Source organism: Cryptomeria japonica, chromosome 5, assembly GCF_030272615.1.
Source record: "Cryptomeria japonica chromosome 5, Sugi_1.0, whole genome shotgun sequence".
NCBI classification, from domain to species: domain Eukaryota; kingdom Viridiplantae; phylum Streptophyta; class Pinopsida; order Cupressales; family Cupressaceae; genus Cryptomeria; species Cryptomeria japonica.
In genome coordinates, this window is record NC_081409.1 from 470,731,198 (window position 1) to 471,019,555 (window position 288,358).

General features: G+C 37.0%; 2 protein-coding genes and 1 long non-coding RNA gene across 6 annotated transcripts; 2 read left to right on the forward strand and 1 right to left on the reverse strand.

Moving 5' to 3' along the window:
* Nucleotides 1-27,865: 27,865 nt before the first annotated feature.
* On the forward strand, nt 27,866-176,130 carry LOC131049930 (glycosyltransferase BC10). Of its 4 annotated transcripts, XR_009106820.2 has the most exons (11): nt 27,866-28,590; nt 29,029-29,145; nt 29,435-29,535; nt 61,785-61,856; nt 62,105-62,186; nt 62,316-62,396; nt 89,042-89,083; nt 129,834-129,899; nt 130,185-130,331; nt 174,693-175,003; nt 175,127-175,254. XR_009106820.2 is itself a non-coding variant. In XM_057984047.2 (10 exons), exons 1-10 carry the CDS (start codon nt 28,357-28,359, stop codon nt 174,744-174,746), a joined length of 996 nt encoding a protein of 331 aa, XP_057840030.1. In that variant the 5' UTR covers nt 27,866-28,356; the 3' UTR covers nt 174,747-175,254. The 4 variants fall into 4 exon arrangements, 3 of the variants coding, with proteins under 3 accessions (XP_057840030.1, XP_057840043.1, XP_057840017.1); XM_057984047.2 differs by having other exon boundaries at nt 174,693-175,254; XM_057984060.2 differs by lacking the exons at nt 174,693-175,003; nt 175,127-175,254 and adding an exon at nt 142,085-142,109 and having other exon boundaries at nt 27,868-28,590.
* Nucleotides 70,648-72,199, reverse strand: LOC131049923 (uncharacterized). The gene is made up of 4 exons (XM_057984021.2): nt 72,022-72,199; nt 71,769-71,921; nt 71,262-71,662; nt 70,648-71,153 (listed from the first exon to the last, which is right to left on the reverse strand). Exons 1-4 carry the CDS (start codon nt 72,152-72,154, stop codon nt 70,692-70,694), a joined length of 1,149 nt encoding a protein of 382 aa, XP_057840004.2. The 5' UTR covers nt 72,155-72,199; the 3' UTR covers nt 70,648-70,691.
* Nucleotides 73,202-76,012, forward strand: LOC131049952 (uncharacterized). Its single transcript, XR_009106821.2, has 3 exons — nt 73,202-74,854; nt 74,941-75,350; nt 75,449-76,012. It is a non-coding gene; the product is annotated as an uncharacterized LOC131049952 (long non-coding RNA).
* Nucleotides 176,131-288,358: the final 112,228 nt, after the last annotated feature.

Sequence of the window (288,358 nt, forward strand, 5' to 3'; positions counted from 1 at the left end):
TTCAGGATTTTATTTGTCTTCAGCTGCAACACCTTCTGCCCAAGTACTGTCTCTTTGCCATCCTTGTCTTCTACAAGTCCATTCCAATCAATCTATTGGTCTACATACTAATCTTCACAAAAGAGAAATTTTAGCAGATCCCTGTCATCATCAAACACTTGCCAACTCTTAACATTATCAGGAACATATGGTCTTGTTTTAATTTCAACTTGTGTAATATCATCAAAAGGGATATCATTATGTTTGATTGCTAAGCTATCCATGAAGTCCGCCAAAATATTATTGGACCTTTCAGTCCAATTAATGGAAAAAGCATCAAAGAGTTCAATGTAATCCCAAACTTCATTCCTATAACTTCTTAATTTTGTAATTTTTGCAGCAAATTTGCCTCTAACTTGTGAAACAACTGATTTTGAATCACCATAAACTGTTGGTAACTTAATGCCATGCTTATTTTCTATTTTAAGTCCTAATAAGAGAGCTTCATATTCAACAGTATTATTAGTACATTCAAAAGCCAATGAGAAAGAATATTTAAAAGATTTTCCATTAGGTGAAATAAACACAACTCTTGCTCCATTTCCATCCTTACTGCAGGCACCATCAAAACACAATTTCCAAATTAAACTTTCATTGTGTTTAACAGCCTCTGTAATTTTTTGAATTTCTAAAGGTTTAGAAATACTTACCTGAAAGTTGTCCATATTGGAATGGCAAAAGCAAGTTACTTGATCCGGATCCACTTCCTCTATGAGGTAGGGAGATCTTGGTTCTTTGTTGATTCTTACCTTTGATCCTTTGACCATGATGGTAGCATATGATAGATCTAATTGCACATATCCACCTACCAAGTTCAACCCCTGTCTGGATAGCAGCATTCCATAGTTCGCAGGCACTTGCACAACTGTTACATCTATTTTATAGGTAGTCTCTAGACAAGCTGGAAACCTGAACTCAATATCCTTCATGATCCCGACCACTGGGACTGACCTATTATCCATTGCATAACATTTTCCATAAGGGGTATCTACCTTCATTCCCATCTCTTTCACGACATCCTCTGGCATAATATTTACTGTTGCTCCTAAGTCTATCATGCAGTTTCTTACCATCTTATTGTTTATAAGCAGTGTTAAATAAAACGGATCCACTTGTGCGAAGTTTTTGGTAATGGATGTGCCTAAGTAAATCATAGGAGGATCTTCTTTTGATTTTGAATTTTCTTTATTGGCATCACCCACATTTGATATGATTTTCAAAGTCTCGTTCTTGTAATCTGGAAATTTCATCACTTCAAGCAAAGGCATAGAAATTTTTACCTGAGACAACTCTTGAGACATAAAAATTCCACAGTTTGAAGAAGGCTTACTGATTTGTTTTTTGTCCATAGGTTTGACCAACTTTGGGGCATCAATTTGCTTTGTTGGTTCACTTGGAGCCTCTTTTCCTTTCTTGTCATTTGCCTCCTTGTTCACATTTTGTTTTGAGACTTTTGTGAATATTCCTGCAGGCTTCCCCTGTTCAGGATTCACTATTCTGTTTCTCAGCTGGTAGTTACTCTTGTCCTAGGCAACATCAGCCACTATGAATGCTCTCTTCTCCTCTTCAGTCAAGTTTCTCAAAGAAGGCACTACTTCCTCTTGAAACAATTTTCTCAACACAGGGATATCTTCATCATCATAAAAAAAAACCTGTTGTATGCTATACTGCTGATGGTTTGTCATCATTTGCACATCTAAATGTTTCTCTTCCTCAGATGAATCCTCATCTCTACCCCACATAGGATCTGATGATAGAACATTAACTATAGGCTCATATTCCTCTTCTTGATGCCAATCCTCCATCAGGCCCTGTGCAATCATGCATTGATCTTCATCATGGGGAAGATTGCAGACCTCACACCATGGGAAATCTCCCACAAAGTTATTTGCTCTCTTTAGTGGATCTGGAGTTTCTTTACTTGGATTTGGTTTTACTGGCTTCCCATCCTTCTAGTTGGTGTTATAAGGCATATCATGGAGTCTAGGCCTATTGAAATTCATTTGCCTATTATTTTTGTATGGTGGATTTTCATTAAGATTTTGTTTACCTTTTATGTCCTTAAGCATGTCCATGATCTGAGTAAGGTCATCTTTCTTGGGAACCCTAGGATTGTATAACTTTGGATCATCTCTTTTAGCAATTTTCCCAGCAACCTTCCTATTATTCTCAATGGTAGCAGCAATCTTGAAGGCTTGTTGTAGAGTATCAGGTCTATGAGACAAAATCTCATAATGGGTTTTGCTATCAAAAGCACTCAAATAAAAGTTAATCAGAAATGAATCAACATGTCTGACATCTCTAGGTATTCTATTTAATACTTTATTAAATCTTTTATTAAACTCAGCAACTGATTCATTTTGATTTTTCTTTATACTTGTTAATTCATGGGATGCAAATGAAGGATCATTGTGATCTCCAAATTCTTCCAAGAACAATGTTACAAACTCATCCCAACTGCTGATACATCCATCAGGAAGGTTCCTATACCATTCTCCTGCATCTTCTGTCAAAGATTGAACAAACAATTTCATGAATACATCCTCATGAGGAACCTCAAATTCTTCAATGATATTTTTTACATTAACTACATGTTGTTCTGCTGAATCAATTCCATTTCCCAAGAATTTGGGGATTGTTGATCTTAAATCATTAGTGATCTAATTTGGATAACCAACAATGCCAATGAAATCCAACTGTCTGTATCTTTCAATGATCATAGGTTGTCTGCCAACATGATAGTTGCTTTGATTGTTCATACTTCCTTTATTGAATCCACCAGTGTTGCCATAATTACCATTGTTCTCATTGTTTCCACCACCATTATTATTGTCATTGTTTCCATTATTACCTCCAATGCCATTATTGTTGTTCCTATCTCCACCATTGCCTTTTCCATAATTGCCATTGTTACCTCTATTATGTCCATTATTTTGATTGTTGCCATACCCATTACTTCCTATATGGCTACCCCTATTTGTGTTATTCTAGTTCCCATCATTTCCCCCATTTCCATTCCTTCTTCCATCCTCCTTACTTTCTTCACTTTGATACCTATGCACATCCCTCCATCTTCTACTTCCATTTAATAACGGGTTATCATGTTACAAAAGGCTGCTCTATTCTTCTCATATGAGGGGGACTATATTTAGGAATTGCTGGCCTATTTCCTTCACCTTTACTTTTGTCTTCTATTTCTTCTGACCTAGGGCTTTGAATTGTATCCCTTTTTATTCCTAGTTTTTGCAACACCCAATCCGGTTGTCTCTTAAGAGATTTTGCCATCTTGGATTTATCTTCATTTAAATCAGCCATTTTAAGTATGATTTCATCCCACTGCCTCTTTTCCTGTTCCTCAGTAGCCAGGATCTCATCATGACCACCTTTATTATTTTTTATATTTAAGTTATAAAAAGGATTTTCCTCTAGATTTTCAAATTTATTACCAGATGAGGAACCTTCCTCTCTAATAGGAAATCTTTTATAACCTTCAAATGCCATGTTTGATTACTTCTCTTTGTTCCTTTTCTTGGGACTCAACTAAACAAAATATTCTTGTCCTTTGTGTAGAGACCTCCTCCCCTGCATAAATCTTATTAACAAATTCCTAGGGGTTTCTCTTTCTTTCTCAACATACTAGTTATTACTCATAAAATAAAATTAGAGTCGCTACCTCCTAAGAGGAATTATACTTTCATTAATCTTTCGAGCTCCCTCCTCCAGCAGAGTCTGAAGTGAAACCACTAGAAATTTTGAATAATTCTTATCATAAGTCCCCAGCAGAGTCGCCAATTTGTTGCTGCCCAAAACAACAGATTGGAAAACTTAAGGATTTGCCAAGCCCTTAACTGATCCAACTAGCCTTGGCCAACAAACAGGGATGGTCAAAGACCAAATCCCTCTGCACTTAAGGCTCCACTGAACCTAGGTGGGTATACCTTTCCTCTCAAGCACTAAGAGGTTATTTAAAGTGGATTTAAATTTTTATCAAGACAACTTTCTGCAAGAATGGCAATAGTTTCCTACTACTGTACCTTATTATGTGCTTTTATTTGAATGCCTCTTGAATGTTGATAAAAGAAAATGAATTAAAATGTATTATGAAAAATGATTGCTCTTAAGATTTGCAGAAATCATGTAGAGATCAGTTCCTATAGGATTCTAAAGAATGTTTCTCTGATAAGGACCTTATGCATAACAATCCCAACCCATAGAAGATAAATAACAGACCAGTGCCTCTATCCAAGGATATAGATGTTACTTTGTGGATAACCAATTCGATCAACTCAAGAGACAATATTAACTATCACTGTGAAGGTTTCAATATGTGCTACATAAATAATGAAACCAATTCCATATTTAGTGCAACATCATGTGATGTCACATCATAACATGTCCAAAAGTAGGTTTATCAAGAGGACAAAATTAATTCATCAACACATAAAGTACACAATGTCTTAAATAGAAACATTGAACCTTGTATATTAATCTTTGAATTAGTATTGCATACGAAAGCTACACTTGAAGATACTCCATTACAATCAATTTGCATCAACAAACGCTTCTTCTTCCCATAGACTTTTGTAGTACGTAATACTACAACCCTTAAAAGTTGTCTCCCAATCTATCTCCCTAATCATCGGTCTTGGTATCCCGTTGTATACAAAACTAAAGGGATGCAAACAAGCTTCAAACCAATGCGTCTATTCCTAACAACTACCTAATTTGCAACTGAAGACATGTAATTATAATATGACAAACAACTAAGTTCACGGACTGAGATCTCAGGCATTCCCGTAGTTTCTTCCGCTTGTATACTCCTTAGTGCCATTGTCTTCCTGATAAACAACTCCTGCATGAGAGAAAGAAAATTAGGTATTCATTAGGTCAAACATGAAAACTTACCTTCAGCTGTATCAGTAAGCTATCCCGACCGACTCATCGGGTCTCAGGATAGCAATTTTTCTTCTATCCCGATGGTTCATTTTATCCCGATGGATACTCCTTTTGTTTCAGCTTTGCTTTTGTTTTCACGGTCCATCAGTATAACTCTCCCCGATACACCCGCCTTCAGTTTTTACTCTTACTTAATCCATCGAGTATCGGCCTAATTCATTTTATATCCCTTTGATGCCCCGATGACCTCAACATTTCAATCTGCATTCTACCTAAGCTTTCTACTTTATCAGTATAACTCTCCCCGAAGACTTCCTTGCAATTCACCATTCGTCGTAACAACCTTATCGGGATTCAACATAGCATAAAATTCCTCCTCCCGACGTCCCGATGAGTCTTCAATCTATGTTACTTTGTTGGGATAACTCATACTGATATCCCTGCATGCACTTTTATCTTCATCAGGGGTTAGAATAGCCTTTTTCTATTTCTCCCGAAGTCCTGATGTTACTCCGATGCACTTTTATACTTTATACCTCCAAGTCCGCTTTATCGGTATAGGTAATACTGATGGTTCTGCCTTTATGTCATCGGGGATCGACCTAATTATTTTTGCACTATCCCGATGCATTCTTTTTCTCTGATGGACCTACCTTCAGTTCCCTTCAATCATCGGGTATCGAGATAGAGTTTTTTCATCGTTACAAGTTACACTGATAGCCTCATCGGCTATCGGTATAATAATTTTTACACTTTCCCGATAAGCCGATGCATGCCGATAGAAAACACCCTCCTTCTGCCTTATTGGAATAAGCTATCCCGATGGTATGACTTTCCTAAGAGTGCGCATCATGTTGAATATCATTTAAGTGCTCCAATGAGTCCACCTTCTGATTTATCGGTAAATGTCATGCCGATAATCCTCCTTTTGCTTGCCAATGTTGTTTCATCGGGACTACTTATACCGATAATTGAAATTTTGCAGTTTTGAGCAAATGAGCTATCCATCATGAGTAATAGTGATCCCAACTATCCCATGGGGTCTGATACATACTGGAAAACAATCTTATATTATACCATAACGACTTCTCCACTGGTAAATGCTCCCATACTGGATTCCTTGTGCAGTCTATACTAAGTGCATGCCCTTAGTGTGCCCAAGTGATACCTTGACACTCCTAAAATAGTTGATCCTTAGAGAACCCTACTCGTGCTAATAAGGTTCCTACACATGCAAACCAACAATTAATGCTGATATGATAGGAAAAAAGGCATCCATATAGCACAAAATATTTTGTAAAAATATGTGCTAACACCGTCAATGGAGGGATGCATAACATGTCTCTAATAGCATCAAGGATAATGACTACTTTAAGAAATTGCCCCTGAATCACTCCAATGTCACCTTCAAAGTTTCCAATGCATGCACCCACCAACTCTAGACAATGATGGACCAATGAAACCATATACTGTAGCAAGCCACAATGCCAAAGTTTGTATCCTAGATATTCAAATTCTTTTCTCTTAACCTTCTCAATCATCTGAGTGTAGGATCCTTCCCTGAGATTCTTGGGGTTGGAGTTTAAATTTGGGTCATGAACCTTACCTGACTCGTCTTTAGACATATTAGATTTTTTGTATGCACCTTTAGCCACGACTCTAGTGTTTGGATGTGCCAACTTATTTGGCATTCTAACAAACAGATATGATTTTTCTCCAACAATATTCACAAGAGCTAATTAAGTTGATGAGCCCTCCTTCTTGGTGCTTGCTGAAGCCTTTTCTACTACCATGGCAACTTTGATTAACTGAACTCTTCAAATGAAAAACTCTTGCAGAAAGTTGCTTCTTTGTTAATTCTCCTTTAGGCTTATGTTTGACACTTAGTTTCTTTTTTGAAATCCTTGCTAGTGCACGTTAATGCGGTAGCTAGGGCGTTTTACCCAAGGCATGCCGATAATTCTGAAATTCATGCAAAATTAATTTACAGCTGATAGTAGAATGCCACCTCACTATGGTGAATTATTGTCTCTTCTTGAAAAATTGTTTGTTCGGTAACTTATCTTGCAAGTAGTTGGTACAAAGCCTTTTCATGTCTTTTGCATTAATAACTAGTCGTAGGGCATATGCAATGAAGTTTTTATTCTTCTTGATTTTCTTGGAATTGACGCAACAAACAAATCCTACGATGAGACACCTGGCAATCAATTTCCTTTTGCATTATTCAAAAAACATGTTGCCTCTAGATCAATATTTTCTCGCCACCTTTCTCCACTTGCAGGGTGATTAATTCAAGTGATATTTTCTACATCTTCAATCTGCTAGCATCTACCACCATTACCAATTGTATTGAGCCTATGAATTAACCTTAGGCTACAACCAATTAGCTCATATATAGTTAACTCTAGGATATTATTGTATTTAGATAGAGTTAGCCTTAGTGAAGGACAATGATCATGGATACCCCCATTAGGTTAGTAAGCTCCAAGAACCAGCTAGCTTTCTTAGGAGAAATCATTGATACCCTTCTGCTACAGATGCTTAAGATGGAAAACACTCTGATGGTCATTGTTGGCAAATGGGTCTCAGGTGAATATTTCATCACTGGGATTGACAAATACAAGGTAAATACTGACATTAGTTCTCGTTTCGTGGCCTCCAACCTAGATTTAGGTGAGCATAAATCTCACATTATTGAGCTTACTAAAGCATTGTACCCAAAGCATTACCTGGGTGGATTGGAAGAAGTGGTGCACATTGTTGTCATAGGTCTAGGCATACCCATCGCTTCGGACTTGTGACGCTACAATGACCATGGCGAGGTGGTTTCTAGGCTTCACTTTCTGAGTGGCTTCCACAAAATGATGATGGAGTGTCATCATCAAAAATCTGGCAACGCTTGTCATTTCTTGCTAAGGCTCATGAGTGTAGTACCAACCTATGGGTTGGTGTGGTACAATACTTTTTACACTCTTGCACTTCTAATCACTCCTCTTGTCAATGCTCCTCATGTTTTCCCAGCTCTTCAACCAATTTTGCCTGCTACAACAACTACCTCATCTTCAGGGGAGGAGGGAAAAGAAGAATATGATTAAGTTCCTTCTCTTGACACTTTTTGATGTGCACGATGACAAGCCTTTAAGAGCCTCCCTTTTTTGGATTGTATATTGTAAATATTACATATATGAATAATATATGATCATTTTGTTTTGCTACATGAGATTTGTGTACGAGCTTATGTGTTCATTTCTTTTAATGTTGGCTCAGACTTTCAAAACTTTGATATAATACAAACTCATGTAGTTATAGTATTTACAAAGGCTAACAAATTTATTGAACTTAAAAGAATGGTTTAAGATGGATTTCATTAATAGGAATCCCTAAAAGTCCACCCTCTAATGTTTCCAAATTGAATGCATTATGTTTCTTGCACTAAATGATGTGGAATGGACCCTCCCATAGCGAATCAAATTTTTTATGTTGTCCCCGTTTAGTCGTGCGCTCATTATAATTTAACACAAGGTCTCCACACTTAAAACCAGGGTCAGAGGCCTTTTTATCAAACCATTTTTTAACTTCCTATTATTGGGAGTCCATTGGTTCATGCACTTTCTCTCCATGCTCTTGTAGTTCAAGCAACTTTGCCAGTCGAACCTTCATTGCTCCATTTTATCTGACTTCTAAAGATTCAAATAATTGTAGTGTTGGAATCTCCATAGAGATAGGAAGCACAACTTCTTTCTTGTAGACTAGCTAATATAGTGAAGTCCTTAATATTTATTTTGAGGTAATTAAGTCAGCCCAAAGTACCATTTTCAGATGCCCATGCCACTCTCTTTTATGTTCAGACCCTATCTTTTTGACTAACCTGATCAGGTTCTTATTTGTTGACTCTACAAGGCCATTGCCTTGCGGATAGTAGTTAGAGGATGTTTTGAGAAATATTCCATTATTCATCATGAATTGGTAGATTTCAAAGCCTAAGAAAGCTCTGGCATTGTCAGAGATGATGATTTTGGGAGGCCCAAACCTTGCAACTAGTTCCCCGAGAAAGTTCAGGATCTTTGCTCCTGTTGCATTCTTTAGAGGAACTGCTTCTTCCCAGCTTGTAAAGTAGTCCATTGCAATCATTATCCATTTGTGTTCGGTGCTTGAGGATGGGTTAATCATACCAATAAAATCCAAGCCCCATTATGTGAAAGTGATAACTTAATGATGAACGGATAGTACCAAACCGATACTGAGAGGGGGGGGTGAATTAGTACAAACAAAAACACAATCTTAAACCAGTTTGTTAGCAGACACTGTGCATTGACAGACAAATAGTAACACCGGTCTTTAAACAGAGTACAACCGGCAAAACCCAGAATAACTAAGACAAGCATAAACAGGTTGACACTTATCTTCTCACAATCTAATACTTCATTTCCATTTCATCCTAGTGCATGAACATGTAAACTATCATCAAAGACATATATCTAAACAGCTAGATCAACATGATTCACCCCTTGACAGAAAACAACATATCATCACATGAAAAGGATATCACATGAAAAGGACATCACATGAAAAGGACATCACATATGACACACATATTTTTCACGTGGAAACCCAACTAGGAAAAACCACAGTGGGGATGAATACCCACAAGCTGTTTTGAACTCTTTAGAAGTCCGCTATGTTAGGAGCCTTGTTCGGTTAAAGACTGATACAATAGGTTCTGTTAGGAACCTATCCTGTTAGGGATCACCCGGTTAAGGGATGGCTAGAATACCCGGTTAAGAGTTAAATCCTGTTAAAGGTTACCTTGTTAGAGGATTTCAAGAACTCAATGGTTTTGAGTCACCCTGTTAAAGGATTTATAGCAAGCCGGTTAAAGCTACCCTGTTAAGGGATTTCCTAACTGTTGAAGTGGTTAGAGATCAACAGGTATTACAATGATCTGGTAACAACACTCAATGCCAATGCAGATCCACTTTAGCTCCTCTTCACCTTCTACACTTACACTCTGCAGATATCACTTCACTCTTCTGGTCTGGTAAGAATCACATATCTCTTCACTTGGATACTCACACACAACTTTTGCCAACAACCTCAAAAACAAAGACAACATTGACCTTATAGGAAAACAATAGAATAAACCCTAAACCCTAAACCTATTAGGTTAAGGAATTCAAACGGTTCAATCCTGATCGTTGAGCATACTACACTAAATGCAATAGTCTTGATCCAATCTCAAGACATTCTCAATCGTTCATTTTCCACTGATTTCATGGCGGCTGATAACCCATCACGCGTTATCACCATTTATAGGCTTCGCACATTCCTGAGGTAGATGGGAACAATCTCCTTCATGCAAGATCCTTCATGCGCACAAGGCTGACGTGGCAGCACGATTTGTTCTTCATTACAATGCTAACTCATAACACAAAGTCACCGGTTGAGCAACACAGGCTTGAAGCACTTCAACCGGAAGCCCTGAAGTTGAGACTACCAACTGGTAGTCATACAAAGCTTCCATGTGCCGGTTCCTATAACCATATGTCGGTTTACCTTGAACAAACACACCACTTCACAAATTCCAGTTCACAATGTTATACCGGTTCTCATATATACCGGTTCTCTCCTCTTCAACATATTGACATCAATGACAACATACAATGTCATTATGCCCTTGTACCGGTTCACATAATGCCAACAATCTCCCCCTTTGGCATTAATGGCAATATACAAAGATATCTCTCCACTTCACATCTTCTCCTCCAATTTTTGCAAATATCTTCTCCACTTCTCTTCTTCTCCCCCTTTGACAACAATGTCAAAGTGGAGGCACAAGCTTCCCTATTCCATTATGCTGCTCCCCCTGAGGAGTAGCATCCTTGAACACATCAATCTTGAAGAAACATTTGACTATGCAATACCTGATTGATGTGGAGCATATACCTTTAGTTCACCTCCTGAAGGGGCAACACCCCTAATTCACTTCTTAAGTACATAAATGTAGCCTTTGAGAGAGGCTTGGTGAATATTTTTGTTAACTGCTCCTTACTGGAGACATGTTCCAGTGCAATCTCTTTGTTCTGAACTTTTTCCCTCAAGAAATGATACTTAAGCTCAAAGTGCTTGGTTCTAGAATGCAAAACCGGATTCTTGGAGATGTTGATTGCACTAGTATTGTCACAAAATATACTTACTGGTTTAGATATGGGAACTTTGAAGCCATTTAATACATGCTTCATCCAAATTGTCTGAGTGCAATTCATGAAAGCTGCAACATACTCTGCTTCCACTGTAGAATGAGAGATACAACTCTGCTTCTTACTCATCCATGAGACCAGTCTACCACCAAGAAAGAATGCACCACCAGTTGTGCTCTTCCGGTCATCTACATTACCCGCCCAATCAGCATTTGTGAATACTTTCAAGTTGAAGTCCTTGCTATATGGATACCACAATCCATAACCAATAGTTCCCTTCAGATACCTAAGAATCCACTTGACTGCAACCAAGTGGGATTCTCTTGGGCTTTTTTGGAACCTTGCAATAATGCCAACTACATTTGCAATATCTGGTCTACTATGCACTACATAATGCAACTTACCAATCATTGATTGGTATTCCTTCTCATCAACCAATACTGAGTCATCCTTTTTGGATAATTTACAACCGGTCACCATAGGTGTACCAACCAGTTTGCTATCTTCCATGCCAAAGGTCTTCAGCACCTCTTTGACATACTTGGACTGAGTGATAAATATTCCATCTTTCATCTGCTGGATCTGTAGTCCAATGAAGAACTTAATCTCCCCTATGAGTGACATTTCAAACTCTTTCCTCATCTCATCTGCAAACTCATGACTCATCTTGTCATCTCCACCAAAGATAATGTCATCAACAAATACCTCATAGATCAGGATCTGATCTCCTTCATACTTCAAGTAGATATTGCTATCTTCACTTGTTCTCTCAAATCCAATCTTCACAAGATGGGAGTGCAGGCATTCATACCATGCTCTAGGTGTTTGCTTTAGACCATATAAGGCTTTATGTAGCCTACACACCATGTCACTATCTTCAGATAGGGCAAACCCATCTGGTTGCTCTATATGCACTTCCTCTTCAAGTACACCATTTAGGAATGCAAATTTTACATCCATTTGATATACTTTGAATCCTTTAAAAGCTGCATATGCAAGAAGCATACGAACTCCTTCCAATCTGGCTACAGGAGCAAAGGTTTCTCCATAGTCTTCTCCTTCTTCTTGGGCACATCCTTTACACACCAGTTTGGCTTTGTTTCTAATCACTGTGCCATCCTCATTTAGCTTATTTCTGAAAACCCATTTGGTACCAATGACATTTTTATGCACCGATCTGGGTACCAAAGACCATGTAGCATTTATCTCTATCTGGTCAAGTTCCTCTTCCATTGCCTTGATCCAGTCGTCATCTTTATGTGCCTCTTTGAATGATTTAGGCTCAAATTCAGAGAACATACATGAGTTTTCTCTGACCTTTCTTCTTGTAAGGATTCCTGCATCCTTATCTCCTATGATCTGCTTAGGATCATGATTCAACTTGACATACTGAGGAATGGTCTTGATAGATTCCTCTTGCTTTTCTTCTTCATCCTCATCTCCATCAGTATCAACATCTAAATCTATCGGTGTAGGAACACTGTTACTGGTACTTGGTTGATTGACAACCGGTTCCCATAAGGTTTCAACGGGTTCATTTACCGCTTGCTCATGGCCGGTTTCCTCAGTTTTCTCAGAGGTTTCATCAACTCTTACATTGATGCTTTCCATAATTCTTTGAGTCCTATTATTGAAACACTTGAGAGCTTTGCTCTTGGTGGAATACCCTAGGAATATTCCCTCATCACATTTCGCATCAAATTTGCTCTGGTGTTCGCTCCTCTTGATGTAGCATTTGCTACCAAACACTCTAAAGTAGCTAACCACAGGTGTCCTACCAGTCCAATACTCATAAGGAGTTTTATCCTTACCTTTCTTGATGAGTATCCGGTTCATTAGGTAGACTGCAGTGCTCACCGCTTCTCTCCAAAAGGTGTGGGCTACCTTTCCTTGAATCAACATAGTTCTAGTTGCTTCAACCACAGTCCGATTATTCCTCTCGGCTAGGCCATTCTGCTGTGGAGTCTGCGGGCAGACAGTTGTCTCTTGATGCCATGTTCTTCACAGTACTTGTTGAATTCACTGGAAGTGAATTCCCCTCCTTGATCAGTTCTCAGGCACTTGATTCTTTTACCACTTTCCTTCTCTACTAAAGCTCCGAAAGCTTTGAACTTTACAAAAGCTTCAGACTTATCTTTCAAGAATGTGACCCACATCATTCTTGAGTAGTCATCAGTGAGAATCATGAAGTACCTATCACCCTGCACACTCCTAGTTTTCATAGGACCACACAAATCAGTATGCACAAGATCAAGCAAATTGTCAACAGTGAAAGATTTACCTTTAAAGGTTGAGGAAGACATTTTCCCCAATTGACACTCTCTGCACAAGGTATTATCTGGTTTGCTTAGCACCGACAACCCTCTAACTGCCTTGATCTTACTAGCCTTCACAATGTTATCAAAGTTTACATGGTAGAGTCTCCTATGCTATATCCAGCTATCATCAAATTTAGCCATAAGACATGTACTTGTATTTGCATTCAGCTGAAATAGGTTACCTTTGGTCTGCATGCCGGTGGCCACCAATTCACCATTCTTTCCTTTGATTCTGCATACTCCATTCTTGAATTCCAGAGTGAGACCACTGTCATTCAACTGGGCAACACTCAGAAGGTTGTGTCTGAGACCATCAACCCAATACACATTGTCAACACTACTCTTTCCATTCAGAGAGATGGACCCTCTACCTTTGACCATGCATGGTGCATCATTTCCAAAGTGGACCACACACCCATCATACTCTTCCAAGGATAGAAACTTGCTCCGGTCACCAGTCATATGGTGAGAACAACCACTGTCAATGATCCACTCATTGGAATTATCAAACTAGGAGACAAGAGCCTTCTTGTCTGACACATCTTCCTTGACAACAACAAACACAATATCTTCATTTTCTTCATCTTCTGATTCCTCATCTGTGACACCTTCATCAACTACCACAAAACAGTTTCTCCGGTTTCCTCCTTTGAATTTCTTGAACCTTTCCGGTTTGTCCTTGTTGTCACCATTAGGACAGTTTACAACAATATGTCCTATCCGGTTGAAAGAAAAACATTTCAAAGGGAGCTTACCTCTGTATTTGTCGGTTCCTTTAGGAATTTTCCTGGCAAGAAGAGCTTCAAATGCCATCAAAATCTCCTCATCATCCATTTCTCTGCTCTGTCTTGGCTCACCATTAGAGCTAGCTTCTTTTCCTTTTCTGGATGGTACAACAGAAGCTTTAAAAACTAATTCAGTCTTTTGAACACAGCCATCAAAATTGTTTAGCTCATAGGCTATCAACTTTGCAATGCTAGAGTCTAGGGATACCTTAGTCTTGTTTATTGATCTCAACTCTTGAATACAACAACCCTTATTGCATAGAGCGGTAATAAGGATCTCAGGACTTTGCTTACCATAGTGGAATCTTCCATTTTACCACCTGCACTCTTGATATCTCCAACAACGGTTTTGATTCTTATTCCATATTGTTTAATGGTCTCGCTTTCAACCATCCGCATGTCTTCAAACTTCCCTCTAAGGCTTTCTTCCTTAGCTTGTTTTACATGCTCATCACCACCATAGATATTTTCAAGAGTATCCCATACCTCTTTGGGATTTACCTTATCTTGGACATCAATAAACTCGATGTCCGATAAACTACTAATTAGGGCTTCCATGACTTGCCCATTCTCCTGCATTTCTCTCTTTTGGTCATTGGTGAGAGTACCGGTAGGGGCAACATAGGCATTCTCAACATAGCTCCAATGTTGAACACCCATGCTTCTGATGTATATCTTCATTTTGTCTTTCCATATACTGAAGTTTTCTTTGTTAAACTTTGGACCTTACCTCTTCATCATTAGACTGGGATCTTTACCTCAAGCGATTAAGCTTATAACACAGAGGACTTGGAGGACACTCTAATACCAATTGATAACTCAATTATGAACGAATAGTACCAAATTGGTACAGAGAGGGGGGGGGGGTGAATCGGTACATACAAAAACACAATCTTAAACTGGTTTGTTAGCAGACACTGTGCATTGACAGACAAACAGTAACACCGGTCTTTAAACAGAGTACAACCGGCAAAACCCAGAATAATTGAGACAAGCATAAACATGTCGACACTTATCTTCTCACAATCTAATACTTCATTTCCATTTCATCCTAGTGCATGAACAGGTAAACTATCATCAAAGACATATATGTAAACAACTAGATCAACATGATTCACCGCTTGACATAAAACAACATATCATCACATGAAAAGGACATCACATATGACACACATATTTTTCACGTGGAAACCCAACTATGAAAAACCACAGTGGGGATGAATACCCACAAGCTATTTTGAACTCTTTAGAAGTCCGCTCTGTTAGGAGCCTTGTCCAGTTAAAGACTGATACAATAGGTTCTGTAAGGAACCGATCCTGTTAGGGATCACCTGGTTAAGGGATGGCTAGAATACCCGGTTAAGAGTTAAACCCTGTTAAAGGTTACCATGTTAGAGGATTTCAAGAACTCAATGGTTTTGAGTCACCTTGTTAAAGGATTTACAGCAAGCCGGTTAAAGCTACCCTATTAAGGGATTTCCTGACTGTTGAAGTGGTTAGAGATCAACAGGTATTACAATGATCTGGTAACAACACTCACTGCCAATGCAGATCCACTTTAGCTCCTCTTCACCTTCTGCACTTACACTCTGTAGGTATCACTTCACTCTTCTGGTCTGGCAAGAATCACATATCTCTTCACTTGGATACTCACACACAACTTTTTCCAACAACCTCAGAAAGAAAGACAACATCGACCTTATAGGAAAATAGATAGGTCGGTACCATAAACCCTAAACCCTATACGTGTTAGGTTAAGGAATTCAAACAGTTCAATCCTGATCGTTGAGCATACTACACTAAATGTAATAGTCTTGATCCAATCTCAAGACATTCTCCATCGTTCGTTTTCCACCGATTTCATGGCGGCTGATAACCCATCACGCGTTATCACCGTTTACATGCTTCGCACATTCCCGAGGTAGATGGGAACAATCTCCTTCATGCAAGATCCTTCATGCGCACAAGGCTGACGTGGCAACACAATCTTTTCTTCATTACAATGCTAACTCATCACACAAAGTCACCGGTTGAGCAACACAGGCTTGAAGCACTTCAACTGGAAACCCTGAAGTTGAGACTACCAACCAGTAGTCATACAAAGCTTCCATGTGTTGGTTCCTATAACCATATGTCGGTTTACATTGAACAAACACACCGCTTCACAAATGCCGGTTCATAGTGTTATACCGGTTCTCTCCTCTTCAACATATTGACATCAATGACAACATACAATATCATTATGTCCTTGTACTAGTTCACATAATGCCAACAGAAAGGCTCATCAACCATGATAGGCTTAAGAGGCATAGACGAATTCTTCCTCTTTCCTACAAAGAATTGGCATTCTTTGCATGATCTAACCAATGAGTGTGCTTCATTAAATATCAAGCCAGAAATAGCCTGCACACATGATCTTGATAGCTATAGTTTTTGTGGAAATTTTTTTTGCCTGCTTAGCCATTATGGAATTCATGGATAATCTAATTTGCTTGCTCTTTGTTTACACATCTCGGAAGAACCCCATTAAAATTTCTTTTGAACATGATTCCTTCAACCAAAGGTATAACCATTATTTTGTAGTTTGCAAAATCTTTGTTTATGAATGGGAAGACTTGGTGGGTATCTACTCGTCTACATGAAAGTGATCTTGTCTGCTACCTAGCAACTTTTAGAGTCCGAGAAATTAACAAGAACTTGTTTTGATTGATCTTTTTCATTTCAAGCTGTGAGTTCTTGTGCCATATATTCACACAATCCTTTTCGGCAGACTATTAAATTGGGCCTCACCTCAATATCATACTAAAAAATCGGTAATCTATTTGGCCCTTTTTCTATTATTTCTCCTTCCATGATATACTCGCGCACACTAAGATATGCGACATAGACCATGGTCTTGTTGCAAGCAATTAAATGCTGAAATTTCTTTAGCCCTTTAACAATGGCAAAAGATTTTCTTTCGATGAAGTTATATTTAATTTTATAATTTTTTAGCATTTTGGAATAAATGCCATGGGATGCTCACCTTTTCCTTCACCATCATTACCATGGCTATATTGAATTCACCACTATAAACATGCATAGTGAAATCTTTGGTGAGATCCTAATTAACTAACATAGGGGTGGAAGAGATAGCTCCTTTAATTTTCTCAAAATCCTTCCTCGCCTGATCAGTCCACTTCAAAGGTTGGTCCTTTTTTAACATGAGGGTGATTAGTCTTATTATTCTAGCAAAATTTGATATGAATCTACTAAAAAATTTGATCTTTCCCAGGAAAGACTAGACTCCCTTTTTGTTAAAAGGTAGGGGTAACTCTTTGATGGCCTCTACACGTTCCATATCAATAAACACTCTATCTTTGGAGACCATGTGTCCCAATAATTTTCCTTGAGGAACTCTAAAGATACATTTCTTTGAATTTAGGGAGACCCCAAACTCTAAACATTTCTGGTAAACTAGCTCCGGATGGTCAAAATGATCCTCTTTTGATTTTGAAAAAATAGTGAGGTCATCCACATAGATAAGTATGGTCTTGTTGATTAGCTCCTTATTAAAAGTTATGACCATTTCCCTTTGAAAGGTAGCTCCAACATTAGAAATTTTGAAAGGCATTTTAGCGTATGCAAATGTTCCCACTTAGTCGTGAATGTGGTCTTATGTTGATCTCCCTCTTTGATGAGAACTTAATTATATCCAGAGAAACCATTAAGGATAGAAAACATCTATGACCTGGCTACTATTTGCAAAATTTGTTCCATAGAGGGTAGAGGATAGTGATCTTTTAGGGACGCTCTATTTAAGTCTCAAAAATCTACACAAAGGCGGATATCTCCGTTCTTTTTACTATCAGGGACTAAGTTGGAAACCCAGGTGCTATGCTTGATCGGATATACTATCCGAGAGTCAACTAATTTTCTCAGTTCTTGAGCCATAAGAGACTCAATCTTAGGGTTGACTAGCCTCTATTTTTGTCTAACTGGTTTAGCTCCTTCTACAAGCTTGATTGTATGTTGGATGATAGAGGGGTCATATCCTTTAAGATCATCATATGACCATGTAATGACTCCTTTATATTTGTTAGAAAAATGTATCAATCAAACTTTATCATGATGAGGGACAATCTTGCCAACCTTAAGCTTTTTCCCATCTCCAATGTGGAGATTAGTGCAATCCCCTATATTAGCTGCAAATTTCCTTTTGTCATTTTTGGCATCATCACAATGAAATAGATTCTCTAAAGTGATTAAGCCCTTTGGAAGCTTATTTGTTTTTAGTTGAATAAATTGATTTTCATATGCCTCTACCACCTTAGCTTGCAATTGTTCGACAAACACACGATTCCTAAATAAACATGGAAATGTGAGCATCACTCTAAAAAACATACCAATATTGATCGTTGTTTGGGATGGTTGGTTTGATGATCACCCGACTGAATGCTTGTTTTGCAGTAACTCAAAAACATGATCAAACTGGGATCCTACTGTAGCTAGCTGGTCTGCGACTGTATTCTACTTTCAGGGAATTCCTTGAATATTGAAAGCTTCAAAACTTCCAATTAAATCCCAAACTCTTTGTTGGTAAGAACACATGCAAACATGTTTTGTTGTAGACATGCCCCAGACTTGATTAACCACTAGTTCAGAGTCTCCAAGGACTCTTAATTACTTAACATCCATGCACTCCACAATACTCAGTCCATGAACAAATCCTTCATATTCTGTCTCATTGTTAGAGCAGGCAAACTAGAAGCAGAAAGACCTAAGGGTCTCTTCGCCTGATGGAGACGTTACTCAAACACCTACTCTAGATCCTATTTTACATCTTGCACCATCAAAATACATCATCCATAGCTCATATGTGTGACTTTATTTCAATTCTTGCACATCTTTCTAGTTTTTGGATATTTTGAGAATCACTTGATCTTCATCATAGATAACATAAGTTCCCATATCGGTAGCATGATAATTCCCAAAAGGATCTGAATCTATGAATTCATTTAGGAAACCCTCTTCTTTAGGGGTCTAGTCGCTAGTCTCCTTTTTATCCTCTAGCAATTTAACACAATACATTTCTTTCTTTGTAATAGAAGTACGAGTAGCTTCAAAATTCATCATTCTGCTACATGCTTGGAATGTAGGGGCTCATATAGTATATTCATTTTAGCTCCATGTCGAGTCCTTAAAATAAGGTGAGATCAATCTAATGAAAGATACCCACCTATTTTTGCGGTAAAATCTCTTGACAAGCAAAGACCAAAGATAGGGGGAATATCGATTATTACCACCTCCTGAGACACGGTAATACTAGGGCAGGCATACAAGGTTAATGGGAGATTTTTAATTACTCCTATGCTTGGAGCTTATTTCCATCTAACTGCATAAATCCTCTATCTAGGGATTCATATTCCATGGGGGATTCACTAGCTAGGAAATATTATATCACGTGCATTCATATTGGGGGGTTTAATATCCCAAAAATGAGGGTGCAATATATTGCCTATCGGTGAAAATAGGGGGGTTTTTAATTCCAGATATAAAACACAATATTTGGTGAAAATAGGGGGTCTTTTAATTTGGGTTGTGTATTGGGAGGGGGTGACAAAAAAGGAGTTTAGGGCAATATTTTTTGAAAATAGGAGGATTCTTTAGTATGCCATGAACACACGTGTTATAGCCCAAGTTCACTAAGTGAATCCCCTGTGTCATATTCAAGCTTTAGTACCTCATCTATTTGCTTGGACATCACAATAGTACTAGCTTCTGAATCTATCATGGAATTATGTAGTAGCTTATCCCCTACAATGAGAGTTATAAAGTAAGGGGTTGGTTTCGGTTTACCTACTTTTTCATTTGCAGCAATATCTCCTTCATTGGTAAGCACTGAAGCTTGATGTGATGAACCTCCCATCTCTAGTCCTTTATCTTTAGCTCGAACATGTCCTGCAGCTGGCCCAACTACTGTTAACCTATCTGGTTATCCTAGAGCTTCTCGTAACAATGATGTTTTCTTTGAAATGGTTACAATATCCCATAGGGATATATTTGCGAGAGTTTTTTTTAGTTGTTTCACCACATTTAGGATTGATGGGAGAAGAAACTTTAGCTCGTTAGTTTTATAAGGCATGAATTCCTTGGGCTTTTGAGAAGGTGATGTTAAGACAAGATGATTTTGAGCCTTATCTATACCATCTTTAGGTTGTTGGATTACAGGTTCCCTTGTAAATCTAAGCTTCGAGTGGAGGTTATAGTCAAATTGTACTTGGGAAACTTTTGATGTTGAAGCATCATTAGTGAACACTGCACCCTCTCCTTCCATCCATGAGAATAAAGAATGATCAAGAGTAATTTTTGCTTCTTGTTCTAAAGACATGCCTTGCATTTGGGCAGTGAGTGTGACGTTATCCATTCCAGGAGAAGAATAAGCGTACACTCTGGCATTGGGTGCATTTCCTTGATTTCATTGTTTGGCTACCCTGTGTTGCAAATTACCTCATGGGCAATTCTGGGGCATATGCACCTCATTGTAGGGAAAACACCAAGCATTAATGTCACCTACCAGGTTATTTTGGCTTGCCACCAACTCTTTGCTTTGTCTTGGCGGGATAGTTTGTAATGGGGTTGGCACTAGTACTATCTAATTGTTAGGTTGCATTTAAGGAGTCGCCTTCAAACCTCCCTGAAACTGATCCTGATAGTATGGGGGTCTCCTGCCTTGATAATTCTAGAAAGGAGGCCTTGCAGGGGTAGCTTCTTGCCTCTTGATATTGATTATTTCATTTAAAAAGGTCTTCAATAAACTCTTCATGTCATTTACCTTTGGTGTTGATGAGGTAGAAGCTCTAGAGCTATTCTGTTGAGCATTATGATACATGTACATGGATTGGGGGGCTGATGAACTAGGTGAAGTTTGGTCTTGCTTGGAGATTGATAACTTGGGGAAAATGGGCATAGGTGGTCAGGTGGAAGCTTCCCAATGTCAATTAGGTTATTCTCAGCTCTAACTACCAAGCTATAGGCAACTGGCAAGGTATTACCGCCAATAGATTGAATCATGATAGATAAGTCAGAATTAAAAGCTTTAAGATAAAAAATAAATGCCATATCAATAGGGGGACGAGCCGTTACTAGGACCCTTTACCATGTTTAATGGAATTTGGTTTTAAAATCAGTCACAACTTCTTGGGGAGCCAACTTGACAATTATTAACTATTGTAGTAATGAAGATCTATCACCCTTCTCAGTAAAATACTCTAAGAAACAATCTCCAAGTTGATCTCAACCAGTTATTGAATTCAGATGTAAGGATCTATACCAATCCTATACTTTTCCTTTGAAAGAAGCCGCAAGTAATCTCAGTGCCACACTTTACTGTGTGACAATATGTACAATACAAATATCTACTACATATTGTAAATGATCCACATGAGTTTTAGAATCTTCTCTAGTGAATTTAGGTAAGGCCTTCAGAGTTGAAGTTGGAATAACATTGCCATTTGTATTGGGGCTTGCACACCTCTTCTTGAGCTTCTTGCCTAGACTGTTACCAAAGGAGGTACTAACAAGCTAGGATTTACAGTAGTTTGGGATCTAGTAACAGGCCTATGGCTCATACACTCACTTATGATTTTGATTGTTTTTGGTCCCACTGGGGGTGCTAGGAAAAGAACTATTGATGCCTAAAATATCTTTTAAGACAACAACCTTATAGGATGTTCATTGAGTAGGGGACCTATTGTGTCTTAATGAACAACCTTTGGGATTTTAGAAGCCAACTCTTCATTCATGCAAAGGGAAAAGAGAGAGAAGCTACTAAAATTAAAACTCACTAAGGCGATATGTCAAAATTCAGAATTTAAACTTCAGAAGCACAATAAACCATACATAAAATAAATAATTCAAAGGTTGAATAATTCTCCATTACCACAATGTTTAACTAAGATTCACCAACAACATAATACATTTCAAACACAACTAGAACCACATCCAAATCACTAGTTTTTAGAGCCGAGAACCCAAACTTCAGTATTTTCTAATTTTGTAATAGATGATAAAACTGTGTTGAAGTTTTGGCCTTTGTTTTCATTTGTTTACGAGACAATACTTTATGTCATATTGAGTAAGGACCAAATTCCATGGTCTGTATAAGCTTTTATTATATTGAACATAACTTCTGTTGTTTGAATCATGTCTCAGACTCTTTTAATCCGGTTCTAGTTGTGTTTGAAATATATTATGTTGTTGGTGAATCTTAGTTAAACATTGTGGTAATGGAGAATTATTCAGCCTTTGAACTATGCATTTTATGTATGGTTTATTTTGCTTCTAAAGTTTAAATTTTGAATTCTAGTGTATTGCCTTAGTGAGTTTTAATTTTAGTATCTTTGCTCGCTTTTCCCTTTGCATAAATGAATAGTTGGCTTCTAAAATCCTGAAAGTTGTTCATTGAGGTGCACTAGGTCCCCTGCTCAATGAACTTCCCATAAGGCCGTTGTCTTAAAAGAAATTTTAGGCATCATATGCAAAGATTAAAGTTTTATTTAATATTTTATCCATTTTATCATCTTTAAAATTCTTAAAGTCAATTGGGTTTTTATATGGAAAAAGTGTTGATTTTTGACACTAGCCATGTGGACCAGTTGTTTCAAGAAGAGGACATTAATTGGGAAGGATTGGTTTGGAGAAATTTTGTGGGTAGAGGCTCATTGGAATTGTGAAAATGAATGCTTTGGGCTATTTGAAAGATTTGGTCTCTCTCGATGTGTTTGATTTGCATTTCCATTTTGAAGTTTTCCTCAAGTTTGAGGTAAGATTCTTGATTTCTACCTTAATTCTTGTGGGAATTGATTTTAGTAAGTTGAAAATGATTTGTTTTATTATTATAAGCATTCTTGCAATTTACATTTCTTCATTTAGTTGAGTAATGATTTTATTATGTTTCAAATTTGAAAAAAAAGTTTTATAAAAAGAAATGCTACCTAATTTTTATTGGATGCTTGGATTTTAGATTTTATTACATTTTTTAGTTGTTGTTCACCAATGGACCAATGGGTTTTCCTAGATTTTTGATTGGGCATGTTTGAAAATTTGAGCTTTTTGGAGGTCCAACAATGGTTGATGGCCTCCATGATTAGTTTTTGGCCAATTTGGCCTTTTGATATAAAATGTGAATTTGGTGTTTTTAATACGAAATTATTATGTGGAATAATATTATTATATATGCAAATTTGATTGTAGGATCGATTTAGATCCGTTCTCTAGGCATTAGGGCCAATTGAATATGTTTTGGATGCATATGAATATGTCAATGCATAATGTGTTTATTTGATGGATTTTGGAATTATTGGGTTCAATTGTGATAAAATATGGTATTGCATATTGACATTTTGTTATGAGTTTTATATTTTGATTTACTTGAGCCTAGAGTAGGTAATAGGACCAACGATGGGAGTGGTGTCCAATGGGGGTTGGGGTATAAAGGGACTGCTAGGGTAACTCATTGCACATCTTGTAATCAAGCAAAAACTAATGACACATTAATAAAATGAACCAAGATAAGTGGATGCCCCCCTCATGGCCTTGAGTGTTTTTTGAGACTAAGGATGAGTTAGGAAGGCTTGACTGGCTGTGGGACATTAATCTGGCATGATTGAGTCTTTTGGTTTGTATGAGAGGACTACACAATTCTACGTGAGCCATTCCTTCGAGCTACATGATGATATTCCATGTTCTTGTTTCCTATGTATGTAGCCCTGTAGTTATGATTAGCACCCAGAAGAGGATTTTCCTTCCATGTGATTGTGCTCATTGATGGTTTCTAGAGGCATCCATATTTGATGGCTTGTTGGCCTTGTGATCTCTTTGGTGATTGGTTTCGAGATTGGATTATTCTTGATGGTTTTGGTGTTGATATTCCTTGTTGAGTACTTTCATGCTTGTGTTGCGTATGGTTTGCATTGAGGTTATGCCTCTCTTTCTATTTATATATTGATGTGGCATTATGTTCTTGGTTGATTGTATTTCCATGTTGAGTGTTACTCCATGTTTGCTCTTGTGTGAGCCTATTTGTCTCCCTTGCTTGAGTGTATGATTGTTTGGGCCGTGTGACTATCTCCATGAGAATGGTGGGGTTGGAACCTATGGGTTCCATATGGTCAAGTGGAGTTTCCAACCACTATTGGGGACTGGAGGACTTGGATAATGTGCAGTTGAAGAGTTCCTTCTCCTTCCTCAACACTTGTCCTTCTCTTTCTCTCATTTCTTGCAAGTTATAATCGATGTGATTGGATGTAGATTTGTATTCATTGATGATTTATATATGGAACACTCCAAGAGGAGACGTATGTAATTGTAATACATATTGTAAGAATGGATGTATTTTTACATGGTCCTATGTTGGAACAGACCACGAAGCATGATTTTGTATGCTTTTCTCTTTGATGCTATTATATGATGTTATCATTGAAACAATTGGTTTGGTGATTAAAATGAATGTAGAAGTGTTTCTCATTGTATTGAAGATTTAATTAGTTGTCTCCTACGGTGGTCATGAGATGTTGGCCAAGCCCTTATTGGATTGAGCTCTCAGGAGCTAATCTGGGCTTAACCAGAACCACCCAGTGTGTGTGTTTGAGAAGTCCTAATATGGATTTTTGTTGCGTTGGAATTTTGAGAGTATAATTGTGCCAGTTGTGGGTGAATTGAGTTGAGTAGTGGTGAAGTGAGTTCTCCTGGACTCTGCCTTGTCTTGTAGGAGTCATTTGGTGACCCAATGTCTCAAGACTTGATCCCTTTCCTCACCTTTTTTCCCAATTCTCTTAGCTCAGGGATTGAATGTTCATTCTGACATCAACAAAGGGTTTAGTGTGTCCAAGGCTTCAGATAGTCCATCCAGGAAGCTCACTGGTTTTGGACAAATGGGCATCTCAAGGATGTCAACGTGAGTTCACCAGTCTAGAGGACACCAACGCGAGACTGGGACTCTAGCGTGAGCCTGGGACACCTGCTCAAGAATAGGACACTAGTACGCCACACTAGTGTCCTTCTAGCATGTTAGTGTCTAGTGGGGACACTTGGTTGGCCATCAGGAGTCCTCTCTTACAGTTCAGTTTGAGGGTGTTTCCTAGGGCTAGAGATGCCAGTTTGACCCAGTTTCAGATGTGTTGTGAAGGTAGCGATGTTAAGGAATCCTTTAAGGGGTCTTGAGTAGGTTTTGAGTGAGTTTGGATGGTGTTAAGGCGTCTGTTTGCATTTAAGGTTTCACTGGAGCTCATTTGTGACACTTGAGACCTAACAGTTCATCATGTTTGATGAGCCAAGTATGGTCTTGTGTGATCCTAAACACCTCGTAGACCTTATCCTAATGTTTGGGAGACCTTTCACCTTGTTCATCTAGATTTTTGAGTGTTTATTATTCCGCTTGTGTGTTGTTGGTTATCGATAGTATTAATGATACCTTGAGGTGAGTGTTATACTTGTATCGTTATGCATTATGTCACTTTATTACTTTAAAAAATAAAAAATCCATGCATTTCTTATGTATTTTTTCTCCTATACTAGGGTTCCTTGGTGGGGTGTTACATGACTTTAATGGCTTGCTATAATCACCAAGAGAAAAATTAAAAAATTTGCCTACAATTTTGGATAGCCCTTTGAACCAGCTTGCCAATGATATGTGGAAATAAAAAAAATGGATGTTGTATGTGCAAGTCATGCCTGATTTTGTAAAAATGCTCCAATAGATTATAGGGCAACTCAGGGGAAAAAAAAAGTTCAGCCTCTGGTCATATGGTGACCAGGGGTTGGTGGCCAAGGGTGGTGTTGAATTGTATGCATAGTGGAGAAAAAATCCTACCTTCATTAAATAAAGGAAAAACACTCATTGAAAAGACAAACAACCACCAAAAAAAGAAGACAGTCAATGCTTTGCAAAAAAAAGGTTTGCATGTTGACATGGATAGGGTATAATGTAACCTTACAAAAATCTGCCCCAAATAAAACATCGGCTTTTCTTTTTAAAAAAAAAATCAACATGCCTATTAATTTTTAATCGACCTGCCAATAGATATGAATCTGGCTAGTTGATTGGGTTTGTGCACATAATTGGTACAATTTGTATGAAGATCCATATGGGCTAAACTTTTTTGCGCCAAATTCAGCTTCTTCAATTTTAACAAAACGACTAGTTATCTTTAGGTTTTTGGCCACTCCAAACATGATGGTGAGGTCCTTTTTGCCCCAAATTGACAAAAAAATTATGTGACCTCTAAAGCTTGCCTAAAAAAATGTGCTTTTTTCCTTCCAAAAACACACTAAAGCAAAATTTTGACCTTGCAACACTTCTAAGCAAAGAAACCCTCAAAGTTTGAGAAGGGGTTTGCCAAACCTACGCTTTGATACCATGTTGAATTTTGCAACACAAGCATCTGCAAGATCAAATGAAAAACAAAGAACACCTTCCACAAACGAGAGCAACAAAGCAAAGCTATATTCCTCAAAAGAAAAGATTACATAATGAATTACAGTTGTATAACGTGGTGCTTATAAAGAAAGCACAAAGATTCCCTAAGCTAAATTTAGGAGAATTGAAGTGCAAGCATGAGGAGCTAAAAAATGCTCAACTCTAGCTAAACTAGATGCACAACTAAAGCAAATAGAAGCACAAAAACACAACTAAGTGAACTTAAGCAAAAAAAGCATAACTAGTTGTTAAAATGTTCTAATAGGATTGGCCCTTGGGGATGTAAGATATGTTAGATTCAATAATTTATGCGGAGAAAAAATCACCAAATAATAAATATCCAGGCTAATAAATTTATATGTTTTCATCAATTCATAAAAAATAACCTAGATAAAAGAGCTAACCCTATACAAGTATTTTAAATTATGCTAGAATTAACAAAGAAGGATATATGCTCTCAACTCTTCATGTGACGAGGAATATTTTCAAATATTAAGATGTAAGTTGTGGTAAAACTCTAGAATCTACTATCATATAACATAATACTTTCCCTAAGATTTAAACTACCTAGTTGATCATAATCCGCAGATTGACATACCTAAACTTTTTGTGCATTGTCTAAAATTAATGTTCTCATTTTTCAAAAATCATTTGTTAGTGTATATCGAAACCAAGTGGTATTTAAAAGCACCTTTAAGAGCTACTATTAAACAGAAGAATCCAAGAGTTATCTTGATTACATTGAAACCTTGCTATACTAATTCAACTATAACATCTTATTATACTAATTCAACTATATTTAAACAAAGATTAAAAAAACTTATAACATAAAATATAAATACTTAAATATTTGTCATATATAAATATATTGATGCAATAATTATTCTAAATACTTCATAATTTATATTATTAATAATAATAACATATGATTTCATCTCATAATTTCATAATCTAATACTTTGACCCTTTAAATAGCACCTTAACATTCAAATTTAAATATATATTACATATAAATTAATAAATAGTCAGTAATTAAAATTAAATTTCAACTTCATATTAGGAACATAAAGAATAACGACTAAACGTAATTTAATACGTCCCCTCACTCAAAACAGGTAGGTGACTCCTGGAAGATGAAGCAAAATATCAAATCGGGGAATGAGTGAACAAACTGGAGAAAGGAAAATGGTGAGGAAAACAGTTAAATCACGCAATGTGAGTCCGATTATATCAAGTGATGACAGTTACGATTGAGATGGGTCCCTGTGCTACGGCGCATATGGGAAAAAAATTGACGGAAGCAATGGGAAAATGACAGCTAGCTAAGAATGGAAACGAGGATGGAATGAAAGAAGAGAACCAACAAACCCAGACACATTTCGTATTTCGCATTCCGCGTGATCTCCGTAGCAGCTGCCCAAGTTCCAACCTTCTCGATCGTCACAATTTACAAACTTCCGTGGCTTTTTTGCGTTTGAAGGCATCTCCGATCAGCGAACTAAAAACACGAATTTCCTTACACCTTTTGAATCTTGGATGAGAGCGACATGGAGGGCCTGCGACGGAATTTCCGATATTAAAGGGCCTTGTTGTTCCAGTAACCAATAGTAAACGAAGGCCATTGTTCTGGTGTAATGCGGGAGAAAAATACATGTTAGAGCAGGATGAAGAAAAGAGTGGGCGGTGGCGGGCATCATGTATGGGCGCAGAAGGTGGCGCTGCTGTTATTAGGCCTCACATGTCTTTTGGTGATGGTGAAGCTGCAGACACAGTTCAGAATGGGCTTACAGCCAATTCGGAATGTACCCCAAATATATGTGGGTAAAGGAAAGGTCGCCTTTCTCTTTCTCGCCCGGAATCGTCTTCATCTGGATTTCGTCTGGCACCACTTTTTCGCGGTACAAATGCCAAACTTAGTTTTTACATTAAATTTCTCGCATTTGCAGAATAATCGGCCGATGAATGAAGAATGGTAGCACCAGTGTTATATGCTTTTACTTAAATCAGGTCAATTCAACATTCCCTGAACCAAAAGGGAAATAAGTTGTACCCGTATTCTGTTAAAGACATTGGGATTTCTCTAAAACTCTATTAATTTTTTACTATTTGGTTTCATTCTCTAGTTTTATTGTTTTTCTTTTCTTAAACTGACTTTAGCATACGCTCTGCTCTCTTTTTACGAAGAAAACCTAATTTGTTTGTTTTCTCATGAAACATATCCGGTTAGTTTTCTATAAAGAAAAAAAATTGGACTTCAAAATTGGTGTTACAAAAATATTCCTATAGTGGTCACGAAGGTTAGGAACGTTTTCTAAATGTAGGCGGCCTTTTTGCAGGGCGCAGTGGAACCGGATTTTTCAATTTACATCCATTCGCAGCCAGGGTTTGTGTACAATCAGATCACAACAACGTGCACGTTTTTCCATGGAAGGCACATTAGTAACAGCATACGGGTCTGTACGCTTTTGAATCATTGATATTTTCAATCTTTATGAGTTTGAATGAATTTGATGAGTAATTGAACCATCTCGGGATTACATTCTAAAAATGGTTTATTCATTGCCATTTTCATTGGTGCTGTAGTTCTCGTTTCTGTCTTATACTAAATCTAAGTACCCGGGCAACAATGAAATATCTAGACTTAACTTAAGAGCACTGAAATATTATTCGAAGCACACCTTTGAGTGCCATTATGTTGCTATAGATCTTTGGGTTTGGTTGACTAATGATATACTGGTGCAGGTAGGTTGGGGAGAAGCCAGTATGATAGAAGCAGAGCGTATTCTACTGAGGAAAGCACTTGAGGATCCAGCTAATCAGAGATTCATTTTGGTGTCAGATAGGTGCATATTTCTTCTTTCTCTCTAAACCCTCTTCAACTTGCAGTTGTGACATTTAAGATTGTTTTGAGCTATTAAATTAACTGATGAATTTTATTGAAGCACATAGAAAGCATTGACAAAAACCAAAGCTTTATGTGACAACCTGATAACCTGATAACCTATGAAATCTACACGTTTGAGCTGCATTACTTCAGTTATTATTCTCGTATTCTGCATATTCTTCTCGATATATTGTTTAACTCTTACGATCATTGCATTCTGATCAATCTAATGTTTATCATCATTTAATATTTCTTAGTTTTTGTTGTAGAATCTTGTATATATCTGCTTAGTTTTTGGGCGGATTGTATGCTGGGTTTCATGGGTTAGCTGCCTATATCATCCTGATTAAATATTACGTGAGACATTCCATAATCTGACTGTGATTTAATGAAATCAATCTCTTGAAACAACCTCAATAAAATCCTGAGGCAATTGCTTTGGCAACATACCATCCAGCTTTGTCTGCGCTAATTAAATTCACATGTGGGCTTCTTGATTCTTTAATGGTCTGTGGCATGCTAATCATAAATGCAATCAACAACATAAAATACTTATGAATTAATAAGATATACATAATGTTGAATAAGTATTTCTTAAAATATCCCAGCGATGATATGGAGGCTGTGTATTGGTAAAAGCTGATCAAGAGGTTGTTTGTGATCAAATTTTTTGGAAGCATGTGATAGATGAAAAAGAGATACCATTCATAAATAAATAACTAAGTTACAGATGCTGGTTATGATCCTGGTTCAGGTTCATGGTTTTGGTTTGTGGATCTGGCAATTTCTTTTTGAGGTTCGTCCGTACAAAAAACATACAAAAATCATATATATAAATCAAGAATATTAGAGTCAATATACGTATTATATTTATAAGCCTTATACAATATACTTGAAGTTAATATATAATATAACAATACAATTACAAGTAAATTGAATATTAATAAATATTACATATGAATATTAATAATAATTTTATTAGTTTTTAATATAATAATAAAATAATAAAGTTAATATTACTATATTATGTTTAAATACTATTCAGCATTAATTATTAAAACTTTAATAAAACACAGTTGGCCACCTAAATATTTGAGCAGGGTAATGATACAAAATAGTTTATAAATTAATTTTAATTTTAAGAATTGACGTCTCTTTGTGTTTTGAAGCTCTTCCCTATCTATTGAGATTGGACCCTCAATCCTGAGTTGATTTCAACATAGAACTTGGTGGGGGTTTGGGGGTAGTGGCCTTAGTAGGATCAAGGGGCAACATCCTTAGCAAGGTTGAGGGGTAGGGCCAAATTTATAGTTTTTAAAAAGGTGAAAACAATGCTTACAAAGCCAAAAAAAAAACTGTTTTTGGAGTGTTTAATCCATGTTTTCAATGCGTGACATGAGCAAAGGGCTCAAACTCACCAGGTACCCAATGAGTGCTCACCAAAAATTATCAAAAACTCACTAAGCTGGAATATAAAAAAAATGCATAAAAAATCAAATTTCAGTAAAGAAAAGCCATGTTGGCATTATTGGCACCACCCAAGTTCCATTTTGGTTCACCCAGGTTAGTCTAGGACAAATCCACTGTCACATTTTTGCATCTTGTTAGGACCGAAAATTGCACCAAATTAGAATTTGTATCTGGTGTGGAATGAACCAGGATCAAGGGTCAAAATATGTGGATTTGATAACATAGACACATAATTATGTAGATATTAATGTTAGTTGCAATAGTTACAAGATTGTTGGATTCTTGTCAATGGTTTACAAATATAGCTCAAGCAAAGCATTGGATTACAAAATTAACAAAGAGCATCCAGAAACTAGACCAACAACATACTCAACCCAAACAGTCAATTAGTAGAGCTAGGTCCATCTTTTTTCTTATTAAGATTATCAACAAAATGTTTAACATTCCTTCTCAAAGTGTTCACCCTAAAATCAATAAGCTCTTGAAGCCAATCTTTTGAGTACATTTTGATAGGAGTTGCTCGAATAAACAAAGAAGAATTCACCACGACTAGAATTTGGAATCAAGGAACATTGAAGGGGGGGGGGGGTGAATCAGTGTTTTGCATACTTCAACATTATTAACTTGATTCTTCAACCATCCAATGCAAATCAACCAAAGAAAGATGTAAACACATGAGGCAAACATCCACAACACCTTAACACCAAATTTATACGTGGAAAACCCGGTTAAGGGAAAAACCATGGTGGCAACCTACCCACAATGAGATAATACCCTGTTAGGAGTAAGTGTAAATATTACAATGGGGAATGCACATGCATTTAGGCACATTGCCTAGAGCTCACAGCCCAAATTACAAAAAAGGGTTACAACCCGGAAGGCTTATTGCCTTACAAAATGATTACAAAAGATACAAGAAGGTTTGAACTATTGAACAACATCAACAAATGCCCGAGTATAGTTTCGGTTAAGCACAACACACACGATATTACTCTGCTCTGCTATACTGCTCTGTTATGATATTCTACTATATTTTGGAGCACAAATCCTTCACTTGCGCACGTGAAACTGTGCACAATCGCTCACAACCATTTCCCACACAACCACCGATACCAAAAATGATCATATCAATCGGTCTTATATATCTGCAACTTCAATTGGGATCTTCATCATGTCGGCCCAAAAACGCATAACACGCAAATGAAACGTGTTACCCAAGTCGGCTCAATCCGATCCAAAACAATCATGCAGACCAAAACAAATTGTCCACATGCTTCCCACATGTCGGCTCACTAACCTCGAACACACAAACAACCACCAAAATTGATCTGCAAGATCTTGTGATGCCCCCTTCTAGTTGACATTTGTCAGCTGAGTAGATTAGCCTATCAATGACCCTCGTAGGCTGATGAGGTTGGGTAGAGGGTCCTCCAGAGTTTGATTCACCATCTTCAGAGCGAGCACTCCAAGTCTGGTTTTCGTTTGAGGTCTCCAGGACTTCGTTTGAGATACTTTCTATTTTTAGCAATCCTGCTATTTATAGCCAGTAGGTTGGGCAAGGACAGATTATGGTTTAGTAGTCTCCAGTTCAGACGACAGGCATTTCTGATGAATACTTAGAGAGATATTAATATTTAATTATTTTAATTAAATATTAAATGGCGAACTTTAACGTTTTAATGTTTTAAAAGTCACTTTAAGTTATAACTTAAGTGAGGGTCTATTTCTCATCAAATGGGGCCAGTTTTATATTAAATGGAAAATGATTTATTTTTTGACACTTCAATAGTCGAAAATAAATAATAAAAGTTAAAACATTATTAAAGGCCAAATTGCACCTTTCTTGGGAATCGTGCCAACCCTAAATGGAGATGATTAAAGAAGATTTTAGGTCTTCTTTCATTATGTTGAGTTTTGGATAATTTTGCTTTGGAGCTCTGAGAGGAGTTTTGGCCTAGGGTTTCAGCAGAAGATTCTTCTGCAGTGATCAGAGGTATTGGTACAGGAAAACGTGGGATTCTTGTGCAACAGCATCAGAGGTTGTGAAATATCAGCTGATCTTGCTCTTTCAGTTGGTTTTATCCAGAAACTAAGATTGGACAGATTGGAAAGGGGTTTATTAATTTTTATGCAAAAGATTGATTGCAGCTGCAGAGTCAGAACAGAGGCAGGAATAAGTGTGTGACAGATGGGGGTTTTGTGCATGTACAGCTTGCTGGTCTGCCGTACCTTTCTTCCTTGAAAGGGTGCGATTTTTGCTGAGGAGTCGTCCAAAAATTCCGAAACCAATGCCAGAAGGGACACCTTGCCAATGTCTTTCCATTGGGCTAACATGTGAGTATTTCGGGTCAGTTTAAAATAAATTGCAGCTTGCTGTCATAAAATCTGTGTATGACCAGCAATGGGAAAATAAGGGTTTTAACAGAATATACTGGTATTTATCAGTTCTTCTCTAGCTTGTTGTTATTTTTATTTAAGTATTAATAAATGATGAACGGATGTAATGAGGGTTTGATCAGTGTTGTTGAATATAAATTGATTTCCAGCAAATACCATTAGTTGCTTTTTGTGCTTAAGATTGTCAAAATTCTATTTGCTGTCATTATTTGCAAAGAACATACTTGAAACGCAACAGGTTTAGCAAAACGTTAGTTGTCTCGGTTGAGGGCCTTTTGAGGTTCTTACTGATCCGCACAATGAATCTTCATACGTTACTGCTAAAGAACACTGTTCTACTCAAAAACCTGTCTACCGAATCTTCCAATTTACACAAGACTCATCACCGAAGGCCACAAACCTGGAATAAGGTAATTTACACATCCACAATGCTTCTCTGAGATCTGCAACACAAAATACTCAACACAAAAGATCCGCTGACCATAACATTGTACACTCTGCCGGATGTCCTGTCTATCCCACCGGAGCTCAATCAATCTTCCTGTATGAATGAATTATGAACTGCAGATGACATATCTAACATTAGTTGCCATCAATGACAACATCTGAACATCAATGCAGTGTCTCTTGCCAACATAACCATCTTCAATAGTAGCATCAACAATATTATTAAGATCAACAACATTAGGAACAATACCGATAGTTGGGGAGGAGGCACTAGGAGGAGAATGCACTAAAGGACGGAGAACCTTATTCTTAACTGCATCATCCAGATTTCTTGGTTCAAATGGAGCTCAAGTATCATTGTCATCCACTAGAATATTAGTTTCTTTATTCTGCCAAACATCCTTGAGAGAGAAGGATCCTTGTGCTCAAAAGAATAAACAGATTTGTAATGTTAGGGTCCTCGCTATCAATAATCATAATATCATTTTAATGATGCCAATTATCATTGTCAAAGGAGAAATCATTAGAATTGATTTCTTTATGAGAGTTGAGGATAACAAGAGCTTGGGGATTGCCACCTATAAACTTGTTTATGTCATCTTTTGTTTTATGACAGTGTGAAGCCACATTGTTGACTACACAAAAATTGTGACTTTTTTTGAAAACCTATTGAGCAAATGATTCTTTTCTTGAAAAACCTCATTATTTCTAGCAACCATAAAAAACCAAAGAATGTCAATTTGTTAGGGTTTATGCAGACCATAGCAATAAACACGCCACATACCAACACAATTGACATAACCAGCCACAACTTAGCAGAAGTTTTACAGGATGAGAAGAACTAACAATTTTCCCAAATAAGATATTAAACCAACTTATGGGTTCCTTTGCATTGTGTCCTCGACTAGTTATTGCTTCATGTCTTTGAAGAGGTAAGTAATTGAAGGTCTATGGGAGGAACTTTCTTGTGATTGCATCTAGTCACATATGTCCTTATGGCCTTCAACTAGTTCTTAGTGTATTTCTCTTAGGATCCCTTGGATCTCCTCTTGAAGCACACCTCCTAAGCATTGTTTAGAACCTATTAAACATAGAGGTTCATGCGTCATTTGGAATTTGGAATTATTCATATCCTCCACGAAGCTATCTATCAAGAGAAAATTCCTTATGTTCTTAAACCATGAAGTTAGTACTATAACGTGGAACAACATCTCATTTAAATATTCACCTATTATTGTTGGTGATTCACCTGGCTTAATTTTTGGCTGTTGCTTTGCCATGATGTGTTGCTTCTTACGTCTCATAGCAATGTTGAATGTGGCACTCATGGAGTAGAAGCATCCTACTCCATATTCGTTATCATTGATTTGTTAACCAAGTTAATTAGTGTTTGGGTGATCCACATAGAACACAAAAGGTTTCACTAGGAGGTAACTTTGGAATTCTAGATAGCATATACCTTCACCATTGTCTCTCCTCACATAATACCATAGTTTATCTTGGCTAGAGTCATCAATCTACTTGAAGAATAAATTGGGCTATGTTCCACCAAGTTTATAGGATAAGGATGGCAAGGGATTAGGGGACAAATTTTCAGCATGACTCTAGGAGCCTTGTTGTAGGGCGACAACAAGGGATGATATTTAAAAAATGGGGAACATAAAAAGTATAGGAAATTTCAAATATTCATGTGATAAGGCATCCATCAATTATTAAACAATAGAGCTGAATTGAGAATTCAATGTCTAATCATTTGAGTTTTCATTATCATCATGTATATTCAACAAAATGAAAATGTCAAAAGGTTGCAACTACAAAATGATAAAATGTAGACAACTAGATTTGTTGTGTGCCTTTGCCTCATCTTTGCCTAATTCTAAATCTAACTAAGATTTTGAATATGAGTTGCAGCCAATAAGAGGGATGGTCTCATCCAACAAAACCCCAATCAATCCCTTTTGTGGGCCCTTGATTTGTTTGGCATCTTTGGGATTAACATCCCATTGTGCAGTTGAAGTATGCCAATCTTAGAGTGGCAAGGCACTATGCATGGTCACTAACTTCTCCACTTGTTGAGAGGTAAGCCTATTCCTATTGACTGATTGAATCAAGCTACATGAAGATTGATTCCTCCTTCCAAGAGAGGAATTTGTTGAATATGTTGTCATTGATGTCAAAGGTTGATGATCAAGGTTGTCTAGCAATTAATTGGTTGAGCTACCTGGTTGTCTGGTTGAGCTACTTGGCTGTGTGGTTGTCAGCTTGAGCTGGCTACTTGTCCAAGACACCTACTTGCTGTCAGTTTCTCTTGCCAAGTCAGCTCATTTGCCACATCATAGTTTGAAGGTGGATTCTTCAAGGCAAGCTGGTTAAAATAGGCATGACTACCTTATTTATGGCAGCGACTGTCTTTGGCATATGGCGGCCAGATTTATTATGCCTTCTTTCCATATATTCTCGTTTTCTGAATGGCATTAGAAATCAAAGCCTAGCGGTTGTGGTTTCATTAATTTATTTTCTATATTAGGTGCGGTGGCTTTGGTAACATCTTTTCGTGTTCAGCAGATTATGGGTTGTGTTTCAAAAAGGAGTCGTGATTCTTTCTGAGTGCTTTATAAAACACTGACCTTTATTAGGTGAAATAAATGTGTCATCGGGATTTTCTTTCATTAGCGTTGTGGGCTGTGAGACTTTTGTCACAAGTCTTCGTGGTTTCTTTTTTTGGCATTATTTTTGAGTTGGGTATGCTCATGCTATATGATATACATGCATCATGCGAACCATGAATATACGGAGTATACAATCAAGTGAAATAAAAAAGGTGCGTAGGATATGTTTGTGCTGAGAGCAATACAAAGAAGGATTGAGCATTGTTTCTAAGAAGTCTAGCATTACTTTTCAGAATGAGGAGCTTATTTTGAGAGATATTTAATGGAGCTGCTTTTTCTGAGTATAAAAGGACTGGAGTAGGTGCTTCAGCAGTTTGGAGTTGGTGCTCACTTTTGTAATTTGGGTTGGTGCCTATTTGTTAATGAAAGCTATTGTGTGTCATCCATGTGAAATCTGGTGTTTGCATCTTGATGTTTGTTCTCTCTATGTTTTATCTAGTTTTGTGCATTTAAAAGTTTAAAATGGTGATTCAATTACCCCCACCCCCCCGTATTTTCTGTATGCTTTTTAGAACAGACAGTTTGTGAAAGCAGACAAGTGGCAAACATCATCAACTCTAGGCATCCTCTCCATGCGATTTCCACCATCAATTTGAGCTAATGTAGGCTACTTTGGCCTTGCCTTTGCTAAATGTTGGACCCCAAAGATTTATAAAGTCAAGCCATTGCATTTGAAAATTTGAAGTAAACTTGACTTCTTATTGTTGTACATCTTTGTACATCTTTTGAAGGTCTTTCAAAAGCCCTTCTTTGACCTTTTCATCAATAAGAGGCACACTCCCAAGCCTTGTTGCATATCATTTGAGATTTAGAGCATAAGCTGGCATTTGAAGTGGGGTGTTCATAGTGTTCTAGTATTACATCACAATTTTCCTAATATGCTCCTACAATCCCAAATTAGGATCCCTACCATGAATTACTTGTTTGATTTACCCAAGCTTGTTGTCAAATGTCTTGTGAATCTCTCCAAGATTAAGAAAGTTTGTATCGACACATCTAATGAATTACACAATAGGTGAGATGAAGAAACAAACATATTTGCAATAAAAAATTTCGTAAAAGAACAAGACTCAAATGACACAGAGTGAATGCTATTACGAAATCTGAAGACAGATTACAAGTTATAACCATTATTAATTGATATTTAATAAATTAATAATAGAATTATACGTTTCTTGTTTCATTGTCGACCACCAATCATAAATGATATTTTCTTCACATTTTTTCCCTTGAGTAGTGTTCACCTCTGCTCATTTACCCGACTCTACATTTACCATCGTTAATTGTAAAGGCTCGTGCACACCAAGCATACATATATATTTTGCCACTACTCTTTTCATTCCAATTGATCTTCTTTATATCTTTCAATACATTTTTCAATGTGTCAACACAACATGGGGATCCAAAAATGTGCTTTTAAGCATTCTCCACCATCCTTCAAAATCATACATTGGAAGCTTGCATCGTTTTGCTTCACTAGACAATCAATAGCTCTAAATTAAGAGTCAACTGCACATGTGACTATGATATTGATGAGTGGCTAATGTTTAATGTTGGTCAACCCATTCATGATAATAAAGCAGCCTATTCTTAGCTTGGCGTGCCTCTTGTCTTCATGTGCATAGTGATAATAGAGATCCTTCTCCCCTTTAAGTCTCTAAATCCATGGTTTGGCTAGGCAATGGCATACTAATTTGCATGGTATGTATGGATGCAGCTTATTTCTTGCCTCACCCTACATGTATAACCTATTCAGCTCAGCTTTCAGAGCTAATATAATAACCACCTGTTGGTGTGTTTTTTATGCATGTGCAACTCATAATAAAATACCCTGAGATATCCTATTCTTTCTTGATCAAAATCTTCTATGTGCTAAACAGATGGACTGTGTGATCACAAAGACGACTCCAAGGTTCAAGATTCATGCGGATAGTCTCAGTTGGTTCGTTGTGATATGCTGGTAATCTCAAGGGGGACTTACACAATTGTCCTAGGAGTTAATCAATCGAAAGATTTTACTGATTTTTGACCTTTTTTTTTGGAATGATTTTCGATAAGTTCTAGTTCTACTTCTATTCGGATTTAAAAAAAAAAGGCAAAAGATGAGGGTTGAGGAAGATAATTCTAACCCTAAGCTAATCCTATGAACTTGGGAGATGGAAATTGCGAATGAGAAGTCAAAACCAATTCCTGTTTTGCCAAATTCAACAACTACACAAGAACGGTGCAATCTTCTAAGGAAATCAAAAGGTTTTCATATCACTTATATTCACCAACATCTTGAACAATGAATAAAGCAATAGAAGTTAAATTTCATTTACTGGTTCAGGCTAACTTTGCACGATAACTGAAAATCATCCAATTATCGAAAGTATGAACACATTATTTCACATTGAGCAATTCCTATCAAATCCTTCATTCAATCTATCAACTTGAAAATGAAATCTATTCTATTGAGAGCCGAGAGACCATGCTAACTTGCAAAAGTAGACAAAATTCACCAACAATTAAACAATGAATAATGTCTTAGCACTTAGGATGTATTATTACAACAATTTCACAGAAATCTCTCTCTTTACAAATGAGAGGAGGAGGGTTTATATAGACACCCCATTACAAAGCAGTGGCCTAGATCGATCCAAGATCAATGGTCAAGATTAAACACAAAACCTAATTAGGGCAAACTAGCAGAGTTATCCAAATTGGACCAACGAGAAAATTACAATGCTTGGATAACCAATGAGAAAATAGGAGCCATTTAATATCTTCCACTTGTTGAGTTTGGTTCATTGCACCTGGACATGTTTGAGTTGGAACCCTTGGATTGGCTGATTGATGACTCAGATGCCACTTCAGCTTGCCTTGCAGATTTGATTCCCCATCATAAAGAATTGTTGATACCTTAGGCAAGATCTTTTGGATAATCAAGTTCTTAACTTTGATTAAAACTATCTTCCTTCCCTAATCATGAAATTCCTTGCCTTGGAACCCTTGGATTGGTTGATTGATGACTCAGATGCCACTTCAGCTTGCCTTGCAGATTTGATTCCCCATCATAAAGAATTGTTGATACCTTAGGCAAGATCTTTTGGATAATCAAGTTCTTAACTTTGATTAAAACTATCTTCCTTCCTTGATCATGAAATTCCTTGCCTTGGACTTGGATTCCCAGGTGGAGTTCTTGACTTCATGTTGCAACGTTCAATATTACTTCCTTGTATTGACCCCTACTCTTGGATTTCTGAAGAAACTCAAAATGATTAGAACATTTTCTTCGTTCTCATTGCATCTTGAACCTATCACTCCTTGGTGTGGAATCTTTTGTGTTTTGAATTTTCAAAAGAAGTTGTAGAGCCTTTCATCCTTGGATGACTTGATCTTCTTGAATGTCTTGATGAAGTGTAAGTCCTTTGTTCTTTTCATCTTTGGATTCCAGCTTGAAGCATGAGTGTTGTTCTTCCATGTATTGTGGAATCATCTTTCCAACCAGTTCCTTGTTTCATCGGCACCTTTCTGGAAATTCCCTCCTTGAGCTGACATCTATTGGCTGTAAAATTTTAAAAAATTCCAAGTTAGAACAAGGTAGCTTGATATTTACTTAAGGAATTTCGAAGGATAATTCTGATTTTTCTCATGAATTCTTACAGTCAGACCCAAAATCAGACTAAGTTAAGTCTGAAAATGAAAATCAGAGTTAGAGAAACTTTGTAAATTATGGAATTAAGTCTGATTATGAATCTTAGGAATGAAAATCAGACTTTGAAACATTCTGAAAACCAAAATCAGACTTCGAAAATTCTTGAAATTGTGATCTCTGACTTCAACATTGAAAAAGCACAAAAAACAATATGGTTCTTTGATGAAATTCGAAAAATATGTGCAAGAATTCCATGTGCAGGTCTGAGAATCAGAAAATCAGACAGAGTTGAATTTTGAAGAGTTGGAATTTCGAAAATCTGCTTTGAAAAATGTATCTAGACCTGTAAATCTTGATGAAAATTTTCCAAATTGCCTTCAATTGTCTGAATTTCTCCTTGAAATCATTTTGAACCCGCAATTTCACCTTAAATTCGCTTAATTTTTTTGGAAAAGATGCTTGGAAGCGTTCGAATTTCCAAGCCTAAGAAGAAAGTTGTGAATAGTGATTTGCCAAAGCCTATGTTTATAAGGAGTTTGAATTCCTCTTGCCTTGTTTCTTTTTGTCGTGTTTTAAAGAGTTTTAACACTTATTGGAAATTCCTCTTTTCCTTCTCTTAGGCAAACTCTTGCTTTAATTAGCTTTTCATCTTAGGCGAATTCTCCTTGCTTTATTTGTTTTTTTTCCCTTTCCTTTCAATCACTTTGCCAAATTCACATGACTTGGGCGAATTCTTACTTTTCCTTTTTGCTTTAATCCATTTCCACTTTGTCCAAAATTTCCAAATTTTTTCTCAAGTTGGGCAAATTTTCTCTTGTGTTCTATTTCTTTTTGCTTTGATTCAACTTACCACCTTTCCTTCATGCTTGAGTTAATTTTTGCTTTATTTACTTTTTGTCAATGCTTAGGCGAATTCTTTTCCTTGTTTTTATTGTTTTTTCCTTTTCCCAATACTTTGCCAAATCCAAATCCCTTTTGCTTTATTCAAACTTTATTCATGTCTACCAAGGGTGGACTTTGTGACAGTTTAGGGAACTTTTTACATGAGGTAGGGCAGACTTTGCACATGTCTAAGGAAGTTTACCACCTTGAGGGCGGACTTTGCAAGTTGATAGGAAGATTCCAATCATGCCATGATGGACTTCACACTGAGATTGGGAAACTCTATCATGCCAAAATACACAGCCATTTTCTGATTTTTCTATCAAAGTGCTCACCCTTCCTAGGGTGGACTTGCTAGGTGCTTTGGAAACATGTCCTACTTAACCAAAATTTCCAACTTTTCTTCTTCCAAGCACCAACACTTAAAACACTTTTTAACACCTTCCTAGGGCGGACTTTGCATGTTCTTACGTATAACTGCCAACCTAGAGAGGTTGGACTTTGCATGAGGCCATGTAAGATTCCACTATTCTAAGGCGGAGTTTGCATGAGGTTAGGGAAGTTTTCTACAAGGCATGGGCGAACTTTGCATGAGCACAAGTATAATTCACCATAGATAGGGCCGACTTTGCAAGGTCACGTAGGATTTCACTTCCCATGGGTGGACTTTGCATAGTGCCATGCAATGTTTCACATGCCATGATCTTCAACTGAAAATTTTCCTCCTTCCAGGCGACTTCCATGATTTGAACAAGGAATTTCTTGATTTTGATTTCAGACTTAGCCATTTCTTCTAGATCTTCAACTTAGCTTTTTAGGAATACATCTTCTGGATTCAAAAACTATTTCACAATTGGTACATTCTGGATGAATTTTTCTGACTTGACGCTTCTCCTAAACTTGAAACAATCTGAGACCTCAAAAAAGAAAAAAAACAACTTTCTATTTTTAGAAAAAAAGCAGGCCAAAAAAGCAAGTTCCCGGATTGGCCCCAAAATGCCCAAAAAAACTTTCTAAATTTAGAAAAAAGCAAAAAAAAGCAAAATTCCCTAAAAAAACAGGTTGTTAGAATTGACCCCAGGAAATTGATTTTACTCCTTCGACCTATTCGGGCACATCTGTAGCATCAAAACATCCTTTCGACTGTTGCTTCACCTTTTTGACTTTGATGACTCCTCTTAATTTCACAAAACCTGACTCATTTGCAGAGGCAAGAAATTGAAGACAAAACCCTAAGGCGCCAAAACACTACCCTAAAAAACAAAAACAAAGGGGTCCCCTTTGCAATGGGGCGATGTGTGAAAATGTCACAACACCACCCTCAAACCAAAGCAACTCTTTAAACCGATTTCTTGCAACTTTCACCAGTAATGAAACAAGACATTTCATCAAAAAGTTTTCTTGTAACCAAGTTCAAAGATAATTTTGATATAATTTTTTTTGTCCACAAGTCATAAACAAAGTCTCAATCTCAAACGCTGATGACATTTTGTCTAATTCAATTATTGAAAATTGTCTATTTAATATTATCTGATGAGTACATAAGCTGCTGTGACATAATGTTAAATACAATAATAAATTGCAGTGCTTATATTTATCAACAAAATTGTGGACATAATCATTGCTAACCTTTCTACAGACCTCCAAGAAATCAATCAGCAGCTTCAACTGTTCCCAATCTCATTCTAAATGTTGTACAACACCCTTGGCATCATCCAATATTAATTGCAGCAGCTTACTTGGGACTCTGACTTCCTTTTGTCTTGGTGTGGCTGGCTAAAGGAAAGCCTTGTTAAAACTTGGAAAGCTAAAATACCCTTTTTTTAATGAAATCGCCCTCCTTGGTTGTATGTGAGGTGTGCGGCCCCCAAACTGTACAGTAGGTAAAAAACAGCTGCTCTCTTTTGATTGCTGTGTAATATCCCCTCTCGAACGATGAGACTTGAAAATGAATTTTCCTAGCCTTTACATTCCCGGGGGTTAGGAGAAATTAAAGAAATAAAGGGAATAAATGAATGATTAAGGATGGAGCCCAAAAAACTTAAGTATTGTGCATAAATATTTTAATTATTCGTTATGACTTAAGTTGGGGCCATTTTTAAGTTATTATGTTATCTCTCCTAGGCGACCATACTTGGGGGTCATTTAATAATTAATAGAACTTATATTATTTGCCTAAGTTGCTAATGAGGAGTCTTCTAGAGGCAATCAATGGCTTTTTTGGAGAGCATGAAGTGAATATATAAAGGGGGTCGATGCATTAAGAGAGATCATTCAATCATCTATCGATTATTGTTTTATGAGCTCTGCAAGTTCTACTTTTTACAGGACGAAACCCCTGTACCTCAGGCTGGACGTAGCCCCAGATCTGTTTTTGGCGATTTTCATAGTGTTTTCCCACAGTTTGGAGCAGTGATTTCTAGCATTCATCACAATCACTGTATTTGAGAGAGATATTCCCAGCAATCGCAGGTTATTAAACATAGCTCTTGGCTGTCTGCAATTCACAGTCTGATCACTATTTCGGTATTTCCAGTTCGCTGCTAGCACAAATCAGACATCATCAGCATCAGCAAATCATATGGTGATAACCATTCTCAGCGCCTCATTTTTATCAGCACACATCAGGGATTTGTAACCAGATTTTGGAGAGATATTTGGTATGCCATGTGCTTAATACTTTGTATTGATTAATCATAGGTATTTAATGCAGCCTCTGGTTACAGTATTTATTTAATGGAAATTGTATTAGACAATCCTTGTTGCATGTCCCTAGACATAACAGCGAACTGTCTGTAATTTGAAAGAATTTCATGAATAAATTATCTTTTGGTTTGGCTTCTCGTTTACATCTGTAACTATAAAAAAATCTCCAGCAAGAATATTTCATGCTGACTGCTGAGATGGCATTTAAAATGAACTCCACAAAAATATGTGCTAGAACATTCATAAACTCTAAAGTCCACAACAAGTTTCAAAGCCTTTTGAGGAGACTTGGAGATGGTATGACCTCTTGGGAGGTATGGCTGGTTATATTCCCAGCTGCAAATTATTATATTTTTTTAAGTTTCAGTTGCACACGTTTCACTTATTATTTTCTGCTCTTTCACTTTGCACCTACAACACAGTAATTTTTTTTTGATGCATATCTGATTGGCGCGCACACACACACACACACTTATAATTCTTGCAAACTTTTACAAATTTGTACCTGCAAACTTGGCAACCCTGTGAAAATAATAAAACCTTCAGCACAAATCTGTTACTGGCATATCTTCAGCAAACATGTGAAATCTGAATGACTCCACCTGCAAATCAGCCAGGGCAGATCTCTCACTATTGGAACCAATCTTTGCCATAGGGGTTTTTGTCCCAAGGCTGAAAGCTGAACAACAATCCAAACTCCCACAAAGGGTTTCATCAAATTGAACAACCAATAATGACTCGAATGAGTCTCTTCAGCCTATTTTATAACCTTTCGAAGGAACTTTCTGGAAATTAGATTTTAAAATTAGTTTTCAAACAATAAACCTTTTTGCTCCATAAAGTGACTTTATTTAGTTATTTTCTTTTATGGCACTATAGTCACTTCTAGATTGACTTTGTAAATAATTAATTTAAGTTGTCCTTCAACGTATGTTGTTTTTGACAACTTAACATTTAATTATTTAATCATTTAATTATTTCCCACACCCAATTGAAGATACGGGAAATATAGAAAAAGTCCGGAAGTGAATTTTAAAGGCACCAACATACTCAGGAACTCGTTGGAGAACCAACTTAATAAAACTAGATACTCAACAAAAATGGAATTTTCCTCCAAGAAGTTTGGAGTGCATCATAAATGACAAAATTGCTCCCAAAAAGCATCAATGGATTCAACATGATCCCCAAAACTCAATGTTGATAACTAAGCTCCAATCCAATAAGGTTATCGCACTCCAAGAAAGTTGGAGTTCCTTGGGAATTCTAGAAAGGCCAAAAAAAGGGACATTACAGCTAAAGCTATTTGTTCACAACCTTTTAAACCTTGTCCACCTATCCTTAAAAGATGACTATACAAATCCTTGTGTAGCTGCTCCTGTAATGCTTGTGGTACAAATTTATATAACTAGACTCTATTTCCCCTTGATGAATTTTCTTGTCTTTGTCTACAATTAGGTAAAGGTGGGTACAGGTCAATGTCTCTACTGTGCATCCCCCCTCGGTAGGGATAGCTGGGAGGAAAAAAGGAGTTGCCCCCCACCCACCCCTGCAGGGTGGGAGTAAGATGGTGGCATGAGGGAGGGCATTGAGGGGCCCCCCGTTTCACCCTCAAGATTGAGCTAGGGTACGAGGAGCTGTGCCAAAGACGGCAACACCGGTGGATTGCTCCAAATGCGACATACTTGTCCCATTGCAAATTGCTCTAGGGTTTTTAAGGCTCGAATGTGCCCTTTGCATAAGTTTTTTAGGAGTTTAAAAGGACATTCAAATGGGTCATTTGAATCCCCTGTAGCTCTGCAACACTCCCACACCTAGAAGAACCCGCAGTTGCTCTATGATTTCTTTCTTGAATCCCAACTTCTTCACCTTCACTACTATAACTCTCGCTGCTGCTCTTTTTTCTTTTTTTTTCTGAAAACATAGCTGCAAGTGCAAACATGAAAAAAAGGAAAGGAAAAATTTCCTAACTGTTTGAAACTTTGAAAGAAATAAAAAAAAAAGGATAGTAAACATACCTCAAATAATGTAGGTTTAATGCTCTCGTGTCTTCCCACTACTGTTCTCGTTGTCTTCTTCTCACAAAATGCAAAATGGAAAAATGAGGGGGTTGTTTCTTTTTTTGGGTGCTTGTATCTTTATTTTAGGTTTTGGGTTGTTTTAAGGGGTCCTTGTGGGCCACTTATACCTTTTTCCCTTCATTGATGTGTTTATTTTCTTTTTGAAGGCTAGACGATAGGGGATAACTAGCTGTTTCTTGGCATTCCTACCATTGTCAAACATTTTTTCAATGTACCAAGGATGTTTTCAATTTTTTTTTGGGGTAGGAGATGGCATGGTTTGTTTCCTACCAATCCTTGTATCACCTTGAAACGTTTCTAGTGGGGGACAGTATCAAAATCACAAGGGACACATTTTGGGCGTACATAGACATTGGGTGTTGAACTTGCAATCACCTTATACCAATGTACATTCAATTGCGAACTTTGACACATCCATGTAAACTCCAATTGCTGTATGCAAGGTTTGTTACTCTTGTGAATCTTAACTTTAAATTTTAACCCCCTGATAGATTTCTTTGCTCTAGATGAATGAGACTCCTTTCTTTGTTAGGATATCCAATATATCCAAAAGAATGAGACTCTTGGAAAGGTCTTTATGAACCTCATATGGTAGTTCAACAATATTTCCTATAAAATGACCAAATCACTCCCACACCATGTGGAACTATCATCTTTTGGACCATAAATATTATGTTTGGGTCCTTCAATCCACATTGACAAATGATATGTCCTAATAACTCTCAGGATGGAACTATGAAAGAACATTTCTTTAATTTCAACGTGAATTTGGCTTGGTAGCATAGGTTCATATGTTCCTCAAGGCTTGGACGTGTGTTTTCTCAATTTTGATACATCATAGGGAAAGGATGTTAGTCTCCACTTTGCCAATGTGCAATTCATTGCTCCTTTGTACCTTGTCCTTGAAATGCCGTTCTATTTGGAGCAATTCATTGTTCGTTGGTTTGATGTCTCTTATAATGTGATTGCTCTTCTTCCTTTGATTCATATAATGCAGTCTTCTAATTTATTCCTTGGGTCATAATGTTGATGTTAAACTTCCTCCTTTGCTCAATACTCAATCCCTTTTTTATCATGCTTAGTCCTAACTTAGCTTTATGATCCATATTTACTATAGCAATATGTGTGTTGGTTTGAACAATGATATCACTGCAAAGTGTTATCCTCCTTATTGAACCTATTGTGCTATTACGGCTCATAGAGGTTAAAAGTAAATTGGTTTGTGATTGCCAATTTGAATGTAGATGGCCTTAGTCAATTTCAACATCATTTAGACACTTGTGGAAGCAAATTTCTCTCACAAACTAGAATCTACAACCATGTCAAGTAGTGTTCATCCTAGAATATGTTCGTGTGCACTTAAATGAGATTAGTTTTCTTTATCATTAATGTCATGCGATTTGTGTTTATACTCCTAGTGCAGGACCTCTATCTCCATTTGGCCTAATGGTGCTACTATGCATATTATATAAGGATGGCCATGGTATATATTAGTTTTCCAATATTGATGAGCATATGTCTTAATTCTTTGTCTAGCAAGGGTCCACTTGGATTTGAATTATAATTATACTGAAGCTGCCATCTCTAGAATTCAACTATGATCCCAACTTGCTAGGACCTATCAATAGGATGACAATATCATCGCATTTTAACGATTAGTTTCATAACTCAAATCATGAAGAACTAGGTCAGACCCACAATTTTACCTTGTGTAGATGTTCTAGACACCCTTCTGGAGACCTAGGTTGTTTTTACACTACTGTTATTGCCTTCAATCTCCCTTCTTTGTAATCCAATCCCTTATCCTGATGTCTTTAGCTTTGTCTTCTCAAGTAGCAATTCTTTGATGCCTCGAATATGGCTCTTGTATGCTCTCTTCCTTTGACTGTCTCAGAATGAAGACTTCCCTCACTTGGAGTGGGCTTTGTTGACTCCAATGATTCGGTTAACTCTTCTCTTGAAACTTTTGAGCTGACTTGGTTGTAAAGGTCAACTATTCCTTATTCAAAAACAGGAAGTTGCCTAGCACCCTCTACCAGCTCTTCTTTGGTTGGTTATGGGCTATTCTTCAAAGTTGGTTGGATGTCAAAATTTCATTAGTCACAATTGTGAATTTGACTTACACTTTTGCTTTGGCTTATACTTCAACTCCAAAATCTCTTCAACTTCGAAATGTAGTGAGAGATTTTTCTTGGCTTCGTCTTGTGGTTTCTTATTCCATCTGTTTAAGAGATCATTTGATTTCCTAGTCCACCCGCTAATCACCTTGTGCTCTCCTCTTGCCTTTGTTTGCACTTAATGGCAATAATTTTTGCAGAGCACAATGTTGGTCTTAACTTCATTTCCTCTTCTCCTTGATGACACCTTTCGTCACACCTCTTTATAATTTACTATTTGTGTACTTTGCAGTTTCCTTTAATACATAATTCTTGTAAAGATTATGTAGTGTCTTGCTAGGAGTATCTACTTCTGTTAGTGCCATGTTACCCCAGATGGAGTACATGGGTACTTGGTTTCTCTTTAATTCTTCTCTGATGTACTTGGTTTCTCTTTGATTCTTCTCTGATGTGCTCTTGGACCAAAAGTTCCTACAAGCACCTGAGGTCTTGGGTAAGTTGATTGTTTCTTTCTTTTTGTGTGGTAAAAAATTCTTGCATCAGCTGGCCTAGTTACTCCTATATTTTACTGTGTCGCCTTCAATAGCTATGACCGACTATGATTAATATCAAATCAAATGTTTACTGCTTACTTGCTAGAGTACCAATTGTAATAATATATAGATAAAGAACAGTACATACCATAAATGCTTTATTGAGGGTAGCACCTGAGTACAATAAAAGTAGATAAGGGAGGACGCTGTCCACTGATCAGATTCCTTCCTTGACTATGGCAATTCTATTTAGAGGGCTTGACTGTTGTTGGGCTAGACTATTGATAATTGCTTATAACTATTTATAATCAACTAGCCAAAGCCACAGTGGACTCACAAATAAGTTTCCTACATTAGTATTAGCAAATTATAACAAGTTTTAATTATGCTAATTACATATGCCTATGGCATTTATCATAGAAGCAGTCAATACAATATCTTAGTAGGAGCTTGTCTATGGCATTTTAGGGGATCACATAACAAGAGTCTTGGTTAGGGTTATGTTTCTTTAAAATCTTTGGTTATAATGTGTATGTTCATGGTAGTGTTTTGGTTAGGGTTAATTCTGTGAGTTTGTAACATGCTAGAAAGTTAAATGAAACATTTATTCAAAAATGTAACTTGCTGAAACAAATGTAACTGTTAACATAATCATTACAAAGTAACATAAAAGGAAGAGATTTTTTTTTTTTTTGAGATAACAATAACTGAAAGCAATTATATTGAACTAAACTGAAATTTAAACATAAGATAGGAAAATAACTAACATTGCATTAATTGAAAGATGGAGAGTTTAGAGAGTACATTTCATCTGATGCTAATATTTGAACTTCATAACTTTATCAAGATACCAGTGAGGAGGGAAAGTATCATTAGGGCGCTTTTCCGCCCAACCACGGAGTGTCTAGTCCCCCGTACCATATCCAACTAGATTGGCCCGACCCTTCGCAGGGAGGTAACGGGAAGTAGAACTCAATGCCACTTGAGATTTGGTGTTTAGGATCTACACATGCTAGTTGGCCATACACTATGGGTTAACTCCCAACTAGTATGACGCTCTTGACTAGAGGTGTATCTGGTACTAATGATCTGACAGTTGCATGCTTTACGCAGCACCACCTTGGCCAAGGTTTAACACTGCAAGCATGAATTAATGTGCTGTCAATGATCACCACCCTTCTCGGCAATAAGTCTAGGGTCAAATGAGCTCGACTGAACTCATAAGGGAACTAAGGCCAAATTTATGTTTAGCATTCATTTGTTGCCAATTTTAGTACTTTTAAAAGTTATCGTTTACTTCTTTAAGATTGCATTGATTTGTGATGGTTCAACTAAATCCTTGGCATGGGAAAATAGGGGGCATAAGAGCCGCTAGCCATCCAACTCATAAGTATGGATTATATAACCATGCTTGACATGTCTTTGCTGTCCTGGCATCTTGAGAGTAATCTCTCAATAGTAATGCTATTTGCATTGAAGTACAATGGTGCCCTTCTACCCTCTTTCTTCCTAGGCTAGGGTATCATTTAATTTTATTAACTAGAGATGGTAATCTCAATTAGAAAGATTGCCTGATTTTGCTGTTTGATGTTATTTCAGTCTTAGATAAATCTGAAATGCTCATTTAAGAGGTAAGGAATCTTCTTATTTCAGGTCAAGGGAAGAGCACCCTTTCTAACTGAGAGGTAAGGTTATAAATGTTTACTAGTTTACTCTGCTGATTATCAGTTATTAACCATGCTGATATATGCTTACCAGTACATGTTAAAGTACATATACAAGGTTATACCTATACATATACCTTCACATACCCGTTAAGTATTACCAGTTATAAACCATACTGATATATACTTACCGGTATATGTCAATGTACATGTACAAGTACCCTTACCTTCCCAAATACGTTAAGTATATGTCAGATACTACAGATTTAGGCTAATTTTCTTAAAGCAAATGCAGCAACTAGTTCGTATGCAGGGGTTTTGTATTAATTTACTTAAGTTTTCACAAAGGCTGCTGCCACAGTTTAAGTTTCATAACAGAGGATATAAATTTTACAACTAGACATTGATATAATGCAGAGCCAGTAGTTCTATTAAAGAACTCAGATAATTATAGTTTACCTACAAATTTTTATGAAGAAATAGAGGTTCTGCTGTTAAGAAGGAGCTAACAGCAAGGTCATAGTAGAAATAAAGATGTAAATTCCTTATAATTTGCAAACTTTTCAAACCCTTACCCAAAATCAGTAGTACAGGTTCTTAATTCTTTTTCTCTCTTTCTAAATCAGATTTAAAGAGAGAGAATAGTAAATCTTGTTAAGTTTGGATCAGATTTATAAATTTGGTATTTTTCAAACTTATTGTTACTTTAACTAATAATGAATTCAATTTGACTTATACAAGGTAGGAATTGAGTCTGAATATTATATTTGATGTTCAACGTTTATATAGATCTAATCACGATCTCAAAATGATCGAGTTTTCAATACCAATGTTCATGTACTGCTGAGTATATTAATGATCTTGATTTCGATATTAATATCCACGTACTGATTTTCACGACCTGCCCTTGTAATCTTCGCTGTACCACCTCCAACCGAATTGTATCAAATATATATATATGATGCCCGAAGACAATAGAGGAGATGCGACTCTACGTGAAGAGTCTTGAGGCCAAACCGATTCATAATTTAATTGGATTTAATCGATTCAATTATAATCGGTTATGCTTTAACCAATGATTAACAAATGAATCAATAACTAATCGATTGTAGAATAATGCGATAATAGAAGCAGGTTAATGATGATAATTCGGTTTGACCATTGATCGGGTTAACTAAAGTTATGACTAATATCATTAACCATTTGCAGATATACATATTGCTGAATATGATATATATATATATATATATATATATATATTGGTCACAAACTGTTATATTGTATCCCGAGTGTACTTCGATGATTTGCAATTGTATAACCTTTATGTATATCCATCTACAATGATCGTATCATCTTTGATATATGATACTCAAGGGTTTTCATTAATCGATTCCATTATGATCGGTTGATTAACTTAACACTAACAATTATAGATTAATAGATCGGTTTATTATAACTGATGTGCTTTAAGCGATTTAACCAATGTGATGATCGAACAACAGATTATGTAAATCTAACTTGATAATGGAGTCAAGTCGATTGTCATCGATTGGCATTAATTTGAAATCACTGCTTATGGGATTTAATGATATTGATAACTATTACTCGTAATTGTCTAAGGCCAAAGGCCAATTAGACAATTATGGTGTCTCTGTCAGTCCTCAAGAATCATGACTGAAGCTACCTTATCGTCAACAAATCTTAGATGTACAGGTATTTATACATATTTATTTAGATATATATCTCTATATATACAAATACATACGTATATATACCCATACATCTTCTCATGGAATAGAAAAAAAAATACAGTCAAAACTATGTAACCCTTCATCGATTATGAGCAGATTGGTAGAATAAAAATTAACTTCCTATCTAGGTTTGCACATTACAAATGCAGAACAACGAACAACAAGAAATAACTACCCATTACTTAATCTTCTTTGCCAAAACAAAAGAATGAACACATAATGTCTTTATCTCGGTTTTCCCCATATATTTCCTTTGCCATAACATTAAGCCTCGAAATTTAAGAAGTAATGGAAGGAATATAAACTAAAATCGCAGGTTTAGTCTGACTACATGACCTGAAAGAGGAAGAAAATGTCTGAATGTATTCTTGCAACCTTTCACTTATCAAACCCTCGGTTCTGGAAACACACAGCAGAAAAAAAAATGAAATTCGCAGAGCATAAACCCTTTTTTTCACGGCTGCCAGGAGTATGAATGATGAATCGTTTTCTTCCACATTGGCTTAAGTATATTGAAAAACATTTTCCTCATGAATTTTGCCCTAATACCAGGTGGATTTCTTCCAATCCGCTCCAAGAGTCACACCCTTTTCATTGCGTTCTCCTTACGCGTTTTTAATTTTGGCTTCCTGAAGAAGCCTCTCAGCTCACAACAAAAACGCTCGAGGAAAAAAAATAAATCTTTTCTTTCATATCCTTGAAGTTTCTAATATATTTTCTTTTTAATATCCCACTCCTTTCTAATGCCCAAAAATGAAATTTCTCTTTTCCATTTCGATTTTATAATGAAGTGTTGGTTTTATTTATGAAGTCCATTTTTCCACCATATGCCCGATAAAAGATTATGATTTACCCATCAAATAATAATATGTAGTGAGCATAGCGCTAATGAATAAGGGGGTGAAAATATTTTGTTCAATAGTCCCCCTTATTATAATTTTTTTAAAAGTCACAATTACCTATCGAGACTAAAGGATGGTCTCTTATTTATTTTAAATAACTCATAAGGTTTTCCCATTCCTTTTTATTTTTTTAAGGTTACTTAACCTTTCAATTTTTTTGCATAATATATTCATATATTTACATATATGAATATATACGCCTTAGGTAGGCATGCCTACGGGGGCATGTATACTATCGGTATACGTACTCTCATATTCATGCTATGCCTAAGATGTACACATTGATATATATATATATATATATCATGCTATGCCTAAGATGTACACATTGATATATATATATATATATATATATATGATTAAACATGAGCTTCTGAGGCATTTAAAAAAAACTAATTAAATAAATAATCAATTAAAAATTTCCTTAAAATAATAATGACGAGTTACCTCGAAACGCAACAAAACCTAGGTTTATGAACCCTAAACTCTCTGCATGGACCATCTAGGTTTCCTGACGCAACGGCTATCAAGGTTTGACAAGGTCAAACATAAGTTTACCTGGCTCAGGTTAGGGTTTTTAGACGACATTGAGTTCTTTCTTTCCTTTACCTCCCGACCTGATGATACTTTCTCTCCCTTCGCGGAGTACGACGATCTCCTGCACACACTTGGCCAATGAAATCAGTTAGATCCTAAATCTTGTCTTGCTTTGACATTTCATAATTCATTTACATAGGTAAAACATCATGTCACAATATTAACTATCAATTCATCAATTTACCAATTAAATTCTATCAAATCATCTTTATAAGCATAGTGGACATTATTCAAATATGCATGAACATCTGAACATATACATTCAATTAAAGCATGAAAAACTAGGCACATTCATTCCATTTAAACATGAGAACAAGGGCACATTCATTCAAACTAAACATGAAAACTAGGGCATGTTAAACATCTTGCAAGTATAGCCTAAATGCACTAGGCAAACATTTATCAGGGCATAAATACTGCATATTGATAACTAGGTCACAAGTGGGCTGTAACAGAGTTGTCTAAATTTTTTTGACTCTGGACCTATCTACAAGAAAGCTAGCAATCAGTTGGGATTTTGATTTTGATGAGGGTGTTATCAATTTGATCTTTTAGTCAGATCCAGGTACACAATCAGATTTTCTTAATGTCACGGGTAGTAATCACTTGCCTTCAGATAGTACTTGAAATATGCAGGAGGTTTAAGATAGTTTTGGGGCTGAAATGAATACATTTTTGATACAAGTGATCCATTGCATTCAACTGTAATGCGGAAGTCTTTATGTCTCAATATGACAATTAGGATGCTCTAAGAACTCCTATCGGAATATTTTTTAAACAAACTGACAATTTTCACAAATTTTGCTTAACAGGCATTTCCTCAAACAGTTTGCAGAATTTTTTTATTTTAACATACTTTCATATTAGCAATTACAATATATTTTTTTTCAACCTATAGATACTATTATTAATGTTTGTAGCTTCAGTCGAATGATCATTTAGAATACATATAATAAATGTTGATTAATAATAATATATTATTATGTTATATTATTATATTATTATTAATCATATAAAATTTAATATTCAATATTAATCTATTATATTATTCTAAATTAATAATTGATTGATGAAACATTATAATATTGATTAAATTATTATAATTAAAGGAGAGACATGTCCGTTCAAGGACATGCCTCTCCAAAGGAATATATATAGTATAATGTTATTCAATTTGAGAACATATAGAATTCCAAGAATGCAAGTATCAGATTGAATCAGATATATACATTAAAATACATCCAATAAAACCTGGGAAAATCAACATGGTATCAGAGCTAGGTCCAGGCTAGGAGCCCCAAGCACACGAGAGGTGTGGCTTAAGGGGGGGTGTTGGTGTTGGAAATAAGCCACACCCAGACTGACAATGGACTGGTCCAAGAGGGGCCAGTAGCTCAGTGGTAGAGCACTCCAGCAGCTTATGGAAGGTCCTAGGTTCGAGTCCTAGCTAGTCCATGTCTCAACATGGTATTAGAGCTCAGGCCTGTGAAGTTTAATTTGGAGGTTGGAGAGGGTTGGAGAATTCAGTTTTTTTAGAATTTTTAGTCTGAAATATGCCATTGTACGGCCCTTGGTTGGCCTCAAAATGAGGACTATAATATATGGATGGAAAGATCTGTGTTTCTAGTTTTCAAATATGTTTATCTCATCAAATTTGATTCAGTTTTGTGCAAGATATGACGACTTTGGTGCAGGTCACTTGAAACCCTACCTAGGGTTAGCAGTTTTGGGAAAAATGTCATAACTTTTGTTTTAACCGTTGGATCTCGCTATAACTTGGAGGAAATGTTTGTAATTAGCTTTTCTAACATCTCCCCGAAGAGATTGGATAAATTTGGTAAATTGCAAAAGTTATTAACGACTGTGTGTGGCAGATCATAATGAAAGTGTTGATCAAAATTATGAAAATGTTCTACATCATTCAAAGGGAATTATGATGAGAGATGATTCATGCGTGATATTTCTTATATGGGCTCACCTTATGAAAGGAAATGTTTTAAACTTAAGGATGAAAGCACAATAAAATTGAATTAAAGGGAGAAATAAATTGATGCTTATAAACGAATTGATGATTGAGACCAGATGCAAAGGGAGTCTGACATTTCAAAAGAGGACAAGAGGTTGATACAAGAACTTGAGCTTCAGAGGGAGAAGATGGTTCAATCAACTTGTCACAATTTTGATCATAGTGATTGAGAGGGATTTTCACTATTGAAGGTGAAACACTTATGAGGTAAATAATGCTAAAACATATGTATGCAAGTTAGAGAAAGCACTGTATGGATTAAAACAAGCTCCCAGAGCATGGTACGAAAGAATTGACAGTTACTTATTAGAGATAGGTTTCTCTAAGAACATTGCTGATCCAAATCTGTATTTCAAAATAATCAAAGGTGAAATGTTGATACTCATATTATATGTAGATGACTTATTAATTACAGGCAAAGATCATCTCATTGCAAAATGCAAACAAGAACTAGCTTCAGAGTTTGAGATGAAGGATTTAGGTCTACTCCATTATTTCCTTGGATTAGAAGTATGGCAAAAACTAGATGGTATTTATCTAAATCGAGGTAAATACACCATTGACATTCTGAAGAGATTTGGAATGATGAATTGTAAGCCAATGTCATCTCCTATGGAAACAAACCTACATAAACTAAAAGAAGCTATAGCAGATTCCAAATTTGCAGATCCAACATTATACAGACAGATTATTGGATCATTAATGTACCTAGTCAATACCAGACCTGATATATGTTATGCAGTAAATGCACTCAGCCAACACATGGTTGAACCCAAAGAAATACATTTGGTTGCAGTAAAGCATATATTGAGATATCTTCAAGGTACCTTGGACTATGGACTGCACTATGAACACACTGCATTGAACCTACATGGATACTCTGATTCAGACTGGGCTGGAAGCGTGATAGACAGGAAGAGCACTTCAGGATGCTGTTTCAGCTTGGGATCAGCTATGGTATCTTGGATCTGTAGAAAACAATCATCCGTAGCTCAGAGCTCTACAAAAGCTGAATATATAGCTGTATCCATGGCAGCTAAGGAAGCCGTATGGTTGAGGAAATTGATAGTAGGATTGTTTGGTGAAAGTCTGAAGCCTACTATCATTCATTGTGACAATCAGAGCTGCATTAAAATTTCAGTGAATCCAGTTTTCCATGATAGATCCAAGCACATTGAGATCCCATATCACTATGTAAGAGACATGACAGAGAGAAAGGTAATAAGACTGGAATATGTCAATACAGGAGATTAGACAGCTGACATTCTCACCAAACCCCTAGCAAGAGTGAAAATTGATCACTTCAGGAGGTATCTTGGTATGGTTAAAATGTAATTGATGTCTAAAATTATGTAAACTTCTTGGTCATATACTTGAGTATATGAATTATGTAACCTTTCCCTGTGTTCATTCATAAAGGATGACAATTCTTTAGTTAATGAACACTTGTATTTTAACATTGTAAGGTGACGATCTTATAAATGTCTGGAAGATCATATAAACTGAAAATCAGACAATTTGAATATCAGTAATATGATAAGTTATAGTAGACATTATGTAAGTGGATTAATGTCAGTGCACATACTATAACAGGGATATCAAAGTGAGTATATCCTTAGTATCACAGGCTGATACTTATAATAGGGATATCAAAGTGAGTATATCCTTAGTATCACAGGCTAATACTTAAAACATGGATATCAAAGTGAGTATATCCGTAGAATCATAGACTAATTCTTCACACCTAGGTGATGTAATTATCATGAGATTAGTGTTGAGCTAAATTAAGTTTTAGGTCTATACTCCTAAGACTAAGAGGGAGTGTTAAATTTAGTCTCAGTCGTAACTCTAAAATCGTAATCTATTTTAGCACCCAGAAAATTTGATTTTATACTTGCGATTTAATTTAGTATTAAACTAACATACTAGTTTGTTATTGTTATGTTTGGTTTAAGTAATCCCGCCGGTGTAGAAGGATCGTGGCTCCACACAGGGGTCACGACCCTACGTGGAACCATGTGGTTCCACATAGGATCGCGACCCCCTGTGGAGGCACGATCCAATGAAGACAAATGATATATATCCGCCACCCTTGTTGAATAAAATTACATACGATACATGTGGTGAACGTAGAAGATATGATTGCTTGGTCTTTGCATCTGCAGAGGCAAACTGATAAGAGCTTGTGGATAGAATCGCCGACTGAGGCAATCCACGTGAGAGCTCATGGATAGAATCGCCGACTGAGGCAATCCACAGAAGAGCTTGTGGATAGAATCGCCGACTGAGGCAATCCACGTGAGATCTCATGGATAGAATCGCCGACTGAGGCAATCCACGTAAGAGCTTGTGGATAGAATCGCCGACTGAGGCAATTCACGTGAGAGCTCATGGATAGAATCACCAACTGAGGCAATCCACACAAGAGCTTATGGATAGAATTGCCGATAGAGGCAATCCACGCAAGATCTTGTGAATAGAATCGCCGACGGAGGCAAATTCACACCTTGAGACTATGGTCCCCTATGATGAGCATCATATGGTTGATGCAAATACTCCCAATATCATGAGATGATATTTTTGAGTTATGGTGAATATCATGTGCCTTGATATTCTTGTTTATACCATACTTCTTGATATCATAGTGAGATAATATTTTCTCTATTCCATAATTAATCTAGACTTAATGCATTTGCATTGATTTTATCTTCCCTAGCTAAGAGGGAGTGTTAATTATGTTTTGTGTAGCTATGGTGAGGGCCATAAGTGTTGAAATGGGAGATCACTACACATTATGTCTGATCATCCTCCCTAGCTAAGAGGGAGTGTTAATGTTTGTAGCTTCAGTTGAATGATCATTTAGAATACATATAATATATGTTGATTAATAATAATATATTATTATGTTATATTATTATATTATTATTAATCATATAAAATTTAATATTCAATATTAATCTATTATATTATTCTAAATTAATAATTGATTGATGAAACATTATAATATTGATTAAATTATTATAATTAAAGGAGAGACATGTCCATTCAAGGACATGCCTCTCCAAAGGAATATATATAGTATAATGTTATTCAATTTGAGAACATATAGAATTCCAAAAATGCAAGTATTAGATTGAATCAGATATATACATTAAAATACATCCAATAAAACCTGGGAAAATCAACATGGTATCAGAGCCAGGTCTAGGCTAGGAGCCCCAAGCACACGAGAGGTGTGGCTTAAGGGGGGGTGTTGGTGTTGGAAATAAGCCACACCCGGACTGACGATGGACTGGTCCAAGAGGGGCCAGTAGCTTAGTGGTAGAGCACTCCAGCAGCGTATGGAAGGTCCTAGGTTCGAGTCCTAGCTGGTCCATGTCTCAACAACTATTAACAATTCTTTTCAAATATATCTACTGAAAATATACGTTCCAGATAAATACATGAATGGCTGATATACAAAATTTCATCCAGAAATTTCATATAATTTACCTACATTACATTTTATTAAATATTCATAAAAGTTTGGTAGCTGACCTCACTGCAGAAGTCAACACTCCACATCAGCAATGATTGTCTAGGACTCCCATCTCAAGTTGTATGGTTTCCTTGAAATTGTAGACACTATGCATAAGCTGCAACTTCTTAGGAGGCCGTGAGGGCTTTTAAACCATAAGACATAAGAAATATCTCTTTATTCTGAATTGCCCCTCCTTTGGAAATGATATGGCTGATTGGTTGGTCCCACCAACTCTCTAATACTGAATTGCCTAGCATTTGAGACCTTAGGAAGGCCATGTTATTAAAGTAATATTGTAAGATTGCTATAATTGTCATCTTAGTCATTTAGTTTCTTTTTAGAATGTTTCCTTTCTTGTTTTTGTTTTCAATCATTTCTGTTATGGAAAGATCTTCTTGTAATATTCTATATAAGGAGTATTCCTCTCTTTTGTTTAATAGAACAGTCAATTATCATTTCATGGTATCAAAGCATAGGTTCTTTTTTGGCATATTTTTTTAAATTTGTGGTCCTTACCTAGAAATTTTGAGGAAACTTTAAGAAGCTTTTTGCCTAATTTTTTTAAAATAAAATCAAGGTTTGTGTTTTTGGCAAATATCTTGATAATAAAATTCGTGGCTTTCTTGGAAATTGTTTTCCAGAAGTTTTTGAACGATTTTTTCCTAAAAATTATGGAGTTTTTTTTAAGGCAGAATCGCAGGTCTTTGAGTGCTAAGAATTGTGGGTCCTTGAGTGCAAAAATCACGGTGCCATTTGTTATTAGATCGTGGGTTTTTTGGTTCATGTTTTCTGGTTGTGACTGGGCATATTTTGCGTGATTTTGAGTTTGTGTTTGCTCGCGTGCAGGTTTTGGTTTTTCTTCCGTGATGGGACTGTTATTCTTTCATGACGTGTCTGGTATTTTTATTTCTTGCATGATGGTTGCTGGTTTTATACCTGCACAACGAACTTTTTTTGCAGGTGCAACGAGGGTTTGTTGCAGGTCATTGGTCGACGGGATTTTGCTAATCACGTTTTTCCCTTGCATGCAAAGTCTCTGTTTTTTTCTTGTCATGCGACTAGGGTTTTGCAAGCGGCTGTGACGTCTCTGATTTTTTTTGTGTGTAATGTCTCTGATTGTTTTTTGCATGATTTTTTTGTAAAAAGTCATGGGTTTCTCTGCTTAATCATAGACTTGGTCTACTGAAAGTTCTTGTAATGTCCCCTTTTGGGATTGCCTTGGATCTTGCCTTTGTAAATATCAAAGTCTGCTAATTTTCACCCTTATTAATTCTTATTTTAGATATTGATCCATTGACTTTCTTGTGTTCTTTGATCTTATGGATGGTTCCTCCAATTCCCCCTTCTCAATTGAATTAATCTCTTCTTTATATCTTCATTTGTGGGAAGTCACACCTCTTCATAAGAAATGAGTCATCACTCTTCATTGCTGTCCTTTGAGAATAATAAATTATTCTTCAAATTGATCCCCCTTGGATGTCCTCCTCAAATGAGACTTTCTCCTTTTTATATCCTCCAATGTGAGGGAGAGGTCACACCTCTTCATCATGTATGCCCCTTTGGCAAGAGACACACCCTTTCCACCATTAGCACCCTTTGAAAGAGTGCAACTCTTCATCATTTCTGCCTTTTGAAAGGAACACAACCTTTCACATTCAGATCTGCACTTCTTATTTATATCAGATCTGCACTTCTGATTCCCTAAATTATCCCCTCAAATGAGGTTCTCTTCTCCCTTTTATATCTCATGTTTGAGGGAGTCACAACATTTCATTTCATGTCTTTGACCATTCATTAAGTTAATTAAAATATAATTATATTTAATTGTATTCTTTTATATTTTGATTTTAATTTTATTGTTATCATTCATTTTTAAATTGTATTTCAAAGTGGGGACATTACAGTTCTTTATGCCGTGTGAAGTTTGTTGTTCTGCAGATTTTTTTGCACAATTTTTGGTAAAAGTCGTTTTTAGTGTTAGTTTTTAGCGTGTCCACTAGAATTACAAGGTGTGGCTTGGAGCACCAAGAAAACCTTTTGACAGACCTGCTACTAAACAATAGGAAAAAATAATAATGAAGTATCACAACACTGCTGAATGGTCACCCTCTTGTCTTCCAATATATTAGAAATACATATTTTCAGACAAGCAGAATACTCAAAAATCCAAAGCACTATACCCCACGAATCTCATTGCTTATTGACTACCTACCCTTTTTAAGCATCTCCTCTTCCTCCTCTATCTTCTTGAACTGAATTCTGGTCATTTTTTTTATTAGCCTATTTTTCCTATGTTGTTTCTGGAGACATTTGGGATAGCTTTAGCTGCTGATTAACTCTGGCCATCTTATCCTTTCTGAAGTGACTTAAGCTTATTGTTGGAATTATAGGCTGGAATATGTAACTTTGTGCTACTATAACTGAAAAGTAGTAGTGCCACGATGTAAGGAGGCCTACAATATGTAGCGTCAAAAGTTAAAACCTATGCTATGTGGATGAGAGCAAAGTGTGATATGTTTGACAATAGTAAGAGTAAAATACTAAGGGTAAAGTGCATATTTGTTGGAAGCATGGGATAATTCCTTGGAAATAGATATTTTCAATCATAGGCAGGTGACAGTGAACATTGAATCGAGCAGAGCAAAGGGTTTAATGTGGTTAGCAAAGTGATATTTTTTTACACCTCTAAATTTAAAAATTTCATGTGCTTTGGAAATTTTGTGTTTACAGAGGTTGACTGGAAATTCACATTATTGATGCAGTTGCTTTTACTATATTTATTCTAATGCTCTGTTTCCAAATTTTGTTGCAGTTGTGTACCTCTCTACAACTTCAGCTATATTTATGATTATGTCATGTCATCTCCAAAGAGTTTTGTTGACAGGTGAGGAACTGTCATTATACAATGTGCATGGATATGCAATATGTTTCTTCTGTTTTTTATCTATGCAACATTTGTTGGGTCATAGAACAATCTTTATCTTATTGTGTTTGACATTAGTGAGGGGTCTTTAAATCTGTTTTTGTATTTTCACTTGAAACTGAAAGTACAATTACAGGAGCTAATTTGTTTCAGGTACTGTTATTTAAATTGTATGTATATGAAGTATATTAACTATTACTATTGAATAGCTTCCTAGATCCAAAAGGAGAGCGTTACAATCCAAAAATGGCTCCAGCTATCCCAAAGGACAAATGGCGGAAAGGCTCACAGGTTAGTGATCACGTTTGTGGCTATGTTACAGAATTTTTATTTCCATGTTTAGGTATGATTTAGACTATTAAAAAACACAAAAACAGATGGGTTTTTATACTTAAAATTCATCCTTCATGATATTTGCAGTGGGTCGCACTTGTAAGAAAGCATGCAGAGATAATGGCAGCAGATAATACTATCTTTCCAGTCTTTCAGCGACATTGTAAGGTAGAACCAAAATCTTACTGAATTGTACTGAAGGAGTTAATGCAAACAGTATATTCAAACTTGAGCATGTGATGGGGTTGTAGGTCTGCCTTTGCTATCTATCCCATGTATCATTTTTTATCAGGGTTTGCATGTGCTAAAGTGTTGTGCTTCTCCAGGTTCCAAATTCCAGCTTTTTTCACTAATTGGTAAATCCCCCTCTGTGAGGTGCCCTTCAGCAGTTGCACCACCTAGGAGTATTTCTTCTCTCTGACTCACCCAAGTTTTATAACTACTCATCCGTTGTGGTATGCCACACCCAGAATTGGATGTGGTGGTTTATCCAGTTCAACCTCCGACACTTCCACATTATAAGCATGTAACATGTCTCCTTAGGATCAAGGTCTTCACTATGAAAGTGCTGATGATTTACCACTTGACCTCATCTTGTCTTAAAATTGACTTCTGGCAGTTAGCTGCTTATGAAAATGTCAATTTCCCTTGGATTACATACATCTACAGAGCTGTACCATTCATTAACATCAATGGTCGATGACTTAATGTATTGGGTGTGTTGAACACTATATTTGAAATAAAAAAAAATATATTTCCATAAGCGTGAAAAACTAAAAGATTTTCGGCCAAGAAATTGTATCGAGCATTTCAAAAGGAGTTTCATCGAAAGAGTGCTTTCATCGAAATAGAGCATGACGTGTAAAGCATTATGCAAAAGGTCTTCGGCGGAATATCACCTTCGATAAATTCAGGAAACTGCTCATCGATACTCCAAGTTTCATCGAAAAGTGAAAACAAAAAGCAATAGGCAAAAAGTGATTTCGAAGAAATATAACTACCGAAGAAACTCATAAAGCATTCATCGAAATGCAAATCTCATCGATAACATAATGTCGAACATGAACAGAGGTGTTTTATCGATAGAAGAGGATATCGAAGGAAAGGGACTTTCGATGAACTTGCATGAACTTTCACCGAAGAACAGAACTCATCGAAATATGATTTCGATGAAACTTGCAAATGACTTATCGAAAGAAAGTTTATCGATGGAAAGATGATTTCGATGAGTCTTGAAGATGGCTTCTCGACATGGGTTACTCACCGAAAAGGTAATATCGAGGAGAATGGGCTTTCGATGAAAGATCAAAACGCTCGGCCGAAGACAAGGGTTTCATCGAAAACTTGAATTACGATCATTTTGGTCGAACTGTACTTCCCGCGAAAGAATTAAAGGCCCAAGTGATGAATGTCACATCTGCAATTAAATTTAAACACTTGAGTAGCCGTTGTAGACGCAGAGACATTAACTATGCACAAGTTGCCCATACGATTACAGCTGAACTGATCGAATTTTCAGAGGAGCCAGATTGATGCCAAGAGACTGAAAATTGCGAAGAACTTGTGGAAATTTGTGAACGACAATCAGAAGAGCTGGGCATTTCTCCAAGTAAGTATTGTCTCTCGTATTTGCTGAAATCATGGAACCTTCTTCTTCTTCTTCTAAAAGGAGTAGGAAAGGAAAAGAACTAAACCCTGAAGAGAAGCCCAAAAGACAAAAGAAGGAAGGGAGAGCTCTGACTCAGGATTTGCTAGACCAATGTCCCACATCTAGTGTAAGGTCTAAAAAGATCAAAAGCGAAGAAGAAGGATTGGAGGATAAATTTGAAAATCTGGGAGACATTTGGACTGAAATCAGAGGACATGAATTATTCCTATTTAGCTACAAAAGAAGGGATGCTCCTGAGCCCATAAGTAATCTATGGAAGAAGAACTTAGGGAAATTGGTAGTCCCAAACGTGTTTGTAGATGTTGAATTAATGAAAGCTCTGGTAGATTGTTATAATCCGAGAACCAAAACCATATGCGATTACAGAGGGAATCCCTTAGTGGTGATTAACAAACAAACTATTGATATGGTATTTGATTTAGACTGGGAAGTGGAGGAGAGAATCGATATGCAGAAACTGTCACAAGAATTCTTTAGCTTGGAAAACATCTACAGGACTTGGAGACTACCTATTCACCGGCCGAAAGTGGGTGGGGCATTTGTTCCGTTCAGCAAAGATGACATGGCCCCTACCGTCAACCAGATGATATTCAAATATCTGTCGCAAGGAGAAGAATTGAAGAAACAGAGTGCTAAAATCAAAACCTTTAAAGATGATGATTATATTCATCATTTAGGAATTCTTAATCTCTTTTTGCTTAAGTTTGTTAGAAACGTTTAAACTAATGATTAGCATTTCGAAAAGACATGTCTTTTCATGAATAGCTTTCGTTCCCATATATATATGAGAATGGTTTTTGTAAAATGGAGGACGAAAAATACACAATAAGAAGATGGCGATGTATGACAGCCTGTAAGTTTTACAAACTTCGATGGAATACATGCTATGAACTGTTGTTTTTCTTTGCGTATGTGCTGTGGATTATTTCACTTTGTTTTGGCAATCGTCTGTGATATTATCTAAAGTGATAAGGTTATTCATATTCTTGAAATCAAATTTGTGCTTCACGTTTTAAGGTTGAAACAAAAGTTTTGCTTGCGAATTGTAATTGTTCCTCGCAGTACTTCATTGATTGGTCCCTTAAAGGTAGGGTTAAATTCATTCAATCAACATATGATATAAGCATTCAAATTGATCTCAAAAGAAATAATAACCGACAGGTCTATAAAAGGGTGGATTAAAAAACTGTCTCACAGGCTCGCATAATAAGTCCTGAAGAAAGTATAATGACTCTGTAGCCCAAACAGCAAGGAAGGCACTGGTCAAACTCAGATTACACTTATCACCATATTCATCATATGTTATTTTAAAGCAATAGAAGTAATTAGGAAACATAGATCGAATAGCTTCTACAACAACAATCTTGGACTCATCTGCTATATCTCCATTCTAGGAACCTATGCCATTCTGCAACTGGGAGATATCAGATTAAGAAACTAAATCTGCTATAAAAAGCATTAGTTGAAGGAACAACTAGTGAGTAGGTATACCCGCCTAGGTCCTGCAGAGCCTAAAGAGAGAGAGTTAGTAACCAAATAGGTTCACTCTATAAGTTGGCCAAGTCAATTGGAGGGTTTGATCATAGGAGTTGGCATTTCCTTAGAATCTATCCAATCTGTTGATTTGACACCCAATAGGGTGCATGCAAGGTTTCCAGATTTCCCTACTGTGGATGCAGGTTTGAGATTTTATTTTGGAAATCTTGTTCATTTGTGTGCCAGTGTCTTGCTGAGCTTTCTGGCAGGGATGGGCATCAAAGCAAGATCATTAAGGAAATAGAAACAAAATAAACTTATCTTTCCCGCGATTCATAAATCTTAGAAAATAAACAATAAAAGTTTTTGACACTTTTCTCTTGCTAGTGAAGTTTGAACAGCAAAAGGAAGGGCTTAAAATTCTCAATAAATAGTAACTAAAGTTGAACCAATCAGATATAACAATATTTCTACATCCTTTCAATTTTGTCATTTCTGTAAATGGGGTTGTAGTTCAAACAAGGATGGCAGTTTGTGGATCCAATGAAAGGTTCAATTCTGAAGAGAAATGTTTTAAAAGGTTGGGGCCAGGTGCAGGTTCAAGGCGACTTTGATGGAATAGTAACCCACTGTAGTGGCAGCTTAGACAAGTGTGAGTTATGTGCTCAATGCAGGAAGTGAGACTCACTTTCTAAGGATGACTTGTTGTTATATCATATTTGACCTTAAAGTGCTGGTTTGCTTGTGAATGCCATCCCAATTAAATACATGAAATTGCAAAATGAAATTCTCAATTAAAATTCTTGCCTTTTACTAATGGTTTTAGTGATAACATTTTGCTAAGAGATCAAACTTTTTGTAAAATATAACATACTATGCAAATTTGAAATAACAAATTTTACATCATTGAAGCTGAAAAGAAGGGGAAACTTGCAACTTTTTTCCTTTTTTCTTTTCTACATTTCAGTTAACAACATTGAACTGAAAATTGAATTGAATAGAGATCTATGCTATGAGCAAAATAGTAGATACAAATGAAAACTTTAACATTTCAAATTAAATGAAATAGAGAGGTTTAGAAGATACATTTTTCCAGATGCTAATATCTTGAACTTTCATAACTTTACCAGCAACCAATGAGGAGGGAAAGTATCATCAAAGCGCTTTTTCACCCAACCACGGATTTACTAGTCCCCTGTGCCATATCCAACTGGATTGGCCCGACCCTTTGCAGGGAGGTAATAAAAAGTCTAACTCAAGCCATCTAAACTGGTGGGTAATCCTACACAAATCTCTAGTCGGTCATACACTATAGGCTACCCCTAACTAGTATGACCTCTGACTGGAATGTGTATCTGGATTAACAAATTGGTTGACGCTTATAGAAGTAACATCACCTTGACTGAGGGTTTCTATGTCATTGCAAGCACGCTATTTCATGAAGTCAATTGTTCATCATCCTGCTTGGTTGGATTGAATTCCTGAAGGTAACCAATTCCTCATGTTTGTCTCTATGCTACTGCATTCTGATTCTATGAGGCTCATTGGTTGTCATTTATGTTTGGACCCAATTTCACATGTTGGTCAACAAACTTGAGGTGACTTATACTCTTATGGTATAACCTATCTTTATCAAAACCCTAGATTAATTTAATATGGAGTCATACTTATTCCCTTGAGCTAGCAACTTACTCTCTCACGAGTACAACAGTCCAATAGTTCATATTTCACACAGTCTCAATGCTGTTTACACAATAGAAGTAGTCCATAGTTGGCCTTTATTAACTAGTAACTGCCATTAAGTTGTAAACGATTAACATATGATGCCCTTTTTCACACATGAATATTACATGAAATACAAAACAGTCAATACTTCTCCATACTCTGGCATGTTTGATTGTTTCGGCTAGTACTCTACCTCATCCTGAGGTTAAAGGCCTTATTTTATTTTAGGTGAAACTTGTTCCCTTCTAATTTCATTGTAGCATGGTTTTAACCGATATACTTACCATTAGTGTGGAAAAGATGAGATAGACCATAGGCTGCTATCTCCTTCATCAGCTTTAGATTCTATGTGCTGTATGTATTATGAGCATTCGTGCTGCTACTGTATCGTCTAGTGGAACTATATATTTTTGTACGAATGCCAAACTTCATTAGGAAGCAGTGAAGCTATGTATGGCTATACATACGACTATCTGCATTAAGTAGCATTATAAGCTCCCTTGTCTATCAAATCTTTACGCACTATGGAAGGTTTGCTAAATGTCTAAGTGCACTTGTAGTATTATTATGCCCAACTGCATTAATGAGTACAAAAATACTAATCTTGCCTGTCATTTCTTTCCAAACGGAAGATAATTGAACCATCTTGATAGATGCTCTAGTATGAGCACCTCCTTGGCCCAAAGGTTTCCAAATAGTTGCAATCACACTCAAGTGTGAAATCAAAGTTCCACCCTTCTCGGCTGCAACTTAAGGTTCTCGGGCATAGGTTTGTTTTAGGGTTTTAAGTGTTTGGTTGATCATTATCACAACCACTTAGTGACCAATTGCCACTCATGAGCAAAACAAAAATTAAGCAAATAGACATTAGTTCTTAAGCCGTTTCCTAATTTGATCCTTTCTCCATTTATGGCAACATGAGTTTAATTTACAATAATGCCTTAGTTGTGAAAAGGTAAGACAGGCTATAGAGATGCCAGTTCTCTTGTACCCTTATTATTTGTAAGTTTATCATTCATGCCAAGGTTGAAAAACCCTGCGCGTCTTAGGATAACTCGCGAGTAATTGCGAGCCCTAATGGCGCGCGAGTCACTCGCAGCAATACTCGGCAGCGATACTCGGCAGCGAGTTTAAATAATACTCGCTGTGATTTTTATGGCCAAAAATTGCCAAAAATCGCAGAAAACCGACGCTAAACCTGGCGTGAAACATGAAATCTTGATCCTTAAGTCCGAAAAGGCGAAAATATAACGCATTTCATTTCCTTCACGCAACGACGGGAGCAGAAAAAGGCCACAATTTTTCCACGGGCAGTTCGTCGCGACTAGGGTTTCAAACTTTCATCCAAGGAAAAACGACGAACTTCATTGTTCAAGTTCTTTTTAAATTTCTTCTTGTTTAAAATCAAACTTTGTAATAATATATATCTCAATTTGTTATAATTAATAGTATTACTGATTACAGTCCGATATATATAGTATATACAGTTAACAAATATGACTGTAATTTGTTTTAATTATTGTTAACAAATATATATATACTGTGTAACTGTATATATAATATGACTGTTTTAATTCAGACTGTATTTGTTAACTGTATAACTATATATAATAGTCTGATTTTTAAATATTTGTAATTTTGTTATATAGTTATATAAGTTGTTTAAAATCGATTTGTTTTACTTTTAACTATTACTATTAGTATTAGTGTATTACAGTCTGATATATATATTATATAGTATATAGTTATACAGTTACACAGTCTGATTTTTTATATAATTACAGTCATATTAGACTATTAGTTATTATAGTCCGATTCTTTTAATTATTACAAACTGTAATATCTAATAATTATTGTATAATATGACTGTAAATTACAATCATATTATACAATAATTATTAGTAAAATAGTATTACAGTCTGATTTTTTAATTTATTAGTCATATATATTAAAAATTACTTCCAAGCTGAAATATGTCGTCCAGATTGTGAATGTATTATGATTGTATTAATATTTTGAAGAATATTTTGCATTTTATTACTTATTAACAATAATGTTATTCACAATTTCACTGTAAATTGTACAGTGTTACTGTGATATAGATAGAATTAGGAATGTAATAAGTTAATAATAGTGTTATTGTTTTCTAAATGTCGTCTCTCTCTTTTGCTAGGTTCTCTTCCAATTTTTTTGAAAGAAAATGGCTTCTAGTGGCAAAAAGCGAGACCTTTGCTAGAAACATGGGATACCAGGTCCAAAACGAGGAGACGTCATTTGTAACCATTGCACCAAGATTATAAAGGTGGCATTAATAGGTTCAAATATCACCTTGCACAGATTGAATGCCGAGATACTAGAGGATGTAAGAAATGTCCTAAAGAGGCTACAAGGGATGCAATAGCAACGCTTGAAGCATATGATCAAAGGAAGGCAACAAAAAAGAGAACAACAGAGGCAATGGCAGCCCCAATGGCAGATTTGAGTTCTATAGGGTCACATACAGACAAAGAAACGAGACTCGGACTCGGGTCGGACTCGGCAAGGCCGACTCGGACTCGGACTCGGGACTCGGCGTCAGACTTGGCTCCAGACTCGGCTGGACTCGGGAAAGTGAAAAACTCAAGAAATTTAGAGATTTTAAAAGATTTAAAACTTGTTTTAGACACCCTTTATTGAATACACCTTAAAGACACAAAAACATCATTAAACTCGGCTCATTTGACTACATACACAAGTATACATCAATCACATAAGCATAAACGCAAATTGTAGCTGAAGAAAATAAGAAACATAGATATATAAATATTGTCAAATGTATACAATATTACAAAACTCATGGAATAAAAAATCCATGTCATCATATGATCATCATCAAATGTTTCATACAAATACCAAAGGTAAATAGTAAATACTAAATACAACTACAAGTGTACAAGCCTATGGCTGAGAGGGCCGTGCACCCTCTCGCCCTGGTCCCCTGCGAAGGCGTTTAAAGTAGGTCCTGGATGATTCAGCATCCATAGTTGCTCCCCGTGACACCATGCCATGCTCACCAACATCAGGAACGACTGTGTCATGCTCACCAACATCAGGAACAGCTGTGTCACTCTGAGTCTTAGTATTTCCTGTCTCTGCTCGTACTCTCTGCTCCTCCTCTGCCATGGCTACAGCCTCAGCCTCTATATCTACCTGGTCGATCCAATCAATGTCATCATCACTAAATACAGCTGTAGGAGTCCCAAGAGTTGTCTGATTCTGATTGGCCCACTCTGCTTCAAGATCAACCTCATCTAGAATGATAGGAGACATGTCAACTGTTGCATTCTTTCTCATTCTCAAGCGGAGGTTGTAGTGAACAAAGACGAGATCATTCATCTTCTCCACAGATAATCTATTGCGCCTCTTGGAGTGTATGTGCTCAAACATACTCCAATTGCGCTCACAACCTGATGCGTTGCATGGTTGGCTCAAGATACGAATGGCCAACTTTTGAACATTTGGTGTCTCTGGGCCAAAAAAGTTCCACCAATGATCTGAGTTTGAAATGAGAAAAATAAATAAAATCAGTCTCACTCATGAACTCATTTAACAAGTTACAATATAGTATTGAATAAAACTAAAATTAAGCCTAACAATTTATTTTTACCTGGCATCATAGTTGTCCTACCGTCTTTGGCGACAGGACGAGAGAAGGTCTCCCCTTGTGCATCTGAGAACATCTGTAGCTCTCGAAAAAGGTCTATCTGAGAAGTACCAGCAGGTCCCATCTTCTCCATGATTGCATATAGCCCATTAAGGACCTCCGCATCAGCCTTGAAAGAAGGGATAAAACGGAATGCCGGATTCAGATAATAGGTTGCCGCATGGATGGGCCTATGTAGCTGATGATGCCATCTCCTATCAATGATCTCCCAAATGGGACCATACTTGCTCTCATCTGCTCCATAGACGAATCTGATGGCCTCCTTCGCCCTATCCATGCCCTCATATATATAGCCCATTGCGGGCTTATCTCCATCCGCAACTCGCAACAAAACCACCAAGGGCTTAACAAACTACAAAATTGAAAATATTGTGTAATTTAGAAAAATGAGTAAATAAGAGAATACATATAATAAGTTATAAAACATGAAGCTAAATTGTAGAATTTATAAAAAAATTACCTTCACTATCTCATCACAAGGGACCCAAAAGCCTTGCTCATCAAAAATGCAGTCTGCCATCTCTATCCCTGCAGGGGTGGTAGCATAGGATGAGGAAGACCACTCCTCACCAACAATCATACGTCTCAAGGCAGGCTTAGACCTAAGCATGGACTGCAATGTGAGGAAGTTTGTGGCAAATCTTGTGATTCCTGGACGATGCAACTCCTTCTGCTCTGTGTATTGTCTCATAAGAGCCAACACCCATGAATGATTATATACAAATTTGCAGACATTTCTTGCCCTTTCTACACATCTCTTGACCCATGGGATTTTTCCAATATCCTCCAACATGAGGTCAATGCAATGAGCAGCACATGGAGTCCAAACTATAGATGGGTGCCTCTCCATCAATAGTCTACCTGCAGCAACATAATTTGTTGCATTGTAAATTGTAATTAATGGAGGTACAAACTACAAGATAGTAATTAATTTGCAAACAAAATTAGTTTGTAATCAAAAGTTTACCCGCAGCAACATAATTTGCTGCATTGTCGGTCACCACTTGTACCACGTTCTCCTCACCCACATCTTCAATCACCTCCTCTATCTGCTCACATAGGTAGGTGGCATTCTTGCAATGGGCGGAGGCATCAATGGACTTGATGAAAACGGTGCCCCCTGAAATAAAAAAATAAAGCTAAGTCAATGATCATTCAATAAACCATTAGATAAAAAATAAAAAATTAAAGACTATATGAAACTAAAATTAATCAATCACCTGCGGAAGAAACAAGAAAATTAAGGAGAGTTCTATTTCTCCTATCCGTCCAACCATCAGTCATGATGGTGCAACCTTTAGTGCTCCATATGTGGCGTTGTTCATCTAAATCCTTTTTCACATCATCCACCATTTGAGACAAAATGGGTCCCCTCAAATCACCCTCACTAGGGGCTTTGAACCCTGCCCCGCATATGGTAATGGCATCAACCATTTGTTGCCAATAAGGAGACCTGTCGCAAAGAAACTCAATGAGATAAGTTAAGTATAAAAATTCAATGAGATAAGTTAAGTATAAAAATTAAAACAATCAAAGTTATCAAACATAAAAGTTAGTAAAACATTCACCTGGCTACAAAGAATGGAATACAGCTGTAGCTCCAAAACCTGCCAATTGCCATTTTAGCAGCATCATGGACCTCCTTGTTCCAACCCATGCCCTCAAGCGACGGTTGGGACCCAGGAATAGTGCGAGGCACAAAGAAGGAATCCAACCTAGATTTACGAATCCTAGGTCCAATGATAACATTCCCACTACAACTACTAGTGGTAGGAGCATGAGAAGTGGTGGTGGCACTGCCACTTATAGAAGCAGAAGCAGAAACGGAAGCATCAGCAGTAGCAAACTGAGTGGGACGATATGGAGGTAAGGAAGAAGGGCCTCCAACACTACCTAACTGTGCCCCTCTTCCTAAAACTGTCTCTCTCCCAATGGCCGCTCGATCCTCCTTTTGTTTATTTTTTCTTTCAATCTCCTCAACCATTACATAACAATCACGTATGGCCTCAGAGACTGCTTTTAGGCATGGTTCGGCATCATGTCCACGCACACCAGCAATATGGTATTTCAGCCTACATATACCTCCATGGAATATTGTTTTGCAAAACATACATTTTGTTTGCCCCTTTCCTTGCCCTGGAAAATCCTCATGATATTTCCAAGCAGGGTCCTTTCTCATGGGGGGTCTAGAAGCTGAAGTAGACATTTTAGGATAGTTTTGTGAAAGTTGAAGTTGAGGCAAATAATAAAGTGAAGTTTGCTGCAATAAAACATTACAAATACAAAATAAAATTAATACATACATTCAAAAAAACTAAAGTAGGGTTTGTAAATTTTTTTTAAAAAAAATTGTAGGGTTTGTCAAACCCTACAATTTAAAATTTTTTTTTTTACAAACCCTACATACAACCCTACATAGTACAACTACATACTACATGCTACATACAAATTACAAACATACAAAAGATCTTGCATACAAGAAAATGTAAAACTTTCAAAATAAATGAATAGAAAATGGAATTTTTGCATATAAGAAACAAAATAATGTTAAAAAAAACAATCTTACATCTTACAACAAGCTTGAAATGAGCTGCAAACTCTTCCTATCCAACTCTTGATGCACCAAATCGAAACACAATGCAGCTCCAATGTGACAAATTGAAGAAAACTTGAGATTCCTCCTTGCTGGTTTTTCTTCTATGCACCCTTGTTTTTCTTCCCAACTCACTTTACTCTTCCTTTTTTTGCAAGTGAATGAAATGAAAGTCACTTTTAGGGCTAGAAGACAATTAACATTAAAAAACGGATTTAAAAAAACTTTACAAACTATTTTTTTTTTGACTTTTTATTTGTTGCCAACGCCGGCCGAGTCCAGGGCTCGGGACTCGCCGAGTTTGGCGATTTTGGGCCAAAATCGCCAACTCGGCGAGTCTGGCGAGTTTACTCTCCAGACTCGGCGGAGTCCGAGTTCGAGCCCTTGGGACTCGTTTGGCCTGACTCGGACTCGGACTTGCCGAGTTTGGGCGATTTCAGGTGAGTCTCGTTTCTCTGCATACAGATGTGGGGGCATCTAGTTCTTCCCTTGGGCCACGGATACGAGGAATGGGAAGTGTGGGCAGCCATATGGAAAACTACTTTGTTCCACGTAACACTCCTGGTGCACAACCTGGATTGCTAGGCACTGCATGGAATAAAGAGGCTCACCAACAAGCAAAGGTGGCATGTGCTAGATTTTGGATCTACATCGATATTCCGTTCAATGTTGTTTCTAGTCCATCTTGGGACCAATTGGTCACCACATTGTCTGTGGCAGGTAAGGGGTTCAAGTCCCCAAGTCGTTATGAGATTAGTGGACCGTTATTGCAAGATGAGGTCCAAAACACTGACGCATTAGTGGAAGAGCAAAGGAGTATTTGGGAAAAGAATGGCTGCACCATTCTTTCAGATGGGTGGACGGATGGTAGGAATAGGACACTCATCAACTTTCTAGCTTCTTCAGGGGGATAACTAGTATTTTTAAAATCAATTGATGCCTCCAATGAAGTGAAGAATGCAGAGACCTTGTGCAACATGTTGGATGAGGTGGTGATGGACGTGGGAGTGCAAAATGTCATACAGGTTGTGACTGATAATGCAGCTGCATATGTGGCAGCCGACAAACTTCTAATGGCTAGACATCCGACATTATTTTGGAGCCCTTGTGCTGCCCATTGTCTTGACTTGCTCCTTGAGGACATAGGGAAACTAAGTTGGGTAAAGAAAGTGGTTGAAGATGGAAGGAATATCACCAAATACATCTACAATCACACATGGGTCCTTAATCTTATGAGAGAGCACACTAATGGTAAGGATCTTGTGCGATCGGGGGTCACACGCTTTGCTATCAATTTCCTCACCTTGCAGAGCATACTTGCTACATTGCCCAACTTGAAGCGGATGTTCGTGAGTGAAAGATGGCTGGGGAGTTCTTATGCTACAAAGCCTGAAGCAGAGAAGGTTGTGGTTTCCATTTTTGATTCTAATTTTGCCAAGATGGTGGAGGAGATCATCAATGTAAGTTTTGAGACTTTAATTGATGATTTATTATTTAATTTTCTAATATTACAATCTGCTAATTTTGTTAAATTTTTTATATCTAGGTGTCGGAACCGTTGGTGAGGGTGCTACAAATGGTGGATGGGGATCATAACTCCATGGGGTATCTATATGAGGCCATGGATAAGGCCAAAGAGGCGATTCAACACTTATATGCATCAAACAAGACCAAGTATGAACCCATATGGCGCATAATTGATTGGAGGTGGAACCATTAACTCCACCAACATATTCATGCTGCTGCCTACTTCTTGAATCCCAAGTTTTTTTTACTCCCTGAGTTTCAGAGTAGATGCAGAGGTTAGAATTGGCCTTGACACATGCATACGAAGATTAGTTGATGATGAGAACCTTCGAGACCTGATACTTGATGAGTTGCAGAGCTATAAGAAGGCCACAGGGCCATTGTTTTCTTCACTTGATTGCAAACGTAGGAGAGACACCTTACGACCAGGTGAAAAAAACATGTTTAATTTTATTTTACCATTTATTTCTCTCTTTAAGATTATTAAAATCTTTACAATTAATAAATGGCATTTTTTATCCTTGCAGATTTGTGGTGGGAAGATTATGGTGCCACAGCGCCTAATCTTCAGAAGCTTGCCATCCGCATATTATCGCAGCCTTGTAGTGCTTTTGGTTGTGAGCGCAACTGGAGTGTTTTTGAGGCCATCCATACAAAAAAGCGCAATAGGGTGACTCAACAACGCTTGAATGATCTTGTCTATGTGCGATACAACATTCGATTGCATGAGAAGAAGGTGCAAGGGCAAGATTGACATGAAGCACTTGACTTGGATGACATTGATCCATATGCAGCAGAATGGGTTGCTGCTCCTGATGATGTTGATAATGATTTGGATCCATTCCTTACTGATGAGCAGCTAAGTGAGCTAGAGAGGGCAGGAGAGGAATGGGATGCGGAAGTGGCAGCACGTGAGGAGGAGCATGAGGTTGATCATGCAGCAGAGGCACCTGTTGAGGATGTTGCCACTACTTTAGCATTACCCCCCCAGCAACAACACTCTTTTTTGAGCTTTAGTCATAGGCGCAATTTATGATTTCTCATTTTCATTGATACCAAAACTTGAACTTGATATGTAATTAGAATTTCAGAGGTTGTTGTTTTGTGGTCTATGACTCTATGACTCAATGTCACTATGAGTATGATACTTTGAAATGTATTGAACTCTTATTCATATGTTGCACTTGTTTTTTGGTTTATGCTATGTATTTAACTCAAACTTTGACTTATATATTATGGAAATCAATATATGTTATACAAATTTGCTGTAAATGTGTGTTTTTGAATAATATTTAAAAAAAAAATGTATTTTCAAATGTTCGATAAAGTTGCTGAGTATTGCTGAGTTTTTCCCTAAGTTTTGGCAAGTCCCGAGTTTTTAAAAAAAATTGGCCTTGCCGAGTCATTGCCAAGTTTGAGTTTTTCAACCTTGATTCATGCCATGACTCTACTGTCACTGCAATGTCTATGTGCTCTGTTATTCTGATATGCTAAGTTGCTAACTGCATTTTTGAGTACTGAAAGGCTACTCTTGCCTACCTTCCTTTTTTCCAACTAAGGAGAAAATTAGCTATCTTATCAAAGAAATAGTAACTGTTTTCTTGTATCTTTAATGCCAGAGCTGAAAATGCAATATAACTCATTCATTACCTTCTTGGATAATTTGAGTATTAATGTGCCTCAGTGGTTATAAATGTTTAATTGAGAACCCAACCGGGGTTTCTTATTACAAGACAACATGACTAGTTTTTCATATTAGGCAATTATCTTTCCCTACCCATCTAAGAAATAAAATTCTGCCATATCGCATAAATGCACAGTCATACTGTAAGTGTATAGCAGTACTGTGTATACATAGCCATGCAGTATATGTATAGCCATACAGTGTATACCCAGCCGTACTGTGTATACCCAGCCGTACTGCAAACTCACAGCCATACTGTATCTACATAGGATGTATTATTTTATCCACTGATAAAGTTTACTCACAGCTGTTCATTATAAGCACAAAATTTTATATTTTCCAGCTATCAAGGATTCGTCATAGTCATACATTATTACACCTTGTGATTTATAATTTTCAGTCGACAAGAAAGTACTCACAACCTTTTTATGACAAAAGATTATTTCTCTGATCAAATACATCAATAATTGAATTACCAAATTCTACTGTTCAAATGAGACCTTCTCAGCCATACAACATACTGCTTGATAGAGAATACTCTTAACTAAGAGTCATTCTCTATCAAACCCTATACTGTACAGAGTGACTGCTGGGTTAACAATCTGACCCTTATATTCACAACATTTAGATAGTATTTACTGAGAATTACCTATTCACAGTCGTACAGTATACTGTTTGACAGAAAATACTCTTAACCAAGAGTTATCCTCTGTCAAACCTTATACTATACTGTGACTGCAGAGTTTTCTTTTCAAAAACAATCAGAACTGCAGAGTTTTTTTTTTAAAAACAATTAGAACTGCAGAGTTTTATTTCCTTTTTCTTTTTCAAAAATTAGAACCCAATAATCATAACCCTTTACGCTAGGCATTTGGTTAATGCATTCTCTTACAATTAAATAAATCTTCAACCCCATTCGGCAACCATGAGTATTTGCATTTTCCTACTTGTTGTGACCATTTCACACATCGCCCCATTAAAATGGGGGCCCCCTCTTTTTGCTCTTGTTTTGCCTGTTCTTCTCTCTGCTTTAGGGTTTTGAATTAAATGAGTGAGTCGTCTGGATTAGGGTTAAGCCTTAGGGTTTCCTTTGATATTTTCAAGCCAAAGTCCAGTCCAATTTTGACAGATTATTAAGCACCCTCGCATTGATTGCAATTTTGAAATAAGATGAGCCTGCCAGGAAGTCAAGTTTGTCTCAGGATGGGTCCAGTTAAGATTTTGAGGGCACATTCAAGTTAGGTCTAAAGTGTTATCATTTCAATGATTGAATTATGCAATTTTGTCCGGGTGAATTTTGACCAAATTTTTGAAGGTTTACTAAACTTGCCCCTGGCCTTGGGGATGACCTAATTTTGCCTTGTCAAGTGATTGAAGACCAAAAATGTGGATATTTTGGCCTGCAGAGGTGAAATCGCCCCTGTCCCTCACCCAGGGACCAGGGCGAAAGTGATATTTTATGCATATTGGTTATTGACTTGTTTAATTTGTTTTATGCAGGGTCTCCAGGAGGACAAATTGGACGTAAATTGAATATTTTGAAGATTTTTGAAGACTCAAAAATGATGAATTTTGAATATTCAAGACAAGTTCGCTCCTGTCCCTCACCCAGGGACCAGAGCGATTTTCTTCAAACACACCTCCTTGGACATTTTTTGGATTTGAACTTTTGTTCATAACTTACGAAATGATGGTACCTTCCCCAGCAAAGGAAATTTGAGATGATAATTATGAAGATTTGACCCTAAGGAACAAAATCGCTCCTATCCCTCACTAAAGGACCAGAGCTTGTTTTTCAAAGTTACACTGTCCTTGTAGGACCAAGACAATTTTTTGATTGGAAGAGATCAAGGAGGGCATGTTTTTTCCATTGAATATAATTTGAGCAATTGGCAAGCAAGGAAATATGCTAAAATGACAAAATCGCTCCTGTCCCTCACTGAAGGACCGGAGCTTGAATTCCAAGTTTGCCCAATCCTTACAAAATTTAAATAATTTCGTGATTTGAGAAGGACAAGGGAAGAATGCTTTGTTCATTGAATATAACTTGAGCCGTCTACGAAGTTGAAAATCAACCCAAGTTGCAATAGGCGCTCCTGTCCTTGACCAAGGGACCAGAGCGATTTTTAAATGAAGCTCCTGTCCCTCTCCAAGGGACCAGAGCGATTTTCTCAAAAGACAAGTTTTGGCCAAGGTGAAGCGAATTTCAAGCTTGATATGAAGGAAAGAGGGCATAGTCACTCCATTTGAAGATAATTTCGGAGGTTGCAAAACGCAAAGTGAGCCCATAATGGCCAAGGCGCTCCTGTCCCTCTCCAAGGGACCAGAGCGATCTCCTCATAAGGCAAATTTCCCGCAAAGTTAAAACGAATTTCATGTTTGGGATGAGTAAAGGAAGGCCTGATCGCTCCATTGAGGACAATTTTGAAAGTTGGCGAAACACAAGTGAGCTTATAAATGCAAGATCGCTCCTGTCCCTCTCCAAGGGACCAGGGCGAAATATAGATTGTCCAGCCTCCCTCTCCAAATTTGGACAAGTCCGAGCCTAGACACATGATGGCAATGATATTTGGAATGCCTTAAAGAAAAACGAAGTTGCAAAGACCACAAGCATTTGATGAAATTGGCTAAGGCGCTCCTGTCCCTCTCCCAGGGACCGGAGCGAAATCTTCAAATTTGCCTGATTGCCTAACATTTTGAAGTGCTACTGTCGTTTACAAGACTCGAGATGGGATAAGGAACAATGTTTTACGCCTTGAAGAGAATTTGATGTTGATATGATTAAGGATTTGTGCCATGGACTAAATTTCGCTCCTGTCCTTCACTGGAGGACCAGGGCGATTTCTATAAAATCAAGCATCTCCCTCCAGAATCACGCCAAGGCAAGGTTTTACGAAATGAGAAACGCCTTTTGGAAAACGATGGACAAGGAAACGTCCACAAGAATTGACAATTTTTGGCTCAAGTATAAAATTCACTCTTGTCCTTCACTGGAGGACCAGGGCGAAAATCCTTAGAAGGGCTCGTTTTGTCTTGAGAGGGCGAATTGAACATGCATTAAGCGAACAATAGAGATCATTGATTGCCTCACATCATAAATTGACAATTTGGAAAACGAGGATCAAGGACAAAAAGATGAAATCGCTCCTGTCCCACCAAGGGACCAGGGCGAAAATGGTTCTAAAGAGCATTCATTAAAAAATTGAATAGATCAAACTCAAAGTCACGAATGAAAACCCCATTTTGGACGTAAAGAAAGAAATTTCGAATGTAAAAGGCAAGAAGTATGAGGTCTAGAATAAAATCGCTCTTGTCCTTCAGTCAAGGACCAGGGCGAAATTGCTTTAAAACAAGTTCCTTCCAAAGATGAAATAAATTAAACCCCAAATGCCAAGCAAGAATGCTATTTTGGACACCCAAGATGAGACTTGGAACGTGAGAAGCGAGAGATACAAGGCCAAAATGAAGGGGCGCTCCTGCCCCTCTCCAAGGGACCAGAGCGATCTTGTTAATATCTATTGTTTTCCATGCTTGGGCGCCAATATCATTCAAATTGCATTAAATGCCAAGTTCGATAAAACCTTGAAACATTTTGAAATTAAATTGACATTTAATAAGTGCGCATGGTATTTAATAATTAATTTAAGCCTTTAAAAAATCGAAAATTTTAGTTATAAAGGCATTTTAAATTAATTAATATTAAATAAATTTAAGAAAGAGCGCTTCGGGGGTATTATTTTAATATTATTTATGAAGTCGGCCTCTTCTTTTATTTTATTTTGTTTATTTTTTGGCCTATTTTCCAAGTCGGCCTATTGGAAATTGCCAAGATGAGCGCCTATATAGTGGAGGTGTGTTGAGCGATTTTAATCCATCATTCATTCATTTGTTCAAAAACGATTTTTGAAGAAGTAATAAAGGAGCGAAATCTCATCCAAGGAGAAGTGCGAATTTTGATCCAAGAAGGAGTGCGAACTTTGTTGGAGGTTAGAGGAGTAGCGAATTTTCCCCAAAGCGTTGAAGGCTAAGGGTGGTGAAATTGCTAGAGGAAGCTCACGTTGAAGACTTCGATCCACATTTTGCCTAGCAAACTTGCTTAATTTTGCATCTTTTTTTTGAGTTAGTTCTCAAGTGGAGGTATGGTGAGATTGTCCTAGTCTCAATTTTGAATTTTGAATTTTGAATTTTGAATTCCAAATTGCGTCATCATATTTAGGAAATGATAATTTAAAGATTTATCATGAAGTTTCCTAGATTTAAACTCTTTCTAATCTATATTTCTACATTGCGAAGCATGTTGCTCATTATGAAATGTTGTGAAGGTGTCAAGATGGCGACCCCAAAGCCAGGAGCATCCACCAGTCGTCCAGCCCTCATGAAGGAAGATCAAAGGAATGAAGAAATGGAGACCAAGATCGTGTCAAAATGGAGCAACATTGGAGATACCAACTTGGGAAACTTCAGTGTGAAGAAGTTTCGAGAGGTCCCTTACATTGGAAAGCCATCACCTGTCGCAAGGAGAATAATTTGAAGTGGCATTATCAAGGCGGCCGGCTTCCCTCCAGCAGTCCAGTGCCATGAGCTGATGATCGAGTGTGCTCGCCATTATGACCCACAGTCAAGATCGATCGTGTCCAAGGAAGGAAACACTTTGGCTTATCTTTCAGATGAGGCTGTCAGTGAAGCTCTTCACCTACCAGAACATAAGGATATGATTTACAAAAGCTTGGAAGGAGCTAGATCCATGTACGAAGATGATCCAGACACTTGCTTGAGCATCATCAACAAGAATTGGCTACTCAAAAGTCGTCCTCGCCTGAGCAAGATTCCCAACACACCACATAGGATCGACTTCCAGGAGGAGTACAGAGATTTGATAACCTTACTCAATCGAGTTACAGGGGCTCCTCAAGCCTTCTATTTTGAGAAGTGGATGTTCTTCTTCATCCAAGTGATAGTTCAAGGAAAAGGAACAATTCATTGGGCTAGAATCGTTAGCCATTGCTTGGACGTACAGTTGAGAAGACTGAAGGCTACTAAATCCTTTCACATGAGCTTGTACATCATGTATGCCTTGATCAGGAGTTTTGAATATGCAGGACTACCTCACAGAGGATCGATTGGAAGAGGACCTGGAGAAGTCAGAGTTTGTGAATCTTATGTTCATTTGCATCATCCACCTGGGAGTAATTACAAGTTAGTCAATGATACTTTCACAATGAACATCACCAGGACACTACAAGGCGGGATTCATAATCCGCTATCTCAAGAGGCACAAGAACTTGTAAAGAGGTATGGTGCTTGGTTTATCCAATTCCAGAAGTTTACATATATCAGAGTTCATGGGTGTCCTTCACCTCCATATATGTTGCCAAGATATCCGACAGACAGAATAGTACTACTTGAGGTGACTAGGCAGTTGGCAGCTTATGCGAAGGCATTCAGACACAGGCATGGAAATGGGATTCCTGTACCTATCATACTAGGGAATTCAGTTGAGGTATGTCCTAATGCTCCAACTTTAGATGATGCAGAAAGGGAGTTGGCCTTATATTCATTTTCATTCTTTTCATTGAGGGAGAATTTTGATCCTTATGGGCATATAGAAGAGACAGTTGGTAGAAAATACAAGCATGAATGTCAGGTAGAGGACTTTTGGATGAATCTCTCAGATGATTTGGAAGTGAAAAGAAAGATGCATTCCAGATTGCATTTGGATTTCATCAGGAAATGCAAAGTTTACAGAGTGGCTGATCAAGCTCAGGACAGTGGCAGGCACCTCCAATCCTCTTATGATAGAGAGGACAAGGCAGTAAAGATAGATTGGAATGAACCTGAGGTTGTGGACTTGAAAACTTTGATGGCTCCAGTTTTGTCCTGTACTCGCAGATGGGTTGATGTGCAACGTCAAAAGTTGAGAGAGCAAAATATATCAATGACTTTTACTTTGGAGGAAAGGTCGACAGAAGGAGCAAGCGTAAGTGAGGGCCATCCTCATTCTAGAAGCACAAGCGAAGGCAATCCTCACCCCAGAAGCGTAAGTGAAGGCAATCCCCATCATAGAGGTGCGAAGAGGAAGGAAAGACCTGAGAAAAGAGAATCTTCCAAGAAGAAGCAAGAGGCCAATCGAGATCGCTCATCCGGCACATCTTCTCGACAAGAGAAGAGGACACTGGAAGTTGAGGAATCTATGGAGTCAATGGTTCAGAATGATAAACATGACGAAGGACAGGCATCTCAACGTTCATCAAGTCAATCTCCCCAGGTCAATGAACTACATGAAGACAAGGATGATGATGAAGCAACATCTCCTCTCCGGAAAGAAGAGACACTACCTAAAGAAATACAAGTTAGAGAGACAAGGTCCGCCATTCCAGATTGGTTGAAGGAGAGATTAACAAGGGTGATTGTGATCGAGGACGAAGATAATGTGATTGATTTAGATAGCCTTGTTGGAGATTCTCAGGGAGTAACAGAAAAGAAGAAGGCCACCAAAATGTCCAAGATGATCAGAGATGAAACAGGGTCCAGGAAGTTGCAGATAGCTACACCGGCAGTGGACAAGTACGAGGGTGAGATCCTTGCAGAAGAGTATGATGTAGAAACCGTTGAGCTTGGTCCACTCACCACCGAGCAGGCATTAGATGAGGCAACTGATTCATTTGAGGCGCTTAAAGATAAACTTAAGGAAGAAATGGAAAAGAATAGAAAACTTGAGAGAGAGGTCGGTGCTTGGAGAGGCTACTTTAGTCACCTCAGTCAGCCTTTGGGACGTCAGGATCCAACAGTATCTCCTGTGCAAGCACTTCCCCTTGAATCAGTTGGTGAAGCAGAGAAAGTTAAGAGCTTGGTCCAGCTTATGAGCTCTTGGATTAACAAATCCCATACAGTTGCCATTGAGTTTGCAACAAGAATGATGCAGACCATTCATCGGGCTATCCAGGTCCTTGAGATCATCCACAACCTAATGATAACAGTAGCCGCCTTTGCTCATACTAAAGATGTTATCATTCCTGTTCTTCAAGTAATCAGGCAAACACCAAGAAAGATCTTAGCACAAGAAAAAATAATGGATGGAGGAGCTCATAATTTACTCCAGTGGTCTACTTTACTCCAGATGAAGGAAGTTCTCTTCGAGGACACCAGCACCAAATGCAATCAAGTAGAGGAGGTCATCCATCCGATCCAGGACAAGGTGTTTGGGGTTTTATGTACTATTCTTGGCAGAAGGATCGAAGTTGAGATAGATGTGGATCTTCAAGAATTGGAAGAAAGGGTCAAGGTCATCTTTTGCAAAGATGAGAATGTTATTACAGATGAGCAAAGAGATCAGATGTTTGCTACTATGCTCCTGATTGAGAAAATTAAGGAACTCGAACCTGAATGGGACGTAGCTCTTCTCAAGGCCTTTGATCAGATTATTCACTTGGAGGAACGAATGAGGAATCTTCCTGAGATTCCTATTGCTGAGATTGAGGGAATCGTGTCCAGATTCATTGCATATGCTAAAAAGGAGCATTGGAAAGGGAATAAGGTTCTAGAAGAGAGGTTGTTATAGATGACATGGCACCTTAATTGTCATTGGTCTATGTTTCCTAGATTTTTGTGCCAAATTAAATATTTGGCTATGCATTTAATGTTGTGCAATAAAAAGGGAACTTTTGTAATAAAACCCTAATTAGGGTTTAGGTGTCAAAATCTCAGCCATTGATCTTCTTTTGATCTGGGCCGTTCATTGTAATTGAGGATGCTATATATACCCTCACTCATTTTCATTTTGTCATTAGAGATTAGAAGATTAGAAAATAAGAAATAGTTAGAAGTTTAGAGCCTTTGGAGAGAAGAAAGTTATTTTGTAGAAAGATTGAGCATTGAAGAAGGAATTTCAAGCAATTGTTGTCTATTTTGGCTTTGAGATCAATAAAATATTGAAGTTATGGTGTTTTATTGCAATTCTTGTGGCTATCTTCATGGTTATTTACTTTCTTGAATCATTCTCAGTCGAAGTAGTATTTAAGTTTGAAAGGACTAAGTGTTGGGCTTGATTTTGGTGAGATTCACGTTCCAAACCACTAGCTTCTTACTGATTGTGGGAACGCCTTGTGTGGTCAACTGGAGAGACTTGAATTACTTAAACCTTCAATCGTCATTGAGCTTTGGATATGTGCCTTTGTGGTAGTGTCCATGATCCTTGATGAATTGAAAAATCATTTGTTACCTTAGAAGATCGCATCAATTTCAGTTGGGTTGTTACTTCATGGCAATATTGAAATTGGTAGAATCTTGCCAAGTCTAGCCTACATTAGGTCATTCATAGGATTAAATCAGAATTTATCCCTTGCAAACTCTACCTTTTGATCTTTTTGAAGAACTTATTAGTTTTAGGAAATCTTGTTCCTGCAAATCGGAGGACGTAAGGCCCCTTGATGAAACAGCATTCACAACCACCACTAGTGCTTATCCACACGTAGAGACCCTACATAAAAGAACATTGGAGTCACCCTGATTGATCCTTTTTTGCGACATCTTCAGCAATCAGAGGCTTTATTCAAGAGAGGATAAGGTACCCTTGGGTATTTTATTCTGTGTATGATTGTGTACAAAATACACGTCAACACTACTCCAGGTTGATTTAATTTCAGAAGAAAAATCATTTAAGAGCAGATGGCTTTACAGAAATACATTATTCCTACCCTAGAATGCCCAACTCACAGTTAAATCGAAATATAATAGAGAGTATTTCTGCATTTTCTTCCTTCAAATAATTCAACCAAGAATTTCAAACTCAAAAGAAGGAATAGAGGAATAAACAAGCTTGCTGGGTTTCGTAAATATCACATGACCTGAAATTCAGAGGATAACTCAACTTGATTAAGCTCTTAAAGTGCAGTTCTTCTCTTTTGAAACTTCCTGAGCTTTTACCAGCAGAATAAACCCCAAATGGATGCAGTGCTTACTGCAGGAGAATGCTAGGAAATACTGAGCTTCCAAACATTTCTCAAAACCCTTTTTCCATAGTACCTATCGCTCCTCCCCAAACATGCCATATACCTCTTCAAAAATGAGGCGGATTCCCCAACTCGGCCTAATCTCAAGCAGTTACGAGAATTTTCTTCCAAGAAGGATCACGCGAAAATGATGTCGAGCCCCTCACACAAGTTTTGCGTCCAGAAAATGTTTGTCTTCCGGGAGAAGCAACTGGTCATGCCAAATGGCCTTCCTGCCATTCAAAGCTTCTTAAGGAATCACATAATTTCATTTCCCTTTTGTTGAATTCCTTAATGGAATAAAAACATATGGCATGAAAAGTTTATTTGAACATATTATTCCATATTATACCCGATAATGTATTTCAAAGACATTGTATTGAGCATTGATTAATACACATTGTATTAAGAATAGGATTGATGTTTTATTTGATATCCTTGTTTTGTGCCATCTTATACATTTTGCGGCTTTAAGAAAGATTTAAAATAAATTAATTCAATATTAGAGCCCCTTTTAATTTATTTTTATATATACTTAGCTATATTTTAAAAATAGCCATAATAGAATCGGCCAATGCTTTGCACAAAAGGACCTTATGTTGCAAGAACATTGTTGAAGTTTGGATCAGATTTATATAGGTTGATATTTTATTTTATTTTATTTGGATATCACACAATATTTTGTCTAAAGTAACAGCTTATTGTCTTACAGATTGCTGCCGTTTACTATCACAATAATATTGGCTACAAACTGCTCTCTTAATGATGGCGACTGTTGAATGTAATTCTGATCTGGAGAGCTTTCCTTATCTTCACCGTTTTTCGTATTTCACACTTTGCTTCCAACGATAGCAAAGTATTTAAGCAAGTAGTGATCCACAAAGGAGTCATGACTCCTTGTGGAACCGACATGGTTCTCCAAGGAGTCGTGACTCCCATGTGGAGTCACGTTGGTGTTTATGGCCCGATGCATATCCCACGATAGTATCATCGGGTTCTTCAAACAATTAATCGGTCACTTAAACCATTTGTTATATGCACTCAAACACATCATATCGGTTAGAGTCTCTAATGAAATAACATAATTATATATATTATTAAATGTTGAAGGCCTTAAGGCCAATTTAACATTTAATTTTATCCGACTGAAGCTATAAATCATCAACAAACATTAATATATTATATTCATATATTTACGTTACCAAACATGAGCCAGAGAAATTTTTAATTATTTATTAAGAATAATAAAAAATATTAATAAATAAATTAATAATAATAACCAACTAACTTGGAGACCAATCGATGACTTAGAATCATGAAACCCTAAAACCTCTATATAGACCAGTTAGGGTTACCTGACGCGACAGGTTGACGAAAATAACATGGTCAACATGAGACGACCTGTCTCACTTTCTGTTAGGGTTTTCAGATGGCATGGGTTCTCTTTTCCTTACCTTCTGACTTGATGATACTTCCCCTCCCTTCTCGGAGGACGACGAACTCCTGCACACACTTGGCCAGTTCAAACAATTAGTCTGAAATCTTGTCATAACTCTGACATTTCAAAAATATTATCGACAAAGTAAACATCTTAAATATCATCATGTTAAATATCAAAACATCAATTTAACAGTTGTAAGTCATTATTTCAATGTACTAAGCACAAATGCCATCTAGGGCATCATAACTCAATTATAATATAAACATCGAGAGCATCATCACTCAATTATAATATAAACATTTAGGGCACATTTAACATCGCGTAAATATTGCATAAAACAACTAGTGCACAAATGAGATGTAACAGTTTCCCCAAATAGATCATTGGTTCTTGCTTTTGTAGAGTACCTATGCATTTGGCTTAGCTGAATCTGTAGCTTTGTTACCCAGCTAGCTGCTATGTAAACTTTTCTATATTTGGTTGTGAAACTGGATTGTTGAAGTAGCTTAACTTACAATCTGCTCCCTTACATGCATGTACACACTCACTCATATGCATCATAAATCTAGAGGCCATCATTTAAACCATAGTAACTAGGATACTTAAGTATACAGATGAGGATCCCATGTTTACTCCCGTACTCACATCTTTAGGTGACCATATTTATATATGGTATAGCTGCAATGTTATTCATTTACCCCCACGTCCTAATTTGTTTATAGACATATCCTGATTTGGAATGACATCTCCATGCCATACCCACATGTCTTCAAGTGATAATGAATTAAGCATCCAAGAGGCTTAGTGTTTTAGAGTTGAATTTTGAACATTCACAAACATGATCATGTTTTCACATGTGTGAGAAAGTTGTCATGTTAGAAAAAATAAAAAAACAACAAACTTAATAGAATGTTGGAAGTCGTGAGCTGTCACTTGCACTCTTCATGCCACATTTATCATTAAAATGCATATTTTCTGTCTTTTTCTGCCATTTAAACCATCAAATTTTAGGCATTTGTGTGTGTGCATGATTCATTATTCAGGGAGAATGAAATTTAGGAAAAATATGCTTTTTCTCCTGATTGTTTAAATTCATTCATCAATAATTTAAATTATTTTTGTGATTATAACTTGAGTTTCTTAGTCAGCTTTAAAATGATTCAATTGTCATCTTTTAATTGAAGTGAAACTTGTTTGTTTGTATCTAAAAACCTTATTATTGTAAACTGGTGCCAGGAAAGAGTTATGGCGGAAATCTGATCAATTTAGTCTGATTAAATCAGTTACCTTGCATTTTAAATTTTGAATTTGTGAGATCTCCATTGGCTCTTACAATTATGATATATTTCTAAAATAACTGTAATTGCATCCTTTTAAGAGTCATCCATTTTTATTTACTTTGACAACATATCTGTCTTTTAATGAGAGTGTTGTGATATTTGTGTCAAATTAATACTGCTTCCTTTCACTTGCACATTTGAATATATAATACAATTCATTGATGGCATTCAAATATTTGTGTTGTATAGTGAAATCTATTGTGGTTCTGCTTGCGAATAGTATTAACTGCAATTACCTTGCAACTTGTGAGTAAAAAAGTTTTAATTATGGAGCAGTATTTGTCCATCAATTTTATAATCTTAAGAATGTTTTGATCTGTTCTTTTTGTCAGTTATGCCATTGTGAGTGTGGTGTGCTATTGTTTGGAAATAGATGCTTTCATTTTCAATGCTACAAAAATAATGCTGGTTTGTCAATGTATCTTCTGGTCATTACCCTACTTTGTGAAGCTATATGATTTCTTTTCCTGTGATACTTGTTCTTATGTTTTATTGTTGTAACATTTATTATGCAGATTTCTTTTGTGAATGTTTCTTTCTCGTCCATTGTTAGTTACTGCTTGAAGAGAATACATATGAAAAGTATTTTTAGTATAAAAGCTTATGAAATTATCTTTAGAAGGTACTATGGGACTGTATGCTGACAAATTAATTGCACTTTCCTGCAGAGAAGGCCCCCACTACCAGAGCATTTGAGAAAGCAGCCTCAGGTAAGAAGCTACCTTGCCATTCCAACGTGATAGCCAAGAAAAAATATTGCTTATATTAGAAACTAGTAAATGCATAAACAAAGAATATATTGCTTATATAGTGTTCTCATACAGCAAATCCTGTGAACAACAGCCTGGGAGGCTGGGACAATAAATGAACTGTAAATCAATGTTGGAAGCTGTCTCCCTATGATAACTGGTTCCAAGTATTCCTTGTTTTTAACCTTCAAAAGGGCTTTAACTTTGACTGACTGCATATCATGTAGTTCAATAGTGACTGTCCTTGTGTTGTGATGGAAGTCTAGATTGGTCAAATTTCACTGTACTTTTCCCCTGTAATCCTGTTTTTCTAATGAAGTGAGTTCCTACTTATTTCTACATTGAGCTGCATAATTCATAATAGGCAGACCCACAGGAATGATATGTTTTTTCAATTTGATGAATTTATCTTTTATTTTGTTTGACAACATTAAAATACGGAGCAGTTTAACAACAGAGTTACAGACAAACATGTTCGAAAAGTAACTCAATTTTCATTAAATTGACTGAAAAGTTGCCTTGTATCTTCACTTCCATTGGGAAGCCATGATGAAGAACAGAATCTTATGCTATAACGATTTGCAGCTATACCTGATCATCCAATTGCCTCTAAAGAGAGGGCCTTGCCATGAAATTGGGACAATAAATAAACAGTAAAATCCAGCCTGTAACAACATCTAAGAAGTCTTAGCAGAAGTACATCTGCAGAAGGCATGACCATCTGATTTGAACCCTCAGGAGGACTGCATATAGAATCTGTGACATCAATCTTGTTGAAATTTTAATCTGAGGGAGAAACTCTGGTTAGCGTATAGATATAACTGAACAGGTTGAGCTAATTTTCCTATCTAATTGTCCTTTATATATTTACTATTTAGCTAATAGCATTTGTATGAGAATGGTTTCTAGTGGTGATGTATTTATTATTCAACTAATTTCTGTAACAGTATGGTGAAACCTGTTGATATGAAAATGGATCAGTTTTGTTGGTTTGGAGAACTAACAACCTGACTAGGTTGCTTCCTTGATGTTTTCCTAATGAACCAGAAATAATGGTAAGACTGTCTTCCTAAGGAGTTTGATTGAGAATCAGTTTGTTGGAGAAATATAGGTATAAGACAGGGATAAAAGACACGACTGATCCTGATACCACTGGTCTTTTCCTTTGCGTAAACAATGAATTTTAATCTGCGAGGCAAATCCTGTTTAATGTGTAGACTCAAATCAACAGGATGAGCTTATTTTTTTTCTATCTGATTCTTCTGTATGCAGTTAGTGAATAGCCTTTGTATGAGAATGGTTACTGGTAGCAATGTATTTATCATTCAACTACTTCTGTTTGGTGGAATCTGTTGATGTGAAAATGAATTAGTTTTGTAGTTTTGGAGGTTTAACAATCCACTAGGTCACTTCCTTGAATATTTCCTAATGAACTAGAATAACAAGACTGACTATTTATTGAATATTTCCTAATGAATTTGATTAAGAATCAGTTTGTAGGAGAAACAGAGGTATACGACATGGATAGAAGACACCTGGCTGATCCGGATAACATGGGGCTTTTCATCTATTTAAAAAATGGCATCTCTGATAGGTTCGACTGTAGTCAAACCAGTCAGTGTCAGAATAGAGTGCGGGTGATGTTTTTTATTGTGTTGGAACATGTCACACATCTGCCAAATAGAGAGAGCTGTGGCCAGGAAGCGGACATGATCATATAATTGATACATATGTAGTACCCCCTTTGAAACTGGCTGAAAGTAGACTTGCAGGAGTTGAGGTGTAACTGGGAAGGCTAGGGAGTGGGCATCAAATTCATCTTGTATGGTGTCCATGAAGGGCTCAAGTAGGTAGTGTTGTGACGTTCTCACACATCGCCCCATTGCAAACGGGGACCCCTACTTTTTGCTTTCTAGGATTAGTTGTCTTAGCTTTGCTATTAGTAGTTGTAGGGCCTTTTGCTATTAGCCTTTCGTTTGAAGAGGTGCACTTTCTCAGGTGCCTAGGCAATAGAATCATTTCTCCCTCCTTAGATTGGAACGAGGTCGAGTGATGTCAATTTGAGCGTAGTAGGTAAGGAAGGTCAGTTGCAGGTTGAAAAGGCAAAATTTGACTAAGTACATGAAGTTTTCCTTTGTTCATTCACAGGAATTCACATGTCGTCCTTTGCCCCCTTCTAGGAGCGAGTATGTCTTCCTTTGCTCGTCCTTTGGAGCGAAATTCTCTCTCTAAGGCCTTTCCTAAGGCTAATTTGACATATCCACACACTAGGAAGGCAAAATCATGAGGTTTGAACTAATGAAGCAAAGTCAGGTGAAAGGATTGAATGAAGAGTCATCCCTAAGGTCATGTACCTTGCTCACAAATTAGAGTGAATTTTTTAAGAAGGACATGTACCTTGCTCCCAAATTGGAGCGAACTTCTCCTACGACCTCGTCCTTTGCCTCCCATTTAGAACGAATTTCTTCCTTGAGCCTTCTTAAAGGTCAAAATTTGACATGTGGTTTAAAGACTTAAGATATGATTTAATGAAGTGAAAGAAAGTTGAGGGATTGAGTAAAATTTTTTTGCTATGAAACCCCGTACCTTGCTAAGGACATGAAACCCCGTACCTTGCTAAGGACATGAAACCCCAGTACCTTGCTAAGGCATGTACCTTACTCATTAATTGGAGCGAATTTTCATCAAAGGACATGTACATCACTCACAAATTAGAGCGAACTTCTCCTTAAAGCCATGTACCTTGCATCATATTTGGAGCGAAGTTTGTCAAAATTGTGTACCTTGTCCAAAGTTGAGAGCGAAATTTGTTAAAATCATGTACCTTGCTCTGGGACTGGAGTGAATTTATCTTGGATCCATCCCTTGCATCATATTTGGAGCAAATCTTATCTAGGGTCATGTACCTTATGTCATATTTGGGGCGAATTTTCCACCAAACCTGTTCCTTGCTCTAAAATTGGAGCGAATCTCTTTAGAATTGTGTACCTTGCTCCATGTTTGGAGCAAATTTTGTTCATGACTGTACCTTGCACCTAAATCAGAGCGAATTTCACCTAAGGTATGTCCTTTGCCCTCCATTTGGAGCGAATTCCACTATTAAGGACAGCTTAGACATCAAAACAATCATTTGGACATCACTTCAAAACATTTTCTTCTCCAAAAGTGAATTCAATCAGTACAAGGGTGAGTTCAGCCACAAAAGAATCAGATCCAGTAATCAAGAAGGGCGAATTCTATCAGAACAACAGCAAATTCACAAAGGAAGGAGTGAATTCATCAAAAGGACAACAAATTTGCTCAAGCAAAGGATCGACCTCCCCTAAACCTGCACCTATCAGATCTGCAAATCACATAAAATCAGAGATTAGGTCAAATTAAGAGATTGTATAAGCTGTATATCATATGTGTTTGATGCTCATTTGTTTGTTTTGCAGTAGGAAAGGAAAGAAATCAGAGAGACCAGGTTGGATGAGGATCGGAGCAATTATCTCAAGGAGAGAATTTCAACATCAAGGTCAAGATACAAGAAAAATGCCTTCAAAGAACTTCATCAACAAACATCAAAAAAGAAAAGATCTCAAGGTGTTCGAAGGCTCTCACCACATCATGGTAGCATGAGGATATCACAGATTGTAAAGAAAGATCATTCAACTACCTCAAGGCCATGGTACATAAAGAAAGAGAACCAACATGATGGAAGAATGTTTGACAATCTTGAATTCCCTTCGAGGGAATCCAAGAATCAAAGTTAGAATATTGAAGAGCTACATTCAACCAGGTGCACCCTTCATCAAGTATATCAAGAACAAGGAAGAATCAATCAAAGTCATCACAAGGCCTGCATTGAACATGATTGAGGGAGTAGATAGTTTTAGAAGAGTTAATCAAAGTCCGCTTCTCGTCATCATTACATTGAGAAAACTGGATAATGTTGAGTATCAAGAGATATTGCTCGACACTCTTTCAAGATGAAGATTCTGATCAAGTTTACAAGTGCAGGATTGAGGTGGCATCCCAGTCGCTACTCCACCAATCAGAGAGGTCCACATCAGCGCGTCTTGATTCAATGAACCAAGCTCATCCATGGATGCACAAACTTCGATGTACCTACCCTCGATATCGATTGGTCCGCATTCATTGAAATTAATTTTCTCATTGGCTAAGGAGAGTTTGTTGTAACAAACCCTAATTAGGGTTTCATTGTAAAATCTTGGCCATTGATTTAAATTCAATCCTAGCCGTTCATTTTAAATGAGCTCTCTATATAAAGCTCATAATCTTCATTTGTAAAGGTTAATGGAAGAGGATAGACAACAGTAAGTTAATAGAAGAATAGATAGATTAGAAGTTAGAAGTTAGATTAGAGTAGAAGGAGGAGGAATTGTTGTCAAGACTTGTAAATGAGATACTCTTTTCATTGAAGTTATGGTGAGATGTGTTATTTCAACAAGTCACATGGTTTCTACTTCTTATTTGTTTTCATGTTGATTAGATTGAATGGAAGAATTTGTCGAATGCATTTGTGTGGAATCCGTTTAGTCCATACCACTAGCCTCTTGCTGATTGTAAGTGTGCCTTGCGTGGTCAACTAGAATGATATGAGCCTAACTTCAAATTGTTATGCGTCCGTTGTCTATGCATCAATTTGGATGATAATCAATGTTTGATGGTAATAATTTGAATATCTTCGAATTATCCTTAGAAGATTGCATTGAGCTTGTGTCAAATTATTCAGGTTGATGGTGAGACCTTGCCCAGTAGGATTCCATCTAGTCATTCACTCATCTTCTTACATTCTAGGCTTTAGGAGTAGCGTAGACTTCTCAAACCCCATCTCTTTTGCTCTTTTTCATCTTCCAATTGAGTAGATAGGACCTAAGTTCCAGCAAATCAAGTATTCAGGCATTCAAATGTAAGTCCCCTTGTGATTCCAGCATAATCACATCAACCATCTGTTCTTATCCACACGTGGTGACCCGACATACAAGAACCTTGGAGTTGTCTCAAGTGATCCTTAAGCGAATCTTCAACATCTGGTTAACTTTGTTCAAGAGAGGATAAGATACGTTTGGGTATTTTATTCTGTGTTTGCATGTGCATAAAAAACACATCAACAGGTAGTAAACCTTGTAATCATCAAAGTAGATAGTGAATAGAGGAGATATAACCTCACGCCTTCACATTTTTCATTCAAATTGGGTTTCCATAGGTCAATTCTTGTGTAATCACGCCATTTTCATTCTATATGTGCTTGCTTATTACCATTTCAACATTCCTTAATACTGTTCTGTGCTTAACATCTTCATTTTTAGGAATCTTAGTACTGTTTTTTATGCAAATACTTCAAGAACAACAAGCATATCAATCAAGCATTTATCAGAACATTACGTATTTGTATTGATAAGACTATTGTCTAAGGGATCATCCAATGTTCTATATTTATGATGCCTTGTAATCGGATCATTAATAACAACCTTCTATATTGGATCTATAAGCATAAGAAAGGTCTTGTTGCATTGTATGGGTGGATCTTGTAGTGTTCTTTGCTAGCAATCTATTGTTGAGTGCAAAAGCAAATTATAGCAATATGGAGAGAGAAGCTCTTGGCATGGTGTATTTAGTGCAAAAGTTCTGACATTACTTATTCGCAATACCCTTCATGGATTACGTAGATCATCAAGTAACATTGCATTTGGTGAATAGGACCATCATTAGGAGTTGGGTGAGGAGATGATTAATGTCACTTAAAGAGTTAAATCATTGTCTGACCAGTAAAGAGTCATTTGATAGTGGACCAACTTTTGAGGATAAAGTTTGGTGAACGCCTTGAAGGGATGAATGAGAACTTTCCTGATGCAAAATATGAGAATCCCTGAGACTACTTATCCATTGTAGTTGGAGTGAAGGAGGCTGACTTTGAAGGCACCAACATTCCGGCTGGTCATTTGTATAAAATGGGACCAAACCAAGTACAAAGATGTTTGATGCATGAAGTAAGAAACAAACTTCAAGAGGCACATATAAAGGTCTAGATGCAGGCCACATGGTGCTTGATACCACAACTTGAAAGGTGCTTCTAGCAGGCATGTGGTGGCCAACACCTCATTGTGGCCCCAAAAAATGGGTTATTGGATGCAGTACATGTCAAATAGTGGGTAAGCCCTCGAAGAGGGACTTGATGCTACTTTGGCCTTCTCAACTACAAGAATTATTTGAATGCTGGGTTTTGGACTTCATTGGTCCCTTAAAGGTGAGTAAAATGCATCAGAGTAAGTACATCATAATGGCAATAGAGTACCTAACATAGCACCACAAAATTTATTTATGAGCAAGTGTTTACTAGATTTGACATTCTCATCTAGATCAGGACTTTGTGAACCTTTTGATCTAGCTGATGACATTAGAATTCCGAATCTTCCACTCCCTTTCAAGTCCATACTACCAACAAGCTAATGGCCAAGTGTAGGCCATAAATAAAGATGTTCTAAATGTTCCACTCTCTTTCAAGTCCATACCACCCACAAGCTAATTGACAAGTGTAGGCATATTACATTGCATATGAAGTAACTAACAGACATACACTCTTTCAATTGATGTATGGGTAGGAAGCCATGGTACCAATGGAGAACATGATGACAAGTGTAAGGAATCAGGATCATAGTAAAAAACAAACTAGGAAATGATAAAGATTGAAAGAAAGGCTTTTGAAGCTCAATTAATTAGATGAATGGAGAGTAATGGTACAATGGGCTGTTAAAGTGATTCAATGGAGGAGAAAGCTTTGGAATGATAAACATGTAAGGAAAATGGTTTCTTAACCTGGTGACTTAGTGCTTAAGTACAGTGGATGAAGGAAAAGCAAATCAGTAAGTTCAAAGGTCTTTGGTTAGGACTCTTTTAAAATTCAGGAAACAATAGATAGTGGTTTAGTTGCACTTGAAAACCTAGACAGAACTCGTGTGAAAGAAGTGCTGAGAGGTTTGAGTTAAAACTATATCAATTGTTGGTCAATATTAATATGTTTGATATCGATACCCTCAAAGCTCAAACTGAAGTATGGGAACCATCTATTAAGTTACATCATTTTAATAAAGCCAAAAAACAATTTGGTTTAGATCCTATAAATAGATGTCCTAATTTCTAACCGACACTGTACAATACCCTCTACTTAACACCATACGAATTGCAAATCTTTGGTCAAAACCAGAAGCTTCCATCATATGACCCAGTTTTCTAATCATAGGGTCTCCAAATTTTCTGTCAAAGACAAAAGCTTCCATTCTATGACCAAGCCCTCTACACGAAATGTTGGTGAAATTTCTTGTTGAGTTGTAGTCTATAGATTCGCTACCCACTATATGGTCTTATGGAGATTCCGCTTTGACTGTACAACTACAAACTTCTGCAGATTTACCTTCCAGTGTATTACTACAACCTTCATATTTCCCTTCCACTGTACAACTGCTTGTAAGTTTCTTATCCACTGAGTGATGGCCAAGAGTTTTTTTTATTTTTTATGATAATCTGAGAATTGAAAGTGAGTACAGAGCCAGCTTAAAATTCATTCTTCTTGGGGGGTGAATACCTTGGTTATTCTCCCAAAGGATTTCTTTGCACCAATCTGCTGCACCCATGGCTGAAGGTAGAACAAGATTGTAGAGGTCCAAAGCTGAGGGACCCACAACTGCTGTATTAGCAGCAATCCACATGGTTCCTGAATATGTTTTCGTAAACCATGAAAGCATTTGTGGTCTTCCCCAACAAAGAATCAATTGCTGTGCAAGAAGAGGAACATATTGTACAAGCCATGGAAGAGGTTTCGGTCATCTTTGATGAAGAACCAAGATGCACAAAGATGAGGAAATTTCTGACCAAGCTGCAGGTAAAGGTAAAAATATTGTGCAACAAGATTTTGTTGCTGTGCAAGCTGAAGAAGAGACAATTGGATCTCTGTGTGATGTAGCTGCTGCACAACCCGAACAGGGCAATATGCAAGATGCAATATGCAGCTGGTATATTTCATAGGATTACAATGGGGAATGTTCAATTGCTCTTCACACAAGGAGGCCACCAAACCATACTGATCAACAATGAGAATTGGCTGTTGCTTGGGAAGAAGAACAAGCACAAGAGATGGAAATTGAGGCCCTAAACTCTCAATTAACACAACTGGAAACTAGGGCATATATTACAGGGGTTGCATTCCAACTTCCTCTTGTTAAACATCTCAAAATCATGCAGTCCATGAAAGAAAAATGGCATTTGGTACATGCAAGGCAGAAAGAAAAGACAATGACCCTTAAGGAGGAAAAAGGGGAGCTGCAAAAGCAACTAACAGAAGAAATGGACAAGGTCAAAGAAAAAGAAAATTATGACACCCTAATGAAACAAGTCAAAGAATTTTTTCTTCCTGTCTAGACACATCATAGAGTGCAGTCTTCTAGCTAAGGTACATGTCCTCTACTTGCAGAAGTAGTTGCATAGGTTCTCACTAGTAAGGCTAATAACTAATAAGAGATATAAGATTTCTACAGTCCATTGCAATTAAATTAGAGTTTTTCTGGGATACAGCTATGTGAGGGTTTTCTGAATCAATGTTTTGTATCAAACTCCATGATCCATCATCAAGATAAGGTAAAACGCCAGTAAGGCTAATCTCAAATCTTCCTTTTGATTTCGGTAGAGCAATAGCTTTTTGCGACACATTTTATCTTGTTCCAAAGAAGATTGAGATCATACAGTTGTGTTTTATCAACACATCTATATCCTTTTACTAGAAACAAAGTGGAATACCAATCCTTTGGTGGAAGATATATTGTTAAGGGCATTTTGTTCCTATCTTAGAAACAAGGTGAAAAGAAGCGAACAAATGGTTGCTTATTCTGCTGGAGTATAGCATACAACACCTGCTAAGAGTGAAGTTTAAGGCCCAAATAAATAATACATTCACAATATGAATTGATAAAAAATGCACAAATCAAGAGCAAGCCACCCATTAACAACAAATGGCCATTTGGGATCAACAACAAATGGTCATTTGGGATGTGAAATTTTTTACATAAGATGTAGGGGCAGAAGCTTTCATAAGATGCCAATTGAGGTTGGAAATGTTCCTGGTTCAAAACAATATTAAGTGTGCTGAACACTTTTGTTTTCTTCCATTAAAGACCTTGTTATCAATTATCAAGAAGAATTGGACAACTCTATTGCAGGGAAAAGAAAGGGTGGCAAGAAGGGAGGTGCAAGAGCCTTGGTAGGTTGGCTAAAGGGTCAAAATCAAGTAAGATAAGGTGGCATCGTAAAGACAAGATGAGGAAATGTTTCTTATCTATTGCGCTCTAAGTTTTTGGGGACCAAAAACTCCTAATTTCAGAGGTGTTAAATGATTGGATCAGTTATGTTGATTTGGAGGACTAACAACCATATTATGCTATTTCATTGAAGAATTTCTAATTATTTGGACTCAAGCCAAGATTCACTTCCTAAGGATTGTGATCAATAATCAATATGTAGGAGAAGTAGATATGTGAGACATGGATGGAAGCTACCTAGGTTATCTAGACATCCTAAATACTTCTTGCTTGTCTTAAGAAATAGGTATTTTCAACAGGTTAAATTTTTAGTATCATAATAATGTGCTGGTAATGTATTTGACTATGGTCAAACACATTGCACATTTGATAGAAAGATAGAGTTGGAGAGTTGATTTTTGTATTTTGATTGTTGAGCATTTGGGAAGGTTTCTACTTCTTTTAGAAACAATTTTGTAACTAATGCATCTATAAGATGACCTTGAAAACCTGTAGAGGAGTTTTTTTTTCCAATTCAGTTGGATGGACTATACTTTCTACATTTGTAACATGCAAAATCTAGTATCTATAATTTACAACATTGAAACTGAAAATTTGAAAACTTGAGAATCTAGATAATTTTTTTTTTGAAATAAGATGAATGAAATTTAACTAGAAATAATTTATAACACTTGTTCAAGATTGATTTGCATAAGCATAATATAGTACGAAACATAATTAAAAGATGTAGAGAGGTTTAGTGTTTACAGCTTCTTGAATTCATCCTGAACTTTAGATAATCTTACAATGCTGATAGAGGGAAAGTATCATCAGGGTGCTTTTCTCCCCAACCACAGACTTACTAGTCCCCTGTGTCACTTCCAATTGGAAAGGCCCGACCCTTCGCAGGGAAGTAATAGATGTTGGATCTAATGCCATCTGAGACCGGTGTTTGATCCTACACAATCCCTAGTCGATCACACACCATAGGCAACTCCTAACTAGTATGACCTTTGATTGGGTTGCATATCTGGACCAAATGAATTGACTGACGCTTACATTTTGTTGCGTCACCTTGGCCAAAGGTTTTATAAGTTGAAACACATCAATGCGTGTAGTCATTGTTCGTCACCCTACTCGGCTAGAATTAAACAAGTGAAGATTTCGAAGCCATCATGTCTGTCTCTTATGCTATCTGCATATCGACTCTTTTGAGGCTTTTTGGCTTACTCATTTGTTTAAACTTGAGGAAGCATATTGGACAAGATAAGCTCATAATTAATATTCATCCTTATGGAATCACATTTCATTTATTAAAACACTTGGTTGATTTTATAGTTGATTCCATACTTGTGCTCACGAGCTAGCATCCTGCTCCCTTGTGTTCACAGGTATGAAATCTCAATCTGAAAACTATACTGAATTATCTATTCCTTATAATTTTGTTCTCAAATTCCCTTTCAGGATAAAGTAATTTTCAATGGCAGCGGTTAAGGTATTTACAACTTGCATCAGTCATACATCTCTATACTATTTGTAGATGATACGTAGCCAATAATTGGCCACTGTTAACTGTTCAAGACCAGTTCTTGATGAATAGAATCTTGGTTCTAACTGTGGTTAAGTTTCCTTCCAAGTTTAAGCTTGCATGTGTTGCTCTGTTTTCTACAATAAGCTGAAGCATCTAATTGGCAGAACATTTCTATTTTTCTATTAATCTCATTCTAAAAAGATACGTATTTCTCTTTTCATGATTAAGCATATCATAGGTATCGTGTATGATAACTATCACCGATTTTGGTTATCGATCTGTACTTATAATAAACCGATTGTTATCGGGTTAATCAATAATCATTAGCATCTGAAATGACACCAATTGGTATCGGGTATAAACAAAGTTTGTTATTATTTGTTATGAAACGGCATCTACTTCATATGATCAAGACATGTCTTGATTAGACATGTCTTGATTAGACATGTCTTGATTAGACATGCCCGGTAAAGGCATGCCTTGATCAGAGGTTATTTACATATATATATGCCATTCGAGTGCTGTAGAAAGACATCGAAATCAATTAATGTTCTATACAGCGATCTGCAATACAAAGGAAATTACGATCAGTAACCAGCAATAAAATATTGAATATATCTTCAAGTAAATATAGAAAGAAAGTCTTCTTAGAAAATAAAAGAGACACAAAATCTATAATCTTTAGATTTTGAACATAAATTTGAATATCATTTACATGGTATCAGAGCCACGGTAGGAAGAACCTGAGGCATTCAAATTTGAGAAGTTCAAATCAAAGGTTATAAACATCACATTTCTCCATGGCCAATGCTATCAGATTTGAGGATAGACTTGAAGGGGGAGATAATTTCTTAGCATGGAAATTCAGAATAAAAATGATCCTAAGAGAAAATAAAGTTGAATCTTTTATAAAAGATGAATGCAAAGAACCAGAGAATGACCCCGACAAATCGGCATGGATTGAAGGGAATGAAAAGGCTATGAAGATCATAGTCGATGGAGTTAGAAATCATATTATGCCAATCCTGACAAAACATGAGACTGCTTACCATATGTTCAAATCACTTGAAAGCACATTCAAAATAAACAATGCAAGTAGAACCTTGGCTCTAAAGAGGGAAATTAATCATATAAGTATGAATAAAGGAGAATCAATCAATGCATACTTTATGAGAATATCAGCACTAAGGGATGAATTGGCAACACTTGGATATGAGATCCAAAGCAAAGAGCTAACACTTATTGCTCTAGATGGTTTGCCTAGTACATGGGAAACATTCGTTCAAGGCATTAGTGCAAGGGCTAAATATCCAAACTTTGATCGGCTAAGATCAGATTGTCTTTAAGAAGAGTCAAGACTAAACAAGAAAGGGATCAAATAGAAGAACATAGATGAAGATCTCCATGTCCTAAATGTGAACTCCCACAAGAAAAGCAAGAAGAAACACTTCAAGAAGAGGAAGAACCACCGTGAGAAAGGTTCATCTAAGAAAGATGTTTCCCATATTCAATGCTTTAGATGTGATCAATATGGGCACTATGGAGCAAGATGTCCAGATAGAATTAAACAACAAGCTACATTTGCAAAAGTGAAAAAGAATAAGGAAGAGCATGATTCCGAGAAACATGTATTCTACTCTGCTCTCTCTAACCAAGTATCCAACAAATCTATCACCTGGATCATAGACAGTGGGTCTTCAAGACACATTACAGGGTATAGAGAACTATTGGATTCCATGTTAGAAGAGATTGATGAAGAGGTAACTATTGGTGACGACTCTGCACATCCAGTGAAAGGCATTGGTACCTGCACCATTAAGTTGAAGTCAGTCATGTCTCTCCAACTCACTGGAGTTCTTTTCGTTCCAGGCATCAAAAGGAACCTAGTCTCCATTTCTGCACTTGAAGATGATGGGTATAGTGTAACCTTCATGAATAGCAAAGTGTTGGCATGGCCAAAGAATTCTTCTATCAAGAAGGCTATAACCATAGGGCATAGGAAAGGCTATTTGTATGAGGTATGTACTGAACCTAACCTAGCTCTACTTCATGAGATTGCAGATTCTAATGAAATTTGGCATAGAAGATTAGGACATTTAAACTTTCGTGCTCTATCTTCAATGGAAAAGTTAGTCACTGATTTACTTAAGTTAAAACAATACCATTCAGGTACATGTAAGGGGTGTGCCCTAGGCAAGAATATGAAGAGTTCCTTTCAGAATAGTTCTAGTAAAACAAGCAATGTCTTAGAACTAGTTCACTCAAACCTATGTGGGCCCATGTCCGTACCTTCATTAGGAGGGTTTCTATATTATGTAATATTCATTGATGACTTCTCTAGGAAGACCTGGATCTACTTTCTTAAATGTAAAGAATCTGAAGAGATCCTCAAGAGATTTAAGGAATTCAAATCTCTCTCTGAAAACTCTTCAGGAAAGAAAATAAAAACCCTAAGAATTGTTAATGGGAGGGAATACACCTCAAACATATTTAGGGAATTCTGTAAAGAAGTTGGGATTAAGAGGGAGTTCACTGTTCTTTACAACCCCCAACAAAATGGGGTTGCTGAGAGAAAGAATAGAACTATTGTAGAAGCAGCTAAAGCCATGCTCCTTGATCAAAATTTAGAAACTCATCTTTGGGTAGAAGCCTCCAACACTACTGTATACATACAAAATAGATGACCTCACTCCGACATTGAAGACAAAACCCCTGAAGAAGTTTTCATTGGAATAAAGCCAGATATCACTCACTTTAGGATATTCGGATGCCCTGTTTATATTCATATACCTAAAGAGAAAAGAGCAAAACTAGAACCTTCTGGAAGAAAAGGGATCTTTGTTGGGTATAGTGAAACTTCTAAAGTCTATAGGGTATTTGTACTTGGACATAGTAATATTGAATTTAGTCGAGATGTAATATTCGAAGAAGACATAGCCTTCAAAAGGGCTAGATACTCTATTGAGTCAGAAACGTATGCTCCATCTTCAGACCTAGAAAAGGATCCTGTTCCTGAGGTTCAGAGGGAGTATTCAGAAGAGAATGAGAATGAAGTGCAGATTCCACCCCAGGAAAACCCTAAGAAAATACCACTATGGGTTCACAAAACAGTGGAAGATGCAAGGAACTTTGTAGCTCCTTCAGGGACTTTTAGAGAAATTAAGAGGGCCCGAAGATTTACTAGCTATGTAGCCTTAATGAATGGTCTCTCCAAATCAAAACCTTCTAATGTATCAGAAGCACTTAAACATCAAGTATGGAAAGATGCCATGTCAGAGGAATATCAATCCATCTTAAACAATGATGTTTGGGAAATTGTTCCTAGACCAAAAGGAAAATCTGTTGTTTCATCCAAGTGGCTATTCAAAATCAAACATGTTGTAGATGGTAGCATAGAGAAACATAAAGCCAGATTTGTAGCCAGAGGGTTCTCACAGAAGGAGGGAATAGACTATGATGAGACATTCGCTCCAGTTGCTAGATACACCTCAGTCAGAGTAGTACTAGCCATTGCAGCAGCCAAAGCATGGAAAGTTCATCAGATGGATGTAAAGACTGCTTTCCTGAATGGGAAAATTGAGGAGGAAGTCTACTTAGAGCAGCCAGAAGGGTTTGAGATCCACAATGCAGAATCACATGTGTGCAGATTAAAGAAAGCCCTATATGGACTGAAACAAGCCCCCAGGATCTGGTATGAAAGAATTGACAGCTACCTCATGGGATTGGGATTCTCAAAGAATGATGCAGATCCAAATCTATACTTCAAACGAATCAAAGGTGATATGTTGATATTGATCTTGTATGTTGATGATCTTTTGATTACAGGAGAAGATCACCTTATTGATCAATGTAAGAAAGACCTTGAGAAGGAGTTTTATATGAAGGATTTAGGCCTTCTACATTACTACCTTGGACTGCAAGTTTGGCAAAAGTCTGACAATATTCTGCTTAATCAAGGGAAGTACACCTTAGACATATTGAAGAGATTTGGCATGATGAACTGCAGACCCATGACTTCTCCCATGGAAACAAATCTTCACAAGCTAAAGGAGGTAGCAACAGATTCCCCGTTTGTAGATCCTACTCTCTACAGGCAGATGATTGGATCCTTGATGTACCTGGTCAATGCTAGACCTGATATCTGTTATGTAGTAAATGCCTTGAGCCAGTTCATGTGTGAGCCTAAGGAGATACATCTTATGGCTGTGAAACATATTATGAGATACCTTCAAGGTACTCTTAATTATGGCCTCAAGTTTGAGAAAGTTGATTTGGATCTTCATGGGTTCACTGATTCAGATTGGGTTGGAAGTGTGACTGACAGGAAAAGCACCTCAAGATGCTGCTTCAGTTTGGGTTCAGCCATGATATCTTGGATTAGCAGGAAATAGTCATCAGTAGCTTAGAGTTTGACAGAGGCCGAATATATCGCAGCTTCCATGGCTGCAAGAGAAGCAGTATGGCTCCGGAAACTGCTTGTGGGATTATTCAGTGAGCCACTGAAACCTACTATAATCCATTGTGATAATAATAGTTGTATAAAACTCTCTATGAATTCAGTATTTCATGATAGATCCAAACACATAGAGATTCCTTATCACTATGTGAGAGATATGGTGGATAGGAATGTGATTCAGTTGAAGTATATCAGTACAGGAGATCAGACAATAGACATACTTATCAAACCACTATTCAGAGTGAAAGTTGAACACTTCAGGAAAGGTCTTGGTATGATTGAGTTGTAATTTGCTTTGTAATCTGTACTAATATATGAGATGTTTAATGTGTAAACTTATTTTGTCGTGTTATGACTTTATGGGCTCCACCCCCTGTGTACATTTCTAAGAGGTGACGATCTTTTAGATAATGAACACTTGTATTTAACATTATAAGGTGACGACCTTGTAATGTTGATATCATGCTGACTTGATATCATCTTGACTCATGGATGTGCCATTATATGTTATGGTAGACATTATGTGACGTAATGTCAGTGCACATACCATAACCTGGATATAAGGAGAATTTAATATTCTCAAGCATTTTATATCCATGGTATCGCTTGTTATGTGATACTGATATCACGTGTTATGTGATATCTATATCACGAGATGATGTGATATATTTCTGTGTCACGTGTTATGTGATACATCATGTTACGAGCATATGTGATATGATCCTTTGTATTACGAGGTTATGTAATGCATCCTATCATGAGATAGGAAACATTCTTTATCACGAGATGATGTGATATTTACACTTGTCATGTGCTATATGACATATTGGTTAGCATGTGAAATGTGATGCTATATACTTAGATGATTATCTCAAAGTTTAAATAGTTTTCCATTTATCTTCCCTAGCTAAGAGGGAGTGTTGAAACTAAGTAGCGTCGATCAAATAAATGATTGAATGAGAGACTTCATTTATCTCTCATTCAATCATCTACCTTATCGATGAAATTACAAAACAAATGGTAGACTTTATGTTTTGATTAAGTAAAAGCAGGTATTTGAAAGGTACCCAAACCTTTTACAAGCCAGGAAAACATAACTGCTAAAAAAAGTGCCTGATCACTTCAAAAAGACAAATTGAACCCACCGAAAGGGAACAACTTAACACATCATTACATTAGAAACTCAGAACAGACAACAAAAGGAAAGCACAAAGACAACAAAGAGACAAAACCAAGGACAACAACTGAAACTAAATACTATTCATAATTTCCTCAGCGTGAACAACCATTTGTTTCATATTGTTCGCTGAGGTCTTCATATCCTCCAGCTCACGACCTTTGATGTCGTCCTTATTCTTTGTGTTAGCTCTGGTCCTCCTTTCATGACCCTTCTTGTTCAACTGCCCTTTATCACCATCCTTCTCTGCATTATTCTCGAACCTGTTGATAAAGATGTTCATGTTGTCCATCGAAGATTTGAGGATTTGGAAATTTTGATCAACAATCTTCTTGACGTTGTGCTCCAGCCTGTCAATTCTGCTACCAAAATCTTTCATTTTGTTTTCCATTTCCTTTCTATCTCCCATCTCATTGACCTTTTTTTCCGTAGCTAAGATTTTTCCTACCATACATTCAATAGCTTCCGCATTATGCAGAACGGCCACTAACTCTTTAACATGCTCCGCCAAGGGCTTGTCACCAACTGTAATTCTTGCAATGGCCTGTGTATCAGTTTTCAGACTGTTAATATCCTTCACCATAGTAGCAATGGTCTCACAGAAGGCCTTAATAGTATCTTTGTCACCACTGTCACTTTTACCCCCTTTTTCCTCCTTATGCAGACTAGTGGTATTCACGGTCTCCAAATTGTCCTTAACCGGGTTACCCTCCCCTTCTGTGTCTTGACTATCGATCCTCTTATTTTCTTCAGCCTCCTCCTTAGATTCAACCAGAACATAATTGAAATCAGAATTGCTACCCTTTTTAGTGTTCTTCTTCTGAGCCTTCTTTCCAGTGGCTTTCCCTTTCCTCTTTTTAACAGGTTTTTCCTCAAGGGATTTAGTTTCAGAATCCAACATTTCAGATTCCACAATAATCCTCCTCTTCTTGGCCCTATTCCTCCCTTTTTTGCTAGTTTCTTCCGACTCTCCCTCGGTCTCCGAATCAAAGTTGAAACCACTATCCTTACTTTCCATAGTCTCATCTCTGGCATTTTTGCCTTTGATAGGCTTTTCAATGCACTTCCCTTTTAGCATTTTATAAACCAGGACCATAAGCCCCTGGTGGAGGGCATGATCACCTTTGGGGTCCTTCTGGATCTCCTTTATAGTATGATCCATAGAACAGGCAAGGTAATAGGGAAGGCTAACCCTTTCACCATGACGGAAATGGTTGAGAAGGACGAAGTGATGCCCATAGGCCCTGGTAAACCTACCATCTAAGGTAATGTATTCAATAGAAGCAAATAATACAAACCTCCATGGCTTGCAAATTCTCTTCGGGGAGTGGTAGGAGTTGTCAATTTTGTTCTTCTTTCTCCTCTCTCCATCCGTAACTTGTCTGCTGCTTTATCTGAAATCCCTCTGTCCCTGTAAAATTTCATACCCTCGGGAGTCATCCCCATGGCCTCAGCGATAACCTTTTCGTCTACATTCATCATATGTGATCCAATCATAATTTTTCCATTTTTCCAGTTCTTGATGAAATAGTTGGTGATTGTGGGGTCTTTCCCACTTAGTCGTTCCATGAAAACATTAAGACCCCCCTGCTGAAGGATATCCCAAATTTCTTCGTTCTTTCTCCATTCAGAGCAGGAAGCAGGCTCAAATCTTTTCTTGTTACCTCCCATTTTTCCAGCACCTTCCTTGCAATGCCTTCTCTCGTTTTGATAACTTTTCCTTTGGTTTCTGTGGTTATTCTGTAAGAGCGACCAGAATCCGTGCCAATTAATAATGATAAGACACCTATTTAAAAGCTCATTATCATCAAGCAAGCCCTGCATCGAAAAAGGCGGAAAGGTCATTAGAAATAATGATTAAAAGTACCACGTTGCCTTGTGTAGCTTCCGTCTTGATTGAGCAAGGATTTCATTTCACTTGCAATCTCCATTTCACCATAACTAGTAATGATGTCTCCCGATTGGCAAGCCAGGTTGGCTGCCCAATCAGCGCAAGAGTTGGCCTCCCTGTAAACATGTGTAAAAACACACATTTCAAACTCTTCGCTGATTTTCCTAGTAGCTTCAATAGCATTACTAATTGACCAAGACGGCGGGAATTTCATATTTAAACAATTGATAATGTTTAAGGAGTCTCCTTCACACCAAACTTTAGTGCAATTGGCTTCCTTGGCAAGGATCATCCCATGATAAGCCGCCATGGCTTCGACAACATGATTGGTCTGATTTCCTATAGGAATACATTTTATGATTTTACATATTCCCCATTCATCCCTTAGGACCACTCCACATCCTGCAACCCCCAGGTTTCCTTTAGAGGCCCCATCAAAATTGATTTTCATCCATCTCCTAGGCGGACTAATCCATATCACTCCCTCTCTAGGATTACTCTGGATGCTCTCTTGAGCCTTTAATCTCCACTTTTTATAGATAAATTGATCCTCCTTAGTGCTAGGATTATCAATACCACCTATAATATTCATATTTTCCACTATACTTCTTATTTTTCAAACACAATGTTAGCCTTAGTAGTCTTTTCTCTAAAAATTCTATCATTTCTCTCTTTCCATAAACCCCAACACATGTGAGGTAAAGCAATTCTCCATAATAAGGTAGTGGTTTTGTTTTTTGAAGGATGATGCCATGACTTGAAAATCTGCTGAATCAAGTTGGGGAAGCTCCAACTGATATTGAATTGATCCAAACAACTTCCCCAAACATCAGCAGAGAAGGGGCAATGAAAAAGCATATGATTTATAGTCTCCTCATTCTGCTTACAAAGAATACAGAAACTTGGCATGCTGATACCTCTTTTTCTGATATTCTCAGTAGTAAGAATTTTGTCTTGAAGGGCTATCCAAAAGAAAATGTTGATCTTGGGGGTAAGACCTTTCACCCAAGCTTTAGCCTAGCAAGGACTTTCCATGTTGTTGTACTGTTGATGATATAGAGAGGCCACAGTAAAAGTACCACTAGCTGTGAATTTCCAAATTAACTGGTCTTCTTCTTCAATCCTCACCATAGAGTTCATGACTTTGTTCAAACTACCCAAAGACTGATCCACTTGAGATAAGTCTTTCCACTGACCGTCTTTCCAATAATCCTCCACCTTGGTTCCAAATCTTTCCTTGCATTGGTTTTGATATCTGTTCCACTCAGGGTTTTCATTTAAAGGGGACTCCAGAAGCCAAGGGTCCTCCTAGAACTGAATAAGATTCCCTTCCCCCAACTTCCATTTTGTGCCTTTGATATTTAAGTCTCTAGTCCTAGAGACATTTTTCCAAATATTGGATCCAATTGAGATAATCTCCGCTTTGAGGAAACTTTGAAGATTCAGACATTGGCTTTTATATTTGTTGTCCCATATTTTTTTCCACTCTCCTTGATTTCTATATCCTCTCCAAATCTGCTTGGCCATAAGGTAATCATTTATGTCTCTTATTCTTCTAAGGCCTAGACCTCCTTTATTCATAGGCTTACAGACCTTCTCCCAAGCAATTAAGTTCACTCTCTTCTTCTCCTCAACCCCTGTCCATAAAAAAGATCTCTGAAATTTTTCAATGGCCTCAGCATACTTAGTAGGAATCCTAAACAGACTGATGGCATAGAGAGGGATACTTTGAAGAGTGTTTTTTAGCAATTGAACCTTACCTGCTTGACTAAGAAGAGCTCCCTTCCATCCAGACAGTTTTTTGTGGAATTTATCTGCCAAGGCTCCCCAAAAGGTATCCGGAGGATCTTGGCCTAAGGGGAGCCCCAAATAGGAAGCAGGCAAGCTACCAATTTGGCCGCCCAAAATGTTACTAATTTTAATCCTCCTTTTGTCCGGGGTATTGATAAAATAAATAATACTTTTAGACCAGTTTATAAGTTGACCGGTAGCCTCTCCATAGTTATCCAAAGCCTTTTTTAGTCTTCTAGCATCCTTCACAGTGGCTTTTCCCATTATTATAGAATCATCAACAAACTGCTGATGAGAACATATTTGATCTGTCGAAGAAGGATTCAAACCACAAAACTCCCTTTTCTCAACTAGCTTTCCAATACATCTCCCCAAACATTCCGCTATGATGATAAAGATCACTGGAGATAGAGGGTCCCCCTGCCTGAGACCTCTTGAAGCTTTAAAGAAAGGGGAGGGGTAACCATTCATTAACACAGAGAAAGAGGCCGAAGAGACAAGTTGCCTGATAAGGCTGACACTTCTGGGCTGGGATTAAAACCAAAAGCAAAAAGAACATCCATCATAAAATCCCAATCCACTCTATCATAGGCTTTAGAGAGGTGAAGCTTCAGAAAAAAACCTTCTTTTTTAGAAAAAGCCAGAGAGTGGATATTTTCATGAACAAAGATGATAGAATCCAAAATTTGCCTTCCCGGGACAAAACCGCTTTGCTGAGGCAAGATGATGGAGGGAAGCAACTTTAGAATTCTAGAGGTAAGGACCTTAGAGATTATCTTATAGAGAGAGTTGCATAAACTTATAGGTCTGAAAAGATCCATTGAATCTGTCCCCATCTTTTTGGGTATAAGAGCAATAAAAGTACCATTAACTTCTTTCAAAAGTTTTCTAGCACCAAAAAACTCTTTCACAGCTCTGGTAACATCATCTCCAATAATATGCCAGTACATTTGGAAGAAGAACATGGGAAAGCCGTTCGGACCTGGGGCCTTGTTACCCTCAAAGGAATTAACAGCTATCAGAATTTCATCATGGGAAGGGATGGCCGTCAAATGATCATTCTGATCATCCCCCAAAATGGTAGGTATACTATCCAGAAGTTCCCTTTGGGCCTGTATATTCAAATTCTGATCCTTAGCAAGTAAATTAGAGAAAAAATCCATAGCAGCCTTGCTCATGGAATCATCATCTACAACACATCTGCCATTCACTTTAATCTGTACAATTCTATTTATGGCCTTATGTCTTAGGGTGGACATATGGAAGTATTTAGTGTTCCTATCCCCCTCCTTTAACCAGACATTTCTCGATCTTTGTTTCCAGTAGGTTTCCTCTTTAGCTATTATATCATGATATCTCATAAGAATAGCATCTTCAGTTTCTCTAGACATATAGATGTAACCATTGTTCTGTATCTCATCCTCGATTTCCTTGAGCTCTAAGAGGGTTGTAGCTTTTGAGGTAAAGATGTTCCCAAAGCAATCCTTATTCCACTTCTTAACATTATTTTTAACATTATTCAGCTTTTTGACCACTTTATACGTGGCACTGCCTTCAATACTGATCTGCCACTAGTCCTTAATCTTACTTTCCAGATTTGGGTGTCTAGTCCACATTTTTTCAAATCTATAAGGGAAATGTCTCCGTCTATTCTTTACTTCAGCCGTGAAGGTTATAGGGTAATGATCTGATCCTGCCCTTATGTGAGAAGATAAAGAACATTCATGAAGATTAAACCAATCTAAGGAATGAAGAGCTCTATCAAGTCTAACCTGAATCAAATTCTCCCACTTCTTCGATTAGTCCAAGTGTATTTGACTCCTTGAAGCTCCAGATCATGAATGGCATTATTATTTATGAAGTCCATTAGGTCCAATCTGCTATCCAGTTTAGCTTGACTCCCTCCCTTTTTCTCATTTTCCTTCAAGGGAGTGTTGAAATCTCCCATAATTATCCAGCTGTCCTCAGCAAACCTTCTTCTCAAATCAGTAAGATATTTCCACATCTCACTTCTACCAGTCTTAGTGTTAGGAGCATAAACATTAGTTAGGACCCAAGTAGTGCAATTCTTAATGTGTTTGAATCTTATACAAGCCAGATTGTTGTCCTGAATCAACACCTCTCCTTCTACATTGTTTTTGTTCCAGAATGTAACAATTCCTCCCGAGGCACCTTCTGAACTACCTCTGCTGACTCCTCCGTTTTTGAAAATATTCAAACTTTCAACTTTATCTTTTGCCATCTTAGTTTCTTGAATCAAAAAAATGTGAGGGTTTTTATCTCTAATCATATTTTTAACTAAATTATGCTTGTGAGGACTATTAAGTTCCCTAATATTCCAGGAGATGATTTTCATGGGTTTTTAGAGATACCTGCCTCAAAGATGGTTCTTTGGGTACCATATGCTAAATTCCTGCTTGTTTCCAATGATCTTTTTTTGGCATTTGAATGTCTTCCTGGAGAAGTGTGTTGCGCTTTGTTGTGACCATTTCACACATCGCCCCAGTAGAATGGGGACCCCCTCTTGTTGCCTTAGGTTTTGCTTTCTCTTTGCTCGTTTTCTCTCTACTTTTAGGGTTTTGAGTGAGTGAGTGGTCTGCCTGGGCTGGCTAGATTAGGGCTAAACCTTGGAAGCTCGTTTTAGGGTTTCTTTCAAAGCTAAGTCTAGTCTGGTTTAGGAGGTTGTTATTCGTCTGCCTGAAGCCTCAAAATTGCCAGAATGAAGCATGCCTTTCAGGAGAGTCAAGTTGGTTAGATCAGGGGGCAGGGTGAATAGGTCTCATCTTGGGTCAGGTCTAGATTGAAAGAGAGTTTTTCTGGTCAAGGTCATGTTTGTTTCCTGGGTTGAGTAAGTTGAGCAGAGTCGGTAATTAAAGGCAGGATCTCGATGGAAATGCGTGAAGGAGAATCTGTGTTTGCCTTTCAAGGAAAATTGGAGTTTAAAACATCCAGAATCAAGTTGAGAGGGAAATTTCACCCCTGACCCTTCCAGAGGGTCCAGGGCGAAAATCTTTGTGAACCTCTTTTTCTCCTCATTTTTGACTAAGTAATGCTTTCTAGGGCATGTTTGGAGGTGAATTGATGTGTTCTTGCTTGGAGAAGGATTTGATTGAATTTGAAGAGCAAGATGATGCTTGGAAGAGGATTTTCGCTCCTGACCCTTCCAGAGGGTCCAAAGCGAATTTCATCCTAAACACTATTTCTTGCCTTGGATAGACTTGCAATTTTGTTCCTAGCTTAGAAAATGACCTAGCTTTGCCTTATGAGGTGGTTTGAAACATGAAAACTGAGCAATTTGGCCTGGAATGGAGATTTCGCTCCTGACCCTTCCAGAGGGTCCAGAGCGAAAATCTTATTTGAGCTTATTTCTCACTAACTTTGGCTAAATTGTGATGTGCAGGGTATCTTGGGAGAAAGATTGGACATCCTTGAGATTTGGAAGCATGAAAAAATGGAGAACTTTGGACAAAATGGGAAATTTTCGCTCCTGACCCTTCCAGAGGGTCCAGGGCGAAATTCCCAAAAGGCTCTTATTTTGCAATAAAGAAGGTCAAGTTTTTGACATGAATGGAAGAAGAATAACTTGTTTTTGCCTCCTGAAGAAGTTTCAAATTGAAGAAATGAAGGATTTTGCCCAAAAGGAGAAATTTCGCTCCTGACCCTTCCAGAGGGTCCAGGGCGAAAATTCCTCAATCACCTATTTTCTTGCAAAGTCAAGTCAAGTTTTGGTTTTTATGGCATGGATGAGAGAGGAATAGTGTTTTCTTCCTTTGAGAGGTGAATTCAACTTGAAGGGATGATGGAATAAGCCTAAAACCTAAAAATCGCTCCTGACCCTTCCAGAGGGTCCAGGGCGAAAAACTTTATAGGAGGCATTTCTTGCTCAGTTTGGTCAACTTGAAGTGTCAAAGGCATGGTGAAAGGAAGAATGAGCACGTTGGAAACCTTGGGCATGTTTAGAAGTGAAGAAAATGAAGGATTTTGGCCAGGAAAGGCAATTTCGCTCCTGACCCTTCCAAAGGGTCTAGAGCGAAATTCCTTATAAACTCATTTTTAGCTTTTCTTGGATATGAAACCTTAATCCTAGCATGATGAAACATGAAATCCCACTTGGCAAAAAAATTTTAAGGTAAAAAAATGAAGATTTTTGGTCAAGATTGCAAATTTCGCTCCTGACCCTTCCAAAGGGTCCAGAGTGAATTTTCTCAAAATCACCTTTTGCTATCAAATTTTGTTAAGCCAAGTATGGGATAAGGTCAAACACTGAAAGAATTGCCCCTGGGAGTGAATTGAGATTGCAAGAAATCATCAAAAAGTGAAGGAATTGAGCCAAATGGTGAATTTCGCTCCTGACCCTTCCAGAGGGTCCAGAGCGAAATTCCTAAAAGCACCTATTTCCTTGCAAGGTTAAAGCAACTTTTTAAGTTTTTATGGCTTGGATGGGTGTGAGGAAGAGTGTTTTGCATTTTGAAGATAATTGAAATTGTCAAGAAGAAGCAATCAAGCCTATAACATGATTTTCGCTCCTGACCCTTCCAGAGGGTCCAGGGCAAAAATCCTAAAACCTATCTTTTCTTCCAAAGATTGGACTAGACCAAGCTTAGACAGGGGTTTGAGAGGACTTTTGAATTGCCTTGAATTGGAATTGGATTGCTAAGAATGAAAATTTTGAAGCCAAGAGGGAAATTCGCTCCTGACCCTTCCAGAGGGTCCAGAGCGAAATTTCCAAATTCTCCCTTTTTCTTGCAAATTTAAGACAAGATTTTGCTATTCATGACTTGGATGGGAGTGAGGCGTGATGTTCTATACCTTGAAAATGATTTGAAGTTGAAAGAATGAAGGAGTTGCTCTAAAAACCTAAAAATCGCTCCTGACCCTTCCAAAGGGTCCAGAGCGAAAAATCCAAAACCAGTGCATTCCTTTCAAGTTTGTGCTAAGACAAGGCTAAGACAAGCTAGAAATTGCCCTTGAGACCACCTTTGAGTGGATGTTTGTTCCAAAAAATGATGATTCTAGGCCAGAGAAGGATTTTTGCTCCTGACCCTTCCAGAGGGTCCAGGGCGAAAATCTTAAAATCCCCTATTTTGCCTTGCAGGAACAAACCAATCTTGGATGGAGTGAATGAAGAAGACCATTGCCTAGCCTTGAGGGGTGGATTCAAGACAAAATGATGAAGGAGTAAGCCTAAACAAAAAAAAATCGCTCCTGACCCTTCCAGAGGTCCAGGGTGAAAAACCCTAAATTCACCTTTTCTTCCAGATTTGAGTGAGACTAAGCCTGGACTACAAGGAAAGAACCTATTTGGAATGCCTTGAAGAGGTTTTGGACCTTCAAAAAAGAGAATTTTGAGCTCAGGAGAGAATTTCGCTCCTGACCCTTCCAGAGGGTCCAGGGCGAAATTCTTGAAAATGCAATATTTCCTTCAAAGCTTTGATGAGCTAATCCAGTGATGGAGAGAAATGAACCCTGGAGATTGCCTTGGAGGAGGTCAACGATCAAATTAAGGTGAATTTTGACCTAATAAGCAAAAATCGCTCTTGACCCTTCTAGAGGGTCCAGGGCGAAATTCACATTTTCACCTAATTTCCTCATGAAAAATGATAAAATTTGAAATGCAAGACTTTGATTAGGTCAAAGCAAACATGAACTCGCCTTCCGGGAGATTTTGGAGTGAAGGGAATAAAGTATTCAAGTCTTAATTGGAAAAATCGCCCCCGACCCTTCCAAAGGGTCCAGGGCGAAATCATCAAAAAACCTATCATTCAACCTTGCTTGATTAAGTTTAGGGCAAATTGCAAGGTTGTAAAGACAAAGGCATGGAAATTTGCAAATATAGGTTGAGAAAATTTCAATTCCATCAAGGGAACAAGCATGGATAAAGGGTTCAAACAAGCTTTGAAGTGAATTTTGACCTTATCACTTTAAATATTTCAAAGCCTAAAGAGAAAGGAAGCTTCACTAAGCCTCAATCAAACCTCCATATTCCCAAATTTTCGCCAAATTTACTAAAATTAAGACATTTGGGGAGGTTAGATCAAATGCGCATGAATTAATGCCATTACAATTGAATTAATTAATTTTTAAAAGCCTTAATATAAATATAAAATCCACCTTGGAAGCCTTAAAATCAATTTTAAAATTTTAAAAAATATAGGTGAGCGCTCAAAATGCATTTACTTGCTTTTACAAGCAAGTCGGCCTCTTCCTAAAAGGAATTTTATTTGTTTTGTTGCTAAAAAACTAGGTCGGCCTCATAGTCAATTAGGGTGAGCGCCCTATATAAGAGAGGAGTATTGTTTCAAAGTGCAAATCATTCATTCATTGTTTTAAATGCGATTTTGAGAGGCAGATTGGAGGAGTGAAATCTAGCAGATTGGAGGCGAATTTCTTACCAAGTTGGAGGCTAAATTTCCAGAATTTGCTAAGTGTTGGAGGCTAGTGAAGGTGACGTTCTTATGAAGGTTAATCAAGACATAATTCATCCAAGAAGGCCAGCAATTCAATCCTTATCCAGCAAAGTCTGATCTTCTTTCTTCATTTTTCAAGGTTCATAGTTAGGCTTTCAAAGGAGAAGGTATGAAGAATCAAATTGTTTGAAGCTCTTATTCAAGACTTGTTCTGATTTTCATAGCATTTTTTTTAAAGGTCTAAGTCTTGGAAATCCAATTTTCATTCATATTTAATTTGAAAATTTAGAATTTCTGGATTTATCATGTCATGTTCAAATTAATGTTTTGGAATCATTCCCTTTGAAAGGTCTTAAATTCTATACTTTAAGGTATGATGCTTAAAGGCTAATTTTAAAATTTTTGTGTAGGCATCAAATGACGACCCCCAAAGCCGGAGGATCTACTAGTCGGCAGGCCCTCACCAAGGAAGATCAGAGGAGCGACGAATTGGAGACCAGGATCGTGTCCAAGTGGAATAATATCAGAGACACCAACTTAGGAAACTTCAATGTGAAGAAGTTTCGAGAGGTCCCCTACATTGGCAAGCCATCACCTGTTGCAAGGAGGATAATCGAGAGTGGCATCATCAAGGCGGCAGGTTTTCCTCCCGCAGTCAAGTGTCATGAGTTGATGATCGAGTGTGCCCCGCCACTATGACTCACAGTCAAGTACGATTGTAACCAAAGACGGGAACATCTTAGCCTACCTTTCAGAGGAAGCTATAGGTGAAGCTCTTCATCTTTCGGACCATAAAGACATGATCTACAAAAGCTTGGAAGGAGCAAGGTCGATCTATGAAGATGATCCTGAGTCTTGTTTGAACTTCATCAATAAGAATTGGTTGCTCAAAAGTCGGCCTCGCCTGAACAAGATTCCCAATACACCACATAGGATCGACTTTCAGGAGGAATATAGAGACTTGATAACTTTGCTCAATCGAGTTACAGGTGCTTCTCAAGCCTTCTTCTTCGAAAAATGGATGTTCTTCTTCATACAAGTGATAGTCCAAGGAAAAGGAATGCTCCATTGGAATCATTAGCAATTGTCTGGACGTGCAGTTGAGAAGGCTAAGACCCACCAAATCATTCCACATGAGCTCATATGTTATATATGCCTTGATCAGGAGTTTCGAGTATGCAAGGCTACCTCACAGAGGAGTGATTGGAAGAGGACCCGGAGAAATAAGAGTTTGTGATTCTTATGTTCATCTGCATCATCCGCATAGAAGTGACTACAAGTTAGTCAATGACACCTTCACGATGAACATTACTAGGATATTACAAGGAGGAATTCACAATCGACTGTCTCTGGATGCACAAGAGCTTGTGAAGAAGTATGGCGCATGGTTCATCTAGTTTCAAAAGTTCACCTACATTAGAGTTCAGGGGTGTCCTTCACCTCCTTACATGTTGCCAAGATATCCGACAGACAGGATAGTACTACTTGAGGTGACTAGACAGTTGGCAGCTTATGCTAAGGCATCCAGACACAAGCATGGAAATGGGATTCCCGTGCCCATCATACTAGGGAACTCAGTTGAGGTGTGTCCTAATACTCAAGCCGCGGAAGATGCAGAGAAGGAATTATCTTTATACTCATTCACATCCTTTGCCTCGCGAGAGAATTTTGATCCTCATGGTTATATGGAGGAGACAGTCGGTAGGAAGTACAAGCATAAGTTTCAGGTGGAGGACTTTTGGATGAATCTCCCAGGTGATTTAGAGGTTAAAAGAAAGATGCATTCCAGGCTACCCTTAGATCTCATTAGGAAATGCAAAGTTTATAGAGTAGCCGATCAAGCCTAGGATAATGGTAGATACCTCCAGTTGTCCTATGAGAAAGAGGACAAAGAAGTGAAGATAGATTGGAATGAGCCCGAGGTTTTAGACTTGAGAGTTTTGATGGCTCCCGTTTTATCCTGCACTCGTAGATGGGTGGATGTACAACATCAAAAGTTGAAGGAGCAGAATGTATCAATGACATTCACTTTGGAGGCAAGACCAGAAGAAGGAGAAGCAAGTGTGAGTGAGAATACTTCTCATTCCAAAGGCTCAAAGAGGAAAGAAGGACCTGAGAAGAAAGAACCTTCCAAGAAGAAGCAGAAAACAAACCCTGATCACCCACCAAGCACATCTTCTAGGCATGAAAAGGAGGCGAGTCAAGGGGAAGATCGGAGGCAGAAAGTATATGAAGTTGACGAGTCTATGGAATCCGTGGTACTGAATGATAAACAAGAGAAAGGACAGACACCTCAACATTCATCAAGTCAATGTCCCCAAGTTGATGCTAATGAGCAACACGAAGAAAAGAATGATGATGAAGCAACATCTCCTTTCCGGGAAGATAGGCCACTACCTAAAGAAATACAAGTGAGGGAAACAAGATCTGCCATTCCTGATTGGCTGAAAGAAAGACTGACAGGGGTAGTTGTGGTTGAAGAGGAAGAAGATGTGTTTGACTTGGAAAGCCTTATAGGAAATTCTCATGAGGTAATGGAGAAGAAGAAGGCCACAAAGATGTCTAAGGTAATTAGAGATGAGACAAGATCCAGGAAAGTGCAGGTAGCTACACCGGTGGTGGACAAATATGAGGATGAGATTCTTGCAGATGAGTATGACTTAGAAACATTTGAGCTTGGTCCACTTACCTTTGAACAAGCGATGGAAGAAGCAACTGATTCATTTGAAGAACTTAAAGACAAACTCAAAGAAGAAATGGAAAAGAATAAGAAGCTTGAAAGGGAGGTCAGTGCTTGGAGGAACTATTTTAGTCACCTTAATCAGCCCTTGAGACGTCAGGATCTAGCAGTATCTCCTTTACAAGCACTCCCTCTTGAATTAGTAGGCGAGGCAGAAAGGGTGAAGAGCTTGGTTCAACTTATGAGCTCTTGGATTGATAAATCCCACACGGTAGCCGTTGAATTTGCAACAAGAATGCTGAAGACAGTTCATCGAGCTATCCAGGTCCTTGAGATTATCCATAATCTAATGATAACTGTAGCTGCATTCACTCACACTAGAGATGTTATCATTCCTGTCTTACAAGTGATAAGACAAACACCAAGACGGATTCTGGCACAAGAAAAGATAATGGATGGAGGAACCCATAACCTCCTACAGTGGTTAGCTCTGCTCTAGATGAAAGAGGTCCTTTTTGAAGACATCAACACCAGATGCAGTCGAGTTGAAGGTAGCATTCATCCAATTCAAGATAAGGTGTTTGAGGTGTTGTGTACCATTCTTGACAGGCGGATCGAGATTGAGATAGATGTGGACATCCAAGAGTTGGAGGAGAGAGTCAAGGTCATCTTTTGCAAAGAGGAGAACATCATCACAGATAAGCAACGAGATCAGATGTACACTACTATGTTCCTGATTGAGAAGACCAAAGAACTTGAACCTGGATGGGAGACAACTCTTCTCACTGCTTTTGATCAAGTCCTTCACTTGGAAGAACGAATGAAGAATCTTCCTGAGATTCCCATTGCTGAGATTGAGGGAATTGTGTCCAGATTCATTGAATATGCTAAGAAAGAGCATATGAAAGGGAACAAAATTCTAGATGAAAAGTTGTTATAGGATGATGTGGCAGCTTAATTCCTTTTGGTCTGTCTCCTCGATATTTGTGCCAATTCTTTATTGGCTATGGATTAGTGATGTTTATCTAAATGGGGACTTTTTTGTAACAAACCCTAATTAGGGTTTAGGTGTCAAAATCTCAGCCGTCGATTTTCTTTTGATCTAGGCCATTCATTGTATTTGAGGATGCTATATATACCCTCACTCATTTCATTTTGAAGAGTTAGAAAAGTTAGAGAAGAGAGAGAGAGCTTAAAGAGAAGAAAGTTAGAAAGTTATTGTTGTAGCAAGATTGAGTAGTGAAGAAAGAATTTTGAACAATTGTTGTCCATTTGGCTATGATATCAATAAAATATTGAAGTTATGGTGTTTTATTGCAATACTTGTGGCTATCTTTATGATTGTTTATCTTCTTGAATCACTCTCAGTTGAAATAGCATTTAAGTTTGAAGTTTGGAGGACGAAGTGTTGTGCTTGATCTTCGATAAGATTCATATTCCAAACCACTTGCTTCTTACTGATTGTAAGGACGCCTTGTGTGGTCAACTAGAAACCTTGAGATTGATTAAGAATTCAATCATTCTTGGAAGTATTGATATGTATCTCTATGATAGTATCTATATCCTTGATGATTTGAAAAACTATTGAATCCCCTTAGAAGATCGCATCAATTCCAGTCGAGTTGTGATTTCTTGGCGAAACTGAAATTGGTAGAATCTTATCAAGTCTAGTCTTCATTGAGTCATTCTTAGGATCAGTTCAAGTATTCCTTCTTTAAAACCCTTATCTTTTGACGTTTTTTGAAAATCTGTTAGTGTTAGAAAAATCCCATTCCTGCATTTGGAAAGAAAGTAACGTGGACAAGCTTTCTCTGAAAGTACGTAAGGCCCCTTGAAGAAACAACATATACAACGACCACTGGTGCTTATCCACACGTAGAGATCCTACAACAAAGAACCTTGAAGTCATCCCGATTGATCCTTTTCGCGACATCTTCAGCATTCGGAGACTTTAATCAGGAGAGGATAAGGTACCTCTGGGTATTTTATTCTGTGTTTGATCGTGTACAAAATACACATCAACACGCTCCCACATCACCAAGCCTGCTTCTGGTGTTTCTAGTCAGCGTACTATTGACTGGATTATTGTTAGTCTTTTTTTTTTGCTTGTTCCTTCTTTTATCCTCTGCTACTTCTTCGTCCTCCTGCTTTGTTTCATTCTTCCCCAGTGCCTTTTTTATGTCCTCTTCATCTCCTCATTTTGGATCTTGTTCCTCCGAAAAGGGCAACTTTCCCTTTGCTGGGGTGGTTAGTGAGATTTCCGATAGCCCTTGGCCCAGAATGGTATCAGGTTGGGCCTCCTAGAACCAGCCTATTTCTTTATCTTGATCTCGAGATTTTGGAACAAGGTTAAAGTTATCTCCTTCCTCTTTATTATCTGTGGGCTTTTTATTTGCTTTCTCTAATTCTGTCTTGTCCTCTTTCTGATCCTCTTGCTGAGTGTTGTCTTTTTCTTTGTGTTCTGATTCCTTAACACTTTGCTCCAACATCTTAATCTTTAGTTCATTACCCACTTCATTGGTGATTTCTTCCTCCACCCGTCTTGTCTGAGACTGCTTCTCCTGATTAGGATCATTGGATTCCAGAGCTTTTAGTGGCTTGTCCACTTTTTTCCAAAGCTTAGTTTGGATATGGGGTTTAGCCTCTATAGTTGGACATTTTTTAGCCCAGTGTCCGACTTTTTTACAATGAAAACAGGCGAAGGGGATTGATTCATAGACAATATTCTGCTTCCACTTCCCCAGTTTTGATTCTATCTCTATTTCCTCTGGCATGTTCGTATCAGGTCCAACTCCAACACAGATCCTAGCATAGATCAGCCTTCTTTTGGATGCCGTGATCTGGTCAATAGTGATAAGCTCCCCAAAGGTATTGGCAATTCCTGCAAAAACATCTTCCTCCCAGAATTCCATTGGGAGCCCAGGGAGCTTGACCCACACCGGAACTTGGACCAAAAAATTCTTTCCTTTCGCTAGATTAGGGTACCACTTCTAGATGTACATGATGTATTTTCCTATTGCCCAAGACCCACTACATAGAATGTTTCTTCTATCCTCATCACAAGAAAAAGAGAAGGATAGACAACCTTTGTTCATTGCTACCACATCAACCTGACCTTTCAGGTTCCACTTTCTTTTGACAAATCCACGAACTATTTCTATATTAGGTCTAGATCCAAAAAAATTGCGAATCAAAGTGTTTTCCATTCTAGCAATGTTTTGCTCAATGATTTGGTTTGGAACAACGATAGCAAACTTGCCCTGAGACACATTCGAGGAGTTTTTAACAGGAGGTGATGAAGACTTACCTTTAGGCTTAACCCCAAACAACGAGGACCACTTATGTGTCTGTCCATTGGGTCCCCCCTTAGGGTCCGTTAACGAAAGAACCTTTTCCAGATGATCTTTACCTTCCACCGTGTTCTCTGAAACACAAGTCGTTTGCTGTCCTTGGGCTCCTTCCGAGTTGTCGTCTTCTGTTTTTGAAGTTTGAACCTGCCCTTTCCTGCTCTCATCTGCTAACCGCTTCTAACCGCTCTTCACGTGGTGTTGGTTCTCCCCCTGGGTCCCCCAAATTCACGGTATCATCGGGGTCCTTACCCTCTGAACCCCCTCCTTCAGTAGGAATCTCTGAATCATCTGCCGCATGCTGTCCTGATGCCGATCCAGAATTCCCGCTCAAATTTGAATTCTGGAACCGACCGCCCTCCATTGTCCTGTGTAGACTTTATGTTGATCAATCAGTTTGATTGAATAAACTTGTTATAATCATCTTCATATGTATTTCATGATTTCAAGTATCAATTTGCATATATCGATACTTAAACAGCATATACAAACTTGCCATTGATCCTGTTATGATCATATTACTTATGCCATGATTGTATGTTTCAGATCAGATCGTATTAATATTGCATATCATAGTTATCGTGTATGATAACTATCACCGATTTTGGTTATCGATCTGCACTTATAATAAACCGATTGTTATCGGGTTAATTGATAATCATTAGCATCTGACATGACACCGATTGGTATCGGGTATAAACAAAGTTTGTTATTATTTGTTATGAAATGACATCTACTTCATACGATCAAGACATGTCTTGATCGGACATGTCAAGAGACATGCCTGGTCAAGGCATGCCTTGATCAAAGGGTTATTTACATATATATATGCCATTCGAGTGCTGTAGAAAGACATCAAAATCAATTAATGTTCTATACAGCGATCTGCAATACAAAGGAAATTACGATCAGTAACCAGCAATAAAATATTTAATATATCTTCAAGTAAATATAGAAAGAAAGTCTTCTTAGAAAATAAAAGAGAGACAAAATCTATAATCTTTAGATTTTGAACATAAAAATACTTGGCCATTGAAACTTTGGCTTGCTCATGTTTTTGCAAATTCAACAACCATGTTACTATATATATCTCATCTATAGAAGTGGCCTTTCTATTCCCTCCATTATAATCCTCTCTACCTGATGTATTGGAATCAATGTTACAAGACTCAAACTCAGCTTGGCCTTTTAAGTTGATTTTTTACCCCAACTTCATCTCGGTGCTCAAACTCAACGAAGGCTTTGCAAATTGGAGAAACTATGAAATATAGAGATTCTAAAGGATTTAAAACTTTTATGATGCACCCTTCAATAAATAAACTTTAAAGGCACAACAAACTAATCAAATGGACTCTATTTTGATCTCACACACACAAGTATACATCAATCACAAGTATAAAAGCGGAATTTATCTAAAAGAAACAACAAACATACATACATACATACATACACACACACACACACACACACACACACATATATATATACATCCCTTAGCCCAACATTGCTAGCTCTATGTGGAGTCACGTGCTTGTATGCCAGACAAGTATGCAATTGTTGTTGCAGCCTTAAGAGAATTGCTTAGGATAGGGTTTGACTTAGCAAACTAGAAGTGTAAATGTAATTAAATTATTGGGAAAAGTTGAAAGAAAAAAAAATGTTGCTCTTCCATCTAGCATGGCTTAAAAAGATTTTTTTTTTAAGTAGAGTATGGATTTGACGTTAGCACCCATAGTGGGGTCAAGGGGCAGAGCCCTTTGCCACGAAGCCCAAATTAAAGCCTTTGAGACTACACAAACCTTCATAGTGCATGCTATTTTTCATAGCTTTATCGCTTTTCATTGCCTTGAAAAGTCCTCCAAACACTTCAAAAAAAGTTATTGATTTTCATAGCCCTGACTGAGTCTACCCATCGGGATCTGCTGAGTTTGGCAAACTTGGTGATTGTAACAAAATTCACTAAGTATCTAGGTCTCAAGTCTTCAGACCTAGGTTTAGTCTACTTGGCTTGCGACTCATCGAGCTTGGGCAAGTGTTAATGAGTCTTTTAATTATGGAATACCCATCAATAGATTGCAATGGTTTGGATGAATCTTTATTAGTAGTTGAGGCAAGTTTTTTCTTCACTCTCCCCAACCAACTTTGCATTTCAAATTCAACCTATTGTTCCAGCTTTATATCATCACAAACTCTAACCTCATGTCCACTCACACCCAATAAATGGTATGCAACCCTACTATAGATCCTATGATAATGAATTTTACAAGCATTTCACGACCAATGCTTATTGCCCCTTGAAATTTTTACCATTATTGGTGCTTAAATTTGTGGCAAATTGCAAAAAGGATTTTTTGGGGTTGAAAGGGCCTTTTGCAAATTTCTGAAGTGAGGATGAAAGGCAAGAAAAATGATCTTGTGTTTGGATTTTTAAAAGATCGAGAACTTCCAACACTCCCTTCAACTTCCAATATGTTTAATTTCATTCACATTGTCATCATTGTTGCTAATACTCATTTAGATGTTTCACAGGTTTGTTGTGTTGTTGAATTGGGGAACTTCTGAAGTTTTTGTGTGATGACAAACTGAAAAAGACCAGTGAAACTTGGGGACGCGTTTTTGTTGAAATTCTAGCTGTTTCAGAAATAGAAACTGGTTTGGGGATGGGGGCATGGGGGGATGGTAGGGGATGTTTTTCTGCCATTTCCAAAACCAAAAAAATTTGGGGAAACGTAAGGAAACTTGGGGGGACAGCCAGGGACGTCTCAGATGTCCCTCAACCGTGTTGTGGATGGATGTTTGTCCCCCAGTTTGCACTTACTTAAAAAAAAAACAAAACTCACCCAGCTTTGAAACTGATCAAAGGTAACAGTACATGCATCTCAGACTAGGATAACTAAAGAAAAGCTTTCATTCTCCCTATGAGAAAAGATTTTCAAATCTACTAAAAAGTAAACAGACCTTGACAGTAACATGCTTTGGCTTAATTTTTTTATCAGAAATAAGTGTCACAGTCTGAATCCCTCTAGGTAAGTCATACATTTTTATTTTGATCTGCAATTTCTGCAGTTAAAAAGGATGAAAGTTCAGTCTTAGAGATAATTTCACTAATTAAATAATAAATAACAATTATATGCCTACTAATATGTACTATTTTCTTTGTTGTCATAATATATTATAATTTATTAGAGAAAGACTGAAATGATAATGACCAGCTGGAAAGGAGCACAGAGTAGTAAGCCATGAAAGGAGGTACAGTTCATGACAAATATCCAGCAAAGAAGCTACCAAAGAAATATAGATAGGAGATATATCATTTTGTTGAAACTTGCAGCCTTTGGGCATTTTGATATTCATGTAATTACATGCATATTGACAGTGATTCCAGATTCAATGAATTATATTTATAATATGAATTTCAACTCTCATTTGAACTCCCATTTCAACTCAATTGCCATGTATAATGTATATGATGAATGATTTAAATTTTACATTTATCAATGTTACATTATTATCATATCAATATATTTGAAATTTCTTTATATATTTTAAATTTTCCCTATTTTTTGTATAGCCGTTCCGATTGCCGTCCCCCTGTACCCCCGTCCTGGAAACTCGGGGTAGCGTAGAAAAAAAATAAAAAAATAATTACAACTCTTCCTCACAGATTTATGGCCTCCATTCAAATTTTAAATACTTTAATGGCTGAACAGTGAATTGTGAACTTTGAAGATCAGAAATCCAACTAATTCTCCCTAAAATCCAGCTGAATGATTAAATGGTAGCACCTCTTGAGTTTGAAATTGGCAGCAGGGCTTTAAATATTCGTAATTATCTTCCTACAACAGTAACAACGTAAACAAACTTGTAAAGTGAATGAATATATCTTTGGGAGGTACTTTTTTTTGTTTTTGTGATTTGAGGTTGCATAAAGTGTGTGGGAGGGTTTGTGAGATCCCTTGGCCCCTTTTATAACCATTAATATTTTTGAGCTGAACAATTTTTTTTAAACATTATAAAAATCAACTTGGATGCTGGGAATGCTTGGTTGCCAAGATGATTGAGGGATGTGTCCAAATGCCTTGGGGATGAAACCTCCCCAAGATGTTTCCTTATATTCCTTATATTACATTGCGTTTTTGAAATTTTTCACTAGTTCAACAATTTTTGGGGATGGCTAGGGGATGCCACCTACTATCTTGTTGTACCCAAAATGCCACTATGGATGAGGGTTGGGGGTGTGTTCCCATGGAATTTGTGTTGATAATATAGCGTTAGTCGGTCTCCTTCTAGCCAATCCAAATGTGTGAATGGCCTATCGGCCTTACACATTTTATTTGTATTATGATTATCTATTTAATTCTTGTCTTGTTCAATATGCAAACATGCTTATATTATAATCGATGTATTTTGCATATCATATATTGTCTTAATTATCCAATTAGACATTAGACCGGGCATTAGTCAAACATTAGTTAGTAAGCAACTTATGTGAAAGTCACTATCCTTCGTGCATTTACCTAGGGTGGCGACTCTTGGAAAGAGTCACCCCCTCGTCAGTTATATATCGTGGACAACTCTCAGGTCAAACAGAATATAGAACACATACACAGTGAATAATATCTGGTCATTATCATATCACAGCTAACAATATATTGTGCAAAACAATTGTTGTCAGACCGAATCGAACAGAGAGACGAATCATAGACCGTGGCTATCAGATTGGTGATAGATGACTGTAAACGAATATAGTATATCGTGGTTGGCAATCAGATTTATACAACAATTCAGTGATAGATAATACATAGAACAAGATAAATTTTAATTCTGATTCATAAAAAATTAACATGGTATGAGAGCCAGGTTTCCTTCTATAAAGCCTAACTGCCTGAAGGAAGATCCGATTAAGATCAGATTAAAATCTCCTTGAAAGTCTCTATTTTAAAATGACGAATGGTAATCGATCATTCAAGAAGCCTAGAGACTCCTCTAAAGTACAATGTTTCATATATGACGACTTCCAAACTTGTGATCGAGAGGGAGCTTACTAATCGAGATTGAGCACTTCTGAGGTAAAAATTGTAAATATTGATTATTATTATTAATACTAATAATTGTTTAATGGGCCCTGTGTAAATCTTAAGGAAGTGACGACTTCCAAATGATTTCCACTTGTATTTTTGAGGTTATTGGAAGGTGACGATCTTACAATAACTCAAGATTGTGGATAGAATCGCCGACTGAGGCAATCTACGTAAGAGTTTGTGGATAGAATCGCCGACTGAGGCAATCCACGTAAGAGCTTGTGGATAGAATCGCCGACTGAGGCAATCCACGTGAGAGCTCATGGATAGAATCGCCGACTGAGGCAATCCACGTGAGAGCTCATGGATAGAATCGCTGACTGAGGCAATCCGCACAAGAGCTTATGGATAGAATCGTCGACAGAGGCAATCCACTCAAGAGTTTGTGAATAAAATTGCTGACAGAGGCAATTCACATCTTGAAACTATGGTCCAAAGATAAAGCCAACATTACCATGCGCCACCGATAACTATATTGGGTGTTAATATAAACCATGCTCCACCAATAATTATATCGGTTGGTAAGATAACTATACACCAGCGATAATTATCGGGTGTCTTAATATATGCACCGGTTGGTATGTAATATGCCTTGCATTATTATTGTGAGGGGGCACAATCAAGTGATGTCTTGATCGGCCATGTCCAAAAGACATGGCCGGTCAAGGCATCGCTTGACCGTACCCAGCCCACTACATAAATTTAATCTATGGATATGCCAGAATGGTTGATATCACGTGAGGTGATATTTATGAATGAGTCATGATGGATGGATATCACAGTAAGGTGATATCTTTCCTTTCCACATATGGATGTAGCCATTGTGGTCAATCACTTCAATGAGGTGATGTAACTTGTAGAAGGGTTCTTCCCTAGCTAAGAGGGAGTGTTGATTATATAGCGTCAGTCGGTCTCCTTCTAGCCAATCCAAATGTGTGAATGGCCTATCGGCCTTGCACATTTTATTTGTATTATGATTATCTATTTAATTCTTGTCTTGTTCAATATGCAAACATGCTTATATTATAATCGATGTATTTTGCATATCGTATATTGTCTAAATTGTCCAATTAGACATTAGACCGGGCATTAGTCAAACATCAGTTAGTAAGCAACTTATGTGAAAGTCACTATCCTTCGTGCATTTACCTAGGGTGGGGACTCTTGGAAAGAGTCACCCCCTCGTCACTTATATATCGTGGACAATTCTCAGGTCAAACAGAATATAGAACACATACACGGTGAATAATATCTGGTCGTTATCATATCACAGCTAACAATATATCGTGCAAAACAACTGTTGTCAGACCGAATCGAACAGAGAGACGAATCATAGACCGTGGCTATCAGATTGGTGATAGATGACCGTAAACGAATATAGTATATCGTGGTTGGCAATCAGATTTATACAACAATTCAGTGATAGATAATACATAGAACAAGATAAATTTTAATTCTGATTCATAAATTTAACAATGTGGATGCTATCTTATAAGCATTACAAACTTTCTTAATGTTGTTTTGCACAAAGAAGCATAAATCAGCAAAAAATCGTAAAAATTGGCAAGTCATGAAACTTTTAGAATGGTCATTATTTCCCCCTCAAAACTCGTGATTTCATATAAAATTGTTGACCAATTATTTTGACCATTTTCCTTACGAATTTTGATGATCTTCAGATTCAATCACAGTAGGGAACAAAATGTGATTTTGACAGGGTTTCAGACTTTAGTCGTTGATTTTGAAATGTTTCTGTTTGACCTTTTTAAGTTTTTGGCTTGTGAAAAACCCTAAATGATGACATTGTGATTTTGCTGACCAGCTGAACCAATGTCCATTTCCGGGACGGGCTTCGAATGGAATATCCCTCCTAATGCTTGAAATGTTGATTTGGCTAGGCTATTGAGCTGGCTTTTCGACCCACCCCTAGGTGCCCTCGATAATAAAGCAAGCTTTGGTAGAGTTTGTTTGCGAGATGATTTTAACTTGCTATTTCTGCTAGGATTTTTCGTCAATTTGTTATCTTTGATATTTTAATGTAACAATAGTATTAATATGATTATAATTATATTTTATAATTATATAATTAATCATATTATAATATAATATTAATATATTATTATAATAAAATAATAGTATTATATCATTGTATTATAATTTTATTATTATAATATAATAATAAATTATAGTAATATATGGATTTTAAAAATTATAATAATATAGTTATTTTTTTTTAAATCCAATCTTTTCCCATTTTTTTCAGAAACTCTTATACTTTTGGTTTGGCAAGTTTTTCCCCTTAAGATTTTTGCTGCTATGGTTTTGCAGATAACAACTTCATTTTAAGGACTCTTAAGGATTATTTTTTATGCAAATTCCGTTCAAGAACAAGTAGATCAGTCAAACATTATTGAGACATTAGAGATTTATGTTGATAAGATAGTGGAATATCCAGCTTGTTTATGGATCACTATTTAGTTATCTACTATTGATTGATCAATAGAGAATATCTTAATATGCTGGCATCCTTCTTGAAATAAATATGATTGTGTCTCATCTATTTCTCTTGAATTTAGTTGTCCATCCTATCTTCTCATATATTATTTAATTACTTAAGTTTATGTTGGAAGATTAGTTGTTGTTTATCCTTAAAAACAAGTGGTAGTAAGGATATGCCATGTATTCAAAGCATTATTTTCTTACATGCGAATGTCTTCTTTCGGTCTTGAGTATTGACAAATAGCAAGGTATCTGACTTCTCACTTAAGTATCCAACAATAGTCCTCCTGGTGTTCAAATGCCTATATAAATTTATATTGACTTGTAATATAATAATGAGACAAATATGTGTGTTGATAAATGTGTTTGAGATATACATTGTTTGTGCATCCACATTTAGATTTTAGATTCTGAATGAACTGCATTGGTTTTTATTCATATTGAAAATGATGTCTAGATTCAAGACTATGTTTAGATGATGTTTTTCCTCTGACATTTCACATTCAAACTATTTTTTGATCACTAATTTAGCCCTTCTTAATTCCTGTCTATTGCCAGCCCGCGGTTGTCCAAAAAGAGCATAACTGTATACCTGATGAACATTATGTGCAAACTTTGCTATCTGTGAGTATTAATTCTCTTTTTTAATCATTTTCCTCTGCAGTTGATTTTCTTTATCTTGGACTGAGAACATGTGTTTTATTGCCACTGGAAACAGTGCTGTCACTCTGTTTTTTATTGAAAGTAAATTATACAACTGTAATCTGGAGTGTGTTTTTTTGGTTAAATTTGTGATATAAGGGGAATCAAAAGAAATTCAAGAGGCTATTTTTGAGAATTTTCTAACTGTTGTTGATTTCTTTCTTTCAACACTGCTTTTAACTCATTTGCTTCATTTATCATATCTAGATGAAAGGTCTTGAAGACGAACTTGAGCGCCGGACCCTGACCTACACTTTCTGGAATCAGTCTAAAAGCAAAATTGACATGCAAGGATGGCACCCTGTCACATTTAAACATTCAGATGTTGATGGAAAATTTGTGGAGAAGATCAAGGTACAGTACAAAGTTTTAATTAGATTTTGGTATTATTAGTTTGCCCCTTCAAAATATTGCTCTGGGTGTTTTTCTTGAATTGTTTTTGAAGAATGATAGCATCTTTTGTATTCAATAAAATTTCATATCCGAGAATTAAATTTGCAGTTATATAACAGTTCTTTAGAAAACATTATGTGATGTGGAATATTTTGGATGCCAAAATTATTTATTGTTTTCTATCCCCATACCTTTGAGAGAGAGATACGAGGTAAACAAAGAGGTAAACAAAGAATAAATGAAGGTTAATAAACTCAATGCAATATAGCATATAAATCTTAATAGAGACTTAGACAAATATGTTCGCAAAGTCTTCTGTCAAATGGTCCATCCTATTAGAATAATATCTTTTATGTTTATTTAATGGTCAATTATGTAATATATTGTAAATATTTAGTTAGTTTCTATTTACGATCGTTTCTTTTTAGAAACATCGTTTTATAAATTCTTTATAATGATCTTTCGATCATTCATCGTTTTGTAAATTCTTTCATAATGATCTTTTGATCATTCATTTAACATATTCAATTTTCTCCAATTACTCTCGTAATATGGTATTAGAGCGGTAAAGAAAATAATCTTGTTTTTCAAAAAACATTCGAAAGGAATTTTTTAAAGAAATTTGAAAAACAATTGTTCTATGCTTTTGGGTGGAATTTTTTTTTTGGAAATTGCGTTTTTGCTGGGTCGTTTTTCTTTTGCAGGGTCGTGTTTGACGCGATTTCTTTGTGTAGCGTGCCATTTTGTGCAACCCAATGTGACGTAACATGATTTCGCATCTTCTCTGTTTGACTGCGACCTTCTGTTACCTCTGTGCGACGGGATTTCCTCCCCTGCACCTGCAACGCGACCTTTTTCTTTGGTTTTTTCTGCACGACGGATCTTTTTCGGTGTTGAAGGTTTTTTGCGTTCGACGTGGTTTTTCTGGTCACGTTGTTGGCGATCTTCATTCGCAACGCCATTTTCTGAAATTCCCGCGACTTGGTATTTTCTCTGTGCATGAAGATTGTTTAAATCCGCGATAGCTTATCTCTTTCGGCCTCTGCAAATTTTGCGTTTCATCTTTTCTTTTTTGCGTGATTTACAGAGATTTGGTTCGGCGCCCAGCATATTCCTTGGCTAGGGCACAATTTCTGTTCTTACTTGGGACAATTTCTCTGCAAATTCTGACATTTTCTGGGCCTTTGTTATTCAGATACGACCTAGGGTTTCTGCATTGAATTTCTTTTTTTTAGAAACCTGATCTGTGTGTTTTGATTGCTAAGGTTTTTTTAAAAATTCCTCAGATTTTTGCTAGACTTATTTTTTGACAGTAGATTATTTGTGGGTTTTCCCATATTTTTCTGGTTCTTCGTCAGAATTTTTTGGGTCTACAGAAATCTGTATTGTTGACGTGTTTTTTATGACAACGTTGAACACAGAATAAAGTTTTTGAATGGTCACTTCACTCTCTCTTGATCAAAGTACAATTGTATGCTAAGATTCTCGTGAGTTCAAATAATCGACTCCAAGGTTCCTTTATGCATGGACGTGACTCAGTTGGTTGATGTGATTGCTGGTAATCCAAGGGGCCTTTTGTTTGGATCGTTCTTTCACTTCTTCACTGTGGCTGGAACTCCATCATCAGATATGGCAATTATGCTTCTGTTTCTGCTTCGAACGAACTAAAATGAACTGAAAATAAAGGTGAAAGGGTTTAGAAGGATCTAAATCTACTCCTAAGGGCAGTGATATCAATAGTTAATGCTTTAGTGGACAAATTCCAAATAAACCAAGCTCTGCTTCGCCAAATTTAACTACAACTCCACAAGAACCGGTTCAATCTTTTGAGGATGATGAAGAATTTTTCACATTGAGAAAGTGCATTTGAATACCCAACACGATGCAATCCAAACGACTATTCACAATTGAACTTAGCACAAATTTGGTGGCTCAGGCTAACTTTACACTGCAACTTACAATCAACAAGATGCAAAAAGTATGAACCATGGAAATTCATCAAACACCATTACATTCTCAATTGAAATTAAAGCACTATACTACTTCTACTCCAAGTGAGGAAGGTGAAACCATGCAAGCTTTGAAAAAATAACTTAAGTGGACACCATCAAAGAATAATGTTTCACTGTTATTATCTCAAAACTTATTGCAACAATTTCATACAAGTCTCCCTCTTTTACAAATGAGGGGGTCACCCCTTTATATAGGCCTCTGGCCTTGGCTACATGCAAACCCTAAATAGGGTTTTCCCTAAAAGATTCTCCACTCAAGATGGAACAAGGTGGGAATCAACATTTAATACCCATTAAGCCCATATACAATTAATTCAATTAAGCCCAAAAATGGCATCCATTCGTGCATTAGCACCCCCATTACATCAAATTTGCCCAAAACACCATGAATATTCCTCATGCAGATATAATTGACCATCATTCTCCATGCGACGGCTACATGCGGTAGGAATGTGTCATAGAATCATTAATATAGCGGCTACATGCAAAAAGATTCTTCATGCATTTAACATGCATTGACTGGTCCACCACTTGGTCAAAATATTCCTGTAATAAGTGCACCACCACGAAGCCATAAATGCACCATCATCTCCTGGACATGATAGTTGCATGCAAAAGGAATCTGCCATTAATTCAATATGTGTTGATTTGACTGCCACTTGGCGAGAAACCCCTGGAGAGAGAAAACTTAGGGAGAATCTCTGACTTTGGAAGCATTTTCTTTATGTTTTTTGAACTTGCCTTGCTCCGGAATAGATTTTCAATGATTTTTCCACCATCTCCTATTTTTTAGGAACTTTCCTAAAATTTAGGACCCAGGTCCAGGAGAGAGAAATCTCTCATGAATCTAAATCTGTAAAAATTTTGAAATTTGGATGAGATTTGGTGTCTAAAATGGAATTTTTAAATTTTTTTCCGAGGGGATTTCTTGCTTTTCCTTCCATTCCCGACCCCTCGGATTTTCATGCCTTAGATAATTTCCTCAGTTTTTCAGCTTGGGTGTGGAATTCTCTTTGCATGGTGGAATTTCATCATTTCTTCGCTTCTACCACGTGTTATGAGCTTCCAATTGCCTTGGAGAGGGAAATCCTAGAGTTTCTCATTCTCCATGATGTAATGAATTTGGCACTCCTCCTGGTGTTAGGGTGCTCTTTCAACCTGAGCTTGGAATTCACAATTCCTTAAACTTTCCATGTTGACCTCCCTTTGGTGCCATGCAAATGTCTTGGGCAGATTTTTGAAGGTGTTGAGGAATTCCACATTTTTAAGTTTTCCTTGCATACCTCTATTTGGCGCCCTTCCATGTTTGGCGCAATTTTGCCTTGGCTAAGGAATTCACATTTGTTCTTGCTTTTCCAAGAGCATGGGGTTTTAGCACCCAACTCCACTTATGGGCGTTGTTTTAACTTAGGGAGGGACTCTTTACCTTTGCCATGGATTCCATGATGCATCACTTTTGGTGCCCTTCCCAATGCATGAGCGCTATTCTTCATTGAAGGAGAAATTTCATGCCTTGTTCATTTTCCTTGAGGTCTTCAGTTTGGTGCCTTGACTAGCACTTGGGGCGGAATTTTGCCTAGGCTGAGGATTCACTGAATTTTATGAATTCCAAAGATACCCCATTTTGGCGCCTTAGACTTTCTTGGGTGGAGTTTTGACTTTGCCTAGGAGAAATGAATTTTTTCCATGCATCATCCACTTTGGTACCCTCAACCTGGCATGGGTGCTAAACTTACATTGCCTTCGAATTTCTCACTTTTCCATCTCTCCATGAATACCTCATTTTGGCACCCTACCTTGGCTTGGGGCGGATTTTTGCTATGAAGGAGGCATGGTCGCTATTTTGACTTGGAAATGGAATCCCATCCATCTCGAATTTTCCATGACTCCATGCTTTTGGCGCCCTACCTTGGGAAATAGTTGTGGATTTCACTCAGTCACGAAATTTCACTTGTTCCTTCCATTCTTGGCCAACTTTGATCTCCTTCAGACTGAAATGTCATTTCGGGTTTTGAAGTGGATTTCTCAGACTAAGGTGATTTTCAAACTTTCCACTTTAGGGATGGATGCCAACACTTAGCCAAATTTTGCTTGATTCTGTCTGCTTTTTGACTTTCCCGAATTGGAAGTAGTCGTGAATGCTTGATCTTGATCGTCTGCCTGAATGGCCCTGTCAAAAATAAACTTTCCAAGAATAGAAATTTTTTGGAACGTCTTTGTTAGACCCCAAAACAAGACATAGGATGACTTACTATAAATAGAAACTTACTAAAAATAGTAAGTTTGATTTTTGGCAAAATGAAGACATTCCGGGACTCAGTAAAATCCCTAAAAAAATAGGAACTTTCTAAGCCCCGAGTCCGCTCAAATTTTATTGGGAGGTTCCTCGAAGGGTCCTGATTCCAGTTCCATGCTCAATTTTTTTCAAAACCCTAACAAAACCCCTAAAATCTAGGGCTAAAGGTAGTAACCCTAAAATTGACAAAACGAGCCCTAGACTTGGCCACAATCATTCAAACGAAAGGCAAACTTAATCAATTTGACCCCCAAACATTCACAAAGCAAAGGAACTGACAAGACTGCCACCAAAAGACCCCAAAATCAAAAAAACAAAAGACCAAGAAGGCCTAAAAAGTAGGGGTTCCCCATTTGCAATGGGTTGATGTGTGAAAACGACACAACACGTGCCTTGGGATTCATGGCATCCATACTCGCATTTTTTGTAGTCTGTACCTAATTCTGCCTCTGTTTTTGCAACCAATTTTTCGCCTTTTAGAATTTTTTTCTTTTTCCGTGCCTCAGAAAGTGTGCACAATGGCGTCATTGATCAACATCATGTTGGAGGGCAGTCAACGATTCAACGACAAAAAATACAACACATGGAAGGAGCGGATGATGACAATTTTTGAACACCACCGCCTTGATGATCTTGTTTTGGAAAAAGGGACTTGTCCTACCACAACTGGACAAGATCAGGAAAAGTTTGATGAGCGCAACCGAGAAGTGGTCATGCTCATCAAGCTTTCTGTTATTGATGATCAGCTGTCGCAAGTGCCATCCTACAAGACGACTGCAAAGATCTGGAAAATTCTGAAGGATCTCCATGAAACATCTGATAAAAGTCGTTCTTTCTTCCTAAAGAACCAACTGTTTTCTATCATGATGGATGAGCATGTGTTCTCACAAGAGCATTTGACAAAGATTAAGGACATTTGGGATCAACTAGAAGCCATTGGCAAGAAAATGGAGGAAGAGGATATGGTAGTTATAACCCTGAAGAGTCTACCTAAATCCTATGAGCACTTCATAGAAACTCTCAACATTACTTCAACGAATGTTGATTTGAAATTTCTAGAGTTGTGCACCAAACTTCTACGACAGGATTGTTGGAAACAACAGTTTGGTAGCAGTGCCACTTCGTCCTCCACTGAGCAAGCATTCGCAGCCAAATACTTTCACAAGGATAAAGGCAAATCTTAGTCATCTTAGCAGAAAGGTCCCAGTCAATCTCAGGATGGTTCGAAGAAGAAGGTTCGATGCAACTATTGTCATATATATGGCCACATGATCAAGGATTGTCGCAATCGTTTGGTGTCTGAACAACGGAAGCTGGGAGGGTCTCAGCCTAAAGTCAATGTTGCTGAGCACACAGAGCAGAGAGTCTGCCTTTTACGCCTTCATGGCTAAAAGACCTGTAGACCATGTGAAGTCTTCTGCTTGGTATATAGATTTTGGTGCATCTCGACATTTCACTCATCGGCATGATTGATTTACAAAATTCTATCCCTTTACCGATTCAATCATTTTTGGAGGAGGTGAAGAGTATACCGTTGTCGGCAAAGGCAATGTTCAGATTCAGTCTGGTGGGAGGAATCTTATTTTCCTCAATGTATACTACGTTCCTGGCATGAAACTAAACCTACTCCCAGTGAGTCAGATTATGCGGCATTCTCCTCAACTTGATGTGATCTTCAGTTCACACAAGTGTTTGATTGTTGATTGTGCATATCGCACTATTGTAGCTGTTGGCATCAAGGATCATGGTTTATACAAACTTGTGGATATGAGTGATTCTCTTGAGCATTCTTTTGCAGCTAAATCCTCCTCTATCAACAGTCTTTGGCATCAGCGATATGGTCACCTGAACATTCACTACCTTGCTTAGCTTGTTCGGGAAGATTTAGTACATGGCCTACCTAAAATTCAAACTCAAAATCAACGAGTTTGTGAAGCTTTCTAGGGTGGGAAGCAACACAGGACACCATTCAAGGATGGTGACTCATGGCGAGCCTCTAAGGTACTACAATTGGTCCATGCTGATGTATGCGGTCCAATGAATACACCTTCTGTTATTGGGTGCAAGTATTTCTTGCTTTTTGTTGATGATTTCAGTTGTAAAATGTGGGTGTACTTTCTAAGATAGAAATCAGATGTGTTTCCTGTATTTCAGAAATTTAAGGCCTTAGTAGAAAAAGAGTCTGGTCGTTCTATTATTACTCTTAGGTTTGATAATGGGGGGTGAGTTTTGTTCTACTTCTTTCTCCACTTTCTGTGATACACATGGCATAAAACGTCAGTTAACCACACCATACACCCCTCAACAAAATGGCGTTGTAGAACGTCGCAATCACACCATTACAAAAATGGCTAGGTCAATGTTGGAACAAAGGAATGTTCCTAAAAAATATTGGGCAGAAGTAGTGTTTATTGGAATCTATCTCCTGAATCGGTCTCCCACACGTGCTGTTAAGGGGAAAACTCCTGAGGAAGCTTGGACTGGTCGTAAACCTAGGATCAGTCATTTGAAAGTTTTTGGCTCTTTAGCATATGCTTGGATTCCAGATGCCAAGCACTCCAAGTTGGATTCCAAGAGTCAGAAGCTTATGTTTATAGGGTACGGTGACAACCACAAGGCTTACTTGCTGATTGATGTAGACACTTCGTGGTGTTGTCTTTGATGAAGACCAAGGACCATTTCAGCTTTCCTCGTCTGAGCCGAATTCTGAGGATCAGCCTTTGAAGCCTTTTGATTTAGGTGCTCGTCTTCCATTTGGTTCACTTGATGAGAGGGATGATGCAGATTCTGAATTTGATGATGCACTACCTGAATTTCCTTCGGATGATGCTAATCTTCCCCCTGTTCCAGATCCTGTTATTCCTTCTGCATCTGATGTTGGTTCTTCTACTCTCCGGCCTAAATGGTGGGCTAAGACCATCAGTGATCTTCGTCCTGATGAGCTCATTGAGGCTAGATCTTCCAGAAATAAGATTAAGCAGCAAAATACAGCCAACTTTGCTCTCATGTCCAACATTCATAGTATTTTTGAGCCTCAAACATATTTTGAGGCTAAAGAGATCTGAGTGGGAAAAGGCTATGGAAGTTGAACACCAGAGTCTTTTGAAGAATAACACTTGGGTCCTCTCTGATCTCCCTCTAGGGATGAAGCCCATTAGCTTCAAATGGGTGTATAAAGTTAAGTACAAAGCTGATGGAACCCTTGACAAGTACAAAGCTCATCTCGTTGCTCAGGGTTTCTTGCAGAAGGAAGGCATTGACTACGAGGAGACTTTTGCTCCTACAACCAAAATGAGTACCATACGGCTTGTCCTTGCCTTAGCAGCTCAGTTTGGTTGGAAAGTCCATCAAATGGATGTTAAGAGTGCAAACCTCAACGGTGAGTTGCAGGAAGAGGTCTATATGACTCAACCTCCAAGGTTTAAGGTTGCTAGAAAAGAACATCAGGTGTGCAGACTGGTGAAAGCACTCTATAACCTGAAACAGGCTCCTCGGGCTTGGTACATCAAAATTAACAAGTACCTTATAGATAATGGCTTTTAGAGGAGTCCATCTGATTCGAATCTGTATGTCAAAACCACTGGTGATGATATTCTTATTCTTGTTGTCTATGTTGATGACCTCATTGTCACTGGTAGTTCGACACTTTTGATCGATCAAATCAAACAAAGTTTGTGTCAATCCTTTGCCATGACAGACTTGGGACTTCTACACTATTGCTTAGGTTTTGAAGTTTGGCAGACTGAAGGTAGTATCTTCATCTCTCAGTCTAAGTATGCCTGAAGTTTGTTGGACAAGTTTAGGATGCAAGACTGCAAACCTGCATCCACACCTATGGAGAAAGGGGTGAAGCTGACAACCAAATCGGACTCACCTGTGGTGAACGAATCAGCATTCAGGCAATTGGTGGGCAGTCTCATCTACCTTACTGCTACTAGGCCTAATCTTAGTTTTGCAATGAGCTACATTTTACACTTCATGACAACTCCAAAGGCTGATCATTGGGTAGCAACAAAGCGTGTGCTGCGTTATGTGAAGGGCACTTTTGATTTTGGACAACTGTACAACAGAAGTCATGATCCTCGACTCTCTGGTTACGCAGACCGTTGATGATAGAAAATCAACATCTGGGTATGTTTTCAGTTTGGGATTTGGTGCAGTCACATGGACTAGCAAGAAGCAACAGGTAGTGGCTCTTTCCTCCATAGAAGTAGAGTATTGAGGAACAGTTAAGGTAGTTTGTGAGGCAGTTTGGCTTCGATGGATGCTTTTAGACATGCAAATGTCTCAAGTAGGTCCTACTCCCCTTTACTGTGACAATTAGGGGGTGCTCAAACTGGCCAAAAATCCGATCTTCCACGAGAGAACCAAGCATATTGAACTTCATTGTCACTTCATTCGGAAGTTGGTTGAAGACGGATTAGTTCAGTTGCTATATGTTCAGACAACAAATATCCTCACCAAGTCTCTGAGCCCAGACAAGTTTGTACAATTTAGGGGGCAACTTGGTGTAGCTGATAGATTGATCATTAAGGGAGGGTGTTAGAATAATATCTTTTATATTTATTTAATGGTCAATTATGTAATATATCGTAAATATTTAGTTAGTTTCTATTTACGATTGTTTCTTTTTAGAAACATCCTTTTGTAAATTCTTTATAATGATCTTTCGATCATTCATTTAATATATTCAATTTTTACCAATTACTCTCGTAATACATCTAGCTGACAGCCAAGAGAGTGGGGACATGTCATCAGCCCTTATAGTGGTGTTGTTTGGGAAGACAGCAGCATTAGGTCCTTCATAGTCTTGCAGTATTCAATGAGCTTTTATGGTCCAATTGGAGTAGCTCATTTTATACTTTCACAGTCCTTCCATTCTTACTGGGGATGCATGAGTTTATTCAAGGCCTCTTGATCAAGGGTAGAGCTCCTCAATATTCAGGAGTTCAGCCTTTCCCTCAGAAGTGTAAATGCAGTATCATCTATCACCCATGCGTCATATGACTCCCATGCATACAACATCCTAGATGGAATTGAAATGCGATCATTGCAAGACAAACAAATCACAAACACTATTGACAACCTAAGGGTGAACCGGAATCAAATATGCAATTGATACCAGCTTAAGGATAGCTCTAGAGGAGACAACTATGTACAACTCTAGTGAGAGAGAAAAAAAGATAAAAATGGTCATTTAAAGGGGGTCACCACCATCATATGCTTCCCTAGTCTGATGTGTAGGGGCTAAGTCACAGAATACGGCGATTTTCATGGATGAGGTTCGAATTTCATCTAATTTCAAACATCTATAAAAAAATTGTTTAAATTCGACCATTAATTCGTACAGACAAGGACATCATTTTTTTTTACTTAAGGAAAAATTTGAAAAGCATTTTTTTAGGGTTTTTGAGTCTACAGAGAGTCTGCGGCAGCGATTTCCGAGTCTACAGTGGGTTCTCTGTGTTTGCGGCGGGTTCTTTGTGTTTTGTGGCGGGTTATCTCTGTGTTTGCTGGCGCTGTCGTGCATACCTCCTCCGTTGTTGCTGTGCATACCTCCTCCATCATTGCCAACAACCGTGTTCAGGAAGGCTTCTTCAATTATTAATGTTTTGGTTTGCCCGACGGTATTCATATAATCCGTATTCAATATTCATATAATGTTTTGGTTTGCCCCAATTTTTAATGTTTAATGTTTTGGTATTCATATAATCCATATTCAGTATTCATAATAATCCGTATTCAGTATTGCCCGATAATATAATGACTTCAAATCTATAATGTTAAGCAATGTTAAGCAATTACTTAATGACAATATAATGTTTTGTTTAATGATTTCACATGTTTCTTATAGTTTATATTTTATAAATGTGCCATCTTTTTATAATGACTTCAAATCTATTTAGCAATGCTAAGCTATTTTGATAGTTTATAATAAGTATACATATATTTAAAAATAAACAAAATTATATAAGGCGAATTTTATCCGATTTTTTTTCCCCAATTTTTCCCTTGTCGAATTTCATCCGAATTTCATGGCTGTCGAATTCAAACCTTGTGACTTAGTGTAGGGGTGCTCTTTTCACTACTACATCATTTCTGCAAAGAACCTTACTTATGCAGGGTAGTCATCCCCATACCATAATAATATCATATCATGCGATACATTGTAGTCACCACCTTATATTCACAAATTCCTTGGTTATTGCCCATAAATGCATGCACAGACTGCATTGCCATCATGACATTTAACCATCTTAACTGAGTATGAGACTATTGGGGGCATGATGAAAAATTCTTTTTACAAATGAACATATATCAGAATTCCAACAAACTTACATTTAGAGGGAGACAGTGATCTGTAATCTTCTTTTTAATGCTAAATCTAAATAATAATTTATGACATGGAAACAAGCCTTTGGGAGCAAGGCATAAGTACTTAGAGTCAGCCTCCATTCAAGTTGCGTTAAGTCTTAATGGTAACCGATACCTAATGACTAAAATTCAAAGTTGTAGTGTGCCATGCCCTTTTTCTGCTTTCAGGACCCTCGTATTACGCTTTTTGTGAGGATTGAATATGATGAAATGTTGGAACTTGGAATGAAGTTAATGATTTGTTTACTCTGTTGGTCCATTTTTCCCATCCTAAATTCTCTGAAAAGGGTGTCTAAGCTGGCTGTTCTGAGGAAAGTGTCAATTTCAGAGTCTCAAGGTTCATCCACATGAAGTTATTAGCATTAATTGCTCATATTGTGGTTCTTCTCCGTTTATGGTGCCTTTTGCCATCCTTTGTTGTTGTTTTGATTTGTTTATGCTATGATATACCACTTTGAACACCTAAATAGCTAATATGAGTTAAAATTTTGGTATATATCATTTCATTTAGATCCTTAAAGTTTCTTTTCTCTTCAAAAGCTTGTCCTACTCAGTTATTCCTGTCTTGGCGATTGCCAGATCCTTTAAACAGATTTTGTATTGTCAAGGAAAGCAGTATGATCTAGTCGGATTGACTTTGATCCTTGGCTAATCATTTCTTGTCTACTTATGTAATAACTTCATGTGCAAATAAATATATACTCTTACTCCTCTATTTGGTATGCAATATAAATTCTGTTCAATATTTCAAGTATTCATTTTATCAGATAGGAGAGTACACACCTATCACACAAATAATTTTGTAGATTATTAATTCAATTCATGTAGGCCCTTTTCTCATACATCTTTGCACCATGGAGATTGAATTTGTTCAAAAGTAATATATTAGTAGACCGCATCTATTTTGCAAGCTTTCGTATACTGAATATTAGATTTATCTTCATCTCTATTAATAGCCGTACTTCTTGCATATTTATGGACAATAAAAAAGGGTTTGCAAGGTCATGAAGTATGAATGTTGGTGGCTGCAGTGACAGGTAAACACTACTATAGAGGATTGATCCAAGATCAGGAAGAGGATGAATAGTATGAAATCTAGCAATAGGCATTGTAAAGGCAATGAGAGATCAAGAGATCAATAGAAAACCAAGATATGAGAGGATCAAGATGGTACACTTTGCATCGGTAAAGAAATTCCACACTATGATATGAATGAGATTTGGTGATCACCAATTCGACTACTAGAATTGGGCATGGCCATCTTTTGAAGCATCTTATGCTTTAAAAATGTTCAATTATTCTGTCTGCTTCCAAATCATCCTATTGAAGACTCGAGGCTCAAAGAATCCTGTCTAAGCATCAATAACACCTTACCTAGTTGTGTGCACACTTTGGAGGAGCACCTTCATATTGTCAATTGCAGAAATCCAAAAAGAAGAAATCTTTTGTTTTCATTGTTATGCAATGGAAGTGGGGTGGGGATCCCCTAAAAGGATAGCATGCTTGCTTGCCTTTATGCCCAATCCTCATGATTGAAGCAATCCAAGTGTGTACAAAACCTCCTGCTAATTCTGACATTTTAGAGGAAGTCAGCCACTCCTTTACTGATTGGTAAATGGTGGTTTAATTCATATCTAAGACTTAAACAAACCTGAGAGCTTGCTGATTTAAATTTGCTTTCTGTTTTTGTACAGAATACTTCAGAAAACATTCTTTATGTGCCTTTATTGAGATATTTCAAGATGCTCAAATCTAAAAGTAATCCACAAGTATGAACAAGACTGAGAACACATCAGAAAACAGAGCACACACAGAAGTTGTGCTGGAAATTTTTTTGATGACCCTTTGTACTGGCAGCATCTTGAGTGTTCAGATCACTCAGAGTACTTATGGTTCCAGTATGATTTGTCATATTACCTTGCAACCATTCTTTGGATGATTCTCTTAGAGAAGTGATTTGTGAACATGTTGGCTGCTCTGGATCATAACACCAAATTTAGGAGGCTTTTGCTCCACATCAGGAACTCAATAGATGAGGAAACAATTCGCTCACCTTAATCTTTTGAATACAACCTACCATGTCTCTTGTGCCCCTCTCATCATCACCCTCTCTTTCTTCTGCGAAACAACATCCTTGTCCTATTCTTCTTGAGAATTTGATAGGTTTTCAGTGGAAGGCAACAACCGTGCTTCCTGATCTAACAAGGAAGGCTCAAAGATGACTGTTTTCTACATTGCTAACTTAATACAATTTCATGTATAGAGACAATTCTTATCTGAAAGCATTCTTACCTACTTGCTCAAGAATTTCAAATGGATTATATTGAAGTGATTTAAGACTTAATCTTTTTGGCTTGTCCTTGGAGTTTCTCTTTGCTTAAGTACAACCGAACTTTGTCCCCAACTTGGAACTTGTGCTTTATGCTGTGTTTGTCATGCCATATGTGCCTTGTGCTAAGCTTGAGACTGCTGCACTTGGAAATGAATTCGCCTAATCTTCTGTACGAAGAGCTTGACTTTGCAAATTTCTGGTTCTAGTCCAGCAATTTGTGGCTGCATCACTATATCAAAAGGACTTGGAGGTAAACAGACAAAACATTTTCAAAAGTTGATTTTTGGATGGGGGAATGAAAAGCTGTAATGTCCCCTTATGTTAATTCTTAGGAATCAGGGACAATTAACTCACAAAACCAATAGCAAGAGACTTCTTCTTATAAGAAACTCTAAATCCTTATGAATATTACAATACTGATAACAAATACTAATAGAATGACAGTATATCAATTCTGAAATATATGATAATATAAGTATTATATAATCTGCAAATAGTAATTTGGTAGATTGGATGGAATTATCACTGCTGTTTCTGATATAACTTGAGGAATTATACAAGGTTAAGATGTTCCAATCTGCAGATATATGGAGATCTCTACTCTTCTTGATGTATTGATGTGAGATATGCAATGAGCCTCCTTCTGATTCGCTGATAGCAAGAATGCTATATTGTTGTGTCTGATTGGTCTTTGGGAATATGCAATTATGGTGGTGCTATTTCTGATTTATCTCTTGATTTATGCAACCTTTTTGGTGCCAAAGGCAAATGCTTGATTGAGCAGATCCAAATATGGATACAAATAATAAACAAAGACAAAATCCGATGATTGTTGGAATGAGTATTGATCCTTATTAAATAGCTTATGGGATTGAAGGGTTGTATCTCTTCTTGGAATGGACATGTCCTCTTCCCCTCCTAATTGCACCTTCACATAATTGTTTATTTTGAATAAGTTAACCAATTGATTGGTTAGTGGCTGATCGGATGTGTTAATGCCTCAATCAAAATATGAATCGATATTTGTTAGGCTAATCGATTGATTGCTTAATCCTTAACTATCACTTGGAATGGCTGGTCATTGGATGATTAATCATCCAATTAGTAGATTGCTGTTCTTAACCAGTTGGTTAAGCAATATTGTTTCTCCTTTGCAGTGTGATGACAACGATAAATTTCCTGATTGGCATAACCTCATCTTGCTGATCAAATCCATGATGGTAATCGATATTCTTTATCTTATTACACAGTGATAATAATTGAGGAATGATTGTTGGACTATTATCCTCATAATCTTTCCTTTGACAGCTGATATGGATTTATACACGATCGGTGCATAAGAGATCTTCATGTATTATGATCACAGCTTCAGTATGCTGTACGCTCTTAAAGCCTTCATTCCTTGATTATGAGAATGGGTGGATAGCTTATTAAATCTTTTATCTTCACTACCACATCTTACTCTCTATGTTTTACTTGGATCCTTGATAGGAAAATCGTGAAGTTTTATGAATAAGACAATTTTCCCCTTAAGGTCTTCATGCTTCAGTCTTTATTGATATAATATGTAAAGCTACCTACTTGAACTTCTTAAATACTATGTACAAATTGTTATTACTAACTAGTTGAAGGTGTTTCAAGGCTGCCACTCTTGATCACTGAAATGTCCCTTGCTAATTCTGTCCTCAAATCACTGATTTCTACCCTTAGGAATTTTGTCAAACACTTGCCTTGCGAAATCTGAACTTGCTGATTGGTGATTCTTTTTGGGTGTTTTCAATGAAGATAATGATAATATGCATTCAATGGACTCAAATGAATGTCTGCAAATGACTGAAATGAATTTAGGATGTAATACAAGGTAAATATAATGCAATAAGATCGCTGATGTGTACCTACAGCTAAGGGACATTAATGCAAATACTTGGCAAGCAACCTACCTATGCAAATAAACACCTACAGCAAGGAAGTATTTTAACAAACAAATCATATGTAGCTCCAAACTCTTTTATTGCAGCATTTTAAACTGATTACAATGATTGAAAATGCATAGGCATTAATCAAATAGTTGGCATGCAATACTTTCATACCCGGATTTCAATGTTGATGACTGCAGGTCTGAAAACTATTATGACAGCAAATTCTGGAAGTGCAAACTAGTAATCAAAGTCCCCAATAAATATTCTCCAATAAGTATGCCATCTGCACTTGACTAACTTTAATCATTGCTTGATATAAACCCCACGTGCCAAGAGGAAGGTATTGTAGCAATTACTGTTCACGGGTACTGTAGTGTCATTGTTCATGGGTACTATAGCAGCACATCAAATCCTTGTAGAACCTTTGAAAAATTTCACCAATATGCACAATGTGATTCCTGAATGGAACCAATCAATTACAGGCAACCCTCAGCTGGTATCTCACAACTTCAGAATGCACAACTTCGAAGCAGCTACGCTCTCCAAAGTGATAATGGCAGAAAAACCCTGGTTCTCTCTCCAAATTCCACAAGCAACAAAAGCGAATAACATAGAATGAAATATAATGCTTTTTGAGTGCTATTTATACCCTCCTTCACATGGCTTGTTTCCAACAATTGGCCTATTTTATAATTTTAAATTATATCAAACATTAAATGTTTAATATATGTCTCACAAGTGGGCGCCCAATCATTAATAAATAATCATATTGACTTAGAAGAATATTTAATATCTCCTTCAAATATAGTCAATATAATTATTAATGATATGTCATTATTAACTCACCACTAATAATAATAATTATTAAAGTATTACCTTAATAATAATTATAATTTTATAACTCCATAAATAAATGGCATTTATCAATTCTACTGACACCGCCAACTTACCCACTGAATAACCTGTCCATCTGAATGCCTTACTAAAATTAGTAAGGTCCACCTCTATCAACCCACAGACATACTATAAATAGTAAGTTCATGCAATGAAGCCGTAAACTCTTGAATATTACCACCACCAATCAACCAATGAACTTGAGAGAATAATCACTACCAACTGCCTCCTGAAGAGCTCATGAGTGAATCAGTAGTAAATGAATCTTAAAACTTTTTAATCAATTGAATTCCTAACTAAAATTGCTTTTAAATTGAAACTGAAATAACAATGTAAAGCAATCACACATGGAACAACTGTACAAGATTTGACGTGGAAACCCAAGATTGGAAAAACCACGGTGAGTAACGCTGCTAGGATCTACCGTCCTAATCCAAACTCACAGATAAAATCAATTACAATCTTTAAGGGCACCAACCCTAAGGAGTCACCAAACCCCTATCTTAAGAGCACCAACTCTTTCAACACCCTAACTCCACAATCTGAGCACCAACTCAGAATCCTTATGGCACCAGCCCAAAGGATATACAAATGAAACTTCAATCAATTACAAATTGAAACAATTAACAATGTGCTTATTGTACACTCAAAAACAAACTGAGAGTTATTGCATCAATCTGAACATTAAATACCACAGTATCTCTGCAATACAATACATATGTTTTAATCTGTAGTAGACATGCTGAATCAAATGTTATGATCAAGATGTTTCTGTATATCTGAAACAAAACTGTATTAGAGAATATTCTGAATCTGATATAAATCTGTACTTGATAAAAGCCTGTACTCTGTTAATATGAAATCTGCAACTAACCAATAGTCTTTCCACAACAATCATAAATTACTTAATACTGAATTACTTAAACTTTCAGATATTTTGATCTCAACTTCAACCTTCTGATAAATAGCCTTTGACAAGTTCTGTTCACAATTGCTTAATAAAATTTCATCAAACAAAACATTACATGTATGAATGCTGTTTACAATCTGAATCAAACAATGCAATCTGAACCAATCAATACAATCTGAAATAATTAATGCAATATGAACCAATCAATACATTGTTATAAGTACTGTATACCTCAATCTTCTTCTAAGATTTGAGACCTTGCAGCACCTTGCACTCGTTTAGTTTTTCCTCAAGGATATATTAACAGATTCACTTCATTTATTTCTCAGAAATTAGATCATAAATCTTTGCTCAGAATTATATCATTCTAATTCATAATTCTCTGCAATTTTATTATTGACTTCTCTTTAATCTGTTCTCAGCATTCATATCCCTTTTTCAACAACCAAAAAGCCACGAGCCATATGCATATATAAATACAACTTGATAACTGTTCCCAACAGTTAACAGCTGCAGCCAGTTATAACTGAATGGATTGGCAGTTGATACTTAGTTTAGAACTTCCTTTAAACTTCCTTAACCAAAACAGTATTTCTTCTCATCGATGACACAAACATTGTTATTAAAAAACAAGTCACATCTATTATAATCTTCAACTCCACAAATATAACTGCTTCGATGTTTAGAAATCTTGTTAATGCTTAACACCTTCAATGAAACAGTTAGATCAAACTGTTTCGTCAACCGAATTCAATGCTTAATATATTCGAAGTTTGTGTAACATTAATGAGGATACAATCCAAGATAGAAAACATAATGATCACGTGAAATCTAGAGTCTGAGATAGAAGACATAATGGTATCATGAAATGTGATTTTATGGTTACTCTGAAACCACAGTGAATGTTTTGTTTGTTGACACATAAACACGTTTCCTGTTTGTTGTTTCTGTCAGATTCAAGGACAACACAAACAATTTCAGAACAAAATCTGTAACAACCTGTTGTGACCATTTCACACATCGCCCCATTAGAATGGGGCCCCCCTCTTTTGTTTTTTTTGGTTTGCCTTCTCTTTGCTTGTTTTTCTCTTTGCTTTTAGGATTTTGAGTGAGTTAGTGGTCTGTTTGAGCTAGCTGGATTAGGGCTGAACCTTGGAAGCTCAGTTTTAGGGTTTCATTCAAGTTAAGTCTAACCAAATTTTGGAAAATTGTTAGTTTACCTAAAGATTCAAGATTGTTGGAATGAAGTGTACCTTTCAGGAGAGTCAAATTGGTTAAGTCAGGGATAGGACAGGTCTCAGGTCAGGTCTAGATTGAATGGGGGGTTTTTCTGGGTAAGGTCCAGTTTGTTTCTAAGTCTAAGTAAGCTAAAGCATGGTCAGTGAAGAAAGGGAGTCCAGTTGGCCAAGTTAAATAGGGAATGAAATGGATCAAGGGCCTGAAAATGTCAAATTCGCTCCTGACCCTCCCAGAGGGCCCAGGGCGAAAATCTTTAGTAGACTGGATTTCCTTCACGATTTTGGCTGAGTTTTGACATGTTTGAGGATGGATTTATGTGTTCTTGCCTAAGGATGAGTTTGACCGATTTTGGAGAGCCATATGATGCCTAAAACCAAATTTTCGCTCCTGACCCTTCCAAAGGGTCCAGAGCGAATTGCATCCTAAACACTTTTTCTTGCCTTAGATGAAATTGGAAACCTGTTCTTAGCCTAGGAAATGACCTGACTTTACCTTGTGAGGTGGTTTGAAACTTAAAAATTGAGCAATTTGGCTTAGAAAAGGGAAATCTCTCCTGACCCTTCCAGAGGGTCCAGGGCGAAAATTCCATTTGAGCTTATTTTCCACCGACTTTGGTTAACTTTTTATGTGCAGGGTCTCCTGGAATGAAGATTGGACATCACTTGATGCATTTGAAGGTTTGAAAACATGAAAAATGATGAATTTTGGACAAGGAGGGTAAATTCGCTCCTGACCCTTCCTGAGGGTCCTGGGCGAAATTTTGAATATCTCTTGTTTTGCAATAAAAAAGGGTCAAGTTTTGGACATGAATGGAACAGGAACAACTCCCTTTACCCGCCTGAGAAAGTTTCAACTTGAAAGGATGAAGGACTTTGTTGAAAACCTAAATTTCGCTCCTGACCCTTCCAGAGGGCCTAGGGCGAAAATCTTTATGGGAGATGTTTTTTGCTTAACCCTGGTTGAATTGGAGTGTCAGAAGCATCATGAATGGCGAAATGAACATGATGAAGCCCCCAAACTTGTTTGAAGATGAAGAATGAAGGAGTTTTGCCCAGGAAAGGCAATTTCGCTCCTGACCCTTCCTGAGGGTCCAGGGCGAAATTCCTTTTAAACACATTTTTTTGGTTTTTCTTGGACATGAAATCCTATTCATAGCACAGTACAAGATGAAATCTTACTTGGCAAAGAGGTTTCAAGGTGAAAAGTGTAACATTTTGGTCAAAATTGCAAAATTTGCTCCTGACCCTCTCAGGAGGTCCAAAGCGAAATTCTCAAAAACACCTTTTCTTGCAAGGTCAAAATGATTTTTATGGTTGGGGTGGATGTGAAAAGGTATGTTTCCTTTGAAGATAATTTGGATGGCTAACAAAGAGCAACCAAGCCCAAAAAAGGAAAATCGCTCCTGACCCTTGCTGAGGGCCCAGGGCGAAAATTTTAAAACCTATCTTTTCCTCCAAAGTTTGAGCAAAGCTAAGCCTAGGCGTGAGTTTAAAACAATGTTTGGATTGCCTTGGAGCGATGAGAGATTGTTGAAAGTGAAAGTTTTGATGCCAAGAGGGAAATTCGCTCCTGACCCTTCCAGAGGGTCCAGAGCGAAATTTCCAAGTCCTCCCCTTTTCTTGCAAATTCAAGATAAAATCTTGCTATTCATGACTTAGGTGGGAGAAGGACGCGATGTTTTATGCCTAAGAAGTGATTTGAAGCTAAAGGAATGATGGAATGAGCCTAAAACATAAAATTCGCTCCTAACCCTTCCTGAGGGTCCAAGGCGAAAAACTTTATGGGAGGCTTTTCTTGCTTGGTTTGGTTGAATTGAAGTGTCAAAAGCATGTTGAAAAGAGGAATGAACATGATCTTTCTTTGACAAGTGTTTGATAACATTAAGGAATGGAGATTCGAGCCAAGAGAGGCAATTTCGCTCCTGACCCTTCCAAAGGGTCCAGAGCGAAATTCCTTGTAAACCCTTTTTTAACCTTTCTTGGACATGAAAAACCTTGTTCCTAGAGCAATAAACATCGAAATCCAACTAGGCAAGGAAGTTTTTAGGTGAGAAAATGAAGATTTTTGGTCAAGATTGCAAAAATCGCCCCTGACCCTTGCAGAGGGCCCAGGGCGAAAATTTGAAAAACCCTTGTTCTACCTTGCAGAAACAAGACAAACTTGGGTGGAGTGAATAAAAAACAACATTGCCTAGCTAAGAGTGAAAGATTCAACAAAAGTTGACAAAGGAGTAGGCCTAAGGAGGGAAAATCGCTCCTGACCCTTCCAGAGGGTCCAGGGCGAAAAACCCTAAAATCACACTTTTTCTCCTAAGTTGGATAAAACTAAGTTTGGAATGTAATGAAAGAGCCTATTTGGAGTGCCTTGAAGTGGTTTTTGAACTTTGAAAATGAACAGTTTGAGCCCAATTGTGAATTTCGCTCCTGACCCTTCCAAAGGGTCCAGAGCAAAATTCCCCTAAATGCACTATTTCCTTCAAAATTTGAATGAGCTAACCCAGTGATGGAAGGAAATGGACCTTGGAGATTGCCTTGGAGGAGTTTAATGATTGAGCTAAGGTCAATTCTGGCCTAGAATGAGAAAATCGCTCCTGACCCTTCCAGAGGGTCCAGGGCGAAATTTACATTTTCTCCTAATTACTCATGAGGAATGATTAAAAATTGAAATGCAATACCTTGATTAGGCTAAAACAAACATAAGCTTGCCTTCCAGGAGATTTTGGAGTGAAGGGAATGAGGTGTTCAAGTCTTAAATTGAAAAATCGCTCCTGACCCTTCCAGAGGGTCCAGGGCGAAATCATTAGCAAGCTTCACTAGCCTTCAATCCAACATTGATATTCCTCAAATCATAAAAAATTGCTAAGTTCGAAGCATTTGGGAAGATTAAATTAAATTCGCATTAATTGAAGGCATTTTTTTTAATTTAATAAATTAATTTTTTGACCTTGAAATAATCAAAAGGGTATCTTGGAGGCATTTAAATTAATTTTTTAAAATCAAAATTTTTAAATGAGTGCTCAAAGGCATTATTTTGCCTTTATTGGCAAGTCGGCCACCTTTTTCAAAAGGTTTTTATTTATTTTTACCCCTTTTTGCCAAGTCGGCCTTGGGGAAAAGGAAGGTGAGCGCTCTATATAATAGGGTGGCATTGTTTCAAATTCAAATCATTCATTCATCCCTTCTAAAGTGCGAAATTAAGGAGCAGATTGAGGAGCGAAATCCAGCAGATTGGAGGCCAAATTTCCAGAATTTGCTGAGTTTTGGAGGCTAAAATTCCAGAATTTGCTAAGATTGGAGGCTAAAATTCCAGAATTTGCCGAGTGTTGGAGGATAATTTCCAGATTTTGAAAGGCTGGTGGAAGGCGAACTTCTTTTGAAGGTTAATCAAGACAATTCATCCAAGAGGACCAGCAATTCAATCCTTATCCAGCAAAGTACCGATCTTCTTTCTTCATTTTTCCAAGGTTGATAGTTAAGCTTTCAAAGAAGGAGGTATGAAGAATTAAATTTTCGAAGTTTATATTCAAGACTTGTTTTGATCTTATAGCAATCCTTTGAGAATCTAAGTCTTGTGCAATCTGATTTTCATTTGAAAATTCATAATTCTTGAGTTGTCATGTCATTTTCAAATTAATGTTTTGAACTATTCCCGTGGAAGGTCTTAATTTCTACGCTTTAAGGTACGATGCTTAAAAGACTAATTTTGAAATTCTTTGTGTAGGCATCAAATGACGACCCCCAAAGCTGGAGGATCTACTAGTCGGCAAGCTCTCATTAAGGAAGATCAGAAAGGTGACGAGTTGGAGACCAGGATTGTGTCCAAGTGGAGTAATATTGGAGACACCAACTTAGGAAACTTCAATGTGAAGAAGTTTCGAGATGTCCCCTACATTGGCAAGCCATCACCCATTGCAAGGAAGATAATCGAGAGTGGCATCATCAAGGCGGCAGGTTTCCCTCCCGCAGTCAAGTGTCATGAGCTGATGATCGAGTGTGCCCGCCACTATGACTCACAATCAAGGACGATCGTATCCAAGGATGGGAACATCTTAGCTTACCTTTTAGAGGAAGCTATAAGCGAAGCTCTTCATCTTCCAGACCATAAAGATATGATTTACAAAAGCTTAGAAGGAGCGAGGTCGATCTATGAAGATGATCCTGAGACTTGTTTGAATCTCATCAATAAGAATTGGTTGCTCAAAAGTCAGCCTCGCTTGAACAAGATTCCCAATACACCACATAGGATCGACTTCCAGGAGGAATACAAAGATTTGATAACTTTGCTCAATCGAGTTACAGGGGCTCCTCAAGCCGCCTTCTTTGAAAAGTGGATGTTGTTCTTCATTCAAATGATAGTCCAAGGAAAAGGAATGCTTCATTGGGCTAGAATTATTAGCAATTGTCTGGACGTGCAGTTGAGAAGGCTAGGACCCACCAAATCATTCCACATGAGCTCATATGTTATATATGCCTTAATTAGGAGTTTCGAGTATGCAGGGCTACCTCATAGAGGAGTGATCTGGAGAGGGCCCGGAGAAATGAGAGTTTGTGATTCCTATGTTCATTTACATCATCCGCCTAGAAGTGACTACAAGTTAGTCAATGACACCTTCACGATGAACATTACTAGGATATTGCAAGGTGGGATTCACAATCGGCTATCTCTAGATGCACAGGAGCTTGTGAAGAAGTATGGTGCATGGTTCATCCAGTTTCAAAAGTTCACATACATCAGAGTTCAGGGGTGTCCTTCACCTCCCTACATGTTGCCAAGATATCCAACAGACAGGATAGTGCTACTTGAGGTGACTAGACAGTTGGCAGCTTATGCGAAGGCATCCAGACACAAGCATGGAAATGGAATTCCCATGCCCATCATACTAGGGAATTCAGTTCAAGTATGTCCTAATACTCAAGCCTCGGAAGATGCAGAGAAGGAATTATCTTTATACTCATTCTCATTCTTTGCCTCGCGGGAGAATTTTGATATTCATGGTCATATGGAGGAGACAGTCGGCAAGAAGTACAAGCATGAATTCCAAGTGGAGGACTTTTGGATGAATCTCCCAGGTGATTTAGAGGTTAAAAGAAAGATGCATTCCAGGCTACCCTTAGATCTCATCAGGAAATGCAAAGTTTATAGAGTAGCCGATCAAGCCCACGATAATGGTAGATACCTCCAGTCGTCCTATGAGAAAGAGGACAAAGAAGTGAAGATAGATTGGAATGAGCTCGAGGTTTTAGACTTGAGAGCTTTGATGGCCCCCATTTTATCCTGCACTCGCTGATGGGTGGATGTACAACATCAAAAGTTGAAAGAGTAGAATGTATCAATGACATTCACTTTGGAAGCAAGACCAAAGGAAGGAGAGGCAAGTGTAAGTGAGAATACTTCTCATCCCAAGGGCTTAAAGAGGAAAGAAAGACCTGAGAAAAGGGAACCCTCTAGGAAGAAGCAAAAAACCAATCCTGATCACCCACCAAGCACATCTTCTCGACATGAAAAGAAGGCAAGTCAAGGAGAAGATCAGGAGAAGATGGTATATGAAATTGATGAGTCTATGGAATCCATGGTACAAAATGACAAGCAAGAAAAGGGACAGACGCCTCAACATTCATCAAGTCAATCTCCCCAGGTTGATGCTAATGAGCTACATGAAGAGAAGAATGATGATGAAGCAACATCTCCTTCCCGAGAAGATAGACTACCGCTTAAAGAAATACAAGTAAGGGAAACAAGATCCGCCATTCCAGATTGGTTAAAGGAGAGACTGACAAGGGTAGTTGTGGTTGAAGAGGAAGAAGATGTATTTGATTTAGAAAGCCTTATAGGAAGTTCTCAAGAGGTGATGGAAAAGAAGAAGGCCACAAAAATGTCAAGGTAATTAGAGATGAGACAGGATCCAGGAAATTGCAAGTAGCTACAATAGTAGTGGACAAATATGAGGGTGAGATTCTTGCAGATGAGTATGACTTAGAAACATTTGAGCTTGGTCCACTTACCTCCCAGCAAGCAATGGAAGAAGCAACCGATTCATTTGAAGCACTTAAAAGACAAACTTAAAGAAGAAATGGAAAAGAATAAGAAGGTTGAGAGGGAGGTCAGTGCCTGGAGAAGCTATTTTAGTCATCTCAATCAGCCCTTGAGACGTCAGGATCCAGCAGTATCTCCTTTACAATCACTCCCTTTTGAATCAGTTGGCGAGGCAGAAAGGGTCAAGGGCTTGGTTCAGCTTATGAGTTCTTGGATTGATAAATTCCACACGGTAGCTGTTGAATTTGCAACGAGAATGATGAAGACGGTTCATCGAGCTATCCAGGTCCTTGAGATTATCCATAATCTAATGATAACTGTAGCTGCATTCACTCACACTAGAGATGTTATCATTCCTGTCTTGCAAGTGATAAGACAAACACCAAGACGGATTCTGGCACAAGGAAAGATAATGGATGGAGGAACCCATAACCTCTTACAGTGGTCAGCTCTGCTCTAGATGAAAGAGGTCCTTTTCGAAGATATCAACACCAGATGCAGTCAAGTTGAAGGTATCATTCATCCAATTCAAGATAAGGTGTTTGAGGTGTTGTGTACCATTCTTGACAGGCGGATCGAGATTGAGACAGATGTGGACATCCAAGAGTTGGAGGAGAGAGTCAAGGTCATCTTTTGCAAAGAAGAGAACATCATCACAGATAAGCAACGAGATCAGATGTTCACTACTATGTTCCTGATTCAGAAGACCAAAGAGCTTGAACCTGGATGGGAGACAACTCTTCTCACTGCTTTTGATCAAGTCCTTCAGTTGGAAGAACGAATGAAGAATCTTCCTGAGATTCCCATGGCTGAGATTGAGGGAATTGTGTCCAAATTCATTGGATATGCTAAGAAAGAGCATAGGAAAGGGAACAAAATTCTAGATGAAAAGTTGTTATAGGATGATGTGGCAGCTTAATTCCTATTAGCCTATGTTTCCTCGATATTTGTGCCAATTAAATATTGGCTATGCATTTAATGATGTTTATCTAAATGGGGACTTTTTTGTAATAAACCCTAATTAGGGTTTAGGTGTCAAGATCTCAGCCGTTGATCTTCTTTCGATTTGGGCCATTCATTGTATTTGAGGATACTATATATATTGTCACTCATTTCATTTTGATATATAGTTAGAAGTTAGAGAAGAGAGAGAGCTTAGAGAGAAGAAAGTTATTGTGTAGCAAGATTGAGTAGTGAAGAAAGAATTTTGAGCAATTGTTGTCCATTTGGCTTTGAGATCAATAAAATATTGAAGTTATGGTGTTTTATTGCAGTACTTGTGGCTATCTTCATGATTGTTTATTTTCTTGAATCACTCTCAGTCGAAGTAGTATTTAAGTTTAAGTTTGAAGGACTAAGTGTTGTGCTTGATCTTTTGTGAGATTCACGTTCCAAACCACTAGCTTCTTGCTGATTGTAAGGACGCCTTGTGTGGTCAACTGGAAATATTGAGATTGCTTAAAAATTCAATCATTTTTTGGAAGTATTGATATGTATCTCTATGATAGTATCTATGTCCTTGATGATTTGAAAATTACTTAATCACCTTAGAAGATCGCATCAATTCCAGTAGAGTTGTAATTTCTTGGCAATACTGAAATTGGTAGAATCTTACCAAGACTAGCCTTCATTGAGTCATTCTTAGGATTAGATTAGCATTCATCCCTTGAAACCCTTATCTTTTGATATTTTTTGAAAGTCTGTTAGTGTTAGGAAAATCTTGTTCCTGCAGTCGAAAAGAGAGTAATACGAACAAGCTTTCTTTGAAAGTACGTGAGGCCCCTTGAAGAAACAGCATATACAACGACCACTGGTGCTTATCCACACGTAGAGATCCTACAACGAAGAACCTTGAAGTCATCCCGATTGATCCTTTTCGTGACATCTTCAACATTCAGAGACTTTAATCAAGAGAGGATAAGATACCTTTGGGTATTTTATTCTGTGTTTGGTCGTGTACAAAAAACACATCAACACAACCACACGATGTGATACTATCAGAGCAACAAAAATTGCCCAAAATCGCCTGGACTCGGCGAGTCCAGGGGGCTCGGACTCGAGTCCGAGTCTGGGGTCCGGACTCGAGTCCGAGTCTGGGGTCTAGACTCGCTTGGACTCGGCCAGACTTGGCTGGCGGCAATGACATTTTAAGTTTAAAAAAAACAACTTCTTACAATATGTTTTCAATTGATTTTTTCTACCGACACAATAACTTTGCCGTGTCCAGTCGAGTCTGAGCTGAGCTTTTTTTTGCCGAGTCCGAGTCGGAGTCCCGAGTCGAGTTGGCCTCGCTGAGTCCGAGCCCCGTTTCTATGGATACTATTTTTTGGAGATAGGTTTGTGACATCCAACCGATCGCAATCAGAATTTCTTGACATCAATGACAAACAAATATACAGACTTCTAACAGCTTACCGTTATACCCTCTCAAGAGCTGCACTAATCTTCTATTTGCCCCACGGGGTTGTGGATGAAATGTGGTGGATCAGTTCAATATTGTGTTCATCTTCTCCTACAGTGTAGATCTAAAATTTCCCAACAAGTGGAAATCTCTACTTGAAACTATAGAGGTAGGCAAACTAAAATGAACCTAAATGTTACTAAAAGAAAACTTTGAAAAGTATTGCTGCCCTTAGGAGTCTTTTTGCAAGGAATGAATATTCACATCCTACTAATTGTCTGCAACAACAAACAAATAATCATGCCCCTTCTTGAGAAGAGAAAACCCTCTACAAAATCTACATAGTTCCCATTTCATGGCCTAGAAAGACTCAATAGTGGCATATACATATCCAATTTCTTGTTGCTTTGCTTACTTGTGCTACTTAGAAGTTAGAACACATCCTTACATATACCTCTGAAGATTTGCTACAATCTGTGTAACCTCAAAGGATCCGGCAACTCTTGAAGTGTGGGCTTCCCTCATCAGCTGAATCCTTTCCACCTTTGGCACATACAATTTCCTCAAGAGTAAAAAATCTTGGATATAGTAGTCAACTTTGTGTTCAAATTTTGCACTCTTAGCCTCTTGTAATCCTTGAAATACTGATGTCAGTTAAGACCTACATGAGAAAGAAAGATGCATCATGTCATTGAAAGGCATGTGAAATTACATTGCGTGAAAAGAATGTTACAGATCCTCTACATTAAATTTGTTTATTTGCATGATTAGTATGTGTTGTACGACCTTGACAAACAAAAGAATAATCTTGTTTAGTTGAAGGAAAGGTTTTTGGCCAAATTTGACTACCCTAAGTTGACTCACCAAAATATTGCTGCATTGAAGTATATTGGTGCACTAGTATGATGAACAGTGATAACTTTAAGAAACCCCCCCTCAAAAAATTGTATAAAATCTTGGCGAATATTTATTTTTTTCTAAAATTAATAATAATGTTTTTTGGCGAATCTTTCCTTTTTATAAATTTTTTTTTTTTTATTGGCGAATGTTTATATCAATTTTTTTTGGTGGAAAAAATTGGCGAATCTTGGAAAATAATCATTGTATGCATTAATTACTATTGCATTTCCTTTCATTTAAAAAAAATCTTTTATAAAAGAGTAAAGGCATGAAGGTTGAAATCATTAATGAGTTTAAGGGTTAGACTATACTTTCTTTGGTTTCTACCATTAACTTAAAATAATCGAATAGCCCTCTTTCTATTTTGTGAGATAAAATTTACAAACAATTTGTAATACTCATGGGGCCAAAAATTGCTTTTAAACCATTGTTTTTCATTGAATCAACAATTCAAAATCAATTTCAAACCCCATGAGCATTACAACTTGTAGGTACATTTTACCTCGTGGAATACATTGAAGATCATTAGATTATATTTTAAATCAATGGTGGAAACAAAAGATTGTTGATATAACCTTAAAGTAACTAATAATTATGATATATTATTGGTGAACTAATTTGGATTTCTACAATAAATTATAAATTGTTGGTGAATTTGATCCAATCATGTATCAAATATTGTGGCAAATCTTTAAGTTAAAAAAATTAATAAAATAAATTCTCTGGCGAATTAATAACATTAAAATAAAAATTTGTAAAAATGTGGCGATTTGGGTCACCTTAAAAGTTGAAATTATTAGCCAAATTTGATTTTTAAATTTCAAAAAATAGCCAATTGGCGAATATTAGCCACTAAAGTTTTCACTAATGATGAAAAGAGACTTAATCACCAAGATCTTGCATACACTTGATGCAGCTACCTAGCAAACTTTGCATATACAATGTGAGCTAGTGCAACAAACCTTGGCTGGCTAGAAGAATGCATTAGAGGTTCTGTTGCATTTGGAGGCCTTGGGAGAAACATTGAGTTATGGTTCTAATGCACACCTTGAAGAAAGATTGGGCAGATGGTGATGTGCATGGAGTAGCTTGTGGGTGTAGCAGAAGCTAGAAGGGGCTTATGGTGCACATGATGCCATTGTGAGGGCACATAGCTGTTAATGATGGTAAGAGTGCATAGTGTTAGTGCAACACAATTCCCTATGCCACTGTGCATTCCTGGTCATGCCATATGCCATGAATGTCATAACACATTAACCCATTCATATTTTAGAAACTTATTGGCATTTCAGTTAATTATTACTTTGTGGTCTACAACTATGTTACTTATGACACTAGTATTTGTTGAGTAGTGCAACCACCATGTGAATCAAGGGGAAAGCAGGTGATGAATATGACTGTACAGCCATAACTGCAGTCCAAAAGCTGCACTACATCTTCAAGAACATAGTGGAGGTAGAGGAGCAAGGCATAGAGGATGAGCATGTGGATTCTCTTGTTATAGGTGTTACCTAGTAGTGAAACTGGTGAGGATACAGAATGAGTAATATTTGCCAATTCACCATGATGTCATCATATCGATAATACTATATTATATTAGAATTCATTGGGATTAATTCTACATTGATGTGCATTGGTTTATAAAGCCCTTGGTTTTCTTTACAAAACTTTCCTACCCAACATACACACATGTAACTAATATTTGTTTTTTTTTATACTAATGATTATTTTTTATATTTAATTATCTAAGCTGTATTTATTATACTTAAAAGCAGTGTTCCACGGCCGTTGGGGATGGGGAGACGGGGGAACGTGGGGATGGGCTTCAGGGATGGGGGGACAAAGGGAAAAAGTTTGGGGGACAGGTTTCGGGGATGGGGGGACTTGGGCCTGGGGGGGAAACACGTTTCCGTGGAACACTGCTTAAAAGTTAAATGTAATATTCCAACATTGCCACTCTTATTACATTAGAACCATATAGAACTATATATTTGTTAAAAGCTTCTCTTTGAAAATAGTTCTTGGATTAGGTAGAACTCCACCAATCTACCTTGTAACCCTTGTAAAGGTGTAGCTTATAAACTGAATTCTAGAGTTCCTAGATTCCACCTCCCCAAACTCTTGAATTACACATCTCTCAAATTATTGGACAACCATCCATGCTTAGCTACATCCATAGTGCTTCATTAAGCTTTCTCATGACCCTGGTAAGGATACAATTCCCAAGATTCACAAAATCCTGAATTGTCTAGGCAGCCATCCATATTGAGTTTCTTTTACATTATATCCCTACCCTTTTTCAAAGTGTAGACTTCCATACTTAATTATCCATAGTTACAAAATAGCCAAGCTTCCCTTTCCTCCAAGAAGGGGACACACATGAATTATTAGTGATTCTCATGTACGGTACCATCTTTGAGTGAGATGCTAGCTCAAGATGGAGAAATTCCTCCAATCTCTAGTGTCTGCTGGCCTCCTCTTTGACCTTTTTACACTATCCACAAGATACAAAATCAAAATATTAGAAAATCTTGTTAGTTGTCACATGGATGATCTCGAAAGCAGGAGGTGACAAGAGAAATGTTTTCTTTTGTGAGGTGTTATGTCATGCCCCGTCAAAGTTACCTCTTTCACCGTCGTATCAGAAAATTGCCCTAATTTTCTATAGCCCGTATCAGACAAGACAAACTCATAATAGTAGGAGTCTATGTTAATATAATCAGCAATGTCAAAATATGAATAGCAATATATGATCGACCTCACAGCAATAAAGACCAACATGAAGCGATCCAAGATAAAGACTGACAAAGCATTGACTAACAAAGAAGATTCCCAAGTCAACATGGAAGAGAGCTGCAGTTTAGTTCACTATTTACAAAGAGATCGATCGCAGTGATTTAATTGTGGCATTAACTAACAGACTGTGTGTTTGATATGCATTCCTAACAGGTGCGATTGCATTACATGAGGGACCCGCTTAATTGGTAATAAATGATTATTAAACAAATATTATTTTATTGAGGGTTATTCTCTATGACAGCGATTAGGAAAAGTAAAGACACATCTCTTCCGGAGAGGTGTCCTTTCCAAATAGTATAACTGTGAGAAGGAGAAGATATAAATGTGGAGAGGATAATATGAGTAAGGGGCATGGGATGAAATAAGAGGAAAAATAATCATCATTGAAGGATAGAAAAAAAGGAGAGGCTGAGTCAGTGGATGTCAGCGATTTCCATCTGGCTCCCAACGGTATACTTACTATATGAAGCCTAATAATGTTTTTATGCAGAAATTAATAGTAATATTAATATAGACTGCAATACGTATGAAAGTCATATTTAATTCCACATGTAGTGGCAGACCAGATCTGACGCATGTCAGATCTGTCTGCCTTTACAGCCACAATTATACTAACAACTTTTATATATATATATATATATATATAGAGAGAGAGAGAGAGAGAGAGAGAGAGAGAGAGAGAGAGAGATAGAGAGAGAGAGATCATCTGAATGTATACACGAGAATAAATTAGTAATTCATTCTGAAGATTATAAGTAGACAGTACTTAACTAGATTTACAATGATACAAATGCATCAAATGTAAATAAATAAATTCATCAAAGAACATGGCTATCAATCAATTTATTACATCAAATAAGAGTTAATCAATTATACAAATCAGAGGTTCATAAATAAATTGATAACAAGATAAATAAACAATAGATAATTCCTGAAACATAAACAGAATGTCTTTAAACTGTCCTAAAACCATAATCAGTTCTGTATTTTCTATTCCCCAAGGGAGATGGGTTCTGCTAGGGAGGGGCAGAATAAAACCACTTCAATGGAAAGCCCCCAAGGGTGAAAGGACTCCTGAAATCTGGGCTGCAGGCCCCAAGGTTGAATGGACTGAGTTCCGGTAATCTGGGTTACATTAAGGAGGTGGTGTCAAGCGCCCTAGGCAGCCAAGCCCTCTTCTGAGAATAGGGTCAGATTGGTTTGGGGTTTAGGCATGGCTTTTAATGGCATCATAAGTTATATTACAGAGAACTAGTTAGTAATGCTCAATTAATCATGATAGAGGGTAGTAACATAGATGTTGCTCTTGAGAATTGACAGTGTCTAAATAGGGGACATTACATGTTAGTGTCAAGTGAAGTGAACTTTTAAAATGAGACCATTTATGCATAACAAAAACAATAATGAGTGGGAAGCAACTTGTTAGGCATGGGCTTTATTGAATCTGTAGTTCTTAAATAATTATTGAATCTTCTATCTCAAGTGCTCCCTAATATTGCAGATTTGGCAGCAGTGGCACATAGATGGCCAATAATGATAATAGAAATAATAGAGATTGTATATGACTACACTTCTAAACATTCCTTTCCACCAGTCAACCGCTTTACATTGTTGAGACATGGACCAGCTAGGACTCAAACCTAGGACCTTCCATACGCTGCTGGAGTGCTCTACCACTGAGCTACTGGCCCCTCTTGGACCAGTCCATCGTCGGTCCGGGTGTGGCTTATTTCCAACACCAACACCCCCCTTAAGCCACACCTCTCGTGTGCTTGGGGCTCCTAGCCTGGACCTGGCTCTGATAGCGTGTTGAGACATGGACCAGCTAGGACTTGAACCTAGGACCTTCCATATGCTGCTGGAGTGCTCTACCACTGAGCTATTGGCTCCTCTTGGACCAGTCCATCGTCGGTCCGGGTGTGGCTTATTTTCAACACCAACACCCCCCTTAAGCCACACCTCTCGTGTGCTTGGGGTTCTTAGCCTGAACCTGACTCTGATACCATGTTGAGACATGGACCAGCTAGGACTCGAACCTAGGACCTTCCATACGCTGCTAGAGTGCTCTACCACTGAGCTACTGGCCCCTCTTGGACCAGTCCATTGTCGGTCCGGGTGTGGCTTATTTCCAACACCAACATGCACCATACAATATCTGCAACAAATCTTTCTTTTGGCCTTAAAACAACAGGCAAGTTCACATGGGATGCCAACCTTTGCACATCAAATCTTATTTCTTCATGGATAAGAACTTTTGATTGCTTTGATACCATATTGAAAATGGTGAGTATACACAAAAAGTGATGATCACATCATGATTTCATCAAATTGATAATAGTAAACAATATAAGAATTCATTAGGATTAATTTTACATTGATATGCATTGGCATATAAAATATGTTTTCCCATACAAAACTTCTCCACCTAACCCATAACTAACATCTGAGTTATTTAATCTATATTTATTGTACTAAGATGTAATATTCCAACACCCAGAACATACTTCACGTGTCTAAAATTTCCTATTGTGGACACTCCAATGGATATAATAAGATTTGAGTTATTCTTGCTCTATGACAACAGTGGGAGTCATGCAAAACATTTGTGCAACATAATGAGAAAGGGCGATCCATCTACCAAGTTCATACAAATTTTGATCAGAACTGGCTCTTGGATTCAAGAGAACAAGCAAGTACATCAATCACATAATACTGGCACATAGAAAGAGTACAAGCCTATGGTGCAACCTAAGGATGAGGTTGCACAAGTCACAAACTGTGTGTAGCAAATAGAACCTGCACAATATCATCCGTATCAAGATGTTGTACAATGCTCTCAATGGTGCAACTTGGGTGCATTTGCTACAAAATGCATGCGAAGTGTGGATGTGCAAAATGACAGTGAAGTAGAAGTGGATACATTGTGCAATTTTTAAGTTCAGACATTGGAGGGTGAAAAGCTAGTAGAGGAGGTGAAGGTAGGAAAGGATGGTATGTATTTTAATAAATTGCTCAAAGCAGTCTAAGTTAATATGGGGACTAAGGAAGCATTGAAGATAGCTACTATTTGGGACTACTAGAAAGAAGACCTTGTGTAGGTCATTGAATTATTGTGCAAAATTTGAAAAATTGTTCCCCAAAGTTTATTAGGAAATGAAATCAAATTGAAACCTAATGCTAAGATAGTGAAAAAGAGAACATATGGGTTAAAGGTGAATTTTGGCATTAAAGGAAAAGAAGAGATTGGCAAGACGTTGAAAGCTGATGTAGTTTTTCACAATTGATGAATTATAATGATTTAGTCCTATGGTGATTTCAACCAAGAAGGATGGAGTCATAAGGATTTGTGTTGACTATAAATCCCTAAATGAGGTGTTGAAATCAATAGCTAGAATTGGATTATTTAAATTAACCTTTTAAATAACATATTGTAATAATTCAATGTAACATGTAAATCATATGAGGCTAGCCCTATTTGGGCGTATAAGCAATGTGTAACGTGTTCTAGGGCAGGACCCAAATTGGGTAGTTGAGCAAACAACATATAACGTGTAATAAATATTATTTGTATTTTTGGCGGCAAGTGTATTTAGCCGACCTAGCCTATAAGGCAATGTAACCATGTATAAATACAAGATATAGTGATGCCTTGTTACAATCACACAAGCAATAATCTCTTCTTCAACGAATATCTCTGCAATATCAATGAACTTGCCTTAGGCATCAGCGAACTTGTTTTAGACATCAGCGAACACACATTAGAGACCAGCGATCACACCTTGGAGGCCTGCGGTCTTCATTTGAGTTTCAGCTAACATGATCTTTGCTCATAGTATCAAGTTCTGAGTGTATTTCATCTGTCGAATCTACCCTATTGGTGATTGAAGGATATTTCAAGTTCAGATCAGAAGTTACAAGTCAGATAAGTCAGTCTTGCCTTTGCCCTAGGAGGGTGAATTGTATTTAATCAACTGCTGATATTAATAAATAAGATCTGAACATTGTTGCTGGGTTTTTCCTCCAAGAGAGAGGTTTTCCCAAGGTATATGTGTGTCATGTGTTGATTTTGTGGTTGTTTATCTTGCATCTTGATTTTCTGTTCCTTAATGCTTATCTGATTACTAAAAACTAACATGGTATCAGAGCTTTAGGTTCATTCTAAGTAATCAGATTAACAGTAAGCTTTCACCTTCAGTTTAATGTTTTATTTTCAAGATGGTGATAGGTCTGAAAGTAGTGGACAGACTTGATGGGGCTCTTAATTTTATCTCTTGGAAGGTTCATGTTCTTCTTGCCTTCGAAGAGATTGATTTGTTGCAGTTTGTCAAAGATAAGGATTTGCCTGAACCCTTAGATCCAGAAGAATTAAAGCAGTTCAAGAAGAATGCTCTTAAGGCCAAGAAGTTCCTAATTGATTCTGTAAAGGATCATCTTGTCCCAATCATCTCCAAACTACCTTTAGCCAAGGAGATGTTCAAACACTTAGAGGGAATGTATGAGATCAACAACATCAGCTGGGCACTTACCCTAAGGCAGCAACTACTTCAAGTCAAGATGAGTAAGGGAGATTCAGTAATGTCTTTTTTCATGAAAATTTCAGAATTGAAGGATCAACTCAGCTCCATTGGAAATGAAGTTGTGGACAAGGACATTGTCATGATTGCACTAAATGGACTTCCTGATTCCTAGGATCCATTCATTCAAAGCATAAGCGGAAGATCTGAATTTCCCACATTTGATCGCCTTCGGTCTGATTGCATTCAAGAAGAATCACACTTAGCTGCAAGAGGAATGCTCAAGGGCACTCATGGAGGTGACCATCACATGCTTGCATCTCAATGTGTCAAAAGGAAGGGTGGTCATTGGAAGAAGAACAACATCAAAAGAAATAGAGATTTCAGACCTCCTGCTGTTCACGATTCAAGGAAGAAGCCAAGGGATCTTTCACGTATTCGTTGCTTCGGATGTGGTAAGTTTGGACACTATGCTAAAGAATGTCATAATCTGCCCAAGCAAGGAGAAGCGAACCTGAATGAAGTTGCAGATTCGAAGGATAATGAAGACTTCCTCTTCATTTCTGCCTTATCCAGCAATGTGCCAACTAACAACAACACTTGGTTGATAGACAGTGGTGCATCCAGGCATATCACGGGATACCGGGAGCACCTCTCAGACTTAATGGAGAAAGAGTCCAACCTTCATGTGGTAATTGGTGATGATTCTCGGTATTCGGTAAGAGGTTTTGGCAATACTTCTTTAAATTTAGAATCTGGTATCTCCTTGCATCTTAGTGATATTTTATTTGTTCCTGGAATTAAAAGAAATTTAATCTCCATTTCTACCCTAGAAGATAAAGGTTATCAAGTAGCATTTTCTGAGGGTAGAGTACTTGCATTGCCTAAGAAATCTAGTTTTAAATCTACTCGTGTTATTGGAAATAGATATGATAGTTTGTATAAGCTTTTAGTTCACCCTGTTCAAGCACTCATTCATGAGGCTCCTGAATCTAGCGATCTATGGCACAGAAGGCTTGGTCACCTTCACTTCCAGGCACTTCCCTCACTTGAAAAGATGGTTAAAGGTATGCCTAAACTTAGTCATTTTCATGATGATACTTGCAAAGGTTGTGCATTAGGTAAGAACACTAAAAGTCCATTCCATAAAAGTGAAAGTAGAGGCAAGGAAAAATTAGCACTTGTTCATTCTGACTTATGTGGACCTATGTCAGTTCCTTCTCCTAGTGGATTTCTATACTATGTTACATTTATAGATGATTTTTCTAGAAAGTCTTGGATTTACTTTCTAAGATCTAAAGAATCTGATGAAGTACTAAGTAGGTTCAAAGAATTTAAGATTCTAGTTGAAAATATATCTGGTAAAAGGATTAAAGTGTTAAGATTTGATAATGGAGGTGAATACACCTCAAGTAGTTTTCATGACTTTTGTGTAGAGACAGGAATTAAGAGGGAGTTCTGCGTCCCCTACAATCCTTAGCAAAATGGTGTGGCTGAAAGGAAGAATAGAGCCATTGTTGAAGTAGCTAAAGCTATGATTCATGATTAGGACTTGCAGACTTTCCTATGGGCCAAAGCATCTAAGACCGCAGTGTATATTCAGAATAGTTGCCCTCATCGTGTCCTGAAGAACATGACTCTCGAAGAAGCCTTCACTGGAGTCAAACCTGATATCAGTCACCTAAGGATTTTTGGAAGTCCTGTCTATGTTCATGTGCCAAAAGAAAAGAGATCTAAGCTAGAGCCATCCGGGAAGAAAGGTATCCTTGTTGGATACAATGAGTCCTCCAAAGCATTTCGTGTCTACATTCCAGGACAAAGGTACATTGAGGTAAGTAGGGATGTTACGTTTGAAGAAAATATTGCTTTTAAGAAATCTAAAGGCTCCCTTGTCAATAATGATAGAGAAGTTAATGATAATCAAGATATGGATAGTGATACTAACCCTGAGATTTAGAGGGAGTCTATTGAGCCTCCTGAACGTATTGAGCATGGTGATCCTCCCGAGTCTCTGGATCCAATTGATGGACCTAGAGATATTGCAGTTAGCAAGAAAAGACCTCTTTGGGTTAGGAGCACAATTCAAGAAGCAGAAAAGTTTGCAGCTCCCCAAGGAACATTTAGAGAAAGCTGAAGACCTCAGAAATTCTCAAACTATGTTACAATGATGTGCAATATAATTGAGATTGAACCATCAAGCATAGAAGAAGCAATGAACCAACAAGCATGGAAACTAGCTATGGACGAAGAGTATCAATCTATCATCAAGAATGATGTCTCGGATATTGTGCCTAGACCTAAAGGTAAGTCTATTGTTTCTTCTAAATGGTTGTTTAAAATTAAACATGCTGTTGATGGTAGTATTGAGAAATATAAAATTAGATTTGTAGCTCGTGGTTTTTCTCAAAAAGAAGGCAAAGATTATGAAGAAACATTTGCTCCTGTTGCTAGATATACTTCTATTAGAACTATTATAGCTATTGCTGCAGCTGAGGGTTGGAAGTTACATTAGATGGATGTAAAGACTGCTTTCTTTAATGGTGTCATTGAGGAAGAAGTCTATATTGAGCAACCAGAAGGATATGAGGTTCACAATAGAGAATCTCATGTATGCAGATTGAAGAAAGCTCTTTACGGCCTCAAGCAAGCCCCTCGAGCTTGGTATGAAAGAATTGATAAGTATTTGGTTAGTTTAGGGTTTTGTAAGAATGATGCTAATCCTAACCTTTACTTTAAAGTTTTTAATGGTGAAATGCCAATTCTAGTTTTATATGTGGATGATTTATTTCTAACTGGTGAAGATAGTCTCATCATTAGATGTAAGAAAGAATTAGCCACTGAATTTGAAATGAAAGATCTAGGTTTAATGCATTACTTTCTAGGGTTAGAAGTATGGCAAAGATCTAATTAAATTATACTTAGTTAAGGAAAATACACCATTGATATATTGAAAAGATTTGGTATGCTGGATTGTAACCTATGGTTACTCCTATGGAAACTAACTTGAAGAAATTGAGTTTATCTGCAACTAAGTTTGATTTTGCAGATCCATCGGAGTACAGGCAGTTGATTGGATCCTTGATGTATCTAGTTAACACTAGACCGGATATTTGTTATGCAGTGAGTGCCCTCAGCCAGTTCATGAACAAGCCGAAGCATGTTCATCTTGTTGCAGGCAAGCATATCCTGAGATATTTGCGAGGCACAGTTGGCTATGGGTTGAAGTTTCCAATCAACTCTATCATCACCTTGGAGGGCTACTCTGATTCTGATTGGGCAGGAAGTGTAACTGATAGAAAGAGCACTTCAGGAATCTGTTTCAGTTTGGGTTCTACCGTGATTTCCTGGGCCAACAGGAAACAGTCCTCAGTTGCATTGAGTACTGCAGAAGTTGAGTGCATTGCATCAAGTGTGGCGTCAAGAGAAGCGGTGTGGCTTCACAAGTTTCTTGTTGGGTTGTTTGGACAACCTTGGGAACTCACAGTCATTCATTGTGACAATCAGAGTTGTATTAAAATGTCTACTAATCCAGTGTTTCATGATAGGTCAAAACATGTGGAAACTCATTATCACTATGTTTGTGATATGTTACAGAGAGGTGCCATTCAGCTGAAATATGTCAGCACTGATGAGCAGATTGCAGATGTTCTCACCAAGCCTCTAGCTCGTGTGAAGTTTGAATACTTCAAAGAGAGACTTGGAGTTGTTGAGAACACAACTCTTGCTGAGAGGGAGTCTCAGTCTTAGTCTACCACCCTCTGTGGGCAATGCAAGGTGGAGTCACCCTTTGCGGGCAATGCAAGGTGACATTGAATCCTTCTCAGGGAGAAGGTTGAGGTGAAAGACCTCCTCCACCCTCTCCGAGCAATGCAAGGTGGATCCATCCTATGCGGGCAATGCAAGATGGATTTCATGGAAAGGTCCATGATGTGATTATTACAATATGTGGTTGCTTGCTATAATCCTCCCTAGCTAAGAGGGAGTGTTGAAATCAATAGCTAGAATCAGAATATTTAAATTAACCTTTTAAATAACATATTGTAATAATTCAATGTAACTTGTAAATCATATGAGGCTGCCCTATTTGGGTGTATAAGCAACGTGTAACGTGTTCTAGGGCAGGACCCAAATTGGGCAGTTGAGCAAACACCATATAACGTGTAATAAATATTATTTGTATTTTTGGCGGCAAGTGTATTTAGCCGACCTAGCCTATAAGGCAATGTAACCATGTATAAATACAAGATATAGTGATGCCTTGTTACAATCACACAAGCAATAATCTCTTCTTCAGCGAATGTCTCTGCAATATCAGCGAACTTGTTTTGGACATCAGCGAACACACATTAGAGACCAGCGATCACACCTTGGAGGCCTGCGATCTTCATCTGAGTCTCAGCTAACATCATCTTTGCTCATAGTATCAAGTTCTGAGTGTATTTCATCTGTCGAATCTGTCCTACTGGTGATTGAAGGATATTTCAAGTTCAGATCAGAAGTTACAAGTCAGATAAGTCAGTCTGGCCTTTGCTCTAGGAGGGTGAATTGTATTTGATCAACTGCTAATATTAATAAGTTCTGAACATTGTTGCTGGGTTTTTCCTCGAAGAGGGAGGTTTTCCCAGGGTATATGTGTGTCATGTGTTGATTTTGTGGCTGTTTATCTTGCATCTTGATTTTCTATTCCTTAATGCTTATCTGATTACTAAAAACTAACATGAGGTATGAATAATAGATCCTTTTTCAACATAATTTATAGAAGAAAATTTTTAAGGTGTTGAAAATAGGGATGCATACACTTTAACTAATGGATACTCTTGATATAACCAAGTCCAAACTGGTAAGAAATAAAAGGCAAAGACCACCTTTGCAACAAAGTGGGACAATTTTGCCTATAATGTAATGCCATTTAGTTTGAAGATTGGTTGCATTCTCATGCATCGTGGTTAATGCCTTAAAGGATTTCATCGACTTCTTGTAGGTTTATATGAATGATTAAACTATGTAATGTATGTTTGCAAAACATGAAAATTCCTTTCGAATAATGTTTGAGAGCTATCAACAGTTGAACATTATGCTGAACTTAAAGGGCACATTCATGGCCCTGGTTTTGTGGCATATTATTTGCAAGGATGGTATGTTGGTAGACTCAATGGAAATCACAACTACAATTGAGGTGCTCGAAATGACACACGAGCTTTGCAGCTTTTTGGGACATATTGGTTATTATTTATTAAGAATTATGTCCATACACATTAGTGGAGGAACTTTTGAGGAAAGTTGATTTGTTCTATTGGATAGATAGACATCAACAAGCTTTTGAGTTACTAAAGGAGAAATTAGTGACTATGCTATGTTTCAATTTTCCAATTGGAATAATTCATTTGATGTTCATGTAGATGCTTTAGGTACTGCAATCATGGTAGTGCTCTTGCAACCAAGGGAAAGAAAAATCATCCAACCGACTGTCCTCGTGGGGAAATTCAGTTGGAATTTGGAAGTTGCGAATTCACAACTCTCCTTCCTTTAGCAATGGGACCAATTCAAAGATTCCCAAGGAGCATGCATCTCACACTCTTTGTTGTCTTCTATCTTCTTAATGCTATGGAAAGATTACAATGAGCATAGAGTAGATCAGCTATGAACAATTGACTACGCACTATTGTTCATGCATACATACATCAATTGCTACTCTCGTTGTTGCTTCCAATTACTTGGCTAATGGCTCCTATAATGCATCGTTGGTGACATCCCTTTGAAGATCTAATGATCCCAATTGTCTCAATTAGGAAGAGATATGGAATTCTTTCCATTATTGAGTTTTTTTGAATGAAAAGGTAAAACTTTTATAAACAACATGAAAACTTGCCATGCCACAAATGAAAACCACTATGCCCCAAATGAAACCACAATGACACATTCCAAACTACCTTGACAATGACACAACTGCAACCCTGCTATGTGTAGCAGTTTTGTCACTGTCCAAAATGCTCTCTGATTCCCTATTGGATATAATGTGATGGAATCTGATGGAGTTTGATGTTTTTTTCTGGGGCCTTATAGATCATTTAGGCCTAAAATAATCATAATGATCTTGGGAAGGCAATTTTTGTGCGAAAAAAGTCGAGATCATGTTTTTGCAAAGTAGGTTCCAAATTGTCTTAGATTTGACCTTAATCGTAACCATATGAAATGAAAATTGTTATCTTTTGTTATTCTTTGTAGAAACTTAAGTATTCTTTTAGTTTAGGCAGTCTCCAGAAAAAAATAAATGTAGAGATAGAAGCCAAGTGGATGATTTTTCTGAAATTTTTTATGTTGTAGTTTTCAATTTTAGATTTTCAGTTCTAGTAGGTTTTTATTTTATATATTACAAGGTCTCTTTTCTAGGATTTACATTAGAAAAATTCCTTATATTTCAAAACTCAGTATCTTCTGCTCACATTATATTGTGTTTTTTATTCTGTGGTGTCTTAACTGACGTTGACAGCAATACAGCCAAGTACAATTGGATTTGTAACAATATTTACCCTTACTGCTTGTGAATTTGTGGCTTAATTTAATTCCTGTAGTCTCTTTAAAATCTCTTCAAGTTATGTATCATCATTCTAGAAATTTTAGATGCCTGGTTCTGAAAACAAACATATTTTGTTCTTATTCCTGTAGTCTCTGTTTAAAACCTCTTCAAGTTATGTATCATCTTTCTAGAAATTTCAGATACCTGGTTCTGAAAACAAACATATTTTTTCTCTATTTCTAAGATGACTCGGGCTGGGATTTCTAGACTAACAAAAAAATTGAGTGAAAAAGCTGTTTCCAATTGATTTCATACAACTTGATTGGGAAAGATATGAAGGATTTTAGAACCTTACTCACTGAGGCATGGTATCCCAAGAAAACCTTTAATAATCAATATACTATTCTTTGCGGCATTAGAAGAAGTGCCCCAATACTTTACAGGTGGCAATACCATCATTTCAATGCGTCCTCATGACTCCTTTGATCACCCACCAAAATTCCTGATAACTTACAAGTAGATGAAGCAAGGACAAATTTCTAGTCTTCAGCTCATCATAAAGACACGTTTCAGCTGACCATGTTAAGAAGAAAAATAGGAAAAGTCAGCTGCATTATTTCAGTATTCCCAGTTCCTCCACTGCAGTTTGCAGCACATGCAGTTCTTTGTATCCAAAAGCAGCAAAGGATAATCCAACTATGCCAAAGAATATTTTTTCATACCACCATTTGCTACTAATGGATCATATCGAGACAAGGAAAACACTAAAAGTGTCACTCTTACTCTATTGTTCTCCTTTCCCCTAACATTTTTAATTCGTTTGCCAGGCTTCATATTAATAAATAAAGGAATTGTTGTCCCTCATCTCTCTCAATCATCATTTCATATTTTCAATCTTTATGTTTAGAGAAAGGTGAAAGTTGCACTTAATGAAGTATAGCTAGCTTCTCTAATTTTTTTTTACTAGCTAACTATTCCAAGACCAAGAGGTCAACCTCCTCTGGAATTAAATATGGCATGTTTTTAAAGGAGAGATGCTGTCACAGGAATAGTGGGGGGGTGATGAAAAAGAGGGTGGGATAGGTTAAGGTAAATATTTGATTGGAATGAGAAAGAGGTGATTGGGAAGATTTTAAGGGTCTTGGTGAAAACAAGTGGCCTTACAAGTATGAAGCCACATCCATCAGTAACAATCTTAGAAATTCATTTGGGTGGGGGAGGAATCCAAAACATCTCTAGGACCCCCAAACTGTTCTAAAGATAAAGAGACATTTAGGCCAAGTCTGCCACTTGATCTCCCTTCATCTGGATTTTGTTTTAATTTTGTTAATTCCAATTTGCTGCAGAGCCAATATGTCTTTGCAACAAACTTGTTTAGCCTCTAACCTATGTTTTTTCCACCATTCATGGCATTGATTAGTATTTGTGAGTTTGCTTCCACCATTAGTTTTTCCACATTTAATTGCAGCTATTTATGAACCTATCTTTAGGGCCCTCATTTATGATTAGTATCCTTTCCAATATTTATTGAATAGAGGAGAGGTTAGCAATCAACATTTCCAAAACCCTCCCTATTGCCACTTGGCTTGGATTGACCTTTAAAGCTCCATCAAACTTTAACTTCATGTATCCTTGCATGGAGGTCGTTGGGGTAGGAGATAAACAAATATTTTGTGATTTATTTTCCTTATTTGCAACCATACCCTTTATTAGAATAGGGGGGTGTCAATTTCTTGGGCTAAGAGATGAGCATCCATTGATTACAGAAAAGATATTTCCTCATCTACTATGGTGTCTTTCTATGAGAACGTTTGTCACTTTTGGCTTTTCTGCTCTATCTGTTGGGGGTATCCTCTTGCCCTTTCTTTGTGTGTGCTTGCTGCAAAGTCCTTTGATTATCTCCTTGGGCATCAAGGTTCGCTTGGCCTGGTGAATGGTATTTCCCTTAATCTACATAATAACTTATTATTGGGCACTTTACAGATGACACTTTTTTCACTTTACCAGAGCTCCATGAGACTTTTTCAGCCATTTACAGTGGAGCAAACCCAGTGTTACAGACATAAGCCCTTTCCCCTTACCTGTCTGGCTAGAGAATAAGCAATGGAAAACTGGAAATATTGAAAATATCACCAAATTAAATGAAATTATGTGAGGTATGAATTGGAGTTTTTCCAGCAAAGCTTAGATATTTTCTAGGCAGCATGAATTTACCATTAATTGAAGACAGGTTCATAAGATTGCATAGGACAAAGTTAGGGTAAAGATAGTGTTTGGGAGAAGGTGCTCATACTCCATTTTAGTACAATATTGAACAGAAAATGGAAATATGGTAGCTAGGTTATTATGATGTAATTGAAAGTAATGGAAGAAATCATCTAACTCTAAAGATGTTTGAAAGTTTCAAAAGAAAAATGTTAATGATAGCAAAGTCAGTGAAACTAAAATATGAACTCAACAAAACACTAATTATGCATGATTTCCTAGTAGTTAAAGAATGTGACTGAAGGTCAACTGTAGGGTTGAATGTTGCTAATTGGTGGCAGTTGTAGTTTTGACTTTGATCATGTCGATGAACTACTAATATAGAATAGTGCAAGCAAAAGAGTGGTTCAGAAACAAATGCAACAGATGATAAATTGCTGCAAATATGCTTCGTTTTGTAATGGGACTGTGGAAGAAGATGATGTCAAATATTGCTATTATTAGTTGATTTGAAGCCCTCGTAGACCATTAGGAATTCAATCAGTTGCATCATGTTTCAACATGTTATGTTGGGATAGCAAAGTTCTTATTAACATAAAGTTTGTAATAGCTGGCTTTGTAAAAATAATTTTTTTGATGTCTAGGTAGATTTTGAAATTTATTAATTTCAATAATCTAAAAAAGTTATATATTCAAACAATCTCCCTGATTTAGTGAAAATAATTAGTTCGTAAGATTCTTGTTAATCTTTTTTGTTGTTCCTTCATCTTCAATCTAATGAAGTTGAGTCTATTCTATTATGAACCTTTTGGTTGTATTGTGTCCTATTTTTGTAAGCAACTTGATTTTTTATAATTGGCATACTCTGGAATATCTGTAAGCAACACAATAAGCCTGTAGAGTATCATGCTGCCAAATTTATGGTATTAAGAGGTAAAATATTTTGCAGCTTATTGCTGTTATTCTTTCTGTACAGGATTGCAATGCAGTCCAGAAACTTGTATTTCAAAATTCAAATGAGGGTTTCTAAATGGAGTTATCTAGTTCAACTCATTTAGTTTAGCGACTCGGGTTCCCGGGTTCCTGTGTTCAAGTCCTTCTCTGTGGTCGAATCCCCATGTACGTATTATCTCGTCCACATCAGCTTCGAGAGATTATTAAACCGAACTGCTTCGGCAGTCCATAACAGACTGGAAAAGGAGGTTTGATTTCGTGGTTGTTGGTGGGTGGGAACATGAATCGAGAGGTGTAGGTGTGCATTTGGTGGTGAACTCGGAATAGAAAAAGGTTCTGCAAATTTTAAGATACATATGAAGAAAAGTAAAAGCTACTAGTATTTTTTCTGCGATTTGTTTTATTTGAGCCTAAAGAAGTTTTGACTTCACTTTAAACCGGTGAACTGTGTTGCAGATATTCATCTAAACAGAACCAGAATCTAAAATCTCAGAAGTAGCTATCGTTGATGGCACTACATTCATCAATGAAATCAAGCAGAGATATTTCCATCACCCTTCAGAATATTCACTCTGTTCTGCATTGTACGAAGTTACTGAAATTTGATACAATTCTCTATAAGCTAGACGGACTTTCCTCTGAGCTGCCAAAATGATGTTGTGGATGATTTCGATTTATTTTGACTGTTTATTACTAATTGATGGCTTGTAGAATTTATAACCAATTTCCAGTCTGTTATAGCTAACCTTAGTTAATTATCATTTGATTTCTGGAATTTATAATTAATGTTTTATAGCGTACGAATTTGTCTGTCCATTCTTATGTCAGAGGTGTTTTGGTGCACAGGGTGCTGATCATGTGTATTATCCTACCGAATATCGAACAGAATGGTGCAGCAGCAATAGAACATTGCGTCCATGTTTTCTATTTGCAAGGAAATTCACTCGGGGTGCGGCTTTCCAGCTATTAAATCATGTTCACTTGGATGGCCATTTCAGAACAGTTCCTGGTCACCAGTCGGGACCTTTGTCTTTGTTAAAAGCTAATCTTACAAGTTCTAAAAGTGGCCCATTTGGGCGTGCTCGCTAGAAAATTAACAACATACCTAGAATTTGTGGGGTGTTCATGTATTTTTTCTTTTTTATTTTGAGAATTAATCCATGAGTTCTCTTAGACAATTCTTGGTGGTCGGTAAAATCAGTGGGTATAGGAGCTTGTTTATCCATTGTTTAAAGAGCTCTGTAGTTCTTGGATCTAAGGACCGAGTTAGCACCAACGGAGGAGGTTATAGTATTTGCTAAATCAAATATATCATACATGCACCAAGCATCCATATCCTAAGTCTTTTGGTTATCATGGAGGTGCAATGCTGAGGAAAAGTTCGACGTGCTTGTAAAAAATTGAATACGGACATCTTGTTTCTTTGAGTTTAAAACAATAAAATCATCAATGTTGCACAAGCCTCGTATAAAGTTGTTGCTTGAGATTGGATGTCTGCAAATCTTGGGTCCAAAGCTTTTGTGAGCTTTGAAATTGAAGAGGAAAAAAAAGGTAAATTTGCATTTTAACTGGTGGACTTTTGATAACCATTGAACTTTATTAATATGGTTGAAGGTTAAGGAGTTGATTCTTAATTTAAAGTAATTATTGTAGAGGGAATAAACAATGTCCAATACAAAAGCTATATTAATCTACGGGTAAAGAGAAAATATTTTAATACAGCTTGGTGGCGTCGGGTAGTTGGCCAAAGGTCTTTGATCTAGGTTCGTGAGGTCTTGAGGTTGACTCTTTGTTCCAACTTATCCGATGGGCGGTTGTTGCCGTCCCAAGGATTAGTCTTGGCTGCTCACCCGAAAGGCGCAAGCTCGGGTGCTTGAGTGGGACACACCCTGAGTGAACAAAAGAAAAACAAAAAAATCATTTTAATATGATTTGAGTATTATTAATCAGCTGAAGAAAATCAACTAAGACATGTAGATGAACGCTTATTGAAATATAAATAAGATATATTAGGGTTTTGAAATATAAAGATCTTAAGGAAAAATGCTGGTCCTAAGGAGTAAGGAGTATTATGGGTTTGCTATGCAAGGATTGAACTTTAAGATGACCATTAGTCAATCTTGTAGTTTGAGTTAGTAGTAGTAGCAAAAGAGATTAAGAATGTCCCATGGTTTAAATAAATGTAAAGTTGATTATTAATTCTGCTTAAGCATAGTGTAAATTGATGAGTGATTGTATTGATGTCTTTGTAGCATGTCTTGATAGTGGATGTAGATTGTTCATTCTCCTCAAATTCGTGCTCACTCGTGTGTTGGCAAAACTAAATGTGTATACATACCAAGTAGAAATAGAGAAAATATACTATGGTAAAAAAAAATATCGACTTTTTAAGTCTTATAAATTTAAAATGAATCTCAAAATATAATCATATATATGTGCCTCAATTGAATTATGTGCATTATAAAGATGTGAACATAAATTAAATAAAGCAATGACTAAGAATTCAATGTGAGATACAAATTTGAATCGTAATTTGAAAATCCAAGTATAAAAAGTGAAATGTAAAACTAAGAGAGCATACCTAAAATGTGCTCACTTGTATTGGAAAGATGCCCCACTTTTAGCCCCCAAGAAAAGCAAGCATGATCACACTTTATGCCATTGTTCTTTAGGTGTGTCTATAGGTGTTTCTTTATCACATTGATTACAAGAATGTATGTCTAAAGTGTTAATTTTAACACTTTCAGATTAATGTAAACTCATAAAATCAGAATTTAGTTGCTAACTAAATTGATTAGATGAAAAATTTATAGTTTTCCAGATTTAGGCATAAAAGATCCTCAGATCTGATTATGGATTATATTCATATGAAGATTACAACACTTATCTCAAGTACTTGAAGATGATTGCACTTAGGGCTGATAATGTCTTCCACAATACTGCACTGTCACAAGCATCAAGTTGTCAAGTCTGCCCCCTTTAACACTTCCAACAACAATCAGGGCCAAACCCTAGGTCTGCATTATATTGCATCTGAAGTCTACACTTTGCTGGATTGCAACCTTAGCACCTCAGTTCACTCTCCATATGAATGAATTTCGCACCTTTAATGACAGATAGACTTCGTCGTAAAGGCAAATGTAATTCGCTGTAATATTGCTTCTTCAAATTCGCATTAGGCATATATGTATTTCACATGGAATGATGATGGATGTATTTTAATGAGGTGAATGTGTCTTTACTTATATGAGGTGCAAGATCCATTTATGTCGGCTTAAGATAAATTAATGACCTTTAATTTATGTATCTTTTAAATTGAAATGCATTATAGATAGGGTTGGCCCTATTCATGTTTAGCACGTTATCCTTCATGTGGCGTGGGGTTTTATTATGTAGCTTGGGGTTTAATGGAGTGTCGTGAGGTATAGGCCCAACCCTACATGTTGGAGAAGGGGCTGGCCCCCTTGGGCGGATTCCAATGTTGCCCAGGGCAATTGGAATCTGCCATTCCCTAATTACAATCAACACTCCCTCTTAATTAGGGAGGAGAAACATAACCATAATCTTCCATCTTGCACACAAGCAAATAATGGATTACATAATCAGAATATTGTAGTCTTCCATCTTGCACACAAGCATATAATGGAACTAAATAATATAATCTTCTAGCTCACACACAAGCATAAACTGGATCCACCTTACATTGCCCGCAGAGGGTGGAGAGGATCTTTTCTACCATCTTACATTGCCCGTAGAGGATGGTTAACAATTACTCCTCCCTGAGAAGATTACAATACCACCTTACATTGCCCGCAGAGGGTGGTTTGATACAACACAATGTATCACTGAGGTTGAGACTCCCTCTCAATCAGGGTTACATTTTCCACAACACCAAGTCTGTCCCTGAAGTACACAAACTTCACTTTGGACAGAGGCTTGGTAAGAATATCTGCAACCTACTCATCAATGTTGACATACTTTAGCTGAATGACGCTTCTTTGCACCATATCTCGAATGAAGTGATAATGAGTTTCCACATGTTTTGACCTGTCATGAAACACTGGATTGATGGACATTTTGATACAACTCTAATTATCACAATGAATAAATGTAGGATCCCAAGGCTGACCAAACAGCTCAGCAAGAAGCTTACGAAGCCACACTGCTTCTCTAGAAGCTACGCTTGCTGCAATATACTCAGCTTCAGCAGTACTTAGTGCAACTGAGAATTGTTTTCTGCAAGCCCAAGAGATCATAGCGGATCCTAAGCTGAAACAAATACCGGAAGTGCTTTTCTTGTCTTTGATGCTTCCGGCCCAATCTTCATCTGAATAACCTTCCAAGGGTATTGAAGTGTTAAGTGGATACTTCAGCCCATAACCAACTGTGCCACGCAAGTATCTTAGGATGTGCTTGGCTGCAACAAGATGAACATGTTTAGACATGCTCATGAACTGGCTGAGAGCATTCACTGCAAAACATATGTCTGGTCTAGTGTTAACTAGATACATTAGTGATCCAATCAACTGCCTGTTTTTTGATGGATCTGCAAAATCCGAGTTAGCTACAGAAACACTTAACTTCTTTAAGTTAGATTCCATAGGAGCAGACATAGGTTTACAGTCCATCATTCTAAATCTTTTCAAAATATCAATGGTATACTTTCCTTGATTTAGAAAAATTTCGTTAGATCTTTGCCATACTTCTAGACCTAGAAAATAATGCATTAGACCTAAGTCTTTCATTTCAGTTCTGAAGCTAGTTCTTTCTTACATCTAATGATAAGTTCATCTTTACCAGTAAGAAATAAATCATCCACATACAGAACTAGAATTAACATTTCATCATTGAATAACTTAAAGTAGATGTTAGAGTCAGCATCATTTTTACAAAAGCCTAAACTTAACAAGTATTTATCAATTCGTTCATACCAAGCACGAGGAGCCTGTTTGAGGCCATACATAGCTTTCTTCAACCTGTACACATGAGTTATTCTATCTTGATTCTCATAACCCTTAGGTTGTTCAATATAGACCTCTTCCTCAATGACACCATTAAGGAAGGCAGTCTTAACATCCATCTGATGTAGCTTCCAACCTCTAGCTGCAACAATAGCTATTTTAGTTCTAATAGAAGTATATCTAGCAATAGGAGCAAATGTTTCTTCATAGTCTATGCCTTCCTTTTGAGAAAAACCACGAGCTACAAATCTAGCCTTATAGTTTTCAATACTACTATCAACATTATGTTTAATTTTAAATAACCATTTAGAGGAAACAACAGATTTACCTTTGGGTCTGGGCACAATATCCCAAACATCATTCTTGATGGTTGACTGATACTCTTCATCCATAGCAAGCTTCCAGGCATGATGGTTCAAGGCTTCTTCAACATTGCAAGGTTCAGATTCAATGAGATTGCACATCAATGCAACGTAGTTGGAGAATACTTGAGGTCTCTTGGTTTCACGGAAGGTGCCACTGGGAGCAACAAATCTTTCGACTTCTTTAATGTTGTTTCTTACCCAAAGTGGCCTCTTTTTGGTAACAACAATGTCACTAGGAATGTCAGTGGGATTCATGGGCTCTGGTGGATCATTATGTTCTTCTTGAGGTGGAGGTTCAACAGGCTCCCTCTGAATCTCAAGGTTAGTATCAACATTCATATCTTGATTGTCATTAGCTTCATCAATAACAGAAGAACCTTTAGATTTCTTAAAAGCAATATCTTCTTCAAAAGTAACATCCCTACTTACCTCAACATATCTTTGACCAGGGATATAGATCTTGAAGGCCTTGGAGGATTCACTGTATCCGACTAGCATGCCTTTCTTTTTGGAGGGCTCCAACTTGGTTCGCTTTTCCTTGGGCACATGAACATAAACAAGACTTCCAAAAATTCTAAGGTGATTGATGTCCGGTTTGGATCCTGTGAAGGCTTCTTCAGGGGTCATGTTCTTTAGAACACGGTGTGGACATCTATTTTGGATATGTACTGTTGTTCTAGAAGCTTCAGCCCATAGAAAGGTCTGCAAATCTTGATCATGAATCATAGCCTTTGTAGCCTCAACAATAGTCCTATTTTTCCTTTCAACAACTCTGTTTTGCTGAGGATTGTATGGAACACAAAACTCCCTCTTAATTCCCGACTCAACACAAAAATCATAAAAACAATGGAGGTGTACTCACCTCCATTGTCAGATCTTAAACATTTAATTATTTTACCATAGGAGTTTTCAGTTAATGCCTTAAACTCTTTAAATTTACTTAAGACTTCATCAGATTCTTTAGATTTCAAGAAGTAGATCCAAGTTTTCCTAGAGAAATCATCTATGAAGATTACATAATAAAGAAATCCATTAGGAGATGCTATAGACATAGGACCACATAAATCAGAGTGAACAAGTTCTAGTTTATCTTTAGCTCTATTTTCACTTTTATGAAAATGACTTTTAACATTTTTACCTATAGCACAACCTTTGCAAGTATTATCATGAATTTGACTGAGTTTAGGCATACCTTTGACTAACTTTTCAAGAGAGGGAAGTGCTTGATAGTGTAAGTGTCCAAGTCTTCTATGCCACAGCTCACAGGATTCGGGAGCCTCATTAATGAAGGCTTGAACAAGGTTAGTAGAGAGCTTATAAAGACTATCATATCTATTACCAATTATACGAGCAGATTTAAAACTGGATTTCTTAGGCCAAGCAAGTACTTTTCCCTCAGAAAATGCAATTTGATAACCTTTATCTTCTAGAGCAGAAATGGAAATTAAGTTTCTTTTAATTTCAGGAACAAACAAGATGTCACTAAGGTGAAGTGAAATACTAGAGTCTAAATTTAAAGTAGTGCCAGAACCTCTTACCGAATATCGAGCATCATCACCAATTACCACGTGAAGGCTGATATCCTTTTCTACTAAGTCTGAAAGATGATCACGATAGCCTGTGATGTGTCTGGAAGCACCACTGTCAATCAGCCACATATTACTGTCTGTAGGTATGCTTCTTGACAGGGCAGAGATGAATAAGAAGTCATCATATTGTTCTGAGGCTTCATTTAGGTTGGCTTCTCTCTGAGTAGGATCATTCTGACATTCTTTAGCATAGTGATCAAATTTGTCACATCTGAAACATCGAACACGAGAGATATCTCTCGGTTTCTTCCAAGAGTTCTGAGAACTAGATGGTCTGAATTCCCTATTTCTCTTTGGATAATGCTTCTTCCAATTTCCACCTTTCTTGTATTGGGCAGCAAGCATATGTTGGTCATTTACATGAGGACTTTTGGTTTGCCCTCTTGAGATCAGACGAGACTCTTCTTGAATGCAATCATTCTTAAGGCGATCAAGGGTAGGTAGCTCAGTTCTACCACTTATGGTTTGAATAAAAGACTCTCATGAGTGTGGTAAACCATTTAGAGCAATCATGACAAGGTCCTTGTCTTCCATGTTATGTCCAATTGAGCCTAGCTGATTCTTTAGTTTTGAAATTCTCATAAAATATGAAATAACAAAATCTTCTTTTGACATTTTGATATTAAGTAGTTGTTGTCTTAAAGTAATTGCCCTACCGAGATTGTTAATTTCATAGGTACCTTGTAGATAACTGAACATTTTCCTTGCAGTAGTGAATGAGACAATAGAGGTGAGTAGGTGGTCTTTAACTGAATCAATGAGAAACTTTCTGGCCTTGACAACATCCTTTTTGAATTGTTTTAGCTCAGCTGCATCCGTAGGTTCAGTTAGCTCTTTTGCTTCTATGAAGTGAAGAAGATCTTCTTCCTCTAGAGCCAACATGATTCGAACCTTCCATGCAGCAAAATTGAGATTCCCATCAAGCCTATCTTCAACTTTCAGCCCCATTGACCTGACCTGTGAATGAGACAAAAATCTGGAAATAAAGGAGTCTTAAATTCTGAAATCTGAAAGTTGATCTAGCCTATAGATCTGATACCATGTTAATTTTAACACTTTCAGATTAATGTAAACTCAGAAAATCAGAATTTAGTTGCTAACTAAATTGATAAGATGAAAGATTTATAGTTTTCCAGATTTAGGCATAACAAAGAAATGAACAAAAATAAGAACAAGACACGGTTACCTTGGGAAAACCTCATAGGAAGAAAAACCCAGCCAGAAAAGATCCTCAGATCTGATTATGGATTATATTCATATGAAGATTACAACACTTATCTCAAGTACTTGAAGATGATTGCACTTAGGGCTGATAATGTCTTCCACAAGACTGCACTTTCACAAACATCAAGTTGTCAAGTCTGCCTCCCTTAACACTTCCAATAGCAATTAGGTCCAAACCCTGGGTCTGCATTATATTGCATCTGAAGTCTGCACTTTGCTGGACTGCAACCTTAGCATCTCAATTCGCTCTCCATATGAATGAATTTCACACCTTTAATGACATATATACTTCGCTGTAAAGGCAAATGTAATTCGCTGTAATATTGCTTCTTCAAATTCACATTAGGCATATATATGTATTTCGCATGGAATGATGATGGATGTATTTTAATGAGGTGAATGTGGCTTTACTTATATGAGGTGCAAGATCCATTTATGCCGGCTTAAGATAAATTAATTACCTTTAATTTATGTATCTTTTAAACCGAAATGTATTATAGATAGGGTTGGCCCTATTCATGTTTAGCACGTTATCCTTCATGTGGTGTGGGGTTTTATTATGTAGCGTGGGGTTTAATGGAGTGCCGTGAGGTATAGGGCCCAACCCTACATGTTGGAGAAGGGGCTGGCCCCCTTGGGCGGATTCCAATGTTGCCCAAGACAATTGGAATCCACCATTCCCTAATTACAATCAACTTAAAGATATATTGCAACTCATCTCGATTTCCCTTACATACCTTTTGTTTTGCAAAGTAATTTTCATAGGGGCACTAAAGGAAACCATTATGCTCGCACATATTATGCCATTGGTGTTCATTTATATGTAAACACTTTCTCTATTACCATATTAAGGTCTTCAATTTTAATATTGACGCGTGATGTGCTATATTTCTTAGACTTTTCAATTAAAACCAATAGGTTTTCCTCATGGTTTGGAAGATCCTTGTTCACTTTTACTCTCATATTGAGGTATAGTAAGTTGATTATAATATAATTAAGTCCCATATAATTATAATATGTCATCTATAGACAAAAACAAATAACCAAGAAACTATCATTGAATCCATTTCCATTTCCATAAAACTGCATACACCAAAAACAATGTGATATGTATCCATGCTCGTCATGGGGTGCAACAGAATACGAACCAAGGTTTTTACATCTTTTTCGAGACAATGGCTCTTCCTCACGTCATGCTTGTCCTGTATGTGGATTGTCATTAACCGATTGTCCTGTTAAAATTACTTGAGATCCTTCAGACGACAATTCTTTAAACAAATCTGTTGTGGCGAAGAGTCAGAGTTTCTCTACAGGCATAAGAGCTCGAAAAGCCTTTGCTTGCCTTGCCTCCTCTTCTCCTAGTGTTGAGGGTGGAAATCAACCATTTCATGCGGCAAGCTCCAAAATATCAAGTGACACTCAAACTATATCATATTTGATATTTCTCCTTTAAATCTTCTATGCTTCTCCAGACTAGTAATGAGAGGCAACCATTGTTTCCCTTCATAGACCACGAGATAGTGAAACATTTCAACATTTTATTATTATCGCGAATCACTAAGAATGGTCATTATTTTTAGCCACAACATTTAACAAGGGTAAAGATTATCCATCAATCAAACAAGCACCATGATTGTAATCATTAGATAAATCATCAAGATCAAGGAAGAAGCATCATCATCATAATTACATAAACTATGATTCCTAGATGTATGTATCATAATTTTAATAAGAATCTCTGTAATAGATAATGAAGCATTAATTATATTGACTGGGTCTTAAGATGCTACTTTTTTTTTTTCCTTCATAAATCAATAAAGTCTAATCTTCAACAAGAAAATGAAGATAGTTACGCTCAAAATTTGAAGATGCAACAAAAATAAGAGTTGTTGTGTTCTCAATCTACTTTCTAAACTACTAATTTATTTTAAACTACTAATTTATTTTAAAACTAGTGAAGATTAAGGGCTTTAAAAAGGGGAAGCACACAAAATGGTCTTGTTTTTTTCCAAAAAAGTAACATAGGCCTAGTGTTTTCCCCTTAAAATGTAGTTTATTTAGAATTTCAAAAATTGTTTTGGTTAGAAATTAGCTAACGCCATGTAGTTTATACCGAATTTTTCAACTAATTTGAAATAAATATATGGTTTTTTATTAAATTTTAAAGTGGACACATCCTGAAAAACATAATTTTGAGCGTGCTCTCCCATAAACTTTTTGAAAACTAATAAAAAATTATTATTTTTAAATATATGTAGAATGGACTTTAGTTTCTAAAAATGTAATTTGTTTCAAAATTTGATTAATGAATAAAAAATAATATCCAAAATACTACATGTTGGTTTGTGACAAAAAATAGACACACCAACAAAAGAAATTAAAGATGAAAACCTTAACATAATCAAAATATGAAATAAATTATATGGTTAAATATTTAAGAGAGATTAATATCATTGTGGTTTATTTTCAAAATGCGCATTGAAACATGTACAAACTTGATGGAGAGAATGACCATAAATGTGTGAAAAATTTCTAATTGTAAAAAAACACGTCTTTGGCATGAAATGGTTGTACAACCCTTTGGGTTGGATGTCAAAGGCAAATCCCAATAAAATAATTTGGTGAGCACTAAATGAAAATGCATTTTAAATTTGTGTGTTTTCATTTGGTTATTGCTATATTTGACGAGTGCCAAATGCAAATGCACAAAATGAAAATACATTTTCATTTGGTGCTAGCCAAATTTGGCTAGCGCTAAATGAAAATGCATTTTTAGAAGGGTAGAGCCAAATTGCCCTCTTTCTCTTTGTTTTTCTCTCTTCTATTCTCTCTCCCTCCAATCTCTAGGTCATCACCTCTCTCTCTCTCTCTCTCTCTCTCTCTCTCTCTCTCTTGTATAGGATTTATGATATAGGGTTTAGGGTACATAAGGTTGAGGGTATTTCTCATATTGATAGTTCCCTCTATCTCTCCATTTCCCCCATTCTCTTCTCTTTCTCACTTATCTCTCCCCTCTCTAGGTCTCTCCCTCCCTTTCTTTCTCCCTCTCTATCTCCCCCTCCCTCATTACCCCCATATCTATCTCCCTCCCCCTCTCCTATCCACTCTCCCTCTGTTATCCTCCCTCTCCATTGTCTACGTCATCACCTCTCCCTCTTTACCCATCCCCTTTCTAGTTCTCTCCCTCCCTCTCCATCTCTTCTTCCCCCTCTCTAAGACATCCCCTCCCTTTCTTCCTCTCTCCATGTCTATCTCCCCCTCCCCCTTCGAACCCCCATCTCTCTCTTCCTCTCTCTCTTTAAACCCTCATATTTCTCTTCCCCTCCCTCCTTAAACCCCCATCTCACCTCTCTCCTCCTCTAATTCCCTCACATCTCTTCCCCTCTATCTTGTCTTTCCCTAGTTCTCTCAATCCCTCCATGTCTACATCTCCCTCCATCTCTTCTTACTCCTATCTCTCTTTGTTCTTTTGTCTATCATCTTCTCCCTCCCTCCCTCCCTTCTCTAGGTCTCTTCATCCCTTTCATCCTCTCTCCTTCTCTATCTACCCATCACTCCTTACCCCCTCCCCACCCCCCCCTCTCTCTCTTCCATTTTCTAGGTCATCACCTCTCCCCCCTACCCTCTCTATCTCCCCTCTTTAGGTTTTTCACTCCCTCCATCTCCACCTCTCTACCCCTCCATCCATGTTACATTACCCACCTCTTTCCATCCCCCTCTATCTATCTCACCCCTCTCTCTCCCATCTAGGTCTCTCACATCTCTTTCTCCCTCTAGGTCTCCCACCTCTCTATTTTTTCCCATCCTAGTTCTCTCCCCCCTTCTCCACCTCTCTCCCTCCACCCTTCCCCATCTCCCTTTATGAACTCTCCCCTCTCTGGTTCTCTCCCTCCATTTCTTCCTCTCTCCCTCTCTATCTCCCCCTTCCTTATCCTTGCCTCCCTCCCTCTCTTCTTCTCTCCCTCTCTTATTGTTTCTCCCCCCTCTATCTCCATTCTCTCCATGAGTACCTCTCCCTCCCACCCTCTTTCGCTACCTCTCTAGGTCTCTCACACCCTCCCTATTTACCTGTCTACCTCTCCTTCCCTGTATCATTACCTACCACTCTCTCCCCCTTTATCTCTATCACTTCTATCTCTCCCCTAGGTCTCTCACCTCTATCTCCCCCCTATATCTCTCCCTTCTCTAATTCTTTCCCTCCCTCTCCACCTCGCTCCCTCCCTCCTTACCTCTCTTTCTCTCTTTGTGAACTCTCTCTCATTTTAATCTCTCTCTCTCTCTCTCTCTATCTCTCTCTCTCCTTCACATCTCTACCTCTCCCCTCTCTAGTTTTCTCATTCACTCCCTATCTACCTCTCCCTCCCTCCTTAGCCCTCTCCTCTTTGTTGTTTCCTCTTTCCTCTTCTGTAATGCCCCGCCAGGAAACCTCGAAGGGATAAAGCTAAAACACACGAATGGATTGCAATAATTTAAAAAAAAAATAAGACACAACATAAAGATACAATAAGACATCAAAGTATAGATTACATAGTAGAAGACATCAACTAACACCTAAAGAGTTTCCCAACATGATTACTTAATTCCACATTTAACTTAACTTACGCTAATTAATCCAATAAGCCGATTGTCTTAATAACGAGAAAATTCTTAAACAAGGATAATTTCTTTCAACAAGACAAAATATAGATCACAAGATAAAGTTCATCCATTAAGGTTTATTCATACCTTTCGTTCATACTTTTCATTGAAATTTGAGTCATGCATCTAATTTAATAACACACTTGAATTTCATCATAAACTAACGAGATCTTCCCATTCATACTTAATTTCCTTAACAATAAGTAAATATATTCCATTATTCTAATCTACAATCTTTCATGTTCCAATTTACTGCATTTAAAAGACGGCTGCATACATACATTTACAATTAATTTCATCTAAACCACTTACACATTCTATCAAAATGTCATCCATACATGTTAACACTAAAACATGAAACATAAGAACAAAAGCAACACATAACACCAAAATGATCTCGGAGTTCACCCCTAGAGGGCTACATCTCTAGGTCTGCTCAATTGCAAGACCCCTCTGATAATTAAATAAGTTAAGGGTACATAAGTTTCACATCATTTACATTCCTACCGTCAAGGCGAATCATACCAACAAACAACCGACCACATCGGTCAATAATTACATAAATGATCCCTACAAAGAAACGGATCCAACTGAACATATCAAAAGCTAATACAAGGTCCATTGCCCGACAGTACTCTAACTAGAGACCTGACCCGCTATGGTCAACCACAAATCAACACTCGACACTTGCATAAAGGACATGACCAGTTTAAACACCATCACAAGGCAACAACCAAACTAGAAACCGAAGACATAAACAGGTACCCCAAATCAACCAAACGACAGGGTCCAAACAAACATATCAAGGCCTTGCCATTACTTAAAATAAAAGCGAATACAAAAATTAAACTTGCATAGGTAGTAACCGGAAAATACAATCTTTTTCCATATTGATTTAAAATTAAAAGTCGATCAAGTTTTCTAAGTGATCTAAGTTTTCAAAATACATTAACAGAAAAATCACCATAACAAGGAGAATACAATACCTCAATAGCAATAGTACCATTTGTCTACTCTCAATACAGAGGAAAAATATAAACTAAACCATTTATTTTACTAAATGAAAGTATCATTAACTCACCAATATTCCAAACGATACATTATTAAATTTTCAAAATTTCCAATAGTATATCATTAAAGTTTTCAAAATGTCCAATGATAAACATTTCATTGTGTTTTTTTTTTATCACTCAAATAATATATTCATGAATAAAATATTATTTAAAAGTTATCAATTAATAAATATATTTTATTTCTACAATTTTCCAATTAAAATAATATTCTATCTATTTCCAAAAAGATACTTCCTCAATAAAACAGTCACCAAAATTAAATATTAATTATTATATATTTATTTATCCCCCAAAATATAAACAATTAATAATTTAATAATACACAATATTAATGAATTAAGTATTAATTAATATATATATATATATATATATATAATCATGATTAACATATATTTAAAATATACATTAATTAATAATTAATAATTAACATACAATAATCAAATATATTAATTAATATTTAATAAAATAATCAAACATTTTAAAACCCACTTTAAATTTAATATGTTATAATATTTTTTAATTTCAGTAATAAAAGCAATTTTCTTTTATTTTCTAATTTCTAACAAAGGGATAAATTAACATGCAATAAGCAAAAATCATTTTTTTCTTTTATTTTCTCATGTAAATTAATTGATTTCCTAAAAAAGAAATTAAAGCAATACTTTAATTCTAATTTATTATTTTATTTATTTATTCTTTTATTCTTTTATTTATTTAAAATTCTAGGAAACAATAAATGAAATTAATTTAATTTATTTTCCACTAAAATTTAAATAAAATATATTTCTAATATCACGCAACTTGCAACTTAATTTAATAACTTCTTGTAATTAATTAAATTTATATTTCTATAGTAACTAAATAATTTCACAGAGATGCACAATTATTGACAGAACAACCATGGCCAAATATTGAAACCAAACCCAAACAAGAGGGAATATTTTCTCTAGTAAATCCCATTTTCTACCAAAACTTGCAATTTTCATGCACAACAAAAATCTTGGCAAAATTGCCAGAATAACTTTTCCCAATTTCCTCACAAAATTTAATCCATAAACACCCAGAAAATAACTTCTTTCCATAAACTAAAATTAATTTTCAAGAATGGATTTTAGCCAAAAACAAGAAATAACTAGAATAGGTTTTGAATTTGACAAATATTTTTAACACACATCATTCAAAAAGAGGAAAGAAATAAAAATATTTTCTTTAAAAACAACCAGAAGAAGCCACCCAACCTGGTATAGCTTTCCTGGAAGGACTTTGTAGGAGAGATTCAATCCTTCAACAAGCTTCTAAATAATTTTTCACCAAAATGCCCAAATCTCCTCCAAAATTCCTTCTTCCAAAATATTTTCCAAAAAGATCTCCCTCTCTCTCTCTCTCTCTCTCTCTCTCTCTCTCTCTCTACCTCTCCCCTCTCTAGGTTTCTCATTCACTCCCTATCTACCCCTCCCTCCCTCCTTAGCCCTCTCCTCTTTGTTGTTTCCTCTTTCCTCTTCTCTCTCCATACTTAACTCCATCTCTATCCCTACCGCTTCCCTCTCTCTTCTTCGAGATCCTTGTCTTATTGTTTCTCTCCCCTCTCTCTCCATGACTACCTCTCCCACCCAACCTCTCTCTCTACCTCTCTAGGTCTCTCACTCCCTCCCTCTCCACCTCTCCCTCCTTGTCTCATTAGCCACCTTTCATGCCTCCATCTCTCCCCTCTCTAGTTCTTTTTTTCCTTCTCCACCTCTCTCCCTCCCTCCTTATACTGTTAGAAATATATGTTTGGTTGTCATTGATGTCAAACCCGATGATCCAGATTTATTCGAATATAGTGAGTTAGTGTATAGAGTAAAGGTGTTGCAGACTAGTATGTATAGGTGTTGCAGAGCAATGATATGTAAGGTGTTGCAGAATAATGGAAGATAGGTATGTCTGCATGACGGTGAAGAACATTGTTGATATATTGGGTTGCAGATGTGTTTTTTGGAAGGGTGATGCTTTGGAAATATGTTGCTAGTATGTGGATATGTTTCTCATGTTGTTTGAGTTTTGGTGTTGATTGTGGTAATTGATTTGATGCTCCCGATGTTGTGCTCCAGAAGTGTATTCAGTGTTAATGGTGTTCAACAATGTTTTTAGTTCTCTGCATTCCTCCTCTTCTTGATTTATAGTGATGATCTTTTGGAAATACATTTTTCATGACCTTAATTTCCTTATGTCAAGTTGGATCGTGTTTTTGTGCTTCAAAAGCGTGCTTGTGGAAGTTCGAGGATGAGATCATTTCAGGTCTAACTGACCTTGAATGTTTTTTTGTTCTTGTTTTGCTTCGGTGCTTGTAACGTGTGATTTGACTGTTGGAATATTCTTGAAAGAAATCATGAAGGAGACCTATAAAGAAATATTCTTAGCGAAAGTGTTCTTAAGGCCGACTTGATGCATATATTAGGTGTATATATATTTGTTATGATTTGATCAGTATGGTGTGTAAATAGAAGTATGAGTGCGAGTGGAAGTGAATGAGTGTGTGAGAATGCAAGTGTGAGTGAGAGTTCGTGTGTTGAAGGAGAAAGGAAAAATTGGCATGACAGAGGATTGGTACAAGTAGATTGAGTTAGAGTTGTAGAGATTCTTGATGAGATCTACTGCAAGCAGTTGTTTGGATATCTGAGCTTATCAAGAATTGATCCCACATGTGTAGATGCAATTTTATCAGTTCATTGTTTGTCTCTATTTCTTGGCAATGAGCCTTTCGGTAGTAAGTCGTATTTCAGGCAGTGAACCCTTCGACATTTAGCCTTGTAATCTTCATATAACTAGTTATATTACCTTGAGAGTTAACCCTCTCCATAGTTTTTACCATTTGGGTTTTCTACGTATAAAAATTAGGTCTCTCTTATGGTTGTGTATTTCTTTCATTTTAGTTATGTTGCATGTATTTCTTTTAGGTTGAAGTTAATTGATAATAAGTTAAGTTTCAGAAGTTCAATTTTAATCTTTATAAGGGGATTACTAATTCACCCCCCCTCACAGTATTCCAATCTATTCAATAATTAGTATCAGAGCTTGGTCCCTTGTTGCTAGCTTAACCACTTGAGGGAGATCTTATTTGAATTGATGGCTCCTATGGATATGGTAGGAGAATACTATTTGGATGAAGAGTTGAAGAGGACCCTTGAAGATCTGGACAATGTGGAATCTGAGAATGAGGAATTGAAAGAGAATGCCAAGGTAGCGAATGAATGTGTCAAGAAGCTAAGAGATCAGATCCAGAAGTTCAAAGCAAGGCATATAGAAGTTAATAAAGAGTTGAAACAAGCAAATGAGATTGTTGTGAGTCTGAAGTTGTAGATTGAAGAGAGAAATAAAGTGGAAGAAATTTTGAAGGATACAATTAATCAAAAGTCAAAAGAATGTGGAAAGCTGGAACAAGAAATCATAAAGCTAAAGTTAGAAGTAAAAGTCATTGAAAGTAGTGCATTATTGGATAAACTTTTGGAAATGCAAAAATCTCATAAAGACAAAGAAGGATTAGGTTTTCAATCCGCTGAATGTTCAAATCAAAATGACAAAGGCAAAGGCAAAGAAGAGAAGGTTGAAGCTAAAAATAAACCTGAAGATGCAAACAAGGTCTGGAATCAAGTACCTACTGCAAATAAACCTCTGGTCCGTCAACCAAATGCTCAAAGCTGCCCGTCATTCAACGGTTATTGTTTTCATTACAAAAGTTTTGGACATAAGGCTATAGAATGCAGATGTAAAGTAAATCAGAATACTCACCACTTCAATTGTAAGAGTTTTGGACACAAGAATAATAACTGTGGTTGTGGTGTTGGAAGCTAAAAAAACAATTTTTGGTCTTTGTGGTGTTGGAATAGTTCTGGTGAAGAAATCAGTCAAGGACAAAGAAGTCAAAACCCTAACTGACATTATGGGAGATCAGATAACATTGCTAATTGATACAATCATTGACCTGTTGGTGAGGAATATTTTGGATTAAGCCAAAAACAGGTTTTGAAGGGGCCCTGAAACCCTTTACAAAGAAGATTCTAAAAGGTTTAGAATCAAAACAAAAACCAAGAAGAGACAAGCTGCAAAAGATAGAACATTACAAATAGCAGCCAAAGAACCAACAAAAACCCAATCGGATGACAATCCGAACATCCACAGAGAGTCCCTTAAGATTTACCTTTAATGGTACTCTTGTGAGATCGAAGAGTCATGTCAAAAGAGGGAGTGGACGTTTTAGATTTCTTTCCCTTAACAGTAATCGAGTCCTCCTCAACCTTGGCAACTGCATCAGTCCAATCAGATGAACCCAAACTTGAAACAACGAAACTCTGAGAAAAAGAACTAATAACATCCTCCTTCTTAGGAACATAGAAGGTCCCACCAGGAAAAGCAACAACATGAGTAGAACCAGAAATAGAAGCTCCAACACCACCAGGCGGGGGAGCACCATCCGAGGGGTCAACAAGAAGAAGTGGGGACGACTGACTAGCCTCACAAGCTCCTCTGTAGGAATCCAAGACTACATGAGAGGAGACAACAGTAATCGGACCCTCCGCATTAGGAACCTCGTGAAAATCAGTTTTCTTCACAACCATGTAATGCTGATGTAAAGCACCTTTCCACCATGAGGTATGTTACTTATGGTATTTGTTACAAGATTTATTTCTGAAACAGATAAGGATCTACTTCTGTTGTAGCTATGTATGTTGCAAATCAGTGGTAAAAGAAGGCAAGGATTTCAAATGGTGTGAGTTATTATTGATGCAATTAACTCAAAATATCACTATGTCAAAAGAGGATGGACATCCTTTCCATTTTGGTTCCTTAATCATTTGTTTGATGCTTTATTTCATTAGATATTTACCTTTGAAGGAGAATGTTGTATGAAAGTTAAATATTCTAGTTGGAAAGAAGATTTACAGGTATCCGAGTTGTCTAACAGACAACGATAAGGCATGTAAAGATCATTTCATAAATCTTCAAAAGATATGGTGTTCTGGTTCGATTCCTAGTGTTGTCAGCCCTTCTGAGGAGAGTGCTTCCTCCGAAAGAAGAAGGTTGAAGATGTCAGTTGCAGTAACTAATCTTGATGATCCGGAACCTCCTAGAGAAGCTAAAGGAAAGAAGGCTAAAATTGAAAAACCTTGAGAAGATAGTGTGGATGAAGATGACCCTTGCAAAATAGAAAACATTTTAAGCATGCTTGAAGAAGAAGATGGTATGAAGAAGATTGGTAATTTGTGGCTTTCACATCCATCTTATGATCAAGAGAAAAATTGAAGAAGTCTTATTTGATTATCTGCTCTGGAAGAACCATTGTTTGAATAATTTAGTACATATTTTATCGAATGTCTTGGTTGAGCTGCTTGAAGATCATTTGAAGAAGTCACCTAAAGAAATTATTGGAAAAATGAAGTTCAAGATGCTATAGAGAAAAGGTGTATCAATGCGTACAAGAAATTATTAGAAAGCATAAAGGAAATGAGATATTGTGTTGAAGATGTGGCTAGAGTATACAAGTATTATCTTTAGTGGCTTGCTACTATTGAGAATGTTAGAGTTAAAATTGATTCCATTGAGTCTAAGATGAACTCTCTTGGTAAATCATTTGACATTTTCAGTGATAAAGTTGGTGAATAGAGAAAAAGGATAAATTCTTTGCAGTCAGAGCTTTTATTTATTCTAAAGTAGAGAGAAGATGTAGTGAATACTTTCTGGAAAGTGAAGGAGATAGTTGAAGCTAAATTGGAACATTTTTCTAGACTCCTTATTGAAGCTGAAAAATTTGTGCAAAATCCTTTCGTACTTGATTCTTTATCTTATTCTATTGATTTGTTGGTGTGGAACAACAGTCTGTGTGTAAACCTCAGGATGACAGTGAAATCCTAGAAGACCTTTCTTCCAGAACTTAAATAGAGGTATATGAGAATTTTTCATTTGAAGCTCAATTGAAACATTTTTTTCTTTTTTGGGAAATATAGTTTTGTGGTAACTTTTTGTTGTTACCATTTGTCCTTGATGTCAAAGGGGGAGAAATATAGACATTTCCTAAAGGGGAGAGATATGTAAAATAGAGAATATGTATCTAAGGGGGATTAAAGTGGCTATAAGTTTTTTTCCATCAATGACAAAGGGGGAGATTGCTAGAAATATATGTTTGGTTGTCATTGATGTCAAACTTGATGATCCAGATTAGTTCAGATATAATGAGTTAGTGTAAAGAGTAAAGGTGTTGTAGAGAAATAGTATGTATAGGTTTTGCAGAGTAGTGATATGTATGAAGGTGTTTCAAAATAATGGAAGATAGGTATGTCTGCATGAAGGTGAAGAACATTGTTGATATGTCGGGTTGCAAATGTGTTTTCCGCAAGGGTGGTGCTCCTAAAATGTGTGTTGCTAGTATCTGGATATGTTTCTCATGTTGTTTGAGTTTTGATGTTCGTTGTGGTAATTGATTTGGTGCTCCGAAAGTTGTGCTCTAGAAGTGTATTGAACGTTGATGGTGTTCAACAATGTTTGCAGTGCTCCACATTCCTCTTATTTTCAATTTCTAGTAACGATCTTTTGGAAATGCATTGTTCATGACCTTAATTTTCTTATGTCAAGTTGGATCGTGTTTTTGTGCTTCAGAAGCATACTCGCGGAAGTTCGAGGATGAGATCATTTCGGGTCTATCCGACCTTGAATGTTGTTTGTTCTTGTTTTCCTCCGGTGCTTGTAATGTGTGATCTAACCATTGGAATATTCTTGAAAGAAATCATGAAGAATAACTATAAAGAAATATTCTTGGGGAAAGTATTCTTAAGGCCGATTTGATGCGTATACACTTATGTTATGATTTGATCAGTATGGTGTGTAAGTAGAAGTATGAGTGCAAGTGGAAGTGGATGTGCGTGAGAGTGCAAGTGTTAGTGAGAGTTCATGTGTTGAAGAAGAAAGACAAAATTGGCACGATAGTGGATTTTATAGGCAGATTGAGTTAGAGTTGCAGAGATTCTTAATCGGATTCGCCACAAGCAATTGTTTGGATATATGAGCTTATCAGAAACTAATCCTGTGCATGTGTAGATGCAATTTTCTTAGTTCATTTTTGTCTCTATTTCTTGACAGTGAGCCCATTAGTAGAGAGCCTTGTAATCTTCATATAACTAGTTATATTATCTTGAGAGTTAACCCTCTCTGTAGTTTTTCCCATTTGAGTTTTCCACGTATAAAAATCTAGTGTCTCTCTTATGGTTGTGTATTTCTTTCATTTCAATTATGTTGCATGCCTTTGTTTTGAACTAAAGGTAATTGATAATAAGTTAAGTTTCAGAAGTTCTATTTTAATCTTTATAAGGGGAATACTAAGTCACCCCCCTCTCAGTATTCTGGTATGTTTAACATATACCTATTTATCTCTTTATGAACCCCTCTCTATCTCTCTCTCTCTCCAAGTCTCTTATTTACTCCATCTCTAGCTCTCCTTCCCTCCTTAACCCTTTCCTCTCCATTCTTCCCTCTCTCCTATTCTCTCTCCCTTCTTAACCCTATCTTTATCCATTCCTCTCTCTTCTCCTATCTCCCTCTCTTATTGTTTCTCCCTCCCTCTTTCTTTATTATCTCCATAACTACCTCTCCCTTCTCATCTCATTACCCACCTTTCTCACCCCTCTATCTCTCCCCACTAGGTCTCTCACCTCTATCTCTCCCAACACTATCTCTCTCCTCTCTTGTTCTTTCCCTCCCTCACCACCTCTCTCCCCCCTTCCTCACCCTTATTTATCTCTTTGTGAACTCTCTCTCATTTTTTTTTATCTCACTTACCTCTCTAGCTCTCCCCCTTCTAGATTTGTGAGTCACTCCCTATCCACCTCTCCCTCATTAGTCTTCTCCTTCTCTTCATTCGTCCCTATGTCCTCTTCTCTCTCCCTCCTTAACTCTATCTCTATCATTTCCTCCCTTCCTATCTCTTCTCCTATCTCCCTCTATTATTGTTTCTTTCCCACTCTCTCTATTGTCTCCATGATTACGTTTCCCTCCCTCTCTCTCTCTCTCTCTAGGTCTCTCCCCCTTCCCTCCCTTTCCACTTCTCCCTCCCCTTCTCATTACCCACCTTTCTCTCCCCCTCAATATCTCTCACCTCTATCTATCTCCAGGGTCTCTTACCTCTATCTCTTTCCTCTCTGGCTCTTTCCATTCCTCTCCACTTGTATCCCTCCCTCGTTAACCCTCTTTCTCTCTTTGTGAACTTTTCTCCCAGTTTCTTCTCTTTCTCCCTCACCTCTCTACCTATCCACCTCTCTCTCCCTCATCAACCCTATTATTCTATTCAGTCTCTCTCTCTCTCTAACTCCATGTCTATCCCTGCCTCCCTATCTCTCTCTTCTTTTATATCCCTCTCTTATTATTTCTCTTATCTCTCTCTCTCTATTATATCCATGACTACCTCTCCCTCCCACCCTCTCTCTCCTCACCTCTCTAAGCATCTCCCCACTTCCCTTTCCACCTCTCCCTCCTTATCTCATTACCCAACTTTATTTCCTCTATCTATCTCAGCTCTTTGTTGTTGGATATTGCTAAGAAGTTTTTTGGAATGATGTGTTGTCATTGATGTCAACATATTCTTATGTGTATTCCAGAGTTGTACTCAGATTGAGTTGGTTTGGTCAATGTGTTGCAGTTGAGCTATTGCGATTTAATGGGTTTTGAGATATGCATGTTTAGTTGATTCAGCTAAATTTTCAGTGATACACATGTTGATTTGATTGAGTTATGAGGTCCGGTATTATGGTTGTGTTGATATGTGGCGATTGATCATGCAAGTACTGTATACTCGTTATGCGGCGACTTTGAGTGTTGCGCTAAAATTGCTTTTTATAAGCGACTAAAATGTAAAAAGGAATTGTAATGGTGTTGTACTGATTTACTGGATAATAAGAAGGGATTGGATGAATCTGTTATGTGGATGTAGCCCATCTTGGGTGAACCATGTTAAATCCCTGTGTTATCTGTGTTATGCATTTTTCTTCATCTTTTGTGTTTGTATCTGCATATAATTGTTAATTTGTATTTGTTCCGGATCTGCCTAAACCCTAACAATTGGTATTAGAGCCGTGTATTTCTGTAAATTGGCAAAGACTTTCAGATTTGAGTGAGAACAATGGAAGAAACCAAATTCAAGGTCGGAAGTTCAATGGTCAAAATTATCAGTTATGAAAAATGCAGATGGAGGATTACCTATATCAAAAGGATCCGTGGCAGCCACTGGAAGGAAAGTCAAATAAATCGACCATGATGTCAGATGAAGATTAGGATATTTTTGATAGAAAGGCACTAGGAACCATTCGGTTGTTCCTTGCACCTTCTGTAGCATTGAATATATCAAAAGTAACAACTTCAGATCTAATGGTGGCACTGGCTAAACTGTATGAGAAACCCTCAGCTTCGAATAATGTATTTATTATGAAGCGTTTGTTTAACATAAAATGAGTGAGGAAGGATCCGTAGCAGATCATTTAAATGAATTTAATATAGATACCAACCAATTGACTTCTGTAAAAATTAGCAATGATGAAGAGGTTAGGGCTCTCTTAATTTTATGTTCTTTGTCGAAAAGCTGTAATAGATTGGTTATGGCTATAAGTAACTCTGTCTTTGGTTCAGATACTTTGAAATTTGATGATGTTGTTGGTGTTATCCTAAGTGTGGAAATGCGATGGAAAAACATAGGTGAGACTTCACATCATCAAGTACTGTTTTGAATGTAGAGAATAGGGGAAGATCTAAGGAAAGAGGAAAAGGCCTTAGGCATGAGAAGTCACGAGGAAAGTAAAAGAAAGGACGCTCTCAATCTAGAGGTAGAAAGGATTGCTAGTATTGCGGAAAGCCAGGACATTTAAAGAAAGATTTCTGGCCTCAGAAAAACAAACAAGGAGATGGAATGAAGATGACAATAAGGAAGCTAATGTTGCAAGTAATACTTTACAAGATGCCTTGATTCTGTGTTTAGATAATGTTAATGATTCTTGGATAATAGATTCAGGGGCTTCATTTCATGCTGCACCCCATAGAAAATATTTTCTAGATTATATTCCAGGTGATTTTGGATAGGTATATTTGGGTGATGATGAGTCATGTCAGATTGTTGGAAAAGGCGAGATAAAGATCAAGTTGTAGAATGGAAATGACTAGTTGTTTTAGTAGGTAAGGCATGTTCTGAATTTAAGAAGAAATTTAATTTCTATAGGACAACTGGGCAGTGAAGGTTGCATAGTTATCTTTACAGACAATGTCTTGAAGGTCACTAAAGGTGCATTAGTAGTAGCTAAAGGTGCAAAGGTAGGAACATTGTATTTGTGTACTAGTAATACTTATTCTACCTTAGCTGCCATTAAAAAAGTTGTTGCAGGGACATCTACAATAGATGTTGTAAGGACATATTCAAAACTGTGGCACCATAGACTTGAGTACATGAGTGAGAAAGGGATGAAAATCCTCCACTCTAAAAATTTGTTGCCAGGATTGAAGCAAATTGATTTAGAATTCTATAAAAAATGTGTTTATGGTAAACAGAAAAGAGTCGGATTTCTCAAGGTTGGGAAAGAGAAGAAGAGAGAGAAATTAGAGCTTGTGCATTCAAATGTATGGGGACCAGATTAGGTATCATCTCTTGGTGGCTCTTGTTATTATGTTATTTTTATAGATGATGAAACAAAAAAAAATGAGTATATTTCGTAAAACAAAAATCAGATGTTTTTGAAACTTGTAAGAAATGGAAAGATTTGGTTGAGAATGAGACATGAAAAAAGTTGAAGTGTCTCAAATCTAATAATAGAGGCGAGTATTGCAACAAAAAAATTGAAGATTACTGTTCCTTCAATGGAATTCGAAGGTAGAAGCCAATTCCAGGAACCCCACAATAAAATGGTGTGTCTGAGAAAATGAATAGGACCATCATGGAGCGTGCAAGGAGCATGAGATTGCATGGTGGGCTGCCCCTACAATTTTGGGTAGATGTTGTACATATTGCTATTTATTTGATAAATAGGGGACCTTCAAATCCTTCGGATGGTGGTATTCCAGAGGGGGCATGGACTTGTAAAAAGGTAAACTATTCTTTTCTAAAAACCTTTGGTTGTGAAGCTTTTGTCCATGTTGATAAAGAAAACATAACCAAGCTTGATGTTAAATCTCAAAAAAGTACCTTCAATGGATATAGAATAGATGACTTTGGTTATCAGTTATGAGATTTTGAAAATTAGAAAATAATTAGAAATAGAGATGTTATATTAAATGAGAAGGTCATGTACAAAGAATAGATGTAGGAAAAGAAGAATGAACAAGTCAAAAAGGAATATGTGGTGTTGGATGAGATTCCTGAAAATCAAATGCCATTGGTACCTGATGCTCAGCAACAAAAAAATATCCCACAAACTCCTGCAAATATTAGACTTTCTACGAGGTTAAGTAGGCTTCCTAAAAGAGTTTCTCCTTATTTGTATTCTATTTTATTAACTGATTCTGGTGAACCAGAAGGATATGAAGAAGTAATGCAGGTGGATGCAAAACAACAGTGGGAGCTAGGCATGAAAGAGGAAATGGATTCCTCGATGAAGAATCAGACTTGGGACTTAGTCCCATTACCTACAGGAAAAAGAGCCTTGGCAAATAAATGGGTTTATACGCTGAAGGAGGAGGATAGAGGACAAAAAAGATATAAGTCCAGACTCGTGGTTAAAGGTTTTGAACAGAAAAAGGGTATATATTTTGATGACATATTTTCTCCAGTTGTAAAAATGACTTCAATTAGAACTGTTCCAAGTCTTGTGGCTACAGAAAACTTGCATCTTGAACAACTAGATGTTAAAAAAACTTTTCTCCATGGGGATTTGAAGGAGGAAATCTACATGCAACAACGACATGGATATGAGGTCAAAGGTAAGGAGGAGTTAGTGTGCTATTAGAATCAGAGTCTATATGGCCTAAAGCAAGCACCTCAACAATGGTATTTGAAATTTGATAGTTTCATGGCTGAAAAAGGTTACCATAGATGTCATTCTGATCATTGTGTTTATTTTAAGAGATTGGATAATGACAGTTATTTTATCCTATTACTTTATGTTGATAACATGCTTGTTGTTGGGTCTAACATGCAACATTTAAATGAACTTAAACATAAATTAGCAAAGTCATTTTCTATGAAGGATTTGGGTCCAGCTAAGCAAATCCTTGGTATGAGGATTTCATGGGACATAAAAAATAGAAAATTAAGTTTATCCCAAAGTGAGTATGTAAAGAAGAAGCTGAAAAGATTTAACATGCAGATTGCAAAAGCAGTTGGTACACGTTTGGCTAGTCATTTCAAATTGACTAAGGAGATGTGTCCAAAGACATAGAGAGAGGTAAATAAGATGTCTAACATCCCGTATTCATTAGCTGTAGGTAGTCTGATGTATACGATGGTATGCACACGGCCAAATTTTGCACATGCAGTGGGAGTTGTGAGTAGGTACATGAGCAATCCAGGAATGAAACATTGGAATGTTATCAAATGGATTCTCAGATATTTGAGAGGTACTTCTAGCATGGCATTATGTTTCAAAGGATCAAATGCTACTCTATGAGGATATGTTGACTCTGATCTGTCAGGTGATATTGATACGAGGAGTACTGCAAGGTATGTTTTTACTGTAGGGGGAATTGCAGTTAGTTGGGTTTCTAGACTAGAAAAGGTTGTTGTGATTTCAACCACTGAGGATGAGTATGTAGCTACTACTGAAGCTTGCAAGGAGATGATTTGGTTACAACGTTTTCTGTAGGAACTGAGCCAGATGTAGGAGGATAGCCCATTGTATACAGATAGCTACAGTCCCATTCATCTTGCAAAGAATTCTGCTCTTCATTCAAGGACAAAACACAATCAGCTCAGGTACCACTTCATTATTGGCAATTGACACTCAATTGATTGCTTCAATATGTTGTCATTGATGGCAACATGTTCCGACTTCATATTTTGGTTTAGTAATGTACCGAAAAACACTTCACCGGCACCAGCACCGACATGTATCTTCATCGGTTAGAAGGAATTCTTTGGGTACCGGCATCGCAAGTTGACATGGTTCACATTTAGGTTATCCGTATTGGAGGCCAACATCATTTTGGGAGATCTGACATCGACAATTTATTTTGATATTTATGGATATATGTTATTGAGCCGACATGTATATTCATATTGTAATTATCTTTGTAAGCCGACATAAGGCATGACGAATTGCAAAGGGGTATATAGGCCAGTTTATTAGATCATTTTGTATGATATGGATATGTAAGGTTATGGATTGTAGTGAAGATGTGAAATATATGAGAGGGATCATGTATGTGAGGATATTTATGTAAGAGGTTATTCCGGTAAGGGTTTAGGGTTTTAGACTGGAACAGACAGAGCTTAACAAGGACCGTATTCAGGAATAGGAGATGCTATCTTTGCAATTCAATAATTTCTCTAGATTATAGTTTGGATTTATATATAGTCTGGATTTATATGTAGTCAGTGAGGCTACTTTTGTGATTGAGTAGTGTGCTCTAGGCTATAAGCCTTCCTGCAAGTGCAGGCCCCCATATTTTGTAATATCTTTTCATATGGCGAGTGGATTGATATTGTGGGTCACAAATCCCACCGTGGTTTTTCCTCTTTGAGGTTTTCCACGTATAATTTTCTGTGTTATGGTATTCATTTGTGTGACTGACTTATTGGTTGATTTATTTCTTTCAATTCTATATGTATCGGTATTATAATGGTGGGAAAATGATGAATGATGGATCAAGAGGAAAACTACCCTTTCCCTCAAAGACAGATGAGAGTTTCACTATTGATTATCCTTCAAGCACTTTTCACCATTACATTAGGAAGAAGAGGATGAGATAATTCACTAGATTCAATCTCTCCACACAAAGATGGTAGATTGAATTCTAAATGAATTGAGAATGTTAGGATGATCCCCCTTTTCCTTGTTTGATTTGGAAAGGAATTTGATTGAATTATGTAATGCAAAAGTGACAAAGAACTAATTATAACTTGAGATCGGAATATGGGATGAAGCTATGCACTTGGATCTAGCAGTAAAATGTCGAGATGAAGTCGCCTTGAGAATTTGACTAAAATTTGTCTGGACCGTGGCGGGAATGTACACGGTCCTCCGAAAAATCCGTGAAATGAAAAGGTTTTTCTGCCTCTGCAAATGGAGATTGAATCCAAAAGTACAGCTACGCACCTGCAACCTACACAGAAAAAAGAGAGGAAAATGGATTGGGATTGGGGGTTTGCCTTTAGGTCAAACCCCAGTTTTGGAATTAACCAAGTAATGAAAGAAAGTACTTGCAAGTGGATGTAAATGAAAGACTGAATTGTAAATCACCTCAAGGGAGGTTGTAGTAGAAATGTTGATAGAAGTACTTGTGTATAACTGAATGTTGGAATCAATCTCCTTTTCAATGGTTGAATCCTTGACTTGAATGCAACACCTAGTCTTGAAGGGAGACTTGAGAATGCTCAATGCTGGAAAAGAATGGTTGAATGCTCTTGAATGCTTGATCACTTGTACATACTCAAATATTATCCAACTCATGCCAATGAGAGAGCGAATGCCCCCTTACATACATGTTTGAAGGATTTGAATTTCATCACGGGCCAACATCAGGAGAGTTTTCCCACTCACTGCACAACCAACAGTGCATGCTCTAGGAAGGTCCTGCTCCAAAATAGGGCAGGGATAGGGGCACCATGCCCCTGTCCTGGGAGGACAAGGTCACCATGCCCCTATCCAAGGGGGGATAGTGGCGCCACACCCCTATCCTACCCCTTTCTCCAGGTCATAATGTGGTCAGGGTGATGCAGAGGCCAAGGAAGAAGCCATTTTCACAAGCCGAGCAATCTCCAATCTCCGATCAGGATAGAGGATTTGAGTTTGCATGCGCGAGGATCCTAATGCAATCTCAATTTGCTAGGGTCACAATTTTATGACTCTACATTTAGCCCCTACTTTAGTGGGAGTATAAGCGTACGCCAATACTTCCAGTAAAGTACAAGGAAACAAGATTGAAAGACTTTTGCCATGTCAAGGAGGCAAGATGCGCCAAGCCCCCAGTGGACTTAGGATCTTACGACTTTGATTGACAAAGTAAAAGGGAACATTGAGAAGGGGAGAACCATGACTGCACGTAGCAAAGTTCCCTTCACTATGAGTCATGAAAGCAAGGATACAAAAGATTATAAAGAAAAACAAAGTTCACTAAGTAATTCTAATTATCAAAAGAATGAAAGTATGAGTGGAGTGTATGCCCCCACGTTAAAGAAATTGCACGCACCTTATCAAGAGCGATTGCTTTAAGGTAGGATACACCCAAGAGAGAAAATAAAGGGAGCGTGTTATCGCAAGGATTTAGCCCCCAATCGAGATATAAACCAAAGGATAATGAACACAAAATACGAGGTAGTGTCTCTTTCTTCGGGGTCAGTATGCTATATGATAACTCATGTATATCATGCATCTATATGCATATAATAATCTTCATTCCCCAAAGAAGGATACTACCTTAGAAGAAAGGAAAGAGAGGATGTCTTTTGAGTCAACATTAAAGAGACCAAGAAAAGATCTCAATGCTTTGCATCGTCCCCAAGTAGACTTTAAGGGAACAATAGAAGAACAGGTACACACATAGAAGAATGGTCGCAAAAGAGAAAGAAAGGAGAGAGAGAAGATCTACAGTGCTAGTATCGCTAATATAGCATGACATCCGCCTCCCGATCTTGCTGATCACTATTTCGGGAAGGCGAGCAACATGACAGAGGAGCGACATCGAGCACAACAGATGGAGCTATCACAAGATCCAAACAAGGACTATGCTCATGTTGTAAGTCACTCTGTTCGATTCTAGGAGCTAGGATTAGGGTTTATGAAAACTAATCCGATAAATGTTTGTGCACATCAACATACTCATACTCACTATCAGAAGCATTACGAGTTGTATTTCCAGTATGAATAACATTTTCACCCATTTCTTCATCAAAGTTTAAAGCAAGAGGAGAAAGAACATGAATAGGAGTAAAACCATCACATGTTTTATGCAACTTATGATTTGGAGATGTTGGCTAAACATCTTGCTTGGGAGAAAAGGCAATCATGCCAACTTTTCGGGTTTTAGGAGATTGAGTATTTTGAGGGATAGCTTCACGAGCTTGAATATGATGTCTTCCTTGGTGTTCTCTCGCACAAATTTTTTGTCAAGTCTTAGTGGAAGGTTGAGAAGAAGGAGGAACACTTGAAAAAGTATGAATGTTTCTCTCCTTGATAGTGGAAGGTTTAGGTTGAGGTCTTTTTGGTTGAACAATAGGAGAAGCAGACCTCTTATCTAGATAAGAGGAAGGAGGTGGAACTGCGCCATAGAAAGGAGGAATATTAGGTGTAGGGAGGAGACCAAGTCCATCATGAGGAGGAGGTATAGGTCTAACCTTAGGAGGAATATTGTTGTTCTCCTTAAGAGAAGGTAAAGTCACATCCATAGGAGTAGGTGAACAATTTTCCTTAGGAAGGAGATTAGTTCTATTCGAGAGGGGAAGAACCTCATCATGAAGAATAATAGGAATGTCAAGTGTTGGTGATCTAGGTTGACTTAAGGATAAGATCATATCATTCTTCTATTTTTGATAGGATTGAAAAAGAGCATCACTCCTTGATGGAAGAGATTGAAATTGTTTAGGCCAAAAGAGATCAATAGGAATACCGGGGCTTCTTTTGGATGGACGAAATAAACTATGGTTCACAATTATGATTTCTCCATTGTGGGGAAATTTCAGAAACTTGTGGATTGGAGAAGCAATAGCCTTCATGGAAGATAGCCAAGGATAGCCCAACTTCACACGGAATTGCTCGGAAGAAGGTATGATAACAAAGTCAACATCCATGGATTTAGCATTAACTTCAACAAGAAGGGTGATAGAGCCAATGGTAGGATAAGAGAAGCCATCAAATAAATTCACAACCACATTAGAATTATCATAGAGTGGTTTATGCAATCATAAAGTGATAAGATACTCTTTAGTTATGATATTAACTATGCAAGAGGGATCAATCAGGGCACGACGGCAAGGGATATCCTTAACCTTTGTAAATATGTATAAAGGTCTATCGGGTGTTCTAATGGTCTCACTAGGGTCAAATGTAATACAAGGATCCTTAGGCGTATCTTGTGTTTCTACCATATTAACCAAGTTTGGAGCCATACAGGTGAATTCTTTAGAAGTGAGAGAATTAGGCACAATCTCAATAATGTTAGAGGTATGAGATGACAAGGGATCAGTGAAAATATTAAGATTTGATTAGGAGGAGCAATTGATTTATTCCCTTTATCATTCACACCCACCACAAATATAGTATTATTATCAATTAAGTGTTGAACCTTATTTTTCAATGCAAAACATTTTTCAGTATCATGACCAGGTTGACGATGAAATTGGAAAAAGGAATTGTTATCAAAATAAGGAGATGCAAGTTTGGAAGGATCAATTTGTTTTATAGGAGGAAGTTTGATAACATTTCTATGCAACAACTGAGACATAATACTATGCAAAGATTCACTCAAAGGAGTAAACTGCCTTTCTCTTTGGAAAAAAATAGAAATAGAAGGAACACCTGTTGTAGCATTCACATGGTTGTTGTTGATTGGATCATTGAACTTGATGAAGCTTTTTGTTGGTTTGAACTTCGCAAATGGTTGTTGAACACTCTCCCCCTTATCACTCGGAGCCATAGGAGTGGATTGCTCCATTTGACTCAGAACAAGTTGATAATTATGGAGTGTTACGCACAACTGCGGAAAGGAAGTGAACTCAAACAAAAGAAGCTTTTCCCTTATATCTTTTTGTAAATTAGAAATGAAAATTCTTTGAATATCATTATCAGGCACATGAAAATAAATTTGAGTACATAAATGCTTATATCTACCAATGAAATCAGTCACTTTTTCTTTAACACCTTGTTTACAATGCATTAAATCAGTCAAAGTGATTTTAGGACCAATGTTGTTTTGAAATTGTTGGATAAAAATATTTTCCAATTGTTGAAAAGAAGTGATAGAATAAGAAGGTAGAGAGAAATACCATTGTAAGGCTGTATCTCTTAGTGTTATTGTAAACAATTTTGCAAGCAATCGTTGATCATAAGCAAAATTAGTACACAAGGTTTGGAATGTTTTGACATGCATAAGAGGATCACCTTTTCCATTATAGAGTTCCGATTGAGGGATCTCCACATGTTTAGGTGGCACAACTTTAATAATATCAAGAGAAAGTGGGCTCGCAACATCAAAGGTGGGCACACTAAACTTGGATTGACTCATGGAAGCAATTTGTTGTTGTAATGAAGATACAGTTTGAGCAAGATTGTTAATTATCATCTTGGTAGAAGAATTGATGTTAGACATAGGTGATTGAGAAGGTGGTGTGATGTTATTGAAAGAAGGCATGGACTGAGAATAAGGTGGTGGGACATTATGATAAGTAGGCATTGGTGATGACTGAGTAGGAAAAGAGACACTTAAAGGAGGAATAAAGTTGTTGAAGGAATTTCCCCCTTGTGTCACACTGATTGGTTGAGGAATAATAAGAACACTCATAGAAGACATAGGTATCGATGGAGGAGAAGAAGAGGATTTCCCCCATGACCTATGGTTGTAGGAATAAAATTTCGAGTTGAAGTGGCCATGATGTTAGATGTGAAAGTAGGAATACTAGTCATAGGATTAGTCAAAGGAATAGAGGAATTGACTTGTGTGGAAGCTTGTGAGTAACCTAGGGTTTTGACACAACTCTTGATAGGCATGACATTAGAATCAACAATACGTGCAATGCCACACAATATATCAATTCCATTCTTATCACTTTGAAGCATGCGTTTAAGACCTTCAATTAATGGAAGAGCTTCACTATTAGGGTATTCTTGGGACATCCATTGTTGAAAGAGATCAAATTGATTGTCCAATGTAGAAAGTTGATCTAAAGAAACCCTAGTTAAAGCGTCTTCATCATCATGAGATCAATCAATATGCACATGATTAGGATGGGCAGATTAGCATGATCCTCATTAAAGAAGTCACCCAAATTAGTCTCCATCTCCTTGGTAATTAAACCTTGGGATGCCTTGATTCTAATACTTCGTCTAACGGGGATAGGAGAGGTAGGACTAATAGTTGTAAAAATCATGCACTAGAGGGAAAATTTAAATTTTGAATTGTAGAACAAAGCTTACAAATTTGAGTAATGCAAAATTCAAGAAAATAACGATTACACAATTTGAACTCTATTGGGGGAAGAGGATGACACAATTTCCAAAAAGGAAAGGAAATTGGAATTTTAAAATTAGGGCCAAGTGAATACCACTTAATTTTAAAATTAGAATTTTTAAAATTAGTGCAGACAATTATTAACTTTTTAAGTTTAAACATTTTCTTGAAAGTTGAAATGTTGAATTTTAAAGGTATTTCCGATTCTAGAGGGTTCAAAAATCGATAAAATCAGCCAATCTTCTGGATTTAGGCTATTGAATACAATCATAGTCTCCTGAAATTTCAGGAAAAAAGGCGAGGACCGTGGCAGGAACGCACATGGTCCGACCAACTTTTTTTGAAAATTTTTCAGGGATGGATATTACGAAGATTTTGAAGCTAACCCCCAAAAATTGGCGAATTTTACGATCTCTAGATGGGTGAAATGAAGGCGCAAATGTGAAAATAGGACCCTATTAGGGTTTTGAAGAAAAAGAGGAATTGAATTGCAATTTTGAAAAGGGTCAAACCTAATGGATAGGGACACGTTGGAAAATGTTTAGAAATCAAATTGATTTGAAATTCACACAAAATCCAATTACTTTTAAAAATTAGGGTTTGATGACCTAACCACTTAATTTTGAAATTTGAATTTTGGAAAAAAAAGGGGGGAAATTAAAAATTTGAATTGTAGGATTGAAGACAAATTTGATAACAATTTGAAATCGGAAAATTAATGGAAATCCAATTTTTGCACAAGTTCAAGATGATTTTTGAAAATTAGGGTTTTAACAAGTAACCTCTTAATTTTGTAAATTTTAATTGCAAATTGAGCAAGACAATGAGGAAATTGAATTTGACAATCAAAACAATTTTTAGATCTAAGATAACCACAAACAATTTTTACAAATCACAAGTTCAATTTTAATTTTAAAAACTAGGGTTTTTAACGAATCAACCACTAAGTTTGCAGAAAATTGAAACTTGTAAATGAAAAATATGCAATGTTGTTCAAAGGAAAGAATGTAAGATGTCGAGTTCACCAAAATGTAATGGTGGGAAAATGATGAATGATGGATCAAGAGGAAAACTACCCTTTCCTTCAAAGAGAGATGAGAGTTTCACTATTGATTATCCTTCAAGCACTTTTCACCATTACATTAGGAAGAAGGGGATGAGATAATTCACTAGATTCAATCTCTCCACACAAAGATGGTAGATTGAATTCTAAATGAATTGAGAATGTTAGGATGATCCCCCTTTCCTTGTTTGATTTGGAAAGGAATTTGATTGAATTATGTAGTGCAAAAGTGACAAAGAACTGATTATAACTTGAGATCGGAATATGGTATGAAGCTGTGCACCTGGATCTGGTAGTAAAATGTCGAGACAAAGTTGCCCTGCGAATTTGATGAAAAGTTGTCCGGACCGTGGCAGGAATGTACATGGTCCTCCAAAAATATGCGAAACGAAAAGGGTTTTTCTGCCTCTGCAAATGGAGCCCGAATCCGAAAGTACAGCTGTGCACCTACAACCTACACACAAAAAGAGAGGAAAATGGGTTGGGATTGGGGGTTTGCCTTTAGGTCAAACCCCAGTTTTGGAATTAACCAAGTAATGAAAGAAAGTACTTGCAAGTGGATGTAAATGAAAGACTGAATTGTAAATCACCTCAAGGGAGGTTGTAGTAGAAATCTTGATAGAAGTGCTTGTGTAGAACTAAATGTTGGAATCAATCTCCTCTTCAATGGTTGAATCCTTGACTTGAATGCAACACCTAGCCTTGAATGGAGACTTGAGAATGCTCAATGCTGGAAAAGAATGCTTGAATTCTTGAATGCTCTTGAATGGTCTTGAATGATTGATCGCTTGTACATACTCCAATCTTATCCAACTTTCACTTATCCAACTCATGCCAATGAGAGAGTGAATTCCCCCTTAAATACATATTTGAAGGATTTGAATTTTTTTAGGGGTTGAAATCGGAGAGTTTTCCCGCTCACTGCACAACCCACAATGCATGCTCTAGGAAGGTCCTGCCCCAAAATAGGGCAGGGACAAGGGCGCCATTCCCCTATCCAAGGTGGACTAGTGGCACCATGCCTCTGTCCTACCCCTTTCTCTAGGGCAGAATATGGTCGGGGTGATGTAGAGTCCAAGGAAGAAGCTGATTTTGCAAGCCAAGCACTCCACAGTCTCCGATCAGGCTAGAGGATTTGAGTTCACATGCGTGAGGACCCTAATGCAGTCGTAATTTGAGAGGGTCACAATTTTATGACACTACAGGTATACCGGTTGGTGAATGGATGTTTTAATAAGGTTAAAATTGATCATTCCTGTAGAACATTGATTCACCCCCCCTCTCAGTGTTCTTGGATTCCAACAATTGGTATAAGAGCCTTGTGCCTTAGAGGAAGTTTAACAACTCGAGGAAGATCCTGAATCCGAAATCTATGGATATGAGTTTGGAGAAGCAACTTGAGGTAGCACTTGAAGATTATGATGCTGAAAGGTTGAAGAAGTTGAAGTTACAAGATGATTTGAATTCTACTCAGGAATTCATTCTTGTCCTATAGGAGAGACTGTCATCTATTCAAGCTAGGAGGAAGGATCTTTTGCAGAACAAAGATAATGATGAGAAAGATGCCTTAATGAGAGATGTCAGAAGCTGAGTCAAGAGAATATGGTCATGAGGAATGAAATGCAAGCTATAAATATGAGGATGTCTAAGGAGATTGAAGACTGAAAGAAAAAGGAAGAAAATCTTGATGTATGTCTGAAAAACAAATTTGAGGAATGTGGAAGGCTGGTTCATGAAAATGATATGTTGAGAATTGATTTAGTATAATCCCAGAGTAATGAACAAGAACTTGAGAGACAAATGATAATTCTGAGAGATGATCTGACGATTGCAAGTGAGTATAAAGAAAAATTCAAGGTTGGTTTAGCACAACTTGGTGAATTATTGAGAAGACAAAGATAGAATGGAGATTCTAGTGGACTTGGATTTGAACAAGGTTAGTGTTCTGGTACTGCAAACGAAGATCAAAACTAGAAGGCACTGGTAAGACAGTTTAATGCTTACAAATTTAATGGTAGATTCTTTGTTTGTAATAAATTTGGTCACATGGCTACACAATGTAGAAATAGAGAAAATTAGAACCCTGATTTTGCTTTCGGTCAATGTTCTAAATGCAATAAGTATGGTCATAAGATAGAAGATTGCAGAATGAATGTTAAATGTTATGCATGTGGAAAATTTGCACATATGGCTAATCCGTGCATGTCAAGCAATTATATTGGTTTTAGTAAAGCAATTCAAAAGAACAATGTTACATGTTATGCATGTAATGAGGTTGGACATATTGCTAAGTTTTGTAGAAGCAGAAATCCACCGGTTGGTAATGATGGATCAAATGATAAAGGGAAAGAGAAGGTAAATGAAATCCGACAAGATCATATGAAGAAATGGGTCAGGAAGTTAGAAGATCAATCAGTAGATGGGAATGAACCGGTTACTCAACCGACAAAGGAGGTTGCTCCTGCATCGACAAGAAGCTCATCTGGTAACTAAGGCAAATGCCTTAGGGGTAGGAAAAGTTCATGACAATACTGCTTATGCCCCGAGAAGAGGTTCTGGAAGATGTTCCAGACATTGGAGATGCTTATCTGGCATGAAGATGTTTGATCAAGATCCATTATCTTTCACCGGAAGCCATTCATGTCAATGATAGATTAGGGTTTTTTTTTGGAGGTTAAAAGGTTGAATTCACTTCATTTCTCATCACTTTACATTTAGAGCGATTCCACGCAATTCAAAGTGAGTATAAGGCAATTCAATGCGATCAATATCATCTTGAGCAATTTCACTAGTGATCGGAAGATTTATTTAGGGTTTTCACCGACAGCTGTTCACAGGTATTTTTATTTCATCATGGAAGTGAGATCATCCTCTGCACCTATGTTTATTGCAAATCCTACTGTTGTTGATGTCAAGGACCATCCTAGGTCGATTTTCAAGCGATATCCGCATATTGCTACTTTGGATGATTCGGTTGGTGCTTTTTCTCGTGTTCCGAAAGGGTCTTGTATGTTGAAGATGTCAGAGCTTACATTCACTGTCATATTGAGGATTTGGGAATGAGTGATATTAAGAGCATGTACATGAGTGAGTTAATGGGAGATTTTGGAAAGATTAAGCTCGAGTACTAGCATATTGAGGATCTAGGGTTTACTGACATTTTGTATATTCCAGAATTTGAAGATGAGATTGTTAGATATGTTTTGAGAAGAGTGCATGGAGAATTTATCTAGTTGGATAAACCGTATAAGATTTCAAAGGAGGCCATTAGGGAAATCACCGGTTTACCGCAGGTTGGACAACGTCAAGAGAAGAAGGTTTCTAATAATCAGGTCAAAAAGATCACCATCGCAACATCAGACAAGCGATCAATGAGGGTTAGCACTATCACCGACAAAGATACCAAATTCAAAAGCATGGTCATTTCTTACAAGGTAACTCAATCAAACTGACTAAATTCTATTTCTAGCTCCTACATTTATGCAACTCATAAGATGATGATGGAAAATGAGAAGTTAGATCTCTGTGGTTGGATGTAGGAATGGATTTGTGATTAACCTAGGAAAGATCAAAGGAGAGAAGAAGGGAACATTCCGGTATGGAAACCTAATTGTTTGTTTAATGCTATTTTTCATCAATGAGACTCCTAGTTTTGGGAAGAGAGAATGGGCATTTGATATCTCAGTAGGAAGGCAACTAAAACAATCTATTGCTACATTGGGTAGTTAGCATGATGACAAAGTGTGGGGTTACTCTAAGGCATTCCAGAAGGCTATGAATTCTAGGGAGAATGAATTTTGTTTTGTTGTATTTGGACATTTATAAGAAAGCCTTGTTAGAAATTGAAATTCAAATACTCGACGAATCAGTTTTGCTGTATTTGGACATTTATAAGAAAGCCTTGTTAGAAATTGAAAATCAAATACCAGCACAATTATATGAAAAATTAGATGCTCAAAGATTATCAACAATGGAGGAGGACAAGCATATAAAGATTTAGGAGTTGTTATCTATTTGTGCTTCTATTACTCTAGAAGAGATGGACATGACACTTGAGGTTGCAGATAGAAAGATCTTTCACAACAAACACAAAATAGTAAGTCTTATGTTAGGTAGGGTTAATGAGATAATCAAGGAGACCCAAAAGGCATGGGTTCAATTCCTTGCAGCAAACTCTGGTTTTTATACTTCACCGGAACCTAAGACAAATACTACACACATCTCGGTTGAAGGGAAAGGTAAAGGTATTGTGGGTACTTCACCCTCAATTTTGAAAAATATTAAGATATTGTATATAGAGCCCTCAGTAGAAACTACTGTACAAGCAAATGTTGAGATACCAATAGATACAAAGAGTGTAAAGGTTGCAAGTGTACAAGTTACTAATGTTGAGGACAATGGTCCTCCGGATCAGAATGTACAGGATGAGTACACAGTTCTCAAGGAGGAACCAACAGTAATTGATATTGCACCAAGTGGCAAATCCACCAGTGCAAGTGAGGAATCTATACAATTTAAACCATCAGAGGAGAAGAAAGGGGAATCTGATAGGGAACCGGTAGTGAGCCCATTATTGTTGTTAATTGACACCTCGCTGGCTAAACATAAAAGCATTACCAAGATGAGTTATACTGAACTCATGATGATGGCTGCACATAAAATGATGAAGGAAGGATCTATGGACAAAGGGGTTATTGATCAGTCTATCACTGTTTTTCATAGACTTGTCTCGGAGTGCAAATTTGACAAAGAAGCGAGCCCATCCGACAAGCTTAAAATAATCACAGAGCACATTTCAAAGGAATTTCAATCTTTACAACATATATCAAACCGACAGGATTGGTGAGGTTTACGCAGGCAAAGAGAGAAACATTTGATCAGATGATTGAGTCAGAGAGGAAGGAGATTAATGATAAGTTGAAGTTGATAGATAATTCTTTGAGGCAAAGTACTAATATCTATAGAGTATGTTGCAACACAGGTTTACTTACAACTGATTTTGATAAAAGGATTAAGGATATTCAGGAGGAGATTGTAGGTATAATCAATTCTTTTGATGGATCAAATTCTTTGACTACATCTATAGATGGTCAAATTTATGTTTTGGAAGCCCAAGTTTTATCTCTTGAGAGGGAAAAAGATAAAATCATAAGGAGAGCCAAAGGTCTTAGAGGATTGGTGAGTCCCCGATTGGATTCATTAAGTGTACATAAGGAGTGTATAGATATGGTTGGTAAGCCCACACCGTCATAGCTAAATGAGAAAGAGTCATATGCCCTTATGCTAAATGGACTTGTATCTATTTACGACACTTTCAAATCAGGTTGAGATACTTATCTAGAGCTTTTGGAGAAGGCCTATCCATAAATTTTCAAATATATTTAGCTCCAGTAAGGTATTTTGGGACATTCATTATAAATCTTTTTCTTTGTCTCGGGTTTTGGTATTTTTGGCATTGATGTCAAAGGGGGAGGTATAGGTGAAAAATATTTAAGAGGTATGGAGTATTTTGTATTGATTATGATCATAGATGGATATTCAGCTCAGAGGGAGCAGGCTCAAGATGAAACCAACAAATGGAAACCATGATCATTTTTCACATGAGTTTTGCCATCAATGCCAAAGGGGGAGATTGTTGGCAATTGACACTCAATTGATTGGTTTCAATATGTTGTCATTGATGGCAACATGTTCTGGCTTCATATTTTGGTTTAGTAGGGTACTGACAGACACTTCACTGACATCAGCACCGACACCGACATGTATCTTCACCGGTTAGAAGGAATTCTTTGGGTATTGACATTGCAGGACGACATGGTTCACATTCAGGTTATCGGTATTGGAGACTAACATGATTTTGGGAGATCCAACATCGACAACTAGTATATATGTTATTGAGCTGACATGTATATTCATATTGTAATTATCTTTGTAAGCTAACATAAGGCATGATGGATTGTAAAGGGGTATATAGGTCAGCTGATTAGATCATTTTGTATGATATGGATGTAAGGTTATGGATTGTAGTGAAGATGAAAAATATATGAGAGAGATCATGTATGTGAGGATATTTATGTAAGAGGTTATTCTGGTAAGCGTTTAGGGTTTCAGATTGGAACAGACAAAGCTTAATCAGAATCGTATTCAGGCATATGAGATGCTATCTTTGTAGTTCAATCATTTCTCCGGATTGTATTCTGGATTTATATGTAGTCAATGAGACTCCTTTTGTGATTGAGCAGTGTGCTCTAGGCTGTAAGCCTTACTGCAAGTGCAGGCCCCCATATTTTGTAATATCTCTTCATATGGCTAGTGGATTGATATTGTGGGTCACAAATCCCACCATGGTTTTTCCTCTTTGAGGTTTTCCATGTATACTTCTCTGTGTTATGGTATTCATTTGTGTGATTGACTTATTGGTTTCTTTATTTCTTTCAATTATATATGTACCGATATACCGGTTGGTGAATGCATGTTTTAATAAGGTTAAAATTGATCAATTTGGTAAAACACTGATTCACCCCCCCTCTCAGTGTTCTTGGATTCCAAAATTCATATGGTCTGTTTTGGAGAATGGCCAGTTACGGCTTGAGAAAATTCACATGATCAGTCTCCAAGTGGGAGATTGTTGATATGTGGCGACTGATTATGCAAGTAATTGTACACCCTAAAAATAACTGACTTTTGAGTGTTGCCATAAAATTTGCTTATTATAAGTGTCTGGAATGTAAAAGGGCATTGTAATGGTGTTGTATTGATTTACTGGATAATAAGAAAAGATTGGACGACTGTGTTTTGTGGATGTAGCCCATCTTGGGTGAACCACGTTAAATCCCTGTTTTATCTATGTTATGCATTTTTCTTCATATTTTGTGTTTGTATGTGCATATAATTGTTAATTTGTATTTGCTCTGGATTTGCCTAAACCTTAACAGGTTGGTTATTCAATTGTTCGTGTTATTTGATATTGTAGTTTGTGCTCTGCATTTCTCCGGAATCGCATTATCTTGGCTTGCAAATGTGGTAGAGTGTTTGGGATGTTCATATGTGTCTTCAATTTAGATGGTTCATGATTTGGAAGTCCACAAGTGAATCTTTCAGTTTGACGATCAATTCAACATGTGTTCTTGAGGTTCAATATATTGATGATGGAGATTCTAGTAAGTGGTGTTGTTGCGGTTGTTTCTGATGTGATTCACGTTGCCTGTGGATGTTTCTGGATTGGGTCCTATCTATGTTGATGGTCCGCATTGATCATTGTGTGTGTTATTGGTCATTTTCTATATTCGGTGGTGTTCTTCGTGTTATGCAACATTCTTGGTGATTTTAGCGTGTTGCAGATGTTTGAGGTGTAATTGTTGGAGGTGTTGTGTGTTTGTGGTGGTGATTTAGGTCCAGATTATGTCTTGGCTGACAATGTTTTGGTCTACATGTGTTGTTGTAGTGTGTGAGGTTATTATTTTGTAATTTATGTTGAAGGTTGAGCTGACCTTGAAATATATGTTAATGATTTGTATAAATATATGTAATGTTCATTTGAGAGATGTATCTATGTGTACAAATATTGAATTGATCTTTCAGTAGAAGATGCTAGTACATTTGGGCCTAATTTTTGACGACCAATTGTCGGAAGTCCGACGATACCACATCGGACTTCCAACAAATGTAACCGTCGAAAAATCGTCGTCGGTCTTCCCAATGATGCCATTTGCGTCGACAGTCTGATGACGTTATGAACTCTTCCGATGGCTACTATATCTTCTCCTCCGGCCAAAAATGTCATCGAATTACGGTCAAAATTCTGATGGTTGCTATGTTTGCTCCTCAACGACTGCCCAACAAGGAAGTGACGTCAGACATACAGTATCCTTGTCGGATGTTTCTTTAGTTATCATCTGAATTCCGATGGTATCAGATGCTGTGGGTCAAGTTCTACTTTTAAAAATTGCATAAAACATTTTTAATTTATTTGATTCAGTGTTATTTGCAATAAAAGATTATCAATGATGTTTCCTTTCTCCAAGAATTGTCTAGAATCTTTCCGTCAGATAATATGTAACATCCAATGACTAAATATTTTCTTTACAAATGCTTATTTTATTTAATTATCATCTGAGCATGAATTATAATTTATATCTATGCGGAAGGAGAAGATACAAGCTGAAGACTCATGTGCAAGTAATTTTTTTAAAAGAAAGCAAGCAGACATTATCTTGAATGACATGGAAACAAGCTCATTAGCTGCCTAGAAGAGAGCAATTGGGGAAAAGTAGAGGAAAGTGTTAAAGGGTGATAAATACATAGAGAGTATGCAGTACAAAAAAAACAATGTCTGGAGTGTGTGATGTGACGTCTCTAATTTATGTCTAGAGGGAGTAACTGGTTTTGGAGTTCCTGTGAAACCTATTGGGCTAGGCTTGGAGGAAATCAATGTGTTCATGCAAGGACCACCTTTTTCCTATTATGAGAATGATGCTTTTACACCGAAGGATATTTGGAAGGCAATATCCAAAAAATTCTATAGTGTGGAACCGAAGTTGGTGGACTTGAAGTACTTTTCAGTTTCCAGAAGACCAAGAGGTTATGTACACAATCTCGCAATAGAAGGTCAATTTCAAGCATTACCTCTCCCCCCCATGACCATTCAGGAAGCACTTCCTCAGACAAAGGACTATTGGCCTCCATGGGATCAAAGAAAATATTTGAAGCATAGACTCTAGACGATGTGGTGGTGTCCTTCATGAAGAACTCTGCACTATAATTAAAAACTCACAAGGGAAACTGCAAGATAGTGAATAGAAATACATTCTTGAAAAGTGCAAAGAATGAAACTTGGTTTGGGTGGGGCCAAGTCAGGTGGCTCCTCTAGAGGTTGACGAGATAGAAATTATATTAGGATTTGAAAAAGATCACATTCGTGGAGCTTCGTGTGCGACTGATCGATTGCGTTGTTTGGGTAATGCATTCCAAATTGATACAGTTGCATACCATTTATCTATCTTGAAAGCATTTAATCCTGATGGCTTTAAATTAAAGTTCTTTCTCTATTTTCTGGCTATCTTTGGAGTAGAGGTTGCTTTGCATCGACCTGGGATACATTTAACTTGTGTTATATCTGCAGAAATATGTATCCTAGGTCAGTGCAATGCAATCTCTGCTCCACCAATACCAGATAATAGATAAAGTACTTTAATTTAATGCCATTAGGATAAAATGCTTTCAGGACATATAAATTGTATGCAACTATATCTATTTGGAATGCATTACCCAAACAACACAATCGATCAGTCGCACACGAAGTTCCACGAGTGTGATCTTTTTCAAATCCTAATATAATTTCTATCTCGTCAACCTCTAGAGGAGCCACCTGACCTGACCCCACCCAAACCAAGTTCCATTATTCGCACTTTTCAAGAATGTATTTCTGTTCGCTATCTTGCAGTTTCCCTCGTGAATTTTCAATTATAGTGCAGAGTTCTTCACAAAGGACACCACCACATCATCTAGAGTCTATGCAATTCAATTTTTTTCTTTGATCCCATGGAGGCCATCCTTTATCTGAGGAAGTGCTTCTTGAATAGTCATGGGGGGGAGAGGTAATGCTTGAAATCGCCCTTCTATTGGGAGATTGTGTACATAACCTCTTGGTCTTCTGGAAGTCAAAAATTACTTCGAATCCACCAACTCTGGTTCCACACTATAGAAATTTTTGGATATTATCTTCCAAATATCCTTTGCTACAAAAACATCATTCTCATAATAGAAAAAAGGTGGCCCTTGCATGAACACATTGATTTCCTCCAAGCGTGGCCCAATAGGTTTCCTAGGAATTCCAAAACCAGTTAGTCCCTCCGGACATAAATTAGAGACGTCACATCACACACTCCAGACATTGTTTGTTTGTATTTCATACTCTCTATGTATTTATCACCCTTTAACACGTTCCTTTTCTTTTCTCCAATTGCTCTCTTCTAGGCAGCTGATGAGTTTGTTTCCATGTCATTCAAGATAATGCCTGCTTGCTTTCTTTTACAAAATTTACTTGCACACGAGTCTTCAGCTTGTATCTTCTGCTTCCACATAGATATAAATTATAATTCATGCTTAGATGATAATTAAATAAAATAAGCATTTGTAAAGAAAAGATTTAGTCATTGGATGTTACATATTATCTGATGGAAAGATCCTAGATCCAATTCTTGGAGAAAGGAAACATCATTGATAATTTTTTTTCAAATAACACTGAATCAAATAAATTAAAAATTTTTGATGTAATTTTTAAAAGTAGAACTTATGCAATGCTTTCATGCATCAACGACCAAGCCGTCTGACCCACACCATTATCCATAATAGAACAAATCACCATAATAGGCTATTATAAAGTATCTACACAAAAATATGAAAGAACATTAAATTACCATTACAAACCCATAAACCATAAAATAGTGAAAATATATATAAATTTGTAAATGTCTCCCTACAAACACCACAACCATAACCAAAACAAAACAATTCTTACCCGCAAAAACTAAGTAGCTTGCATGGCAGGGGGCATGATGCCCTTGTGAATGAACTTGAGTTGATACCAAGAGGTCTTCCAATATTCTTACGTAGAGGCCAAAATATTGTATTGACTTTAAATATTCAAAAGAATATCCTCTGCCTCCCTATAGTTATCTGAAACCTTCACCACTAAATCAAGCTTCTAAGAGTCTTCAAATAGTCTCACCATGCTGGTGAGTTGCAAGTCTACAACATCTCTTAGATGATCAAACCGTTTCTTAATTTTGTTCTTCTAATTAGTCAATGGATTTATTTTCATGTACAAGTTTTTTATCTGAAGCCTTCTGTTTCCTTCTGCATCATTCTTCATGTCTATAGTATTGGATAGTTGTACAATTTGTGATGCTATAATATCTATGTGACCCTTAATATCCATATTATATTTAGGCCATTGCTTTTAAAACATGTATGCCGCCACTACATCCTTTACACTTTTCTAAAAAAAAAATTATGCTTTCTTGTAGTTGGATATGTGTTGTTGCACATCTAATCACCAAAACTTCTAGTCTTTTCTCTTCCACCTTCTTCTCTACATCCTTCAAAACTTTGGCTTGCAATTTGAAAGCACGTTCCTTAAACCCATTAAGCATCAATTGTATTTTCTCTTCACTTGACAAAGACTCATCCAAAAATACTTCTAGAAGTCCTTCATGAAGGAATTTCACTGCATCATTAATAAGTTACGAGCCCTATATTTAAGACTTAATAAAATTCTTGTGAGTAGAATGGTGAAGTATATCACCCAAACAAATCATATGCAAGGGAGACAATCACTTAAGGTCCATATGATCTTGAGACATTAATGGCCACTTTAGCATGTCCCATCCTAAATATCCCCTAGGCATGTTTTGCTTTGTGCCCACTTTTATTCTACTCACATCGTCTTGAAATTTGCATTTTCAACTCCTTCCTCAACCTCTGTTCAATTTTAAGTCCTCATTGACAAGACTAGGACACCTTAGGTGCCCTGGTACTCATGATTGGGACCCAAAATATGACCCCTCATTTCTTGCCTCATGTGTGCAAAAATAAAATTAGCTTCATGTCAGTTGACTCCAAAAATTCAAACACTTTATGTATGATTAGGTATAAAAGGAATCCTACCCTATCATTTGAAGGGGTCTACCTACAATTCAAGTGATCTCTTAATTATAAAATCAATTCAATTCCAAGTGACCAATGAATCAAGCATTGAAGGAGAATTCAAGTTAAAGCACAACATTCATGATCAACAATCTGCATGACATCCTAAAACCTTGTGTGAGGATTCAAGAAAGATTCATCAAGGTATCATGTTCAATTTCAAGCATTTTTAGATTAGATCTATCCTTTCCCTCAAAAGGAAAACATCATACTTCAAGGTTAATTCACAACCCGAGGTTTGACCTAGGAAAGCCCCCATCAACAAACCTATTTTCATCATTTTGTGTGTAGGAAATTGATTCAGGAGTTACGTGTGAAGAATTTGGCAAAGTAAATGATGACAATCAAACTCAAATTTTGATGGCATGAAAAGCAGAAGACTAGGCCAGTTCACACGTCCTAGTCCCAATAATTTTTGACAACCTTTTGATAGTAGATTCTGTGTACCATCCTAATCCAAAAAGCATTCATTTTGTCTACATCTGATAGGTGGAGGATCTGGTCGATCCGCACCTCCTAGTCCCAACAATTCTACTTGAACACTCTGTCAGAGGAGAAGAGATATGACTTCTAGGTCTATTAAGGAGATGCTTACTATTAGTCATATGATAAGAGAAAAGAGAAGAAACGTGAATACTACTAGCTAACAAGTTGTGTAATGTTGGGTGATTCATGCTACATCATGGATTTCATTGGCTAGAAAGCTGTGTTATGCTAGGTAATCCATGATAGAGAAAATTAACAAACAAAACCATTTGTTCGCAAGGCAATCCAAAAACTCTACTACAAAATGGTTGTTGTAGTGACACAAAACACAAACAACAATAATAACCAACACTTGCAAAGGTGTAAATAACAACAATGATCACACTAGCATTAATCCATGCTATTCCAAGTAAAGAATCTCAAAAAAAAATGATAATCATGCCCTAGGGGGAGCTATGTAACACAAAACTTCTAGTTTGAGGATATAACATAAATGAATTAACACGAGAAAAAGGGAGAGCTCATATGCCTCCCCTTAAGATGTCAACATACCTCTAGGTTGATATCTTAAGGTAGATAGTGATCAAGGATAAGCACCTTCAATACCAAGAAGATACCCTTAATAAACATACATGCATTCCAAGCTAGGAAGAAAGATCCTTGTACATGCCTCATTGCTATAAGAAAGGAAGAGATAGTTGTAAAAGAGATATTTTTCAACAAGTGTAAAGGGATCATTTTAAAGAGGGAGGAAGAGATATTTTCCTAAAGATTTCTACCTCCAAAAATAGAGGAGATATTTAATAAAGATATCATATTTTAAATTAAGAAATGGGCAAGAGATTAAGAATACAAACCTTCCATATTGCTAGGAAATGGTATCCATGATGAAGGATCGCACAATTTCTATCACTAAGGAGAGATCGTTCATAAAATACATACCATTTCAAGAAAAAGAGAGGTCCTAATCAAGGAACACACACGTCCAGGCAAGGAGAGAGTTTGGATTGAGGATAATTCTATGCAAGAAAGGATATCAAGTTATAAAAGAGAAAAATCAACAAAGGTAAGGTGGATTCTTAAAAAAGAGGAACAATTGACAACTATTATTCTTGCTCCACAATGTAGAGACAAGAAGAACTAGGCTATTACATTGCCTCCCAAGTATGATTGCACATGAAATCGTAGTACCATGAATGACAATGAGCCCCTAATAGGTAATTAAGCTACCAATGTCATATAACAAGATAAAAACATAATAGGTTATAAATGTCATTTAGAAGGGATATGATGAGTGTATAACTCATTGTCACCTATTATTTAAATGTTACTAGAACTACAATAAGTTGTTGAACTTTAATCTCCAAATCATGACATTCATTAGTGGAATAGTTGATGATGCTTGAAAAAAGGATTATCCTAATTTTGTTTATGGTTTTTTCTTCAATTTTTCAAGGGGAGAGTAATAAAGTTGGCTTTAAGAAACTCATACAAAATTATCTCTTGTTGTGATTAAAAGTTGTTAGAAAAGTAATAGATATATTAGACAATGGGGGAGGGGATGTCAACAAAGGAGGAGGATAGAAACCTAAATCTTCTTCAGAAAAATGTAATGTATATTTCTCAAGAACCTCCACACTTCATTGCACACATCCTAAATCACGTCCATTGCATCCATGTTTATAATTAAATGTGGTATTTAAATCATGTCTAGAGGAGTGTGTTCATTCATATTTTCAAAGTTTAAAGATCCTCAACCATCATCAAGACATGTGTTGGAAGAAGAGGTTGGAATAGATTTAGAAGAAGCTTGAATAATTGACACATACAACTCCCTTAAGACTTCATATTTGGATAGAGGGACCTTATATCAAATTAAGGAAGGCATGAGAGTGATATATGTATTAGTGTAATTATTATACTTTTTGAATATTTATCCTTAGTATAATATTGCAAATAGTATCTTATACTAATTAGGGAGTCGTAATTAGGATATTATTTCCCCATTTTTAGTTGTTGATCTCATTATTTAAGACAAATGATTTTCATCATTTATTTTCTTTATGTGGAATATATATCTAATGTAATTATTTATATTTTTAATAAGAAAATAAATTTATTAAAGTAATCATGTGTTTTTTAATTTTATCTCTTGTCTAAGAGAAAGTATTGAAGATCATAACTCTAACATGGCTTTATTTTGGATGAGTAATGCTGGTGTTTACATCGCCAAACTTGGGCATAGCTTAATCAAGTTCTTCACACCTCTTCTTTCATTGTAATTTTGAGATATATGCTTCAGTTAGTGACTATCTAATGTCTTCAGAAAATCAGTAGCATATCTCTTTGTAGTTAGCCTATGTAAAGATCCTATGATTGCATTGGAACTGGTTTATAATAAGATTTGAATAGGCTTGTAGCTGTAATATGTTTTCAGAGGTTGCATGACATGTTTGACGAAATGTAAATAATCTAGTGAAGTCTGATTTTGATACATTATTGTGACAGTCCATGTAATTTTACATTAGCTACCTATGACATGTATTTATGATTGTCAATGAGGCATTTGTTTGATTTAGATATGAAATAAGAGGAATTTGAGGTTGCACCATCATATGCCCATTTTCCGAGGACTCTTGCCAATTGTTTGACATAATGTCAGCAAGCTAAACATTCTGATTTTGAGTCTAATTTGGTGTTAGATCATCATAATTTGATTGTATATGCATTCTTGGCTATCATTCTTTCACTTGTAGTCAATTGTATTTGTACATTTATGAGACATATGTGGTGGTTCACCTCTATACCAAATTGAAAACTTCTGAGACAACAGTCTGCATAACACGCAACAATAGCGAACAACATAACACACAGATTTGACAACGAATATTCCTTGTTTTTCAGTCATAATTGGACAAGGGATATTACACAATCATACTAAATAGATTTCAAACCCCATAATTCATATAGAGAACAACAAATTTGGACTCAAGAGCTTCTAGAGTAATTTTTGAGGTTAAATGAATCTTTGAACAATAATTTAAACATGAATAGTGTTTATTTACACTATGAATATTACTTGATGTTGTGATTAATGTCTTAGGCATGGACAATGTTTTAGGTGTGAATAATGTTTTCAAGTATGAATAGGTTTTTTTGGTAATGAAGAGATTTTCTAGGGGCTATGAATAATGGTTTAAGCCTTATGTAGTTTTTTGAGGCTTTTTTTGCTTGCCTAAAGGAATAGTTTCATGAAAATAGACATCAGTTGGGAATACGATATCCAAATTTAAAAAATAAATAGACATTGGAATGTTGATTCTATGATATAAAACATCTTTAAAACATGTACCTTGGCAATTGCAGCTACAACATGTGACAAAATTCCTCTATTATTTATCATATGATAGATGTTTATACCTTGTTCCAAAACTCCCAATTTCTGTGAGGCAGTCTGTCAAACAGTCAACGTGCCATTTCAAAGCTCCCATTTTCGCACAGGCTGGGGGATGTTGACAGAGCTTTACACTTGCACCCAGGCCAACGAAGAATCAAAAACATCACTATCTACAAGTGCAAAATAGATGGGTGACCGATACTAATGAATGAAAGAAGGGGAATGAAGCCTATTGGTCTTTAGCACCCGAGAGCATGCCCTATTCCATGAGCCAACATTGCTCCCATTTTTGCATAGGCTGGGGGATGTTGACAAAGCTTTACACCTGCCCTATTCCATGAGCCGACATTGCTCCCATTTTCACAAACCCTATTCCATGAGCTAACAATGCTTGGAGATGGCATTAATCGGTCAAAACGATTCACGTGCCTCATCCAAAACCTAGAGTACGCTTACTCTGGGCGGGATTACGCTACTGGGGTGACAACGCGAGAATGGGAAGAGGCCGCAAAAATGATGTTTGAAATGTCTTGGTCTTTTTTAAAAAAAAAAAGTAATGCCTGCAGTCGTCGAAATTTCGATGAATGGGGGCACTTTTTGTAAAAAAGCACAAATTTCATTGCCAATTCCTTCTTTGTCGAAAATAGATATTGAATTATCGTCGAAATTCTGATGAATGCGGGCAATTTTTCAAAAAAAAATCAAATTTGCTCACAATATACCTTCTCCATTGGAAACCTCCATCGGAATTTTAGGCCAAATGTATTAGTGAGAGGAGAAGTGTGAAAGAGTGCGTATAAGTGAAAAGAGAAGAGTTTGAGTATATGTGCTTAACTAGAACTATAACCAAGCATGTGGATATGCTATTTCATCAGTTACTGTAATTTGGATTGTTGTCCAAATTTTGTAAGGCTCCCTTCTTATGATTTAAGTAGTGAGCTCTAGGTAGTGTTCCTGAATGCATGTGCATTCCCCATTGTAATATTTACATTTAGTCCTAACAGGGTATTATCTCATTGTGGGTAGGTTCCCACCATGGGTTTTCCCTTAACGAGCTTTTCCACATGAAAAATCTTGGTGTTATGTGAGTTATTGATGTGGTGATGGTTTATGTTTTCATTGCTAATAATCAAATTTGAATTTAAGTTTAAGTTGTGATGAGTTTTTGAGCAAACTGATTCACTCCCCCTCTCAGTTTGCTACATTGTTGCCAACTATTAGTATTAGAGGTATATTCTTCAGAAGAAGCTTGACCGCTTGAGGAGATTCAAGATGACAACATTTGATTTTAAGAAGGATAGTCCGAGATTTGATGGAATGAAATACACTCTCTGGAAGAACTGGATGGAATGTCATTTGTGATGCATCGATGAAGACTATTGGAAGATTACTAAGAATGTGTATAATGCTCCTCATAATGGTCCTACCATTCTGGATGAGATAAAGGAAGGTGAATTCAATATTAGAGCTAAGGAAGCATTGTTGAGTGCCTTGTTTGATTTTGAGATGACTAATGTGATAGATTTGCAGATTGCTTATGAAATATGGAAGAAGCTAGAGACTTTGTATGAAGGTGACAACCATGTGAAAGTTGCTAAGTTGCAGAACTTGAAAGGAAAGTATGACATGTTGAAGATGGGTGTTGATTAAAACTTTACATCCTTTATGTAGAAACTGAATGAGCTTGTGTTGAACATCAGATGTGTCGGTGGAGTATTAGAAGAATATGAGATTGTGGCTAAAGTGATGAGATCCTTGCCTCCTACTTACAAGCACAAGGCTGCTACTATTGAAGAAATCCAGACTGTGAAAAATGTGACAAGAGATATGTTGATTGGTAAGGTTGCTGATTTTGAGTTGAGCGAGTTTGGTGAAGCCCCTCCTAAATCTGAATTTGCATTTAAAGCTATTGTATCCGAGAAGCAGGAATATAATCTGGGAGAAAGTTCAACAAGAGTATCCAGATATGTGAAGGAGATGAGAGAACTTGAAGAAGGTGAAAGAGATCTTGAAGCCCTGATTACCAGAAGACTGCCTAAATGTGCCTGTAAGTATGAAGGAATGTTACCTTTTAAATGTTTTTCATGCAATAAGAAAGATATTTTGCTTCAAGGTGTCCGGAAAGAGTTTCTAAGAAGCCATTTAAGCCTTATAAGTCTAAATATCTGAAGAAGTGTTAATTTGCTGCTGATGAAGGTGTGACAAATGATGAGTCTGATAAAGGATATTCAGGAGATGAGTGTGTGTTCATAGCTATCAAGGAAGATGATTTGATGATTGTTGATTCTACTAGTTGTATTATTGAAGAGAAAGCTTTGGCCGCTAAAGTTGAAGAGAAAGATGAATGGGTTATTGACAGTGGTTTCTCTCATCATATGACAGGTGATAAGAGTAAATTTGTGAGTATGAAAAAGTATGATGGTGGTGTAGTAATATTGGAGATGACAAAGCTGGTATAATTCATGGTAGAGGTGCTATTTATCTTGATGGTAAGTAAGCATAACATTGATGATGTCTGTATTTTGAAGGTCTAAAGAATAATATTTTTAGTGTTGGACAGATGGTTGGTAAGGGATATGATTTGCAATTCAAGGATGGTAGATGTAAGATCTTGAGTAGCTTCGGAATTGAGATTGCATCAAGTACAAAGACTAAAGGTAATATCTTCAACTTGAATGTTGGTGGTAAAAGTTGTTTGATTGCTCACATTGATGAAAGTTGGTTATGGCATAGAACGATGTTTCATGCAAATTTTGACTGCATGGTTAAGATAAGTTCCACTCAAGCTGCAAGAGATCTGCCTAAGATTATTAAGCCTTCTAATTCTCTATGTAAGGAATGTCAGTTAGAGAAGCAGACACGAGTTTCTTTAAAAAACAAACAATATACTTCTAATGGGACATTGGATCTTGTGAATACTGATTTGTATGGTCCCTCTAGAGTGAGAAGCTTGTAGGGTGATAGGTATTTCATGTTGCTGATTGATGACTATTCAAGGATGATGTGGGTTATTTTCTTAAGGGACAAGTCTGAAGCATTGGAGAAGTTCAAGATTTTCAAAGTCATGGTTGAGACTGAGATTGGACATAAGAAAAAGTGTCTAAGATCTGATAGAGGTGGTGAATTTAATTCCGGTGAGTTCAATTGTTTTTGTGAAGAGCATGGGGTGAAGAGACAGTTATCTGCTCTGCAGACCCCTCAACAAAATGGCATTGTGGAAAGGAAGAACATGACAATTTAGGAACTTTCTAGAACCATAATGATTGAAGGAAATGTTCTGCATATCTATTGGAGAGAAGTTGTAAGTACTGCTATATGCACTCTTAATCGAGTGCATATTAAAGGTGATACTGGTAAAACTCCTTATGAGTTATGGTTTGGTCATGCTCCTACAATTAGATATTTCAGAATTTTTGGGAGTAAATGCTATATTAGAAGAGATGAAGATCTAGAAAACTTTGATGCTAGATCTGATGAACGAATCTTTCTTGGTTATTCTACTAAGAGCAAAGCCTACTAGTGTTATAATAAGAGATTGAGAAAGATAGTTGAAAGTGCTAGTGTGAATGTGGATGAAGGAAATGAGTATCAACCTAGATACTTCAGATATGATTCAGATGATCAGATTGTCAGTGCAGATAAAGGAAAGCAAGTGCAGAACCAAAACAAAGTTCAAATTGCTCCGGAAAAGCCTGAGAATGAAGGAGAGGCTAGTATAGAAGAAAGAGCTCAAGAGTCTGAAAAATCATTAAAATCCTAAGAATCCTAGGTATTTAAGGTTAAATCATTCAAACAATCAAATTATAGGCGATGAGAATAAAGGTGTGATGACTAGGAGAAGAGTTCCTGAAGAGTATTGCTTGATTTATAAGATTGAGCCTAAAGATGTTGATGAAGCATGTAAAGATGAAAATTGGGTTAAAGCTATGGGAGAAGAGTTGAATCAAATTGAAAAGAATAATGCATGGATCTTAGTTCCCAGACCTAAGGATAAGAATTTAGTTGGAACTAAATGGGTGTTTCAGAATAAGTTGAATGAACAATGTGAAGTTGTTAGGAATAAAGAAAGACTTGTTTTTTAGGGTTACTCTAAGATGAAAGGTATTGATTTTGAGGAGACTTTTGCTTCGATAGCTATAATTGAAGCTGTTAGATTATTTCTTGCTTATGCTGCTTACAAAGGTTTCAAAGTGTATTAGATGGATGCAAGTTGGCCTTTCTTAATGGTGAGCTAGAAGAAGAAGTCTACATTGAGCAACTAGATGGTTTTCAGTTGATAGATCAGAAATATATGGTTTGCAGGTTGAAGAAAGCATTATATGGATTGAAGCAAGCACCAAGAGCTACCAGATTGGAAAACTATTTGATGAAGCTTGAATTAAATAAAGGTATGACTGACATTAATCTGCACTTCAAGATTGATAATGATAACATCCTAATTGTTGAAGTTTTTGTTGATGACATTATTTTTGGTGGAAATGATGGTTTGTGCAAGAAGTTTGCTAATGATATCCATAATGAGTTTGAGATGTCTATGATAGGTGAGATGAAATTATTTTTGGGATTGCAAATTACTTAGTTGGATAAAGGTATCTTTATATCTCAATCTAAGTATGTGAATAAATTGTTGAAGAATTTTGGTTTAGATGATGTAAATCCTGTTGGTACACCTATGGTGACCAGATGTAAATTGACAAAGGATGATGATTCTCCAAAAGAAAATCAGACTAGATACATATCTATGATTGGTGATTTGCTGTATTTGACTCAGACTGGACCTAATATTATGAATGTTGTGTGTCTTGTTGCTAGATTTCAAGTTGATCCTAAGGAATCTCATGTTGTTCCTGTAAAAAGAAATTTCAAATATTTGAAAGGGACAGTTGATTTTGGTTTATGGTATCCTAGAGATGATGATTTTACTTTGAGTGCTTTTCCTAATGCTGGTTTGGCGGGTGATGTTGATGATAGAAAGAGTATTAGTGGTGGTGCATTTTTCTTGGGTAAGAGATTGGTTTCATGGATGAGTAAGAAGCAGAATGCTATATCTTTGTCTACTACAAAAGTTGAATACATTGCTGCTAATAGTAATTGTACTCAAGTGATTTGGATGACGCAAATGTTGAAGGATATCAGAGTTATTTTTGACAAGCCTACTAATATACACTATGACAATTCAAGTGCTATTAATATTTCTAAGAATCCAGTGTTGCATTCAAAGACCAAACATATATCAATCAAGTTTCATTTATTGAGAGAGAAGGTGAATGAAAAGGAAGTTAGATTGGAGTATGTATCTAAAAGGAAACAGATTGGAAATATCTTCACAAAGTCTTTGCCTAAAGATACATTTGAGTATCTTAGAGAGAAGCTAGGGGTAGTTTCCCCTCTCCATGAGAACTAAGATGCATGTAATTGCATCAGTCCGGTGGACTTCACAAAGATATCTTGTGATCCAGATTGATGAGTGAGGTTGATGCTCAGGGGGAGTAGTCAGTGGTGTGTTTCAAATGTTTATAATTGTTAGATTGTGTGTCAAGGGGGGAGAAAATAATTCTTTGTATCTTCCTTTTTCATTCATGTCAAAGGGGGATAGATGCATGTGAAAAATTGCTATATCCTGTGCTGATCTTAGGGGATCTTTGTGAATTATGAGGAGATTGTTGGTTGTTGATTTCTTTCTTTGCATTGATTGTTTTTCACATTAATATGTTTCCATCAATGCAAAAGGGGGAGATTGTTGGATATTTCTGAAAAGTTTGCTGGAATGATGTGTTGTCATTGATGTAATTCTTCTATGTATTCCAGAGTTGCAGTCAGATTAAATGAGTTGGTTTGGTCAATGTGTTGTAGTTGAGCTATTGCGGTTTAATGGGTTTTGAGATATGCATGTTTAGTTGATTCAACTAAAGTTTCAATGATCCGCATGTTGATTTGATCGAGTTATGAGGTCCAGTATTATGGTTGGTTATTCAGATGTTCATGTTATTTGGTATTCTGGTTTGTGCTCCACATTGCTCTGGAATTGCATTATCTTGGCTTGAAGATTTGGCAGTGTTTGAGATGTTCATATGTGTCCTCAATTTAGATGGTTCATGATTGGATGTCCACAAGTGAATATTTCAGTTTGATAGTCAGTTCAATGTGCATTCTTGAAGTTCTATATATTGATGATGGAGATTCTAGTAAGTGGTGTTGTTGTGGTTGTTTCTGGTGTGATTCACATTTCTTGTGGATGTTTTTGGATTTGGTCCTATCCATGTTGATGGTTTGTATTAGTCTACACTAAGACCAATAATATAGGGCATTTGTCTCATGATTTAGACCCAAATTCTTTGACTTTGTCTGCTTTTTGTGCACTGTACAACATAGAAACACTTTTTCATGTTGTTGACATCTTGTACAAGCACATTTTACATATTTCATCACCTTTACACCGCCTTTTTGTTTTTTTGATAGCATAGAAGACATAAAAATGAAGTTTTTACATCAAATTGTATTATATGAGGTAATATTTCCATGTTTCTAGGATTGAAATATTTATTATTATTTTTTTCTTTAAATATGAGATAGACTTGTTCTTTTCATTAATTTTACTAATCCTTTTAGATTTACATATAATTCCACATTGAATTCAATGTAATTTGCATATAAACTCAAATATTTTAGGAATTTGAAACAAAAAATGAAATAGCATGAATAATTTACAAATTGTAATATTGAATCTTAAATTTTAAGGTGCATTCTATTTGTCTTTAAGCATTTTGTGCTTGTTACCTTGTCACATAATTCAATTGCAATCATTTTCATTTGATTTTGTTCTTTCTGTATTTGTTTAATTCACTTTATGATTATGTTAGAATGTTTAATTCACTTTATGATTATGTTCGAATGTTTAATTCACTTTATAAAATTTTTAGCATGCACACCTTAATTGGTTCATCTTGACACAAGTAAACATTACCAATTTTGAATGAGAATGAAATGGAATGTGACCATGTTACTTAAATTTGGTCAACTTTATTGAAATTGTTGATGTGTTAAGTGCATGGTAATAAGTACTCAAAATTGGATTAAATTTTAAGCTATGACTATCATGTAGATTCATTAGGGTAGTCCCAATGAATCTATGTCCTAAATTCATTACAACTACCCCAATGAAGCCATGGTTGTCATAACTTCATTAGGGGAGTCCAAATGAATGTAAGAAACTTATAGCATCATTGAGACTCCCCTAATGAAGCTGTGAGTACTATGTAGATTCATTAGGATAGTTCCAATGTATCTATGACTATCCTATGGTTATTAGGAATGTTGTAATGGATTTATGATTGTCATAACTTCATTAGGGGAGGCCTAATGAAAGTAGGATAGTCATAGATTCATTGGGGAAATCCTAATAAACCTATGATAGTCATAGATTTATTATAGAAGTCCCACTGAATCTATGACTGTGATGATGAATCTATAAATATTATAATTTCATTAGGCTAGTCCCAATGAATGTCAGAAGTCATATCATCATTGGATTGCTTTAATGAAGCTATGACTAACATGTAGGATCATTAGGACAATCCCAATGCATGTATGATTTTCCCACATTCTTAGGTTTGACATAATGAAGCTATGATTATCATAATTACTTAGGGAAACACTAATTAATGTAGGACAATCATAGCTTCATTGGGTTAGGTCTAATGAACTTATGATAGTCATAACTTCATTATGATAGTCCCAATGATGCTATGACTATCCTATATTCATTGGGGCTACCCTAATGAAGTTATGACACTCCTAAAATAAACAAAATGACTATCCTAAAGACCCTATGGCCACCCTACTAAAGTCATGAACTAATGTCTATTTCATAAGCATACATGCATAATTAATCATCATGTCGAAGAAAGAACCAAATCCTCTAACATCGAATGAGAATGAAGATGACTATGCAAAGAAAAGAGAAAGAATAAGACAACTTTGTGAAGGAAATTGAACACCATAGAAGTAGACATGGCCATACAATGTACGAGAGATGTGGAATTGGTATCACATAGACAACATATGCAAAAAAATTGTGCAATGAGATAATTGAATCTTGAAGTTGGCAACACATCATCTACCACAAGTCAAGTTAAAGGTAGAATATGTGAGATCTCATGTTGAAAGTACACCTCAAGTTGGAAACACATCTTCCACATTTCAAGTTAGAGAGAATCCATCTTCCACATCTCAAGTTGAAGGTATACCATCTTCTAAATCTCAAGTTGAAGGTAAACCATCTTTTACATGTAAATTTCAAGGTACATCATCCTTTTCCTATTCGATTGAAGGTACGTTATCTATCCCTAATGGTGTTCAAATTTACAATGTTGAGGCAACTCTACCTTTGAGAACACCTCCTAGAGTTTTGCATAGAAAGCCTAAGTATTTGGTTGATATTGATGCTAATATTTTGAAACAAATGGTTGATAAGATTCCAAAACATACTTGTTAATGATAAGCAAAGACTGCATGGAGATTTTTTTTGAGAATTTAAATGATATTAGAAGATGTCAACTATTTATTGAAGTGATGAAGCAACTAAAATTTAGGTCCACCATGAAGATTCTTGGGCTAAGAACACCGGATGATTCAAGTGATAAATCTATTGCAAATAATCTAATGAGTGCATATGAGAGTGTGGGTTCTACCTCATGCAGAAAAGATATTAATTCCACCCATGTCATGACATTAATAATGATAAGAAATTCTCTCTTGGAATGCAAAGGCACTGCCACTTGGTGGAAGGATGCTAATGGCGATATCTCAAATGTCTTGCCTTTCAATTCTTCCTCTTATGACTCTTCATAGGATATTGATGATTCCTCTTAGGATGATGGTTTGATTCTTGCTACTAGTGCTGCCTCCTTGGGCCCTACAGATCCTCCTCCACCTCTTGCTATAAGTGTGCCCCCTCTAGACCCGTGGACCCTTCTCTATTTGTCACTCCTATTCTATTCCAACCTTCACTAGAGGTTTTGTTGCCTGGTCAGTTTTCTCCTCCTAATGCTGACAATCTCACTAAGGGGATTCCTACTATTGCTCCCCCTTGTGTTGGTGTTCCAAATGATAGTATTGCATGGACTGTTGTTCATCGATGAAGGAAAGATAATTCTTCCCCATCTCCCCAAAATCTTCCCTGAGTTGTGGGTGATTTTTCTACTTACGTTTGATGTGGGTTACTAGCTATTATACTATTCTGATACAAATGGTGTGTTTTAGCATTTGCTATTAGAGGTTTGTTCTTGACTGGTTGTAATTGGTTTGTTTGTCTTGTCTTTGTAAAGGGTCAACACCCTTGTTTTCTTTCTATTTAATATAATAAACATTGATAAAAAATCAAACTAAGAAAATTCACTTCATTACAAAGACAAGTAAATAATTTAATATAAGTAGGTCATCTCTAATGAGAGCCATAAAAAGGTATCAAAGGGTGGAGGATACAAATAACAAGAATAATGGGCATTCTCTAGTAGACTACCGTGGAGATATAAAGCAATTGTTGAAGCCTCGATATCCCTAATTGAATAATTTTAGAAGACTAACACAAGGACAATTTCCAATCAAACAGTTGTTTTATGGAGGATTGATAGTGAAGTCTGTGATCCACATTTAAAACATTTTTTGGATATGACTCTAACACTTTTTTCTGTCAAATTTCAAGAGATGTATCCTTAAAGTGAAATTAGTCAAATATTTTTTGACATGGTAAAGTTATTTTATGTCAAAATAAAACACACACAATTTATTATTGTAGGGTACATGTTTAATTTTCTAATCATTATTATGTTTGTCAACATACATCTGTATATTTTTATATTAACAATGTTTTGTGCAAGTGTAACGTAAAATCTCCAACTACATCTTCAAGAGATTTCATATATAGCATATTATGTGAAATAGTGGATGATCAACTATTTTACAAAAAATTATGCTTGGATGGCAATGTGTTCATTGTGGTGGCTTGCAACATTTGCCAATTTGTGAACATATGGAGAATACACATGCAATTGGAAATGAACTAGTGGAATTTGGAAAATATAAGACAATGGCCTATAGTCTAAATGATGGCGAAGAAATGAACAGGTTTGAATTAGTTAGTGAAAAGATTCTAGTATATTAGTTTATAAGAATTTTTTATGTGAATGAATATGCAAGGAATACCCAAAAACCTTGATGATTGGACTCATAGTTCAAGCTATGAATGACCTGTTTCCACTTGATACCATTGTTCCAATTGTTGACTTTTTGGAGAACTACACACTACAACCAAAAAATCAGGTGCAATAGTAATATTACAATTCCACATAGGTTGTCATATTTGTGTAGATAATACTATAGAGGAGGACATGAAGATATTAAGGAAGTATCATTTTTTACATAAATGATGATCACACACATTCTATAGAGATTGTGCAAGGTTGCTTTCAGATGTTCTCCCACGATTTGTCTAGCAATGACATATCATTTCATTAGCATATCATATGGCTAGATACTTGTGCATCACAATTCAATAACTCTCAATATTTTATTAGTTGGGAGGGATGCATAACATCATTAGTGTTCAACATATGTGGGATTTATCTAAGGCCAAGCATGGAAAGGGGGATCATGATGGCGTAGGAGCATGTATTAAAAGAGATTTAGCATAAGAAGAGTTAAAGTACAAAGGTAATGAAAATTTGACAGATGCAAAATGTATCGTCGAGTGGTGTAATGCTACAATGGGTCCAAGTAATGAAGGCAAGTCTTCAATTTGTAGATTTTTTGGTTGGTAAATGATTCTAACATTACAAAATATAAATATTATTGTACATTGACAAGATCTAGTGTGCTACACTCTTTTAGAAGTTGTAATGTAGGTTCATTGAATACCCATACATGACAGATGGTATGCTTTTATTCTTCATGTAGAGATCAAGCTTGGAATGAGTGTGAATGAATGGTGTACAAGGCCTCTAAGCCCACTTGATAGGTATTGACTCTTGACAACAATATGGTACAACTCATAGAGATAGAAGCATCAATTGACTTTGACCACATGCGAGATATAATCCAATTGGCTAAATTATCCACATGGAAATTTAATAAAGTTCAATTGTAAAGTGGAAAATTGGATCCTAATGACTCCCCACCTAGGAGAGAGAAAGGAAGCCACTAGGATGGTTTTCAGTTGGGAAGAACTTTACATTAAAAAGAGGGGTTAAATCCACTAGATCTAAATCCAAGAGAGACAAGGATCTGAATACTAAGTGGATTGCAAGTGGTTGAAGTGTGATTGACCCTCCTTTGTAAATGAGAAAGTTGACTTGTTGACTGATAGCTCTGAAAATTGATTGCATGAAATTCTAAATTTTTAAGCTCAAAACATTGATTTTAAGGTTTTACTTGTAACCTCTGTGAACGATCTAGGGTATAGGCTTTAGGGTTTATCAAAACTTCTTACATTTTGTGAAGAAAACCCTAGTGATGATATATTTTTCTGTTACTTTTTCCCACTTAAAGCTGAGGGTACCCTTTCCATGAGCGGGGCCATCTTATTTCCTAAGCAAAATGTTGATCAACTAGTTCGTGAAATAATAATTTCCCTAAGTCAAGTGCATAACATTCCTATTACCAGTCCCCTTTTAAAATATTTATGCTTGTGCTTGTATTTTTATAAGTCCAAAAGATCCTATATATTCTGACCATTTGCTGAAGACAGGATGGATCCAACGGCTAGCGCTTCCATGCGATCAAAGATGTGAGGATTTTAATGACTGCGGCATCGCGAGATTGTGCCACGTGTTATCGGTGGAAACCGACAGGGTTAGCAGTGTAACCAGACGAAAGCATTGTGATACTGGTTGGCAGGCGGTAAAGGTTGATCTACTAACAGTCCCATCAGTTTGCACGTGATAAGAATGAATGAAGATGTTTTATCCTGAGGTAAAAGGTGCTCAATTTTTAAGTCCTAGAAGAGTTGATGGGAAGTATGCAAAGTGGTAAAGATTGAACAGATTAGATGACCCTTGTATTCCCGTGATGGAAGTTGCAGGGAGATTACAGATTGTGACATCACAAGATGATGCCACATGTCTTGGGATGATTAGGAAGAGCTACAAAGAGGTTGTTGATGGAGCTTGGTCGACGGATAATATGGCACTGTTTAGTCAGGATTTTGTCGGTCCACAGATACAGATGGAAAGTCAAACTGCTAAGTTGGCAAGAAATGACCGTTAAATTTGCCAAGATGGATGAGATCTGCGGATGAGTTTTCAAATGAGAAGTTTGGAGGGATTTTGGAGGCACCGGTCGTAGCTCATGGGAAAAGGAAGAATGAATGGGATTCAGACTCGTCGATTCAGGATTGATTTGACATTCAAGGATGATAGCCCAAAGATGTGAAAGGATTTGGATAAGCTTCCAATTCAAGTGTGATTGATCACAAGTTTTTTGATGAATTCAGAGATTTGTTTGCTGGCAGAGATCCTAAAATAGAAGAATGTGCACCCATGGAAGAATAAAATTAGGATAAAATCACTCATATTAGATGAACCTTGACAGCAAGATGGAGTAGATGTGGTATGCATGAATTCTAGTGTCCATAACTGGCATAGTAAATTGAGAACACCAAAGTGATGATGTTTCAAGAACAGGCACTACTTGATGAAATATTGTTCAACTATAAATACAACAAGGTGGTGATCGAATTGGTAGAAGAGTATGAAGCCTTTTCATTTTGTAAATTTTGTTTTTCTTTCTGCAGAGGAAATGATGTTTGAGCAAGCTTGTAGATGGAGTTGCAATATACTTTGTGATACCAGATGGATATTTTCTCTCACGTGTGAGTATGTCTATTGCCATAGGGGATGTGAAAGTGGGGAAGATTGCCAGAGGGGGTGTGAAAACCTTTTCTTCTGAAGAAAGGCCACGCATGGCACAACCTCTATATCTACTCAATTTGTGGGTGGCAGAGGGTTCTGAGAAAGAGCTCGCAGAGGAATGAATAAGGAACATGTCTGGGTAGGGAGAGGTAGCAATCCATCCATGTAGCTGCATGGAAGCTGTGAGGCCTCCCCAACATATTATGTTTACCCTCTAACTCCCCCTCCCACTGCCTTTAGTCCTGGGCATGAAGGTTGAGTTCCTCCTCTAGCTTGAGGGGCGACTTTACCTCTTGCTGAGATCCTTTTTCCCTTTCTAAAGAAGGGAAATGCTCTATTGGATAGAAATGCAACATCTCACACTCCATCTGAAGGCGTCAGGGCGATAACGACATGACTCAAATGGTTTTTCTCCTACCAATTTTTGGTTAGAGAATGATGATTCACAGGTGCCAACGCATGGACATGTGAACATTTTTGAAACAAAATTGTATACAGCCTTTAGGGCTAATTATCAAAGAATGAATCTGCTGTTGACAAGTGTCTCATGGCCTGAAGCTTGTCGCTTCCTTGTTTTCTATGAAAGGGAATTCAAGGCAATTAGTTAAGGTTTGAATTTCTGAGAAAGATCTCTGAAAAATAGATCTTTTCTCCAGGGTTAGGTCCAAAGTAGTTCTAGAGAGTCGTAGGAAATAACAGAGACTGTAATGTTATTTTGCAGAGCAAAAAGAGTAATAGAATAGTTGCAAGTTTCCTTTTTCAAGTGGGTCATTCTGTATTTGAATTTGTTGGCTATCATTTGATAAAAGATAGCTTATGATATTAATATAAATATATTTTTCCTAATCTTTACTCTCCTATGTGCGATTTTATCTTCTTTTAAGAAAATGAGATCAAGGGTTTCGTTTGTTTATTGCATTGTTATGATGTATGTATTCTTCCATTCAATGCTTCAGTCCAAGGGGTTAATTAATATGCTCGAATGAGAGTACAAAGAATATAAGGCTTGCCATAGGATTTGATAAGCAGTTCAGATGAAGGATTATAAGCAGAGTAATATTATAAGGCAATATTGTTTCAGGCTAGACCAGCTATTAAATAAAATTTTATTAGATTTTCAGTAACACTTTTCATAGACTCTGTAACCCAAATGAAAAAGGCATTGGTATTCGCTAGAAAATCTCATTAGGTTTTTCAGTTTCCCATTTTATCTTCTTTATGATCTCTCAGAATGAATCTTATGAATATCAGAATAATCATTTGCTAAGATTTATGTATTTCTTGAAAGTTGTCTCACCCTCTCTCATACTCCAGCTTAAGGTTGAGAATCACTGAAGGATTTTCCATCCTCGAGCACTCTCCCTTTCTGTTGAGTATTATTATGAGATAATCTACTTTGTTTTAGTAAGTTCTCGAGTATCGTTACAAAGAGCAGGATATCTTACTGAAGGGATCACCCTCCCTGGTTCTGTAGAGCCTAAAGCGCAGAAGGACTTTCTGTCCTTGTTATTGTTGGTCCAAGTTTGACAAATATTGATAGTTGGAGGTGGCTCTCCATAGATATTTGGAGGAAATGAGCTTGGTCTCTGCCCTATAAGCAGTGTAAACCCATCGTCCATTTTGGGAACCAACATTTATTATTTGGAAAAGAGAGAAGAAATGAGTGAAATGAGGTGCTACCAGTTTGGGATTGCACTGTAACTTCGGATCTGAGTTAATTAAACTAACGTGAATCTGCCCTGCAAATTTAGAGAAAATTTGTTGGGACCGTGGCGGGAATGTACATGGTTCGCCACAAAATCTGCGGAATGAAAAGGGTTCTTTCGTCTTTGCAAATGAAGCCCAAACCTGCAATTATAGCTGCGCACCTGCAACCTACACACAAAAAAGAGAAGAAAGGGGGGTTGTGGATAGGGGTTTTCTTAGTCAAACCCCGGTTGAAGAATCAACCTAGAAAGAAAGTAATTGCAAATGCTTTAATATAAACAATGGAGATGTATACCTTGTATATCTGCAACTTGTTGACGATGATTGCTTTTCATCTTGAATGTAATCACAAATATTGTATGAAATGGCATGTAATATGACAAAACCCTAACACACACCCATTCTTGCAAATGAATGTTGTAATATTGCTCCAATGGATGAATGAAGAAGACTTGAATGCTTGATGATGACCTTGAAATCTTGTATCTTCTCCTTATGCTCTCTATCCATCTATCATCCGTGGTCCTTGAATGAGGGTATTGAATTCCCTTTTATACATGCCTCAAGGATTACCTTTCAACCACCGAAGGTCGACAAAGTAAAATAACAAACCCCAAAGACAAGAAGTGCATAGGAGACTGAGCAACCCACAAATAGGACCACCCTAAGAGATGGGGACAGGGGTACCACGCCACTATGCTAGGGGGATAGGGGCGCCACACCCTTGTCCTAGGGGGGACAAGGGCACCACACCCCTGTCCTACCTTATTTTGGGCCCTAGACAGGATACAAAGTAGCCACAAGATGTAAAAGAGGAAAGGAGAAGGGGTAGAAATGCAAAAGTAGGTCCCAGTTAGGGAAGGAGATACTGTCACCAAGGTGAGGACCCCAAATGTGGTTAAAATTGCAGGGGTCACAATTTTATGACACTACATTTAGCCCACACTTTAGCGGGAGTATGGCTCATGCCACTACTTCCGGTAAAGTAGAAGAAAAGAGAGATAAAGATGAGAGATGTAGAGAAAAACCACAAGGAGTATAAGAGATCACTGATATTGAGGAGCAAAAATCCCCCAATCTTAGGGTCCTAACTCATGCCAACATATGCAAGAGCACACAAAACAAAAAAGGCACAAGACACATAAAACAAAGACAAAGCGCAAAAAGACACACAACAAGAACAAGACAAAAGACAACAAACTAACTAGCCAAAGAGATCTCAAGCTTAGATGTCTCAACAACTAATCATGACACACAAAAACCAATGCCATCACATAAACATGAGCAACCACATAAAAGAGAAAAGCTGACATCATCCATGAACTATCAATAGTAAAACTACGAGTTCATGAGAGGAAGAAGAGAGAGAACATGAATACACACTTTGGTGATCCATGAGAAGAAAAAGAAACCATGGACGTCTCACCCCTAGAGCCTGCCTAGGTGATCCATAGAGAGAAGGACATGGAAAATATTGCCCCCTAGAGCTTGCGTAGGTGATCCATGTAAAGAGAGAGAGTGAGAACTCCATTATTTCCACTCAACCTCATGTGCATGTGTGCAAGTGAGGTTTGAAGTGCCTCATAGGAGTCTATGTTCGAGTATGCTACAACCTGTATAGAATGTATAGTACAAATGTCAAGAAAGGTGTGATATCTTAGTCTAAGAGACCATGCTCTGGTTCTAAGAGTAATCACCCCGCATAAGAGAAAAGTGGCATCGTCTCTCTCTAAGAGATTGTGCTCTAGTTCCAAGAATGACCCACTGTACAAGAGAAAAGTGATGACATCTTGCTCTAAGAGGTTTTCCCCTAGTTCCAAGAATGTCTCACTGTACAAGACAAGAAGAAGTGAAGACATCTCACTCTAAGAGACCGTGCTCTGGTTTCAAGAATGACCCATTGTACAAAAAGTGATGACATCTTTCTCTAAGAGGTTTCCCTCTTGTTCCAAGAATGTCCTACTGTACAAAAAGTGATGACATCTTGCTCTAAGATGTTTCCCTCTAGTTCCAAGAATGTCCCACTATACCATGCATGAGAGAAGTATAGTACAAAGGATCAGTGTGGTGCCCCCCCTTAAGATGTCAACACAGTCTAATGTTGATATCTTAAGGAAATTAAAACAAGGATACCTACCTTTTCCACAAAGAAGATATCCGCCATGCAACAATGCCATAAATCCAAGCAAGAGAGGGAATACTCTTCAAGCAAGGATAAGATAGTTGAAAAGATATATCTTGCTGTAAGTGAAAAGGTGATCCTTGGAGGAGAAGAGATCTTTGTTCAAAAGACATCTACCCCCAAGAGGAGTTGTCTTAGACAAATATAACATCTTCGAGAACAAGAAAAGGAAAGAACAAGAATGCAACCCTTCCTCCTATTTCTAGGTGGAAGGGATCTTGATGAGGGCTGACTCATGTTTAGCCGCTAGAGGGATGGTTGGATTTATCATAGATGTACATAACCAAGTGTAAAAGAGGTCGTAGTCAAGGATTAACACTTCTTGTATAAGAGAGAATCCTTAAGCCAATAACCAACAATTCTACACAAGGAATGACATCAAGTAATAGAACTCACACCATCCGCTTAATAGGGCAAAGGAGATCCCTAGATAAATAGAGAGAGAAGGATAATTTCCCCCCAAGCTAAGGGACAATGAGAAGAGCTTACACAATCTACTCGAGAGAGATTAAACATAATCAAATGTGCAATGAACTTACATGAACACATGCAAGAAAAGACATCAATAAATAAAAAAATACACATCTCAAGAAGTGGTAATCTTTGAAAAGAAGAGAGAAAAAGCATCATACATTCCCCAAGGGAGATTAGTCATAAAAGAATACCATTGTAAGAAATGGTAATCACATATGAAAAATGCAGCCCCTATAAGAAATAATGATACAAGGGAAAGGACCAAAAATCCTTGCCCCCCAAAGTGAGGAGAGCAAGGAGAAATATTACACATTTTCTGATGGTGATTAGTTTCAAGTGATATGCCATCCTAGTGGAACAAATCCTCTCAGGGAAAGGATACATACCTCCCAAGAGATCATTCCTTGCTAAGGGGCATATCATACTTGCGAATAATCAAAATCATAGAAGAGGCAAGATTTCCAAGAGAATGAAGGAAAGAGAATAAGTGCAATACTCATTGAAGATGCCCCTCTCCAAGCAAAGAGGAAAACCAAAGAACAATTATATTCTCACATAGGAATAGCCTTATGAAAGAAAGAGATCTAATAATGAATAATGCACCAAGAGAGATAAATGAATAGAAAGAAGAGAAAAAAGACTTCATGTTGCTGCCCCAAAGTATGTTAAAATGAAACAATACCACTACTAATGATAAAGATCCCCCATTAAATGGGATAATTATGCCATAGGGTGAAGAGCAACATGAAGGAAAAAGAAGTACTAAGGTATGACATTTTTACCAGGAAAGACAACTAAATATTCTGTGAGACAAATGTGTACAAGATCATATTGTAGTTGAATAAATTTCTTAAATGCATAACATTTTCCAATAGAATGTGAATATAAATAATAAGAAATGCAATATTCGATACCTTTCACTTGCTTAAGATTTTTTATTTTATTTTGAGAAGGGAAGGAAATGTTCTTGTCATATTTCAACCTTCAATAGATTCTTGCAACTAATCTATCAGGATGATAAATATCATCTTACCATGAAGAAGAGGGTTTGTTAGGAGAATAAGTTTCATTATCCACAACTCTAATTTTGCCACTATCTATGCCATCTTGAATAGATTTTTTAAAATCAAGGCAATCATCAGCATTATGGTCATGGGTTTGATGAAATGAACAAAAAGGCTGCTTTGAAGAAGAAGCATTCTTGTGGGCTCTCTTGATTTTTTGTTTTTGAAGGTAATCTTGAAAGTTTTGAAGTCTAAGGAATTTGTCCATAGAAAGAGGGGTACCACTTCCTAGGCCTCTTGTAGTAGTTTGTGTAGGAGGATTTATAGGGACAAGAATTCCATGCTCAAATTTCCCAATTCCTTGTCCTTTAGAACCTTGTTTTGTAATTATATGAAAGCCACAACTATAAGAGTGTTGCAACTGACTATATGGGAACAAGATCATGAATTTCTTTGAAATCTAATGTGTAAGGAGGCAGAAAAGGATTTTTAGATGGAGGAGTATCATGTGGAATGAGACTCTCTTTTCCTTTATCAAGCTTATCCTTTTTGGAAGATTGGGGAGAAATATCCTCATCATCTAAAAGGTCATTTTTAGTGATTTCTATGCGAGGAGAAAGGTCATGAGTAAAATGCATGACATCTTCCTCTCTACATAAACTTTGATGTTGGAGATAGGTCCTAGGAGAATAAGGAGGATCTAAAGATGTAAGAATGTTGATGTTGTCATATTTCCCCTCTTGCTCAAGGTTGTGTGTAGAAGAAGAAGATGGATCCATTTTACTTTCCAATGCTTGCTCTCTTGTAGAAAGTGTATATAGGAAATGTGGAAATCATCAAAGCAAGTAGATATTAAACTAGTTCAATCATGAAAAATCAAATGCAGTGATAACAATCCTAAAAACACTCAATAACGACATGAAAACAAGACATCAATTTAAACGCAAACCATTGCAAACTTGAATGTCTCCTTCATGTGGCTCCATTGTCCTTCTTTCTCCTTCAAATAGCTTTTGTTTGTGGATCTCACCTACTAGTGCATGAGCATGATGTGAAAGCAAGTAGACAAGATGATAGCGCAAGAATACTCGAAGTGTGATTGATTTGACCAGGGATCAGGGACCAGGGATCAGGGATCAGGGATCAGGGACTTTGATTGAAGAAATTCATCCAATTTATAGATAAACTGGAGAAAAGACAAGATTAGCATGAAATTGACATTAGAGGCAATTGATTTCAAAAAATGGCAAAATTGAGTGGAAAGAAGAAGGTTATGACACCTTCTATGTCATGAATTATGACATATTGCCAATGCAAAGGTTAGAGGACTAGAAGCTTATGACATCTTGCTATACCAAAAGTATGACGCATGAGAAATTCATGCTTCCACCGAAGCACAAAAATAGGGAGAAACTAGAGACAAATTAATTAGGTGGAAATTGAAATTAGGAAATTAGAAAATGAGGAAATTAGGAATTAGGAAAATTAGAAAATGAGGAAATTGATGAAATTAGAAAATTAGAAATTGATGAAATTAGAAAATTAGGTGAATTAATTAACAATTTTTCATTCATTAATTAATTCACAAAAAGAGAGGGAATTAATTAGCCAATTAAATAAATATTTAATTGTGACAAGAATACTTAGGATAACTAAATAAATTATTTAACCTAAAGGGAAAATGACAAACAAGATTAAATGAATAAATCATAAAACCTTAGAAGATTAGGTCTTGACAAAAGATAATTGATGTAGATTCAATTTTAATCATGATTCTGACTTGATAAATGATTTGATTGATAAACAATTGAAATTGGTTGACAAATTGACCAATATTGATAAAGAGACCAAATTGATATGCGCCAATTGACATGATTGAAGAGGACAAGGATCGATGACAAATCGATCGCAAAATTGACGAGATTGACAAGGACGAGGATCGATGACAAATCGATCTCAAAACGTCAAGATTGATAAGAGGACAAAACCTTAATTAGGATTGACGATGTCCAAAATGATGACAAATGAGCTTGCACATTGATACGACAGGATAAGATTGACCAAAATCATGACTGAAGATTGTTATCAACAAGACCAAATTTGAAAGCGAGACAACTGAAGAATGTAGAAGAAGGACTCAATGCTCGTAAATGATAAATACCAAGTGCATGACATAGGAGAAATGTTAATGCGACGCAAAAACTCTACAATAAGGTAATGCACAAATGTTAAAGTACAATTCTGCAAGCGTTGACCATTTTTAGGTGTCTACATTTTGCCCCTCTTTGAGACAATGCGATTTAAAGCATTGTTTCAAAGAACAATAATGAAAATGCCCCAGACACCGACAATGACATATGCATGCCCCCTCGAGGAATTGGCCGGAAACATCCAGAAAAGAGGCCAGTTGATCGATAATAATGATAGAACATGATAGGAGCAAACAGACTGAAAATCGGAGATCGGATATACGAATGACAAGCAATTGAAGGTGCAAAAGACCGCGACCGACATGAGATGGAGAGAGTGCACGTCCATCTATGCACTGACAAAGATCTATAAATGAGACAGAGAGAGTGAAAATTTCTCATTTGCACTAGCCCAAGAAGATGATTTGTTGCTCTGGAAATGAACACTTGCAGAGAGATGGGGAACACTCCAATGGCAGATCACCTCAAAGAACGTGTACACACCTACAGACGACCAGACGATGTGGGAGCAGCGGTATGTATCTCAAAAACCCATATTGCCAATTTTATGAATTTTGATCACTTGCGGGACATTGCGGGGCCCACAGGGAATGCAAAAACTGACTTTTGTGCCTGTGTGAGCGCATCTTGCGCTTGTGTAAGGTAACCTGCGCTTGTGTAGGGTACACAGGCGTAGGACTTAGCACACAGGCGCAGTTGTGCATGAGGAACCCTAATTTGGCCAAAAAACAGCATGCAAATGATTCAAAAAGGGGGGATAAGAATAGGATAGGTCAAAATAGATGAAAAACACCCTGATTTGGACAGGAAACAAGAAAATGCAGCCCATAGGAGCAAACCCTAAAACTGACAAAATGTGCCCCAATTGTGATGCAGAGTCGAAAGTATCCATTGATCACGCAGGAGAACCGACCTGACTGCTTCATGTTACGACATAGACTCAGGAGCACAGACAGAGATACATTAGCAGGACTTGGAATATACTATATCACATTCATGCCCGAGATTAGGGCAAACATAGGACTACTCACTGCACTGGCAGAGCGATGGCATTCAGAGACCTCCTCATTCCATCTGGCGATTGGAGAGGCGACTGTGACACTAGAGGATGTATGGTGTATCCTCCGCATTCTGATTCATGGGAAGATGATAGAGTATGACCCAATGACAGGGAGAAATGCTTTGTGCAAATTATTTGAATGCAACACAGATGATCTGGATATCATAGAGAGGGAGATTGGCTGGGAGACCATGGCATCAGAGTATGATTGATGATATGTGGTGATAGCATACCTACTACCAGGGGACAGACGAGGACATGTATTCCCTATTGGATGGGGAAGAGTGCTAGAGCGGATGGTGATAGAGGGGACAGTGTACGCATGGAGACCATGTGTACTTGCTATGCTATATTTTCAGCTGCATCAGATAGCATATCAGGGAGTTCAGACCTTGAGCTGTGGAGTCACACTATTACAGGTATGGGCATTTGAGCACATAGCCATATGTCGACCGATTGTAGAGAGATAGGTATTACCACACTAACCATATGTGTACTGCTATGGGGGAGCACTGAGACAGGGTCCTTTTGGATACATATTGTACTGGCGACATGAGCTAGATAGATTGAGAGAGTTCACATGGAGGCCATATCTTGATTGCCCTAGATGGTCAGATGATAGTGATGAGCTATCATATTGTAGACAGGAGAGGTACCTGATTGGGCGACCAGTGAACCACCAGAGGGTGATTGAGATGTACCTGCCGGAGAGAGTCAGACGATAGTTTGGAGAGAGGCAGGATATAACTAGAGGGACTGCACACTTTGCCTGATCTCACAGAGAGACGAGTCAGTGGGGGAGAATGATTCGGCCACACATAGCATATGCTGACTTCACACAGCTACAACAGAGACAGTGGGATTGGAGATTTGATGTGGTGGATGCCGGGATGATAGAGGAGTATGAGCGATGGTTTGCACGACGACGGCCAGTGCCATTGACAGATCCTGATATTCTGGTACCGAGGAGGCAGGAGGACTTTCCACTCACAGGAGAGGAGGAGGGAGATGATGAGGACGAGGAGGATGAGGGTGGGGATGAGGATGAGGGGGATGATGAGGACGAAGATGATGAGAGGGATGACGATTATGAGCCAGACTCAGCCGATCAGGAGTTATTGTAGGATATACCCATAGAGCCGGAGACAGCTAGGATAGAGGAGATGGAGATGTGCAGGGCTACCATAGCGAGTCAGCATGATCACATTGCAACATTAGAGAGATAGAATGCCATCTTGAGGATAGAGCAGGATCAGTTTAGAGCAGAGATAGCTAGACTTACAGCGATAGCCCAGGCACAGTGAGAAGAACAGAGAGTCACTGAGTATATTGGGTCGATTCGGGATGCTAGTGCATGGGAGATGGCACAGATGTTGGTAGAGATCGGAGAGGAGATACGCCATTGGAGGACACTATATGAGAGTGCAGTTCCACCAGAGCAGAGAGCAGCTTCATATCGGGCACGATCGAGGACAAAGAGCAGGGCATGCTCTCGGAGGTCAGTGAGCAGCATGGGGGTGAGTGGACCTATGAGACCACCACAACCAGGACCAGGAGGGACATCATCCATGAGACATGGCAGGGATGAGGAGGACAGAGGGAGCACCCAGTGACAGAGGCACGTGCTCCTTAGGATAGAGACAGATGTAGTTTGACATTATGTAGTCAGCCTGCGGGCCATACTTAGGACAGACAGTCCAATTTTGTACGCTGATATTATGTGGATATATGATATGATATGCATCGATATGATGGGATGCAATGTGTTATGACTTATGTTATTTTCCATGTATGGATGACTTATGTACTGTTGATGTACCATTGTGGAACATGTATGGATATATTTTTTTATGTGTTTTTGATGCATTTATAACATGAAAATGGATAAAATGCTTGATATAATGCAAACGTACTAACCGATGAATGCAGGATGTAGCTTACGTGTTTGGGGAAATCGGAGCACTAGACCTAATTGACTATTCGAATTGACAGAAGAAATGTGAGTAAGAAGAAATGAGATAGAGGACAGTTAGAGATGAAGAAGAAAAAAAAAAACTTGCTTTCAGTAATGCACTTTATAGGTGAGAACCTTTATTTTAATGTAGCAAAATGGATGCGTAGCATCATGGCATTGAAGGCCAGAGCTGAAATGCAACCCTTTTTGCAAAAGACAGACACATTGTAGACAAACAACAATCACAACAAAAAAGAAAGGGACCATGAACCATCTCGGTCACTCTAAATCACTCAGTGACATCATCGAGCAACATAGGAACATGATCGAAGATAAATCAATAAATGATAAGACTTGCTAATTCCAACAAGTCAAACAAACATCTTGACCTTCATTGTCAAAAGTTGAAAGTGTTGATAGAACGATCATGCTGTCAGGTTTTAGGGAATGCGATACCTCGTCTAAGACAGGACACAGTCTGGTTTCGAGCATACCACACCCTGTATAAGACCCATGATAGTAGTGATAAGGACAAATGATTTTGAGGTTGATTGATATGACAATTTTGATCAGTTTGAATGTCTGGTTTGATTGAAAAAGTTCAGCTGTTTATGCTTGATTTCATTAAACCACAGTGTGTGATTGCGTGTCGTTGGATGTGTGCTCAGCGATTTGTCTATGCGCAAAGGGGATATTTATTGACAAAATGCAAAATGCCAAAAGAATTGTTTTTGGAATTTGAATGTTTTGAAAAAAATAATTTTTGTTTGTTTTTTCAGGACATTATTTGATTTTTTTTGGATTTTTTTCAGGACATTATTTGATTTTTAGGGATTTTGACATTTTAGCTAAAAATGAACACATGATTTTTTTTTTTGATGTTTTTGAATGTTTTTAGGATTATTTCAGGACATTTTTCAATTTTTATGATTTTTTTCAGGACATTTTTCAATTTTTATGATTTTTTTCAGGACATTTTTCAATTTTTTATGATTTTTTTCAGGATATTTTTCAATTTTTATGATTTTTTTCAGGACATTTTTCAATTTTTTTTGGATTATTTCAGGACATTTTTCAATTTTTTTTGATTATTGTAGGACATTTTAAATTCAAAAGTTCTAGTGATTGATCAGGACAAGGGGAACGCACCCAATGCACATCTGAAAGACATATATAGAGGCCAGGACCGAAACATATGTACAAGAAATGGAGTATGGAAGACAATGATGTTGACCAATCATAGGCCTGAAATAGAACATTGGGTCAAGACGAGGATAGACATGATAAACCTGTAGAGAGAAAGCATAGCTAGAGGTCATGATAGATGACAGAGCAATGATCGTTTTACACATGGTGCCTGTTTGCCAGGTTTTCACCATGGTACTTGCCCAAAGCGCCTGTTTGCTAGGTTTTCACTAGAGGGTGAATCATTTTTCTTTACTTTTTTTTTTCTTCTTTTTCCTTGTTTTTCACTTGTTTTTTTTTTTGTGCTTTTTTGATTTTTTTTGTATTTTGACATTTTAGTCAAGAATGGACACATGATAGGGGATGAAAGAAGGACTCAAACATCTTTTTGTTTGGATAGTAGCCTTGAAAAAAATGGACCATGACCTTTAAAAGCATGCTCAAAGACGTTGGTAGGATAAGGACATGGAAAATGAGATGGAACTAAGGTAAGGATTTATGTAAAGGACTGGATCAAAGGGATGGAAGGATGAAAAATATGCATTGGATAATGAATAGGGTATTGGAAGAATTGGGCTTGAGTGGATGGAAATGTTGGCAAGATTGACATTGGCACACACCTTGAGGGGTGATGGACTGATGGAGAAAAGATGTATCTCAGATTGTGAGATTTGGATGGAGGAATGGCTTGGGATTTTGGGACATAAGGGCCCAAAATGGATGAAGAAGGTGATGGAGGAACAAATTTGAGAGGGTTGGATGGAGGAATAGCAACTTTTGATGCCAAGTTGGATGTTTCTTTAGGCTTTTGTGCTTCAAGGAGCTGCTTAGGGATCCACATGGTTTTTGATTTTTCATGCTTTTGTGGTTCCTTGGAGTGCATTGCCAACACAAGGGATTTAGGAACCCATATATATTTTGACTTTTGTTTTTGAGCAATGGGCCTTTGTGACCTTTTGGATTTTTCCTTTTCTTTTTGGCTCATATTTTTCTTTGCTTTGACATGTTGATTAGATTGGACATGTTGATCCTTGAATACATGTTGATTTCTAGACTTATGACTTTTATACTTGGCATCCAAATTGCTTGGAGCGGGAAAGGAATGCATGGATGGATATGAATGAAATGGACTTCTTTTGGATGGATGAAATTTACTCAAGGATGTGTGCCTTTGCTGACCTTGCATAGAGGACAAAGGAATATAAGGACTTAAGATGGATGGAAAGTATGATGGGGAAGGTGTATGCTTGGATTTTGAAGGGATGTTGGATTTAGCCGGGGTACCCACGTCTTGAGGAATTTCACTGAGGCCATGACCCTTAATATTTTCTTTAACATGAAGGGATTCTTGCTTATGAAGATCTACTCCTTTGCCTTTATGAATATCTTGACTTGTAGGATACTCTTTTCTTTGGGAAGAAGATGCGAGTCCATTATGAGGTGGATATGATATGAGAGAAATAATGAGATCTTGAAGTGGATCAGATTGGACCAAAGTGGAAGAACCCATTGTGCATGTCGAGGATTCATGAACATCTTGCACTGACACGTTAGAATCATGAGTGGGATTAGGATCGTGAGGGGGACTAGGATTGTGTAGTGGACATGGTTCAATGACAGGCTCTTCAAGAGATGGAATGGGAGAAATAATGGGACCATCAAAAGAAATGCGATCTTGGAGTGTATATGGAGCATTAGGACAAGGAGATGGAGGAACAAGTGGATCTTGTGGAGGATCTGAAGGAATAATTTGATCTTGACAAGGAGGAAGATCATTGGAATCCTCTTTAAAGGTTCTTTGCTCTTGACTTTTAATGGGATCATCGGAAAGGATGGAAGGGATATCTTGATCTTTCTTAGGAGGTGGACTGTCCATGGGATTTGAAAGGACATTGTGTTCTTGGAATGGAAGGGGATCGTTTGGGATTGGATGGACTGGGATATCTTGATCTTTCTCGGGGAATGGAGTGTTAATAGGGCTTTGGATAGGATGGACAAGAATAGGGGAATCATCATGAGTGTTTGGGAACATGAGGTCCTAGTCAACAATTGGATGGGATGATAAGGTTTCGGGATCTTGATCTTGATTTGTTTCAAGACACGTTTCTTCATGCTCTAAATTATCCTCTTGACATGAGGTTGGACTTTGGATATGCATGGGGGATTCTGACAAGGAATCAATGTTTTGGCATGAAGGGAATGCACTTTGAACATTTGTGATGGATTCTGGCAAGGAATCAATGCTTGAGCATGAGGAAGAAGGACTTCGAATGGGGTCCTCTAAAACAGGTAATGACAATAAAGTGCATGGTGGCATTGGGTCTTGTATTTCTGAAACATGACAAGGATGTGCATCATGAATTGGATTATCTTGGCAATCACCGATGGATAGTCCTTGGATAATTGCATCCTTGGGTGTATTGTTTGATGAGGACAATATAGAAGGTTCTTGTGAAACTTCTAAAGGTGTAGGGATAGATGCTACTGGAGAGTCAATTTGTTTGTGGGGGGGATGAGGCATTGCTAGACATAAGTGTATTATCTTGATCTTCCTCAAAGAACTCACTTGGTAATTTCCTTAAGATCATCGCAATAAAGCCACCTTTCTTTCGAGGTTTTGACATGATTGGATCTGGAATTTGAACTTGTTTGGCAAGGAGTTGGTTTTGGTCTGATGTCATGTTTTGATATTGGACTTGGTTCAATTGTTCCAACATGTTTGAAACTTGGCTTGGTGTGTGCTGCAACCTTTGTTTTTGAATGTTTGGTTGTGGTTGGTGACATTGATATTCCACCATTGGTTGAACCATTTGTGGACATTGTATAGTTGGTTGGACATATTGTTGAAATTGGACCATTGGTTGTATTGGTTGTATATGTTGAACAATTGGTTGAACCATTGGTTGTATTGGTTGAAAATCTGATTGATAGTAAACACCTTCTTGTTCTTGTTGTGGAGGCACATAATGTTGAAATTGATGTTGTCTCCTTTCTTGAAATTCTTTCATCATCTCTATTTGTGAGAGGAGAGCTGGCATGTCTGATCGTTCAAGAAGAGATCTTACATCAATTGGCTCAATCTTTGGATTTCGACCTGGAAATTTTTGAAACATTTTGGACATTTGTGATCTATTCTTCTCAATGTTTTTCACTCTTTGTTCCAATATCTCCTCTTCTTGAGCTAGTTTCTCCTCTAGTTATTGTATTTGGACATTTATATCATCATGATAAGTTTGATCCAAGTTCTGAGACATGTAGAGATTGGATTGACACGATTGATTACTCAATTGTGATGACATGGCTTCGTAAGAAGGTTGAGACCTCATTTCAACAAACATGTCACTATGAAATGCAACTAATGGGATTGACAAATGCAACCTAAAGTATGACAATGCAACTTAATGTTTTTGGACTTTTTTCAAAATTTTGACAAACTCATGAATGCAATTCTAAAAATGAGACCCTTAGGAAATTGAAATGATGTCTAGACCTCAAAGGCAAAAGGACCAAGTGACAAAAGGACAAAATGACAATGTCTCCCCTATATGCTTGGATACTAAGCTAGGTTTGACCAAATGACAATGATGACAAAAAGAGAAAAGGTTTGATAAGGTCTAGACTTCCTAACAGTGACTTAGGGTTTATCAAAGATTTGCATTACTCAAGTATGACAAAACCTAGTTTTGGACACTATATGCAAAGGGACAATTACTATGCAAATGACACTAATATGATATGATAATGACCTAAGATTGATGAAGAGACCTAGGGTATGCAAATGCAAATGTATGACAATGGTATTACTCTAATGCAAGAGGACATATGCAAAATGGATGACCCTTATTGATATGCAAAAGAGTATGACCTAGGTGAAACTTAACCTTGGTAATTGACAATAACTTTGCCAAATGCAAACCTAGGATGAACCTAAATCTAAGTGACATGAATGTTGAGACAAGATTTTGAACAATGTTTGACAACCATGTTTGAAGGTGCTTTGAACTTTGTTGGATGAAATACTCTTGTGTTTAACCTTGTTTTGAATCAATTTGTCTTCTTTTTGAAATGAAACACAATTCATCTTTTGACAAGCAAAGAAGACAAGATATTTCAACTTAGACTCAAGACAATCATGCTCATTCACACATTTCTTATGGTAGGCAAGGACAGTAGGTACTTGAGAGGTAGACTCATTATGAGATTCAAGGAGAATACATAGATGCTTGACCCCACGGGCTCCCCTCCATGACACTCACTTCTCAGGGCAGCCAAGCATCAGTCCCCATGGAAATCTCCCCATGGCAAACTTAGTATCTCTTCCAAGTATCCGAACTTGTCCTTCTCAAGCAACTAGAAGGATTTTTGGCCTCTAAATACAAGGTGTTTAGTAAGGATTTCTGTTAAGCGTTACTCCTTGGTGTCACGCAAGCGTGATTGAGACATTAAGCCCACTAAGATACCAAACAAATGTAGTCATGCAAGCACGATTTAGACCATGAGGCCCTACTTAGATGTTGATATGAGAAAGAGTTCAAGGGTCATCACTTCCCAAGTAACTACAATTCCCACGTAACCCTTCCTTCAAAGCTTTCGCTCATCAGGTATTTATTTATAGTGAGTTAGAATGCCAAGGTATTCTAGCCGTACTCACTTTGGGTCATTCCCTTCTCACGATTGTCACTTGCTTGCAAAAGCAAATGGTCGGGAAGGCAGGCCCTCTAAAGGTAACACATAATTAAAACATGAGAATGATATCGAAGATCTGGATTTCTGATCACCCTAAGAAGGATGAGAGCATACTTTCCTACTCCAATGTCAAACTCAACAATCAAAGAAAACATACGTTCATTCCAACTATTTAGAAATCATACTAGGTGCCTAAATATGAATTTCAAACACAAAGTTTAGTTGTAATCCAAGGCAACCTGCAAAACCACCAAGTTAGAAGTTTGATATGCGTGATCTTTGACTATCGAATCTGCATAAAATTTGTTAGTAGTTTCATTTTTGTCTTTTCCATGTGTAATGCCAAGGTGTTGCACAAAGAATCAGTACCATAAAACCAAAAAGCAGAAACAGAATGCAAAACAAATCAATTTGCAAGTAAAAACACCGCTTTTTTACCTCTGTTTCTGGCCTTACACAGGTGTAGAAGTCTTGACACAGGCGCAGAATGATGCAACACAGACGCAGAATGATGCAACATAGGCATAGATCCCTTTGACACAGGCGCAGAAGTCTTTGACACAGGTGCAAAATGCTTGACACAGGCACAGATTGCTCCTACACAGGTGTAAAAGTGCCCAGAAAGGCTTGCATTACCCTGTTTCTTGGGTTTTTCACCTGCAAATCATCTCAAAAGAACTCAAAAGCATGGTTAGGGGGTTAGTTCACGTCGGATTCACCAATTAATGTATATAGGAAATGTGGAAATCATCAAAGTAAGTAGATATTAAACTAGTTCAATCATGAAAACTCAAATGCAGTGATAACAATCCTAAAAACACTCAATAAAGACATGAAAACAAGACATCAATTCAAACGCAAACCATTGCAAACTTGAATGTCTCCTTCATGTGGCTCCATTGTCCTTCTTTCTCCTTCAAATAACTTTTGTTTGTGGATCTCACCTACTAGTGCATGAGCATGATGTGAAAGCAAGTAGACAAGATGACAGCGCAAGAATACTCGAAGCGTGATTGATTCGACCAGGGATTAGGGACTAGGGATCAGGGATCAGGGATCAGGGACTTTGATTGAAGAAATTCATCCAATTTATAGATAAACTGGAGAAAAGACAAGATTAGCATGAAATTGACATTAGAGGCAATTGATTTCAAAAAATGGCAAAATTGAGTGGAAAGAAGAAGGTTATGACACCTTCTATGTCATGAATTATGACATATTGCCAATGCAAAGGTTAGAGGACTAGAAGCTTATGACATCTTGCTATGCCAAAAGTATGACGCATGAGAAATTCATGCTTCCACCGAAGCACAAAAATAGGGAGAAACTAGAGACAAATTAATTAGGTGGAAATTGAAATTAGGAAATTAGAAAATGAGGAAATTAGGAATTAGGAAAATTAGAAAATGAGGAAATTGACGAAATTAGAAAATTAGAAATTGATGAAATTAGAAAATTAGGTGAATTAATTAACAATTTTTCATTCATTAATTAATTCACAAAAAGAGAGGGAATTAATTAGCCAATTAAATAAATATTTAATTGTGACAAGAATACTTAGGATAAATAAATAAATTATTTAACCTAAAGGGAAAATGACAAACAAGATTAAATGAATAAATCATAAAACCTTAGAAGATTAGGTCTTGACAAAAGATAATTGATGTAGATTCGATTTTAATCATGATTCTGACTTGATAAATGATTTGATTGATAAACAATTGAAATTGGTTGACAAATTGACCAATATTGATAAAGAGACCAAATTGATATGCGCCAATTGACATGATTGAAGAGGACAAGGATCGATGACAAATCGATTGCAAAATTGACAAGATTGACAAGGACGAGGATCAATGACAAATCGATCTCAAAATGATAAGATTGATAAGAGGACAAAACCCTAATTAGGATTGACGATGTCCAAAATGATGACAAATGAGCCTGCACATTGATACGACAGGATAAGATTGACCAAAATCATGACTGAAGATTGTTATCAACAAGACCAAATTCAAAAGCGAGACAACTGAAGAATGCAGAAGGAATCGATGCTCGCAAATGATAAAGACCAAGTGCGTGACATAGGAGAAATGTTAATGCGAGACAAAAACCCTAAAATAAGGCAATGCGCAAATGTTAAAGTACGATTCCGCAAGCGTTGACCATTTTTAGGTGTCTACAGAAAGATCATTGGGCAAAGCATTAGATCTCATTTCTTTCACACAAGATACCTTAGGAGAGGTACAAAGATTAGGATCTCTATGTTTAGGATCTACAAAAGCTTTAAGATGATTAACATAGGAAATGAAGTTTGTTAACAACATCACCATAATGCAACATAAATGATACATGAAAGCTTTGAGATCAAATTGAAAATAAAATAATTTGGAAATCCTTACAACATAATATGACCAAGTGCTAAGAAGAAAGAGAAGAAAAAAGAAATGGAAGAAACTCTTATCTGACACATGATAAGTATATGCAAAAATTAATGTAATCACATGTGAAAGAGCAAGTAAATCCAATTTATTAATTGCCATTAAAAGTCTCTTAAGTGAAATCTGAATTTGCTGGAAAAGCAGATATGAAATTAGGACCTTTCTATGAAAATTAATTTGAAGATTTGAATTTGATGAATTTTGAATTTATGTTCGACCTTAGAGATTGTTGAAATTGATAGTATGCTGATTTTTGGATATGATTAGAAAAATACAGTGAATTCCGTCTTCCAAAATTTTGGGAAAAAAAGCGAGAATCGTGGCGGGAACACACACGGTCTGACCAACTTTTTTCAAAATTTTCAGGGATGATAGAGATTATGATTTTAATGCAGAATCCAAAAAAACAATCGATTTGGAGATGTCTAGATCGGTCAAAATTGTAGTTAAAGGTCGAAAATGAAAAGATCTTAAAAATTAGGGTTTTATGATTTAACCACAGAATTTTTAGAAGAAAGAGATAGATTTGAATTGAAATTTTGAAATAGAAATTAGATCTGTAACAAGAAATTAAAATTTTACACCTCACAAGCTTAATTTTCTCAAAATAAAAAAACTGGGTTTTTATGCGATTAACCTCTAAAATTTGCAAATAAATCCAACTTGAAAATGAAAATTTGAAATTCAAATTGCAATTAATCAGATCTAAGAATGAGAAATTAGACTTATTGTGTAAGACGTCGAGTTCACCAAAATGTAAAGTGGAAAATTGGATCCTAGTGACTCCGCACCTAGGAGAGAGAAAGGAAGCCACTAGGATGGTTTTCACTTGGGAAGAACTTTACATTCAAAAGAGGGGTTGAATCCACTAGATCCAAATCTAAGAGAGACAAGGATATGAATAATAAGTGGATTACAAGTGGTTTAAGTGTGATTTACCCTCTTTTGTGAATGAGAAAGTTGACTTGTTGACTATGTGGAAAAGAGAGAAGAAATGAGTGAAATGAGGTGCTACCAGTTCAAGATCACGTTGTAACTTTGGATCTGAGTTAATTAAACTAACGCAGATCTGCCCTACAAATTTAGAGAAAAGTCGTTAGGACCGTGGCAAGAATGTACATGGTTCGCCACAAAATCTGCAAAATGAAAAAGGTTCTTCCATTTCTGCTAATGAAGCCCAAACCCACAATTAGAGCTGCACAGCTACAACCTATACACAAAAAAGACAAGAAAGGCGGGTAGTGGATAGGGGTTTTCCTTAGTCAAACCCCAATTGAGGAATCAACCTAGAAATAAAGTAATTGCAAATGCTTGAATGTAAACAATGGAGATGTATACCTTGCAGATCTGCAACTTTTTGATGATGATTACTTTGCTTCTTGAATGTAATCACAAATATTGTATGAAATGGCATGTAACATGAAAAAACCCTAACACACACACATGCTTGCAAATGAATGTTTTAATATTGCTCCAATGGATGAATGAAGAAGACTTGAATCCTTGATGATGACCTTGAAATCTTGTATCTTCTCCTTACGCTCTCTATCCATCTATCATCTGTGGTCCTTGAATGAGGGTATTGAATTCCCTTTTATACATGCCTCAAGAATTAACTTTCAACCATTGAAGGCTGACAAAGTAGAATAACAAACCCTGAAGACAAGAAGTGAATAGGAGACCGGGCAACCCACAAATATGACCACCCTAGGAGATGGGGACAGGGGCACCATACCAATATCCTAGGGGGACAGGAGCACCACGCCCTTGTCTTAGGGGGGACACGGGTGCCATGCCCCCGTCTTGCCCTATTTTGGGCCCTAGATAGGATACAAAACAACCACATGACATAAAAGAGGAAAGGAGAAGGGGTAGAAATGCAGAAGTAGGTCCCGGTTAGGGAAGGAGATGCTGTCGCCAAGGTGAGGACCCCAAATGTGGTTACAATTGCAGGGGTCACAATTTTATGACACTACATCAATATATTATCTTAATTGTTCATCTCATTGAATATACATATCATTACAGTGCATGTTTATGTAGTAGTTGTAGTTGAAGACAATGAAGAAGGAACATATTATTATCAATGTCATATTAAAGCAAAAAAGGAATTGGAAGCCCTTTTTATAGATGGAGAAAACATTGAGTACCCTACAAGATTTGTAATTGTTACTATAACTTGTATTAGAAGGTACACAATGAAGAGGTCTAATCTATGGTTGTTTGAGTAATTTGAGATTCATAGGAATATTATTCATTATTTTAACCTTATCGCAACATCAAACGTGCATTTGATGAAATATGAGGGTAGAGCATTAAATAGGAACCCATAAAAAGTTCATGAGTCTGGCCACAAGGTAGTACCTGACAAGATAAAGAGTAGAGCGGATCCATATTGTTCATTGCATTAAATGTAAATGAAAAAATATTGTATAGTCAACCTTATTTTCTATAAAGGTGTATATGGTGAAAATGGATAACAATAATAACAATATTGAAAGGCTAAAATGAATTCAACCACAAAACCCCAGCCTAACAATCAACAAAGATCCACCATAACATATGAAGATTACCTAAGACAATGCAAATCACATGAAATTACAAAGATTATACCATCACATGTCCAATAGGGTTTTGATCTCCATTCTTCCTATCTCCATTGATCTTGCTTGATATATTTGCTCTCACATTTTATATGCACAAGAGCTCAACAAAGAATAGAATGTGGTTGCAAGTAGGATCGTAGTGTAGTCAATTGCATAAAAGATGATTAGCATGAATGATTAGAATGATTGATTAGGATGATTGATTAGGGTTTGATAATGAAGGAAGCATCTCCTTATATAGAAGAAACTATATGAAATGGAGGGATAAGATTGAGAGGTGTAAAAGGAGGTCGGCTATGATTAGAGGGTAGGTAAAAGAAATAATAAAATAATGAAAGGGGTAGGTAGTGTATGAATTAAGAGATGAATGACATGTGTCAAGGGTAGAAATGGTTAAAGAATTAATTAAATAAATAAAGATTTATTTAATTAATAGAAGAAGTGGGATCAATTAAATAAATAAGAATATTTATTTAATTTAGGAAAAGGATAATTTAAATAAATAAATGTATTTATTTAAATGAGAAATAAGGCTAGAAGAGGATAAATGAATTAATTAAATAAATAAAGATTTATTTAATTAATAGAAGAATTAGGCTTAGATAATTAAATAAATAAAATATTTATTTAATTAGACTGGAAAATTTTAGGTGTCTACAATAGGTACATATGATTTGTATATTTATACAAGTGAAATGTAATATTATCTAAATAAATATTTGTGCATATTGTATTTTTGCATTACAATCTAACAATATAAAACATGTAAATCCTACAATGTGTTACTCAATATTAATGTAGGTTCTCATTAAAATACAAATTATTAAATTTTTTTAGGACATGCAAGAATCCATGTATTCATGCAGGTTACAAAATTTTGTTTTAAAACATGCAAGAATGAACCAATCATATGAAACATGCATCTAGTACCACATGCACATCTATACTAATTTATTCATTACCTTTTATATATAATTTATTATGATTACCATGCATATGATGTAGTCACACCACTTTCCTCTAAAATTAAATTAACATAGTGTAACAACATTCCTAGGTTTCCATAACAATCCTAGTTAAAGAATATAATTTGGGTACCTAGGTTATTCATGGAAATAATGTATTGTAATTATTTCACATGGCTACATAATCAATTCACACATTTGACTCAAAGACTAACACATTATGCACTTTAAGAAATCATTTCAAATTATCAATCAAAAGAGGGAAATGACACTTTCCAAATAAGAAAAGGGCACACATCTTAAGGTTCATTTGCATAAGTTTCTAAATAAGATGCATGCAATGAAGAGTTTCAATATTTCCCAACTTCCATTTTGTTCATCATGGGAACAAAACACTAGTGTCAATGCGTTTAGGTGGGCATTCTCTTGTTTTTCTCCCTAAATTTCCTAAATGCTTCTCGGCCACACCCTACTGATGCACTCTCTTAAGTGTCCCAAGTGCAAAAAAATATCAAAATTTGATGGGTTGTATCTCAGAGTCGATATAAACCTATGAGGTGATGTAGGATGTATATACAATAGCATCTCTAAGTTTTTGAAGACTCCAATCTAGTTGATTATGGTGACAAGTTTTCAAATGTTGGAAAAATTGTTAGATGCATGCAATGAAAAGTTGCAATATTCCATAACTTTGGTTATGGTTGTTGTGGTGCTTAATTTCAAGTCCCAAAAAATCTAGGTGGGGGGTTTATGATATGAATTCTCTTGTTTCATTCTAGGTAGAATTCCCAAACATTCTTGGACACACCCTACTGGTGCATTGTCAAAAACCATGGCACCTATGAATGAACTGTTTGAACCTATAGGGTCATGTGAGACCCCTCTACAATAGCCTCTTTTAGGTTTTCAAGACACAAACATGTAGTATAAAATAACAACATTGCCTAAATTTCATTATGTTCATCATGAGGTTGAATTGTCAATTCCAACATATTTGGGTGGGTAGGTTTATGGTAGGCACACTCCTAGTTGGCTCCTAGATTTCCCAAATGTTCTAGGACACACTGTATCAACATTGTCTCTTAAGTTCCCTAAATGCAAAAAACTATCGAACTTTGATGGGTTGTTGCTAAAAAATTATGGAAATTAGAAACAAACCATTTGAGCCTATAGGGTCACATGAGGCTCCTCAACAATTATCTCTCTTAGAATTTAAAGGTTGAAAGTCATTAGTCAGGGTAATGAATTTTTTATTGATTCAAAAAATGTCAAGTGCATAAAATTTTGTCTAAGTTTTATGTTCATTGTGGGGGTGAACTTTCAATTCCAACACGGTTGAGAGGCTATTTTTATGCTATGAATGCTCCTATTTTGCTCCACATATCACTTGAATGCTCTAGGCCACATCATATTGATGTTGTCTCTTAAGTGTCATAAGTGCAAAAAAAATGTCAACCTTTGATGGGTTGTTTCTCAGAAACCATGGCAACTATGAATAATGTATGAACCTATAGGGTCATGTGAGGCTCATCTATAATAACTTCTCTAATATTTTCAAGAATTAAACCCATTTTGTCAAGGTAATAGTTTTTTCATTGATGCAAAAAACATCAAGTGGATGAAATGTAAAGTTACAACATTGCCTAGATTTTGTGTTGTTCATTGTCAAGCCAAACCATTAGTGCCAACATGTTTTGTTGGATAGGTTTAGGCTAGTCATGCATCTATTTTGATCCTTATATTTCCTAAACATTCTCAGCCATACCGTACTAATGTTTTCTCTTAAGTTCCCTAAGTACAAAAAAAATTCAAACTTTGATGAGTTGTTTCCTGGAAATTGCGATACATACAAACAAATTGTCATAAGCTACATGGTCATGTGGGGCCCCTCCACAATAATATTTCTTATATTTTCAATACTCAAACCCATTTTTTCGGTGCAACAATTTTTTTGTTGATACAGAAAATGTCAGATGCATAATTGCAATGTTGCCTAACTTTTGTTTTATTCATCGCGGGGCTAAATCGTCATTGCCAACATAACCAAGTGGGAGGGTTTATGCTATAAAGACTATTTTTTTTTCTTCCCAACTCTCCCAAATGCTCAGGGTCGTATCGTATTAGTGTTGTGTCTTAAGTGCCCTAAGTGCAAAAAATGGTCAAACTTTGACAAGCTATTTCTCATAAATCATGACACCTACAAATGAACTATATGAACTTACAAGGACATGTGAGGCCCTTATACAATAACCTCTCTCATATTTTAAATAATGAAATCCATCTTCTTGGGGCAACTATTTTTTTGTTGATGCAAAAAACATCGAGTGCATGCAATGTAAGGTTGCAATGTTACCTACATTTTGTTTCATTCATCATAGGGCTGAACCATCAACACCAACACGTTTGAGTGGGTGGGTTTATTCTATGAATGATCCAATTTTTCTCCCTTGATTTCCTAAACATTCCAGGCCACACTGTACCAACATTGTCTCTTAAGTGCTCTAAATGCAAAAAAAATGTCAAACTTTGATGGGTTATTTCTTAGAAACCGTGACACCTATAAAAACATCTAATGCATGCATCAAGTAGTTTCAAGGTAGCCTTATTTTTAATCTATGCATCATGGGGTCAAAGTGTCAATGGAAACATGTTTGAGTGGGCACATATTGTTGAACATTCAAAATACAGAGAGAGGGGGGGCGGTGAATTAGTATTCCCCTAAATAAATTAAAAATCCTAGATAACCATCCACATAACAGTAAGGGAAATAACAGAGAGGGGTAACTCTCAATATATTATAACTGGTTACAAAATATTTCAAAGGTTCTCATTGCACAACTCATTGTCGGAGGGCTTACTGCCCAAATAGGGCTCATTGTCGGAGGTCTTTCTGCCCCAAGTTACATAAAAAAATGAACTGTTGAAATTGCATCTCAAACATTTTTGGAATACAGTTCCAATTGAGTTCAGTACATAGATTCTGCACACTTTATTAGCTCTGTTGTCATATATCACCACTTACACCTATATTACATTTTATCTCTATGTATAATCTAAAGCATCAAACATGCATATATATATATATATAAATTTATATTTGATCTATGTCGGCTTCATATCCTTCATACCATTACACTTTATGTGTTATATGATTCATTTACATGAGTCAACCAAAATATGATGCAAGAATGTGTCCATTGGAGTTTACACATTATGACTAGTCCTAATTCTTATCCCAAAATCATAAAACAAAATGTGATTACTTAACAAGATGTGGATCCAATGAGATGACTATCTTATTCTGGAGAAATAGGGGAATTGTCGGATGGGGCTTCTGGACCAATATCTTCTTGACCACTGAATGCCAACATGAGAAAAATTGAAATTAGGTTCTTGAAGCATTCTTAAACTTACTGACAAAACCACAAGACAAAATACTTAACTGCAGAGGAGTGTGGAGTAAAATAGGCTTGTACAAATATAGACTCAAACTGCCCAAGAGCATAAAGCTCACGTTGCCCAAAAATATCAATGACAATAATCCAACATTTTCTCCCCTTTTCATTGATGGCAACATGCAAAAAGTGAGTTACCAAAATTAACTAAAAAATTATCTCCTTATACTTCTCCAAAAAAAACTGCCAAAACCCAAAGTTCCTATTATGTATCCCCCTTTGACATCAAGGACAAAGGGTGTATTCAATACGAAACAAAATTGTGTGAATTGCTCCCCCTAAGAGAAAGATTTTGTACAAACAAAAATTTACATACTTTTGCAGTGAAGATTTACAATTGGATGTGGATCCTTTAATTTTCTGCAAATAGGACTTCTAGGTGTACTTGTTTCCATCCCAAGCCTGGACAATGTCATCAAGAAAGCTGTTGTGAATTTCTAAAAAACATAGCATGTTTTCTCCTTCTTCAATAGATATAGGGGATGGATCAAAGTGATAATTTTATTATGCTTTCAGAAGGGCATGAGAGACTAGAGATATATCTTCATTAATCAGATATCTAAGATGATCGAGGGGACGTATGATGTTTTCCCTTTGCTATTTCAACTCGAAGAATCTCTTGTGCAACTCCTGTATGTTGAGTATGGTGGAACCAAGAAATTTTTTCTCTAGATTAAAACTATGATAGGTTGCATTTATTTGAGACTCAATAGAGTCTATCTCCTACCTTATGTTCTTAGTGGCTTCAGGCCATTGCAAACTTTAATGATATAGGACTTTAGCCTCTTTAAAACAAGCTTTGCCCTTAGATTCAAGTTCTATAAATCTTTTGTGTGCATTCACACACCTTCCTTTGAGCTCAATTAGCTTCTTTTCATTTACCATTGCAATCTGTTTTGCCACATCTTTAAGACTAGGAATATGCTTTGAAATAATTCATTAACAACTTGAAATCTTTAGCATTGTAAAGAGAGGGATAAATGCTACTACTAGGAGTAATGTTATGCAATACATAAACTGCTTCCTCAAGCAATTGTTCTTTCTTTTTTTTTTCATCCAGTAAGGATTTCCTAGTGGATGAAGTGAATGCTTCGCCAATCTGGAACTTGTGCATAGGATCCCTTTTACTCAAATCAAAAAGTACTTTGGAGTGAGTAACAAGTTGAAAGATTAGTTACATATTCAATAGGTTATCCGGAGGATCTTCAATATTTCTGGAGGAAGTACTAGCTTCCATTACTTTCTTTTCTTCTCTCCTTTCCTTTTCCTTTTCCTTAACTTCTTCAGTATTCTCACATTTTGTTTCCTATTTTTCTTCTTTGTCTTTCTCTTCATTCTACCTGTCAATCTTAGTTTCTTTCTTGTCATTTTCTTCTAGTTCCTTGCTATTAGATGTTTCTTCTTTCAAAAAATCAGAACTAATTGTTCTATCAATTTTCTCATTCTTTGTTGAAGTTTATGTGATCTCTGGAGGCGAAATAGTCATCTCATCTATAACGGTATTTTCAGTTGTTAAGTCTCACGCTACACAACAATCCAAGATTATTTGACATATCTTGCAATGCTTCAATAGTCTCCTTCTATATCTTCTCAAATGTTTTTATCTCTTCCCATTAGGATGTATTCCCTTTTTTTGATCTGAATACATTTGAGTAGTTTTCTAAGTTGTCCCGTCCATCTCATGCTCTAGTCAAGTCGAGGATCATTGAAGGGTTTACCATCCTTGATCATTATCCCTTTTTTTTGAGGCTCTTTTATGAGATAATCTTCTTTGTTTTCAGTAAATTCCTGAGTGTGGTGCAGAGATCAGGAAGTTCATTGAAGGGATTACCCTCCTGGGTTTTGCACGGCCCAAAGTGTAGAAGGATTTGCAAAAATCCTTGTCGCAGTTGGTCCAAGCCTGAAGGATATTGATAGTTGGAAGTGGCTTTCCATAGGTATTCAGAGGAATCAACTTGGTCTCTACCCTGTGGCAGTGTAAACCCATTTTAGGGAACCAACACCACCTAAGGTTTTATGAACTCAAAAATCTATAAATAGAGGTCTCCTAAGCTATTTTTGAAACTAATAGCTAATCTTACAGTCGTTCTAGGATTTTTTATCTTTGCATTCATAAGTTCACGAGCTTAGCATTTTTAGTTGTTTTTGAGAAATTTAGCATAAATCATTATCATAGTTTAGCTTTGCATATCATATCAATTATCAGTCTATTCGACACTTGCCATCTTGGAAGCTACCAGTGCTTGTTTGAGAGCAAAATCATCTACAACCAAGAATAATGGGGTTAGAACACAATGAGACATAAATCATGAAGGTATAATCTTTTATTTTCTTTTTCATTTCATGTTATTTAATTGGTTGAAGCTTGAGTTAGATTTGCATGATAGACTAATAAGTTTGCAGGTTTAATCCTTGAGGTGAAACTTAAGTGGATACATTTTTTTGCGCCCACCTTGGGGCTTAGGCCTCACACATATCCTTCTAATATCTTGTCTTATTCTTGTAGAAATCAATTTAATGCATTTGTAAGCCAGTTTCATGGTTATGTGCAATCTGGTAGCGCATTTACTTAATAGGACAACACTTTTACTTCTTTGGTTAATGCATATGGTAAATACATTAGCGCTTTTATTGTTGAAATCAAACATTTAAACAATAGAATAGCACATTTGTGACATAGGGTAGCACATTTATTCTGTAGAATAGTGCTTTTATAGTTTAGAATCACGCATTTGCTGTTTTATCACTTTTATTCTATCAATCTGCAAAATATTGAAATTTTACAATCTTTCAGCTAACATACTTTTGCAGGTTTGACCATCCAAGACCATATTTCATAAAACTACTGACTTGTGTGCATGCAGGGTTTATTTTGAGCAATTTTCCATGCATTTCCTTACTTAGTTTAACTAGGAGTACTTTGGGAAGTAAAAAATCATACATGCTTCACCTAGTTTAACTAAGGGGTAAATAAATAACATGCAACTTGCATTATGTGTTTTCAGTAAGGTAGTTGCGCATAGGTAATCTAAAGGGTAAAAGAACCATTGTCTACCATGCTAGTTTGAAAGTAGTAGGTAAGTATGCTCTCACCCTAATATGGTGATAAAAAAACTAGACCTCCTTTCATTTTTCATGTTTTACCTTTAAAGAGCCTACCTTCTCGAGCTACCTTGAGGGGGCCAGTGAGAGGGGAATAACCCAAGTGGAAATGGGCTAATACTGATTCCTTCTGATCCACTCTAAATAAATCGTGTCTATGGTGAAAGTCATGGACAACATGTGATGATTAGTTCATATCGACACTATGTTCCTATTGGAATCCAAGAACACTGAGAGGAGGGGGGGGGTGAATTAGTGTTCTCCCGGTATGATTAATTTTAACCTTATTAGCACAACAAATTAGCAACTGGTATGCATAAAAGGAAATAACAACAAGTAATAATGTAACCACAAATATGAACACCATAACATCACATATTTATGTGGAAAACCTCAAAGAGGAAATCCCCCACTGGGATTGGAGACCCACAATATCTATCCATTGATCAGATGAATAAATATTACATATAAGGGACCTACACATGCAGGAAGGCCAACAACCTAGAGTGCACTGCTTGTCATAAAGGAGCCTCACTGACTACAAATATCTTTGGACTACAATATGGAAATAAGAATGGACTGCAAGAATATCATCTCCTATTCCTGAGTACAGTTCCGGTTAAGCTCAATACCGGAGGTGTTAAACTTCTTACATAAACCCAATTCAGTCACCTATGATCAACCAAATCCTCTGCATATGATTACAACTTTATTTGCACACAAAATATCGCATAACCCATCTGTGACCATGATCTACAAAGAGATCTTACATCATATTTATACAATCTTGAGATGTAAACAATTAAGTCGGCCACCTAAAAGATAACACAATAAATCATTTACATAAACCTGCAAACCAGTGATAATTCAAGTCGGCCTAAGACCGAAACAACATTAACCAAACAATAAATCCAACCAGTAATGCATCGGGAGAATCCACCAACAAGTTACATAAACCGGTCCATAACCTAACAGAATGGCACCAGACCTAAAATAGGTCACCATAATCCAAATGCAACACCACCGATCAACTGGAATATGAACATGATAACCATCAGCATCCCGAGAACCTTCTAAAAGCTGCACCAACACCACTTATCGAATCCATCAAAAGATCTTCAACAAAGCTCTGCCAGTAAAACCCTTACTGGTAACCAAAAGGCTTACTAGAACACATGATAGCTTCCGTATCACCAAATACCAAACCAACTGAATGTGACACACACATAAATGACCAAACCAAACCAATTCCACCAAACTAAACATACCGAAGACTACCAAAGATGATATCCAGATCAACATCACAATCCAACTGCTCTACTGGAACCCTGTAGACAACCAAACAAGCTAGTGTTGACATCAATGCAACACATAATCAATTCCTCCAAATTTCCAACAACCTCCCACTTTGGCATTGATGGAAACACTAGATGTGAAAAACATCCAAGTGCCAAGAAATGCCAAACAAGTCTCCCCCAATGGAAGATATCCAAAAAATGATATATCAATGAAGCTTTGAACCAATTAACCATCCATAGACCTGAACCAAACTCCCCCAATGGGATACAACCAATCTAAAATTATGTTCCTCCCCCTTTGATTTATATCTCTATTAAGCTCTGTTTTTCACATGTATATCTCTCCCCTTTTGACATCAATGCTAGAAATCTAACATAAACATCAAAGAAAAACCATAGATCCTCTAAACCACACAACTGACTACTCCCCCTGAGTAGTAGCACCAACTCATCAATCCAGAATGAATTATAGTTCTGATAATGAATACCAGACTGATGCCAATCAACATCACTTAAGTCTCTACTAGAGGGGCATGTTGTTCTCGATTTCTGATTTCCTTATCTTCTATGTAAAATTTTTCAAGCCTCTATCGCATATGGAGAGAACAACAAGAAAAAAGAAGTCTAAGACAACTTTTAACAAGGTTTATAAAATAACCTTCTACACTTCAAGCTTATACTAAGCTTAGGCTGGTGCACCTTTTGTGAATGCTTTTCACAATTATGATAGAAGATTCATAGGAAACTAGTGTCAACATTCTGCAAACCTTATCACCTTAACATTACTGAACGTAAAATAAAAACTCATGTTCATTTTCAGTTTGATCTCCAAGAAGGCTATAAAACTCAACAAACTATATTAGTGCCTTATCCGGGCTTCAGAGTCACCTAGAATTAGGTAAGAATTCTCAATAGGAATCTCACATACACATCATTATATCAATTTTTACTAAATCTATATTTGCCTGACATATATAAACTTTCACCTTATGCTAGACCCAACCATCAAATTCAAGTAAAATTACTGATTACCAACGAGAAGATTTTAGGTATATCTAATTTCCCCTTTTGAGAGAAAAACCTAAAACATTTTCATAAATTACCTTGCAACTCATTCAATTAAACAATCCTAGATTATCTAATCAAACTAGTATATCAATCACACATGCAAGAAGACAACACAAGTCAGGGTTCAACATGTTTTGATTTGTATATTAATATCCTTCATCAAATTTTTACATAACTCAGAGTGATTTTCCAAAAAATACCAGAGAACCCTCAATATATTTTTTGCCAAAGTTTCTTTTCAAATTCTTGTGATCATCTTTTCTAGGAGTCCTGGTATCCATTTATAAAGATATGGATGCAACAAGCTTCGGACTTCCCTAGAAAACAATATCTTTTTATCATACCCACCATTTCCCTCCAAAATTTACGTTGCTCAAAGATTTGAGAAAGAGAAATCTAACAACCAAAGTAGCCAACTGGAAACAAGCCAACTGCCTTTCTCAATACATTACAAAATTGATGCCTCGTGTCCTTGATTATTTAAAAGCAATAATCCCTGAATAAACCTGTTGCAACAACTAACTGCTTTCAATTGCTTCGGGATCACCAACTATCTGAGTATCAGTTGATTCCTTTTATGCTTCTGCTCCTTTCATCACATATTTGGTTTCCCATTCTTTAAAAGTGTCATCATTAGGCCAGGAAAAGCTAACAATTTTCTTTTTCAACTTACTTACTCTTCTCCATGTGTTCTTTAACTGCTTAACTTCCGCTTCCAAAAAACCATAATGTGACTTTATCTTTTCAATTTCCTCAATTGTTTGAATGAATAAAGATGTATCATCTGAATTAATGACATTATTTATCCGTTGACATAATTTGTTGCCTAACTCGCCAAGCCATACTTCTTTATCTTTTAACTTAATGGCACTAACAAAACCTCCCAGGAAAAGTTTAAACTTCTGGTTAGCATATTCTTTTCTATATAGGTTTTCTCTCTGTTCTAGGCCAACTCTTTCTTTTGCCAACCCAGACATACCTTTCACTAACTTGCAGGTGGATTTAAGAGTAGCATCTGCATTTCTTGGGATAAGCACACGAGTTCTAAATCAACCTCCCTAGCCATCCATTTATTCAAAATTGGCTCTAGAATAGCCTTGTCCTCCTTCAAAGCTGTCAACATGCTCAAAACTCTTTTCATATATATATATATATACACAATAGAAGCCCCCGACTGTATCAACAAACTTCAAAATTGTGCCCCAGATCTTCTCCTCATATTTACTTGCAAAAATGGCCCGAGCCTGCTTCAATTTTTCCATTTCATCCCACATAGTCTCAATAGATTGGAAATCGAGAGTCACAAGGGAAGGGGGAAACTCAATTATTGGAATAGTAGATGGAGGTTTGGCTCGAGAGGAGGCAATCATCAAGGTAGAAGATTCACCTTTTTGATGTTGCCCTGCTATTTGATTATTCAATTTTGCAATTGTATTATCCTTTTGAGCTATTTCAATTTTAGCTTCATTATAGGCTTTTAGGATTAACTTCAACTTTACATGGAGATCAACCTTTTCCTTGGCCTCTTTCTCAGCTATAGCCATACTGAATTTTGTGGATTCCAAAGTTGTACTAGCAGCCTCCACCACCCCTGTGTCCTTCACCCTCTTCACAATCATGCATTCAGAAAAGCTGGACTCTGAGGAGTCTTTCCTCTTTTTGCTCTCCTCCCTTCTTAATGACCACCTGACTAAGGAAACATGATCATTACTAAAGGTCACTCCCTCCAGGGGCTCTATTTCCTTCTTGATTGCTTCAAGAATTAGTGCATCCGCTATGTCCCATTCAGGGAGAACCAAAACTCCATCTTCTGCAATCATCTTCCTTCCTTGCTCTGGGGTAATGGTCTCAAATTCTGTCAACATTTCTTTCTTTACATATGCCTCAACCACATACGTATCTTTGTGAGGACATTCATTTTTCCTCATGTCACATCTTGCATTGAATAGTTCTATATTTTTCCTCTAAACAAACTGCAAAAAGGATCCTGTTTTGACAAAATTATCATCTACCAGAAATTCCTCACTGGCCTGCTTAATGACAGGGTCCAGTTCTTTAACTATAAATTCTTCTACAATCAAGTCCATTTGGGCACTTGCTAGTTCTTCTGACATTCCTTCTTGCAAATCTTCATATGTGTAAGCAATTTCCCCTAGACTTCCTAATTGCAACAATTTCTCTGGTACTGCATGCTCATCTCCTACATGTATTGGGGATTGGGAAGGAGAATACAAAAGCTCACTTGTCTGCACTTCTTTCCCTATCCTCTTCCTTTTAGGGGAATCTTGGATCTCAACCACATCTTCTAGTGCCCTTTTTCCTTTTGAAGTAGAAGGTTCATCTCTTATCGACATTAGTACACTATATTTTGACCTTTTATGCATTACATATTCACCTGGGGGAATCACCTTGGGATAGGTAGGCTTAGCTAAAACTAGTTTAGCCTTTTCAAGATTAGCTTTCATCACAACCTCCTTCTTCTCCTTCAAAGTTTGCATTAAATCCTCAAAATAAACTACCAAAAACTTGATCTTTTCTTCAAAAGGATGAAAGCTAACCAAGGGATCATAATTGCTATCAAAATGGTGAATAAAATTCAAGGTTTTCTTGAAGACTATCCATTTTCCCTTCCTTATTACTTGCTCATCTAAATTGAACTCATTCCTTATTAAATCTTCAGGGAAGTGAAACTGGTGGACCCTACCTGCACATCTGGCCCTCTTCTTAAACATACTGTTAAAGAAATCCTCTGGATCAACAAACCTCACCATTGCAGTATATAACCTATATGGCTGAAAGAAATTATCAAATTGTGTCTAACAACCCTTAGTGATTACAAACTGATGTGCTAGGGTAAAAGTTGGGAAAATTGTTCCCTTCCCCTTATTGTCAATTCTGCTTCCTGCAGGCCTCCGATTTGTCTCAAGACCTCAACAATTCCTATCTTCAAAGGGACTTGATAGGGGAGCACATATGGAGTTCTTCTGAAACCATAAACTCTAAACACAGTGGAGACTGGGTACAAATATATATCACCCCATTTGTGTACAATTTTGATATCTTTAGCAAATTCTTTAGGCCATAGGAATTCAAGGAGAGCTTTAGGAATCCTAGGGTTTTGTGGGCACAAAAGGATTCTAAGCCTAGATGCAAAACATCTATCTAACTTTAAGTAACTTGCATCCTCTCTATCCTAAGAAAAAATTGTGCTCCATAACTGAACATGCATCTCCTCTCCATCCTTTTCCTTGAGCAGGTCCATTTCATTAGCAAAATATTCAACACCTTTGAATAAAAACATGTGCATGAGGAGAGAATACCATCCAAAAGGTCTGTCCACCTTAGAATTCTTTATTCCTATCAAGCCCTCATGAATGACATCAATGAGATAAGGTGCAAAATCAAAAGTCATGGCCAGAGATGGGTTCAAAATCTGTGCTATCATGAGCATATAGTGGGTTGGCATGGTAGTTTTCGCATCTTCCCCAAGATTCTGACATAAGGACCAATACATTCCCTTAGCCCTCAAAGTAAATAAGTTTAAGGAGAAAGGTTCCATGGTGCTCGGGCCTACTACTGTCAGTGCTCCTATTTTGGCAAAGAATTCTTTCAAGGGGCCATTTCTGAGGTGATCTCTATGTGGCTCATAGACCTTCGCCAACATTTCAAAATTGATAGGCTCTAGATAATTTGGCACCTCACTGAGTTGAAAAAATCTCCTTAACTCATCATCATTTATTTCAATTAAAGACCCACCATTTACATTCCTTACAATCCTGGTATTTGGATCATAATTGTTTGCAATTTGGGTTAACAGGTTCACGTCCATGAAACCCCAGGGACTATAAGCTTCCCAACATCTAGCCCCCATATGCTATTAATTGGAGCACGGGAATTTTGCTGGCCAAACCCCACTTTCAAGAGTCCCAAGCCATCCATTCCTATCTGGGAATCTCTCAACTAGTTCCCTTTATCATATAGACCATCGCCAATTTTTAGGTGGGTAGATTTAGGCACCAATTCCTTTATTTTAGCTACACTATTAGTGGACTCAGTTAATTGCTCAAGAAAATCATCACCAATGGCTCTTTCCTAATAATCAACCTTCCCTCTAAATTCTCTTCGTGGTGCCATCTCAGAATTACATTTATTTCAATAGAATTTCAAACAGACTCTCTGGAAATTCAAACACCAAATAAGACCAAGCAAACTGTAATCATTAAACAATTGCAAGAAACTTACTTGTTGCCTGAGAAATTTTTCCCTATGCATTGGTTGCTCTGCAAGATTCCTTGAACGCATGCAAAAAAGCTTCAACTCATGTAAGGATTATTACGACAACTGAGCATTGATTAGAGTCAATTAAGCCACATGCTTCAACAATTAATTCATTAATTGATTAGAGTCAATTAAGCTTTTTGTTGCTGGTTCGTGATGCTTAACAGTCGAGCTTCTCCTCATAGCGGTTCAGTGACAACTGTGAGATCTTATAAAACTTGCACATCCTTTACCTTACCTGAGTCATCCTCTTTAGAACGAGTCCCACCACTTTGTCACTGGTTCACAAAGGGTAACCTCCAAGCTACTTCCCTTTGTGACACAATGACATCCATTAGATCAATAACTAACAGCTTGATCTTTATTCTCCACTCTAACCGTTTGCCTTTACGACTGACTTTAACTGCCACCACTTTGCGCACCTTCACATTGCAAATCAGTGACAACCGCCGATCATCATCGAACGTGCTCGGTCATTAACTACCTTAGCCTTCAAAGTGGGCCCCTTATGTAAATGCACTCACCTGCAAACTTCCGGTATACGTCTCCACATGTCTGTCACTTATTCGCTCAAGAAATCTACCGGGCTCCACATTTTAACCGCCACGTGTCTCACCAAACCAGGAATTCCATCAACACTATTACTTTACTGAATGGATCAATTGAACATCCATTTGGAGCTACGTAACTTGTTGACAAATCACCCTCTACTTCATCCGCACATTCAGCTATCTTGCCAACTAGCCTACCACATAACCGCCACTTCATCTTCCACCAGACAGCCAACTCATCGGTCGTTGTTTTGCAAAGGGTAACCTTCATGTACCTTCAAATAGTGAATCAACGACAGTCGTCCGATCATTCTCAACATGCTTGATCTTTATTCTGCCTTTTCTACATGTGATTTGTCGCTGTTTCGCGAAAGGTAACCTTCGTGCACCTTCAAATAGCAAATCAACGATATCCATCAGATTAATAGGAACTTGCACGAGCATTACGAAACCCAACAGACAAATAAAAGGGAAATAAAGCTTAGGAAAAGGCGATAAATCAATAAAATATTATAACCCGCCTAGGCCAAGACTTTAAAAGGGGCCCCCTTCCTAATGACAGACCGACCCTTCCACTTAAGTGGAAAAAGGTAATGAGAAAACATAAGCGAAAGGCCTGCATAATAAAAAAATGAAATTGCAAAACCCTGAACCCTTAGACCTTCAACCCTTAGAACGAATATAACTCTGAAAACTTGAAAATTTTATGGATTGAAAGGAAAAACTCCCAATACTCAAAATATTGACAACAGTGGCTTTGATTGGGGATGGTTGGATGCGATACCAACACAAGAACATAGAAAAACTTTGGGAAGCAGACCAAGAAAAAACAAGCGCAAAAACAACAGAAGCAAACCTAATATGTACAACCTATAACCTACTGTGCATGGACTTAAACAAAAATCAAGAGAAGTAATACTTCAGGAATTGTCCATGCATTGGAAACTCCTATACTTCACCATTCATTCCTTGCAAGAAGTATGAATCCTTTCCATTAATATCACAAACAAAAAAAGGGCCTATCCATAGTTATTCAAACTTCTTAAGGTTACCCTTATCTTGTCCTCTTGCATTCCATTGAAGAACCATGTTACCAATTTGAAATTTCCTTGATGTGGTTCTCTTGTCAAAAAGATACTTGGACTGTAATTGAATCTTCAAGTTTTTTTTTGAGCCATGGTTCTGATTTATTTCATTTCCACCATCTGAACCATTCTGTCTTCCATGGGTCCTGATAATTCCAACTCTTCAGCTTATAGGAATTTGTACACAGGGAGAAGATTATTTACTGGTACCCTAGTCTATGTTCCATAAACCAATTCAAATGGTGATACATTGATTGCTTTCTTTACAGTGATCTTGTCTGCCCATAAGGCCAACTTGAGTTTATGATCTCAAGACCTTTTATTTTGCTCAAGAATTTTCTTGATAATATTCAGGAGGCTTTTATTACTGGATTCTGCTTGGCCATTGCCTTGTGGATGATATGGTGAAGAATACGATATGATAATTCCATGGCTATCACAAAATTCAGTGAATTCCTCTGATCTAAAACTCAGAATTATCCATTATCAATTTCACAGGCACACCAAACCGTGTTATCACATTATCCATCAGAAACTCAATGACAACCTTACTAGTTGCCCTTCTAGTAGGTATGGCCTCAATCCATTTAGTGAAGTAATCGGTAGCCACCATGATCCACCTGTAACCTCTACCTGACTTTTAGGCTATGTCCCTAATAAAATCAATGCCCCACTAGACAAAAGGGGCTTCCACTATAACAGGGTTAAGGGGTAAAGCTCCTTCATACTTTAACTTAGAAGAAATTTTTGGGCACAGATCACACTTCTAAACATGCTCATGGGCATCTTTGAACAAAGTGGGCCAATAGTATCCTGCCCTGACTATTTTACCAGTTGTGGTTTTGGCTGAGTAATGACCTGCACATACTCCATTGTGCATTTTTGTTAGCATCCCTCAAGCTTGGGAATCATCTAGGCACATCAGCAATGCCCTATCTCTATTTCGCCAATATAAATCCCCTTGAATAAGGACATACTTCTGAGACTTCAATTTCAATGTCCTTTTCTGATTTTGAGTCATTCCTTCTGGATAAGTTGCATCTCACAGAAAATGCACTACTTCTGAGTACCAAGGCTGTTTTTCAATACTAGTAACTAGGACTTCCTTAATTTCAACATTATTGACATCAACATCAACTAGATTTGATTCAACCATCAACTTAGCAATGCCTAGTTCTCTTACCAGTTTGGTGATCTTGATTTCTAAGTCAAAATCCTGTATTCGAGTTATCCACCTGCAACGTTTGTGAGTAACCTCAGACTGAGATAAAATGTCCTTAACAGCCGCATGTGGGACATACACAACTATTTTTACATTTACAAGATATGGCCTAAATGCTTTTACAACCTTGACTAGAGCATATTCTTGCTTCTCCATGATTTCATACTTCAACTCAGCAACCTGTAAAGATTTTCTATAAAAAGCAATTGGATGTTCATATCCCTCACCATCTTTTTGAAGCAAAACTGCTGCTACTGTGTGATAAGAAGCAAAAGAAAATAACGAGAAGGGCTTACTGTAATAAGGGGATTTCAACAATGGTGCCTCCTGAATGGCCCTCTTAACTTTGTCAAAATCTTGTGCAACTTCTTCATCCCAAGAAAACTTTGCATCCTTTTTAAGTAATTTGACAATAGGCTTAACAATTTCAGCAAAGTTAGCTATAAATCTTCTGACAAAATTTACCTTGCCCAAAAAAGACTGAATTCCTTTGATATTATTTGGCTCAGATACATTATTTATAGCTTCAATCCTTATAGGGTCTATTCTTACCCCTTCCTTGGAGATGATATGCCCTAGTAATTTCCCTTCAGTGACTGCAAAATGACATTTCTTTGGGTTCAAGGACACACAAAACTCCAGAGCCTTATTAAAAATCTTTTCCAAATGACCGTAGTGATCATCTGCTTTCTTGGAGAAACATGTTAAATCATCTTGATAAACAACCATTATAATATTGATAAATTCTTTAAAAGCTACATCCATAGCCCTTTGAAACGGTGCACCAACATTCTTAAGACCAAACACCATTCTCACATAAACATATGTCCCCCAAGGGGTAGTAAAAGCAGTCTTAAATTGCTCAGGTTCTTTTACTAATACTTGATTATATCATGAGAACCCATCCATCATGGACAACAAATCACAGCCAGTTACTCTTTGCAATATAGCCTCCATATTGGGGAGGAATAATTGTCTTTCAGAGAAGCAACATTCAAATTTCTAAAATAAACACAAAGCCTTATGTCTCCATTCTTTATTCTGACAAGGACTAAATTGGACACCCATGAAGAATGTCTTATAGGTTTGATAATCCCCCCTTCTCTCAACTTGATTAGTTCTTGTTGCATCTTAGTCTCCTTAGTTCTTTTTGCATCTTAGTCTCCAAAAGGGGGTTGATAGGTCTTTTCTTTTGTCGAAAAGGCTTAGCATCTGGATGCAGAGGAATTTCATGTTGAAATAAGTCTTGTCTATATGCCTTTAGGTCCTCATAGGACCAATCAAAAACATGTTTGTACCTTCTTAATAAATTAATGAGGTTGGTCCTTACATGGGGAGGAAAGCTCTTCCCAATATATACCAACTTAGGGAGTGATTCTGTCCCTAAATTCACCTCCTCCAATTCTTCCAATTTCGTGGTTGACTCTTGGTGCAAATGATTGTCACTGTGACTAAACATACCCTCCAGTTCTACCAATCCTCTAGGTATTTCATTAGTTTCTAACTGAACCATGTCATTTCCGAATACTGTTTCTCTATCATCCACTACTTCCACTAATGCATTACAATCAATTTTCTGTCCGTCATAATCGTCAATGCATTGTATAAATCTAAGTATATCATCATCATCTGCAAATACCTGCCAATTATACACATTATCCGGAATAGCAGGTCTAGCTTTAACTTCAACTATTGATACACTAGTTAATGTCACATCTTCATTTTTTAATGCAACATTGGCCAAGAAATCTGCCATGATGTTCTTTGATCTTTCAATCCAATCAATAGAAAACACATTAAAATGCTCAATTACATCCCAGACAACATGTTTATATCTTTTCAACCGATCATTTTTTGATGCATATCTGGACCTAACCTGGGATACTACTAATTCTGAATCCCCAAAGACTCTTAATAACTGAATTCCATGCTTCGTAGCAATCTGTAGCCCCAATAATAGGGCTTCATATTCAACTTTGTTATTTGTGCACTGAAAAGCTAGTAGAAAAGAGTATTTGAAGGTAATACCTGATGGGGAAACGAACAATACCCCTGCTCCAGACCCTTCTTTAGAGAAAGCTCCATCAAAATACATGCACCACAATCCTTCCTATTGAGATTTTAATTCATTAACAATGGGATCAGTATTTTTTAATTGGGGCTGAATGGGTTCCATTATGAAAATATCTAGGTCTACATCAATCATGCAATTGAGCATGTTAGGATCTACTTTCTCAATAACCCTTGGGGCACGTGGTTACCTGCACAACTTAACTTGATTTCTATTCACTGGGATGGTTGCATATGAAAGATCTAATTGAACATTTCCCCCAACTGCTGTAGCCCATTGTCTAAATAATAGCATACCATAATGAGGTTTAGTGTCAGTCACTATGACATCCATCTTGTAAGTGGCTTTCGAGAATGCTGCTATTTTTACCTCTACATCCTTCATTGTACCTACCACAGGTACTTCTCTATTGTCCATGGCATAACATTTCCCATACACAGTACTTACTGACAATCCCAATTCCTTCATGATACCATATGGCATCACATTTGCAGCAGCTCCTGAATCAATCATGCAATTTTTAATTAGCCTATTGTTTACCAACAAATCCTCTGAACCTACGGAAACTGTCATAAATAAATGTATAAATGATAAACATTTCTGAAATATGATGAAGATTATCATGTCTAGAGAAAAAGAAGACTATTTTCTAGAACTAGCAAAACAAGGTGCTAAACTTCCTACTAATCATAACATTGAGACCCTCATCACTAAAGAGGACAAGACACCCTTAGCAATGGTGAACAAACAATTACAAGCGTTACAAACTGAGATCACATAACTGAAAAACAAGGATAAATCATCAAAACAATATTCTTTGGATACGATATTGCCCATTTCTATTTGACAAAGACCTTTACATGCCTCCATTTCCTTCATGAGTGGAGATTCTGAAATTTGACAAATATGATGGCAACTCAGATCCTCAAGACCATGTTAGAGAATTTTGTGCTTTATGTATGGAATTCATGCACAAATAAACATATCTCATGCACCTTTTCCGAAGAAGTTTAGGAGGGCAAGCTATGGAATGGTTCTCAAGCCTACCTATGGGAATAATTTTTTTTGAAGAATTAATCCAATTGTTTCTACAACAATACTCCTATAAATTTCATCATCCAGTCACTATGATTGAGCTTTGCAATACTAAACAAAAAATAGGAGAGCCCTTTCTCACTTTCCTTCAACGTTGGAGAAATATGTTATCTAGATATTCATGGCCTATTCCAGATTTTGAGAAGATGGATATCTTTATCAACAACTTGATCCCTGAATTGAAATACAATATCCAAATGCAAGTGTACCCTTCATTCAACAAAATGGTAGATAGTTCCCTTAGAATGAAATATGTGCTTGTAAAGAAAGGATATATATCGCTTTGGAAAGAAACACAACAGGGTTCTAGTTCCAAAGAAAAGAACAAATATTGGAAATATGGCAAAGATGACAACATAAATGTTGTTAATGACAGAGTGGTAGACATTGTTAAAAGAAATCAAAATCCACAATATTTAACTTGGCTAGCGGCACATAAGCACTCAAAGCAACTAAAACTACAACGAAAAATCCTCTGAAGAAATTAAAAGAGTGGTTTAAAGAGAAACCTTGGCTTTTGAAACCTAAACGCGACTTTACTCCTATGGAAGAATCATACGAATCCGCTTTTAAAACTTTATTGGCAAATGATCTGAGAATATTACAAGACAATTCTAGGCCATATGATTTGGAAATTAAACCAAAATGGTGGAGAGAAAACGAATACCTATTAATACCATCAAAACAAAGGTCATAGCACAAACAACTGCATGAAGCTCAAACATAAGATTCAAGATCTCATCGACGCTAGAAAATAGTCGCTGGAAATCACATAACTAATGCTGATCACAAAGCTTTTAAAGATCCCTTACCAATTTACGAACAAGGTGATTCCTCAAAATAAAAAGGAGGTGCCAAATTTAATTACACCTATACCAACAATGACAATATGATCAACATGATTGAGTCTTCCTAACCTGAATATTGCAAAGTGATTATAAATAAAGATAAACAAAATGAATCACAAACTGCAAATGCTGTGACCCGCGCTCAAAGGAAGGTTACTCTCCAAGAAGCTAGTTGCTCAACTCATGCTCAAACAATGTCAAATCTACCAACTTCTTCAAATAGACAAACAGATACAACCATGGCTAAATGTAAAAAACTAGCTTCATCATTCTCTCCTGGTTATAGCATTGTCGAACAATTGAACAGAACAAATGCTCAAATCTCCATCTTTGAATTGCTTAAAATCTCTTCTGCTCATAAAGAGATCTTGGACAAAGCTTTTCTCACCACTAATGTCCCAAAAGATTTAGATGTTGATCGGTTTCAATCTATGGTGGGTCACCTGACTTCGCCTCATTATCTCACTTTCTCTGAAGAAGATGACAACTCATTGAATAAACCACATAACCAACAATTTCACATTGAATCTATAATCCATAAACACCAAGTTAAACATGTTTTGATAGATGGAGGTGCTGGGTTGAATATTTATACCCATAATCTACTTAGACAGTTGGGCTTTTTTGAAAATGTCATTGATCCAACCAAGAAAATAACAATCAAAGCCTATGATGAAGAAGAAAGAACTTCTAAAGGTTTGGTACTATTACCAATTAGGGTAGGACCTGTAGAAAGAGATGCTATTTTTCAGGTGCTTGATCTCCCCATTTTATACAACATCTTACTAGGAAGGCCATGGATTCATGAAATGGAGGCAGTTCCGTCTACATATCATCAGTGCTTAAAATTTCTTTATAACAGAGTTGAAGTCAATATTCCTATTGACACAAACTCTGCCTATAATGCATTAACAAAGAGTGCTGATACCTTTGTGCCTCATAATAGAGTAGCCTCTACAGCTGAAAGTTTAGAAACCTTGATGAAGGATTTAGAAAGGAAATTGAAAATCATAGATACTGGCATGGATGGATACAAGATAGAACTAGTACTTTCACTAATCTCTCTTCCTCCCTCACCAAGATAGTCGGGAAAACCATCAGAGGCTATGAAGCCACAAAATTCAAATCCAAATGTCATATATGATGGTCTCTTTGTATAATCCTCTGCTTCCATTGCAGATGAAATAGAAGAGGATGTTGTTCTCAAATGGATTTTGAAAGAAGATAGTGAAAACAAAGAAGTACGACATTGTGAGATTTCTCCAACACAATATGGTTTAGGCTATAAGATGATTCAACGCATGGGATATTCAGGTACCAGTACTCTATGCAAACATCAAGAAGGTATTGTTGAACCTATTCAACTACAAACTAAGTCTACAAGTGATAAGGTTGGACTGGGATACAATCCAAGAAAGACATCAGACCAGAAACATACTTCCCATCATCAATCTAAGTGGAGGAAAAATATACTGCCTTCAACATCACAAGAAGTAAACACTCAATAGACTCAAGAAGATTATGAAAAAGAACAAGAAGAACTAGCAATAAAGAGAGGAGAAACAACTGGTACTCAAGTTCTGATGGTATCAGCTACAACACTACAAGGAGTAGAAGTCCTAGAGGATATGAGAGGAGAGGTAGAAAGAATCAGAGAATTGTTTGCACCATTGAAAATTCCAGTCACATACATTGGTAGACAATGAGTAGATGATTCAGAAACTGACTCGAACGAGTATGAATGGGGTCTAGATCATATCTTAGATACATCTACTACAAAAACTCATGAAGAATCCAGTGATATTACAAATGACGTACAAGAGCTAATATGCTTAAAGTTGCAAAAGAAGATAGAGGAAATCAGACTAAAAAGACATGAAGATTATGAACAAAAGCTGAAAGAAGGAAGAACACAAGAAAATTCTCCACCTACTATATCTCCCTCTAACAAGATAGAACAAATCAGGTATGGAACTACATAAGAAGAATTGGGAGCTATAGAAATAGAACCAGTCATTAGTCTAGAAGAAGTTGAATGGAGTAGAAGACAGAGATTCACAGAGCCATCAAGGTTATGTCAATAGTTATGTCAGATACAAGTGATCAATGAACCAAATCACGAAGGGATTTGCAACATCAAAGATGTAGGTATGGACATTGTACATACTTTTACTCAATCACTTGAAGAAGAGTCAGAAACTTCATAGTATCACTCTGATGACTCAAGTTCTATTTATGATAATACCTATTCAACATCAAATTTTGACTTCTCTGTCATGAATGTCGGGAATCTGTCTACTGATCCTATTGCTGTCAAACCACGATATGTAGTCTAGTTTGGCGTAGAGAATGGTGCTACGAGTAGGTTTGTTGGATTTGGTCAACTTAATATTAACGTGCACTTCAATGATCATGTTGTAACTCTTCTTGGTCTTGAGACATTTACGCAAGGTAGTATTATTGAACTCGACTTGTCGATCTGAAGTTATAATGATAATACCGTGAACTCCCTCGAACCTATTCAAACTTTATCCTTGGTACATCCTGAACTAATTGACTGTAGTCTATAAAAACAACCTATGAATGTACCTATCTTTGCCAATGAATACAAATTAGCCTAATATCTTAATGTAGTTGAACCAATGGACTCTTCCACCAGTGAGAAAATTGGGAGCATGATTGAAACAGATATCAAGTATCTTAGTCACAAAAAAAAAAAAAGATCTGATGGCAAAAACCACTTTGTGGCAGTGTCAAAATCAAAAATAGAGAAAATAAAGGATGTAAGTAAGGGTGAAAACCTCTATGAGGCACTTGAAGGTGAGATACTTGATATACTACCAAGTCACTTCTAGGAAAGGTCTTCTATATTGATTGAACCAACCTAGCCAGTAAATATTGGGAGTCAAGAGACACCACATATCATCCAGTTAGCTCAATCACTATTAGCAGAAAAGTTAAAAGATTTCAGTAAATCTCTTTTTAGAAAAGAAAATCAAATTTGCATGGACATACTCCTATATGCCAAGCCTAGATCCTAATCTTATCATGCACCATCTTTCTATTACACCAGGAGTTAAACTAGTCGAGCAAAAACTCCATAAGATGCACCCTCATGTGGCACTGCTAGTCAAGGCTGAGCTAGAAAAATTGCTAAAACTTGGATTTGTCAGAGCTATAGACTATGCAGAATGGATATCAAACATAGTACTTGTATCAAAGGCAGACAAGTCTATTAGGGTTTGCACAAACTTCAGAGCTCTCAACAAAGCTTGTCCGAAGGACAATTTTCCATTGCCTAACATTGATATGATAGTAGATATGACTACTGGGTATGAGATGTACTCATTAATGGATGGATTCTCCGGTTATAATCAAATCAAAATAGCTCCTGGGGATCAAGAAAAGACAGCTTTCACCTGTGCATGGGGAACCTTTTGTTGGAACGTCATGTCATTTGGGCTAAAGAATGTAGGAGCAACTTACCAAAGAGCAGTAACTACTATCTTCCATGATATGATGCATAAAAACATGGAAAATTATGTTCATGACACTTTAGTAAAAACTATGAAGAGATCCACACATATTCAAGAACTAGGCCTCATACTAGATAGAATGGAAAAATTCAAGCTTCGACTAAATCCTAAAAAGTGTGTATTCGGAGTGACATCAGGGAAATTAGTTGGTTACATTATTTAAAAGAAAGGAATTGAGGTTGATCTTGAGAAGGTCCAAGATATAATGGAAATGCCACCTCCAAATAATATTAGTCAAATGAGAAGTTTACAAGGATGTCTTCAGTCAATAAGACGCTTTATTTCTCAGCTAGCAGATAAAGCTCAACCCTTCACAAAAGTATTAAGGAAAGGAGTAACATACAACTGGGATCGGGAATGTGAACAATACCTTCATCAAATCAAGGAATACCTATCTAGTCCACCTATATTGATGCCACCAATTCAAGGTAAACCATTAATTCTATACATATCAGCTACCGATACATCACTAGGGGCACTTTTGGCACAACAAGATGATAATAAAAAGAAAAGAGCTACATATTATATAAGAAAAACTTTGGTGTCTTATGAAATGAACTATACTATAATAGAAAAATATTGTTTGGCATTAGTCTTTGCATCACAAAAATTGAGACACTACATGTTAGAACATTCAATCAAGCTGGTAGCTAAGATTGATCCACTCAAATATCTTCTTAGGAAAGCAACACTAATAGGAAGATTGGCTAAATGTGTCATGGTTCTTACAAATTTTGATATTGAATATGTAGAATGCAAAACCATCAAAGGATAGGTCATTGCAGATCAACTTGTTGATGCTCCACTTGAAGACAGTCAACCTCTGCACATAGAATTTCTAGATGAATCCATTATGCACCTTACTCAACAATAATGGAAGATGTTCTTTGATGGGTCTTTCACTCAACATGGTTCCAATGCTAGAATACTTTATATTACCCCTCAAAAATATTCAATCTCGAAGGCTTACAAGATAATCTTCCCTTGCACAAACAACATTGTAGAGTATGAAGTTTTGGTAAACATGATCAAGTTGGCTACTAAATGGAAGGTTCTGGAATTACACATCTATGGATATTCTTAGCTAAACTTCAATCAAATCAATGATACATATCAGACTCGAGATGAGAAACTGATACCTTATAAGAGAATGGTTGATGATCTCAAGAAATATTTTACTTTTGTATCATTTCAGCAGATTCCCAGATCAACAAACAGAGTAGTAGATGCTATGCCACCTTGGCATCTATACAGAGTTACAAGAATCTAATTTTTTCATTGAATTCTTGGTGGAAGAGTTACATTATCCTGCCTATGATTCTCCTGAGTCCCAGATGGTCTATTCTATTATCAGACATGACTCATCTCATTACAGCCACATTTACTCTTACCTATGTGACCAAATTATCCCTGCTAATCTTACCCATAATGAGAAAAGGAGCCTAACCTGAAATGCTTCATGGTACGTCATCATCGCTAACGATCTATTTAGGTGACATTTGGATAGTACTTTGCTTAGGTGTCTAGAAATTGAAGAGTCCTAAATTGCATTCAAATGGTCTAACTTTAGCTCGAAAACTACTAAGGGTTGGCTACTACTGGCCAGATATGGAGAAAGATGCTATAAAGTTTTCTAAAACTTGTGAGAAGTGTCAGCTACATGGGAATCTCATACATGCTCCAACAAAGGATCTCATACCCTTCGTCACACATTGGCCTTTTCAACAATGGGTGTTTGATCTCATTGGCCAAATATATCCCGTATCATCTAACAGACACAAGTTTATCATAATTGCAACTGATTACTTCACTAAGTGGGTAGAAGCGGTTCCATTCATCAAAGCAACCAGTAAACAAGTAGCTCTGTTCATCCTTAACTATATCATCTGCAGGTATGGTATACCTTCATCCATTGTGACTGACAATGGAGGGAAATTCAAGAATAAAGATCTAGATGAGCTCTGTGAAAAGTTCAAAATTAAACAGCACTGGTCATTCATATATTACCCTCAAGGTAATGGACAAGCTGAAGCATCTAACAAAAATCTGCTGACTATCTTACACAGGACAATAAATAAATCTAGAAGGATTGACATATGCAACTCAATCCTGCACTATGGGTTTATAGAAAAAGTATCGGAACACCAACTGGGGCTACACTTTTTTCTTTGGTGTATGGATCCAAAGCAGTCTTACCTATTGAGGTGGAAATACCATCTCTAAGAGTTTCTTTGCAAGGTCTCGTTACTGATGAAGACTATTGAATATCTAGATTGCAAGAACTCGACTTACTAGATGAACGTCGGCAAGTGGTGTTTGATCATCTGAGAGTGTATCAAAAGAGAATGTCTAAAGGATATAAAAAGAAGGTTTGACAACAAGAATTTTAGGTTGGCGACCTTGTTCTGAGAGAAAATCCTAAAAATCAATAGTTTCGAGACAACAAAGGGAAGTTTGAACCCAACTGGATGGGTCCCTACATCATTACTGCAGTCTTTGGCTCTGGTGCCTATCAACTCTCAACATTGGAAGGAGAAAAGCTCTGTGAACCGATCAACACTATCCACTTGAAAAAATTCTTCACTTAGTATAATCTACTCTAGCAACTTGTACAACTAAAAAGTCCTAAAAAAAATCCTAAAATTCCTAAAATGTCCTGAAAAAAAGAAGAAGAAGAAGAAGAAATAAATCTTTGCCAAGAAGGTGAAAATCTGGTAAATAGGCACCTCTTATACTCAAGCGCTCCATCTATCAACACAATGTTGGAATTTCCCGCTTTCCCACATCTTCGATTTCACTTCTACATATCTTTTAGTCACTTTTGTGATATTCTGGTTCTTTTGGAATCCTCATGGCTTGAAACTGATCAATGTCCTAGTCTTAAGGTAATCGACTGAGCAATTTACGTGTCCTAAGAAGTATCAACCAAGTCATCTTTCTGTTAGTGATACCTGATTGTCCAATCTGAGTCAGTCACCTGTCTCCTAACTATTGCAGAATTTTATCACTGAGTAAACAAACAAAACAACATTATTGAAAACAATCACTAAATAGTTTGAGATATGCATGAATTTTTTTTGTGTGTTGTCTTTTATATTGGTTTTTGATTATTATTCCCTCTAGGTAACTCGAGGAATTCTATCTTTGACTAAGAGGAGCAAGGATTGGGGGCATAATATTTTCTTTGTTTTTTTGCTTGTAGGAATGATTCTGATGATCTAGAAACATCTAATCAGCTGGGTGTCTGTGATAAGTGCCTTCACATCAAGATGAAATCACCACACATACCTCGACTCCGCTAATTTGTATACTACAGGGAGGTTGGCATCATTTCTTTGTCTATTTTGAGAGAATTTATTTAATGTGCAATCCAGATGCATGCGTAATCTGTCCAAGGATATGAACGAAAAAAGGGTCATGGTGGACAAGATAATTAATATTGTACATGAAAAGAAAGGAACTCTATTATGCCTACTATGTTTGTAAACTCTCAGTGATGGAAATTAAGCATTCCAAATCCAGTGACTAGGTTTAGGTTGCATTCATTCTACATTTTATGCATTTCGAGTGATTTTTGAATGATAACAATGATCTCTTTATCTTCTAAATGAGAGTTTGAAGCATCATCATTTCTCGACAAGTGCTCTCTTTTTTATCATTTCTCCAATCAAGTACTTGTGTATTGAGATGTTAGTTGCATACATAAGCATCTTATATGGATCCATACATTTCATTAAACACATTCATTTGCATTCATATTATTTCATGGATTTTTTTTTTTTTTTTTGCATTATTAATTGCTCATTTTTATCATTTATTTGCATATGAAAAGAAACAAAAAAAGAACATCCATATTCATCTGCATTACATACATCCATATTGAAAATAAATATGCCTACATATGGAATAAAGCATATAGAAATACATCTCATAAATCAATCAACGCAAGTATGATGAAATCAAATCAAGATCTCGTATATATATCATAAAAGTCTCAGAGTACAAGTGATATCAATTGTCATATACAATGTCTCATCGGAGAAAGAATCGTAGGCTACAAAATATTAGGTATATAACAAAATCTAGGAGCTATAAAAATCTATCTCTCTGCCTCTCCCTCATCACCAGGTGGTGGAGGAGGTGGAGCCTACTGACTAGCATCTTGCCTAGGTGCTTGAGCTCCCTCAGATCAAGCCATATACTGAGAATATGGGACAACTTGTTGCGCTACTGGAACTACCACGCTATATGCTGCAAAATAATAAGCTTCTCAGCTAGTCTGATGCAACACCTCCTGCTGAAAAGCATCTCGCTCTGCCCTGATCTCAATGAGCTGACAATCATGCTCAGCTCTGACCTTCACCAGATGTTGGTCTTGCTCTACAAGCTGTGTCTGAGCCACTATCAATTGTGACTGCAAACCTACTACTCTGGGTCTCATCGACAGTAGTGGGTTCACTGCCCCATTCTCTCTCACAGGCTCCTCACCTCCCTCTCCGCCTCCATCTCCACCCTTCTCATCCCTCCGCTGTTGCACCTATCTAAGAGTTTCTCTCTCCTCCTTGCCTCCACCCTCCGCTACCCTAGCACCACTAGTCCCCACAACAATACCTCCAAGGGATCCACCCTCCGCTCTTTGCTGTTGTCTCCCCCTAGCTAGTACCCTATTGTTGCTAGCACCGGGATCACCTCCTACCCACCTAGGAACCGCCGCTCTCCGTCCTTGTGCCTGTCCTTGTACCTATGCCTGTACAGGGGCCTCATCCTCAGCCTCCTCTATGAGAGGCACATGCTTTGTTGCATCTATAAATCTAGGGAAGGGATGTCTCTGGAACCAATCCCTATACTAGGGAAATACCCCCACATCTGCAATATCCTCCA

Bases quoted from the DNA above. Each gene is read 5' to 3' on its own strand.
- LOC131049930 (XM_057984034.2), top strand. From the start codon at position 28,357: ATGAAGAAAAGAGTGGGCGGTGGCGGGCATCATGTATGGGCGCAGAAG. The intron at 28,591-29,028 runs GTACAAATGCCA...GCCTTTTTGCAG, and splicing joins TCTGGCACCACTTTTTCGCG to GGCGCAGTGGAACCGGATTT. The intron at 89,084-129,833 runs GTAAGAAGCTAC...GTCTATTGCCAG, and splicing joins ATTTGAGAAAGCAGCCTCAG to CCCGCGGTTGTCCAAAAAGA.
- LOC131049923 (XM_057984021.2), bottom strand. From the start codon at position 72,154: ATGGTGGATGATGTGAAAAAGGATTTAGATGAACAACGCCACATATGG. The intron at 71,922-72,021 runs GTGATTGATTAA...TTTTTATTTCAG, and splicing joins TTTTCTTGTTTCTTCCGCAG to GGGGCACCGTTTTCATCAAG. The intron at 71,154-71,261 runs GTAATTTTTTTA...TCAATTTTGTAG, and splicing joins CTTGTGATGAGATAGTGAAG to TTTGTTAAGCCCTTGGTGGT.